Source organism: Taudactylus pleione, unplaced genomic scaffold (assembly GCF_031769625.1).
Source record: "Taudactylus pleione unplaced genomic scaffold, aTauple2 ptg000154l, whole genome shotgun sequence".
Lineage (NCBI taxonomy): Eukaryota > Metazoa > Chordata > Amphibia > Anura > Myobatrachidae > Taudactylus > Taudactylus pleione.
Window position 1 is genome coordinate 3,726,306 of NW_028284556.1, and position 287,707 is coordinate 4,014,012.

Below are 287,707 nucleotides of genomic sequence, written 5' to 3' on the forward strand. Positions count from 1 at the left end.
AGTGCCCACATTATGCCACACTGTAGAGCCCTCACGTGCCACTCTGTAGAGCCCACACATTATGCCACACTGTAGTACCCACACATTATGCCAATTGTAGTGCCCACACATTATGCCACCAGTAGTGCCCACACATTATGCCACACTGTAGTGCCCACACATTGTCACTGTAGTACCCACAGATTATGCCACCAGTAGTTCCCACACTTTGTCTAACTGTAGTGCCCAAGCATTATTATGCCACACTGTAGTCCTCACACATTATACCACTGTAGTGCCCACACATTATGCCACCTGTAGTGCCCACACATTACACTGTAGTCCCCACACATTATGCCACCTGTAATGCACACACATTATGCCACCTCTAGTGCCCACACATTATGCTACACTGTAGTTTTCACACATTAGGCTACACTATAGTGCCCATACATTATGCTACACTGTAGTGCCCACACATTATGCTACACTGTAGTGCCCACACATGCCACCTGTAGTGCCCACACATTACAATGTAGTCCCCACACATTATGCCACCTCTAGTGCTCACACATTATGCTATACTGTAGTTTTCACACATTAGGCTACACTATAGTGCCCATACATTATGCTACACTGTAGTGCCCACACATTATGCTACACTGTAGTGCCCACACATGCCACCTGTAGTGCCCACACATTGAACTCACTAGCTGCATCCTCAGGCAGCTGGCAGAGCAGAAGTCACAGCCTCACAATGAGTCACACCCATGCGGCTGCACTGCTGCTAAACTCCAGGTCAGAGGAGCATGTGATGGGCTCCTCCAATCAGAGCTCAGCATATGCTCCTCTGACCCCACTGCAGAGACTACTGGGATATATTACCCAGTAGTGCACTGCACTGCTGAGCAAGGCTGCACTGTGCCCTGGTCCTCTTTGCGTAGTTGCCGGCCGGCTCAGTCACAGCCTTTATGACTGCCTGGCAAACAGCTGCACTGCAGCCTGTCATACAACTACAAATGGTTCCGGGCAGTGTGGACCCCTATATTGCAGTGGGCCCCGGTGCAGTGCACCAGCTGCACCGCCGGTAGTTCCGTCCTTGATACTGCCCTTGCTTACAACGATTGTTACAATTGGAAAGAAAGTAATCCTATTAAACTGGACAATTAAAATCCACCTTTTCTTAACACGGTTAAGTGTATGCTATTGCAAACTCTCTACTTTGATCACAAAGCCTCTCTCCCAGATATTGAGAAAGGGGTTATACGTTTTTAAAGAAATGGCCACTATATATTTTGCATTTACACAGGACTACTCAGACTCATATTAATAAAATACAGGTATTTGAGACTACTACTTGATTTCTATATCAACAAGTAGATTAAATTATATATTTTAGGACTCCACATTTACTTTTAAAGTATGCGATATGCTTCATATGTTCATTTCAGCCCTCTTATTTAGCGAAATAGAGCACTCATATTTATTTCTATGTCATGTTTTCCTTCCCCTCACTTTCTTCCCTTCTGACTTTCCTTTCCTCCCATATCCCTTTTGTCTAATTTATTTATATATTTTGTTTAAATATACTTTAGGGTGGTTACTATAAATGCTGTTTATTGCACTGTCTTTACATTTTGATAACTTACTTGTATGACTAGTTCGACAGCTTTGACCTCGGTGGGATCAGCCGGTCAGTTTTTGATATTTATGAGGTCATGTCTTACCAATGTTATTTAATTAAGTTCTTAATGTCAGTTCTTATAGCTTTTTACCATCCTTTGTGATATGTCAAACTTGTTACTCCCTTTGTCATTGTCTTTGACTATAAATAAATAAAAAGATGATAAAAAAAATAAATACGTAGCAATTAAACTCTCAAATGGCAAAGGAGCTCATGGCAGTTGTCTCCGTTCACATAGGGGGGGGATTCAATTCAGTGCGATGTTGAATAGCTATTCAATTCAATGCGCTGTTTGGGCTGGCTAAGGATTTCCTCTCGCACCCCCCTGGGGATGCGAGGAGAAATCCGACCAAAGTGCCGGGCGAACAGCTGTTTTTGTGGTTAGCGCGGCGCCTTGGTTGGAGAATTCCGGTTACCGCGCCTTAACACCCTCCGACCACACAGCACACTGAATTGAATAGCTCCAGGAGCTCGCTCCCGGCGCTATTCAATTCGCGTTGAATTGAATTGCCCCCATAGAGACTACAAGTGAATCATTCAAATATTCAAGGGTCAGGGCTTGTTCTGTACTCAGCCTACTGTCAACTACTCTATTCCAATTGAAATTTGACTGGGAAGCTATGTATACTAGCACAGGCTTATATACGTCCGCTATCCCAATGGGAGACATTCAGTTGCACACAAACATATTTGAGTTGTTGAACATTTCAGCTTTGTACTGTAGGTTTTACAAATGTCCTTGCTCTTTTCTCCTCTCTAGAAAATGGTGTTTTGTGATCTTGGACAGGGCGTATTAGATAATGCATGGCAAGGGTACAATGCTACTCTACTTGCCTATGGACAGACAGGTTCAGGAAAAAGCTATTCTATGATTGGCTATGGAGCTAATCGAGGGATCATTCCAGTTGTCTGTGAAGAATTATTCCGAGCTATTGAAAGCAACCGAGAGGATAACAGAAGCTTCCAGGTCAGTAAATAAGTTGTCGGAGAAAAGATGTGTATTCAACATGCGGCCCTCCAGCCGATGTAGGACTACGCATCCCAGCATGCCCTGCTACAGCTTTAGCATTCGCTAACAGCAAAACTGTGTCAGGGTAGGCTGGGATGTGTAGTTCCACATCAGCTGGAGGGCTGCATGTTGAGCACCCCTCTATTAAGGAAAAAGTTACTATAGTATATTTTGATCATACTACAGGTTTCTATATGGATCTAATTTACTAAATGTAAAAGTCAAATTACATGAATGAAAACTGCTAGGTCTCATACTAAATTTGCAGTGTGAAGACCTTGCTGACATGCAAAGCATCATCTTTGTCAAGTTGTTGTTTGCCAAATTGCATATTACATCACTGCTGAATATAAAATAAAAAGTAAGGGATGGTAAAGTCTTCAGCCGCCAAACTGCAGAATGCATGACATACAGGGCCTGATTCAGACCCGGTCGCTATGAGCGTATGCTCGCTCGATGCGTATGCAAATATTTGAAAGTGACGCGGCGGGGAGCGATTGCTCGCCAAGGCATAAGCACGCCCATCTTACCTGTACGAGCGTTCGCTTTATGTATGCAGACTCCCCTTAGCGAATGCAGAGACGCCCACTGTCCCACATCATCTCCTGGAAGTTTGTGAAAACATTGGTACATCGACCACTATCGGATGTGAACGCAATGCTTGTGGTAGCTTTTTTATCCCGCAAGCATTGCGAAGAAAACAGAGTAAAACGGCTGGTGACGTATACTATGACCCTGCCTGTTAATTATGCACGCCTCTAAAACGGCGTTGAAACACTCAGGCACGCCTGCGTTCGCACCTCCACTCCCCCGTTTTTACTGGACTGCCCCTGTCACCGCCCACAAACGGCCTCTCCTGTCACTCACTCTGCTGGGCTGGCATTGCTGTACGAGCGAGGGATCTGCGAACGTACTGTGTAGTTTGTGCACTGCGATGCATACGTATGCAGAGATTAGCAACCATCGGCAATAGTGAGCGCACTGCGGATAGTGTCCGGGTCTGAATCAGGCCCACAGTGTGTGGTGGCTCGCACAGCTCACAGTACACCGTAGAACAGTAAATTTCCCCCTAGTGTTACTATATAAAACATATTGCCTACTTTATTTAATTTCTAGATGTGTTGATATTTAAGTACGGTGGACATGAGGAGTGACTGTGGCTAATGTCTTCTTTGAAAGTTTGAATAATAAATTACAATGGTAAAAAACTTACCATAGAACGTTTTTTTAAGGGTAGCGATGAGCTCATCAGGCAGACATGTCATGTGGCACACTGTACAGTAGGTGAGCAATCAAATGATTAACAGACTAATACCCAACAGGGAAATGACACTATATTGCTCTGCTGCAGACACAGGATTATTTAGACAAAACCAAATTGAGAATTGTTCAAGTTATAAAATCACAGATAAAATTATATGAAACATAGCCTATACACCACCAATGGATCTGTATTGTAAAGTTTACCAAGGGTCTCTTCACCCGTTAATAGTCTATTTATCAGGGTTTTCTTTTCGGGTCCAATCAGACACGAAAAAAATCCATGTTAAGTGCAGCCTCCGGGCTGCCTTCAGGGCTCATTGAATAGCCCTGGGTCATCAATTAGCACGCTTTAAATTACTGCGGCTAATTGAACTACCCCCTTACTCCTGATCTTACAAAGTATCCTGGGAGCCCCATACAAACTAACATCCCAAACATAAACCCCTTTCTTATTTTCTTATTCAACACATTCATCATCTTACTCTTTCATTTCCATACATAAATCTAAACACACCCTTTACATCATGGCTTTCAGTCTACCACTTCATGTTATAGATGCCCACAGACAACCTGTCACGCCTGTGGTTAGATCTGACTGGGAGCAGGTATGGGTAACTGAAGAGGAATGCACAAACCTGGGTGGCTGGACCCAGGTCTTTCTCATTGAGGAACAGGAGGTAGATGTGATGACTGTGATGTCAGGAGGAACCGAAGAAGGGACCACTAGACAATGATAATAGTCCATAAGAGTAGATGACTTGATATTAATAGTAAAAGTCCATAGAAGAATATACTGGATCAGTAGACATCGGTAAGGACCGATGTTGGCACTGGATAGTGACCGATGGTAGAACTTGATATTGATGGTTGATGAGAAGCAAGGTGAATGCTTGATAGGAATTGATAACTTTATTAACGATGATCGGTAAGAACCGATGTTGGAACTTGAAAAAGGAATTGATGATAAGTTTATTATAGATTGTCGGTAGGAACTGATGTTGGTAGAAATCAATGATGACTTTATTAAAGATGCTCAGTAGCAACCGATGTTGATCGATGTTGACTGAGAGATAATTCCCAATGATGGTAACCAAACTCCAATAGTCGAACTCTGAGAGATAATTCCCAATGGCAAATCCAGACTGCAACAATCAATGGTGGAGTCCAGTCATCCACTCAGAGCAGTCAGCAGACCATGCTCTGAGTGGATGACTGGACTCATGTGACAGAGGGCCTGTTTCAGACCCACTCGCGAGCACAGGATGCTCGCAAGCGGGTCGATGGTGCCCTACTGCACATGCGCACGACGGAGGGAGCTCCGTCGTGCGCATGCGCGAGACCCGGCTAGCGATGGGGTAGCCGTCGCTCCGGGCCTCGCACCAAAGGGGGCGTGCTGTCGATGTTGATTGACAGCACGCCCCCTTTGGTGGGCGTGCCGGGGCGTGGCTGCCAGACGGAGGCGTTCCCGCCTATCGTCTGAAGCCGGCCCCACTGACATCAGTAGTGATGTCAGTGGGAGTGATTTTGGCTCTGATAGAGCCAAAATCACTCCAGGGCTTGCGGCAGCGAGACCCTACTGTAGGGTCTCCGTTGCAAGCCCGATGGTCGCGATGGTCTTGACCATCGCGACCATCATCATGGACGCTCGCTATAGCTGTGGGTGGTCACCCACAGCTATGCGAGCGTCCAAGAGGCCGCTCCATTTTCATGTAGGAGGGCCCTGATTCAGAGCGAGCGCTCTGGTCAGAGCGTCCGGCTCTGAATCAGGCCCAGAGTCCAAGATGGCCATGACCATGACCCGGCAACAGGAGACAGAAGCCTGCCTGTAGTACAGGGATGCGGAGTACCATGCTTATGCCCAGCAGCTGTCTGGAAGCAGCGTGCAAGCTGGGATCTCCACTGTGCCAACCAGGATAGACACTGCATAGGTAAATAGTGTGTTTCCACACTCCCAATCGTGACACAACCCACCCAGGAGTTTTATTTCTTGCTTCACCACTGTGGCTCCTTTGTTTTCATCATGATATACTGTACATTCCTCACTGGATTTATTCATTTTTCACTTCACAGCCATAACCATCCCAAACCACCTCCTTCTCATTTCTCTCATTATGTACCTTCATAAAGAAACATATTGTTCAGCTTTTATCCTGCTCCATCCTTTCCACTTTCACACTGTACATAATTTCACATCCTGTTGCATCCAACATCTTACTTTCCTCACTCCTAGATGTCTTTCTCTTTTATTTGTCCTTTTATACAGTGCTGCCTTCCTATCAGCTATCACTCTGAAACCATTCTTCATAAAGAAAGCACTCACTCTCTCTATCACCGAATCCAACCATTCAAGCGGGATCGGTATGAATGACTGCCGGACGTATGCCCGGTGGTTCAAATCCCAACGCCGGAAGGCCGGTAGCTGTGAAGATCCCGACAGGGGATTAAGGTAAGTAACACTAACCCTATGCCCCCCTAAACCTCCCTTAGGGGTGCCTAACCCTAACCTCCCCCCCAATGCCTAACCCTAAACCTCCCCATAAGTGCCTAAACCTAACCCCTCCATTCCCGCAGCCTAAACCTAACCCTCCCGGGTGTTGCCTAACACTAACCTCCCCCCGGGGGTGCCTAACCCTAACCCCCCTTTCCCCTAGCCTGACCCTAACTCTCCCGGGGGGTGCCTATACCTAACCAGGGGCGCCGAGAGGGGGAGGGAGTGGGTACAATTTACCCAGGCTTCCAGAGGGGCCCGGCGCCGCTGCTCCCCCACCCTCCCTCCCGTGTGCTGAGCTGCAGTGGGATATTGCTCGTGGCTGCTAAGCAGCAGCCACAGCAATCTCCTATGCCTGCGGGGGGGAGCAGTCACACTGATCGCGCCCCCCCTTGGCTTTGCGCCGGGCTGAGGGGCTCACAGGGCCTCCTCCCCAGCGCGCAATGGGTTTTTTTTTTCAAAGGGGCGTGGTCATGCCTCCCGCAATTCGGCCATGCCCCCTCTGTACCGGGGTCCGGCGGCTCTCTCTACGCCCCTGAACCTAACCCCCCCCTGCGCGCCCACCACCCGGCTTACCTTCGTTCGGTATGCCGGGCATCGGGCTCCCAGCGTAGGGATAATGATAGGTGTCAGGATTTCGACGCCTATCATTAGTCCCCTGCCGGGATTGCACAGTTGGGAATTGGCGGACGGCATTTTGACCGTCGGCTTCCTGACTGTATCCCCATTCAAGCACATGCACAAATCCACTCTCAGCTGTCATTGTTCCTATAGCACAACAAACCTCCTTTATCTTGTCCATCTAATATATTGAAATTCATCTTCCACAACTCAATGCCATACATACTTCCAATATCACACTCAATTAATTTGCAAACTGCATTTGCCCAAAGTATACACAGACTATTTATTTTGCCACTAACACATAATCAATACGTGATAACGCATTTACAGATAGCTCTATAACAAATAGCCGTTGGCTTACACACATTACATGCTTTCACCACAATCACATGTAAATAGTCAACATTTGTTTCAAACAATTATTAGTGACACTGATCTTATCCTCTCTCTCACCTCCAGGTTGTTACTAGGGTTATTGTCGCCCAGGGAAAATTGAAAAACGGCACCCTCCCTCCCAATTTATGTGACCTGGGCCAATTGCCCAGGGTCACTTACAGGAGCACGGGCCTAATGCCCGCCTACCAGTGTAACAGGGCTAAGGCCTGGTTACTCCCACCGGCCTAGTGCCCTTTAAACTGGTGGTCTAGGGAGGGGTTAATGACTGGACGTCCTTATAGAGGGCAGTCCTGTCCGGTGGGAGAGGCTGCAGTGGGGGGGCTTTGTTAGCTCTTTTACTTTCCCACCACTGCAGCACTCTCCATCCTCAGCCGCATTCCTCTGCTGCTGGCCAGCGGCGCCGCCTCTTCTTTTCCGCCTCCAGCCGGCGCCACCGATCTTCTTTCTTGTTCGCGGCATCTCCCAGCCGCTACCGCAGCAGCTGGAGCTCATTCTTTAATATTAATATCATCGTGGTAAGTAACACTGAGTACCAGGTATTCCCTGTAGTACTTTATCCATAGCTCTTTGCCAAGTTGCTGGAGCTTAATCTTTTCCAAAGTCAAGATGGTTGTACTGAAATAAGCATTTTTGTGTGATCTGTCAATAAACGGATCAATTCATCCACACTTCAAATATCTGTACGTGTGCATATGCATGGTAAGGTGCATGCTCAGTCAGCAATTGTCTATGGCGCATGTCCAGTTTTCACTACCTGTTCGCATTTGGACTGCTTCCAACTCAGAATTAGGCTCTCTGTGTGTTATACATTGAAGACACTTTTGTTGTAATTCTAAGGAATCCTTTGTTTTCTCCATTCAAATTGCATCAGACACTAAACATTCCCATATCAAGTCTGGTTAAGAAAGTAATATATTTGGAATACTTTATTTGTGCATGCCACGCACCAACCTGTCTCTTATCTCAACTGAAAGACCTGCTGCAAATTCACAGTGTGGGCAGCACAGACGGTGTAATGGTTAGCATTACTGCCTCACAGCACTGAGGTCATGGGCTCAATTCCCACTACGGCCCTAACTGTGGGGAGTTTGTATATTCTCCCTGTGTTTGTGTGGGTTTCCTCTGGGTACTCCGGTTTCCTCCCACACTCCAAAAATATACTGGTAGGTTAATTGGCTGCCCACAAAATTGACCATAGTGTGTATGTGCATGTGGTAGGGAATATAGATTGTAAGCTCCACTGGGGCAGGGACTGATGTGAATGGTAAGATATTCTCTGTAAAGCGCTGCGGAATATGTGTGCGCTATATAAATGACTGGTAATAAATAATAACTGTCTCAACTTCACATATGCAGAATGCATACATATGAATAGAAAATGATTAACATCTTCAGACAAATTCTGTCAATACCAAATATATAATTTTGATACCTTTGTAATAAATTATAGAACTTTACTTCCATATCACACTTTCACGTAGAGTGCAAAAGGGAGGCAGGTAGGAATAGGGGCCAAGAGCAAGAGGGTAGAAGAGACCTTTAATGCCCAGGCACCCTCATGGCTGCTAATTGCGTAAGCATCACATAAAGATGTAAAAAAAACATGAAAACAGATGTATTCACATTTGCTTTCCTGTACACTATGAAATAAAAAAAAAAAAACATTTTAGAGTCTGTGTGCCTCAAAAAAATTGCTGTAATATAAACAATTTTGTGTAAATGAATTGTTTTATCAAACAGATTTTTGTATCTAAAGTCTGATGGCAGCATTTTTCACTATCTCAACACAACACACGGAACATTGGTTACAGCTTTCCAGTTCCTTTATAGTGTTTAATTTATTCATATGTTATGTTATTGATTCCATTTGATATTATCCGTTTATTAGAAAGTATGTAAGTATTCACTGTGTAATACTTTAATAGCACCAATTTTGAATGCACCAAATATATTTGGTATAAATTTAAAACTCTATTTTAGGTATTTGCCAAATACCAAATATTAATAATTAATTTTAGATAAATCCGATCGAATATTTATTTATTTATTCATTTATTTATTTTAATATCCTTTGAAAGGGTGCATACACATATGGAACAGTATATCATACCTAATCACTACTGCATTCTTCAGGAGTTATTCCTGCCGCACAGAGGCTCCGCACCCCAACTGCTGGCCCCTTTTACACAGAGAACACACACTCCTAAAGCTGCCAGCATCTTGTTGCACAGAACATACTCACTATATTTGCCAACAGTTTTCTTTCCCCTCCAGGAAAGTTCCCAGAGGGGAAAGCACGAGGTCACTATGGGGAGTGGGGTCAGGTGCTTCTCATTATTAGTCGCAGGATTGTGAAGAATCGTGTCATCGGCCCCCATCCTGCCCATCTCACTATGAAGCGGGCAGGATGTGGCAGAGTGACCTAGATTTGGGAGTTTACCAGACGTTCCCAGGAGACTAAGTGAGTATGATACTGGCACCACCCTTTGGCAGCTAGCTTGTTGTACAGAGATCCTCCCAACTCAATATTCCAGTGCCTCCTATTGCTTTCATTCATGACTGATAGCGCGCTCATTGGTCCAGAATGATGGATAATAAGGTGTTGAGAGCAAGTACAGCTTTTGAGGTCGTTCTAGCCTATGAGCACTAAGCTGATGACCCTATTATGGTAGTGAAAGTGGAGGGTGATGGCCATCGCCACTATCAATAGATCTTTGTTGGATTGGGTTCAGTAATGGGAAAAGAGTTGGGCGATGTTGCATCTTTTGAAAAATACAGTACACCAAATAGAATCCTAGATTCAGTAATTCCCTGCCATGTATAGTATCTATAATTTCACAGTGTAAATATTTATATGAATATAATAACAATTGACGTTGTGTCATTGTCTTTGCAGGTAACATTCAGCATGCTGGAAATATATAATGAACAGGTAAATGCATTTAGTTTCACCCGATTGGAATAATTTCTATTACACACATCTATATGATAAAACCAAGTGGTAATCTAACATACACTGAGCATGTCTCCAAAAAGCTTTATTAAAAAGAATACATAAAAAAAACAATGTATGCAGTCTCTACTCCACTTAGAAACTTCTTCTTTGCTGCCACATGTCTAACAAATGGAGGAATTTAAGCTGAGTGATACACTCAGACACCCTACACTGATTTTAGCTAGTAATATACAAAACTTTAGCAAAATATACCTCTGTCAGTACTTCTCCTTTGCAAAGTGTGTCACTGACCACGGCCCCCCTCCTCTTGAACACTCTGCCTTCATCCTTGACCATGCCCCCTCTGCTCATGAACACACTTCCTTCACCCATGACCACACCCCTTCTACTTATGAATGCTCTCCTTCACCCATGACCACGCACCTCTGCTCATGAACACACTCTCCCTTCACCCGTGACCACACCCCCTTTGCTCATGAACACTCTCCCTTCACCCATGGCCACTCCCCCTCTGATCATGAACACTCTTCCTTCACCCATGGCCACGCCCCCTCTGATCATGAACACTCTTCCTTCACCCATGGCCATGCCACCTCTGATCATGAACACTCTTCCTTCACCCATGACCACACCCCCCTCTGCTTATTAACACTCTCTCTTCACCCATGACCCCTCTGCTCATGAACACGCCGGGCATTACAGCTAGTGTTTTATATGGTGTAATCCTATTTAAGGTGCAGTCATATTGTCCTCCATAGTAGTGGATATTTACAACTATCCACTAGCAGTGGCAAATCCAAAAAATACCACAATACTTTATGGCGGCATAACTTTGAGGGCATGATTGTTTCTGGCCCCAGACAGAACCCAACTTAAAGCATTTGCTCACTCCTGTTTTTTTTTGTCCATAGCAATATATTTATGTCAAGGTCACTCACAAGTAATTTTCAATATCCATCAATAAAATTGTAATGTTATTCATTGTAAGAGCCAATCATGTACTTGTGACTTGCCCAATGCACAAGTGACTAGTTCAGTGGGAATACCAAGCATGCTGCTCAAGTACAGGACAGGTCATTCTGTAACGTGGATCTAAATCCAACCTTGTTTTTATCAGTTCCATTAAACATGTGCTGATTCATAACATTTGGATATTCAACTATGATTCTCTATATATTTAGTGGAAGTCATTGTGATCTGTAAACAGGTAAGTAAGTTGATCAAATTAATGTGTTGTTAAATGCAGCGTTGTTTATTTGACCCAAGAGCCTGTCTGGAGATGGGAATTTATTTATTACCAGTTATTTATAAAGCGCACACATATTCCGCAGCACTTTTTACAGAGAGTATTTGTACATTCACATCAGTCCCTGCCCCAGTGGAGCTTACAATCTATATTCCCTACCACATGCACACACACTAGGGTTAATTTTTGTTGGGAGCCAAGTAGCCTACCAATATATTTTTGGAGTGTGGAAGGAAACAGGAGCACCCGGGGGAAACCCACGCAAGCGCAGGGAGAATATACAAACGCCACACAGTTAGGGCTGTAGTGGGAAATGAACCCATGACCTCAGTGCTGTGAGGCAGTAATGCTAACCATTACACCATCTGTGCTGCTTCACATTCATATGAAAAGAAAAAAAAGACACAAATTCCCCAGCACTCTGCAATGGGCCAGCAAATAGACAGGCATCCTATATAATACACTGCAGAGAACTCAGTCACACACATTTGCAAATATATGATATTCTACCAGCCACATCTTGGCGTCTCTGCTCAGGTGGTCCTACACTACATAATAATAGCCCCACTTTGGGACATACTGTATATATATGTGTTTCTATATTGAGAGCCATCTAACCTGGAGGCACCCCAGGATGCTTCAATATTCCTAGTACAGTGATGCACAGAATGGAAGCTGCTCAATCAATTTATTAGCCCATCACAGGTGCTTGCAAAGGATGGGTTAAGGTGTACAAGAAAAAAACAAGACACAAATTCCTCCAGCACTCTGCAATGGGCCAGCAAAAGAGACATAAATCCTACATAATAATAAAATGCTGAGGACTTAAAATGCAACAGCCTCCATGACCATGGGCCTGATTAAGTAGTGCTTGTAAGTGCATTGCTGATCGCAGATTCCAGATTATCCGGAATCTGCGTGTGCACAGGACCTGTTCTGCTCATGTGCAGAACGAATGCTGCGTCATCGCACACAGGCCCCCGTATGCCATTTACGGGGTGTTGTGGGGGCCAGTAGTGGATTTACCGCTAGGCATCCAAAGCGGCTGCCCGCCCAGGGGGCCCGCCCACCGGGCTGTATAATGGTGGACGCGAGCTCCACCGAAACTTTCCGAGTGCTGAGCTGGCAGAAGACTCCCTGCAGGCTGTAATTAGACAGCTGCCGGGTGCTGTCTCCTGCATTCCCGAGGGTGTGCGGGTTCAAACAGTAACTAGGAGGGGGTGGGGAAGTAGAAGCACCACCCCCACACTATGATCACAGCGGAGTACCCAGCGACAGCCTGTAGGGGAACAGATAGGCGGGCAGCTATGTTCTGTGTGGGAAGCAGCAGGGGCGGGCTGGTACGTCTTTCCTGTAATGAGGGCTGCCAGCATGCACTACACACAGGGACGTATCTATAATGGGTGCAGGGTGTGCAGTGCATGGGGGGCCCACACCGCACACCCTGCACCAATATTATTTAAAACACCTCTCCGAGGTCCCGCGCCGGGTGTCAACGATGTACAAAAAAGCCAGAAAAATGGCTGTGGCAACCTTTTTTCCAGCGTTTTGCGCAGTAGACTCCGGGAACACTCTAGTTTAGTGCCCAGAGTCTACTAATGCTCTGGTGGCCAGCCAGCCGCGTCAGTCGCACACGCTGTACTATGACTGTGTGCTATGCCCAGCCTGTGTCCCCGCCCCCTATAGTGCTCGTAGGGCTCCCTGCCCCATTCCCTCCTGTCTAAAAGGTGCTGATTGGCTCCGCCCCCTTTCCAAGGCCCCACCCCCTTTTCAGAGTCTTCCATGCACACTGCACAGCAAGCAAAGTTGGGAGGTATGCGTACGGCTCTAAAATGAGGCACAGTAAGCTATCATTATCTTTACTGAAGTGTAACCATCCAAAAAAAATTTTTAACTGGCATCTGTGAACTGTAATTGTTTTGTCATTTAAGCTATAGTCTGTGTACTGATATAGGAGCTTTAAGGTAACAAAACTTTTCTAAACAGGAAAAACAATATATTTTTGAGTGTGAGAAATCTTGTTGCCAGGTTGGAAAAATCATCTCACCCATGGTTGAAGTTCCGTCCCTGGATAAGTTCCCAGGAGCCATGGTTGAAGTTCCGTCCCTGGATAATATGAAGTGGGATGATCACTCATCACACTGCAGTGTGGCTGCCTCCATTATGTTTTTTTTTGCGCAGGCTCAGTGCGTTTGGCCCCACAAATTTTGGTAGAAATCTGACTTAGCTTTGCTTTCTGTAATCAAGATGAGGAGCCTGCCTGAGTGAAGAAACAGTCAGGACAGTGACATCCTCTGCATGTATTCCTGTACAGCCATACCATGGTAAGGAGGAGACGCACTGCGCTGCCCATAATGGATTTGTACCGCAGAGGTGAGGCGAGGCTGGGGCTCCATCAGTGGTGGACCCAGAGTAGGTTTCTGGCTGAGTAAGGGGGGCCCCAAATTGGTGTCTTGCTTGGGGCCCAATGATGTCTAAATTCGCCTCTGGGGCGGGCAGCTTGCGTTCCTGGAAATTGCTTGTGTGCAGCTTTGCAATTCCGTCCTCACTCCCATGTACACAACATGTATGGAAACTCGAGTAGAAAAATACCACTACTAGTACCCTTGCAGTCAGGGATGTCTAGATCTCAAATAGGTATGACCTCAGCTGTCACATTGAAAGGAAGAGCATTATTAACACTAGCCTTTTAAAAGGAGGCAGGTGAGCCTCAAAATACAGACACAAAGAAGTTGAAGGGAGTTGGGTCAGGGTAAAGAAGAGCAGTAAAGAGGTTGGGGGGATTAACAGGTAGTGGGAAACATAAACAACTCATAAATATAACAAACCACTCCTGGAGAGCATATCCCAGACATGGGAGATGTGTTGAGGGCTAACTAGGGGATGGTGACTTGGTCAACCCAAACTTTACTTTTAAGGTGTACTGTAAAACAAAAGTATGAGACTCGTAGAAACTTTAAAAACAGTACCTATACAAGAAGGATCAATCAGATCAAAACAAGTGTAGTTAAAACAGGTCTAGCTAGTAACAACTCACAAGGTCTGTGATCCAGGTGCAGGGTATATAATATGTCAGTGTGGCTATCTTGCTAATGCCACAGTGCAGGCTAGCACCAACAGTAACAGTCTCATAGTAAGGAGAGTGGTGAACACAGATGAGTTGCAGATGGTAGTGCTTTCAGAGCACCACTGAGGGCATACCAGTGGGATAATCATTAATAACAACCTGCCTGGCACCGTTATACCTGTCATCATCAACTGCCTAGAATCAGTAACTTTTCACTCTCCCGCTCCGGCAGACAAGATGTTAATATGTTAATCTTATCAGTAGTGCTTCCTGCATCGTCTCGGTAAAGAGGCGAAGCAGGAAGAGTTATAGCTGAACGATGCGTGCCGCTATAATACATCCAGCCCAGAGTTAGGTACTAGCATTGTACCATCTCCAACTGCCTGAAAGCAGGGTGCCATCGTTGATATAGTGTTATAGTGCGCCGGAACCTGTGGTTCACTTACCGGGTCCAGCGCAGGTCCCCGGGCACTGCAGGGTCTCCTCTGTGGGCAGGTGGTCGTCGGCGCCCACAGCAGTGATCTCAGCAGACGGGGTTTGCTGGCTGCCGGCTCTTCTCCTGCTGCAGCCCATTTTTGGGTAAGAACAGGCATCCGCAGTTGCCATAGGGACGCACACATTGCTCTGTTCCAAATTTAAAGGGGAATTTCAAACACTCCTCCCTATGTAAAGGGAGTCTCTGAGCACTGACAAGTGCCAGAGTATTAGGCGCAATACTTTGCTCCAGCGTTTGTGTACTCCCTGTGCTAGTTACTACCTGTTCCAAACCTCGGCTAATCCATGTGACCTTATTCTGCTCCATCTTTGGCAGGGGCGTAACCAGAGCTATGGGGGGCCCATAGCAAAATTTCCTCGGGGCCCGCATAGGTCTACCTATACAGTGCCCCTGTAGTTGTGCCCCTTATGCAATATCCCCTGTAGTTGTGCCCCTTATGCAGTGCCCATTATACAATGCCCCCTGTAGTTGTGCCCATTATGCAATACCGCCTGTATTAGAGCTAGTTATGCAGTTCCTCCAGTAGTCCCCATGCAGTGCCTCTTATGTTGTGCCCCCAGTAGTGCCCCTTATGCTGTGCCCTCAGTAATGCCCCTAGTACTGCCCCTTATGCTGTGGCCCCCCTCCTCTGTGCAGTACTTACCTCTCTTTACGCTTCAGTCCACGTCGGCAGTCAGCTCCCTAGAAGCTGCTGCTAACTGGTCTGACTAGATCCAGCAGCAGGTGCAGGCTCCTCTCATCTCAGATGACGTCATGACGTCTGGTTTCTGAAGTGATCAGAGGTGTCTTTAGTCTCTGATCGCTTCAGAGACCAGCGTTCCCAGTTGCACCAGCAACTTGGCCGGCCGTGCTACAGAGGGTGCAGGAGGATACTTGCTGGGCAAGCTCACCCCCTGCACCCTTTATAGTTACTCCACTGATCCGTGGTACTGCACTTAGTGATTTTCAGTTTGACCTTGGCTATTCCGTGACCTGTTATTGCCTGTTACGTGGTACCGTATTTGCCCACCTGGTTCTGACCCATTCTAACAACTACGTTTTCACACTCCTTGGTGTCTAGTTCTTCTCCAGTGTCTACCAGCCCCATTTTTGGGAACCCAGACACCTGCGTGTTAGGTGCAGCGAAGCCCAAACTTCCTTGCGGGGGTCCATTGTGAAAACCACCGGCACTTTAGAGTCCGCATGTCTGTTCTGGGTGAAAAAATTTATCACCTGTTAACTCACACTTCAAAAATCAGCTAAAACCAAGTGATAAATCCCACTTTAAATGGTGTCAGTGTTTCCACAATATAAAAAGAATATTCAAAATAGAAATTGTTCTTATAGTCAAGTATTGTCTGGAACGATCTTCCTCGCACTGATGGTCAATTAGTATGCTCCAGCAGAATCCAGAAACATCTCACATGTAAATAAATCCAGTCCTGATTCCTTCAAATAAATGTACTTTCTACTTCAGGGTCCACAGTCTCCACAGGAGACCTTGGGGTATAGGCATGGCTTCGTCCATTGGGCACCACACTAAAAGTTTTCCTCCCAGGATGCACCAGGGCCCCCTCTCCAAGGCACCTTCAGTTTTGAGTAGGTGCCCGGCTGGAGTCGGGTCACTGCACAGCCCCAGAAGATCATCCAGAGCAGTCAGCACAGACAGTCCAGTGGACGTCCATGCTGCTGCTCCGAGACCCCCGTCGGTGCCGACCACCGGTACTGATCTGGGGAACTCGGCGGGCGCTTGGGGGTTCTAGCTAGCAGGAACCCCCGGGGTGCCCTGGACTGTGGCCATAACGCAGGGGGAGCGACGCAAGGCAAGCAGCGGGCGTCTGCGGTAGGCGCCCGCTGAGACACAGTCCAATGTCCCCAGGGCTGAGGGCTCCTTGGGGGTGGCAGTATAGTGGAGCCAGGCACTGAGCCTGCGCTCACACTAGATCACCAGGGATCACGCTCCAGCATCCTGGGGACTTAATTACTTGCCAGGGGGGTCCTGTCCCTGTTGAGCGCAGGAGAAAGCCCATCTCCGCTGCTCTAAGTGCCTTTCCGCTGAGGTCTGGCGGGCTGATGCAGCGATCCTCCTCCTGGGCCCACCTCCTCTGTCTTCTCCAGTGGCCACTTTCTTTGTGCTTCAAGCTGGTGGCAGAGTGCGTAGCCTGGGTCCCCCCTGCATACCTCTCCTTTAGTAAGGTCGGTGTATGCAGCTCTTTTTCCTACCAGACTGTAGGTCTGGGTAGTTGAGGTTAGCACGATTTTTGCAGGTAGTTTTCTACATTGATGTGTGCCTTTATGCTAGCGCTGTCGGCCTGTATTTCTACTGCCCTAACAGTGCCAGTACTGTCAGGGTTGGTATTTGCCTCACAGTTCATTGTTATTGTTTTTGTGTGGTGTTTCACATGCCAAGATGTCAAGTGAGGATTCTGTGTCACTGGGTTCGCCTCTCTTATCTTCTTGCTCCAGATGTAGAGCAGAGTGGGGGAGGGGGCTGTACTGCAGGATGGCTTATGTACTACATTACTGCTGCTCCTGCTGTGCCCAGCATGTCACAAGAACCTCCCTGGGCTTGTTTGGCACAGGCATTGACTGCTCTGGTAGACTGGTTGTCAGCCCCCCTGTGTTTCCTCAGCTGGGGTTCACGCAGCTGGCGGTAGTCCCAGCCCCGGTTCTCGGGTTTCCTGGACAGATGGTGGTGGCACAGTGCCCCCCCCCCAGCAGAAGCTTTCCCAAGCGGAACCTGTCTGGGTGAACTCCCTATCCGCCATGGTGCAGAACCTAACGGGTAGGTTACAGGAGTCACCGCTTCGGCCTGCTAAGAGGCCGTCATTGTCACCGCCGATTACTCACTATGATGAGGATGACGTTGTCAGATACTGGCGGACTTCTGGATTTGTCTGACACTGACAACCCACACCCAGAGGTTGAGGTTAAGTCTAAAATATATATTCCAGGCCTCAAACGGGCAGTCCGTATGGCCATGGTAATTACGGACTATCACCTTCCTTTGGCTACACCTACATATGCTTACTTTAAGGATGTTAAGGGTGCTGCTGCAGTTTTTCACCTATCTGGTCAGTTAGTAGATTATTTAGGGGAGGCGTGGAAGTCTCCGGGAAAACGGTTCCAACCTCAAAAGCGTCTGGCCTATGCATACCCTTTTGTGGATAATTTTTTCACCAAATGGGAGTCTCCTCAGGTGGATTCTCATGTGATGCGGTTAGTAAGGAGTGCAACAGTACCTATGCCATCCATGTCTTCCCTGACTGATGCTACAGACCGTAAGCGTCCTGGCTGGAGGGGCCTCCAGACCGGCTATGGCAGTCTGCTGGGTGGCTCGGGCCATGGAAAGCGCCCTGGAAGCATCTTTTTCAGAGGAGGCTACCAGTGAGCAGGTAGTGCTAGTAATTCTGCTGCATATATTAATGAAGCGGCTCGATGTGAGCCTTCTGACTTCTAGGATCTCTGTGGCGGCGGTGTCCACCCGGCGCTCCTTGTGGAGGGCGGATGCTGAATCCAAGAGGGGTTTGGAATGCTTGCCTTATAATGGTCAAGTCCTGTTTGGCCCAGATTTGGACAAAATTGTGGATACGCTGGCGGCAGCAAAGTCTGCATGTCTACCTTCAGCTCCGGCTACATCTGGGGCTGGGACCTCATTCTTTCGGCCCTATCGCCCACAGGGTAAGCCTAAGGTACAGTCTTACCAAGATCCTCAGGAAACAAGAAGGCTACCAAGCCCAAAAAACAGGCTTGGAGCACAAGGCTTCCGGCTGCTAATCGGGACAATAAACCCTCAGTCTGACAGGACTGGCCTCCCCTTGGGGGATCCCAAGGTGGGAGGCCAACTTCTGCATTACGCCTGGTGCTGGTGTTAAACCACCACAGACACTTGGGTAAGTGAAGTGGTCTCCCAGGGGTATGCCCTCTCCTTCCGCAGAAGGCCTCCTCATCAGTTCTTTACAGCTGACCTTCCTTCAGACCCGGAAAATGCTCTGGCATTCAGGAGGTTGGTATAATCTATGCGACAGGCAGGAGTCATAGTTCCTGTCCCATTACCTCTCAGGGGGACAGTTACTATTCCAACCTATTTCTGTTGCCGAAACCAAATGGTTCATTACGGCCTATACTCAACCTAAAATCCCTAAGCAAGTTTCTGGAGGTCCCTTGATTTCGAATGGAGACTCTGCATTCCATTGTTTTAGCTATGGAACCTGGGGATTTTATGGTGTCCCTGGATAGTCAGGATGCCTACCTGCATATTCCTATTGCCAGGATCTCATCAGCGTTAACTCAGATTTACGGTACGGGACCACCATTACCAGTTTCAGGCTCTGCTGTTTGGTCTTTCCACGACACCTTGGGTCTGTACAAACATGATGGCGGTCATGGCGGCTCACCTGCGGTTGCAGGGGGTTCGCCTATTAACCTATTTGGACGACCTTCTGCTGTTGGCAGGGTCTCCGGAAGTGCTTCACAGCCATCTGCAACTAGCAATATCAGTGTTGCAGACTCACGGCTGGCTGGTGAACTGGAAGAAATCCTCCCTAACGCCTTCTCAGAGGATGGTTCATCTGGGGGCATTGTTGGACTCTCAGCAACAGAGGATCTTTTTGACTGGCGACAAAATATCCACGTTACAGTCCAAAATTGGCAATTCCCTTCAGAGTCGCCGAGTGTCCCTTCACTCAGCAATACAATTGCTGGGTTCCATGGTGTCGACATTCAAGTATGGAGTATGCCCAGTTCCATTCCAGACCACTGCAGATGCTGATTCTCTCCAGATGGGATGGGTTTCCCCATCAGTTCAAGTCACAAATGATTGTGCTCTCTCCAGAGGCGCGCCTGTCACTGACTTGGTGGTTACACAGGTCTTATCTAAACATAGGACGCCCGTTTTGGATCTCAGACTGAGTCCTTCTAACGACGGATGCCTGTCTGGGGCACTGTGGCGGGTCCACACGTCTTTCAGGAACGGTGGATGTCAGCAGAATCAGCCCTACCAATCAACATATTGGAACTTCCGGCAGTGTTTCCGAGCGCTACAATAAGCCAGACTCATTCTGCACGGATAGCTGGTGCAAATTCATTCAGACAACACAACCACGGTGGCTTACATAAACCGTCAAGGAGTAACCCGAAGTCAGGTGGCCCTGAGAGAGGTATCCCGCATGATGACTTGGGTGGAAGGAAATCTCCCAGCCACATCGGCAGTGTTCATTCCGGGAGTGCTCAACTGGGAAGCGGACTTTCTCAGCCACCACGAAGTGCATCCGGGAGAATGGTCTCTTCACCAGGACGTGTTTCAACTCCTAGTGGACAGGTGGGGACTTCCAGAAATAGATCTCATGGCCTTCAGACACAATCTCATGCTCTGTCAGTACAGTGGTCCTTCCGATTTGCATACCTGTTCCCTCCGTTCTCCCTTCTTCCACGTGTATTTCGGAAGTTCAAGCAAGAAGGGGGCAAGATACTCCTGGTAGCTCCAGCGTGGGCCAGACGTCACTGGTACTCGGATCTTTAGAGTCTCTCCATCGACACTCTGTTGCTGTTGCCTCAACGTCCGGACCTGTTGTCGCAGGGTCCTTGCCTTTACCTGGACCTGGGTTGTCTGTCTTTGACGGTGTGGCTCTTGAGACATCCCTCTTAAGGTCTAGGAGTTTCTCTAGCTGCGTGGTGAATACCATGCTCAGAGCTAGGGAACCAGCTTCTGCCAGGATTTATCATAAGGCGTGGCACACCTATTTTGAGTGCTGTTGCCCTCGGGGATACGATCCCCAAGTGTTTCGGATATCCAAAATTCTGGTTTTTCTGCAGGCTGGCTTAGATCAGGGCCTTCGTCTTGTCTGCGCTGTCGGTATGGTTCCAGCATAGAATTGCTCCTCTTCCTGATGTTCGCACCTTTCTTCAGGGTGTCCTTCGGATTCAGCCTCCCTTTGTGCCTCCTGTGGCTCCATGGGATTTGGCTGTGGTCCTTAGGGGTCTCCAAGGACCTCCATTTGAACCACTAAGCTCAGTGGATTTTAAATGGCTTACAGCGAAGACTGTATTTCTTCTGGCGATTACTTCTGCCAGAAGGGTTTTAGATTTGAGGGCTCTCTCCTGTCATCCTCCCTTTCTGATTTTTCACCAGGACAGGGCAGTGCTTCGACTCGCCCTGGCTTGCTTCCTAACGGGGTGTCTAGTTTCCACATTAATGAGGAAATTATAGTGCCGGCCTTTAAGTCACCAGATCTTTCAGCAGGTGAGGCCTCATTGGATGTGGCCCGTGCTCTCTGGATTTATGTGGACCATACAAGTTTCCTTCGGAAGTCCTCTACGGCTTCCATAAGAGGGGTTGGCTGCCAACAAGCAGATGTTGGCCTGGTGGATTCGCATGGTGATCTCTGAGGCTTACACTCATGAGGGCATTCCAGTGCCGTCCTCTGTTACTGCTCAGTCTACGAGGTATGTGGGTCCTTTGTGGGCAGCTTGCCATGGTGCCTAAGCCGTTCAGCTTTGCAAGGCAGCGACTTGGTCTTCTGTCCATACCTTTGTAAGGTATTATGCTTTTGATACCTTTGCCTCTCAGGATGCTTCCTTCGGGTGGCGGATTCTCCTTTCAGCACAGGAGCATCCCCACCCTTGAAGGGACTGCTTTGGGACATCCCCAAGGTCTCCTGTGGAGACTATGGACCCTGAAGTGGAAAATAAAAGATATGGTAAGAACTTACCTTTGTTATCTCTATTTCTACGAGGTAAATAGGATCCACAGGACTCCCACCCTGTTGCACCCGTGCTTCAGATGGGTTTTGTTCTGGTTATCATTTGTTTCCATTTCCTGCTTTGTGAGAGTGTGACTCTTGTGTGTTCCAGACTTTCTTCTCTCTGTTTCTTCTCCGGTGTATGGCTTGCTACTAAAACTGAAGGTGCCTTGGCCTGGGGGCGGGGTATAGGAGAGGGGGGCCCTGGTGCATCCTGGGAGGAAAACTTTTAACTGTGTGGTGCCCGATGGACAAAGCCATGCCTATACCCCCAGGTCTCCTGTGGATCCTATGGACCTCGTAGAAATAGAGATAACAAAGGTAAGTTCTTACCATATTTTTTTCAACACTACAAGTCCTCCAGTGTCAAAAGACTCCCCAATTATAGGTCATATAAAACATAAGGGGAACACATCCATAGTGTAAAACAGTACAATGTTTATTCATATAAAAACACAAATAACAAATAGGCATGAGCGGTTCGGATTCTGTGGAACCGCTCCGAACAGTGGGGATCCGAGTCCACCAGAGTGCTACTCGGTTGTTCATGCCTGACTCAGATCCCACTTCGAGGCCGAACATCATCCTCCTGACATCGGATTCTCGCTAGAGTTGGTTTCTACATAAGGCGCAGTGACCGGGACTCTGCGCCATTTCACTCGTACGCTCGCATAACTCCCAACTGTCCTGCATTCAGTGGGACAGTCCCATTTTTCTGGGACTGTCCCGCTGTCCTTCCCATGGGCCACAGTGTCCCGCGGTGGGGGGGCAGTTGGGGAGAGCACATACCGCTGCTACGCAAAGCAGAGCAGCGGGTGTGCAGGAGGAGAACAGATGCCGTGCGCATGCGCACGGCATCTGTTCTCGTGTGATCGGACTGCCTGGGGGCTGCCCAGCATCTCGGAGAGTGCTGGGTACGCCCCCAAAGTGACAAAAACGGGGGAAGCCACGAGACTATGCCCCGTTTTCAATAGGCTACACCCCTTTTTACTTAGGACCCCCCCTTTTGACCTGTCCCTCCTTCCAACATTGAAATGTTGTGAGGTATGCGCTCGCATGCTGCACACTGCTCTGCTGATACTCACTGGCTGTGCTGGTAAAGTGACTGTATAAGGGGGCACACTGCACGCTGATCTATGCTGCGCTATACTCTGCTGATTAAAGTGGCTGTGTCCAGACTCGCAAGTGGCTGTGTGTAAAAAGAAAAAAAAAAAGTTTAAAAAAGTAAAAAAAAACCTTCAAGAAAGTTAAAATGTAAAAAGTAAAATAAAAAACTTTTTTTTTGGTGCTGTACCCCACTGTGTATACAAGTACTGTGACTCCTTGGGCCGTACCCCACTGTGTATACAAGCACTGTGAGACCTTGGGACCTACCCCACTGTAACTTAGAGTAGAAAATGGATATAACCTGCGTGCTATTGATCCTGCTGCCGGCATCCAACTCAGGATCACCACACCTCCTACAACTTAAATACACAAAATATGAGATGGCCAGCCGGCACTGGATAGAATATTCCTTATACACTCGTTAAAAAAAAAAGAGAAAACACAGCAACAGGAAAGTTATTCTTTAAGACATGAGTGTATCCTATTCGGGACCACTAGGCATAATTCCTCACCTTAACTAGGTGAGATTGGTGCACATAAAGGTATCTTTATTAGAAATTTTTCCAAGAAGTTCCCTTTATTCTTAACTTCTCTGTCAGCCTTGATACACTCCGTCCACATATAACCAGAAAAAAATCAATCATAGTGTATAAAAGCATAACATTTATTAACAGCAAAAATTACAACAAATCACTTTGTACCGTTAATGGCCTTTCCAGAAAGGCACGATAAAGATGTAAGTGCAAAAGTAGAGGATGACCCCCGGGTATAATCACCTCCCTCCCTTCACTGGAAAAGGTCACTACGGACTAAAGCAGCATTCCTCCTCCACCAACGCGTTTCGGACTCCAAAGGTCCTTTTTCAAGGTGTACTGAATGCTTCCAAATTCTCCCTTTATATACCCCCACATTAATCAAAAGGTCACATGACCAATCAATCCTAAATTGCACTGCTCCCATAAATATATATATATATATATATATAAAAAAGAAATACCGCAACACACATTATACATTCTGTAGATCAAATAATACAGATCAACATAAAACTAATCTCATAAATCAATAAATAATTAAAACCAACATGAAATAAATCAATGTCCAAAATTCCGGTTCTCTCCTCACAAGGACCAGACTGGATCATATCCAGGATTCATCTCAATTAAGTCCAAATGTAAAGGCAGAGGATTAGGGAATCCAGATGCGTCAGTTCGGGTATTATGCGTCACCTCCTTCTCCATCTCCACGTGTCCACAATGCTATCGCAGAGCTGGATGTGATGTCAAATAGGTAACTTCCATCACGGCTCACTTCCAGCATTAGGAACGCAAACCGGAAGTGTTCGTGGTCCGCAAAACCGGAACTGACGCCACGGTGTATATGGATCCTATTCCTCCTGGAACATTTGCCTCATCGTAAGTTCCATATAGTATTCATCTCAATTCCTCAGAGTCCCAACAAGTAAAAAAGAAAAAAGGTGTAAAGAAAACCGACATTAATAAAATCAACATATATGCATACTCCACATATACCACTAAATACTACCCCATAAACAAAACATACAGACAAAATATAGAATATAAATGAAGGGCTCCCTAACCGAACTGCATTAACTTTTTATCAAATTTTACAGAAATCACTTGGTCTCAAATTCTATATTCAGGCCACCCGGACTGAGTGTGCGCATTTCATAAATGGTCTGCATTTCCAACCTTGCTAGGGTGCCCTCCATATCACTATTCCTCCAATTGGACACTGCCACGTTAATACCAAAAAAAAATATCAAATCAGAAAAATTACACTGATGTTCTTTTTATAAAATGAAGAGATACACTGTGTGCTTCAACACCTACCTGGATGTTCCTGCAGTGTTCAGCAAGTCTAGTTTTAAGCATACGACTAGACCTTCCTATGTATTGCTTACCGCAGGAACATTCCAAGAGATATACACATTTTTTTGTCTGACATGTAATAAATTGAGTAATGGGGTATTCCTTCCCTGTGTTATTGGACTTATATGATGTAATTTTGCTGGTAGTATGTTTACAAAATTTACATAATATACATAGTCCACACCGAAAGAAGCCCTTGGAATGGTTGACTAACATTTTTTGGGGTTCTCCGTCACACTCCTTACCAACTGATTCTTTAAATTTTTTGCCTTCCTATATACAAAACAATGCTTTAAGTCTAGGTATTCCTTTAACTTAGGATCTTGATATAAAACCCTCCAATGTTTCTGAATGATACCCTCTATTTGGCGATATTGCCCATTATATTTAGTAATGAAAGGGACTTTAGAATGAAAGTCCATTTTATCTCGGTCCCTCTCTTCCAACATGCCTCTCCTTTCAGTACCACCCACTTCTTGCCTAGTTTTCTCTACTACTCCATCCTCATATCCTTTTGAGACAAACTGTTGCTTTAAAATCTCAGATTGTTCAAAATAATCATCATCAAATGTACAATTTCTCCTTATACATTGAAGTTGGTATACTGGTTAGCCAATTATGATGATTATTACTATTTTCGATCTATAAAAGAATCACAATCGGTGTGTTTCATAAAATTCTTAGTTAAAATCACATTATCCTTGATAAAAATCGTTAAATCTAAAAAAATTAACCTCCACCTGACTCTTATTTAAAGTTAAATGAATATTGTCAGTGTTATTGTTCAAATGTGTGCAAAAAATATCCAGAGACTCCTGACTTCCCTTCCATATAAAAAACACATAGTCAATATATCTCACCCAGGACACCAGACTGGCCCCAAAAGTATATCTGCTCCAAACAAAGTCTGCCTCCCATTGGGCCATAAACAAATTAGCATAACTTGGGGCCAGTCTGGTGCCCATAGCTGTGCCGGTAAGTTGTAAATAAAATTATTCTAAAACCCAAAAGAAGTTATTATGTAGAATAAACACAATGTCTTTTATTATAAAATCTTTCAAGTCTTTGTCTAACTCCTCTTTATCTAAAAAATATTGCACACTCCTTAAGCCCTTTTTGGTGTTGAATGATTGTGTATAACGACGTGACATCAGCTGTAACAAGCCAACATTCCGAGTCCCACTTAATTTGAGCTACATGATTGATGGTCGATATCGTATCTTTAAGGAAAGCTGAAGTTTTCATTACTATCGGCTGTAATAGAGAATCTAAAAAATGGGATAGATTAGATGTTATCAAATCAGTCCCAGCAACAATGGGACGACCTGGGGGTTTTTGTATACTTTTGTGGACTTTGGGCAGCATATACAGTACAGGAATAGATGGTTTTTCAATGATCATATAGAGTTTTTCCTTTTCTGATATGACCCTCTTCATAGTATATACTGTTAGTAGTTTTTCTAACTCTTTTTTATTCTTTCTGATGGATTTGTTCTCAACGTCTTATATGTACTACTATCACTTAATTGCCTCAAAATTTCAGCATTGTAGTCTTCTATATTCAAGATGACCACTGCTCCCCCCTTGTCCACAGGTTTAATAACAATCTCCCTATTCTTCCTCAAAGAGGAGATTGCCAGCCTCTCCCCCTTAGTTAAATTCATCTTTTTATCCCCTTTTAATTGCAGTCTATCAAGATCCTCCCTCACCAATTTTTCAAAGAACTCAATAAAACATTCCTTTTTATGTGCTGGAAAAAAGGTTGACTTTTTTTTAAATACTGATACAGAGACCGGAACATTATCCGTGGCCTTCTCTAGTTCAGAATTTTTGTCGGCAAAAAATGTTTTCAAGGTCAGTTTTCTGATAAACTTTTGTAGGTCAATGAAGACCTCAAAATGGTTCATACAGGAGCTGGGGGCCAACTTAAGTCCCTGTTCTAAGACTTTAATTTCATTCTCATTCAAAACATAATTGCTTAAGTTATAAATCTTAGTGTTTCATTCTCGACTTTGCCCTTTTTTACCCAAAAGGTTTGCCTCCTTATCCTTATTTATATTTTTCAAAGCAAACCTCCTCCTTTTATTTAGATGTCTGCCCACTCCCCCTCTTTTTCCTCTCTTATATTTCTTCTTTTGTATGGGGGTTTTCCTCTCCCTAATCTTTTCCCTAAAAAACTAGTCTCTGGGGTGAGTGGATAACGTCTCCCAACCTCCCTATCAATATCTACAGGGTCCTGTAGTTCATATTCAAAAGGGGAAGGAGATGGACTTCTCCTCCAACTGTCCCTCCTATCCATATTCCTATTTTTTCCTCTTACTGTTCTTCTCATATTCCTCCATACAGGTTTATTAGGGAGATCATGCCATTTTATTTCTCTCTCACGTTTATCGAGGAAACGACCTCTATAATCTCGGCCTCCTCCAGTATTCATATCAGGAGTATTCAAATTCCTGGAATTGGCCAAATACGGGGTGTGTTTATATCCTTTAGGGATTTGCTAGGAATCTTCCTCTATATGATCATGGATTTTATTTCTACATTTATGTTGTATCCCCTGTTTATAATCATTTCTATCCCTGGAGAGCATCTTTTGTTTTTTTATTCTGATCTCCTTCTCATTCTTTTCAATTATAACACTGATGATGGCCTCTATTTCTGTTATTTCAGGTGACTCTGAAAAGGGTTGCACTAATGTCTGATATATTTCTATCTCTTCTATTAACTAAATGTTTCCGTTTCTCCCCTACAATTAATTCCATCAAAGAGCGAGAGCATGAATCCAGAATTTGAAACCAAGTACTTTTGAATTCAATAGTTTCTGTGTTAAATGAGGGTACTTTATCTACTCTAAGTCCTCTGGGTATAATGCCTTCCTTCATATACTGTTCCAGAGTAGCAATCTCCCACCATATTTTTCATTCTTTTATAAACAGTTTTTCCAAGACGAGCATGGCACTCTCTAAATCATCGTCTCTAATGGAGGTCTGCCCTTCTTCCCTATTATTTTTAAAGGTATCCTCCATATACCATGTATGTTTTATCCTATGATCAAACATATTACTTATATATAACAGCAGGTCGCACACTGTGTATACAAGTACTGTGACTCTGCTGGCCGTACCCACTTTCCAAGGAGAATTCCATCTTGCACAACCTCTCATTTCTGCCACTGCTCTGTGGCAATGTTTCATAGATGTGCTTTAAACTGCGGTGTCTGTGTCGCTGCTCTGTCGCTTAGTAACCAGCCAGCTCACTGCAGCCTTTGGCCAATAATGGTGAAAACATTATTGTGAGCTGTTAAGTGGTCTAAATTGACTGTAAATGAGTGGAAATTAATTTATTGAGGTTAATAATATTATAGGAACAAAAAAAACAAACAAAAAAAATTATGTGATTATAGCTTTTTTTTTTGTCAATTTGTGTAAACAATCCAAAACCAGTCACGGCAGTTTGGCAAATCCAAAGCCGGACGACGAATCAGAGCCAAATAAAATTCCAGCAAAAATGGTCCGGTGGACATCCCAAATAACAAGTGGCTGCGTACCATGTGTTTCTTTTTTAGAAAGGTACAGCATGTAACATATAGGGGTCGTCAGGAAGCGGCCTGGGATCGGCAGCTACTCACGTCCGCGCCAGCGTCCTTGGGCTTAGATGTTCAGTCGCTGGGAGCGGAGGTGAGTGGTGACTGAGAATTCTCCCTGGGGTTTGCTAGGGCTTCCGTGCATGCGTCCTGGTTCCCATGGTAGCGGGCATGGGCGGAGCCATGTTGGTCTATGTCACCTTATCAGTTTCCTGCAATGGCAGTCCTGCGGTCTCTCAGCTGATCTAAGTCTGACTCCAGGAACAGGAAACTGCTGTTCAACTTCGCTGTATGATAGAACGCTGCTGTTTCCTTGTGACAACATTCTCATATTCCAGAGGCTGTATTATTTTCCTCAGTGTTCCTGGCTTTCTGTTGTCTTCCGCGACCTCTGTGTACTCAGGGCCTGATTCAGACCCGCTCGCAAGCGCTTGAGCGCTCACGAGCGGGTCGATGGTTTGCTCTGCGCACGCGCAGCGGCCACACTGCATGTGCGCAAGCCCAGGAGCGAGAGAGAAAATCTCTCGCTCCATGGCTCCCTACAAAAGGGGCGGCTGTCGATGTTGATCGAAAGCTCGCCCTGTTTTGTAGGCGTGGCGGGGGGTGGCTTCACAAACGGAGGCGTTCCCATGCGAACGCCTGCCGTTTGTGGGCAGCCCCACTGACATCACCAGTGATGTCAGTGGGAGAGCTTCCGTCTCTATTAGAGCCGAAAGCTCTCTGGGGCTTGCGGTCACGAGACCATACCACAAGGGTCTCGTCGCAAGCCCGATGGTTGCGATGGACTTGACCATCGCGACCATCATCCTGGCAGCTCGCAATAGCTGTGGGTGGTCACCCACAGCAATGCGAGCAGCCAGGAGGCCGCACAGAAAAAAAACCGCCCAGATACAGAGCGAACGCTCTTTCAGAGTGTCCGGCTCTGAATCAGGGCCTCAGTTCCTGTGTTTCAGTAGAAGTCCATATTTGCACTCCCCGTGTGTCTCAACTCTCAAGTAGCATCTGTGTACTCATTACCCGGACTTCAGTACAAGTTTATATCTGCATCTCCGATGCATCTCCGGTGCATCTTTGTATACTTATTACCCGGACTTCAGCACAAGTTTATATCTGCACCTCTGGTGCGTCTCCAGTGCATCTTTGTGCACTCATTACCCGGACCTCAGTACAAGTTTATATCTGCATCTCCGTTGCATCTCCAGTGCATCTTTGTATACTAATTACCCGGACCTCAGTACAAGTTTATATCTGCACCTCTGGTGCATCTCCAGTGCATCTTTGTGTACTTATTACCTGGACCTCAGTACAAGTTTATATCTGCACCTCTGGTGCGTCTCTAGTGCATCTTTGTGCACTCTTTACCCGGACCTCAGTACAAGTTTATATCTGCACCTCCGGTGCCTCTCAAGCACATCTCTGTGTACTGATTACTCGGATCTCACTACAAGTTCATCTCTGCATCTCCAGTACATCCTCAGTGAATCTTTGTGTACTCATTACCAGGACCTCAGTACAAGTTCATATCTGCACCTCTGGTGCATCTCAAGTATATTCCCGAGTACTCACTCCTGTGTATTTGTACAAGTCTGTGTCAAGAGCTGCAGGACGTCTCAAACACACCTTTGTGTACTTACTACCCGGATCACAGTACAAGTTCATATCTGCACCTCCCGTGCATCTCAAGTGTATTCCCATGTACTCACTCCTGTGTATCTTTACCAGTTTGTGTCCAGAGCTCCAGTGTGTCCCACGTGCAACTCTGAGGTTACTCCCTATGTTTTCCTGTGCAACTTTTCTCTGGATCGTTCTCTCCGAGTGTTTCTAGTGCTTCTATAATTCAGTTATTCCATTCCTAGTCTCTCTGTGTTATTTCTAGTGTTCCCAGTGTTAGTGATTTTTCATTATATTTGTAACGGTCTTCTGTCACTCCCAGGAACCTGTCCAGAGGGCCGCGACCTGCTCACTTGGTGCAGCGAAAACAAAATCCCAATTGGAGGGGGTCACTGGAGAAAACCACCAACTGAGTTAGACTCCACAACTCTGGGCAGGTCTATCCAAACCTGGGTTTGGCCGCAATTAGAAGACTCAGTCATTGTCACCTCCGTCATTTACTTCATGGCTATCCTAACCCCCCCGGTTCTTGACCTAAACAGAGGTATTCCTAGTGCCCGGTCGTGACAGGGGTATTTTGCAGTGGCTCCCCCTATAGAGCTGTTCCTCAAGGTTCCAGGTGATGCTGCCCACAAGTATACCAACGCGTTTCAACCTAATATAGGTCTTTTTCAAGGTGTGTTAGTATGTTTTGGGAATCAGGTATTTATAGATACTCCTTATCTCTACCCACTTCCTGTCCTGCGGTGTGGGAAGGAGCGGGGGTTAAATGCAAGAAAAGTGTAGATACATTTAATTATCTGCCCCATTGAATGGATCAACTTAATTTTAAAGTAATTACATAAAATAACTTACTCAGAAGGTGATCCGAGTCCTTAGACACAACCTAAGGTCGTAATTACCCTTATGCGTTCCACACTGTGGAACGCATGGAGTCACTTCCTATTTCAAAGGAAGTGACTTGCCGCCGAGTATGATGTATCGCTGTTCACTCCACTGTGGAATGCATGGCGTATTTCCTGGGCCCGCTGGATTTACATGCCCCCGGACTTAGTTTAGGAGCCGGCACCATCACAAAAATATTATGAATTCCAGCGTTCAGGCTTTCCGCCGGAAGTAGCGGTGTTATATTAGAGAATAGACTTTCAGAAAGTTCTGATTATACAATAAGGGAAGGAGTAATTATAATTTGTAAAACCTCAAACCTACACAATAAAGTGCATATTCTTTAAATAAATAAAGTACATATCACATAGTAAATACAATTATTCTCATAAATAAGAGAGTAATTCAAATCCATCTCACAGATAATTCCACCAGAAGGACAATAAAGAGTATAAAAATATAAAATGTGAGAAATATAAAACATGTAAAATACACATTTCATATCTCATAAATTGATTTCATTTCAGCCTTTGCTAAAAAGGTATCTGTACCTTTTGTGTGCCAATTACCATCAATTTTTTTAATACCTATAATATATTTTATGTTTTTAATAGAACATTGGTGTGTCTCAGCAAAGTGGTGAGAAAGAGAATGGTTCATGACATCCTTTATATTTCGTAGGTGTTCTCCCCACCTACAGTATCTCTAATACCCCTTTTACACCAGAGCAAAAACCTGGGTTATTGCTGGGTCTACCCGGGTCGCAGCTCAGTGTAAAAGGGTCCCTGAAAAATAACCCGGGTCAAGTGATCCAGCAATCCAACCCAGGTAGCTACCAGGGTCGGACCCAGGATGGACCTGGATAATGGTGCAGTGTAAACGGCGCAACCCGAGTTATCCGATCTGGGTCATGCCTAAAATGAGCTGATTGGTGATTGTGGAACAGTCACCTCCCACTTTTTATGACCTCACAAGTTTAGCAGGGCAGACCCAGGTTCAGTGTGAACAGGGATAACCTGAGAATAACCCAGATCGATGGTTATGTGTAAACGGTGTCTGACCTGGGTTGGAACCATGTCTGAAAACCCAGGTCGGACCCGAGTTTTTGGTGGAAAATACGTATGTCTCATAGTAGTCTTTCCAATATATTGGAGACCACATGAGCATTCTATATGGTAGATGCAATTAGTGCTATTACATGTCATAAAGTCATGACATGTAGACATAAAGTCATGACATAAAGTCATTGCATGAGAAATACAATTTTCAGTTTTAGTTACTTGATTAGTATGTTGTATACATACATTACATGAACCACAGCGATGAAATCCTTTCATTTTAAAAATCCACCCTGTGTTTTTTTCTGGTATCACACTTTTTACTAGTTTGTTTTTCATGTTAGGTGCCTTTCTATATGTAAATTTAGGAATAGTTGGTAATATCTCTCTGGGTATCAGCCAAACCTATAGTTCAGCATCCACTCTATCCATCCGTGATCTGTGACGTATAGTATATGCAAACACAGAGATTTGCAGCGTTGCGTAGTGTTTTTCATACTAGCATCAGAGCATAACATTTGCAAATGCTTTTTCAAACTAAAAACGAATCAACATTTGCAAATCAATGTGTGGTTATGGGAGTTGGCAAAGCTCTGCCTCTATGACCAACATAAAAAAAAGTGTACTTTGCCTCCTGCCAATATGGATGCAGATGAACTAATCTGTATTTTTTTGATTTAGGTCACAGATTTGCTGTCTAAAACAAAGAAGTCTGGTGGCCTGAAGGTACGGGAGGACCAGCATCAGGGATTCTATGTGGATGGTCTGAAACTGGTGCCTTGTGAAAGCTATGCACAAATTGAAAGGTTGATGGATCAGGGGAAAAAAACAAGAACCACAGCCTCAACCAGTATGAATTCCAGTAGCAGCCGATCCCATATGGTCATCACAATTCATTTCAAACAGGTAGAATCTATAAACACATAATAGGAAAATAGGGGCTTATCTATGGGTGAGACAAAAAAAGAACATTACAAAAGTGCTGTTAGTGATATAATTGCCACTATTAGCTTTTTCTTTAAACAAAAAAAAAATTGTAAATGTACACATTACTAATGACACAGCTTTTTGTGGTAGACACTTTCATAAAAACAAAAGTGGTTGTACAGTAGCTATGTTGGCAACAATCCAAACCACAGTAGCCGTGCCAGGTCCACCACAAAAGTCCTTGTCATCTCATACGCTCCTCATGGCCAGAAAGGGTTCACCTGCCAGTTTTAATAATTTTCAAACTGAAATTTTGGCAAATATAATAACCATATAACAGAGTTATGAGGCTCTAGAGCTTCTGTCACACATCTGAGACCAGAAGTTACAATTAAGATGTCTAAGTAGAGTGTACATACCAGTGCATATACAGTACATGCCTTTAACTCTTGTCTTCCCAGGTCATGCTCTCAATGTCACAAGGTATGGAACCTTCTTTTCATGAGTCAAGGTGTAACACTGGGTAACATTGCTGGCTTTATCCTGGTCAGCTCTTGGATGGATTCAAATTGATTCTAGACCTCATGGTATTGTTTTTGAATTTGTTAGAAGACCATAGTAGTATGTGGTGTGCAACCAGGATTGTTCAGATGATCCACGATATATCTTGAGCTGTTTCACTGACCCCTTGGTTCTTGCAGTGAGTTTGTTTGCTACAGTATTTAGTGATATTGATGCTGTGCTCTTTTGCTGTTGAATATGATGATGGCTGATTGTTATGCAACAAAGACTTCCTTTTCTCTGTTTAGTTATGTTACAGATTGCCTCATGCACCACACATCTTTGCCCTTGCTCCTTTCTGGTCATGCCTGGCTTGTTGCTTTGGAGGGCCAGGCATACTCCTTTTTTGATTGAGGAGCTGTGCTGTTGCATATCTGCTATTTCATTGTCTTTTGTATGTTATCATATGTGAAGTATGTACAGAGTGGGTGCGGAGACTGAGGTGACGGTTAAACTAAAATATATATATATACTAGTACAGTATGCCCGTGGCGAACATTTCGACAATTTGAACCCAGAACATATGTGATATAAAAGATATAAAAGATATGTGTGAAACATAACCAACTAACTCATTGTGTCCCAAAACATAATCAGGCCTCCTCCATGTTTTACAATAGGTAAGGTGTTTTTGTTCCTTGAAAACTTTTCTTTGAAAATGTTTTCATCTGTGAACATAGAGCTTATGTGACTTGCTAAAAAGCTCTAGTTTTGACCCATCTGTCCAAAGGACATTCTTCAAGAAGCATTGTGGTTTGTCAAATTAGCAAATTCCATTCCATCGGATCGTACGTATGATGTGCGATCAGACACTGACGTATCTTGACCTTGAAGTTCAGCTTGTATTTCTTTGGAGGTTTTCCGTGGCTCTTTTTCTGCCATTCTCACTATCCTTCTATATAATTTGCAGTCGCATCCAGAGAGGTTGGCTACAGTCCCATGGACTTTAAATGTAATAATATTTGCAACTGTAATCACAGGAACATCAAGCTGCTTGGATATGGTCTTAACATGCTAGTCTATATTTTTATTTTCTGTTCTCCTCAGACAACTGTCTCCTTTGGTTCCTCTGGTCCACGTTGAGTGTGGTGCACACAATGATGCCAAACAGCAGAGTGACAACGTTTCTCCCTTTAAATAGGCTGAATGACTGATGACAAGATTGAGGCCCATGTGTTGCAAACTCAAGAAAGCAACCAGTTAGAAAAGATAATAAATAATTGGATTATACTGATATTTCATAGAAGTACCAAGAAATCTGTCCAGGCCCTTTTACAATATCTTTGTAGAATAAGCAATAATGGCCCTGATTCAGAGCCGTTCGCTATTTGCGGTCGTTCGTTCAAAAACAAGGGGTGGCTATTCAAATGATCCGTTCGCAAATTGCAGTCTGTTCACACCTCTAAGTCTGAACGAGCGAGCAAAACATACGCTCGTTTATTTGTTAAAAACGCCCCCTGGCCGCTCGCACCATACGTCATGTCCGCTATTTATTAGATTAATCGAGTACATCGACCAGCGTATGAACTGCTCGCTATTCTTGTGGTTGGTGTTTGCTACCACAAATTTGCGAGCAGTTCTGGCTATAAAATAACCCAGTGACGTGGTCAATGACGCTGCTGTATTAATTATGCACACCCATAATACGCCCGTTTTGACCTTTAAGCACGCCTGCGTTCGGATCTCCACTCCCCATTTTCAAGCACCTTCCCCTGTTACCACCCACATACGCCTCATTCTGTCACTCAAAATAGCAGGCACTCGCTATATAGCGTACAAACGATTTTTGTCCGCACTGACTGGTTCGCGCATGCGTACTAAAAACCGTACACATGCGCAGATGTGCAAACATCGCTCGGAACCAGCATACTGCCGCTAACGAGCGGCTCTGAATGAGGGCCAATGTTTCTATTTTCACAGTTTATTTGCTTTATTCAAAGACATAGAAAAGACATGCAGGTATACATTAGCCAATAGCTTTTCATTTCATCACTTTTCAGAAAGAAAGAAGCATTGTTTCAATGAGCTTTAAGGGGACCAACAAATTTGTCCATGTCTGTAAATATCAGCATCATAATTAATAACTGAATAATTAAAATTGATTCATTTCTCTGGAGAATGCTTATGAGGCCTATGTTTGACTTTGTAAAGTGTGTTGTAAGAGATAAGTGGTGAGAGAAGTCGTTATACTCTTGTTTTATCAGCTAAAGAGCTCTCTAAACTATTACAGATTAAATAAAAAAACAAAAAATTCTTCATAAATATCTGCTTGTGAAAGAAAAATTAATATAAAATAAACCAATAAAACATAGAGAGTCTGCATAGCTAAATGTTTGCTCAGCATTTTAACGTAAGTGCCTGTTCAGATTGTTCAGAGTTGTGCGCTCTGGTCACCGCAGCTGCTGTGCTAAAATATGCAGATGACGCAGCTGCTGGGATATGTATTGAGACACAGTCCGACATCTTTGCTAATCCAAGCATCTATGGGTTAGTAAGTAAACCCGATGGTTTGCGTATTAACTAGGGGTGTGCACCGGCCACTTTTCGTGTTTTGGTTTTGGATCTGGATCTTTCTTCGTGTTTTGGATCTGGATTGGTTTTGCCAAAACCACCCTTCCGTGTTTTGGGTTCTGGGTTTTGTGTTTTGGATCTGTATTTTTTTGAAAAAAAGCATAAAAACAGCTAAAATCACAGAATTTGTGGGTTTTTCTGCTCCTATGCTATTATTAACCTCAATAACCTTCATTTCCACTCATTTCCAGTCTATTCTGAACACCTCACACCTCACAATATTGTTTTTATGGCCAAAAGGTTGCACCAAGGTAGCTGGATGACTATGCTAAGCGACACGAGTGGGCGGCACAAACACGTGGCCCATCTAGGAGTGACACTGCAGTGGCAGACAGGATGGCAGTTTGAAAAACTAGGCCCCAAACACTACATACTGCAAAGAAAAAAAAGAGGTGCAAGATGGAATTGTCCCTGGGCCCTCCCACCCACCCTTATGTTGTATAAATAGGACATGCACACTTTAACAAACCAATCATTTCAGTGCCAGGGTCTGCCACATCACTGTGGCTGAAATGATTGGTTCGTTTGGGCCCCCACAAAACAAGCTGGCAATTAATGTGTCCCTGCACAAACTTGCTCTACGGAGGCAAGATGTCGTCCTCATCCTCCTCATCCACCGATTCCTTGGATAAAACTGGAAAAAGGGATTTAGGTGTCCCTGGACTGCTTACGGTCTTAGCCAAAGTTTCTGAACTTGACAGTAACTTTTTATGAACGCGCTGCAGGTGCCGTATAAGGGAGGATGTTCCTAGGTGGTTAACGTCCCTACCCCTACTTATTTCACCTTTACATATTGTACATATGGCAAGACAGTTGTTGTCCGGATTTGGATAGAAATATTGCCAGACCAAAGAGGTGGAATGTTTGGTCTCTGCCCAGGCATGACCGTGATGGGCTTTTTCATCCCACGGACAACAACTGTCTCCCCCGGAGCCTGATTTAAACAAACCACATCACCATCAGAATCCTCTTCGCCAACTTCCTCCTCAGTGCCAGCTACACCAGTATCCTCATCCTGTTGTACTTCAACAGTGACATCTTCAATTTGCATATCAGCAAGTGGACTGTGGGTGCAACTTTCAGCACTTGCAGGGGGCGTGCAAATGGTGCAAAGAGCCACCTCTTCCCGTCCAGTGCTGGGAAGGTCAGGCATCGCAACCGCCACCACACTTGGACTCTCCTTGGGGATTTGTGATATCTTCTTAGAACGCACAGTTCTTCGCTGTGCTTTTGCCAGCTTAACTCGTTTGATTTTTTTAGCGGGAGGAGGGCTTCCATCGTCATGTGAAGCTGAACCACTAGTCATGAACATAGGGAAAGACCTTAGCCGTTCCTTGCCACTCTGTGTCGTAAATGGCATATTGGCAAGTTTACGTTTCTCTTCAGATGATTTAAATGTTTTTTTCAAGGTCATTTTCCTGAACTTTGTCATTTGGGATTGTATGTGCCCTCTACTATGACATTGGGCATCGGCCTTGGCAGACGACGTTGATGGCATGTTATCGTCTATGTCATGACTAGTGGCATCAGCTTCAGCACTAGGAGGAAGTGGTTCTTGATCTTTCCCTATTTTATTTTTATCAGAGAAAGTTGGGTTATATTTATGTTATATTTATTTTTGTTGGAGACTAGTGCACTTTGTGGGTTACACCACCCTTTAAGAAATGAGCCAGCCGGCCCTTTACTTATGGGACACAGGCGCAAGCTTGGCGCTGCTCCTTTGTTGATGCACGTGCAGCTACAGCCCACACAATTCACAAACACAGAAAAAAAAAAATTATTTTGTTTGGAGTGCCCTTTGGGGGTTACAGCACCCTTTAACGGTCAAGCCAGCCGTCCCTTTACTTATGACACAGGCGCACGCTTGGCACTACTTTGTTGATGCACGTGCGGCTACTGCGCACACAATTCACAAACACAAAAAAATATATATTTTTATTTTGTTTGGAGTGCCCTTTGGGGGTTACAGCACTCTTTAACGGTCAAGCCAGCCGGCCCTTTACTTATGACACAGGCGCACGCTTGGCGCTGCTCCTTTGTTGATGCACGTGCGGCTACTGCGCACACAATTCACAAACACAGAAAATATTTTTTTATTTGGTTTGGAGTGTACTTTGGGGGTTACAGCACCCTTTAACGGTCAAGCCAGCCGTCCCTTTACTTATGACACAGGCGCACGCTTGGCACTACTTTGTTGATGCACGTGCGGCTACTGCGCACACAATTCACAAACACAAAAAAATATATTTTTTTATTTTGTTTGGAGTGCCCTTTGGGGGTTACAGCACCCTTTAATGGTCAAGTCAGCCGGCCCTTTACTTATGACACAGGCGCACGCTTGGCGCTGCTCCTTTGTTGATGCACGTGCGGCTACTGCACACACAATTCACAAACACAGAAAATATTCTGTTATTTGGTTTGGAGTGTACTTTGGGGGTTACAGCACCCTTTAACGGTCAAGCCAGCCGGCCCTTTACTTATGACACAGGCGCACGCTTGGCACTACTTTGTTGATGCACGTGCGGCTACTGCGCACACAATTCACAAACACAAAAAAATATATATTTTTATTTTGTTTGGAGTGCCCTTTGGGGGTTACAGCACCCTTTAATGGTCAAGTCAGCCGGCCCTTTACTTATGACACAGGCGCACGCTTGGCGCTGCTCCTTTGTTGATGCACGTGCGGCTACTGCACACACAATTCACAAACACAGAAAATATTCTGTTATTTGGTTTGGAGTGTACTTTGGGGGTTACAGCACCCTTTAACGGTCAAGCCAGCCGGCCCTTTACTTATGACACAGGCGCACGCTTGGCACTACTTTGTTGATGCACGTGCGGCTACTGCGCACACAATTCACAAACACAAAAAAATATATATTTTTATTTTGTTTGGAGTGCCCTTTGGGGGTTACAGCACTCTTTAACGGTCAAGCCAGCCGGCCCTTTACTTATGACACAGGCGCACGCTTGGCGCTGCTCCTTTGTTGATGCACGTGCGGCTACTGCGCACACAATTCACAAACACAGAAAATATTTTTTTATTTGGTTTGGAGTGTACTTTGGGGGTTACAGCACCCTTTAACGGTCAAGCCAGCCGGCCCTTTACTTATGACACAGGTGCACGCTTGGCACTACTTTGTTGATGCACGTGCGGCTACTGCGCTCACAATTCACAAACACAAAAAAATATATTTTTTTATTTTGTTTGGAGTGCCCTTTGGGGGTTACAGCACTCTTTAACGGTCAAGCCAGCCGGCCCTTTACTTATGACACAGGCGCACGCTTGGCGCTGCTCCTTTGTTGATGCACGTGCGGCTACTGCGCACACAATTCACAAACACAGAAAATATTTTGTTATTTGGTTTGGAGTGTACTTTGGGGGTTACAGCACCCTTTAACGGTCAAGCCAGCCGTCCCTTTACTTATGACACAGGCGCACGCTTGGCACTACTTTGTTGATGCACGTGCGGCTACTGCGCACACAATTCACAAACACAAAAAAATATATTTTTTTATTTTGTTTGGAGTGCCCTTTGGGGGTTACAGCACCCTTTAATGGTCAAGTCAGCCGGCCCTTTACTTATGACACAGGCGCACGCTTGGCACTACTTTGTTGATGCACATGCGGCTACTGCGCACACAATTCACAAACACAGAAAATATTTTGTTATTTGGTTTGGAGTGTACTTTGGGGGTTACAGCACCCTTTAATGGTCAAGCCAGCCGGCCCTTTACTTATGACACAGGCGCACGCTTGGCACTACTTTGTTGATGCACGTGCGGCTACTGCGCACACAATTCACAAACACAGAAAATATTTTGTTATTTGGTTTGGAGTGTACTTTGGGGGTTACAGCACCCTTTAACGGTCAAGCCAGCCGGCCCTTTACTTATGACACAGGCGCACGCTTGGCACTACTTTGTTGATGCACGTGCGGCTACTGCGCACACAATTCACAAACACAGAAAAAATATTATTTTTTTTAGCACTTGGGGGGAGCACCCCTGATGGACAAGGCACCCCCTGGACAACACTACAGCACCCCTTTAGGACTGGGACACTGCACAGGACTTTGGAGTGGACACAGCCCCTAGGACAACTGACTGCACAACACAGTCCAGCCAGCCCCTATGGACTTTGAAGTAGTGGACACTGCCCCTATGGACAACAGCAGCACAGCACAACACAGCCAGCCCCTATGGACTTTGAAGTAGTGGACACAGCCCCTATGGATAACAGCAGCACAGCGCAGCACAGCACAACACTACTCTGCACTACACTACACTACACAGCCCAGCCAGCCCTAACTCCCACCCTCCCTCTTCACTGTCCACAGCCGAGTGAGAAAATGGCGCCGACGCGGGTACCTTATATAGGATCCAAAACCCGCGAGACCCGGAAGGCGGGATGATGACGTTTTGCCTCGATTTCAGATCCGAGTCAGGCGGGAAAAGTCGAGCCTGACTCGGATCGGCCTCGGATCGGGGGGGCTCGGGGGGGTTCGGATTTCAGAAATCCGAACCCGCTCACCCCTAGTATTAACCAGATTGTGGGTGAACTGCGCAGGCACAGGACTCATTCTGTGCATGTGCAGAACGAGTCCTGCGATCACGGTCGCAGTGCCCCCTGAGCTGCAGCCTAATTGACAGGCTGTGGCCATTTGGGGGAGGGGTTGACGCCGAGCCACATTCCTGAAAATGGGAGCGCGTCGCCCTCGTTTCCTGGGAGTGCTGAGGCCAGGGTCAGCATCGTAGAACGCAGATTTTCTGGCCTCGCATTTGCATTTAGTTGGACGGCATTGCACAGCTACTTCCTTGCGGCTGCGCTGAAGCCATGTTTACTGTGTACGAGATCGCAGATGCAGGATGTGGCACGACCCTGAAATGATCCCGACATGCCTGCGTTTTTAGCCAACACTTGTTACCACCCCCAAATGGTCCCTGACTGTCAATCACACTGCAAATAAATACTCTCTGTGGGCAGTTACGGTAATGTACCTTGGCGCATGCCTAGTGTGACTCAGACACATGCACAGACTACCACCAATCGCTCATCTGAGAAACAATCGGCATAGCGTACAACTCCTATTTCTGGCCCTATGACATCTTTGTACTAATTTTGTTTCAGCTGTGTTTAGTAAGGGAACATTTCTGCACTTCTCTTAGATATTCCTAGAAGATGATATTACCAAGCAGTCCAGTATCAATCTGGTGGATCTTGCTGGCAGTGAGAGACAGAAATCATCTTGTTCTGAAGGGGATCGTCTTAGAGAAGGAGTTTGTGTTAATCTAAGTTTAACCACCTTGGGCAATGTCATCAGGTATGTACTGAAACAGCAGTATTGTCTGTATTGTAATGCATCCGGCAACAAAGTGAATGATTATTTTTTAATTTTTAACAATGCTATTTTTATGGAAAAGTGGAAGGGGCCTATTCATCATCACTTAAATGGCCTGTTACACATGCAAATATTAGGGCCACCAAATATTTAGCAATCTGAGGATGGTGTTTGTACTTGCAAGCAAACTCCGAAAATGAAGGAGAACAAACGCCATCCCCAGACGGTGCTGGTTCTCAAAGCCCCGCTCCTTCCTATGGGAATGATGTCCCGGGTTGTGAAGAGGGATCTGAGCGGATCCCTCCCACACAACCTCACTTTGTACCCAGCGTTATGCACATGCATTTCAAGATGGGTTTAGCACGAGTCCTGGTGTATTGGGGGTTAATAGTTCAGTGTCTCTCACACGCTGATACTGTATTCCAGTAGGTATCACCAGTGGATGAAGTAAAATCCACCAGTATAAGTCTATGAGTCTCTATATGTGGGGTGTGTTAGTATGTGTCTGGTGGGGAGGCGTCCCGTATCCCCCAGGTGCACATACTTACTAATGTAAATACTAATGTAAATATATGGCCAAACAGAAGCTCAAACCTGTCCCCCACCACATAACTGACCCTAAGGATGACAGGTAAGCAGTTTACTTCAATATATTACTTTACTGCATTTTTTTCTGAATTTCTCAATAACAAAATTAAACTTAGGGGTGCCGTGAAACCAATGCTGATAATCTAGGGTGCCGTGATTCAAAAAAGTTTGGGAACCACTGGGCTACATGATGAATAGGCCCCTAAATAAGGAGTATGGATCTTGTTGGTATATCTAGTAATGCTAAAATGTTATATATTTATATTTTGGAATGGGGTATGATTGCACGTGCTACTTCAGGCAGAAAAAATCTATTAATTTATAACATAATGTAAATAAAAAATGTCAATGTCATAATCTAAGCCTAGAATGTAAAGAGTGTCTATTTTTATCTTGCTTTTGGAGGTTTTGCAATATCATGCTTATGTAATAAATGAAATGATGTGCCAACGTGCTATAACTTACAGTAACCAGATTTTTTTGCAAGGTGGTAATGCCTTTTATCATTGAGATACAGTCACTCATGCCAAGCAAGTCATGCTGCTTGGCGTATTGACGCTAGATGTATGAAGACACATCTGTATAGTGTCTAATATGAAACTAATTATTAGGAAAGCAGCAATTTCGGCTACACAACTATCTTAAGATACATACTGGTAGGCAACAGTAGCATATGTTCCCGGTTTATGCCAGGCATACTGTAGGTCACATAAACTTACATCCCACTCACACCCATGTTTTGACCATATATTTTATTTGCAGCAAAAACATTTGCTATTAGGCCTCAACAAAGCTCTGTAATGCAGCAGGGACTACCCCTCCATGTCATGCATGAAAAAAAGACATAAAAGCATAATACCAACTGTCCCGCTTTCAGTGGTCCCTGAACTGTTCACTGTTCAGGGATTGTGCCACCCATTGGCAGCAGTGTGGCATGGGGGGAGTTGGGGGAGAGCAGCGAGTGAATAGATGCCGTGCGCATATGCAGGGCATCTGTTCACTGTGGGGGAGAGCCTGGGGGCTGCCCAGAGTCTCTGGGAGTGCTGGACAAACCTCCAGAGTGATGAAAATTTGGGGCATGCCATGACCCCTTACTACAAAGCCCTTTTTACGGAACGCACGCCTTTAGCGTGCATGGTCCCTATTTTGCAATCAAAAATGTTGAGAGGTATGTAATATAGTATTGTAGGGCGAGAAAGAATGAACAATCAATGTCAGAGGAGCATTTGAAAACAGGCAATCTCAAGTGGTTTACTAGTTTTGAGGACTTCTCCTGATCACCCGCAAATGACACTGCTTTCCCAGGCATCTTTATCTCGATATGCATGTTTGCCCTTGCTGTACCCAGGCACAAAGTGAAATCACACACACATCCATTACTGAATCTGTAGATACAGTACGTCACATGTCTGATTATCTTGTAGTGCACTTGCTGATGCTGCCATGAGGAAGAAAGTTATACATATTCCATATAGAGACTCTGTCCTGACAAAACTTCTGCAGTCTGCTCTGGGAGGAAACAGCAGAACGGTTATGGTACAGTATAATGCAGATATCCTTTCTCCTGTACCTTTCAGAATGTGGCAGCACATGGATTTTCCATTTATGTAAAATGTGCATTTTTTCAAAGTGCGGCTAAAAGAAATTGTTATATAGAAAAGTAGTAAAGTGAAGTCACCAGCCAGAGTTCCAAAAAAATGCACCATTTCTTATGTTACTAGTATACACACCATACACCACAGTATAGGATTCACTAACAAATTCATCTACTAATACTGTAGTGTAAAACCGCAATACATACTGTAGGACACATTTCTACAACTGTGAGTTGTAGTAATTAAGAAGTTAATTCTTACAAATCCATCAGTCATGTCTGCAAGATGGATAATTTGAAACAAAATTCATACAGGGGACTGTGTGTCCTAAAGAGAGATTTTACATCAAACACATTAATCTGTTGATTTATATTACATCTATTATTACACCTCTTTCTCTCCTTAGATTGCGGCAGTGAGTCCAGCAGATATATGCTATGAGGAGACTTTGTCGACACTCAGATATGCTGAAAGGTAAGGTTAAGTTTTCCCACATAATTATCGTCCGATATATCGTTCTGACGAGGATCAGAATCCGTTGTTCTCTGCCGTCACTCAATGCATCGTTCCATCTGCTGCCGTATAGTGTGTACCCAGCTTTAGATCAGTTACCTACTGAAGTTAAGAAAAGAAATATAAAATGCAAATGCATTTAACAAGCTTGAACCCGTGGCCAGGGGGCAGCATCATGGGGCTCACATTACATTCAAATGTAATAAACGTAAATGATTAAAGCAACCATCATCAAAAAGATGACAAAGCCATTCTAGGGCACAGGTACATGCAGAAATGGTTGTTGGGCCATTGGAAACCATTGATGTTAATAAATGCTAGTAAAAACATGCCTTCAGTACCAGTGGCCTTATGTAAGTAACAAACACAGCATGATATTACTATACAAATAATATAAACAAATGTGTTTTATGTTTATCCTCTAGAGCAAAGAAAATTAAGAACAAAGCTGTAATCAATGCAAGTCCCACAGAGCATCTTATTAAAGAGCTGAAAGCAGAAAATAGCAAGTTGCTGTCTCGACTGGCAGGACTGGGGACCTCAGGGAAAAGGGTGGAGCAAGAAACAAGCAAGTTATCAGTGATCTCAATTTATTTTATTGCTTGTTGTTATGATTAAAAAGCCATTGTATATTATTGTTTTAGACTCGCATTTTAATATGTGATGTTAGTTCCGTTTTTTCTAAATTTCAGAAGAACTGCGTCGATTGCTTACAGAAAATGAATTGAGAATTCAGGCCATGGAAATTACTTGGGAGCATCAGTTACAGGAGGCCAGGAAAGAATGGGAACAACAGTATGCTGCAATCACACAGGTGAGACACATGGCATTGATGTGTATATATATTATAGGTATACACCCAGCAGCCATAACACTAAAATCAATAATTTGTGATGTGAACATCTTTGATTATCTTGTTGCAATGACACCTGTCCAGGGTTGCGATACATAAGGCAGCAAGTGAACACTTAGTTTTTGAAGTTGATGTGTTGGAAGCAGGAAAAATGGGCAAACGTAAGGATCTGGGCGACTTTGCCAAGGGATAAACTGTGATGGCTAGATGACTGGGTCAGAGCATCTCCAGAACAGCAGGTCTTGTGGGGTGTTCCAGGTATGCAGTGGTTAGAACTTACCAAAAGTGGTCCAAGGAAGGACGACCGGTGATCGCAACAGTCATGGCATCCAAGCTTATTGATGCGTGTAGGGAGCGAAGCCTAGCCCGGCTGTTGCTATCCCACAGAAGAGTTACTGTAGCACAAACTAGAAAAAGTTAATGTACATGCCCAGAATGACACACGCGCCACGCCCCTCAGGTGTATGGTGTTACCCATCGTATCCAAGCCCCGGTATACATAGCATTGTCGGGATTGGTGCATATGAAAAATGCGGTCAAACCCCCAAAAACTGTAAATTTTACAATAGGTGTTCCAAGGCATGACCTCTGAGGTACTTACCCATTACATTGTGTATCTGTGCAGATTATTAAGTACAGTGTTGCAGACAGTGAGTCAGCCCTGCAGTTTAGGGAACCAAAGGTAGCCCTCCTTCCAAGCTCTGAGTAACCATAAAGAAGCATTGAGTGTGTGCCATGTAATGTTCCTGAGAAGGTAGGGATACAGTTGTGCAGAAAGTTGTTATTCGTCTTGTATTATTTGGACAGTTAGCTGCAGAGCCAGCCCAAACCAATCAGGCAAGATTGTGGCTGATGCCCCGTAGCAGATAATCCCACCACACTACACTCTACAGACATTCTCCCCCACCTATTCAAACATGATACTCAGTTTTCATGATTCTCACCTCCTAGGTGTTTCTTTCTTTTCTTTTCTATTTTCCTTTAGGAGTCTGGCAGAGGACATAAAATTGTGATTCATATGACCCCAATTTTAACATATCTATTACATCTTCCTCTCTCTCTCTATCTCTAGATAGATATATAGCTACATGTATACACACTGATCCAGTTGCTGCCCACCTCATAGCACCACAAGCTGCCCCCTTCACTACCCGCCTCACAGAACAGCACCCCTCTCCTCTCTCAGCACAGCATCCCTGGCCTCATCCAGCAACCCACATCCAGAACAGCACCCCTGGCCTCTTAAATGATTCTTCCCTTTCCCAGCACAGCACCCCTCAGTCATCCAGCACAGTCAGCACCCCTGGCCAGGCTGGCCTCTATGCAGCCCTTCCCCAGCATAGTTATCAGTCATCTAGCAGCACCCCTCTACTAGCTGAGAGCTCGGCTGACTTACTTAGGCCCCCAAGATCAACGATGCATATCCCCTATAGCGCTCGCTAAAGAGGTTATGTCATCCTTTCTGTATTCAACAAACAGCGGTAATCTAAGATTACTGCTATTTGTCACAGCATCGTTGTCTCCATCTTTAGGTGTTGAGACCAATGTGGTCCCCATTGCCGGCAAAAGGGACCCAGGGCATTGCTGGGTCCCCTCCGTGCCATGCACATGCGGACTGTCTCGGCCACCCCCGCTTGTTTTTCCAGCTCCTGAACCATCTCTGGTGGACTTGGTGGGCGCTGAGCAGCTGATGAAGACAGAGCCGTGAGGTTTGGCTGCGATTGGGCATGGGCAGGCACCATATAATGCAGAGAGCGTCGCAGTGAGTGCCATATAATATAGAGCGTCGCAGTGAGTGCCATATAATATAGAGTGTCGCAGTGAGCGCTATATAATATAGAGTGTCGCAGTGAGCGCCATATAATGCAGAGTGTATCAATGAGCTCCATATAATGCAGAGTGCGCTGCAGTGAATGCCATATAATGCAGAGTACATCAGTAACCCACCTATGACCCCTCACGCACACATACACATAAAATGAATTCACCATACCCCCCACACACACACAAACACACACACTACATTAATACACCACCCCACCACAGACAGTATTAAATACACACTCCAACCCCCCCTCCCAGAAAAAAACAAATACACCCCTCCCCATTGCATACAGATACCACCCCCTAGATGACACTGGCACTTACCTGTTCTGGAAGAGGATGTGTGATCCTTGCTGGTTTCCATGTCACAGGAAAGGAGAGGAAAGACTATGTCAGAGGGCTAGACTGGAGAGATAGGGGCGGGACCCGGGGCTAGGAGGCGGGGTCTCAGTCATGGAATGGAGGGTTCATGTAGAATAGACAGAGTGGAGGGGGTGGGGACTCCGAGGTAGGGTCTGGGTCTCTATTGACACCCCGGTCAGGTAGAGTGAGGATAAGAAGGGAAGGGTCCTCTCCTCCTCCAGCCTTATAGTCTTCTCCTTCGGTAAGGCTCGCGGCCAGCTGCAGCGCAGAGTACTATAATACTAAGTCCGTTTGACTCATTATTAGTACTGCCTGGCTGTGGGCCTCTTTATTGTCACGGGCCCTGGTGCAATGCACCAGCTGCACCGCCGCGAGTCTCGGGATGCCCCTAAGGCATTCCAAATGCACTAGGCATTTGCCTGGAATGTCTATGCCTAGGGTCGGCTCTGGTTACCTGACTCCCATGATGACTGCCCTCATCCCACACACAGGTGGTCTGGGGTTTATAAATAAAATTGCTCTGGTAGACTGCAGCATTTGAGAAAGTTCTAACTAGGTGAAATGGTGAGCGGATAAGGTTCAGTGTCATGTAAAGAAAATATGAATAGGACTAGCCCTCAGAGACGTGGGTAGAATAGCTTGCAGTTTTGGCAGAATGTTTTAATCAGGATGTAGTCAGGAAGCAGACGGTCAAAATGCCGACTGCCGGCTTCCCGACTGTCTAATCCCAGCAGGGGTCTAATGATAGGCGTTGAAATTTCCAACACATCATTATCCCTACGCCGGGAGCCCGAGCCCGACCGAACAAAGGTAAGCCGGGCGGCGGGCACGGGCAGCTGTGGGGGGGGGGAGGGTTAGGTTAGGGGCTGCCGGGGGGAATTAGGGTTAGGCATCCCCCCCTGGGAGGGTTAGGGTTAGGTTAGTGGAAGTGTGGGTTAGAGTTAGGCACTCCCCCCAGGAAACTTAGGTTTAGGCTGTGGGGACGGGGGTTAGGGTTAGGCACTAGGGGGTAGAGGTTAGGCACCCCTAAGGGCGGGTTAGGGTTAGGGGGGGAGGCAGGGTTTGTTTTACTTACCTAAATCCCCTGTCGGGATCTTCACTGCTGACGGTCTTCCGGCACCATGCGGCGGAATCATACATACTGATTCCTTCATATGTTCCACTTTTGTATTATAAACTGCAGGCATAGTTTTTTTAATTTAAACACATGTGCAACATAATGTAATCTGCGAGTTATTGTATGTGTCCTCATCATATGAAACACAAACACCATGGCTGCTGCTGTTCTCTATAGCAGAGGCATCCATGGTACTATTCATTTTCCTTTATCATCCATCTGGGGGATGCCATTACCTCTGGGTTATGTATAGTGAGCTGTGGAGTCGAGCACTAGCTAATTAGGACTGGCTCCCACCCTCTATATAACCCCTCCCCTTCCACTAGAACCTCCATCTTGTTTTTAGTGCTTTGGAGTGAGGCACTAGCTAGGTCCTAGCTTTTTTTTTAAAGTCCAATAATATTTTGATTTTATTTTTGAAATTACATAAACATTTGCATTGATAAAACATTGTAAATTTACATTAATGCATAAACATTAATAAACAACAAAAGCTGTACATGTGTGGTCTCTCTTCTTACTATTTAATTACAACTGTAGATTACATTCCTTCTTCCGCATACAGGTCAAATGTTAAATCTACTTATTCTGACATATAAAAACATGCTAAAGACATCATTCACAGCACCGCATATACATATATGTGCTCTTAATTCTTGTGTCTGCTCGGTAGAAAGACATAAGTCTGCCGCCCCCGTTCGATTATAGGGGGAATCTAGCCATCTATCCCATACTCTATAGTACTTCTGTGCTATGTCCCTAGCAGTATAAATATATTTTTCATGTGCAGCAACTGCACCAACCAGAGATATCCAGGTTTCCAGATTTGGCCCTGTGTTAGCCATCCATTCCCTTGCTATACAGACTTTAGCAAGCATGCAAAGGTTATTAGTATAGCGTATAGCAGACCTGTCCATAGCATCTACATTTATTACAGCCAATATACATGCTGCAGGGGTAAGAATATCCTGAGGTATGCCCGTAGAAACCATCACCCTAAACACGCTGTGCCAGAAGGAGTTTATTATAGGACATAACCACAGTAGATGCCAAAAATTACCGTCTGATGAATTGCATTTGGGACACTTTGAATTCGTCCTTCCCCCTATTCTCATTAACCGAACGGGAGTCATGTATACTCTATGTAATATGTAGTAATGTATCTGCTGATATCTAACAGACATAGTAGCCTGACGAGAACTGGCAAGTGCTACACTCCATTCCTCCTCTGACCAGGGCCGCCAAGAGCCAAGGCGGGCCCCGGTAATAGGGGATGTGGCCTAATCTCGGGAGGCGTGGCCACGCCCCCTTGCTGAAAAATAAATAAAAAAGATTTGCAGCGCGCCGGGGAGGGGTGCGCTCTGAGCCCCCTCAGCTCGGCGCAAAGCCAGGGGGGGCGCGATCAGTGTGATCGCTCCCCCGCACAGGCATAGGAGACTGATGTGGCTGCTGCTCAGCAGCCACGAGCAGTCTCCAACTGCAGCTCAGCACACGCTGTGTGCTGGGCTGCTGTGAGGGAGGGGGGGCGGCATCGGACCCGGGCCCCCGCCGGGCCCCTCAGGAAGCCCGGGCCCGGGTAATCTGTACCCGCTCCCCCCCCTCTCGGCGCCCCTGCCTCTGACAATACCCCAACATCAATTTCCCATTGCTGTTTTATGGAAACTAAGTCAGACCTATGATGTTTGTTCAATAAATTGGTATAAATCACAGATATCAAGCGTCCAGCACTAGCAGATTGTAACAAAGATTTAATAGGAGATTCCTGTATAATTAAAGGAGCTTCAGAGAATTGGGCATTGATAGCATGTCTTAGCTGCAGATAATGAAAGAAAAAGTGATTGGGAACATCAAATTCTAGCTACAATTGATGGAAGGACTTTAGAACTCCCGCCTGAAATATCTGTCCCAAAGACACTACCTCCCATTGACCCCAGGCCTCTCCAACCTGTAGAGCTGAGAGCTCCTTAAGGCTATTGGCATGTGCTAACGGCGTATCTGGATCTATGCCCTCAATCTGCAGTATACGTGAGACAAGTCTCCAAATAGTAATGGCCTGTTTAAATAAGGGTATAGTAACTATGTGTATATTATCACTCAATAGTAAATGTAACTGTGATAAACCAGTCTTGGATTGAGCCAGTATAAGGGCAGGTAGGGATTCAGCATTTTTATCATTTACCCATTCCCATATATGCGATAATTGCGCGGCATAGTAGTATAGTTTGAATAGGGGTAGCGCCAAGCCACCTAACTCACGGGGTCTGGTTAAAGTGTCCAATTTGATCCTAACTCTTTTGTTAACCCATAATAATGAGGATAGTAGCCCTTCTATCTTTTTGAAGAATTTCTGAGGAATATGAACCGGAGAATGATTCAAAATATAAAGGATTTTAGGTTGAAGTACCATTTTGACTAGATTTATTCTGCCCGTTAAAGTTAGTGGCAATTTACCCCATATTGGGACACGGGACTTGAGATACTCAATCTGTGGGCTGTACGTTCAATGATATATACTTTTGAGGTGTATTAGAGATCCAGATTCCCAAGTATTTAAACGAATCTACCCATTTTAGGGGAAGATTTATAATAGGAGCATTGGGGCGAGACCCCCCTGAATGGGAGGATACACGACTTGTCCCAGTTAATTATTAATCCTGAGTATTTGCCAAATAAATCAATAATTTTGAGGGCCTTAGGCATAGATATCTCATATCACGAGATAAATAGTAGTATGTCGTCCGCATAGAGTGCGATTTTGTCTACCCTTGAACCCAGCTGAAACCCATGAATATTTGATTGGGCCCTGATCAAACATGCCAAAGGCTCAATAGCCATAGCAAATAAAATGGGTGACAAGGGGCATCCCTGCCTTGTTCCCCTATATATAGGAAATGATGTAGACACGAAAACATTTACTGACACTCTCGCTACAGGATCCATATATAAGAGTTTTACCCACTTAATATATCCCGGGCCAATACCAAAGCGTTCCATGGTTTCCCAAAGAATCAACCACTCAACTGAATTGAACGCCTTAGCTGCATCCAATGAGGCAATGATAGAGGTTTGTGCATAGTCCCGTTTTAACTGTAAGTGTATAAATACTCTGCGTAAATTGATAGCCGATGACTTACCAGGCATAAAGCCTGTCTGATCAGAGTGAATCAGTTGGGATATGACCTGATTAATCCTGGAGGCCAACACCTTTGCTAGGATTTTTACATCTGTGGGGAGGAGTGATGTAGGTCTATATGAATCAGGCCGAGTAGTATCTTTGTCTGATTTAGGTAAGACAATTATTAATGCCTCAGACATAGATTTAGATAGTGTATTGTTTTCGTATATGCGAGTAAATAGCTCTAGCAGTTGGGGTACCAGTATTTTATTGTGTTTTTTGTATAACTCGGATGGGATCCCATCTAATCCTGGGGCTTTACCATTGGGAGACAATTTTAAGGCCACCTCTATTTCCTCTAATGTTAAGGGAGAATCTAGAAAATCTCTCGCCTCTGGGTAGAGTGTTGGAAGTGAAATAGCAGACAAGAATTCTCGCACCTCCGGTTGAGAATGGACTAACCTAGATTTGTATAATTGACGGTAGTACCTTACAAATTCCTCTGCAATTTCTGGGGTACGCACATATTCAATATTATCTAAACCAACCAATTTAACCACATTATTGGATGACTTCTGTTCTATTCGAGCCAGGTTGGCCAAATATGATCCAGGTCTATCACCTGTTGTGTAATGTAAATGCGAATTAAAAAGAATCTTATATTGGGCCTTGTCCATCAAGCAATCCTTCCATAATTTTTGGGCATCACACCATGCTCTTTTGCTTGTTTCTGAACACTTAGAAATATAGGCTAATTCTAAAGATTTGCAGGAAGCTTCCAATTCCAATTCAGATTTTTTGTAGGAAGCCTTTAATTTAACAACTTTCTGGATCAAAGAACCTCTTAGAAATTACTTAAATGTATCCCATAGAACATCAACAGCTACCGTACCACTATTTAATTAAAAAAACTCTTTTCATTCGGCCTCCAACTCTGCTTCAGAGCCCATGCGTGACAGCCAGAAGTGATTAAATTTCCAATATTTTTGCCCCCTCTGTCCCTCCATGTCCAAACTAACTGTCAGTGGAGAATGGTCGGATATACCCCATGTCTCATATATTATCCTATTTACTCTTGGCAGTAGACCTGTGGTAACTAATGCCATATCAATCCTGGAGAATGAAGAGTGTGTATATGAGAAACAAGAATATTGTCTCACATTAGGATATCTCATCCTCCAGGCATCGACCAATCCCATTCCCTGGACCATACTCGAAAAACCCGTTCCTCTCCCCTGTGTACCAGGAGCAGACACTCTGTGTCTATCCAGCATTGGGTCTAGGGTATTATTAAAATCCCCCAGACACAGGGTGGGTGTGTCCGGGAACAAGGCCAGAAATTCAGCCACCTTTTTGAGAACCTCATGAGAGTACGGTGGTGGAATGTATACCGCCAATAATAATAATGATATAGAGTTAATCTTGCATTTTACAAAAACGTATCTACCCCAGACATCCAGGTCCTAGCTTTTTTTAGTTAGTTTTAATTTCTTTATTTTCCTATTTTGGTTTGGGTGCTTAGTCCCTGGCAACAGGCGACAAGCACTAGTAGAGTGGGAGTTAGGTAGAATAGAGTAATGGTTCCCAAACTCTGTCCTCAGGACCTTACACAGTTCACATTTTCCATGTCACCAAGCAGGAGCACAGGTGTATTCATTACTCAATTACATATTTTAAAAGATCCACAGGCTAATTATTTCACTTGTGATTCTGTGAGGAGGCCTGGAAAACATGCACTGTTTGGGGTCCTGAGGATCGAGTTTGAGAACCTGTGGAATAGAGGTTTGTGTGAACCCTGTATCTCACTCTAAAGACGGCTTCTGGGAGAGTTACCAAACTACATTGTCCCTGGGACTCTCTCTATACCAGACACACATCTGAGGGGGCCGCTGGCAAAAAAGTAAGCTTGATACATTTTTTACATGTAAAACCTTGTTTGCTGCATTACTGCTTCCTGGCACGCTGCTTTAGCAGAACGGCCGGGCATGTTACTACTCACGTGGTAGCAGCTGTAGGTGTTACAGAACAGAGCATGCTGCCGGATTTTTGGAGAGGGTTGCTCGAGCACCTAATGGTGCGCCGCCTATGTTGTCATCACTAAGAGCCGCTGTACATCAGGCAAAGCCTGGGATATCCGGAGGGAGGCGCCGGTGGCTAGGGTACGTCTATGATGGTGTCAGGCATCCTGAATGAAGCAGGACGCCGACAGACGCCAATGGAGTACCCAGTCATGCCCCCATGCATTTGTCTGACAGCAGGCTCACGGGGCTTCATAGGCCACACCCCAAACACTATTTTGGCAGGTGTTTGAGCGCTGCTGGATTTCTTCTTTGCTGAGACTCACTGCAAATTCAGGGGGATGGCTTTCTCTTATCAGATAAGCAGATAAACTAGGATTATTACTTTTGGTAGTTAACCTGGTGGTGTATGGTGGTCTTATAGCATTGTTATGTATATATAAATATTTACTGCTCTACTTCTTTAGGAATTTAGGCAGTAACATACATTGTTTTGTAGTGAAGATTCTTTGTTTACCTTTGGTTTTTGTGCAAGTGAATGTGGACTTCAGGAGTCCGGTTTTATTTTTTTGCATTTAAACAGGTGATTTAGGGGTAAATTTACTAATAATCGAGTTTGGTCGAGATGCCAATCTCAGGAGAGTTTAGGCATGATTTTCAACTCGCAAATTTACTAAAGGCAAAGTTGGGTGAGTTAGAGAGAGATTTATCTCTTCTCACTCATAAAACTCGGGTGAGATAGCAAACTCGAATCTTATCACCATCGGGCAAACTCGGAAGTACCTTTCACCTAAAAGATACAGCTCGCAATTTACCAAGAATCGAGTTGACAATCTCGGGTGAGATGCCTGCAAACTCTGGCAAATTTAAGTTTTAAACACTCACCTCCAGAGCTGTGAGTTTGGCTGAAACATACACAAATCATTGTGATTTCTGTATGTTTCTACCTGTAAATAGTTTAAATAGGGTATTTTTAGAAAAAAAATAAAAAATGGGGTCCCCCACAAAAGCCTAACCAGCCCTGGACTTGCCAGCCAGTCTTGGTACCTAAAATTGCGGGGAACAAAACGAGTAGGGTTCCACCGTAATTTAGGTACCAGCACCAGGCTGCAGGGCCAGTCCTGGTTTTAATTATAGGGGGGAAAAAATGCGTAGGGGTCCCCCTATAATTAAAACCAGCTCTGGACCCTTTCTAGCAGGGGGCATTATGTGGAGCTCATTGCTGTCTCACCTTCCCTCTTCGTGGAATCCTCTGCCACGACCCTGTCCTTTGGTGCTGTGTGACTTGCCTCTGGTGCCCGGCTGCCTGGTGTTGGTGTTTGTGGGTGTGGCGGCCATTACTGAAGTGGATATATACTTGTGCTCTCTTCTTCCTGTAGGCCCCCTGCTGGTGGTAACAACAATTATTTTGGGGTGAGCGTTTGGGCGTGGGGCCCCCGGAGTTGCTCTGACTGGGCCTTTTTCAGGGCATCACCACTTAATTCATAGATATTTTTTCATCACCTTTCTATTTGTTTGTTTATTATTTATGTAATTTTAACTCTTTCTCATTATATTAACATTAAGCTGATGTGAGCGACCACCATACTTTTAATTTTTTTAATTAGCTTAATTTAACCAATATTGACATATAATTTTTGGGATCAAAATGTAAAAAATGTTGGAAAATAGGTTTAAAGTAGTGGGATAGGTATTTTTGGGGCTGTATGGGTGGGACAGGTGTTTTTAGGATTACAGGAGCAAGTGATAGATGTATTTTTAGAATTTTTTAAAAATGCACTTTTATGACACAAAAACATACTTACACCATTTTAATGTGTCCCCAATTTAACTACAGCATGTATTTTTTTCCCAAAAAGTATCGCTTCTTATAATTTTTTCACTGTTAGAGAAAAATGCATATAACAGTCAATTGACACAATTTAAGAACCCCAAACCCTTTAGGCCATCATACACGGGGTGATTTTTTACACAATATGGCCATTTTCGACTGATTGTAATGACCAATCAGGTAAAAGTAGTGTTTTCATACACGATTACGATGCCGATGCGCGTCCCCGGCGTTGTGTATCGGCTTCATATATCAAATGGTTTTGCAGAAAGATTGCGACCTATCGTGTATGATTTGACACACATCGTACGCACTTTTGCTGCAATACGATGATATGTACGATGTCCCTGGACACTCCCATCCTCCATTTTGTTATAGACTATTGACATTCCAGCAGATGCATCGTGTATGTATTTGCTGCATTCGATTTATCGTAAACGATTTGCAATCGTTTAAGATACATCGGATCGTATGGTCGTTTGTAAAATCATACCTTTTCGAAATACAAATCGGACAGAATGTCAAGGAAAGATTTTTCAAGGTAATCGTATGCGAGATCAGATGTGATACAAATTCCCCATGTATGGGGGCCTTTTAATTATGACCCATAACAGACTTCTATAATATTACCCTATCTTAGCTTACCTTTTTTTGGGATACAGACAGATTTCCACATTTTCACCTGTAGTTTTCGGTGCTAACGACAAGGACTTTTTTCTGGCGAATGCCACATCGCGTCTTTTGCAATAGGATTGTGTGAATAACTGAAGACGCGAAAAGTGACACATTCGGGCCAACAGTGCGCAAAGTTTACACATGCGAAAACTTAACATTATCATGGCTAGTTGGATATGGCCCATAATGTAAATTACATTAGACAAGAATCAAGCATTTTCCTTCCATTTCACACCACCACTTGTCTGTTTTTGAAGCTTTAGTATATCTACCCCTTAGCCTCTCAGCCAACTTAAACTTGTATCTATTCCAGGAGAGACGCATGATGCAGGCTTTTCCTTATCTCATGAACATTAATGAAGATCCACAGCTGTCTGGAGTACTTAAGCACTTCATACAAGAAGGTACAGCTAACCTTTTCCGCATTTCTTTAGCACATATGTAAACCTTTCTAGAGGCATATGCTGTGGTCTTGTTTAGTGTATAATAAGGGCTGAAAAACGTTTGAGAAGGGAACATTATGGACAGTATAGTATATATTATACTCCTTGAAGTGGCTTAACTATAAATTTTACTCCCCCCTGCCAAAAATGTTTCTATAGCCCCTCCCCCTCCCCCCCACTGCATTTTGGTAAAATAATTACAGGGCCATTTATATGCAGTTTGTCTCCCAGTGCAAAAGTTAAAAATGTGCTCCCAACCCCCCTAGACAGTTTACAGTAGTTTTCCTCCTTGTAGTAATGCCCCTTACACATTATGCCACACACCGTAATGCCCCTTACACATTATTCCACACACCATAATGCCCATTACACATTATGCCACACACCATAATACCCATTACACATTATGCCACACAATGTAATGCCTATTACCAAAGTGCCACTTACATATTTGCCCCCTGACACCATTTTATGCCCCACAGTAAGGCTTCTAATTACTTTTAAATTACCTGCTCGGCAGGGGTCTCATGCTCATTACCAGGGGTTTCATGCTAGATGCACGGGGTCTCTGGGTTTCATGCTTGTTGCCAGGGATTTCATTTTTGTTGTCAGGTGTTCCATATCTGTTGCCAGAAGCTCCATGCTCATTGCCAGGGGCTCCATGCTCATTGCCAGGAGTTTAACGCTCGTTGCCAGGGGTATAATATATATATATATATATATATACATATAATATATATATATATATACAGTATATATATATATATATATATATATATATATATATATTAGCAGAAGTCCAGAATTCCAGACGACCAGCACACCCTTTTCAAATGCAGAAATAGTTTTAATCCATAAAAACCATCAAAGAAGGCATAAGTAACCCAACAGCTAACAACGTCCGTTCATATGACTCAAAGTACAAAATGCAGTCAAATAATGCAGATTCAGCAAGATACTCATCATGTAGTAGAACCCTCGTTGTAGCAGCAAAGTGTGGCCCGGCCCTTTGTTGCTACAACGAGTGTTCTACTACATGATGTGTATCTTACTGAATATGCATTATTTAACTGCATTTTGTACTTTGAGTCGTATGAACGGACGTTGTTAGCTGTTGGGCTACTTATCCCTTCTTTGATGGTTTTTATGGATTAAAACTATTATTGCATTTGAAAAGGGTGTGCTGGTCGTCTGGAATTCTGGACTTATGCTATTATCAATATTTATGATCTGGCACCCTGAAGATTTCAACCAGTTAGAGTCACAGGGCATCCCTTCTAATTCACAGCACATCCCTGCTAGTCACAGGGCATCCCTCCCAGTCGTATAAAGCATCCTATACCACCAGGATTCCTCACACTGCATTTATATGTATAGTACACCATGTATCACAGAGCACCAATCATCATCACCATAACGAGCATCCTGCACAGATCATCCCTCCCGTACATAGACAGAGCACAAAAACAGAGCATTGCTCCAGTACACAGAGACAGAGCATTGCAGCCTGCACACAGCAGCATCTGCTGCACATCCAGCATCCTGAGTGTCCTGGGTGTGGGGGGCGTCAGGTTGTGGCCACTGCAGACCCATCGGCTCCTCCCACAGGTGTCTGACAGCCCCGAGGAAGAGGAGAGAGATAGAGCCAGTATGAGTACCTGTCAGACAGCAGGAAGCGGCCAGGGATTTGGCCGCATTTATCATATGCACCAAGCCCTGGAATGCATCGGGATGCGGTGCATAACGCCATATTCAGATGGCATTACACTATAGAAGCCTATGAGCTTCACTTTGCAGAGTGCTGTGAGAGGGATCTAATCGGATCCCAGCACACCCCGCGGCGCGTGTGTTGATACCAGAGGGACTTCTGGGTCATAGACTGGAAGTCCCTCGCTCGCAAAGAACCGCTCTTACCGAGAGAGCTGTCATATTTGTTTTTGTTCATGCATACCGGCGTAATTATTGTCGGCATGCATGCGAAGGGTGGCGGGATGCAAAGCGTCATGCATTCCGCCCAAACTATATTTGTGCCCAGGCTCCAGCTCACCACCTACACACATCATCATCCCTGTGTCCCCATGGACTCCGGGAAAAGGATTTTACAGGTAAGGACAAAAATCCCCTTATCTATTAAGTAGTTAAAGTTAATAAGTTATGGGGGTCTATTTACTAAGCCTTGGATGGAGATAAAATCGACAGAGATTAGGTACCAGCCAACCAGCATCTAACTGTCATTTTTTAAACACAGCCTGTGACATGGCAGTTAGGAGCTGATTGGCTGGTACCTTATCTCCATTCACTTTATCTCCATCCAAGGCTTAGTAAATAGACCCCATGGCCACATGTGTCCGGAGACAAAAAGTAGGATTTGTAATTATACACCAACATGTGACTTCTGTTTCAGGATCATCTGATGTTGGTCAAGCTGCTTCTAATGAAATAACCATGAGGGCACTAGGGTATGTATAATGGAAATGGAATAAACTATTCCAACACATGAATAATGCATACATACATACATACATACATACAGTATTTGAAAATCCAAATTATTTAGTTCTTTTTCTGTCTAATTATAGAGATATGTAGCATTTAGAATGGAGAAAAGATCAGGCATGTCATAAAGTACAATCTCTTGTACCTTTACTAAATAGATTTGCTATTTGATTGTAATATATGAGGAACAACATTCTGTCTAAGGTGCATGACCAGCCTACAATTGGATGCAATATACAATAGTTGATCACTGTCTGGTTACTGGGAGCAATGTAACATGTGACTAGCTGTTGGTTGGGTACCTGTGCAATATATAGTTGTATCCATGCAAGTTACAGCTGGCAATGTGGTTATTTCATGCAGTATGTGGAGTTGTAAAGGAATATTTCTCTGCAGAACATGGCTGGTAATGATTTGCTATTTATGTGCTATATACGTGTCATCTAGCAATGAGTGAATATACAATTTATGTCTGGCAATGGGCTCATTTTCTGCAATATTAGCTGGTAATGTGGTAGTTCTATAAGTTGGAGGAAATGGTGATGCCTATGTACAGATTATACAACTAGCAATTTTGAAATGTGGCTGTTAATTATGGGGGTTATATATACTTTATACCTGTCAGGAGGGGTTCTATGAAGTTTGCACACATTACAGGATAAATCCTCACATTCCTAGTCTAGGAATATAATTATCCTTTAAGGCAGAGGATAAGACATAAAGAAGAATAAGGTCACTTTTAGGTATGATCTTTTATGTTTATGCTGTCTCATATATGTATGTGTCCCCTGAACAGGAAGCAGTCAGGATCCGGCAGGTGCTATCCCGCCCCAAGAGAGATATCCCGACACAGACATCCCTACAGGGATTATATATACAGTATATAATATATATATTAATTCCATTGCAAAATATGCCTGACACAACCATCAATATAGAACACAGACGCAAAGCAGATTGAGCACACTGTTAGTAAGGTACATTACACACAGTATATATCAGTGCAATAAGAAAATATCACATTAAAATAGCTATTCAGCTCACCTACAAATATGAGATAACAAACGATTAGAACATACATATAGAGCATATAGAGTAAATGTACTCCAGAAAACAGATTCAAATTATAATCTCACAGAGTAATATTCGACAATATCTTAAATAGCATAATTCCCAATGGAAAAACCTAAAATATATATCCAACATCAAATAACAATGGGAGACATAATAAAGCAAATAATACACAAATAGAAAATACAGTCAGGCGATAAATATAAGTGAAAGATAAATAGTCATTATTTTCAGGATATAGAAAGCCCCTCACACTATATTGATAAGCAGTAAGAGCCCACAGGCACCATATGAGCTCGTACACCGATTATTAAATAGAAATGATTAGTACTAGAGGCACAGACAGGTAAAGGAGTTAAGTATCCCGCATCTTAAGCCTGATATAAAGGAATCACAACATAATATACAATAAAATTAACAATTCTAATAATATGCCCCCCCAAAAAAGCAAAACCCTCCAAAACAAACCACCAAATAACCCCCCACCCTGTATTGCCGAACCTCAACCCAGGCATAATTGGATCCCAGTTTTCCCTTACTAACCTACAATCCCCTAACCCATAAATCCCCCCCACCCACACAAACAAGATAGTAAAACACGTAACTGACTAGGACAATAAATTGTTGACCTTAGCTAGGCTAGACTAAACCCAGCCCTCCCGCACTATAAGGATGAAACATTTTTCCCAGATATAATGCTTGACAACATGCTGATATATATATATATTTTAGGGGTGAGCGGGTTCGGATTTCTGAAATCCGAACCCCCCCGAGCCCCCCCCGATCCGAGGCCGATCCGAGTCAGGCTCGACTTTTCCCGCCTGACTCGGATCTGAAATCGAGGCAAAACATCATCATCCCGCCTTCCGGGTCTCACAGGTTTTGGATTCTATATAAGGTACCCACGTCAGCGCCATTTTCTCACTCGGCTGTGGACAGTGAAGAGGGAGGGTGGGAGTTAGGGCTGGCTGGGCTGTGTAGTGTAGTGTAGTGCAGTGCAGTGTAGTGTTGTGCTGTGCTGTGCTGCGCTGTGCTGCTATTGTCCATAGGGGCTGTGTCCACTACTCCAAAGTCCATAGGGGCTGGCTGTGTTGTGCTGTGCTGCTGTTGTCCATAGGGGCTGTGTCCACTCCTCCAAAGTCCATAGGGGCTGGCTGGACTGTGTTGTGCAGTCAGTTGTCCATAGGGACTGTGTCCACTCCAAAGTCCTGTGCAGTGTCCCAGTCCTAAAGGGGTGCTGTAGTGTTGTCCAGGGGGTGCTCTGTCCATCAGGGGTGCTCTGTCCATCAAGGGTGCTCCCCCCAAGTACAAAAAAAAAATATATTTTTTCTGTGTTTGTGAATTGTGTGCGCAGTAGCCACACGTGCATCAACAAAGTAGTGCCAAGCGTGCGCCTGTGTCATAAGTAAAGGGCCGGCTGGCTTGACCGTTAAAGGGTGCTGTAACCCCCAAAGTGCATTCCAAACAAAATAAAAAAATATTTTCTATGTTTGTGAATTGTGTGCACTGTGGCTGCACGTGCATCAACAAAGGAGCAGCGCCAAGCGTGCGCCTGAGTCCCATAGGTAAAGGGCCGGCTTGCTTGACCGTTAAAAGGTGCTGTAACCCCCAAAGTGCACTCCAAAAAAAATAAAAAAATAATTTTTTTTGTGTTTGTGAATTGTGTACGCAGTAGCCGCACGTGCATCAACAAAGTAGCGCCAAGCGTGCGCCTGTGTCATAGGTAAAGGGCCAGCTGGCTTGACCGTTAAAGGGTGCTGTAACCCCCAAAGTGCACTCCAAAAAAAAAATATATATATATTTTTTCTGTGTTTGTGAATTGTGTGCGCAGTAGCCACACGTGCATCAACAAAGTAGTGCCAAGCGTGCGCCTGTGTCATAAGTAAAGGGCCGGCTGGCTTGACCGTTAAAGGGTGCTGTAACCCCCAAAGTGCATTCCAAACCAAATAAAAAAATATTTTCTGTGTTTGTGAATTGTGTGCACTGTGGCTGCACGTGCATCAACAAAGGAGCAGCGCCAAGCGTGCGCCTGTGTCCCATAAGTAAAGGGCCGGCTGGCTCATTTCTTAAAGGGTGGTGTAACCCACAAAGTGCACTAGTCTCCAACAAAAATAAAAAATTATTTTCTGTGTTTGTGTGTGCCTTAGCGCACGTATATATCAATATAACATAAATGGAGGACCAAACTTTCTCTGATAAAAATAAAATAGGAAAAGATCAAGAACCACTTCCTCCTAGTGCTGTTGCTGCTGCTGGGAGTTGTTCATCATCCCAGAGAGGAAGTAGGAACACCACTACTTTTACTAAACAATTGACCCTCCAACAGTCCTTAGCGAGGAGGATGAAGTACGACAGCAGTCATCCTGAAGCAAAATGTATAACTGAGGCCTTGACTGTTATGTTGGTGTTAGATGTGCGTCCGGTATCCGCCATTAGTGCAGTGGGATTTAGACAATTGATGGAGGTAGTGTGTCCCCGGTTCCAAATCCCGTCTAGATTCCACCTGCATCCTCAAAGCAGCAGCGACAAGCGTGCATCTGTCTGTTAAAGGGTGGTGTAACCCACAAAGTGCGCTCCACAAACAATAAAAAAATTCTTCTTTTTTTCTGTCTTTGTGAATTGTGTGGGCTGTAGCCGCACCTGCATCCTGAAAGCAGCAGCGACAAGCATGCGTCTGTCTGTTAAAGGGTGGTGTAACCCTCAAAGTGCGCTCCACAAACAATAAAAACATTCTTCTTTTTTTTTCTGTCTTTGTGAATTGTGTGGGCTGTAGCCGCACCTGCATCCTTAAAGCAGCAGCGACAAGCGTGCGTCTGTCTGTTAAAGGGTGGTGTAACCCCCAAAGTGCGCTCCACAAAAAAGAAAAAATAAATTTTCTGTCTTTGTGAAATGTGTGGGCTGTAGCCGCACCTGCATCCTTAAAGCAGCAGCGACAAGCGTGCGTCTGTCTGTTAAAGGGTGGTGTAACCCTCAAAGTGCGCTCCACAAAAAATAAAAAATTCTTTTTTTTTCTGTCTTTGTAAATTGTGTGGGCTGTAGCCGCACCTGCAGCCTCAAAGCAGCAGCGACAAGCGTGCATCTGTCTGTTAAAGGATTACATCGGTGACAGCATCCAAGTAGGCATGTCAGACAGTCCATACATGTACATGAGGCAATTTGGAGGCCCCTGTCCAAACTGGCTCTATTTTACCTGAGTTGCCCCCCTCCAGTGTGTACTCCGAAAGAGTGTTTAGTGCAGCCGGGAACCTTGTCAGCGAAAGGCGTAGGCAGTTGCTTCCACAAAATGTGGAGAAGATGATGTTCATAAAAATGAATTATCAACTCTTCCAGAGAGACCAGCCTCCATAACGTACAGAGGGACCTGTGGTGGTGGATTCCAGCGGGGACGAATTAATACTCTGTGAGGATGAGGATGTACACTACACTGAAGATGGTGAGGAATCGGTGAATGAGGAGGATGAGGACGACATCTTGCCTCCGTAGAGCCAGTTTGTGCAGGGACAGATTAATTGCCAGCTTGTTTTGTGGGGGCCCAAACAAACCAATCATTTCAGCCACAGTCGTGTGGCAGACCTTGGCGTGTGCATGTCCTGTTTATACAACATAAGGGTGTGTGGGAGGGCCCAAGGACAATTCCATCTTGCACCTCTTTTTTTTCTTTGCATTATGTACTGTTTGTGGCCTAGTTTTTCAAACTGCCATCCTGTCTGCCACTGCAGTGTCACTCCTAGATGGGCCACGTGTTTGTGCCACCCACTCGTGTCGCTTAGCATAGTCATCCATCTACCTCGGTGCAACCTTTTGGACATAAAAACACTATTGTGAGGTGTGAGGTGTTCAGAATAGACTGGAAATGAGTGGAAATTAAGGTTTTTCAGGTTAATAATAGCATAGAAGCAGAAAAATCAACACATTCTGTGATTTTAGCTGTTTTTATGCTTTTTAAAAAAAAAATACAGATCCAAAACACAAAACCCAGAATCCAAAACACCGAAGGGTGGTTTTGGCAAAACCAATCCAGATCGAAAACACGAAGAAAGATCCAGATCCAAAACCAAAACACAAAACAGGAAAAGTGGCCGGTGCACACCCCTAATATATATATATATATATATATATATATATATACATATATATATATATATATAGATATATGGATATTAAAATTATTAACCTGGCCAGTCCTCAGGGTCCAGTGAAGGTATCTTAGTTCCATCCCCATTCACCCGAGGACACACAGAAAGATACAGAAAATACTTCAAAGATGTATCCTGAAAGTATCCGTCCTCCTGAGAATACACAGAAAAAAACTTGAAAAACTTAAATGGTAAAGCCCAGAGCCTCGATCCCTCCATTACAAAATTAGAACGAGTCTTTGGAAAATATGCAGTGAACTCCAAACGCTCAGGGTTTGATAGAGTATCCATCACAGGAGTAGACACATTCCTAGGTGAAGATAAGCCCATAAATTGTGCTGTCTTATAAGCCATATGGAAGGTCTCCAAATTTTGCGAAAACCCTGTGTGGAGGCAGCAATAGCTCGAATTATCAGCTGCAAGGAAATGGACATCTGGGAGATAAATAACCACAAATATCCACAGTGACTGTAAGTAGATACAGATAAGACGGTGGTGGCTAGTACACCACCTATGCTCACCAGCAACAACTATGTAATGCAGTCAATATCAGTCTATTATTATAAGAAGCTGACTCCCTCCACCATAAATACTGAAAGTATCATCGACCCGCAGCGCGCTTGCAACCGGGTCCATGCTTTGGTCCTGCGCACGCGCAGCAGCCGCACTGCACATGCGCAAGCCCAGGAGCGAGAGAGAAACTCTCTCGCTCCGGAGCTCACTACAAAAGGGCCGGCTGTCAATGTTGATCGAAAGCTCGGCCCGTTTTGTAGGCGGGGCGGGGGGGGGGGTGGCTACACAAACTGAGGCTTGCCGTTTTGTGGGCGGCCACACTGACATCAGCAGTGAGCTCAGTTGGGAGCTTCCTGCTCGATCAGAGCAGGAAGCTCCCTGGGGCTTGCGGTTGCCGAGACCCAACCTTAGGGTCTTGTCGCAAGCCCCAATGGTCGCGATGGTCTTGACCATTGCGACCATCACCTTGGTCGGTCGCTAAGCTGTGGGTGGTAACCCACAGCTTAGCTAGCGACCGGGAGGCCGCACTAAAAAAAAGAAGCGGCCACCCTCATTCAGAGAGAGCGATCGCTTCTTGCGACCACCTCTGAATGAGGGCCTAAGTCTCTGTAGTTGACTTAAGGAAGTGCCATTAAATGCAGGTATTATTGTTTTCTGCATTTGTTTGCGACTGTATGCTAGCACTGTCTGTCTGTTTTCTTTGCTAAAAACTATCATTCTTTTGTTGCTATCTCTGTACCTATTCTGCTATTCTGGGCCGCAAGCAAGTGTGATGCGGGTGTGGCACAAGTCGTAGCTGAGACTCTGGACCTCATTCAGAGTCAGTCGTAAGCGGCAACTCGGTCGTACGCATCCGATGTTTCCAAACCACGCATGCGCGGTTAGTTGTGCGCATGTGCGTACGAGACCTTGCGATCCAAAATGCTGTCGATCATATGGCTTACGAGCAGGAAGTGGCTTCCAAGAGTTTATTGACATGAAAGACCGTTTGTGGGTGTTGACGGGGGTGGTGGTCTAAAAACGCAGGCATTCCTCACCGTTTTCAGGGCGTTTCAGAGGCGTACATAAATTTACTGCTACGACCGACAGACGGCCGGAAGTAGTAAAACGTCACTCTGCGAGCAGGTTAGAGGCCTGGCTGATCATACAGCTTGAGGTTGGGCATGTGCTCGCTCAAGCCCCAGAGTACAATCGATACTATCGAATGTGACTGATGTTATGTTTGATGTTTCTATTTTGTGCCACACAATGCAAGCAGCTAATAATCGATTGTTGAAGCTAATAACACTGCTAATTGGCTTGTAATTGATTCAGTTGCGTTAGCATTAGCGAATAATAAGAATAAATAAATTTCATGGGGATGGCTTATTCTATGCGTTTTCTTGCTAATTTTTGGTGTAATTTGCACACAACACAAGCGGCCGCAACCATCAGAAAAAATTTAACATACAACGACTGACAATGATTGACTCGATCGCTAACTGCTATCACTCGCTAGCTAGAGGAGGTGCTTTGTTCATGTATGGGCGTCACTTTGGTTGCGATCGCCCGGCCGTGCGATTGTTTTTTTTTCAAATTCTCGATCGTTAGGCGTACGACCGAGCGGCCGCTAACGACCGACTCTGAATGAGGTCCTCTGTCTCTGATTAAGTGATCCTCTTTACTATGTCTGGCAGTGAGAGTGATATGACTAAGTTAACCCCTATTTAACTGCTCTGTAAATAATGTACAGTGGTGTTAGGGGTAGGGGATATAGCCTCTAAGGAGTTATGTTTCCGGTGTTATACTGCCCCCGGTCCTTCTGAGGCTTCTGCAGTTCAGCAGGAGCCACCATGGGAGTGCTTTGCAAAAGCACTAACAACCATTGCAGGGCGTTTAGCAGGCCCCCCTATGTGTCCATAGTTCAGTTTTCAACAACAGCACTTTTTGCCAGCGCAAAACCTGCTGCAACCTCCTACACCTTCACAGGTGTTGCACCCTCAGTGGGTTAATACAGTTCCTGCTATATTGCAGGGTGCGACTGAGATACATCAGCAGGACACACCTATCAGCAGACCAGCTAAAATGGTGAGTCTGACTCTGAGCTACCTCCTCTGGAGGCGGGGGTCAAGTCTAATATATTCCAGGGCTAATACAAGCTGTAAAAGCAGCCCTGATCATTGAGGAGGATGAGCCTCCTGCGCCTAAATCTAGGCATGCATATTTCATGGAAAAAAAGGTGACTGAGGCTACATTCCCATTGTCTGACCAATTGGTGAATTACTTGGAGGTAGCTTAGAAAACGCCTAGAAAGCGGTATCAACCTCAGAAGCATCTAGTCTCTGCTTACCCTTTTGCTGAGAATTATTTTTCCAAATGGGAGACTCCGCCGGTGGTGGATTCCCATGTCACACACTTGGTAAGAAGCGCAACGCTTCCTATGCCTTCCATGTCGTCCCTGAAGAATGTTACAGATAAGAAGGTAGAAGTATGCCTTAAATCTGTTTATTCCCTTTCGGGGGCTGCGTGCAGACCAGCTATGGCCATTTGCTGGGTGGCTCGGGCCATGGAATGTTGGGCTAATAGCCTTGAAACATCCTTAGCCTCTAATGCTACCAGGGAACAGTTGAATCTGGTGGGAAATCTCAGAGATTCGGCTACCTATATAAATGAGGCAGCTTTGGATATTGGCTTACTAAATGCGAGGGTTTCTTCGGCGGCCATTGTGGCTCACCGCTGTCTGTGGCTCTGTTCTTGGAGAGCTGATGCGGTATCCAAGAAGGGGTTGAAATGTTTGACTTATGACGGTAAAGTCTTGTTTGGCCCTGATTTGGACAAGATTGTGAATACCTTAGCAGCTAAGTCAGCTTGTCTGCCTTCTGCTCCAGCTTCTTCGGGGGCTCGGACTCCATTCTCTCGGACCTATTGGGCCCCAGGTAAGGCTAGAACTCAGTCCTTTCCCAGGCCATCCACCACCAAGAAATCTGCCAGGCCTAAGAAGCAGCCCTAGAGTACTATATGTCTGACTGCCAAGCCTGATGACAAGCCCTCCACTTGATGGGACAGGCCTCCTCCTGGGGGACCCCAGGGTGGGAGACTGACTTCTTCAGTTTGCCCAGTTCTGGTGTCAAACTACCACGGATTCCTGGGTGAAGGAAGTGGTCTCTCTGGGGTACGCCCTCTCCTTCCGCAGAAGGCCTCCCCATCAATTATTTTGCACAGGGCTTCTGAAAATTGCAGACAAGACTTTGGCTATTCAACAGGTGGTACAATCCATGCTGCAGGCAGGAGTCATTGTACCAGTCCTGATGTCCCAAAGAGGAACAGGGTATTTATTATTCCAGCCTTTTTCAAGTCCAGAAGCCAAATGGTTCTTACCATCCTATTCTCAATCTCAGGTCCCTGAACAAATTTCTCAGGGTACCCAGGTTCATAATGGAGACCCTACGCTCCATTATACTGGCTATGGAATCTGGGGATTTTATGGTATCCCTGGATATTTAGGATGCATACCTGCATATTCCGATTGTTTAAGCTCACCAATGTTTTCTCAGGTTCGCTGTGTCACAACAACATTTCCAGTTTCAGGATCTGCCGTTTTGGCCTTGTAACTGCAACTCGGGTGTTTACAAAGGTCATGGCAGTAATGGCAACCCATCTGCGGCTGCAGGGGATCCGCCTGTTAGCATACCTGGACAACCTCTTGCTATTAGCAGGGCCCTCGGAGGTACTTCACCACCACCTGCAGCTAACGATATTTGTGCTCCAGGTACACGGGTGGTTGATAAATTGGAAAAAGTCCTCACTGATTCTGTCTCAAAGGATGCTCCATCTGGGAGCCCTGTTGGATTTACAACAGCAAAGGATTTTTCTGACAGCAGAAAAGATCTCCACTTTGCAGACACGTGTACGCAGATGCCTTCACAATCACCGAGTGTCAGTCCACTCAGCAATGCAGTTACTGGGATCCATGGTGTCGACATTCGAAATGGTGGAGTATGCCCAGTTTCATTCCTGGCCTCTGCAGCTATTGATCCTCTCCAAGTGGGACGGATTTCCCCATCATATATGGACTCAAATGATGGTGCTCTCTCCGGAGGTACGCCTGTCGCTAACCTGGTGGCTACAGATGGCTACAGATCCATCAAGGGGCATCCCTTTTGGATCTCAGACTGGGTCCTTCTGACTACAGATGCCAGTCTTTGGGGCTGGGGCGCAGTGCCGAGTCCCCACTTCTTTCAGGGAAGGTGGACCGCAGAGGAATCTGCGCTTCCAATCAATATATTGGTACTGCAGGCAGTTTTCAGGGATCTGCATGCAAACCAGGCTGTTTCTTCATGGAAAACCCGGCAATGATAGAGGTGTCACGCATTCTGACATGGGCAGAAGGCCATCTACCAGCCATATTGGTGGTGTTCATTTCAGGAGTGCTGAATTGGGAAGAGGACTTCCTCAGCCATCACGACGTGCATCCAGGGGAATGGTCTCTTCACTAAGAAGTGTTTCAACTCCTAGTGGACAGGTGGGGCCTCCCAGATGTGGACCTCATGGCCTCTTGACCAAATCACAAGCTGCTTCAGTACAGGTCCTGGACAAGAGACTCCAGTGCTCTCTTCGTGGATGCTCTGTCAGTCAAGTGGACTTTCCAGTTTGTGTACTTGTTTCCTCCAATATCCCTCCTTCTTCGAGTAATTTGGAAGTTCAAACAAGAGGGAGGCATGGTCCTGCTGGTGGCTCCAGCGTGGCCCCGACGTCCATGGTACTCAGAGCTTCGGAGTCTCTCCATCGACTCTCAATGGCTGCTGCCTCAACGTCTGGACCTTTTGTCTCAGGGTCCTTGCCTCTACCTAGATCTGAGTCATCTGTCTTTGACGGCGTGGCTCTTGGGACATCCCTGTTAAGGTCCAAGGGTTTTTCCGGCTCTGTGGTTAACACCATGCTCAGAGTACATAAACCTGCTTCTGCTAGAATTTACCACAGGGTATGGCATACCTATTTTGAATGGTATCGTCCAAAAAGTTATGACCCCCAGGTGTTTAGGATACCCAGAGTGTTGGCTTTCCTGCAAGTAGGTTTAGACCTTGGTCTCCGCCTTGCTACACTGAAGGTCCATATCTCGGCCCTTTCAGTGTGGTTCCAGAGAAGGATTGCTCCTCTTCTTGACATTCGCACTTTTCTGCAGGGGGTTCTTCGTATCCAGCCTCCCTTTGTCCCTCCTGTAGCGCCTTGGGATTTGGCTGTTGTCCTTAAGGCTCTCCAGAGCCCTTCATTTGAACCACTGGGCTCAGGGGATCTCAAATGACTTACTGCCGAGACTGTTTTTCTTCTGGCCATTGCTTCCGCCAGAAGAGTTTCTGATTTAGGGGCTCTCATTGTTCCCCATTTCTAGTTTTTTATAGGGACAGGGCAGTGCTTCAAACTCATCCTGGGTTTCTTCCTAAGGTGGTCTCTAGTTTGCACATTAATGAAGAAATTATTGTGCCACCCTTTAATTCCTCAGACCTCTTGGCAGGGGAGGCCTCAATGGATGTGGTACATGCCCTCAGGATTTATGTGGATTGTACCAGTTCTTTTCGGAAATCGCACTCCTTGTTTATTCTTTATGGTTTCCACAAGAGAGGATGGCCAGCCAATAAACAAACTTAGGCTAATTGGCTTCGCATGACTATCTCTGAGGCTTCCATTCATGAGGGCCTTCCAGTCCCGCCCTCTGTTACTTCTCATTCTACTTGGTCTGTAGGCTCTTCATGGGCAGCTAGTCGTGGCGCCTCAGCTGTACAGCTTTGTAAGGTGGCCACGTAGTCTTCTAACCAGACCTTTTTGAGGTATTATGCCTTTGATACCTTTGCCACTCAGGATGCTTCCTTCGGGCGACGGATTCACCTTTCTGCACAGGAGCATCCCCGCCCTTGAGGGTACTGCTTTGGGAATCCCCAAAGTTTCCTGTGGACCTTATATGGACCCTGAAGTAGAAAAGTAGAACTTACCCTTGTTATCTCTTTTTCTACGAGGTCAATACCGTCCACAGGGCACCCTCCCTGACACACCTGTGCTTCAGATGGGCTTCGCTCTGGTCACCGATTTTCTGTCTCCTTCTGTGTGAAAATGTGATTCTAGTGTGTTACAGACTTTCTTCTTATACTCAATTTGGCTTGCTACGTAACTGAGGAGCCTCCGGCCCGGGAGTGGGATGCAGAGGGAGGTCCCTTGCATTCTGGGAGAAAAAATGTAACTGCATGGTGCCCGGATGTCTTCGTCACCACCTATACCCCAAGGTTTCCTGTGAACCCTATGGACCTCGTAGAAAGAGAGATAACAAGGGTAAGTTCTTACCATATTTCTACTTGTCCCGCAAAAATCAAAAATAAGGATGGTTGGGAGGTATGTATTAATATGGGTGTGTGCGACTGGCGCTGAGTTCCTTGTAAGAGTTGATAATAGATCTAGATGTGCAGCCAGGAACAGCAGGAGCTTTTTAACAGAGCCCCTCAGAAAAGATATTTGAAAACAAAGGTTGGTGTCGGCGCTTTCTTTGATCTATTCGTGATCAAAAAACTTTCCAATATTTCCAAGTTATGTGAAAGAAAGAAATAATAATATAGTGTAAAACATAAATATCTTATTTCTTATAAGAATTAGTTGTACACTCACCCTTTGGAAGTGAGTTAAAGGTGTTGGACACAATTTTCACCGTGGTCCTACGGTGGTTGCAGAGTGCAATGATGAGCTTGTCAATGTGGTCAGTGAATCACTCCAGATCGTCACATATTTAAATGGAGAAAAGAAGTGCAACAAGCTTCCATGGTGCAAATCAGTACCGCCCAATAAAAGGTCCTACAAGGTTATGTAATATACTCACCTTGCATGGGATATGATGTAGGCCTTGGACATCTATTTTTAGAAAACCCAGATGTCAGTCATGTAGGTGATGAGTTAATTGGTAGATCCCAAAATAAGTTGTACATCCAACATTCAATATATTATATAAAAAAAATATTTTTCAAAACATAATTATAATAATTATCTTTTGAAAAATATATAATTTTTTATAATATATTGAATGATATGCCTGAAAGAAGGGAGCTTGGAGAATTCCCAGAATTATCTGAGAAGCATGAATTTTATTTATTTAATTTTTTTTGCTACAGGGCAAATCCACATTTTTACAAACATTGACTTGGTGTTGTTCAAAATGAATGTACTAGAAACGCTGATAGGTGGCTTTGTCAAACCAACAGCTAGTAACCCCTAAGTATCTATTCCAGCACAAACCCTCTATAACCCAAGGTAGCAGTGTACCCTAGATGAAATCAGAGAAATAGTTTTAACGTATGTACAAATATCTTCATTTTCCAGGACATGATTGTTTTATGAGATTCAGTGGTAGAAAAAGGGACATTTAATTAGCTTACATGCCTAGAGAGGAGCTGCCGGACATTTTTCTTTCTACAAAAGGGCTTTATCTTTATATGTCTCTGGCGGGTGTGAAAACCATTTCTCAGTCTATTTTTAATTAAACACCTTTTGTACCTTCCAGTCACACATTTTTTAAGGAAAAGCTAATTTAGTAATTTTAGACATGTTTTGACCCATGAAAAAAACATTTAAATAAACAAAAATGACAAATGTAATAAATAGTGTTCCAGTATAACCTCGCCGCACATGCCCAGAAGTGGCCTCCTAATTGCTCTTTGGATAGATGAGCAGAGGCCTCAGAGGTGTTGCTGGTCCCCACTCACCTCCGGACCCTGTAATAGTGACAATCCCTATAGCGGGGATCTTTTCATTTTTTTGGAATGTTATTAGTAGCTCTGTTATATACAGTAACTTGTGTTTTAGGTTTAATCATCCTTTAACTTTTGCTTGAACTCTATTATTGTCATGACTACTTGGCATTTAACATTTTGAAAAAGTCCTGTAAATTATTTACATGCAACTTCATTTTCATATAGAATTCTACCAAAACATGCCACGTTTGTCAACTTTGAAAACAAGGTGTTGGTAAAACCTTACGGCAAGGCCAAAGTCATTGTTAATGGAGTGGCCATTTTTATGAAAACCAAGCTGCAGCACCTGGTAAGTTATACTTAGTATGTGGCTATTTAGCTGACGAAGGTTATAATTATTATTCAGTGCTACCAGAGCTGTTGTATAAATATATATATATATATATATATATATATCCAGGGTAAGGTCTAATATTGTATTTAACTAGGATCGTATCATTCTTGGGTCAAATAGTGGATATCTGTACATTGGATTCCCGGCAGAACGTGGATGTGAAGACATCAGCAAATTTGACTATGATTTCTTTCAGTCTGAACTGGCAGCAGCTGAAGGCTTCAGTGTAGATAAACTGGGTAAGTTTTGCTTAGCCTGCAACTGTGTTCAAGTGAGGAAAAGGTCAGTGTGCCTGAAAGCACACATTTAATTTTGTTTGAGAATGTTTTTCTAGATGTTGATAATATTGCTGCACCTAAATACTGTTGCATGAAACAATTGCCTCAACCTCTCTCTTAATTGGTCCATCCTCATGTAATGTTGGCTATACAGCCAAAAACCAAATTACTGGATCACTGTCCAATTTGGCTACTTGCCAATATAAATAAATTCTGGCCAGCTCGCACTTGGAACAAACAACCAGATCATGTCCGATGCCACTGGAGCGATTTAGTGCATTGTGAAATAATTATCTGCACAGGCACATACTGTAGCCGTCTTCTGACCACATTTGCCAAGATGCACAAAAATAATGATGCACATCAAATCTCCTTCACAGTTATAGTGTTAACTGGACTTGGAAGCTGGATCCTGCTGCTAGATTCTGTGTAGACGGATGGGTGGGTACACTTTCCATCTCCTACAGCCCTATTGGATATGCCCTGAATGTGAGCACTTCCTGCTGTGCAGAGGAGGAAGCCATGTGATGCGGGTATAGTGATGGCCATCGGTGGGGTGTCTATAGATGGTTACCATCGATGGGTCCATCAGTGATTTACCATCAATGGCACAAAAACCATAAATGGTGAATCACCAATGGCTTGCACCCCTCGATAGCCACCACTGCAGGGAGCACGGCAGGCCGCGGACCAATCAAAATGGGGACGGAGCTTAGTGGGCGCCAGGAGGTTGGGCTAAGCTTCTTCCCGTTGAGAGGAAAAAAAAAACATTGGCTCCCACTAGTCCATCAATGACAGAGAACCATTGGCTTTTTGCCATCAATGGTAAAACTATCGACAGTTAACAAGCCATGTTTGCTAACTATCGACGGACAATGGCCATCCCTAAGCAGTTATGGTGTTACCCCTTCTATAATGTGGCTGCGCAACGCGTATCTCTGCCATCTGGGAGCCAAATTTAATAATTTTTTCATGCAACCCCATCATAAGATGGTCATGACCCACACTTTGAGAACCGCTCAGATAGTCCAATTGTTAAAGCAGGAGCATAAAAAAATTGATGGTTGGGAAGCATAGTGTATGGTCTCCAACTCATAGTGATGCACAGTATCTGCATTTATAGTACAGGAAATCCTATTTCATTTATACAAAGGATTTTTCCCTTTCCTTTCTACAGCGTAGTTGTCCCTAAATTATAGAGTTGGCAGGTAACTTGACTACTACCTTATATTAAAACATCCTAAGGTGTATTCCTTAGTTGCTAAAATATTTTAAGAGATCCACAGGTGGTGCTTATAATTTCACTTGTGATACTGAGGAGATCTGTAAAACATGCACTGCTAGGGGTCTCTGAGGACTTGAGTGTGTATGTGTGATGAATTGCCAATATATATATATATATATATATATATATCTGTAAGTCCGCACTCAAAGCTTTAACTGCAAGTCACATGTAAAAGCGGTGCTCCTTAAGAATCCAACATAATCCAAAATACAAAAATGGAAAAAAGGCACTGACCAGGTAGAAGCTAAAGATAAAATCACATCTTTATTTGGAACATCATTAAAATATCACCATATTGTTGATGTTTCGATCCTCTCAGGGACCGTCATCAGGACGACTGTATCCAGTGTAAACAGGACAACACCACCAGTATGCTTTGTGGTGTTGTCCTATTTACAATGGATATAGTTGTCCTGATGATGGTCCCTGAGAGGATCGAAACGTCGACAAATGGTGATATTTTAATGATGTTCCAAATAAAGATGTGATTTCATCTTTATCCTCTACCTGGTGAGTGCCCTTTAAATATAAATATATATATATATATATATATATATATATATATAGTTCAGGGTGCAGTCACCAGATTTTAAGAAGCACAATTTCTTTATTGGATCAGTATGATGACAAACAGGAGTTTCGGTTCACTGTGGTTCCATTTTAAAGACACAGTGAATGGAAACATTGGACTTGTGTTTGTCATTATACTAATGGGAAAAAATAAATTTTGGTGCTTAAAACCTGCAGACTTGCACCCTTAACTTAATTTTATTGAAAGGATATGTGGATGTGTCTACAGTCCATTTTAAACTGCACCTCAGTATTTGGATTTCCTATGTGATTGCGGAGCCTTGCTCTTTCTCTCGCTCTCTATGGGGGTGATTAAATTGTTGCGTGGGCGGCGATAATAATGAGCACCCAGTTTTGCAATTCAATTCCTCTGGGCACTCATTAATTATCGCCCCCTCTTCACACCTTATTAGACTGAGTTTAGCCAGGGTGTGAGCAGAAAAGCCGGGCCTGGCGGCTATCAAGCTCAGATGGATTGAATTGCTCCGTTGGATGCCTTAAATGTATATAAAATCTATATCCCCTCCCCCCAGTAAATCCCGTGTTTGCCCCTGCTATACTATGCACAGACTACAAGGAAATCCTAAACTCTCAGAAGCAGCAACTTTAGCATATTGCATGCAGCGTGCCAGTTTAATGTTATAGGAAAATTGAACACTGTCATCCCTGTCACATTGTTAGGTGTAGCTGATTGACAGGGTCCTGCCAATGAAATAGGGTAAGTCCCTACACCAGCACTGCTATACTATCATGTCTGAGTAGAGCATTCAATTCCTAATATTTGCTAGTCCATTGTTATGTTTACTAGCTAATCTTATAAATGATATTGAAATGTTTAAAATAAATAATACTATCTAGAATAGTCTATAATGCATTTATTTCCTCATTGTCCACCTAGGTGCTATACACAATAAAGATGGCAACCCTGACCCAAGTGTTCTAGCGGTCTTCCATGACTATATTAAATTGATTCCCTTGGTTGCTGAAGCAAATCAGATGAGTGAGGAGCTTATGAAGGTAAAACGTGTAATGACAAATGCCTAAACTGTCCAAATTCTGTTTCATGATGTTACTACTGATGGAACTGTATCTTTCTTGTTCGGGGTCCATAGGGATCCACAGGGATACCATGGGGATATTATCATACCTCGCAACTTTTTCCCCCGGAGAGTCGGGACTTGCGCGCGCCCGAAAAGGGGGCGTGTCCTTGTGACACCCCCCCGTTTACATCACTAAGGGGTTGCCCACGGGCTTCCCCCCTTTGCTCTGAATAGATGCTATGCGCATGCGCACAGCATCTATTCTCGCTCTGCATACACACTGCTCTGCATAGCATATGCTTCCCCCAACTTCCCCCCCAACCGCGGGACACTGTGGCCCGCGGGTGGGAGAGCGGGACAGTCCCAGAAAACCGGGACTGTCCCGCTGAAAGCGGGACAGTTGGGAGGTATGTATTATGGTTGGAAGACCAGGCACCAAACAGTTAAAGCTTTGGCTCCCAGAATGCCCTGGGTCCTCCTCCAAATATAACCCCCCCCCCTTCCCCATAAGCATAGGACTTCAGTTTGTTGTTTGGTGCGGCAGGATGCAGACGCACTGATGTAACGGGACTGTTCAGGCAGTTCTAAGCTTTTTATTGTTTTATATATGTTTACATTTTGAGTTGGCAGTACCAAGCATCTGTATTAAGACGCATGAACTGTGACTCCATCTACTTCCACCGGGCCGCAACACCAGTGATTGATTTCGGCGGGTCGTGGCTGAGCTTAGCTAGCAGCGAGGCTGCGATCTGGACTGCACCGGATGCTCGGAGATGTCAGTTAAGGTGACTCCTCCCTTACAGGGAATTGCGTGCGACAATCCTTACTTCTTGTGTCAGAGACACACCAGAAACCGCTGCTGTAATGACCAGGGATTGTCGGCATCCTTACTACACCAGCCGGGACCCTATCGTTTGATGCCGGGGATCGTGGCAGCAGACGCAATCTGCTGCCACGAGGCCAGCATACCTGGCTGGTTAATGCAGCTTAAGGGAGGTAGGCGCTCCCCCGGCAACTTCTCCCCCGACCCATACGCAGTCCCTACAAGAGTTTTGCATGTCTGGGTTGCTCCGACTACCCTCCACGTGTATGAGACTCTCACGGTCCACACAGTGCACCCGGCAGCTGTTGGTCTCAGGAAGGTCTGGGTCAGTCTCCCTGTATACCTCTCCCTTGGTTACGGTGCTCTGTGTCCTACCATTCCTTTGCGTTGCTGTAGTGGATTTAGAGCCAATTGTAATTATATTACATGTGCATTGTATGTGACTGTTTGCAAGCTGCTGTCTGATACTGTTTTTATTTCTATCTGTCAATTATAACTATCACTGTATTTCATTCTGAAGTACTTCACATTCATTGAGATTTTGTGAAGGCTATCACATAACTTTGAGTATGTCAAAAGATAAAGGGAAGCAGGAGATGGGAGCCACCTGTGCTGGTTTCACGTAAATCGTGTATGGGTAAGTTTTGGCAAGTGAGCAAAACAAAAAGAAAAAAACCTTTTGGGGGCACTCTTATTCAGTTTACATTTAAAATAGTTATATTTAATAAATATGCATTAAAAATTGTCTTTTGAACCTGCAATTTTTATATATCTGTGGAACTGCATATGAAAATGTGACTGCATTTTCAGACTAAGGTCATCTGTGTTTTTCTTAGGTGTCTGGGTATGCATCTTTTTTCTTTTGGTTACCTGTGAATACTATGTTATATATTATACACAATAATTTAACTATTCGTGCCTATTAATATTACATCAACACCTGCATCTGAGCAGCGTGGTTAATAAATATTTTCGCCCAACCATTGAGGATCGCTTCTCTGGGATATCTTCCCATTATCACTTGATAAGAAGCAATTGTACCCTATTGTCCCTTTATAAGGACAATTTTTTCTGTGTGTTTTTTCTGTTTTTTCTATGTGTGTCTTTTATATGTTTAAGTACAATTTTTAATGCATATCTATTAAATATAACTATTTTATATTTAAACTGAATAAGAGTGCCCCCAAAAAGAGTTTTTTTCTTTTTTGTTTTGCTCGCTTGCCAAAACCTACCCATACACTCTATAAACATAAGCCCTGGGGAGCACCACCAACAATTAAGATTTATACAACCTGGTATTGCTCTACCTTAATTTCAGTTATGTTGGTATACTATATCAAAAATAATAAATATTGATCATATTACTAAGTTTGGTGCAGGTATTCTTTTTTGCTTCACGTAAATCATGTAAGACTTGTGTATTGTGCATTGTTAACGCTACACTGGTTGTAGGTTACTTGCAAGTATTTCCCATGTCTCAGGACAAGGGTAAACATGAGACTGTTGTCCCTGTGCTGGTTTCATGTAAATCCTGTGCAGTAGGCCTCAAGGATTTCATACAGGATGGACTGTGCTTGATTGTTATACACCACAACAGTCCACCTCGCCAGCACTTGTTCATGGGTCACCTTGAATGTCCTTCTGGTCTCAGGTTAGGACGCAGTTAGTGGACCAGGTATCAGCTCGCACACTGCCTCTCGCTTTGGATTACCCACAGTGATTACAGCCTGCTATGTTTCCTCTTTCCATACATCCTTTCTGGATGGAGGGTTATGTCCACTCAGTTCAGAATCTGGTTTTTAGCATCTACCTATCCGCAGATCATTAGTGCTGGGAAAACATGGATCGTTAATAAAATGCTGTTTACATCTGTTTCTGCTGTAAGTGCCTTGGTCATAACATAACAGTGTTTTTTTTTTTTTTCTATTGTTTTTTTTTTTTGTTAAATCTGAGAGTAGGATCTGAAGTTTGAGCTGAAGGTGAAAAATTTGGCATTAACTGATTCCAGGGGCTATGATCTTCAAAAAGAAATAATGGTGAAAGTGATAAATAAAATTACTCAACAGGTACAGTTAGTACATCCGCAGTATGTTACACGTTTCGTTTGACAATGCCAAAACTTGTATTACATGGCTATTATTATATCTAAGGGGGGAATTCAATTAGCCATGATAAAACATAAACTTTTTGTGCATTAACTTATCGAACCTATCGCCCGTTAATTTCACATTTCGTCTGTATGTGTGCTCCCGTTTTTCGCACAATTCATTTAGAAAAGTTTTCATTCGGCATTCGCACGATAATTCCTGCACGTTTTACTCGTGATAAGTATAGGTGAAAAGGGGAAATCTGTACCCCAAAAAAGGCAAACATATATAGGATAACAGCATAGAAGTCTTTTAGTGGCCATAATACAAGTATGTGGGGTTTTTATTGTCAAATGGCTGGTTGAACATTTTTCTAAAAGTGAAAAAATTATAGAAAGCAGGTGTTTTTTCATCAAAATAAATGTTCTACTTAAATTGGGGGTGCATAAAAATGCCTATAAGTATATATTTGTTTCAATTAAGGCACTTAAAAAAAAAAAACTACAAAATACACTTCTAACAACCACCTGCAATCTTAAAGACACCTGTCCCATTCATATAGCACCTCCATATACCTGTCCCATTCATATAGCACCCCCATATACCTGTCCCATTCATATAGCACCCCCATATACCTGTCCCATTCATATAGCACCCCCATATACCTGTCCCATTCATATAGCATCCCCATATACCTGTCCCATTCATATAGCACCCCCATATACCTGTCCCATTCATATAGCACCCCCATATACTTGTCCCATTCATATAGCACCCCCATATACCTGTCCCATTCATATAGCACCCCCATATACCTGTCCACATCAATTACCCATTTTCCTGCACTTTGCACATTTTCACACAAAATGACATGTTGTTATTGGCCAAATTAAGATAATTAAAAATTTTTTTTTACCTAATTAGTCATTAAGGACTGTGTCCCAGTGGTTCTGAACCAAATCCCAAAATTTTTACCTTAAAATAAGGATTTTCCTTAACTTTTCACCTTCTCAGGAGGTGGTGAAAAGAAATTTGCAATAAATCCTATGAAGAATTATCATACAAGAAGAGGGCAAAATATTTTCACACCAAATTCGCTTTTATGCAGTTTAACACATGAAAACGGGTAATCATGGCTACTTGAATTCCCCCCATAATTTGTTATATTCATACAGACTTTGTAGTGTTTTCAGACTTTGACTAGTGTGAATCTTGTGTTCAAATTAAATCGTGATTGTAAAGTTTTATAATAAGTAATCGCCGAATTCGGACAATGTCTTTTGTTATGGCTTCTCTGTAATATTTGATTTACGATACATGTGATGTTTAAAAAAAAAAAACGTATTTAAAAAAAAAAGTAATCGCCACTTTACATCTTACGGCTAAATCAGCACAACATTGGCACTTTCAGCAACCCAGAGGCTATTACATTTGACCATATGTCTGTATTCAAAAAATTGGCCAATTTTTTCTATATACACAATCTCCCCCCCTGATATTTAATACATTTTATTTGTTACATCACATTTGTGGTGCTCCCTCTTACTTAAATATTTTCTATACATTGTTTGTCTTGACTTTATAGCAATGGTGTATATGTATAATTGGTGCAGGGTATGTGAGGCACACGGGTCCATATGTCAAGGGGGGAACACCCTGCACCCACAGAATCATCCATTGTGCCAAGCTGCCAGTGGCTCCATCTTTATGACGATGTGTGGCGCAGGCACAGGACATAGCAAAGATTCTGGCTCTGTGGAGAATATTTAATATGTAATTAATAACTGAACAGAGAAAAATGTAATAACAATATGGAACTACAATTAAAATGCTAAAAATATAAGAATAAAATGTGTTAATAATAAAATTATTGAAATATAAATGAAACAATCTCTGATACCACTTTCAGACAGGAATAGCCGAAATCCTGGCTTTTACCCGGCATTTGCATCCCGTGTTGTTTTCTCAGTCCCTGCCTGATACCCCCCCTCAGACAGAAGAGCAAATTACCGGGTCAAACATTTCATCCCGGGTGATTAATACGGATATTTCTTCTGTTTGAAAGGGTAAATTCCTGGGTTGAAGACCCAGGATTTTTGACCCTGGTTTACCCTTTCAAATGAAACGTGTTGATCAGCAAATTAACTGGTTGAAATGTTTGACCCAGTAATTTGTTTTTCTGTCTGAAAGTGGTATTAGTAATACAGTCTGGTAGTTTTATTATCCCAAAGCAAAAACATATCGCAAATATATTTTAATTGTTTAATTATGTACCAGATTTGTTACCTTTATATATAAGAATATAACAATATAATATATAACAATACTTATTATATAACAATACATTCTTTTGAAACCAATATTGCTGACTGTAATTTGTGTTGTATATTACATGGCTGAAGGTGTGGATATGGTCAAAATCCAAGTTCATTAACAGGAAGTTCCTGATGGAGGAGCTGTACCAGAGATTTCTGGATGGAGACACTACACTGGACCGGGAAAATGATCCCTTCTGGGACCCGGTTGAGGCTATTCATTTAGGGTCAGCTCACATCTGGCTGCAGTCTCTAGCTTATTGCATGAAACTGGAGGAACAAACAGAACTTCTGGATTCTGAAGGTGTGGAGGAAGCCATTCTCATGATAACCATTACCCCCTGCACCAGTACTGGAAGGTATATAGATATATATATATATATATATATATATACACACTGACGCTCAGGACATATAAATCTGGTACATTTGTTAGAAAGTTTGTTTCACTGTTCAACTTGTTTTAATATAATAATTAAGCATTAAAGTTAGAGTTGTTGTGGGCCCAACCAAAAATTTCTTATTTAATAACATATACATGAACAGTAGTAACAGTTAGTAGAAATTCTCATCATTGATTTATTTATTTTTACCTATTAAGGGGCCTATCCATTAGCAGATCTTTCTCTATGCTGAAAGACAAAAGATTTATCCCTTGAAAACTCCTGGGGCTGCAGTGACAGATATCTATCATGTACATGACAGATTTTTGCGAACGACGAATGATATTGCATGACATCATTCAGGGAGTGGATTTTTTTTATGTTTCTATTAATTTTCATTAAAAATATCGTTCGTCGTTCAACGCTTCTAAACAGACAGATATTTCTAATATCTGTCAGCGATAAGCGATAATTGACCAACATGTTGGAGAGACGAAAGACACAATTTGTCGGCCGCGGGAGTGCGCATCTGTCATCGTTCAGGGCCTATCCATGACAGATAAATTGAACGACTGAACGATATATCGTTCATCGTTCAAATTTATCTGCTAATGGATAGGCCCCTTTAAAGTACAGTGTAAGTCAAAAGCTATTCATGAGGGAAAAAAGTCCTATTATAGGAGCTATCCATATTTAGACAACCACTGTCAGCCCCTATGTGACCAATACAGGGAGCCACAATATTACCTGATGCTTGTAGTTGTATGGAAGTAAAGGCTGCTCACAGAACAGGAGGATTCAGTTTATCGTGTCTGATTCAACGTGTCTAATGAGCCTCATCTGCTGTAGGATGCAACATCTGCCTTTGTAAAAGCAGCATCAGGTAATGTCAGTGACTCTGTGGGTGGATCACCCCTTTTGCTACACAGAAGGCAGGAGAGGGAGAGGAAATAAGTGTTGACTGTTCAAAATCAGATATCCAGATGAAAGGGTTGAATGTTGGGGTAAAGATTCAAAATTGCAAATCAGGAAGGCTGCTCTTGATCTTAATGCTTGAGATTATTTTGAAAGAAATCTTGGGGAAAAAGATATATCGCATGATCCCTGTTATAGCACAAAAGATAGAGTTTGGAGTGACAAGAGAATTATAGTTTTAAGCAGCATTACAGTATTTGATCTTTGTATGTACACGAGGAGACTTTACATTGGCTCTATGCTATGCTTGTCACATAGGTGGAAATTTGTGGGCAGTTTGTTCATTTCTGACAAACCTGAATTACCATGTGACACCCCTGTCCTAAATGATCAGAATCCATTTCTGTACAATTTGATCCAGAAGGAGAATAACGCAGATTAGCTGCTGATCTCCATTGGTGTGTGTGGCAGGGCAGCATGTCTGGATAACACTTTCTGCTTTTTTTTCATAGGCCCTTAAGCGAAGAAGATATTGTCATAGACCCTTTGGAATTATTAGGAAGGAAAATAGTTTTCCAGATTCATATCTTACAGTGTCTTGGGGTACGCTGGCTGAGAGAGGCCACAGACAGAGGGATTCAGATTGGGTAAAGAAAGGAGAATATGTTTAATTTTTCCAAATTTGTTGACTGTGCATACATAACCCTTATCTGTCTTTGAACTGATATTATCTCATATTTATTAAAGAATCCTTATCATTAAAGTTGTTTGGAACTTATATTTAAGAATTGTAGACTTTTTGCACTACTGTTTACATTGATAGGGTTGGAATTAATATTCCTGGAAGTTCTATGTTATTTTTCTTGGTCTATATAGCAAGAGATACTGCAAAGCAAGTGAAAGGATTCTGTACCCCACTGGGTGCGCAGCATTTTGTTCATGTATAAAATGTGCCATTATATTTTGTTATAACCATGCGCTTCGATTATAGACCAAGCCATAGCTGAGTGATAATGTGGCCTGGGCTGGCCTCACTATGTGTGTGCACATGTAACATCACAATGTCACAAGAGGGTTTGGGCCGCCGCTGGGTCCAGGAAACGGTTACTCCCAGCGCATCCTAGAGATGTGTAGGTCAGCTCTCTGGCGGATCTGCAGGTTGTAAGGTGACATTCCAAACACACTGCAATCAAAATTCAGGTGCCATGGGGCAGCTACAGTGCCTTCTCCCCTGCCTTGCACCCTGGGTACAGCTCTCACACACCTAGTTATGGCCCTGAGTCTGAAACATACCAATCTACTGAGCTTTTCCCTTCAAAAGAAGCACAACTAAACTAAATGGTTTAATCATTATGGCAAATTTTAATTGGATTGATTTTGATAACTTTATTTATGCCTCTGGTGCAACAACAGGGACCACAATTGGTCAGCTTTCTGCACTCCAGGAATATTATATTTACTTAAAGATTATTTTAAATTACAAGTGAATTTTTTATTTAAAAAATTTAATATTTTTTGGGGGCGTGGCTTGACTACTAGACGGAGCAGACGTGTCTCCCTGCAGCTCCCCAGACTACCCCTCTAACCACCCGATTCCTGTTGGACCACGCTGCCTGTGTGGGTCCTCTCTGCCCTACCTGACCGTCTGCAGCCCCACTGGCCTTCTGACTGGACTCTGGAGGTGTCTTGCGACTCCGGAGGTGCCGAGGCCTACACCCTCTCTAGCAGCCCCGACCTCAATTTTGAAGCTCCGTGGACCAGAGCGGTCGTGGTCACCGCCGGACGTTGCCACTACCTTCCCTCACCCCCCGGACCCTCGCTGGCTGCCGAAGTCACCAGGTGTGGCCTCACATACCCCCGGAGGGCCCCCAGAGACACCCGCGATTGGACCCGCGAATCGCGGGAGGCCGCCATCTTACCAACCCTGTGACCCCCACTACAGCTGCCCTCCTTCCCAGCGCTAACAGAGGACACAGAGACCAGCCAGGGGCACCTTCTACACCACATAGGACGTTATCCTACTGCTTCCAGTCTTCTTGTGGTGAGTCTGTCAGGATAGTGAGTGGCCCTATATCAGCTGTAGGTCCTCTCCACAAAGGGTCCTCCCTCCCCTCCTGTGGTCGATATGGTCAAGATTGGTCGTTCATCCCCTGCCCCTTCTACCAAAGAGGACATCTTGGCTCTCTGCTCCCTTATTATGGAGTTTAAGGACTCTCTTGAAAACAAGGTTGACAAAGCAGTGGCCTCCATTAAATCTGATATCTCATCTCTAGCCACGAGAACCTCCAAATTAGAATCTCACCAGGACAGTTTTCACAAAGCTCTTAACGAAACTGGCAGGAATTTGGACCACATTATTACTGAACTCTCAGACCTTAGCACTGAGAATGAAGACTTGGAAAATCGGGAGCGTAGAAATAACATCCGTATATGCATCATACCAGAATCAGTATCTTTAGAAGCTCTGGAACCTTATCGTCACAATCTCTTCTCCTTTCCGATTCTGGATCTTGGAGACCGGAGACTACCCTTGGAAAGGGCTCATCCAGCCCCCCGGCCTAAACCAAGAGATAACGATTCTCCCCGAGATGTGATAATGCATTTCCTTAGCTACAGTACACTGAAAAGGGACTCATTTTGGCTCCTACCCAGGGTAATCCTCATATCCTCTTCAATTCTGTTAAGCTTCAGTTCTACCAAGATCTTTCTCACCTGACGATTGCCAAATGGAGAGTTTTTCAGGACTTAACCAGAGCTCTTCGTGACAGGGCTATCCGGTATCGTTGGGGTTTTCCCTTCAAGCTCATTGTTACCCTGAATGGTAAATCAGTCCTCATCCGAGATCTCAGAGAGTGCAAGGACTTATTAAACCACCTAGAGGAATCTGGTCCCCCTCTTGGGAATGATTCCCCCGAATCGTGAGTGATCTTCCTCCCAGAGGCAATACTCTGATTATGTCTCCACCGTTTTTGTTCACCGTTTCATGTTTCTGTAGCTATTCCAAGGATGTCCCGTTTCCTTTTTTTTTTTACTTTCTTTTTCTCCCTTTATTTTATTATATATAATTGATATATTGGGATTATTCCCTGTGGCAAAGTTTTGACTGTTTCACTTCATGCCTCTGTATCTTCTCCAATAAACTGGTAGTTTATTATTTTTTACGGTTCAAGATATTATTAGATGTTACTGACTTAGGCTGTACCAATTAACATGCCATTATTTACCTCCATGTTTACCATTCTTCTACCCTTTCCCCACCCCCCCTTTTTTTTCTAGCCCTCTCTATTTTCTTTTACACAATTCGAGTTTCCTGTTTTTTTTTTCATTTTTGTTTCTCCCTTTCTTTTATGTTTTTCTTTTCCCTCTCCCACCTCAGCACCCAAGGGACACTGCAGTCCCCAAACATCTCTTTTCCTCTCTCTATAAACTATTAGGATTTTAGTTATTTTTTTAAAGCTAATTATTTTTGTTTATTTTCCCTAGAGGTGTCCCAGGCTATTTTGCCTGCGCCTCTTTGGACAACTGTGTCCTAGCCTCTGTGTACTTCCCCCCACATTTTTGGTCAGGTTTACGTACTTAGCTCCAGTTCATCCTTTATTTAAAATGTTAATTGTTTTTTCTCTTCAGTCCCCTTTCTTTTTTACTCCTTTCCCTCTTCTCTCCCCAGATGAGCCGTGGATCCTGTCTAATTTTTCCCGCTTTCTGAATCTTTATCTGGTTTTCTCTTATCATGCCTTTCACTATTGCTTCCATGAATGTCTGAGGTCTTAATACCCCCCAGAAACGTTTGCATCTGTTCCGCATAATTCACAGTCTAAAGGCCGACATTGTTCTTTTACAAGAGACCAATTTCGATCCACTGACCACCCGTCCCTGCTTTCTAAACATTTCTCCAATGTATTTTACTCCTCCAGCACAACCAAGCACAATGGAGTTTAAATCCTAATTAACAATAAACTACCCTTCATTCAAAGCTCTGTCCATACTGATTCAGACGGTCGTTATATTATCTTAACTGGCAGATTGGAACATATAGACGTCACTATTGCTAATATCTATGCTCCTAACGTAGGTCACCAGCGCTTTTTTAAGTCTTTTTTTTACTCACTGCATAAGCAACGTGTTGGCTATCTGTTTCTTGGTGGAGATTTTAATTGTGTTCTGGATCCTGCTCTGGATAACTCCTTCCCCCAGGCCCGTCCCTAGATGTGTCCTCTTTATAGATCCTCACTAAACATGTTATAGTAGCAGGTATTTTGGATACATGGCGCTCTCTCAATCCCTCTTTTAGAGATTACACCTTTTTTTTCTGCACCTTACCGCTCATACTCGAGAATCGATCTTATCTTCTGCAGTCTCTAAGGGGTAAATTTACTAAAGTGAGAGTTTTTAGAAGAGATGTTGCCCATAGCAACCAATCAGATTCTACTTAACATTTAACTAGCACCTTCTAGAAAATAATAGCTAAAATCTGATTGGTTGCGATGGGTAACATCACTTTTAAAACTCACTTCTAAAAACTCTCACTCTAGTAAATTTACCCCTTAGTCTCCAAGCACCTCATTGACTCTGTGATTCTTTCTAATTCTTGGTCCGATCATTTGACCTTTTGGATACTTCAGTCGCCCGGCCCTCTTGGAGACTCAATGAGACGCTCTTGAAAATCCCTCAATTTCAAGCAAAGATCACAAAAGTTTTGAAGGACTATTTCTCCCTTAATGTTTCTGACTATGGATGTTCTCCAATTATCTGGGAAGCCCATAAATGTGTCCACCACAGCCATGTTATCAGTTATGCCTCACACAGGAATAAGGAACATAAACCACTCCTCAGGTCCCTTACGGAACAGTCCATCAGTTGGAATCTTTTCATAAACGTACCCCTACTGATGCCATATACAGGCAATTGATTGTAGCAAAATCTGCACTTAATGCAATTATCTCGGAGGAGATTGAGAAATCTCTTAGATGGCTAAACCAGTGCTTCTACGAAAAAAGTAATAAGGCAGACACTCTACTAGCCAACCGCCTGAAGACCCATAAGTCTCTTTTTGCAATTCTGGCACTTAAGGATCTCTCTGGCTCTCTCCAGTACAACCCCCTTAAAATTAACTCTATTTTTAGGGACTATTATACTCACCCCTATAACCTTAAGAGTCATGACTCTCCTCAACCCTTATCCCCACTTCTGAATATCTTTCTTCCTGTGCTTTACCTCAGATTGATTCTGTTACTGCTGTAGATCTTAGTCTTCCCATAACTGAAGAAGTAATTAATGCCCTTAAAACCCAGAAACCCCCAAAAGCGCCAGGCCCAGATGGACTTCCCTTTTCCTACTATAAGACCTTTCAAGGTTCTCGCATTTCCCACCTTACAACCTCCTTTAATCATATCCTTGAGGGCAGCTTTTTTCCTCCAGATACCACTAGAGCCAAGATTACGGTCATCCCAAAGCCAGGTAAGGACCCCCAACTTGTAACTAACTATCATCCAATATCCCTTTTAAATACTGACCTTAAACTTTCTGCTAAAATTCTAGCAAATAGATTAAATCCTATTCTCCCATCTCTCATTCACCCAGATCAGGTGGGCTTTGTACCTACCCGCCAAGCACTTGATAATACTAGACGAACGGTGGATTTAATCCACCACGCCAATTCCACAATAAATCTGAAGCCCTACCCCTCCATATCCCACGTTCATCCCTGGACCACCTTTCTCTTAATTTTACCTTTTCCTGGAGGACAGACTCTATTAAATATATTTTGGAATTCATCTCACAAAATCTTATCATAGTCTGTACAAGGCAAACTATCCTCCCTTATTTCATGCCATCGAGCAATATATTTCTCGTTGGCATACTATTTTCATCTCCTGGATAGGTTGCGTAAATGCAGTAAAAATGAATGTTCTTCCCAAACTATTACATCTGTTTCAGACCCTCCCTCTTGCTGTACCTCCCTGTGCTCTCAATTCTCTTCAATCATTCTACCGTAATTTTATTGGAACAACAGGAGATCTCGTCTTCGCAGGGAGGTCCTTTTCAAAAGTTCAGGAGGTCTCGGCCTTCGATCACTATCTAAATACTACCAAGCCTCCAGACTCAGCCAGTTGGCTGCTTGGCACTCCTCTAAAGGCACCAAACAATGGGTTGACTTAGAATCTGAACTCTGTAAAGTCACCTCCATCTCCGATCTCCGTTGGCTTCTCCGTAAACATAGACCAGCCTCAGCCCTCTCAGTCCCTTGAGTCACTCTCACTTTGTCTATTTGGGATTCTCTCTCGTCTAAATTTGCTTTGTCTACCTACCCTTCACCCCAAACTTCCCTGTGGTATCATCCTTCTTTCCCACTTGGTAATTCACCCCATATGGCTTCTACCTGGTCAGAGGCTGGCATTACCCGCTTTTCTCACATCCTTGGTAATTTTGCTCCGCAAACGTTCACTGACCTACGTGAGAAATATTCACTCCCGCAAACCTGTTTTTACCAATATCTCCAACTCCAGAACTTCCATCTCTTATTCTCTATGCAACCCCACGGCGATGGAACGTCTTTGTATTTATAGTCCTGCTGATAAAGGCATCATCTCTCGCATTTATCACACTATCCTCATCAAGGAACATCCACCTCTGGCGGCCCATAAACTTTCCTGGGAATTGGACCTAGGTATCTCTCTGGAGGAAGAAATTTGGGAGGTAATTCGCCTCAATATATCTAAATGCTCTATTAGTGTTTCCATTAAGGAGAATACATATAAAGTGTATACCCGATGGTATTTTCTGCTGGAACGTCTTAACCAAATATATCCCGCTACTTCCAATATATGTTGCCGAAATTGCAGTCAAGTAGGATTTTTTTCCAAATATGGTGGACGTGCCCTAATGTAGCTCCTTTTTGGTCGCTTGTTATATCACTTCTGTCCTCTATAGTTCTGTGCCTCCCCTCTCCCCGGCCTCGTTACTCCTGTGTGCCCCGGTTTGCCAGCTATCCAAGTTTGACAATAAATCGATTATGCATATCTCTTGTGCGGCTAAATATCAGATCGCCAGGGCTTGGAAAAACCCATCCCCTCCAACCCAGCAGGAGCTCCTCAATCGTGTTTGGTTTGTGTCCAAAATGGAGTACATCACTAGCCTTCAAAATAACACTGTGGACAAGTTTCACAATATTTGGTCCCCATGGTATAGGATCAACAATGTGACCCTTCCTGGTCTCTCTTAATTCTCTACTCTACTTACTTTGTAGCTCTCTTATTGATTTTTTAAATATACTTATATGATTCAAAGTAACAGTTTGATTACATTTTTACGATACCTGGATTTTTTGGCTCCCACAACCAATATCTTGATACTTTATAGTATTAGTGACTGCTTCTACTGTAGGCTTTGAGTTCACCTATTTTCATATATGTATATTGCTGTTTTGTCTTAGTAATTACTGTTTGTTTGTTTCTTTAGTGATTTATTCTTTCGTTATTTCCGTTCCCTGTTCCCAAGCTCTCTTTATGCCGCGTTATTTTGATCTGCTTTAAAAAATGTGACTAAAACTAAAAATAAAATAAGGAGTTAAAATATAACTAAACAAATGGAAAGAACAACAAAAAAGTAGTTTGAAGAATTTTATATGTACTTTTTTGTTGCAAGCCGTAACATTTGTTTGCTACCTTTTCCGCCCTTTGTTGACTCAGGCTGTGTACGCTTGTTTTTGTTTTATATTTCTGTATCCCACTTTTATAAATGAAAAGATCTTGAAAAAAAAAAATCTAATCTTTTTTTTTTTTTTGTTTCTCCATTTAAGATATCACTTTTATGATTATCATCAATCTGTTTATACTAAGCCAGCCTGGAAAAACGTGAATCCTGTCATTGATCATAAAATGCAGTTTATTGCATCAAATGTATCTAATGGACTTCTGAATTACCTACAAAAAAATGCATTGGTGGTAGATTTATGGGGCCTCCAAGGTATAACTTTTTTTATTATTTATCTTCATATTTATTATTAAATAAACCTGTTAATGGTGTTTCTAATAACGCTAGGTACACACTATACGATTATCTGTCCTATCTGGCTGGTTGGAACGAAAATCCTGTATGGGAGCACATGACATGCTACCATTTGCTCCCAAACACTGGAATACTGCCAAAAATGGTTGTTCGGACAAATTGATTAAATCAAACGGATTTAACCAATCTGTCTAAGCCACAGCATGATTGACATGCTCGACTGTTTGCGGGGGCCATCCAAAGTAACCTGAGGGTTACTCAAATGGCTGACGTTCCTGAAAGTGATCCCGTGGCTGAGTCCTCAGAGGCAAGATGTTTTAAGGATATCCATGCTTAACCACAGGTGACTTAATTAGTGCCTCAGTTAATGTATTTTAACCACCTGTGCTCAACCATGGATATCTCTAAAACCTGAACTGTTGGGGAGCCTTGAGGACGAAGTTTGGGAACCTCTGCTGTACTTACAAAAGACGCCTCCTGCGGCATTACCATATTTTAGCCTCGCTGCTGCATCTAAATAGGTAGCAGCGATGCTAAAAGCGTACGCTTCTGATTCAGGTGTGTGCGCTCTCCCGAAAGCTCAGATATGCGTTGTCGCATGCAGGTAAGAAGGGAGCAGTGGGCTTATTTATGCTCAGGTGTTCTTTGCAGACATTAGCAAATTTTAATTAGATTGCATTAACGTCCATCTCTGAACCAGGCCCATAGTACAGAACCATATGATGATTACTCATTCCATTTGTGCCACCCAGGGGCATCTCTAGAGAGGAGGAGGCCATGATCATCCCCCGACACGGGCCCCTTCCTCTAACTCCGGTGTTTGGCGTTTGAACAGCGCTGGGAGACCTGACGCGGGACTTCGGAGTGGTAAGTAATAGAAAGTATGGGTGCAGGGTATGCGGTGCGGGCCCCCCTGGGGCCGGGGGACCGTGTGTACCGCACACCCTGCACCCATTATAAATACGCCCCTGGTGCCACCACATGTGTTGTGTTCCTATTGTGTTCCAGGTACATTAGAAAAGAAACACAGAAACATTCTCCAGCACACTGCTGTCCATCAGTAAAAAGCTGCCATTCTATTTATCTATAAAATGCAGACCTCACAATTTCACTTGTTTGGAGATAGTTCTAGAATAACTATTTATATAGATTTTTATGGCGTCGGCACCACACATTTTGCAGCTGTAGTCTAAATTATTAGTATATTAATCATGTTTTGTGCCTTGGGCAGAAGTAGAATGGTCGGAAAGGACATGGGGGAGATGGACCAATGGACACAGAACACACTGCTCAGTTCAATTTTTTTTTTGTTCCAGAAAAATGGGGAGCTTTGTCTTGTTTTTGCCCCAAAATGTGTCTATACTTATTCTAAATGAAGTAAAAGTGCAGAACAGCTCCACAACACAACAAAAGTAAGGTATGACGGCCACTCAGCTAAATAAATCTCTTAACCCTGTCTACCCTATATTGGGGTCCAGGGTGATCCGTTTTAAGTTCCTGATTTTGGGGGCTACAATATGGATCCTAATGTCTGCCAGGAAGAGGTGACATTTTGTTAAGCATTACACCTCCCCCTTCAACACTACTATGGTGCAGGGTCTGGCAATACATACCTAATGGTGTCAGTGCTGCCGGGTATGCCAGACATGCAACATTAGGGCGGGGGCAGTGAAGTCCCAACGTCGGAAGCAGGGTGCCGGTGAGAACCTTCCTCCCTACTCTCTGTTCAGACGACATCCATAGTGGTGAACAGGAAGAAATAAAGAAAAATAAGATACAGGCTGCCAAGGCAGACATCTGTAATAAACTTTTATCCTGCTAAAATGCTCATAAAAAAACCTGAGGTGTTACTGCAAAGAGTTGTAATATAGGGGAAAGGCTACATTACAAAGGAGCTGTAGCAGTGTCAGTGCCAAATTCTGCATTACGCCCGCTATGATCCAAGGTTACCAGTGCCCCCCTTCATTTTTGATCCCTACGCTAAGAGGGATCTGTAGAGGTTAAAGCCAGCTTGGGATCTATCAAAATATTTAAAATGTCTGCCATGAAATGAAAGTTGCAGAGAAAATATGAAACAGATTTTTATATATATTTTGCTTGTGTGGCTTTCCAGAAGGTTGCCCTGAAATTGGATGGTCTCTGCCAGCCTCAGCATGCACAAATGAAGGCTTTATTTTAATTGATAGTATGAAAACTTTAAACTCCAGTTCATCTTTAGTGGTAAGTACAATGTCAATATATTTTAATGGATGTTTTACATAAGAGCCACATCATTCTATTTTAATATGCTAATTTTACTGAATGGAAACTGTGTATTCTTTATTTCTTTGCTTTTAATATTGTACATGTCTGCTCTCACTGAAATATAATGCCACTCTCCATCCACAGCTATTGTAGAACCATATAAGAGGAATATTACTACCGGTAATAACTAATGTTGCTCCATTTTCAGCTTTCTGCTTAAACATATGTTAGCTATATTTACACAGTATTTATACATCAATGACCCAACTGAGATAGTTAATAAAGAATCTGTTATTCTTATTTAATATTTATTAACGTCTAGCCTCATACTATATATCAGGATGGAGCTTGTATTCTGCTGGGCAGAGGCTCTAGTGTCCATGTTAGCATGGTTCAGGGGCAGCTTAGTCAACAGAGGTACAGGGGAAAACCCTGGTGGGCCCAACTACCTCCTCAAATGGGAAGTAGTCGGGATACCGACAGTCACGATGCTGACGTTCAGAATACTGGCTCTGGAATCCCAATGGTGGGAATTACAATAAAAAGTAACAAGGTTAGGGGTTAGGTATAAGGTTAGGCACTAGGGGTATAAGGTTAGGCACTAGTAATTTTTAATTATTTGAAAAGTGTACTGCAAACTAGGTAACTCATCATTGCTGCAGATCATCTAATTTTTAATTACTTGAAAAGTGTATAGATTAGTAGACCTAGTTCTTCTTAGCTTTGTGGCATTCACTGTTTGTTTATGTTAGGACATTTATTGCTAGCCATATTAGTGGGAGGGTATTGGGGGATGATTGGATTCATTGCATACACATGCAAGCACTGACTATTTAAGTTTCATATGAGAGGCTGAAGGCCCCTGGGCTGAGTAGGGCATAATTATTAGAAGTGCATAATTTGTAAAAGTGCATTTCTTACCAAATTCGGCATTATACCGGCATTAAACCGAAGTTAAACAGAAGGAGACCACTCTAACCTGAATCTATTCTTTAACAAGAACATATGGACAAAGTATAATCAAGAAATGTAAGTTCACAATATCTACACTACAAGCAACTGCCGTCTGCATCACCTGGGCAATCTTCACTGGCCTCTGTTTGCTCACTAAGAACTTACACCTGCTAATATTTGTACTGACTCGCTCATTTCACAAACAACTCATAGCTTACTGTATTCAGTGCCAATTTTAGTATATGTCTTAGAAATAATATCTTCCCACCTCTCTTCTTTTCCTAGCCTGTCATCTGTCTTCTAATTCAGTTTACTTTAATATTCCATTTCTCCTCTTTTCCTCTGCTCAATAATAGTTTGGAAATTTTGCAGGCACATTTTCCTTGTTACTTGCTTCTCTGCACTCATACTTTATTCCCACATCTAGTTTTCCTCCCCCTACCCAACTCTTCCACACCATTATCATGTGTACCTCCCCCTCCACTCACTGTCTACCTAATACTCTGCTCTACCCCCTTTTTCCACCTATATCATTTCCCCCTTGTCTCCTCCACCTCCTCCTTCCTTTATCTCCCCTCCTCTGTCTGCCGTCCTCCCTCTCCTCTACCACTAATACACTTTCATTCTCTTCTACCCCTCCTTTGTCCTACTACCCCACTGATAATCCTTCCTCCAAACCTCCTCTCCATGTCACCCCATACCACCCCCATCATATTAAACTCCCTCCCTGCCAACCACCTACAGATTCCCTTCCCAGCTCTGGTCCCCGCATAATCTCTCCACTACATTCATCTCGGCCACCCATATTAAACTCACCTTCTCGCTACAGCAACCCAAATAATCGAATTCACATCTCTCCCACAAACACTGTCCCTCTATCCTGTGCCCTCTGGAATGCCAGATCAGTATGTAACAAACTCGTACCCACCCATGACCTTTTCATCTCTAAAAACTGGCATCTCCTAGCCATTACTGAAACCTGGATTTCACCCTCTGACACCACTTCCCCTGCTGCTCTCTCCTTTGGGGGCCTCATCTTCTCTCATACCCCTCGGCCTGGGGGTCGCCATGGTGGTGGGGTAGGGGTCCTTCTATCCCCCGGTTACTTCTACCATCTCCTACCCTCTGAACCATCTCTTACTTTCTCTACATTTGAGGTTCATGCTATACGCCTCTTCCAACCAGTTCACCTTAGAGTAGCTGTCATTTACCGTCCCCCTGGCCCTCCTTCCAAATTCATTGACAACTTCGCTTCCTGGCTTCCTCACTTTCTCTCCTCTGACCTTCCCTCTATTATCCTAGGTGACTTCAATATTCCTATTGATATCCCCACAGAAGCCTCTGCCTCCAAACTCCTCACCCTGATGTCTTCATTTGGTCTGTCCCAATGGACCTCCTCACCCTCCCATGTGAGTGGGCATTCGCTTGACCTGGTCTTCACTCACCGTTGTGATATTTCTGATTACTCCAATTCCCCATTCCCCCTCTCAGACCATCACCTTCTCTCTTTTAACCTATTCTTCTCTCCTTCCCTTCATCTACCTCCTAAGGCCACTATCACTAAGCGTAACATTGACGCTATTGACACTTTTTTTCTTCCCAGCTTGACTCACTTCTCTCCCCTATCCTCTCTCTCTCCTGCCCTGAACAAGCCATTTCTCGATACAATACCTCCCTTACTTCTGCTCTGGAGTCTGATGCTCCGGCGATCACTATTCACCCTCGTAGATTCACACAACAACCCTGGCATTCCAAATGCACCAGATACCTGCAAATGTGTTCGCGCACTGCCAAACGACAGTGGAGAAGATCACGCTCTAAGGCTGATTTTCTCCATTTCAATTTTATGCTCTCATCATACAGTGCTGACCTTTTCCTCTCTAAACAGTCATATTTCAAGAACCTCATCTCCTCTCAGTCCTCAAATCCCCAACGTCTCTTCACCACCTCCAACAACCCTTGATTCTAACACTCTCTCCAACTACCGTCCCATCTCTCTCCTCCCTTTTGCTTCCAAGCTCCTTGAGCGTGTTGTTTTCAAGCGCCTTACCACCTTTCTTTCCTCTCATTCCCTCCTTGACCCTTTTCAGTCTGGCTTCCGCTCTCTCCACTCCACTGAAACTGCCCTCACAAAAGTCAGCAATGACCTCCTTGCTGCTAAATCCAAGGGCCACTACTCTCTGCTCATTCTCCTTGACCTTTCTGCTGCTTTTGACACTGTGGACCACCCTCTCCTTCTGCAAATCCTTCACTCCCTTGGTCTGCGTGACACTGCCCTCTCCTGGCTAGCCTCCTACCTCTCTGAGTGATCCTTCTCTGTCTCCTCTCATGACTCCTCTTCTCCCCCACAGCCTCTTGCAGTGGGTGTTCCCCAAGGTTCTGTTCTTGGACCTCTCCTTTTCTCACTCTATACATCCTCACTAGGTGAACTAATCAGCTCTTTTGACCTCCAATATCATCTCTATGCTAATGATACTCAGATCTACCTTTCCTCCCTTGACCTCTCTCCCTCTCTCCTCACTCGTGTCTCCAACTGTCTCTCTGCCATTTCTTTCTGGATGTCCCAGCGATTTCTTAAACTTAATATGTCTAAGACTGAGCTTATCATCTTCCCTCCCCCCTACATAACCACACTTCCCACCATTTCTTTATCAATGGCACAACTATCTCCTCTAGCCCCAAAGTGCGCTGTCTTGGAGTTATCCTGGACTCCTCCCTCTCCTTCAAACCACATATCCGGTATCTCTCACAGTCCTGTCGCTTTCATCTTAAAAATATTTCCAAGATTAGACCCTTTCTCACCCAGGATGCCACTAAAACCCTCATACACTCATTGGTCATCTCCAGATTGGACTACTGTAACCTTCTCCTATCTGGCCTCCCCAAATCCCTTCTCTCCCCTCTCCAGTCTATCCTTAATGCTGCTGCTCGGCTCATCTTCCTCTCAAAACGCTGTGCATCTGCCTCCCCTCTCCTACAAGCCCTCCACTGGCTCCCCTTCCCCTTTAGAATGCAATTTAAGGTTCTCACACTCACTTACAAAGCCCTCAGCCATTCCTCTCTGATCTCATCTCCCTTCACTCTCCTGTCCGCCCTCTTCGTTCAACAAATGCACGCCGCCTCTCATGCCAATTGATTACTTCCTCCCACTCCCGCCTACAAGATTTTGCCCGCGCTGCTCCCCACCTTTGGAACTCTCTCCCGCTTCCCATCAGACTCTCCACCTCTCTACAATCCTTCAAACGGGCTCTCAAGACCCACTATTTCATCAAAGCCTTCCAGCTCTCATCTTAACTTGCTGCTACATACTCCTCTCTCCCTGCCTACCCCATCTGTGTCACCCCTGTCTGTCTGTCCCTCCCCCTTAGAATGTAAGCTCCTATGAGCAGGGCCCTCTACCCTCTTGTCCTTCTCCTTACTCTACCTTCATCTTCTTCTTACTCTCTACCAGGGCACCTAACACTTGATTGCTTTGCATTGTTGCTTATCTGGGTGTTATGGTCGTGAATGTAGCAATGTATATTATCCATGTCCTGTAATGTATTGTACTGTACTGTAAGTCACTGTAAATCAATCTATTTGTTTATGTACTTTGTAAGGCGCTGCGGAACACTTGTGGCGCCATATAAATAAACAATAATAATAATAATAATAATAGGGGGAAGGTTCGGCTGCTGGTGGGGAGGTTTAGGGTTAGGCTGCGGGATGGGAGGCTTAAGGTTAGGCTGCAGTAGGGGTGGGTTAGGGGGAGGTTTAGGGTAAGGGTTATAATACAAAAATCTGTCGGAATTCTGACGGTCGGGATCCCATACCCAACCCCCTCCAGACAGTATACTTGAATTATATTGTTACTGTATTAGGGGTAGTTACCCGGCAGGACAGGAACATGGATGAACATTGCTATACCTCCCAACAACTGGGAATATGAAGGAGGGATATCCGTTGGCACGCACCCGAAAAAGAAGCCCCACAAAAAGAAACGTGGCCTCACATTACACATGCACCCGTTTACAGCACTCTGGGAGGAGCACTCATCTCACTCTGTTTAGATACCGTTCTTCTCTGTAGCAGCCTGGGTGCTTTCCTCTTGTTGTGTCTTTCAATACTTAGAATGTATTTCAATTATGATTATACAATGGGCAGGATCAGAATCTGCATTTTATTTAAGGTCAAGAGGAACTTGGGCAAAGGAGAACAAAGTGACAAGAAAAGCCGTACTGCAAGGCATCGATATCCCAGAATTTACAAATAAATGCATGGCGCTCTATAAAGGTTTCTAGGCCCTCCACCCCATAGTGTTTTTATTATAGTCTTGACTTTTGAATCCCTAAAGCTTCATAAGGATTTCTCTCCACTTATTCAGTCACTGTTCTCTGCTATTTGTTCTGCATCTTTTAATTTCCAATTACATTTTAATAGGATCTTGATCATACATGCTGGACTACATGATCAACCTCAGCTAAAAACAGTGAGGTGTCGGCAGCAAAGGCATAGCTAGCTTTTGACATAACAAGGAGTAAACATGAAAAAATAGGCTCCACTGGTCCAGGTGTTTCCCATCTGCCCCTTAAATGACCCATCCGACACCCCCAACATGCCCCACATCCATATGTACTGTTTTATGCTCCCGACCCCCAGTCTGTACATCCTCTATTGTGTTGTCCCCAGCTCATCTGTTTGATCTGCAATATGCTCAATATCCCCCCTCAAAAAAACACAAAAATCTGTGGCCTTCCGTCCCTTCATCTGTGTGTCCTGTAGTGACCCCCCATTTTTATGTTATGTATTGTGCCCCCACACCCCTGTTTAAGTGTACCAATCTCCCCCATCTGCATGTTTTGTATTGTCCACTCTCCCCTACCCCTGTGCTCTGAACACCAACCCCCCCTCCCCCCCACACACACACATTAACTTCCTTTGTGCATACCATCCTCCAGTCCTGTTTGCCTTCACTCCATAGCCCCCTCCAGTCCTCTGCAGAGCTGACACTCATGGCTATCCCAGTATTTGACTGGCAGTGTAGCAATGCCATTACATGATGTTCTGCTGCTACAAACTCAGGATCGGAGCACTGTTGGGACCGCCATGGGCACCATTAGACGCTGGTCTTTCGCTGATGTCGCTCCCCCTGCAACCCCCTGGTTATGCCACTAGTCAGCAGATAACTGGGATTTGTTAGATAACCTAATTTTAGTGCATGTTTCTACACTTTTATACAAGTGTAAGTTAAGATCTCAGGAGCTGTATTCAGTTGTTTGCTGTTAACATCTAGCATTCTGTGTGTACTTTCTCATATGAACAATGTCAACTTTACTATACATTGACTAGTGTGTGTGCTTAGCCTCACAATGTGTCTGACATCTTATGTTTGTATTAGAAAGCATGTTAAGTTCTGTTAATACCCATATATTATGATTGTGGATATCTGCACATGCCAGCACACATTAATACAGCTGGGTACAAATCTTTTCAATCTGCAGCCAATTGATTAAACGTGCCTGATCAGACGAAGAGTGTGCACCTATCTTGACCCCCTGCGAGCCCTGTACACACTGTGCTAGAAATAACTCTGTGTGTATGGCCTTCTATGGGATTGGGTGGTCAGGCCGAGAAATACTAAACAGCACATAAGATGCTATCGCCCGATCCTGACCATTGCAGACGGGTTATAAGTCAATTATCTCCTGAAAATGGCACTGCGTACACATCAATACAACTGTCGGTCCGATATTGGGGTGACGATTGTATAGGTGTGTACCCAGCTGAACACATAGTATTTTGTGCCTGGACATAGGTATGATGGGTCATAAACTCCATGGCCTTGGCCTATTCCACTCATTTGTCTCAGGAAGGATAATTCAGACATATAACACATATCACATGACATTCTCAAGCAGCCCTCTTGTCTCACATCCTTCAGATGCACCACATGTAAATACAGATAAAGTACATGGAGTTAAGTGCCAAACCTCAGTCACCACTTGCTGCAGATATTGGGCATTGTGTGTGTAGGACTGGAGAAGGAGGACTGTGGACCTCATTCAGAACCGCTCGGAAAAAGTGAGCGCTCGCTCTGAATGAGGGTGGCCATTTTTCTTTTGAAAGGCGGCCTCCTGGCCACTCACTAAGCTGTGGGTTACCACCCACAACTTTAGCGAGTGACTAGGTGATGGTTGCGATGGTCGAGACCATCGCTACCATCGGGGCTTGCGACGAGACCCTTGCGGTAGGGTCTCGTCTACCGCAAGCCCCAGGTAGCTTCCTGCTCTAACAGAGCAGGAAGCTCCCTACTGACATCACTGGTGATGTCAGTAGGGCCGCCTAGAAACGGCAGGCGTTCCTTCAGGTATGCCTCCGTTTGTCCGGTTACCCCCCCCCACCCCGCCTACAAAACGGGAAGAGCTGTCGATCAACATCGACAGCCGCCCCTTTTGTAGCGAGCCCCGGAGCGTGTGCATTTGTCACTCACTCCGGGGCTTGCACACGCGCAGTGCGAGCGCAGGCCCTCACCATCGACCCGCTTGCGAGCGGGTCTGAATGAGGTCCTGTGTGGGAAGAATTCTGGATAAATCATATACAGTATGCATTGTCATAATCTCTTTAAATTTTAAAAGATCACATAATGTTTCTTTCTTTGTTTCAGGATTCAAACAGTCATGTCTCTGAGCTCTACCTGAAGTTATTAAAGTTGGAGCAAGAAACTGAGCTTTTAAGGGATATTAATAGAGCTTTGAGAGAGGAGAATATTTACCTGAAAGAGTCACTACAGCAATCTGGGACTTGGAAATGCCAAGGTCAGTAAAATATGATTGGACTCATAAAAATTAATAAATAAAGGAAATGGTGATACAAAGGATTTTATAAAAATACTGTATTTTACAACATGCAGTATAAAGATGATTGCCTAAACATATTGAGATCATCTTTGTTATATAATTCTGAAGCAAGAAAAAAATCATGGTCAGTAATACTTTGATTGACATGTACAGTGCTTACCAGTGTTTGTACACATTTGGACAATTCTTGCTAAAATAACCAGGGCTGTTGAGACATCTCCTGGGACCCGGGTACTGAGAGTGGGTGTGGAAAAATCTGGGATTCATGGCCAGGCCACCTCCAAAATGTTTTAAAAAAAGTAAAATAGTCCCCCACAGCAGATGAACCGGGCCCCTCCAACAGGCCCGGGCCCCTTTCCCTCTCGGCTCTTCTGAATATGCCACTCAATATAGAAAATAAGCTGCCAAATCCATAACAAGCACATACATGCCTATTTTTCACTGCAGTCTAATTCACCAAGGCTGAAAAAATTGAGTACTCCATTACTGAGAGTTACTGAGCAAACCAGCTACCAATTTCAGGAAAGGACCAAGTCTGATGGGAGAGGACTAGGGATGAGAACCAAATGATGGTTAGGATTCAATGTTTCATCACCATTGCAAGTTGTTTTCCAGTGTTCTACAAATGTATTGGGGGAAGTGGCAAGCAAGCAGACTTGTTTGATTGGCTCCCACGTCTGGTGGCTAAGCCTGTCAGTACAGAATATATGTGCACCTTCAGTTAAGACAGTTAACCCTGCATTTAAGACAGATCATTTTCAGCTTACCATACACAGAACTCGCATCCCAGATAAAGTATTGCAGCTAAGTAGATCTACAGTATGTAATGCGTTGCTGCAGCAGGAGGTAGAAAGATGAGAACAATGAATGTTGGGAAACAGATGATAGATGTAATTTCTTCTACCAGTAGCAGTTTCTTTTGGCCATTTTAGACCACTCCCTGATCCACCAAAAGGCACACCCTTAGGGGTATGTTCAATTGGCCGCGAGAAAAGCCAAAAACCCGCACCTGCGAGGTATTTCCTGCTGGTGCAGGGTTTTTGCTATTCTATTAGGTGCGTGTTTTTTTATAAAAACACGCGCCGGGAGGTTTTTTTTTGCGCACCTCCTGAGCAAGCGTGATTTTTCCAGAAATCAATGTTCTTAGGAAAAATCATGTGTACTTGCTCTGACAACCCCCCCCCCTCCCCAAAGGACTAATTAAGCAATTGGAAGTATCCAATTAGCTTAATTAGTCCTTAATTACTCACCTTCCGAAGCACTGTCTTCTCATCTTCTTCTGCATCCAGCGTCGGGAGACGGCTCTTCTGCAGCAGCGGTGAGTATGTCAGTGTGTGTGCTGTATGTAAGTGTGTATGAGTGACTGTGTGGTGTGTGTGTGTGTATGAGTGCATGAGTGTGTGTGTGACACCCGGTGCGGTGTGTGTGCCCCCCCCCGGAATGGGCGCTGGGAGAACTACATCCAGTAAGAAGAAAGAGGGGAGGCCGCCGGGAGCCGCAGAGACCCGGACAGGTAAGTGACTTTTTTTTTTTTTTAATTACGCGGCGTGTGGTTTTCAGTGATGAAAACCCTGCGCCCACTGTTTTTTTAATTGAATCCCGTGGGTATTTCCTCGCAAAACCTTGCGGCCAATTGAATATACCCCATAGTTTTGTTATGGGGACTGGGGAGGAAAGATGGCGGTATTCTATACCCCACTTTGAAGCACTGCTTGTAGCTCTCAATGTAAGTTTTTTCATATACAACATGGCCATAATTAAACATTCCCTATTTAGAGCTGTCTGTAGCTCTAACTAATAGGCAAAATGCCACCAACTTTAGTAATGATACTATTCAAGGCATTGGGAGAAGGGTTTCGTAGTTCTAATATCTGTAGATAGGGGAAAATAATAGGGTCTTATACTGTATGTCTTGAATAGTATATGGTAAGGGCAGTTTTGGTGGAGTGATGAGACCGAAAGCTGGACTGGAATGGGTCAAGAAAGTAGTTAGAATTTAAACATTGTTGATTGAATGCCTTTTTTCTGGTAGAACCAGATTTATTTCTGAGTGGGAATCAGCTCTAAAGGGAATAATAGGAGAGGATGATTGGCCGGAAGTTTTCAGAAATACTTTCTCCGCATCTGCACATTATAAAGTTCTCTCACGTTGGTACCGCTGCCCTAGCCAGCTTTCTAAAATGTATCCAGGAGTCCCTAACACTTGCTGGAGATGTGAGACAGAGCTGGGAACCCCTTTACATATCTGGTGGGACTGCTCTTTCCTTAGACCTTTTTGGGACAAAGTAATTGAAACGGCAAGCCTTATTCTTCATGAAGATTTGCCTTCTTGCCCTAGCTTTTGGCTACTGAACGTCATTCGGTAACCCCAGGTTCACTTCAAAAAGTCGCTACTACATCATATGCTTCCAAAGCTGTGATCCCTGTCTACTGGAAGTCCAGGTTGGCTCCCTCCATGTCTGAGTGGTGTACGCGTCTCAATCATTATATGGTTATGGACGATTTAATTTTACCCCACACAGATAAGGTTAACAATTTCACTATGATTTGGCATCCCTGGTTGCAGTATAAGGAGTCGGACCACTATAAGACACTCAGTCGTGATTAAGGTAGACATCAAACAGACCCCGGTAAATATCCAGTAGTTCATCAAAAGTAGATGGTCGGATGGATCAGTTTTATAATCTGGCATGAGGCTTTTTTGTTTTCTTCGCTTTCCTTTCTTTTTTATGATTTTCTTTTAATTCTGATGTAATTGTTTATGATAAAGATTTTGTTGTAAATTGCGACCATAGTTTGTATTATCTTTAGCAAAATTGATATACCACATGACCACCCATACACACAGCATGATGTGCCGTTATATCTGCAGGTATATTGGCCATCGGCTGTGTTGCACAGCCGAAGCGATATGTCTGTGATTGATGTCGTTCACAGATATATTGCTGATAGACACCCGCCAACGTGCCCACGATATATATCGGACGCTCAATTGAACGGCTGATATGTCGGCCTGTGTTACCCAGCATAAGAGTGCATCTGCAGACCCTATCTCTGCAGCCACATTGAGACCCATTGCAATATGGGACAGGACAGATACAGGTAATGCAGCATTTCTGTCCAGGTGTATGAGTGCCCCTCTATCTGCTCTGTCGCAGTGTTACTTTATCATACAGGTGGCAAAATTCCAGAGTGCAATACTGTCTTAGTGAAATTAGGAGAACTGCAATACCAATATTCAGTGTACTGAATTTGATTATACTCATTTTTTTGCATTTTAAATAGTAAGTAAATCAAAGTACAGTTAATTGGAATTTTTGTGTAGATGGTCCGCATAAAAATAATAGGTACAAAACCTGGGACTTTTGGAAATAGGGATAATTAGCAACTATATATAAATATTATCAACATAAGATGTGAAATGTTCTGTCAAATTAAGACTCCAATAACATTATCTGCCCGCAACCATGAAACTATTGACCTTTTAAATTGTATATGAAAACTAGAAATTGCATCTCCCTCCTTAATTTACTAATTAGGTTTCGCTAATTGTGTATAATAAGAAATGGTGGCTTGCTTATGTGATGGACAAGAATGAAGACGAATTAAAAGTGACCTTCACCATCATTCTTCTATCCAAGGAAGCCTGATGTACTATGGATACTTCTAATACAGTGGTTCTCAAACTCGGTCGTCAGGACCCCACACAGTTCACATTTTGTAGGTCTCCTAGCAGGTGCACAGGTGTATTCATTACTCACTGACACATTTTAAAAGATCCCCAGGTGGAGCTAATTATTTCCCTTGTGATTCTGAGGAGACCTGGAAAATATGCACTGTTTGGGGTCCTGAGGACCGAGTTTGAGAACCTGTGCTCTAATAGATGTCTTATGCAAAGTCGACCCTATAACTCCAACTGGAAGAATTTGTCATGTCTCCTGATGACACTTCAAAAACCACTGAGGCATTGTCAAGCTATCTTCAGCTAGCATTGTTGACTGACTAATATAATGTGAAGTATTTCTATTCAACTTGATTTATATAATTAAACTAATGAAGCCATCAAATCTATTATTACCTATTACTACTTGTACTACACCCGGCTTTTTTGAATAAACTACCTTGTTTTAAAATATTTTTTAACTATGAACCCATTATCCTCCCACTTTTAAATTTTGACAAACATTTAACATTAGTATAGACTAGTTCCAGAATTTTTTTGAACTTTTTTATCGACGCAGCTTTTGAGATAATCATGATCCAAAATTTCAGTTTGAATCTGGAAAATGTTTTTCCTCACAAAGCTTATTGTGTTGTATCGTAGGAAAGGCCATAAAAAACACAGTAACATGACACTACTCCCACCTCTCTAGCTTAATTATGACAGCTGCTATGGCGAATTGAAAATATGCTGATTTTGCGTTTTTGACAACTTTACATATTTTGGAAACGGCATGTTATATTTAAATACTATCTTGTATTTTTCTTAGACTACATATATACTCTCCATATACCAAAATATGAGCTGGTGAGGTAAAACAGTGTGTAGATTTGATTTGACACGGAATGACCCACCCATGTCCCACTGAAAATGTAAAAACAAACAACCTCCCAACTTTTCAACTGGGGTAAGAAGGACACTTGCGTGGGTCCAAAAATAGGGGGCATGGCCTATCGACAAGGGGCATCATGCTGGGAGCTTGCCCATTACCCCGTAAGCTGCTGGCTAGGTCCCCAGCCTCTTCCAGAGCCGGCATGCATGCGTCATCCGTTCACCGCTGCTCAGCTATGAGTAGGTATGAAATGCTAATCTTAGCCATCCTTTTGTGCTCCACAGTACGATGGAGTGTTATGAGTGTTATGAGCGGTGAGACATCCACTTCCAGGGTAAATGGTCTGTGCATTTGCGATGGAGATTGTATACACACTAACCTTGACGCAACATCGGTCACACACACCATCAATATTTGCAGTAGCCTAAGCTTTACTCTAGCTATTCTTCACAAATACAACTGAACATGGCCTCTGAAGCATTGGATACGCAATTGGGAACACAGCGTTCCCAGACGCATCGAAGACACTCCCAAAACACGCCCATGAAACGACCCCTTTTTGCAGTCACTACAGGTCACCTCCCTGTCTCCACCCTGCAACGCCCAGTGACCACAAGCCCCTTCTTGCACTTTTGTTTCCTGCCATTCACACAGCATACTGGGGAGCGATTCCAGCAGAGATGTCGGTGGTCACAGACCGCCGCATCACTGCAGGGGGCATGGACAAGCAGAAGGAAATCCGCTCTGCACATGTATAGAACGGATTTGCTTCTTAAATATCAGGGGACACCCTTGGATGCGATTGTGTCAGCTGGAGCACAGCTGGCTGCGGTTGCATCCCATGCTACGCCACCGGTTAAGTGGTTAAGCCACCGTGTAAGGATGGGCCACTGCTCGTGAGCCAACCCTCCGTGCTTGCCCCCAGGCTAAATTTTCCAGCCAGCCCCTGCACCATACTAATCATATGCTCCCATTGATAATATAACGTGCAGACATGATTATTATTATTTCTGCAGACTTGTGTAAGTATCCTACCCCCAAACTGTGTGCACAGAAAAAAACACTACATTAGTTCTTATACAAAGATGTGCCATCTCAAAATGTATTCACGTTTTTGCTGCTAGTCATCATGATCCTCAGGGCACACATACCCCTCACTATATTAGATAGATACGCCTGGAAACAGACTAACTTGTACTTACATTCATAACTCACAGTTGCATTGACACCCCCTCACTGAACTTTGCCTAAGTGAAAATGCCCCAATACAACTCGGTGTTGCTTCTTTGGTCATAAATGTAGATGTCATCAGGGATGCCGAGAGGGGGGGAGCGGGTCCTAATCACCCGGGCCCAGGCTTGCTGGAGGGGCCAGACACCGCTCCCCCCTCCTCCCTGTCAGCTGAGCAGCCCAGCACATGCTGCTGTGTGCTCCTCTGCCTGTGGGGGGGAGCAATCATCCTGATCGCGCCCTCCCCTGGATTTGCATTGGGCTAAGGGGCTGAGATTTGTTGCTAGTGGACGCCCGGCTGCTCCTTCCCTGCAGCTGGAGCTCACTCCTGAGTCATGACTTCTCTCCCACAGTGCCGAGCATGAGGAGCTGTCGGATGGTGGCAGATGCAGGAGCGGAAATGCAGGTAAGTACACTGTTGTGTGTGTGTGTCTGTATGTGTAAGGGTCACTACTGCCATGGGCATTGTATAGGGGTCACTACTACTGTGGGCATTAGATAAGGGGCACTACTACTGTGGGCATTTTATAAAGGGCACTACTACTGTGGGCATTGCATAGGGAGCACTGTTATTGTGGGCATTGCATAGGGAGCACTACTATGGTGGGCATGGTATAGGGGGCACTACTGTGGGAATAATGTGTAAGGGGCACTACTACTGTTGGCATTTCATAAGAGGCACTACTACTGTGGGCATTGAGTGTACTTGGCACTACTACTGTAGGTATTGTATGTAAGGGGCACTACTACTGTGGGCATTGTGTATAAGGGTCACTACGTGTATCGTAAAGTGGATAAGGGACACTACTATGTGATTTAATGTAAATCAGGGGCACTACAGTATGTGCAGTCTACTGTGTGGCGTAATTTGAATTGGGCTGCACAGATGGTGTAATGCTTAGCGTTACTGCCTCACAGCACTGAGGTCGTTGGTGCAACTCCTATCACGGCCCTAACTGTGTGGAGTTTGTATATTCTACCTGTGCTTGCGTGGGTTTCCTCCGGGTACTCAGGTTTCCTCCCACACAAATATACAGGTAGGTTAATTGGCTCCCCACAAAAATTAACCCTTAATCACATACTTTTGCCACTCACAGATATGTGATATTGTTTTGTCTCATTTGTTTGATTTGGTTCTCTTTTTCTACTTTTAGGACTTGTGTGAAAATCTGAGGTAGTTTTAGGCCAAATTTCAACAGAAATATTGAAAAGTCTGAAGGGTTCACAAACTTTCAAGCACCACTGTAGTTAATATTTTAGCATTTGTTTTCAGATGTGGTTCATTATTTCACAGAACTATTTCTGAAAGATTTCTGTATTTCGCTAGTTCCTAAAAAAAAAAAAAAGTATTTACCACAAATTTGGTTCAAAGTTGTGACTTTAGGAATTTTCTTAGGAAAATATAAAAGGACTAACAGCATATCTCCCGAATCGGACAAGTGCTAGCGATGGCATGCACATAAACAGGGGACTTGCCCAGTGCTTCTGGCATGCTGGACCCTCTCTGCCCCGTTCCCTTTCACTGAAAACACTATTTGCATGCCGCCCCCATTCACTGCTCCTCTACTAGTAAACAGTACATAACACAATTGCTGGCTGATAGGTTGGGCAAAGCACTCAACATGGGACTGTCCCAAGCAGTAATGTCAGGATATATACTAACAGGTTCTTTTCAACACCTATGGGCAGTAAAAAGAACCACGTTTTTTTAGAAAAAAGAAAAATACATAGTATGTTAGTAGGGAAAACGGAAATAATACAAGTTCTAAATATGAATTATACATAGGTGCAAAACCCTAAAGTAATATCACGTAGCAACTGTCTCTCACCAATTAATAGAACAGATACATTTCTCAGTGTATAGATCGGCAGACATGGTACTGAAAATGCTACAATGTGACTACGTGGCCATGTAAAAGTTATACATTTAATAAAATGCATAAATGGATTGCATATAAAACAAGACATTGAATAAAACATTGATTATTAGAAAATATTAGGTGACAACCATGACTGAGGGTGTAACTGGTTTGTTGAGAGTCCTGGTATAATGATTGGCACCATTTCGATGTTAGGTGTAGAAAAGCATGGACATTACTAGTTTATTGGTATCTCAAAAATGTAAAATAATCCGCCTAAAACCTGGAATAGAATAAAAAAAAAAAAAAAAAAGAGTTGATTCATAAGTGTCGCAAATATAATGAATAACTGCTGAAGTCCAGAAAAGACTGAAGGATATAGCAGTATAAGGCAGGGTACACACCTGAACGATTTGTAATCGTTCCGATTTCCTATCCAATTTCCATTGAAGACAGAACTTCCTAAATTGAGCGTACACACTGTCCAATTTCGCATAAGATTTGACGATTTGTTGAATCGTCAAATCGAATGCGCTGTACAGTGTACAGTGGGCTGATCGTCCGGTTGTCCGTACACACTGTGCGATTGGCACCTTATCGTATGCGTTATCTTATGATTGCCTGTGCTGCACAGACGATCATAAGACGTCGCATTCGACCAGTGGTAGCGCGCAATTGTGCACACACTATGCGATTTACACGATTCATCGTTCCAATTACCTTAATCGTGCCGATATCGTCCTGGTGTGTATGCACCCTAACAGATTCTTAAGGTGGCCACACATCTAAAGATTATCTGTCCAACCAGCCAACTAGTTGATTGTATACCTTACCAGATTTTCGTTCCAACCAATCAGCAATTTGCTCCCAAACGCTGGAAAATGGGCCACAACTGTTGTTTGAGCAAATAGTTTAGATCAAACATTTAACAAACTTGTCTGAACGACCATTTTCATCTGTTTTCTGGCATTTAGGAGCAAATTGCTGATCATCATTTACTTCCATACGTTACCAGATTTTCATTCCAACCAATCAACAAGTTGGCTGGTTGGATGTAAGTTGGTCTAGTGCGTGGCCAGCTTTAGACAGCAGGTTGTATGAGACTGGCAGTAACTCAATATAAAGAATAGCGGACAAGGTGATAGCGCAGCGCTCACGGATTAGCAGTACTGGTATACGTGGATGACTGTAATCAGTAGAATCACAGAGTGGGAGGAGTGCCGTTAGAAGCAAACATTTTTCAGGCCTGTGGTTGGATGGACTCACTATGTGGTCACTGGTGCTGTCACTGATCATGAAGGCTGTGTTTGAAGGTTTGACCAGCTAAAGTTTGCACTACGTCTCAAGACATCAGAAGATGCTGAACTGTTCTTGTACCCTAATTATTTAAACAGGTAGTTCCTAAATACAGTAGTGAATGACCAGAACTACTCAGCAGATCCAAGTGTTAGGTAGTAGTGTAACGTGTTACATTGCTGTTAGGCAATTTCCTTCTCTGTGTCTACAAATGCTTAGCATACTGATTTACTTTTATCTTCATTTTAGGTTGTGACAAGCCTGTAAGGGGACCATGCAAAGATTACTCTGTCAACAGTACACAGTCAGCAAGTTCAACGAAAGAAGTCATGAAGCGGTCAGGCTACAGAGCAAGTTATGATGCAGACTTTGCTAAAGCACTTAAAGTTTTCTACCAAAGCATGAACACAATCAGAGGACATTTCTTGCGGTTGAAGCACTACAAGCCACCGGTGAGAAATCCTTACATTTGCAAAAATTGCTTACTCTAAAATGTATGAAAGCACAAGAACTGAAGACATCTGTTACCCACTTAATTGACTATTTTTTTTTCCTGACAATACTGGGCATAAATTGGCATATTTTTTTTTTTTTATGTAATTTAGTTTAAAAAGCATTTTTTATAATATATTTATTAATAAAATATGCCTAGAGGGTCTATCGCATCACCCTCCCACCCCAAGTGGTCATAGATCCTAATAACCATCCCCCCCTCACATCCCCTTAGTAAAAGAATCAATTTTATAACCCCCTGTAAAAAGATCCTGTTTTTGCACCCCTTCCCCGGTGACTAATGTAATTTTTTATCATTATTATTTTGTCCCTTCCCCACCAGCATTATATTACTTTATTTTGCCCCTCTCCCACTCCCACTGAGAGCAGATCACCCCTCGGGCATACCACCCGCCCCCATTGGCAATTACCCCTCCCCACAATCAGAGCACAGTGGAGCGTGTGTCAGAGGGAAATGATGATCAGAGATTGCTGTTCTCATCACTGAGGGGACTCAGAGGAGATTCGGTCCGCACTTAGGGGTCTATTTACTAAGTAGTGTTAGGAGACAGAGTGAAAAGTGATAAGGTGCCAGCCAATCAGCTCCCAAGTGTCATTTTTCAAACACCTTATCACTTTTCATTCTGTCTCCTAACATTGCTTAGTAAATAGACCCCTTAGGCAGAACGGATCTCCTCTTCAAAAGATTAGTACGGGTTGCACAGCAGGGCATGCGATGCAACCTTGTCAGCAGAAACACCAGTTAAGAGGTTAAATGGAGGAAACTTTGTTTATGGATGACCTTTGATTAAAACGTTACAAAAAAAAAATCATAAAAAGGTACATAATTTGTACATACTTTTCAAAAGAAGTCTTTCCTTTTCTAAATTCATACCTGGTTATCCTTAACACCTGGACCGTTAGGGTGCCTTGAGGACCGAGTTTGGGAACCTCTAAGTTATAACACTAAAACCACTAACAGGCGAAGTGAATAACATTGATTATCCAATTACAATGGTACCTGTCAAGTGTTGGAATATATTAGGGAGCTCTTGAAGCTGATGTGTTGGAAGCAGGAAAAATGGGCAGGTGTAAGGATCTGAGTGACAAGAGCATCTCCAAAATGTCAGGTCTACTGGGTTGTTCCTGGCATGCAGTGGTTAGTACCTACTGAAAGTGGTCCAAGGAAGGAAAACCAGTAAACCAGTGACAGGGTCATGGGCTCATTGATGCACGCGGGGAAAGGCTAGGCCGCCTGGTCCGATTTCATAAAAGTGCTACTGTAGCTCAAACTGCTGAAAAAAAGTTAATGCCGACTATGAAAGGTGCCAGAACACACAGCGCATCTCAACTTGCTGCATAGCTGCAGACCGGTCAGAGTGCCCATGCTGACCCCTGCCACCCAACAAAATCGCCTACAGTAGGTACATGAGTGTCAGAACTGGACAATGGCGCAATGTTAACAAAGACGGCATGCAATTCAATGGATTGATTGTTTAATTATCAGTTATACTCCGTGTGAAAGTTCTTATACTGTATATGTGTTTCCATATTTTCAAATCATCTGTGGGGGACCCTTCATCACTCACGATGCTCAGAAAATCTATAGTCCCCAACACAGACTTACTGAGCACAGATACATGTTGCATTGTTGCTATGGTTGTAGAAAGACCCAGTTTAACTGCCCTCTGCCTCTGTTTACTTTCTGATGGATGAAAAATAAGAGATATGGTTAAGAACTTACCTTTGTTATCTCTATTTCTACAAAGTCCATAGGGTTCCACATGATACCTTGGGGTATAGGTGATGACGTCAGGCATCTGGCACCACAGAGTTAAAGTTTTTCATCCTCCCAGGATGCACTGGGGTCCCTCTCCTATACCCTGCCCCCGAGCCACAGGCACTCAGTTACGTCACAAGCCATAGGCCGGAGGAGGAGAAAAGAAAAAAAAAAGAGAGAAGAAAGTCTGGAACACACAAGAAATCACATTCTCACCAGAAGGAGACGGAAAAACCGGTGACCAGATCAAAGCCCATCTGCAGTACAGGCTGTATGCGAAGTACACCTTGCATGAAGGAAGTGTAGCAATCCTACGCTGAAACCACACTGAGAGGGTGGAAACCTGCACCTTCAGTGAAGCAAGGCGAAGACAGTGATCTAAGCCCGCCTGTAGGAAAGCCAAAATCCTGGATATCCTAAAAACCTGAGGATCATATCCTCTAAGTCGACACCATTCAAAGAAAGTATGCCAGACTCAGTGGTAAATTCTTGCAGAAGATGGCTTCTGAGAATGGTGGACATGGCCGTATTAAGGTCTGTGGGGGCCCCCATCAATAAGTTTTATATATATATATATATATATATATATATATATACACACACACACACACCGGTCTATCTGCCTGATGTCCAATGCCCCCTGTAGTTGTGCCCCTTCTGCAATGCCCCCAGCAGTTGTGCCCCTTCTGCAATGCCCCCTGTAGTTGTGCCTCTTCTTAAATGCCCCCAGTAGTTGTGCCCCTTGCAATGCCCCAAGTAATTGTGCATCTTCTTAAATGCCCCCAGTAGTTGTGCCCCTTGCAATGCCCCCAGTAGTTGTGCCTCTTCTCAAATACCCCCAGTAGTTGTGCCCCTTGCAATGCCCCTAGTAGTTGTGCCTCTTCTTAAATGTCCCCAGTAGTTGTGCCCCTTGCAATGCCCCTAGTAGTTGTGCCTCTTCTTAAATGCCCCCAGTAGTTGTGCCTCTTCTTAAATGTCCCCTGTAGATGTGCCCCGTAAAGTAGTGCTCCCAGTAGCTCTCCCTCCCCTCCCACACCCGTTAAAAAAACGTACCTGTCTTCGCTCCACGCTGTCACGGCTCCCGAGTCCCGGCATCACTGCTACTGCTGCTGCCGCTGTCTGCTGGATCCAGTAGAGGCGCGCAGGCTCCTCTCCTCTGCAGTGCGCGGGTGACGTCATGACATCACCCGCGCAATGCATCACTGGGAACGATGGCCTCTGGAGCGATCAGTATTCAGAGGCCAACGTTCCCACTTACCTTAGTTGATCGCGATCTACGGGCGGGAGTTCCACGAGCTTCCAGTAGATCGCGATCAACCTTTTCGCTGGGCATGTGGCCAGGGGTCGGGGACAGTGTGTGGGGGCCCCCTATGTGTGGGGGCCCCTGGATGACCGCCCCTGTCGCCCTGCCCTTAATCCGGCCCTGATGGTGGAAACAACAGAGCTGGAAAAACCCCTGGACCTCAAGAGGGCAGTCTCAACAGCCACGCCATCAAAGACAGACGACCCAGGTCCGGGTTATGGCAAGGACCATGAGACAACAGGTACGGACGTAGAGGCAACAGCATCGGAGCACCTATGGATAGGCTCCTGAGATCTGAGTACCAGTGCCGTCTGGGCCATGCTGGAGCTATCAGCAGGAGCGTGCCACCTTCTTGCTTGAATTTGCGAATCACTCGAGGAAGAAGGGAGAACGGAGGGAAGAGGTACGCAAACTGGAAGGTCCATCTGACCGACAGGGCATCTACTAGAAGCGCCCTTTCGTCTCTTGTTCTTGACCCATACACAGGCAGCTTGTTGTTGTGTCGGGAGGCCATGAGATCTATCTCTGGAAGGCCCCACTTGTTCACCAGTATGAACACTCCCAAGATGACAGGGAGATTGCTTTCCGCCCACGCTAGAATGTGGGACACCTCTGTCAGAGCTGCCTGACTGCGGGTTACTCCTTGGCGGTTTATGTAAGCCACCGTGGTGGCGTTGTCTGACTGTACCTGTACGGGGTTTCCGTGGGGGACATGTCTTGCCTGTTGGAGAGCTCGGAATACTGCCCTCAGTTCCAAGATATTTATTGGAAGTGTAGACTCTGCTGGCGTCCACCTTCCCGGAAAGAAGTGTGGGCCCGAGACTACTCCCCAACCTCGGAGACTGGGATCCGCCGTCAGAAGGACCCAGTCCGCAATCCAAAAGGGGCGCCCCCTGTTCAGGTGCGTAGTCTGCAGCCACCAGGCTAACGACAGATGTACCTCCGGGGAAAGCACCATAGTCTGTGTCTTTAACCGCTGGGACAACCCATTCCATATGGAGAGAATCTATTTCTGCAGAGGTCTGGAGTGGAACTGGGCGAACTCCACCATGCCGAACATCGACAACATGGAACCCAGTAACCTCATTGCTGAGTGAATAGACACCCGGCAACTCTGCAGGCAAATGCGAACCTTTGCCTGTAACGCAGAGATCTTTTCCTATGTCACAAAGATCTTATGTTGGGAGTCCAACAGAGCTCAGAAATGGATCATCCTCTGTGATGGAACCAGGGAGGACTTCTTCCAATTTATGATCCAGTCGTGATTCTGTAACACAGAGACCATCAGTTGCAGATGGCGCTGAAGTTTCTCTGGAGACTCCGTCAACAACAGGAGGTCGTCCAGATATGGTAACAAGCGAACCCCTTGCATCCGCAGGTGAGCTGCCATAACTGCCATAACTTTGATAAACACTTGAGGCACTGTGGCCAGACCAAAGGGCAGTGCCGGAAATTGGAAGTGGTCATTGACCACTGCAAACCTGAGGAAACGCTGGTGCGCTGATACAATAGGGATATGCAGGTAAACATCCTGAATATCTAGCGACACCATGAAATCCCCAGGTTCCATCGCCAAAATGCTGGCACGCAGGGCCTCCATCCAGAACCGAGGAACTCTCATTTGAGGTTGAGGATTGGCCGGTAGGACCCATTGGGTTTCTGTACCAGAAAAAGATTGGAGTAATACCCCAATCCCCTCTGAGACAAAGGAACCGGCGCTATGACCCCCGCTTGGATCGTAGAGTTTAATACCTTCCGAAACTCCAGGGCCTTGTCCTGATTGGTCTAAAGACCTGTGGTGAAAAACTGGCTTGGAGACCTCCACAGAAAGGAAAGGGCGTACTACTTCACATACCAAAGTGTCTGAGGTGGTCAGATGCCAATACTGGGCGAATTGAAGAAGTCGGCCTCCAACTTTGGGGTCCCCCAAAGAGAGGCCCATCCCGTCAGGCTGAAGGCTTGTCATCCGACTTGGGAGCAGGACGTCTAGTACTCCAAGCCTGTTTCTTTGGCTTCGCAGATTTCTTGGCTCCTGCCGCCTCGGAGAGGACTGTACCTTGGACTTACCCTGGGTTCTGTAAGGCTGAAAGGACGAAGAACCCGACCCTGATGGGATCGTAGCCGATGGCTGACACGCAGACTTAGCTGCCGCCAGAGTAGCCACAATTTTGTCCAGATCTGGAAAAATAGGACTTGTCAATTAAAAGGCAAGCATTCCAAACCCCTTTTGGAATCTGCATGTGCTTTCCAAGAACGCAACCACAAGGTGCGGCGAGCTGCCACTGCTGCCGAGGAGATTCTGAAAACAAGGAGACCTATATCCAAGGCTGCCTCATTAATGTACGTGGCTGAGTCTCTGAGGTTACCCACTAATTCCACCTGGTCAGGTGAGGAGTCAGTGTCCAGAGACGCCTCCAAGCTATCAGCCCAGCGCTCCATGGCACTGGCCACCCAGCACACAGCCATAGCCGGTCTGGACGACTCCCAGCAAGGGAATAAATGGATTTTAGGCATATTTCAACCTTGCGATCCGTAGTGTTACTTTGCCCATGTCCTCCATGTCCTTCATAAAGGAGCGCCTACACAGATGCCAGACCGCTGTGGAAAGGCCGTGTGCAGCGGGGGAGGCGCCGGCTGTTGTACAGGGAAGGCGCGCTCCCCTGGCCTGTATTTAACCCCCAGGACTTCGGACGTGATCCAAACTGCCGCGGCCCACTGTCCCAGGAGCGTAGTGGATGCGCAGGATAGTACTTGGCTCCACGCTGCGGCCAGTCCCCAGGGAGCCCCCTGCCTGGGGACTTAGGACTGTATCATCCGGCAGGGACCCCGCCGCTTACCTTGTCCCCCGTTAATCCGGTCACACTCCTTGTAACTGGGGTCACCGCTAGCTGCGAACCCAGTTACCTACCAGCATCCCCGTATCAGTAACGGCATTCTGGCACCGGCGGGGTGGAGGAGTGACAACATGGACGTCAGTACTGACTGTCCATGCTGTACACTGAATGTGCAGCCACAGCTGCCAGAAGAAACTTCAGGGGCCATCACAGCCCCCCCTCTGATACAGGTGCTCCGACTCCGAGCCGGGCACCGACGAAAACTGAGTGCCTGTAGCTCGGGGGCAGGGTATAGGAGAGGGACCCCAGTGCATCCTGGGAGGATGAAAAACTTTAACTCTGTGGTGCCCGATGCCATCACCTATACCCCAAGGTATCCTGTGGATACCCTATGGACCCTGAAGTAGAAATGTCACATTTTACTGTCCTTAGTTTGTTGATGGGTTGGCAGCTTGCTGTATTATAGAGGCTGATATAATTTCTAAGTGAGGCATCCACACCATAACTACTTACCTGGCATGGCAGATAGCTGAGTTTTCACTGACATGTTCACATACCATGCAACCGTGCTGTCCGAAATTCTTCCCATAACTGTAAAAGAGGATTTCCTCCCTCCGTGATGACAAGGTCTGTGACCGCCTTCATCACTCTTGAAATGGTGCTCCAGCATGCTAGGCAAACAGCACTCTGGGTGCATGCACTGGGACGAAAGTGTGAGGAAGGGAACTATCACTATCTGGCTGATTTCTGTATGGGCAGAGATCATATGCAGCAGGGGGACTGATGTATGCACTTTCCGCAGTGGACAGGGGTCAGCATGACTGGTCTGCAGCAAGCTGCTATACACTGTATGTTCTGACATCTTTCTATCATAATACAAAATAGTGGTTGCTCAGATCAAACTTAATAGTATTTCACAAATGCTCGAAAAAGGCGGTAATCCCCTCCCGTTTTCAAATTGGAATTTTTTTTTGGAACACTGGATACCTCTAACCATCACTCTCTTCTAACCTGGGGCAAACAATTTACAGATTGATTTCAGCCATTGAAGACCCATTGCCAACACTCTGCAAGGATACCTTGCCAAACAAGATTGCATAACAGACTTTGGACTGGTAATATGCTTGGATGATACTTTTGCATTATGTTTCCCAGTGGGATATTTATTTAGACAATAGCTTGAATTTTTAAAGCACTAACAGTAAGGAGATTTGGGGTAATATATCCGGAGTGTGTAATTGATCATGCATGTGTTTTATGCTTATTTTTATTGCTGCTGATTATTTTTGTGTATCCATATTTTTTAAAAGACAATATAACATTTTTATCATCACAAGCAGCCCCTTACATTTTGAACCTGTAGCGTTGACATACCGTTATTGTTTATTTCTAACGCCAGTAGTTCCCCTATTCTTTCTGGTCTTCCTTTTATACCGACTCCGGAATCCCGACAGGGTCCGGTAAGTACCCTAACTCCCCCCTTCCTTGCTGCACCCTACACCTAACCAGGGGCTGGCTGGCAACTTTTAGCCTGGGGGGCAAGTCCAAGGCACTGGCCCATAAGTAACGGCGCATCCTTAAATGGAGGTGTATGTGTACAATAGCGCTGCTAACATACATATGTGTACGTGTAAAATAGGCTATTTTACACGAACACTTATGTATGTCAGCAGCGCTATTTTACACGTACACTTATGTCAGCAGCGCTATTTTACACGTACACTTATGTATGTCAGCAGCTTGTTTAGTATGTACCTACAGGGCTTCCGTAGCCCTGTAGTACAAACCAGAAGAGCACGTGACCGCGGCTGCCTCTGACAGTTAAAGTCGGAACGCAGCCGCGGCGGAAACCCCTGAGCTGCGAGTTGGACTCCAACTCCTCCACAGCCGATTGCAAGGAGGAGGTGGGCGGCCCACGATGCTTGCTAATAGAGCGGCCCGGGGGGCACACGGCACCCTGCCCCCCGGCCCAGTCCACCACTGCTGCCGCCTCCCTCTCCGCAGCCTAACCCTTCGTGGGGAGGTACCCAACCATCCCCAGGCTGTCATACTTACGCGCATCCTTATGTTCAGGATGCCGGCAGTCGGTATGCCAGACGCTGGTATCTTTGTGTGTTCTGCATGGCGGAGTTGGCATTATGCCGGGTGTCGGTATATTGACTTCCAGGATCCTGTCACTTAAACGTACCAACTCTCCAGCAGATTACCAAACAGTACTTTGTGAGTGGCTGTTCTTTTTAGCCATGCGACTTTCTAAATGTTAAGGTGCCCACACACATACCGACTTGCACCCAATGTACACTATTTCCCCTGAACTCTCCCCAGGCAGTCGTGGTCACGATTTGGAGTTAAAAATGTCCAATCTGACTTAAGATCTATCTTGCAGCCAGTGCATTGTATCCCAGATTGGCTAATCTGCCCTACAGCACGGCAGATCTGAAGATGCGATGTACGACGAGCGGGGACGGGCATCGGCATCGTGATCAAGTGTAGAAACTCACGATTTGGCCATTTTTTTACATGATCTGTCGTCACGATTCATCGAAATCGGCCAAATTGGATGAAAAGTCAGTATGTGTGTGGGCACCATTAGATACAAGTAATCCAATTTTTTTTCTTTTTTAGGAGGAAGAAAATATTCATCTTCTGCGGCTATTTACAGAGAAGCAGTCACAAATGTTCAAAGACTTTTGGCAGCAACTTGAATCTTGCATCTGCAAATTGAAGAATGATGTGGCAGCCATTGTTAAGAAAAAAAGACAAGACATTACTTGCACTAAAAACTAGATTTGCAATAATGGAACAAATTTCATAATAAAACTATTTTTTTTTTCCTCGACGATCTACAGGACCATTTCAAGTCTATTCCACCTTAGTATATTTATCCTAAAGGGCAGAATTCAATTAACCACAATAAGAGGCGGTTTTGCATTCGCTCATGCGAACGTTTTGCACAAAATGCGTATCGTGCAATTCTCTGCTGAAGTTTTTGCACTTGCAAATGCTTTATACACAAAAACCAGCAAAAAGTTTTCACCATCTCAGAGCAGGTGAAAAGTTGTGCAGAATCCCTATTTTTGGCTAAAAATTTCGGGACTTGATTAATGACAAATTAGGGAAAATTATTTTTTCATTAGTTTAGTTTGGCCAATAATGACATATAATTTTTGGGGGAGTTTAAAGTAGTGGGTCTGCTATTTTGGGGGACTAAATGGATGGATCATGAGTTTTAAACTTTGCAGGTGGCTGCACCAGGTGCGTTTTTAAAATTTTTTTGTGCCTTAAAATGATAAATATATATTTGCACCCATTTTAATGTATCCCTAATTTTACTGCAGCATTTATTTTGGTCCACAAAACAGCTTTCTATAATTTGCCACTGTTACATGGCTGTTATATGTATTTTTCTGTAACACAATTTAAGAACCCCAAATACTTTTATTTGGGCCACTAATACACGTCTATATTGATTTCCTATGACAGCCTTTTATGGGGTACAGACAGATTTTCCCAAATTCTACTGTACTTTTCGCAGGTTACACCACGAACAGTTTTCGTGTGAATGCCGCTTCACGTCTTTTGTAATAGGGTAGTGAGAAAAACGGGAGTGTGCAAAGGCAAAAGATGCAAAAAAATTGCATCAAAACCCCCGAAGTGTGCGAACGTAACGGACATTAAATTTTTGCATTATCGTGTCTAATTGAATTCTCCCTAATTGTCTTTCAGCACTGAATTAAGTGGCACTTTTCAAAGCCTCAGTGTCTTCCGCTGCTGAATTTAAAAGGGGCAATAATAGTAAATGTATAAAAAATAAATAAATAATAAAAAAAGTGTTTTGGATTTAATATTAAATACAGGGGACAAAGACATGGAGGCTTTGAAAAGCACCACTTAGTAAATGTATCCCATTGGTACCAATCACGTCTGCGCACTGCTAAGAATGCTGTGATCATATGAATTGTATGCACAGACTGCAATAGTGAGCTATTACTAGGTATAACAATAGTGCATGTCCAGATACTTCCAATGGATCAAATTCTTCTACCAAAGGCGAAAATACTCAGTGGGTAATATATGCAACAATAAACCATAAAAAGGGGAAAAAAATAAATAAATAAAAAAAAAATATATATATATATATTTTATTTTTTTTTTTCTTTTTAGGAAATTTGCAGAACAAAGCATAAAACACGTTCCTGGACTATATCAGAACACTGTATAAGCCAGAAGGTCCTATTCCCATAAGATAACAGCAGCCATTTTAGTAAAGGAAATAGCCCAGTGGCTCACATCAGTGCTTACTTGAAACGTGTGTGGAAATCACAAAAGGTTTCTGTCACCCCTGTGTGCCCATACACCTTGAAAATGGAATAAAACGCAATCCTCACACTGCAGCTTACATATGTAATATTCATGCAGGCATACCGTATATAAAGGTTTCTTTCACCAGAGTGCCCATGCACCTTTTATTGAATTACAGACGATGCTCACACTGTAGCTTACATCAGAACCATCAATGCAGATATATAAAGGTTTCTGTAGCCTCCCACAGATGGAATAGCTTCCTCCAATATTCGCATACAAAAAAGGAAAAAAACTTTTCATGGTGCAGAATATCCAATAAAGAGTATTTATTAAAATATACACACAAAACAAAACAAAAAAGGGAAGCAGACAGATGGCTTCCCGACTATCTAAATTGGGATTTCCACTACTGCCGGGATGCTGCAGTCGGGATTTGAACCGCCGGCCTCAATCATACTGAACCCCCAAGAAATAGGGATATAACATCCGTACCAGATATCATAGAGCAGGATCACATGGATACAATTCAGCAGATAGATGGACCCAGGTATTCAAGAAAGATAGTGCACTCTCTGGACCCAAACGGTGACCGCTGGTAGTGGAGAGAAAATCCCCCTTTCACTCCTCCAACATGTTTCGACACCTACGGGTGTCTTTTTCAGAGCCTCAAAACCGGAAGGGTCGCACCGGATCTCGTGATTAGCTGGCTTATACAGTGTTCTGATAAAGTCCAGGAACGTGTTTTATGCTTTGGTCTGAAAATTTCCTAAACTCACACACCCCCCCCCCCCCCCCCCCCCCCCCCATACCCCACCCTCCCCTTTTATGGTTTATTGTTGCATATACAGTATTACCCACTAAGGATTTTCACCTGTGGTAAAATAATTTGATCCATTGGAAATATCTGGACATTAACACAGGCGTGAACATTTGGAACAAGACTAGCGCAAATATTCCTCAATGTTTTTATGAAAGTGTTTGAGTAAATTTGGGCGACTAGCTGTTGAGAAGATTTCTTGCTGCCATTTGTCTTTGTTATACAGAACTATAGTAGAGCCTGTATCGTGTATACAACCGCTGGAGCATTAGAGATGCTTTTGCCGAGACCATTATCTAGGAACAGATGCTAGAAGTTCTGGTGGTGGCTTATTGGAATATACAAACATGTGTTTGGGAAATTACCTTTATGATGCCTTATTTAAAGTAAAATAAAAATGCAAAACAGTGACTTTCCAGTCCATTAACATAAACGGAACAGACAGTTTATGTCATAAGGTATTTGCACAAAGAACTAGGACACAAAATTACAATAACTGAAATATGTAAGCAGGGAGGTTAGACCACCTGGACAGTAGACTTCTGCTTTGATCACAAATCAATATTAATTTTAATCTGTAGGACAGTTGTTTATAGGAAAAACAGAAACAATAATATTAGAATGTACTTTATTACTGAAGAAGATTACATATGAAAATTAAAGAATGTAATGGATTAACTGCAGTTATTTGTGTGCTAAGTAACATATTGTTTTAGCTAGTCATGCAGGGTAATTATAGTGCAATATATTACTCAGGCTTCTGTCTTGCTGATGACTGAAAAATGGATGCCAGCTTTGTCAAGACGTTCAATCAGTTTGGTTTTGGAAAAGGCTGCTCCTGGTGTGTAAACTCCCCCTCTGGAAGACAAGATTGTGTAAAGGAATGTAGTATAAAAATATTTTGCACTATTACCAAACATTTCCTGGAATTATTAAAGTGTGTCCTCCAGGCAAAACAAACACCAACACCTGCTTAGGTAAGTCCCATGTTACACTGCAGCATTTTCAATTATCTGGTTTGAAACAATTTTGGTTGCAGAACGGAATTTACATACGGTCTATTTAACTACCAAAATTTTGCCAATAAAGGTATGTCAGCTTTCAGGTAAATTTCTTTAAAATGTTCAATAATGGGATAAATGATGTGGGACAGATATGTGGAGGTGTAAATGATGTGGGACAGATATGTGGAGCTGTAAATGGAGGGACAGATATGTGGAGCTGTAAATGGAGGGACAGATATGTGGAGGTGTAAATGGAGGGACAGATATGTGGAGGTGTAAATGAGGGACAGGTACAGTATGTGGAGGTGTAAATGAAGGGACAGATATGTGGAGGTGTAAATGAGGGACAGGTACAGTATGTGGAGGTGTAAATGAAGGGACAGGTACAGTATGTGGAGGTGTAAATGAGGGACAGGTACCAGTATGTGGAGGTGTAAATGAAGGGACAGATATGTGGAGGTGTAAATGAAGGGACAGATATGTGGAGGTGTAAATGAAGGGACAGATACAGTATGTGGAGGTGTAAATGAAGGGACAGATATGTGGAGGTGTAAATGAAGGGACAGATACAGTATGTGGAGGTGTAAATGAAGGGACAGATATGTGGAGGTGTAAATGAAGGGACAGATACAGTATGTGGAGGTGTAAATGAAGGGACAGATACAGTATGTGGAGGTGTAAATGAAGGGACAGATACAGTATGTGGAGGTGTAAATGAAGGGACAGATACAGTATGTGGAGGTGTAAATGAAGGGACAGGTACAGTATGTGGAGGTGTAAATGAGGGACAGGTACAGTATGTGGAGGTGTAAATGAAGGGACAGATATGTGGAGGTGTAAATGAAGGGACAGATACAGTATGTGGAGGTGTAAATGAAGGGACAGATACAGTATGTGGAGGTGTAAATGAAGGGACAGATACAGTATGTGGAGGTGTAAATGAAGGGACAGATACAGTATGTGGAGGTGTAAATGAAGGGACAGATACAGTATGTGGAGGTGTAAATGAGGGACAGGTACCAGTATGTGGAGGTGTAAATGAGGGACAGGTACCAGTATGTGGAGGTGTAAATGGAGGGACAGGTATGTGGAGGTATAGGATTGACGGCAGAGGAGTTTCTAAACTTGCAGATGAGAAGTAAAAGTGTTGATTCCAACTTTTTACAAGCTTGGATAAAAACACTATACAGACATTTTTCTGTACCTAAAAACGCTGTAAAAAAACTTTTCTGAAAAACACCTGCTCGCCATCATTTTTTACAATTAATTTAATAAAAACAAGTGCACAAATCAGCTATTTCACACCTTGTAAAAACCTCCAGTACTTTCTTTATGACCACTAACCACCTCCTATATTATCCTGCTATCTCAGTTGTCACGTTTTTGGGGTCCAGGATTGTTTCCCCACTTTTTCATGCACGTCTACAAAGTCGCAAGTTATAGAAAAGTCGCACAACCTCACAGCAACTGCCGCATATAGGCATTTGTAATAGGATCTCACATTTCTTCGGCACGCGCATTCGGAAAGCCAGTAACATGTTTAGTCTGCATCTATTAGATTAGTAATTGCTAGCATATGTTGCAATAGTGGTGGAACTCTTGAAACCTTTTTGGCTTGAAATGGTGAACATCTGCCATCCAATAATAATAATGTTGCATACCCCTGGCCTATTGAATACATGGAATGACAGTTTATCACTGATGCAAACTGAAGATGGTAAATTAAAGATAAGGACTCCATAACCTCAAAGTCTGAGTTTAAACAAAGAAAAAAGTACGAAGAGAGAGCGCAAGACCATAATAAAACTTAAAATATTTTTGATATTGCTCCTACTTTTTTGGGAGAGAGCCTGGTTCTTTTATAAGGGCCACGCCAGCCTGCACCATTGCTATTGGAGTAGCAACATATCCAGCTTCTGTAAAACACAATACATAAAAATAAAATTAAACAACTTTAATATTTAGATTTAAAATATGCTAATGATTTCTAGTACATTTATCCACTTTGGATAATGATGATGGAAAAGCCCTCAGAAACGTGTGTATACTCCCATATGCTAACTCACGCTGCAAAAGCAGCACAATGGCTGAGTAATCCATTACTTATAGTAATTCTAAATAGCACAAAAGCAAAGAGACTTTACTCGAATACTAGATTTTATGTATTTCGATTCAAAATGTATTCTAAAATCATACAGAAGCTGTTTTGCAATAAACAGTCCTGTAATGCCAGCTAAATCCTACAGCCTGCTATCCAAGTGGGACATATGACAAAGCTAATACGGTTTCTAATATCTGATTTGGTATAGATATTTCAGAGCCGTAACTAGACTTTTTGGTGCCCTGTGCCAGAAAGAGCATTGGCACCCCCCCTCATTTTTCAAAGGGACATAATGCACCCAAAAAAGGGCCATGGCTTCATGGGGAAGGGCCAGGGAAGAGATAGGAGAGGCCAGGAGATGCTGGGGATGAAATAAGAGGAAGCTACAAGCAAGAATGATAATAAACAGAAATTTGACAGGTCCAAACAGCGCCCCCTGACCTGTGGTGCCCTGTGCGATTACACCGGCCGCACTACCCTAGCTACGGCCCTGAGATATTTTATTTATTGCTTAATTAGTTTAATTATAAAATAAACCCTTTACCTGGTCCTGACACCTGTGTGCAGATTTTTAGATTTGGTTTCCCTTTCTGGGGATCTTGGTCCTGGCTGTAACCCTCACCAAAGAAAGTCATTGTGAAAGAGGATTCCTCCATCTGTCAACACAAAGCATTTCCGTTATACATAGTTTCACTTGGTTTTTCTTCTCTATTCACATTATATTATAAATAATACAAAATGGGTGACTACAGATTGTCTAAATTCTCCCATAAAGTGTCAAAAGCAGGCCAGGTTTCCAGGCTTTCCTCAATAACTCACAAATCAATCAATAAGAATTAGACATTATTATAACAAGAATTATCCCACAAGTTCTGGAAACATGACTAATTGGGTATACGAGGACAGGGTTGAAACAGTCTAGACTAGTCCTACAAAGCCCAGGCTCTGTCTGATTTAAATGTGCTTTGACACAGAGGGCTTTATTTATGAAGTGCTTCTCGGCAGGTTGGAGCTGAAGATATAAAGTTGTACTACAAAATCAGCATAAAGCAGGCTGGCCTTTACACAAAAACCGCTGCTTCGTAAATAAAGCACAGAGGATCCAAAGGTGCACTGATTTATCATCACAAAAACTGACTGTCATGAAAAGTCAGAAGCATAACACGCTGCTCTTTCCGAAACCATATCCTTCCCAGTCAGCCATGGATTAAACTGCAGTCTATTACTCATTATTTATTACTTTTGAAGGATAGCATAGATTTCTGAGCATTAACTGATGACGCATTTTTGTGCGTCATCAGTACATTTATATAAAAGCATGGTTCGCATCAGACTAATTGGATTTAAATTTAAGTCTGCTCAATATGGTGGCCAGAGTGTATAGTCTATACACAGAGATCAGCTATCAATGACAGAATTAGAAGCCAGGGAAATGGCCAAGAAGGATTACTTATGGTCCCTGGATATTAGACTAGATGCTCAATGAGGAATTATTCCGTTCCCTGAAATCACAACATTTCATAGGCTGTGACACCACAATAGGGATTTTATGTTGGATTCTCCTATAGTCCGTGAAGTTAATGGCACTTAAAACAGAGATAAGTCTCATATCTTATCTGTCAGTCAACACATAAAGAGCCATTGCACGCTGGCTAATATTGTAGGGAATGGGGGATGTCCGAGCAGTGCCCAATAGGATTCCCTTACTCCTGCAGCCTAAGGAAATAAGAGGGATTCCCATCCAGCCCCATAGAATATCAGGAAAAAAAAGGAATCTCTCTGGTGCTGGAGGAATGTATTGCAACAATCTTGGTTATAATCTGATAAAATGTATCTGTGACAGCACTGTAACTAGACTGTCCCTTACTCTCCTAAAAGGAGAGCTATACAGTGTTTTGGGACTGTCCAGATAATGGTCTCAGCTTCACCCAATACAATGATCAACCTTTTACTCATACAGGGGCCCATTTATCAATGATCACTTTTGCAACGCGATCAGGGCATTCCAGTAATGCCCATGATCGCATTGCAAAATGCGATCCTATTGGCTGGCTGTATCATCCGGGACATGCAGGGACAGGGTCTCCGAAAGGAGCGCGTCCCTGCGATATCTCCGGAGGGCTGCCGGCCAGTGCAAGGGGTGCTGCGCATGCGCAGTCCCACGGACTGCACATGCACATCCGCCATAGCCGGGGAGGTTTCTGGCAGATCCCTCCGCCGGCTAATTATGTGGAGTGTAGCCCATAGGCTACAGCAGCTAAAGTCATCTTCAGATGGAGTTAGCTGCGGGGGCCAATATACGGAATGCATCGCATTCCGGATATTGGTAAATTTGGCAGCATCGCATTTCCCATAGAAACCTATGGGGGAGGCAGCTGCCAGTGGTAATGGAGGGATCGGAGATACCTGCTGCGGTCTCTCCTTAATACATCCGGGGGATACTTCATATTTGAGGTAAACCCCCGAAAATGGTGTTTGAGGACTATACCTCAAATACACTTTGGTAAATGTGCCCCACAGTGTGCTATATTGTAAAGTACTAATGACCAAGAGAGTGACTAATTAGAACTGTAAATGACATTAAGAAGAAAACAAAACATACAACTGTCCTGGAGAAACAAATGACATAATAAAATGTTTGTTAACATAATGCAGGACAGTAAGTAATGAAAAATGTACAAAAAAAAAAAAAAAAAGTAAAAATAAATGAACAAACATAAAACCCCATAATGGATAGATCGAAATAAAACATTAAATTAAAAAGGTAAAAAAAAATGACTTAAATTGACAAGTTTCTCTGCATCCAGCCGCTTCCCTGTTCAACTGCCTGAGGAAGTGGCTGGATGACACAAAACACATCCCATTGTCTTAAGAACACTACAGAATAAAGTTACTTTATACAAAACAATTAATGAAAGGACAAGTTACCTGTTTCTGTGTTGGTCCTTCACTAGAGAAATAACCAAAAGAAAAGAATTTCGGAAACTGTTAAAAGAAGAAAAAATAAAATATGAAAAGATGCTGCATAGCCAAAACTGTGTTACAATTCAACATCAGAAAATCCCCTAAAGTGGGTAAAGCTGCGTTCCTCAACAGCAACACATTGAGTTCACTACGTACAAACTTTCAAAGTTCAACTTATTGCAGTGGTTTCTCCTTACCTGTCAGTCCACAGCTTCAAATATTCACCAACTATAGTTCCTACCTTTAACCATCAAAAATGACTCCAGGACCAGCTGTTTATATTGTATATCTGACCTGATCCACAGATTCAGAAACAAGCAAGGTTACACTACACACCAATAGATTCTCAAATCAAAACATACTCAGAGCCATTTTATTAAAGCAGAACAGACTTACAGGGCGACCTCTTAAAAGAAGCAGTCACTTATAGGTAAAACAAATCCCCTTCAAGGACAGAAAGATATACAAATGGTATGGGGAGATGCAAGACATAAAAGGTATTCCTCACATGGATACATTTACTGCAGTCAAATGAGGAAATAAGGGGCATTGCATATTATATCTGCATTCATAACTTATAAGCCTTTAAGTAATCCCGTGTGCTACAAAGAGAATTTCTGATTATACAAAAAAAACAACTTTTCAGACATTGTATAACATGGTATCACCTAGAGGCGTGTACGTTATGGATGCAGATATGGTATGCCATGCACAAGGTTAAACATTATTACTGCACTGACCCAAAACCTTTGCGAATTTGCTGAACTGGTCCTACGAGGTTGCTCTCAGACTCCCTCCCTCCCCTGGGATCCGGACCCATATCACCTTCACACCTTATTTATACCTCAGCTGTTCACAGTGCGGTTTATATCCCTCTGAGAATGTTTTATATGTTTTTACGATTTGTCATTATAAATAAATTTATTTTTATGGAAAAACTTTTCAGTCCTCCATAATCAGCAATGGGTACTGCAAAGATACCTTTATAAGTGGAGGACAACTTACAGTTTTGTGAGTACTGGTACACTTCTCTGCTTTCAAATATTCTGTTTGATACTAAAGATACCTTTATAAGTTTTGCACCGTTTGATAGGACTGTAAGTTCTAGGTGTGTGCATATACCTTGTGATTGATCAAAGATATCTTGATAGGAGTGTTCCCATCTCTATAATCAGTGAGTTGGGGTACGCCTCATCTTTTTCTTTCTTCAAAATTTAGTTTTGAAGAAACAATGTTTATTATAACTTTTAAGAACATCTCACACTGATGTTTATATATATATATATATATATATAACATCTCGTTCAAATGGCGCCACTCCGTAGAAAACAGCACACAAGTCAGTGCAAGGTATACGCAACGTTATGTTATGTTGGCTTGACAAAAGCGCGAAATAAAGCGCTGAAACGTTGCTTATACCTTGCACTGACTTGTGTGCTGTTTTCTACGGAGTGCCGCCATTTGAACGATATATACAGCTTCCCCCATTCATTTGTGGTAAGACTGAGGAGGGCACCCGGCAAGTATACAGCTTTAAGACTCGAGTGCCGGATATTTGAATTGATATATATATATATATATCTCTCCTTTTTCCCTATATCTGCGGGATCTCTGGTAAAGACAAAGAGAGGACCTTAGGACTGATGTCTATAACTGCATTTATACGGATAAGTATAATTATTCTTTTCACTGTTCACAAAAGTACTATACACAAGCAGCGCTATTTTTCAATATTTTTGAACACTAGAAGTTTCCAATTAGCTTAGTCAGTAAAAACTCACCTTCCAAAGCGATGTCTTCTCCCTCCAGCGCCGGGACCCGGTCTCCTGCAGCAGTGGTGCGTGTAAGCGTGCGTTTGTATGGAAATGGGATTGAAATGCTGGCTCTCCCCCCTAACCCTCCCTTATGGGTGCCTAAACCCCTCTTACCTATCAAATCCTTTGCTGGCATTCAGCAGTTGGGATTGTGTGTGACCAACATAGGCGAGTCCGCGGGGGATGCAGCAGCAGGGAGAACTACATTTCCTAGCAGCCCCCTCGACTCCCAACAACCCCCTCCCCAGTGCAAAGATGGAGGGGATATAGACCACAGGAGAAGTAGTTCCCCCTCCCCCCGTCGCACTGACCTGAACTCCAGTCTGCCAGGAGGGGTTTTGCAGGCATGAGTATGCGGCTTTTGGTGTCACCCCCTTAGAAAGGTGACATCCGGTGCGGCCCACACCCCGCTAGTGACGCCACTGCCCTGGGGTATCCTTGGGAGGGGGGGGAAGGGGGTTGGGGGAACACCTTTTTTTTTTGGGGGGGGGGGGGGCCCTCACACTGTGCGTGTCCCCTGCTGTGCCCTTTCCCCCCAGCTGGTTGAGCCTGGTGCTGGTTACTCGATATACCCAAAGCAGTGTTTCCAGGACCAGAAAGGGCTCAAATATCCGATGCTGGTTATGCATTGGTGGGGGACCATACTCCGTTTTACGTATGCACACAGGCACTTCTATTCATTTCTGTCCAAATATGACTGAACTAACACACTTGCAAACACGATTCCATACACTAACGGAAAAAACAATGGTGTATGGAAACAAACACGAGTCTTAGTAAATTTGTGAGTTTGTTTGTCCGAGTTTTAAACACACTGTGCATCACATGGACACAAGTGTGTTTTTCTCAGACACTATTCTTAGTAAATAATATGAGATATGGTAAGAACTTACCCTTGTTATCTCTATTTCTACGAAGTCCATAGGGTTCCACAGGATACCTTGGGGTATAGGTGTGACGTCAGTCGCAGGGCACCAAAGAGTTAAGCTTTCAGCCTCCCAGGATGCACTAGGTCCCCCTCCTATACCCCGCCCCCGGGCCAAGGCACCTCAGTTAGTTACCAAGCCATAGGCCGGAGGAGGAGAAGGAAGAGAGAGAACAAAGATCTGGACACATACAAGAATCACATTCTCACCAGAGGGAGACGGAAAACCGGTGACCAGAGCAAAGCCCATCTGCAGCACAGGTGCGACAGGGCGGGAGTCCTGTGGAACCCTATGGACTTCGTAGAAATAGAGATAACAAGGGTAAGTTCTTACCATATCTCATATTTTCTACTTCAGGGTCCATAGGGTATCCACAGGATACCTTGGGGATGTCCCAAAGCAGTATCCTTTAAGGGTGGGGACGCTCCTGTGCAGAAAGGAGAATCCGCCGCCCGAAGGAAGCATCCTGAGAGGCGAAGGTGTCAAACCTGTAATACCTCACGAAGGTATGGACAGAAGACCACGTAGCAGCCTTGCAGATCTGAACTGCCGAGGCACCACGTCGAGCTGCCCACGAAGGACCCACAGACCTAGTGGAATGAGCCTTCAGAGAAGGAGGGACCGGTAGGCCTTCATGAAGATAAGCTTCAGAAATAGCCATACGGATCCAGGCTGCCAAAGTTTGCTTTGAAGCAGGCCAACCCTTTTTACGGAAGCCAAAGAGGACAAACAAAGCGTCCGACTTCCTAAACGAAGAAGTGCGGTCAACATAAGTCCTTAAGGCCCGCACAACATCCAAAGAGGCCTCACCCACGGAAAGACCCGGTGAGTTAAAGGCCGGAACAACTATTTCCTCGTTAATATGAAACTGGGAAACAACTTTGGGAAGAAACTCGGGCCGAGTGCGGAGCACTGCCCTGTTCCCATAAAAAACCAAGAAAGGGGGTCTACAAGAAAGAGCCCCTAACTCAGAAACACGTCTGGCCGAAGCAATAGCCAGAAGGAAAACAGTCTTAGCTGTTAGCCATTTAAGATCCACTGAGCCCAGTGGTTCAAACGGCGGTCCTTGGAGAGCCCTCAGGACCACAGCCAAATCCCAAGGCGCCACAGGTGGAACAAAGGGCGGCTGAATGCGGAGAACACCCTGCATAAAGGTGCGCACATCCGGGATTGTAGCAATCCTACGGTGAAACCAGACAGATAGGGCCGAAACCTGTACCTTCAAAGAAGCAAGGCGAAGCCCATGATCTAGTCCCGCTTGCAGGAAGGCGAGAATCCGAGACAGACGAAACTCCCGCGGTGCATAACCTCTCGGTCGACACCACTGGAAGAACGTATGCCACACGCGATGGTATATCCTCGCGGAAGACGGTTTCCGAGCTCGTAACATGGTACGCACCACAGAGCTGGAAAACCCCCGGGACCTCAGCATGGCCGTCTCAACAGCCACGCCGTCAAAGACAGCCGAGTCAGGTCCGGGTGAAGGCAAGGACCCTGAGACAGAAGGTCCGGTCGTAGCGGCAACCGCAGAGGAATGTCCACGGACAGACCCTGAAGGTCTGAGAACCAGTGCCGTCTGGGCCACGCGGGAGCTATCAACAGGAGCGTCCCTCCTTCCTGTTTGAATTTCCGGATTACCCGTGGAAGAAGGGAGACCGGAGGGAACAGGTATGCGAACCGGAACGTCCACCGGACGGACAGAGCATCCACCAGAGATGCCCCTTCGTCTCTTGTGCGAGACCCGTACACCGGCAACTTGTTGTTGTGCCGGGACGCCATGAGGTCGATTTCTGGAAGACCCCACCTGTCCACCAGTAGTTGAAAAACGTCCGGGTGCAGGGACCATTCCCCCGGATGAACGTCCTGGCGACTTAGAAAGTCCGCCTCCCAATTGAGCACTCCCGGGATGAAGACCGCTGATATGGCCGGAAGATTGCGCTCCGCCCAAACCAGGATCCGAGAGACCTCTACGAGAGCCGCCCGACTGCGAGTTCCTCCTTGCCTGTTTATGTAGGCCACGGTGGTAGCGTTGTCCGACTGGACCTGCACCGGGCGACCCTGGAGAAACCGCTGTGCCTGCTGGAGAGCATTGAAGACCGCACGGAGTTCCAAGATATTTATTGGAAGCTCCGCTTCTGTCGGCGTCCACCTGCCCTGGAACAAGTGTGGACCCGAAACTGCTCCCCAGCCCCGAAGACTGGCGTCCGTTGTCAACAGGACCCAATTTGGAACCCAGAACGGACGTCCCTTGTTGAGGTGGGTCGTCTGTAACCACCACGTAAGGGACAGGCGAACCTCCTGGGTGAGCACAATCGTCTGGGACTTCAGAGACTGAGTCAGCCCGTTCCACTTGGACAGGATCAGGTGCTGCAGAGGTCTGGAGTGAAACTGGGCGTATTCCACCATGTCGAACACCGACACCATGGAGCCCAGTAACCTCATCGCCGAGTGTAAGGACACCCGGCGGCTGTGCAGACAACTGCGCACCCTTGACTGTAAAGCAGAGATCTTGTCCTCCGTCACGAAGATCCTTTGCTGTCCCGAGTCCAATAAGGCTCCAAGATGCAGAATCCTCCGAGACGGGATTAGAGTGGACTTCTGCCAGTTGATTAGCCAGCCGTGCCGTTGCAGCAGTGCAATGGTCAGGTCCAAGTGGCGTAACAGGAGCTCTGGAGATCCTGCCACCAATAACAGGTCGTCCAAATACGGCAACATGCGGACTCCCTGCAGCCGCAGAGAAGCCGCCATGACCGCCATCACCTTGGTGAAAACACGTGGTGCTGTTGCCAGGCCAAAAGGTAACGCCCGAAACTGGAAGTGGTCGCTGCTGATTGCAAACCTGAGGAACTGTTGATGGCGCCAAAGAATAGGGACATGCAGGTAAGCGTCCTGTATGTCCAATGACACCAAGTAGTCCCCAGGTTCCAGCGCCAGAATGATGGACCGTAGGGTCTCCATCCGAAACTTCGGGACCCGCAAAGACTTGTTGAGTGCTTTGAGGTTGAGAATCGGACGATATGACCCATTGGGTTTCTGTACCAAAAATAGATTTGAATAGAAACCCTGGCCCCTCTGGGAGAATGGAACCGCCACTATAACTCCAGCCTGGAGCATAGTGTGCAATACCTTCCGCAGCTCCGTAGCCTTGTTCCGGTCTGATGGGAGACCCGTGGTGAAGAAGCGAGCCGGGGGTCTGTGCCGGAAGGAGAGGGCGTATCCGTGGGAAACCACCTCCAGAACCCAAGTGTCTGTCGTAGTGGTCGACCAACACTGGGCGAACTGTAGCAGGCGGCCTCCCACCCTGGGATCCCCCAAAGGGAGGCCCGGACCGTCAGGCCGCAGGCTTGTCATCTGGCTTGGGGGCCGGACGTCTGGTACTCCATGCCTGCTTCCGGGGCTTGACCGATTTCTTAGGGCCAGCCTGTCGAGGAAACGACTGTGGTTTGGGCCTGCCCTGGGCCCTAGATGACCGAAAGGACGATGGTCCCGAACCAGAAGGAGCAGCGGCCGACGGGAGACAGGCAGATTTGGCTGCCGCCAGCGTGGCCACAATCTTATCCAGATCCGGACCGAAGAGAACTTCTCCGGTAAACGGCAACGCTTCCAGACCTTTCTTGGAATCTGCGGCCGCCTTCCAGGATCGCAGCCACAAGGTGCGACGAGCAGCTACCGCTGCTGAAGAAATTCTAGACACCAGAGTACTAATGTCTAGAGCCGCCTCGTTGATGTAGGTGGCCGAATCACGGAGATTGCCAATCAACTCCGCCTGATCGGCCGGACAATCGGATTCAAAAGAAGCCTCTAATGAATCCGCCCAGCGCTCCATCGCTCTGGCAACCCAGCAAATGGCCATAGCCGGCCGTGCTGCCCCCCCTGCAAGGGAATAAGCGGACTTCAGGCAGATTTCTACCTTGCGGTCCGTAGCATCCTTAAGGGAGGACATGGATGGCATCGGCAATGTGGCACTACGGACAAGACGGGTCACGTGAGAATCCACCTGTGGAGGGGATTCCCACTTCGCAAAATAATTATCCGCGAACGGATAAGCCACCGCCAGGCGTCTCTGCGGCTGGTATCTTTTGCCAGGTTGTTTCCACGCCTCCTCTAAATGGTCCACCAACTGACCCGAAAGAGGAAAGACTGTGGCATCGCCCTTCACATCTTTGAAAAAGGCATACTTAGATTTAGCCGCTGGGGGAACTTCGTCCTCAATCACCAAGGCTGTGCGGACCGCCCGAATAAGTCCAGGAATATATACTTTGGACTTAGCATCAGCGTCCTTAGTATGGAGAGGTTCCTGATCGTAAGGATCTAGAATCTCCCCATCATCAGACGTCCCTTCGTCATCCTCATAAGGAGCGGACAGAGACGCCACCGGCCTTTTATGAGACCGCATCACAGACTCCCCTTGCAACACATCCGACAAGTGCTGTAAAGAACTCGTCAGGGAGTTAACCCACGCTGGCTCCTGAGAACCCGGGAGCGGGGAAATAGGGAGACTGTGGGGTACCACCAATTGTCGTGGGAACCCCTGCATGGGTGACGACACCACAGACTGCTGGGACAAACCCATCGGAGTAAACGCGGGCTGCGGAGCTAACTGGCCCACTAAAGCTGTTAACGCCTGAGCGAAACAAGCCCAGGGCGGCTCCTGTACCGGTGCTGTAACCGTAATAGGCCGCGCCATGGACAAACACTGCCGGCAAAGGCCCTCCGCGCTACCCTCCCCCTCCGCTAACGGTACTTTGCACGTGGTACACTGTAGCCGGAGGGGAAAATCACTTTCAGACATGATGGCACCACGTATGTGACCTCTCTCACCAATTAAGTATTAAATAGGCGAGAGACCACCCTGCAGCACCGCACCGCAAGGGCTTTAGCAGAAAGAACAGGGACAGTAATAAAGCTGACAGTTTAGAGAAGAAAAGATTACAGGCAGCAGCGCTAGCACAGTCACATACAATGCAGAAAAATAACAATTCCTGCACTAACAGCGCTGATCACTCAACTACACAGACACAGGGCCTGGTAGGACACAGCGCTGCATACACAGACCTGACCACAGCGGAGGAGAGGTATGCGGGGGGACCCAGACCACGATGCTTCCGTCCAGCGCTTCCAGCAGCGTTCACCATGCGTTCTGGAGAAGATGGCCGCCGAGGAGCAGAGAGGAGGCTGGCCTGGGGGAGGAGCGCTGCCACAGGACCAGTCGGCAGCATGCAGAGAGGGCTGTGTGCAGCGGGGGAGGCGCCGGCTGTGAGACAGGGAAGGCGCGCTCCCCTGGCATGCATTTAACCTCTGGGACGCCGCAGCGCTACCGCTCTGCTGCGGTCCGCTGTCCCAGGGGGTAGTGGAAGCGCAGGTTGGTCGCCTGGCTCCACGCTGCAGCCAGTCCCCAGGGAGCCCCCTGCCTGGGGACTTAGGACCATGTGATCAGCGGGGACCCACCGCGGGACCCCGCTGCTTACCTCTGTCCCCCTTGAATCCGGCCATGGTCCGGAGCATCTGGGGTCACCGCTAGCTGTGACCCCAGACGCCCACCAGCATCCCCGGATCAGTACCGGCGTTCTGGTACCGGCGGGGTGTAGGGAAGACAGCATGGACGTCAGGACTGACTGTCCATGCTGTTCATCCAGTTGTGCAGCCACAGCTGCATGAAGAATAAGCTTCAGGGGCTCTTCTAGCCCCCACTCCAACAGGTGCACCCGACTCCGGCCGGGCACCAAACTAAACTGAGGTGCCTTGGCCTGGGGGCGGGGTATAGGAGGGGGACCTAGTGCATCCTGGGAGGCTGAAAGCTTAACTCTTTGGTGCCCTGCGACTGACGTCACACCTATACCCCAAGGTATCCTGTGGATACCCTATGGACCCTGAAGTAGAAATACCCCCTAGTGTCTAACATTACCACTAGTAGGCAGGGACGGAGGGTTAGACTTCTAAAATGGTTAAAACTAGGCAAGTAGTAGGTACTTGTCATAGGAGTGGAATTGGAGGGGGAAGACTTGTGAAAGTATTTATCCATGCTCCATACACCAGCAGCAATGTGAAACGGTGTAGATCAAATACAGAGATTCAATATACAGCTACAATATCTATAAAAGATTAATTCAGTGCAATTTTAACAGTAGATGCAGTAAAGGAGTCGGTACCTCCGAGACAACAAAATGACATTCCTATACAAGCAAAGAAACACTTTAAATAAAGGAGTGATAAAAATGACACCACTAGATGGGGCAGTGTACCATGGATAGCAATAAACAGGAACATTTCAGCCATTCAATTCAGCACAAATAAAGAGCAGTGCTGGACAGATAAGGAGAGCAATGTCCCCAAATCCGCCCAGAAATAAAGAAGCTAAAAAGGTCTCACAAGAAAAAAAAAAACTGCAAACTGCTCAGCTGGTCAGAATACATTTCAGATGCAGATGGAAATGTTCTCCAGATATTTGTGGCCAAGTAGTGCCAGAGGCAATAGCTATGATGGAGTCTATGGAACCAGGTGGTAGACTTATCCCGCAGCAGCAGAAAATTGTAGGGGAGGGGAAAAATAGAAGGTAGGCAAGTGAACCATTGGAAGGATAAAGGAAGGAGAGAAGTTGGGAGGAGAGCCAAACGAAGAGGGTAAGAAGCAACGCAGGGACCTGAAAAGAGGGAGCAGTATTGTTAATAGGAAAGAGGTTACCACAGACAGTAAGGAGGGAGAGCTCAACTGGAAACGGTCTTGGAAGGAAGGTCACGTTGCATCCACAGAGGATCCAACTGAAAATGGTAATGGAAGTGTACAGGCTTAGAGAAGATGCGGCTGCAGGGATCGGCACCTGTAAGGCAGTTCCCGCACACCAGCGCCTCCACTGCAGCAGCAGGTCCTAAGCATTCACAAGAGAAAATCCGAGACCGCAGGGAGATTGGCCACTGTCCCTGACAGTTGAAGAGAGATGGCCGCAGATGCCGTCCACAAGATCTGCAATTCCGCCACTCCAGCACACCAACAACAAGCCTCAGTAGACACGCAGCAGGTTGTGCAGTAAAGGACCGTCTGGTAGGAGTCAGATAGGCAGGGTTGGAGTGGCCCACAGGGGTAAGCCCCGGTGGGCCCCACTGCCTGAGGGCCCACCCCCTCTTCTAGGAATCAGGTTTCAGACTTTGCACTTGAATTATACATTATGTGATACCGCTACATTATATATGTTACATTACACTGCACATGACTATGGTGTTTTTTTCTACAATGCATTGCAGTTATCAGGTACATTATCATACATGCACTACCAATAAATATTATATTATTTTTAAAGGGGCCCCAACCGTGCACATTCGAATGGTTATGGCTGGCAACACCGCTAAATATGAGCCTCTATCACTGCATTCCAAGGGTGGGCTCTTTATGCCCAGTCCGGACCCTGCCGATAGGGATATACTAGATGCGCGTGAGCTGCAGCCCCATTCATACAGGCAAACTCAGCAGATGGCTAGATTCCATTGGAAACAACTTCCCAAGCTAATAAAGGCGCCAAAGCAATCTTCACCCAAAAAAAAAAAAAAACGAGTCAGGGAAGATGCCTGGTGCTAACAAATAACTGCATGTATAGGAATGGAGAAGATTGTAGGGAGACACTTAACAGCTCAATTAAAATGCAGTCATGCTGGATGCTCCGTCCACCGGAAGTCTCACACCAAGTTATTCTATGGCGAGAGAATAATGACACCTCAATAAAATGGACAGGAGAGGTCTGGGAGGAGATTGTTAGAAGAGTAAAAAATATTTAATTCTAAATACTTAACAGTGTAATACCCGGCTGTGTGAGGTATTACGTGCATCCCGCTACAGTACACGTGGATTCCATTACACAGGAAGACAATGTCCAGCAGCCTCTGCAACTGCTAAAGAGGTCAGAAGCAGGTCACATGACCGGTGTCAGGTGGTCAGACATGTGACATTTGAAAGCAATTGGTAGTTGGTCAGGGGAGAGCCGAGGTGACTGTCCTGGAGAGCAGAGCTGAGAAGAGGCAGATTGAGAACAGCTCTGTCCTGGCACGTGAGGAGGACCGGTGTCCTGATGACACTCTGGTCACGGTGTCTGGCAGTGCTGTCCCAGGGAAAAATGATCAGCAGGACCGAAGGTGGAAGCAGCGGTGGTGACAGAATGTGGGCAGAGAGACTGGGCTGAGGCAGGAACCATTGGGAAAGACTGTGCATCAGTGCAGCACAGCATAGTACAGCTGTGAGAGGGGCTTCCCAGTACTGAGAACTGCCCCTTGGAGCCAGAGCAAGAGTGGAGAGTCTAGCAGTGGTTCAGCATGAGCCCTCAGGTAACCAAATACACACTGTAGCTAGCTCCACTACACTGCTAAGAGTCTGCTTGCTCACTTACGACAGCCGTGACACGTAAACTGTAGCCCTGGAGCCAGCCCCATTGTGCACAATAGACTATGCAGTTTACAAAGACTGACTCCTATGGTTTCATCAATAGTACAATAAAGGAAGGAAATAAAGCTGGTTACTCCCTAATATAAATTCTAGGACAACAGCCTCATATACTACAGCCATCCCAAGTTTTAACCTCGCTGTACTATTAAAGAAAGTGACTGTAAGGGGTATATTTACTAAAAAGTGAGAGTTTTTAGAAGTGGAGATGTTGCCCATAGCCACCAATCAGATTCTACCTAACATTTAGACACCACCTTCTAGAAGAGAATCGCTAGAATTGGATTGGTTGCTATGGGTAACATCTCCATTTCTAAAAACCCTCACTTTAGTAAATTTACCCTAATCCTTCATAGAAACCAAACCTCAGCTTCTTTACCATGACTGCAGTCAGTCAGTTACCCAGTCAGGATTCACTGCAAACAATCATAAGAGAACCTGTGCACCAACGTCGGTAACCCAGACTTTCGCCCTTGAAAGTTTGCTAATACAAATTGGGTTTTATACTGCAGTATAAAGGAGGAATTGGGATATTTTAGCTGTAGTTTATAATAAATACTATAATAGTGTAAATTGTGTTGTTAATTTATGTTGAAATGACATGTTATTGCCTTTTGTGATAAATGCATTCTGCTAGAGAGTTTAAAAGGTAATTTTTACTAAAGTTTGATAGTTGCATAGAATTGCAAGCCAGTTACAGTAAACTGTGAATTACATATACTAGTGAAATGTTAAGTAAGTTATCGGTCATATTTATGAGCTCCGGAGAGGAAGCCTACATTGCGAATCCTGCGAAGCTGCGTTACTGTAAAATAAAACCAATTGCTGTTATGTTATGTGCGATTAATGTGTTGGTAAAGGAGATGTCTATAAGTTAGTATACCATCTCACCTTAGTAAGGGTCAGCACTAAGTTGAATATATAACCAACAACAGAGTTCTACTGTACTTAGAAAGGTTACATGCACATTGGAAGTTAACAGGGGCCTGTTCTGCAATAAATAAGGGGAAGTAGCAGGGGGAAACTTGCCTCTCTGAAGTGAGTACAGATCTGAAGAATACAAAATAGGACTACTCACTTATCACGTTCCAATAGCACAGACCTGTGAAAATCCCAAATTCTACAAAATTTAGCAGGTTTGTGCAACCTTTACCCACTGTAAAACATTTGTCTGCTGGTAGACTATATCTCATGATCCTTCTCAATACTGGGCAATCTAGTGGTCACTGGCAAGTCACCAAAGACACTTACTTTTATCATAAGATTCCGCCAAAAGCTGAATTTTGTGAGAAGTAGGAAGAAGAATCCAGCAAACATCAGTTGGATAACGGACATAATACCACCCACTGATACGTATGCAGCGTACTGAACCTAGTAGAAAGAGATAGCTGATACTTTAATGAATAAAACATAGCATGGATTAAAAAAAATAGAATACATTCCTAACACTAGATATATTTTGACAATTAAGCAGCCCAGTAATTGGAGCGATCGTATACAAGTGGTAATAGCAGTGTAGACACAGTATGGGAAGTAATCTACCAGGGATTATATTCAGATAAAGCAGTAATGTGTGAATGTAAATTTGTAACAAGTGATGGCAGCACCACTTTATTTTTTAGAGAGCATGTGTAAGTATAAAGTAGGATGTAAGTGTAGTGCTACAAAGGAAGGTGCCCATATTGTGAACAGTAGCACTAGCAAGTAGGTGGCAGCATAGTGTTGGTGAAGGCGGTGGCAGTGTAATGTAGGTGGTAAGCACAGCATTGGTGTATGCGGTAGAAGAGTAATGTAGGTAGTAGCACAGCATTGGTGATGTTATGGTGGTAATGTATGTGGTATGGTAGCGGGGATTGGGGTGGCAGTATAACGTATGTAGCAGCATAGGGGTGATGTGGTGGTAGTGTAATGTACACAGTAGAGTAACAATGGTGTGTGGTATTGTGGAATGTAGATGGTAGGGTAGCGGTGGTGTGTGGTGGCAGTAAATTGTACGTTGCAGTGTAGGGATGTGATGATGGTAGTGTAATGTACAAGACAGGGTAGGGAGGGGTGTGGCGGCAATGTAATGTACGTGGTAGAATAGTGCTGATGTGGCTAGAGGGTAGCTCGGTTTGGCGGTCGTGTGCGGTGGTTACTACGGCCAATTATAGCAGAGAGGATTTTTGGTACTTACCGTTGAATCCTTTTCTCCAAGTCAGGCTGGGGGACACAAGACCATGGGATTGTAGGTGGGAAGGTGTGGATTTGGCACTAAACACTGAAATCTATAACTCCTCCGGTCTGCAACCCCTGACTTCAGTACAACTTCAAAGTGCCTGGTAAGAAGAAGCAATACTCAGTGACACTGTCACACCGAAAAATAAAAATGAAATGGACGGTCAAATACGACCCAAAATCATAACTCATACTCAATACAGCTGAGCGTGAGGGAGGGAACGCAGTGTCCCCCAGCCCGACTCAGAGAAAAGGATTCAACGGTAAGTACCAAAAATCTTGTTTTCTCTTTCCTCAAGTCTGGGGGACACTGGACCATGGGATGTTCATGGCCGCCAGAGGCAAGAAACCTAAGCGCTAAAAAATTAGCTATCATGCGGACAGGAGACCAGAGAACTGTACCACGGACTGTGCTGCTGGTCTTCGGTCGCACTGCCCCTCAGAAAACAGACGCCCTGGCAAAAGGCTCTGACACCCGGTCTGGTGGCGGTCGCCCCGCTCCAGAAGAGGCATGAGTGATGCCAGAGTGGATCCAATACGCAGGTGTCTGCTGAGTAGCCGGTCAACCCCCTAATGCACTACAAAAGCAGCCGCAGAGAACAGTGTGGCGTACAGCCCAGCTAGCAAAGCCATCTCGTCCTAGTCCCAGGAAGTCGCCGAGGGATAAAAGATCAGAAAGACAACCTCCTGTTAGAAGAAAGGCCGAAACAAGAGATGGCTTATGCAAAAAAAAAAAACAAACCTGTACAGAGCACCGCACCATCCTCCTGGAAGAGGAGAAAAAAGGTGGCTTGGAACGCCAACATGAAACCATGCCAACTGAAGGTGATAGCCATAAGGAAGACCAGCTCAGAAGCAACTAACCGAAGATGAGCTGAACACTCCAACACCCATGCCGCCTGTGTGAGAGCCGACAGGACCAAAGCCAAAGTCCACGGCCCCACCTGTGGATGAAACAGTGTCTGAATACGCAGCATACCTAGTAGAAAGGAATTGGACCTTCGGAAGAAAGGTCAAACGTCGCCCGAAATAAAGTGACCGGGCCAAAGCCAGTATAGTCACAAAATGAAGTAGTCAGCCAGCCTCCAAAACTCAGAGGAAACGAGAGACATAAGCTTTCCAACCCCTGGTCACCAAGGCCAGATCGGGAAAACCAACGGAGGAAGGTCCCTGTGTAGAAACAATGAACCATGTTGCAGCAGGACTGCGTGAAGTGGAAGACACATTCCAGGACATACCAACTGCCTGAGAATGGCTCCACATCATGACAGTGGAGCCAGCCTGGAGCCTCCAGGATTATCCGTATACAGGAAGGTTTTACGCACCTGGAGAACCGTAGGTAACAGTGGGGACGGCAGAACAGACTCGCTAGCCGAACCTTGCATGGAACAATCAAGGCATTCTCTGCAGAACCAGCAGATACCCCATGCACAAACAACCCTGTGAAGTCTTGAAGACGTGCCGAGAGGCCCTAAGATCCTCTCGTTGAAGACCTAACCAAACGAATGCCAGAGAGACCACTGCATAGAGAGAACACTGACCTGGGAGGAAGTCCGCTATCCCCTATCATATTACAGGCATTATTACCGCCGAGAGTGTCAGCAGTCTAGTGCCCCCCCCCGGATGACTTACATTTGCCACTGAGCAGTTTGACCAACTGCAAACCTGCCGGTCCCCAAGAGAGGCAGAAAAATGGCTCAGTGCTCGAGCCGTTGTGGACGGCTAGCCAACGGCCCTAGAGTCATAAAGGCAACGTCACGGCCCCATATTCCAGGAGACTTATGTCCGTGGGTACCACAAACCCATCCAGGAGGGACCCAGGAACGGACCTAGAGGAGAATACCAGAAAACAGTCACCGAATGAGAGTGAGGAGTGCGGTCGGACCGCACCAGCAACCTAGACTAGAGGGATACCGATCACCCCTTACAAGGCTGGAGACATACCCAATGGAACTCCCACGAGTGACCCTAGTCCAATGAATCGTCGCTAAGTGGAGAGTCTCATGCCCAAAAAGCAAATGGTCTGCAAGAGCGACGGACAAGGCACCCACAGAACGGATGAGACCAAGGTCAGTAAGGGTCGCGCACTGGCCACCCCAAGCGACAAAACCCTGCTGGAGAGAAATGTCGAAGACTACTTTCAGAGCTGAAGGCGCCAACAAGAAAACAGGTGAGGCCCTGCAACCACGTGAAACCAGCGACATAGGAAGGTTCGTAACTGTGACGCCCGAGTAGCCGTCACAAACAAACCCAAAAAGAGCCTAATTGTGATTCCTTCAATGTGCAATATGCATGGCCCAGCCCAGACTGGGCAGACTCGATCAATGACTGAGGAAGAAAGACTACCTGCCCAAAACGGTGAGGGTATGCGTTCCATACAGAGAGCGGGTATGAGTTGGCCTCCGTGCTGTGGGCTCTGAATGGAATCACCCACTCAGTGGAGCTCGAGGCACAAAGATCCAACCGTCCAGCAATCGACCAGAAAAGGATCCAGAAAACTAGTTTGTGCCTGCAGCAGGACTGGAACAAAAATGCCGGTCGACGGGATAGGAACGATGGCTCGGTCAATGCCCCAATGCCGCACCTTGGGAAGAGAGACGTTGAGAAATCAAAAGCACTGCCCTGACAGAGGACCCCGAGGTTCATGGTGGCACCCTAGCCATGATGCCTAGCACCCAGATGCCTCAAGACTTCACTCAATGGTTGCTGACTCACCATTTGCACCTGTACTGGGTATAAAAGACACCTCATGAGGCACAAGGCTACCCTGGAACCCCGACTCCAAAATGGTGATGGTACCAGAAAATCCTGTGGCAGACAGAAAAAGAGGGGCACTCTCTTTGGAAGAAAAATATTTTTCTGAACCTGTGGGGAACATGGCAACCAGTAGTGACACAGAAAGAACGTTCCCGCCCAACAGAAAATATTGTAAGGAACATTCTGGTATAAGTGTCAAAAAGGCCCTTCGAGCCCAGACAGCCATAGGTGAAGCCCCTCAGCTATCTGTCTTGCATGGCCTCCCACACAGAGGGGGTCATTCAGAGTCGGTCACAAGCACTGAACGCTCGCAACAGACTCAATGTTGCCCCACTGAACATACCAAGACGGAGCCGGCTCAGTCGTGCGCATGCGCGAGACCCGGCTAGCGACGGACGCTCCAACGCTAGGTGCCTCGCAGCAGACGGGGTGAGCTGTCGATGGCGAGTGACAGCTCGCCCCATTTGGGAGGCGGGCAGGGGGCGTGCCTGCCCAAACGGAGGCGTTCCCGCCGGAACACTTGCAGTTTGGGGGCGGCCCCACTGACATCATTGCTGATGTCAGTGGGCAGCTTCCTGCTCGATCAGAGCAGGAAGCTCCCTGGGGCTTACGAGTGCCCACACCCAGCCTTAGGGTCTGGTCGTAAGCCCCGATGGTCGTGATGGTCTTGACCATCACCCATGTCGGTCGCTTGAGCTGTGAGTGTTAACCCACAGCTTAGCGATCGACAAGGAGGCGGTCGTTCAGGATGCAAGCGGCCACCCTGATTCAAGGCGACCGCTTGCAACTAACGACCGCCTCTGAATGAGGTCCAGAGTCTCTAGACAAGTGATAATTGTAGTGTGTGAGAAAACCAGAATACCACTGGGAGAACATACAAACTCCACATAGCTAAGACCAAAGCTGGAATCGAACCCACAGCCCTGGCGCTGTGAGGAGGAATGCTAACCACTACACCATCTGTGCTGCCCCGCTGAAATTGCCCCCCCAACGAGCAGGGAATCCCAGGGGCGAACTATTGTAAATTCTTTGGACAAGTTCGTCAGCAGAAGTGACCATAGTAGACACCAATTATGTCAAGGCTCGCCAAGACAGTCATATCCCCCGAACGTATGAGAATAGACAGGAGACAACCCTCCAAGGGTCCCTAAAAGATGTTGCATGCGTTGAGCGAAAAGTCTTTCGCAGCGAGAACAGTGGGATGTGCTTCCACCAGTATCAAGTCGTTGGAAGCAAATGTGCAAGGAATGATGACCTCGTAATCTGGCGTCTCCTATGGCTCCCTGATGAGACTGGAGAGAGAATTGTCAAAGGTGAAGTAGTGACCTCCCGTCCCCCACGCTTGGGAAGCCATATTCACTAAAAAGTGGCACGCAGCAGCAATTAGTCAAAGAGGACAGAGGACAGCTCTTCGAGACTGGCCAAGGCTTCGGAAATTCCTGCCTATGAAGCCCTGGAGGAAGGAAGACGCCTCCAAGAACAATCTCCACCAAAGTCTGTGCCTGGAGCAGAATCTACTTTGCCAGGATAACCACGGACCTGCTGAGAGCTGGAGCCTATGCTTGCCCCACCATGGCGGACTCAGCACCCCAGATGCTTGCGCGTCACCGGGTACTATGCAACATGAGGCTTACTAACAATGGGCCTGATTCAGACCCACTCGCGAGCGGCTGTCCGCTCGCAAGTGGGTCGATGTTATGCACTGAGCATGCGCACGACGGAGGGAGCTCCGTCGTGCGCATGCGCCAGACGCGACGAGCGAAGGAAAGTCCTTCGCTCGTTGTGTCCGATCAAAGGGGGCGTGCTGTCAATGTTGATTGACAGCACGACCCCTTTGGTGGGCGCGCCTCCCTGACGGGGGCGTTCCCACGGGAACGCCTCCCGTCAGAAGCCGGCCCACTGACATCACTAGTGATGTCAGTGGGAGTGATTTTGGCTCTGATAGAGCCAAAATCACTCCGGAGCTTGCGGTTGAAAACCTCAACCGCAGGCTCCGGCTCGCAATTTCGATGGTCGCGATGGTCTCGACCATCGCGGCCATCACAAAGCACGCTCGTATAGCCTGTGGGTGGTGACCCACAGCTATGCGAGCGTCCAGGAGGACGCTCCATGAAAATGGAGCCCGGCCCTCATTCAGAGCGTGCGCTCTGCTCAGAGCGTACGGCTCTGAATGAGGGCCAATATCCCTGCCAACCAACTCCTGATAATTAGGTTTGTGGCGGGACGATAACCCACACTGTGGTGAGGCAACAATGCTAACCATTACACCATCCGTGCCGCACCTTGTAACACAGGACAGTCTGATTTCCGTAGTGCATATTAGCATGTGACCTAATACATAGGCAGCTAATACAGTGTGACATGGGCAGTCAATATGACATAGTAACACAAGACACGTAAATTTAGTGACAGTGTACATCATAGGCCCTACAAGTATAATGTACATACATAGGCCCCACAAGTATAATGTACATACATAGGCCCCACAAGTATAGTGTATATTTAAATATAGCAATGTAAATATAGCCATAGTGGGGTTCTGGCCCTTTGCAGACTTTAATTTGTCCGTTATTTGAGGTCTCTTCCTGCGCTACCCTGCCGCGGCAGGCAGCCCAGAAATAACAATAAAGACTTTATAAATAAATATGTCACATGCGGCAATGAATACTGCAAAAACTCCCAAACAGACACAGAACAGAATTAACAATAACTGTAAAATACTCCCTCCATGCTGGCCAGGCTTGTCCCACTGTAAAGACAGGAACAGCCTATGCATCTTCATTGTGCGGCTGGAGAGCGGGGGAACCAGCAGTCCATGGCTCCTGCCCCCGCTATTCTGAGCAAGCCCTAAGGCTTCTCCCTCAAGTGCTACTCCCCTCAGTGTGGAAAGCATTTGGACTGACCCGCATTTACCTACAGCACCTGGTATTCCCAGGTGGTTTTCCATCCTATTACTAACCAGGCCCAACACTGCATAGCTTCCAAGATCAGCATGTCCAGTGTGGTGTCGCTGTAGGTCTCACCTGCAGGTCTGTAGTCGGCGCACTCCCCACAGGAGCCGCTGACAAGAAACCTGGCAAAATGGCACCCGCCATCCAGAACCACACTGACTGCCTGCACTTCTACCAGATAACAGCAGCATGCTATCCCTGGGCCCAGACGGTCTCTTCAGAGACTGGAGTGTGTGGAATGGGCGAAGCGCTCAGCGCCATCCCCCCCTTAGATGCGGCTCTCACCGCCGCTTTACACCCCAGCTGTGTGTTGCTATAAGCAGCGCACAGTAATTATAGTAAAAATTAAACATAACATTACAAATAAAGGAAAAAATACCTAAGCTAAACCAAGGCTGCAGAGCAGCCCTGAAAAAATGTGCCTCTCTCCACAGGCACTAAAACTACACTGAAGTCAGGGGTTGCAGAGGGGAGGAGTTACAGATTTCAGTGTTTAGTGCCAAATCCACACCTTCCCACCTACAACCCCATGGTCCAGTGTCCCACAGCCTTGAGGAAAGAGAAATGGGGTTATTCACTCTTTTGCATACTTGTCTTCTGGCTCATCTCTTTTATAGGCATCTTCAACTTAGGTATGTTCAGTGGAGGGGAGATGTCCCTGTCTTTTCTAAAACTCCAGTTCGATTGTTGGTTCTTACTCTACCTGCTAGGAGATCTATCCCCCTGGCTTATTCCTCTCTTTTGTCAGCCAGTAGAGCGGAGGGTTTGAAAGCTTAGATCTCACTGGGATCTCAATTTGGGAGTGTAATCGGATGACTGGAAAGTTCTTTTGAGATCTCCTCATGCCAGGTTTCAGCAGATCCAATTATATATTTTGCACAGAGTATACTGGACACCAGTTAAACTTTGAGTTTAGTGGGTCTTCTACAGACTCTTGTCCCAAATGTACTGCCAGTTCTGCTGATTACCGGCATCTCCTTTGGTCCAGTCCTCAGGTTGCCTTATTTTGGTCTAGAATGGTTAATTGTGTGCGGAGTATGGGTATACACATTCCTTTACCGACACCACGTATCTGTCAATTTGGTTTGGACCTGGAGGAGACCCTTTCTATGCCCTTTACGGTCATACGTGAACAATCTTTTAAAGCTGGCCAGGGTGTGCATTGCCATACATGGATGGCCTCAGATTCCCCTACCTTTCTTTCCTGGGTGGCTCTGGTCAATGTAACAGTTTCATGTACCAGAAGCGAAAATGCCAAAAAATGTGAAGTCTGGTCCCTATGGCAGGATTCCAGATATGCCATTGTGACTTCTTCTAAGTACTCTGTTTAAAAGCTCTGGGATTTATTTTATTTATGTACCTCCTCCAGTCAGTACACATTCTATTCTGGATTTACTGTGATTCTTGTTGAATGTCTAATCTATGTCTCAGACTATGTTTCTGTATCTGTTTTTGGATTTGTCAGATTGATATTAGTTTTTTTATTATGCCCTTTTTTGATATGTTGATGAGATACACTGTTATTGTATGCTTTGTATTTTTTTTTATTTTCACAAAAGTAAACTTGATTAAAAAAAAAAAAAAAAAAAAAAAAAAAAAGAATAGTGTTGATGTGTGTTGTGACAGGATAGGTATCAGTGATGAGTTGGCAGGTAGAGTACAGTATATTCGATTACAGCATGGTGCGGACGTCACTATTGTGTGATTTAAAAGTTTAGTTTAGATTGTTGCTAAACTAAACTTTTCAATATAGAGTCGAACAACCATTATTAGCTTTTATTTATATGGTGCCACAAGGGTTATGCAGTGATGTAAACAGGGTGTAGATTATTCAGCAACATTACAAAACTACAAAGATGACCAAATAGGATAGTTCTAGAAAAGTCCACAAATAAAACCACTACACTGAGGGCCTGATTCAGCAAGGATCACTATTGCATATGCAGCTGCGAAGCCTTATGGAACGCAGTTGCGAATGTATGCTAATTATTGCCACATCGCAGCGGGTATAGAGACGCCCATTGCTGCTTTCTCACATCCGCACTACGTTGCACTCCGGCGTATACATCGCACAATTTACACCAGGTCTGACCAGCCGCAGAAACTGCAAGTTTCATCACACGCAGTGAGTACTCAAGGGGCGTATGCAATCGCAGTGGCTAATTTATGCAGGCCCATAAAACGGCGTTCATACTGGCACGCCTTAGTTTTTATGACCACTCCCATCACCACTCTGCGATGGATTCTTCTGTGCATCCATAATTGCAGCGTACGCACAGTGCGGTTTTCACGCACGCACACTAGTGAACAATCGATCTGCATACGCAGTTGCATCTGCGAACGCTGCTGAATCAGGCCCTGAGACCGCAAACAGGGAGAGAGCTTACATTCTAGACAAGTAGATACAGAGCCAGGGAGTGCAGTGGGAAGATGTGATCGAGGAGAAGGCGAGGCAGCAGTCATTGGCACAGAAAAGTAGGCAGGAGGAGAGTGGGATAGGCTGAAGATTTAGGCAAGACAAGAATAGTTAAATGTTTTCCAGGCCAATAAGAGGAGTTTAAACTTAATTCTATATAGGACAGACAGCCAGTCGAGTGACTGGTAAAGTCGGGTAGCATAGGTAGCGTAGAGAAAGGACAATTAGGCAAGCGCCGATTTTGGAGATGGACTGAAGAGGATTCAGAAGAGTTTGGTAGGCCAGTGAGAAGAACAGATGTCTCCTTGCTCATCTAGGCTTAATATGCCAGGAGTGAGGGAGCAGTCAGGTCATGTGCAACTCTGCTAGCGTCAGGCGTCATTTTGTGCCGAAAATGCGTCTAGTCGCAATGTGATGCAACGAGGAAGCACCAGGAGACTGTGCTGATTAATTTGATATGTGACACTTGTACAGCTTTGTGCAACCGAGAATGTAAATGGCACTTGGTGGAAAAAAAGCTGTGGCTACTGCATCATAGCACTTTGCATGCTGATTGAGAGACTAAGTCACACACAGATATACAAGTGTCACATAGGGATCCTTACAGGTACAGGGTAAGAGCAGGACGTAGAGTCAAAGGAGTATTTGGACAAGTAGGTTTTGAACAATGATAATGCTTGCTCATAGAGGTGAATGGCGTGAAGGGTTTGCAGTAGGAGAGGGTGTTTGATGGAGGCAAGAGTCGCCGTGATGTCAAGGAGGATATGTATAGAGAAAAGACTCTTCGATTTGTCGGTGATGACCTCATGTAGCAAATATTTCTCGTTAATAAAATTAACGAGATATGTGAAATCAAAAGGTGAATCTTTAGTATGCAAAAAAGCAGGATCATTCATACTATATAAACCTATTAGAATGGAGGCCCTCTCATTTGTGCAGGACCATCTTTAGCTTCTGTATTGTGCCAAAGAATGTCATTTCTTTGTATTACGAGCCCCTCAGCACTGGGAAATGTGTCAGCACATTTATAAATTAAAAAGGACAATATAAATATTTCAGTGAGCTTTTCTATTTAATGTCGGTTAGTTTAAGGAGCAATACAGAAGATTCTAAATGTTTATTAACACCTTAGAAATAATAAAGATTGAAATTTATAGATATATTTTGAATCAATAAAGACATAAGTTAAAAAAAAAAAAAAAAAAAAAAAGTGCCGATATATGGTATAACTTGTTAGCATTCTGATAGCCATGTAATAGTAAGGTAAATGTGCTTCAAGCTAAAAACTTACAGGAGTTTCCTGCAGGCTGTCATGTAGGTATCGTTGGGTCCTCTTAACAACAGAAGAGTCTGATCCCAGAAAAGGAATGGCGTACTGTTTTACTTCATCACTGTAGAAAACCATACCCCTGCAAGTGCCAAAAGATATCTTTTCAAAAGGAAGTATTTTTTTTTTTCATTTACAGAAACAAAAAACATACATTTAAAAGGGAACATTTGATTAGCAGACTCTATCTTACATCCAAACTACGCAAAACATTTTATCCACACAATTACTTCTTTATTTTTATACTTTATAAAGTACTATAAATGGAAACTAACAGTGTTGGATACAGTATAGACAGATATACTGTTATGGTGCCCATACACGGGGCGATAAAGCAGCTGATCCAACGGATTGGTACGATTTGGCTGCTCTATCGTACCGTGCATGGGCACGATATCGGATAGAGCACACTCCCGTGGGGTTGTACATCACACCCCCAGATCTCACTGAGGTTCAGTCGATCTGGAGATGCGATGTGCGATCCCATACAGCGCTATGTGGGTGATGGAGGGAGGAGCCGGCATATCGGGCAGTCGCCCACTCGATCGCTCAGTGTGTGGGGCCCGCCCAATATGTCAAAACCTGCGTCGCATGGTACATATGATGGGGCTGAACTGCTCAGCAGAATAAGATTTTTTTCATCACTTTAGTCCTACTGTTGACTGCACAAAACAAAGCAGAAAGTATTGTTCAGATGAAGAACCACTATGGACGGAGACAAGTTCGCTCACACCTCCCCATTATAATGTTACATCCTCTAGAAGCCAATAACTCCTTGACTTCCCAATACGGCAGCTGTGACATCACCCTGCCCACATTAGAGGTAGACAGATGACCGAGCGTAGTTTACCATAGCTTCTAGTTTGGGTTAATAGTGTTACTATCGCAAAAAATATGAGATATGGTAAGAACTTACCCTTGTTATCTCTATTTCTACGAAGTCCATAGGGTTCCACAGGATACCTTGGGGTATAGGTGTGACGTCAGTCGCAGGGCACCAAAGAGTTAAGCTTTCAGCCTCCCAGGATGCACTAGGTCCCCCTCCTATACCCCGCCGCCGGGCCAAGGCACCTCAGTTAGTTACCAAGCCATAGGCCGGAGGAGGAGAAGGAAGAGAGAGAACAAAGATCTGGACACATACAAGAATCACATTCTCACCAGAGGGAGACGGAAAACCGGTGACCAGAGCAAAGCCCATCTGCAGCACAGGTGCGACAGGGCGGGAGTCCTGTGGAACCCTATGGACTTCGTAGAAATAGAGATAACAAGGGTAAGTTCTTACCATATCTCATATTTTCTACTTCAGGGTCCATAGGGTATCCACAGGATACCTTGGGGATGTCCCAAAGCAGTATCCTTTAAGGGTGGGGACGCTCCTGTGCAGAAAGGAGAATCCGCCGCCCGAAGGAAGCATCCTGAGAGGCGAAGGTGTCAAACCTGTAATACCTCACGAAGGTATGGACAGAAGACCACGTAGCAGCCTTGCAGATCTGAACTGCCGAGGCACCACGTCGAGCTGCCCACGAAGGACCCACAGACCTAGTGGAATGAGCCTTCAGAGAAGGAGGGACCGGTAGGCCTTCATGAAGATAAGCTTCAGAAATAGCCATACGGATCCAGGCTGCCAAAGTTTGCTTTGAAGCAGGCCAACCCTTTTTACAGTAGCCATAGAGGACAACAAAGCGTCCGACTTCCTAAACGAAGAAGTGCGGTCAACATAAGTCCTTAAGGCCCGCACAACATCCAAAGAGGCCTCACCCACGGAAAGACCCGGTGAGTTAAAGGCCGGAACAACTATTTCCTCGTTAACATGAAACTGGGAAACAACTTTGGGAAGAAACTCGGGCCGAGTGCGGAGCACTGCCCTGTTCCCATGAAAAACCAAGAAAGGGGGTCTACAAGAAAGAGCCCCTAACTCAGAAACACGTCTGGCCGAAGCAATGGCCAGAAGGAAAACAGTCTTAGCTGTTAGCCATTTAAGATCCACTGAGCCCAGTGGTTCAAACGGCGGTCCTTGGAGAGCCCTCAGGACCACAGCCAAATCCCAAGGCGCCACAGGTGGAACAAAGGGCGGCTGAATACGGAGAACACCTTGCATAAAGGTGCGCACATCCGTGATTGTAGCAATCCTACGGTGAAATCAGACAGATAGGGCCGAAACCTGTACCTTCAAAGAAGCAAGGCGAAGCCCATGATCTAGTCCCGCTTGCAGGAAGGCGAGAATCCGAGACAGACGAAACTCCCGCGGTGCATAACCTCTCGGTCGACACCACTGGAAGAACGTATGCCACACGCGATGGTATATCCTCGTGGAAGACGGTTTCCGAGCTCGTAACATGGTACGCACCACAGAGCTGGAAAACCCCCGAGACCTCAGCATGGCCGTCTCAACAGCCACGCCGCCAAAGACAGCCGAGTCAGGTCCGGGTGAAGACAAGGACCCTGAGACAGAAGGTCCGGTCGTAGCGGCAACCGCAGAGGACTGTCCACGGACAGACCCTGAAGGTCTGAGAACCAGTGCCGTCAGGGCCACGCGGGAGCTATCAACAGGAGCGTCCCTCCTTCCTGTTTGAATTTCCGGATTACCCGTGGAAGAAGGGAGACCGGAGGGAACAGGTATGCGAACCTGAACGTCCACCGGACGGACAGAGCATCCACCAGAGACGCCCCTTCGTCTCTTGTGCGAGACCCGTACACCGGCAACTTGTTGTTGTGCCGGGACGCCATGAGGTCGATTTCTGGAAGACCCCACCTGTCCACCAGTAGTTGAAAAACGTCCGGGTGCAGGGACCATTCCCCTGGATGAACGTCCTGGCGACTTAGAAAGTCCGCCTCCCAATTTAGCACTCCCGGGATGAAGACCGCTGATATGGCCGGAAGATTGCGCTCCGCCCAAACCAGGATCCGAGAGACCTCTACGAGAGCCGCCCGACTGCGAGTTCCTCCTTGCCTGTTTATGTAGGCCACGGTGGTAGCATTGTCCGACTGGACCTGCACCGGGTGACCCTGGAGAAACCGCTGTGCCTGCAGGAGAGCATTGAAGACCACACGGAGTTCCAAGATATTTATTGGAAGCTCTGCTTCTGTCGGCGTCCACCTGCCCTGGAACAAGTGTGGACCCGAAACTGCTCCCCAGCCCCGAAGACTGGCGTCCGTTGTCAACAGGACCCAATTTGGAACCCAGAACGGACGTCCCTTGTTGAGGTGGGTCGTCTTTAACCACCACGCAAGGGACAGGCGAACCTCCGGGGTGAGCACAATCGTCTGGAACTTCAGAGACTGAGGCAGCCCGTTCCACTTGGACAGGATCAGGTGCTGCAGAGGTCTGGAGTGAAACTGGGCGTATTCCACCATGTCGAACACCGACACCATGGAGCCCAGTAACCTCATCGCCGAGTGTAAGGACACCCGGCGGCTGTGCAGACAACTGAGCACCCTTGACTGTAAAGCAGAGATCTTGTCCTCCGTCACGAAGATCCTTTGCTGTCCCGAGTCCAATAAGGCTCCAAGATGCAGAATCCTCCGAGACGGGATTAGAGTGGACTTCTGCCAGTTGATTAGCCAGCCGTGCCGTTGCAGCAGTGCAATGGTCAGGTCCAAGTGGTGTAACAGGAGCTCTGGAGATCCTGCCACCAATAACAGGTCGTCCAAGTACGGCAACATGCGGACTCCTTGCAGCCGCAGAGAAGCCGCCATGACCGCCATCACCTTGGTGAAAACACGTGGTGCTGTCGCCAGGCCAAAAGGTAACGCCCGAAACTGGAAGTGGTCGCTGCGGATTGCAAACCGAAGGAACTCTTGATGGCGCAAAAGAATAGGGACATGCAGGTAAGCGTCCTGTATGTCCAATGACACCATGTAGTCCCCAGGTTCCAGCGCCAGAATGATGGACCGTAGGGTCTCCATCCGAAACTTCGGGACCCGCAAAGACTTGTTGAGTGCTTTGAGGTTGAGAATCGGACGATATGACCCATTGGGTTTCTGTACCAAAAATAGATTTGAATAGAAACCCTGGCCCCTCTGGGAGAATGGAACAGGCACTATAACTCCAGCCTGGAGCATAGTGTGCAATACCTTCCGCAGCTCCGTAGCCTTGTTCCGGTCTGATGGTAGACCCGTGGTGAAGAATCGAGCCGGGGGCCTGTGCCGGAAGGAGAGGGCGTACCCGTGGGAGACCACCTCCAGAACCCAAGTGTCTGTCGTAGTGAACGACCAACACCGGGAGAACTGCAGCAGGCGGCCTCCCACCCTGGGATCCCCCAAGGGGAGACCCGGACAGTCAGGCCGCAGGCTTGTCATCTGGCTTGGGGGCCGGACGTCTGGTACTCCATGCCTGTTTCCGGGGCTTGACCGATTTCTTAGGGCCAGCCTGTCGAGGAAACGACTGTGGTTTGGGCCTGCCCTGGGCCCTAGATGACCGAAAGGACGATGGTCCAGAACCAGAAGGAGCAGCGGCCGATGGGAGACAAGCAGATTTGGCTGCCGCCAGCGTGGCCACAATCTTATCCAGATCCGGACCGAAGAGAACTTCTCCGGTAAACGGCAACGCTTCCAGCCCTTTCTTGGAATCTGCGTCCGCCTTCCAGGATCGCAGCCACAAGGTGCGACGAGCAGCTACCGCTGCTGAAGAAATTCTAGACACCAGAGTACTAATGTCTAGAGCCGCCTCGTTGATGTAGGTGGCCGAATCACGGAGATTGCCAATCAACTCCGCCTGTTCGGCCGGACAGTCGGATTCAAAAGAAGCCTCTAATGAATCCGCCCAGCGCTCCATCGCTCTGGCAACCCAGCAAATGGCCATAGCCGGCCGTGCTGCCCCCCCTGCAAGGGAATAAGCGGACTTCAGGCAGATTTCTACCTTGCGGTCCGTAGCATCCTTAAGCGAGGACATGGATGGCATCGGCAATGTGGCACTACGGACAAGACGGGTCACGTGAGAATCCACCTGTGGAGGGGATTCCCACTTAGCAAAATAATTATCCGCGAACGGATAAGCCACCGCCAGGCGTCTCTGCGGCTGGTATCTTTTGCCAGGTTGTTTCCACGCCTCCTCTAAATGGTCCACCAACTGACCCGAAAGAGGAAAGACTGTGGCATCGCCCTTCACATCTTTGAAAAAGGCATACTTAGATTTAGCCGCTGGGGGAACTTCGTCCTCAATCACCAAGGCTGTGCGGACCGCCCGAATAAGTCCAGGAATATATACTTTGGACTTAGCGTCAGCGTCCTTAGTATGGAGAGGTTCCTGATCGTAAGGATCCAGAATCTCCCCATCATCAGACGTCCCTTCGTCATCCTCATAAGGAGCGGACAGAGACGCCACCGGCCTTTTATGAGACCGCATCACAGACTCCCCTTGCAACACATCCGACAAGTGCTGTACAGAACTCGTCAGGGAGTTAACCCACGCTGGCTCCTGAGAATCCGGGAGCGGGGAAATAGGGAGACTGTGGGGTACCACCAATTGTCGTGGGAACCCCTGCATGGGTGACGACACCACAGACTGCTGGGACAAACCCATCGGAGTAAACGCGGGCTGCGGAGCTAACTGGCCCACTAAAGCTGTTAACGCCTGAGCGAAACAAGCCCAGGGCGGCTCCTGTACCGGTGCTGTAACCGTAATAGGCCGCGCCATTGACAAACACTGCCGGCAAAGGCCCTCCGCGCTACCCTCCCCCTCCGCTAACGGTACTTTGCACGTGGTACACTGTAGCCGGAGGGGAAAATCACTTTCAGACATGGCACCACGTATGTGACCTCTCTCACCAATTAAGTATTAAATAGGCGAGAGACCACCCTGCAGCACCGCAAGGGCTTTAGCAGAAAGAACAGGGACAGTAATAAAGCTGACAGTTTAGAGAAGAAAAGTTACAGGCAGCGCTAGCACAGTCACATACAATGCAGAGAAATAACAATTCCTGCATTAACAGCGCTGATCACTCAACTACACAGACACAGGGCCTGGTAGGACACAGCGCTGCATACACAGACCTGAGCCACAGCGGAGGAGAGGTATGCGGGGGGACCCAGACCACGATGCTTCCTTCCAGACTTCCAGCAGCGTTCACCATGCGTTGCAGAGAAGATGGCCGCCGAGGAGCAGAGAGAAGCTGGCCTGGGGGAGGAGCGCTGACACAGGACCAGTCAGCACAGTGCAGAGAGGGCTGTGTGCAGCGGGGGAGGCGCCGGCTGTGAGACAGGGAAGGCGCGCTCCCCTGGCATGCATTTAACCCCTGGGACGCCGCAGCGCTACCGCTCTGCTGCGGTCCGCTGTCCCAGGGGGTAGTGGAAGCGCAGGTTGGTCGCCTGGCTCCACGCTGCAGCCAGTCCCCAGGGAGCCCCCTGCCTGGGGACTTAGGACCATGTGATCAGCGGGGACCCACCGCGGGACCCCGCTGCTTACCTCTGTCCCCCTTGAATCCGGCCATGGTCCGGAGCATCTGGGGTCACCGCTAGCTGTGACCCCAGACGCCCACCAGCATCCCCGGATCAGTACCGGCGTTCTGGTACCGGCGGGGTGTAGGGAAGACAGCATGGACGTCAGGACTGACTGTCCATGCTGTTCATCCAGATGTGCAGCCACAGCTGCATGAAGAAAAAGCTTCAGGGGCTCTTCTAGCCCCCCCTCCAACAGGTGCACCCGACTCCGGCCGGGCACCAAACTAAACTGAGGTGCCTTGGCCCGGGGGCGGGGTATAGGAGGGGGACCTAGTGCATCCTGGGAGGCTGAAAGCTTAACTCTTTGGTGCCCTGCGACTGACGTCACACCTATACCCCAAGGTATCCTGTGGATACCCTATGGACCCTGAAGTAGAAAACTGGAAATTCTGAACAAAACATAATTCTCTTACTCCCTTTTGTGGACAATAAATGCATCGTTCAGAGAGTGTATAAGAAACTGCAGTTCTCCTGAAAGGCTGCTGAGAGGACACTTTCACATTCTGGTTTTGTTTAGGCATTCAACAGCTGAATATTCTATCAATCACTGAGAAAGTAATAGTGTGGTGGGCAGCTAACACTGGAATGTGAAAAGGATCTCTGAGGAAATTTATATGGTCTTATATGGGACTAGATTACTGTGTTTGCTTAACTCTGTTACATATACCAAAACTCTAACTGAGTTCCAGATCTCATCACACCATTTATCTTACAATTACCTTTGTAATACACTTATCATGTCTGCTCCACAGGCAGGCCACTGAAAATGATATACTACCGAGTGTATTGGCCTGCAGTTTTTAGCTACAAGTTTATGGGATGAAAAGTGTGGCTTGCGGTTAACGACATTACAGACTTATGACAGACAGATATACCACAGTGCAAGTTAAAAGATTACAAGTCTAGGGCAACAGTGCCTCAACCAGTTCCACATACTACTTTACTTAACAATCAGACTTTGCCACAAAGTGTAGTCTGATAGTTGCCACTCTGCAGGCCAACCATGCTACATAACAATTCCCCCCTCTAATAAAGTATCTGCACTGCCTCATTCTACCTGTACACACACTGCTACCCATAAGACTACACTGTTACAGAACATGTAATGACGAGTCATCGCTATGCTGCTGACACGAAGGGCTAACCGTGACAGAAAAGACTTTTTGGACCTTTTATAATTAATCTCATTAATTCCTGGGATGTGACAAAATATTTTCGGTTTGTTCTATTTTCATTACGTCTGATATTGCCACATCTCTGACTCCTCAGATATTCTTAAAAGTATTTCCATGTAGTCTAATTAAATCTTCCTCTTGTATCACAACCAACCACCCTAGACAAACGGTCCTGCTTTTGGACACAATGTGTCCCAACTAGTGTTCTGTGTAAACTACACATGCCAACTGCATTTTGACTGGGGATACAGCACAGAGGTATCACACATCTAGACACCTTCATCGACTTTACTATAATGTGTTATATAGTAGGTACAAATTGGCCATTAAATTATTCTCTCAAATAAAAGTAATCCAAAACCATATACAGGATATAAAGTATTTCATATTATATAATCAAGTGTAATACAGTATACTTTACCAAGCAAAATACACAAAACAGTATAGTGACTCTCCTAAAGGAGTTCCCAAATCTAATCCCAGAAATGTGTTACCCCATTCTGTTGCTAAATTACTCTTGTTGCCAATTAAAATAATCCTTTCTTGCAAATATACACATTCAGGGTATTCTTTGGTGTATGTGCATTTGTGAATCAGTGTAAGATTGATACACTGATTCACACCCCAACATTAAAGAGTGGGTAGCTGAATTTCTGTGCACATGCACGATAAACGTGTATGGCACTGCAACACAGGGGAGTGTCCATGCTATACACCCACAAGTTTTCCTCAGTCTGGGTGCGTAATCAACGATCCCCCTCCCTTAACCCCTCCGGGACACTGCGGTCCACAGGTGGGGCAGTGACTGAAAAATCAGGATGGTTAGGGGGTATGTGTATATCAGTTTTCCTGTGTACGTATGCTGGAGGAGAGGAAAATGAATGGATAAAATGGAGAACAAAGAACAATGGTAGATAGAAAGCATGGAGACACAAACATGACAGTGTTTTGCAGAGCAGGGATTGTATGGATCCAGGGACAACACCCACTCTAGGATGCCAGTGCTCGGGAACCTGGCATCCTAGTTACTTAGATTTAGCCGCTGGGGGAACTTCGTCCTCAATCACCAAGGCTGTGCGGACCGCCCGAATAAGTCCAGGAATATATACTTTGGACTTAGCGTCAGCGTCCTTAGTATGGAGAGGTTCCTGATCGTAAGGATCCAGAATCTCCCCATCATCAGACGTCCCTTCGTCATCCTCATAAGGAGCGGACAGAGACGCCACCGGCCTTTTATGAGACCGCATCACAGACTCCCCTTGCAACACATCCGACAAGTGCTGTACAGAACTCGTCAGGGAGTTAACCCACGCTGGCTCCTGAGAATCCGGGAGCGGGGAAATAGGGAGACTGTGGGGTACCACCAATTGTCGTGGGAACCCCTGCATGGGTGACGACACCACAGACTGCTGGGACAAACCCATCGGAGTAAACGCGGGCTGCGGAGCTAACTGGCCCACTAAAGCTGTTAACGCCTGAGCGAAACAAGCCCAGGGCGGCTCCTGTACCGGTGCTGTAACCGTAATAGGCCGCGCCATTGACAAACACTGCCGGCAAAGGCCCTCCGCGCTACCCTCCCCCTCCGCTAACGGTACTTTGCACGTGGTACACTGTAGCCGGAGGGGAAAATCACTTTCAGACATGGCACCACGTATGTGACCTCTCTCACCAATTAAGTATTAAATAGGCGAGAGACCACCCTGCAGCACCGCAAGGGCTTTAGCAGAAAGAACAGGGACAGTAATAAAGCTGACAGTTTAGAGAAGAAAAGTTACAGGCAGCGCTAGCACAGTCACATACAATGCAGAGAAATAACAATTCCTGCATTAACAGCGCTGATCACTCAACTACACAGACACAGGGCCTGGTAGGACACAGCGCTGCATACACAGACCTGAGCCACAGCGGAGGAGAGGTATGCGGGGGGACCCAGACCACGATGCTTCCTTCCAGACTTCCAGCAGCGTTCACCATGCGTTGCAGAGAAGATGGCCGCCGAGGAGCAGAGAGAAGCTGGCCTGGGGGAGGAGCGCTGACACAGGACCAGTCAGCACAGTGCAGAGAGGGCTGTGTGCAGCGGGGGAGGCGCCGGCTGTGAGACAGGGAAGGCGCGCTCCCCTGGCATGCATTTAACCCCTGGGACGCCGCAGCGCTACCGCTCTGCTGCGGTCCGCTGTCCCAGGGGGTAGTGGAAGCGCAGGTTGGTCGCCTGGCTCCACGCTGCAGCCAGTCCCCAGGGAGCCCCCTGCCTGGGGACTTAGGACCATGTGATCAGCGGGGACCCACCGCGGGACCCCGCTGCTTACCTCTGTCCCCCTTGAATCCGGCCATGGTCCGGAGCATCTGGGGTCACCGCTAGCTGTGACCCCAGACGCCCACCAGCATCCCCGGATCAGTACCGGCGTTCTGGTACCGGCGGGGTGTAGGGAAGACAGCATGGACGTCAGGACTGACTGTCCATGCTGTTCATCCAGATGTGCAGCCACAGCTGCATGAAGAAAAAGCTTCAGGGGCTCTTCTAGCCCCCCCTCCAACAGGTGCACCCGACTCCGGCCGGGCACCAAACTAAACTGAGGTGCCTTGGCCCGGGGGCGGGGTATAGGAGGGGGACCTAGTGCATCCTGGGAGGCTGAAAGCTTAACTCTTTGGTGCCCTGCGACTGACGTCACACCTATACCCCAAGGTATCCTGTGGATACCCTATGGACCCTGAAGTAGAAAACTGGAAATTCTGAACAAAACATAATTCTCTTACTCCCTTTTGTGGACAATAAATGCATCGTTCAGAGAGTGTATAAGAAACTGCAGTTCTCCTGAAAGGCTGCTGAGAGGACACTTTCACATTCTGGTTTTGTTTAGGCATTCAACAGCTGAATATTCTATCAATCACTGAGAAAGTAATAGTGTGGTGGGCAGCTAACACTGGAATGTGAAAAGGATCTCTGAGGAAATTTATATGGTCTTATATGGGACTAGATTACTGTGTTTGCTTAACTCTGTTACATATACCAAAACTCTAACTGAGTTCCAGATCTCATCACACCATTTATCTTACAATTACCTTTGTAATACACTTATCATGTCTGCTCCACAGGCAGGCCACTGAAAATGATATACTACCGAGTGTATTGGCCTGCAGTTTTTAGCTACAAGTTTATGGGATGAAAAGTGTGGCTTGCGGTTAACGACATTACAGACTTATGACAGACAGATATACCACAGTGCAAGTTAAAAGATTACAAGTCTAGGGCAACAGTGCCTCAACCAGTTCCACATACTACTTTACTTAACAATCAGACTTTGCCACAAAGTGTAGTCTGATAGTTGCCACTCTGCAGGCCAACCATGCTACATAACAATTCCCCCCTCTAATAAAGTATCTGCACTGCCTCATTCTACCTGTACACACACTGCTACCCATAAGACTACACTGTTACAGAACATGTAATGACGAGTCATCGCTATGCTGCTGACACGAAGGGCTAACCGTGACAGAAAAGACTTTTTGGACCTTTTATAATTAATCTCATTAATTCCTGGGATGTGACAAAATATTTTCGGTTTGTTCTATTTTCATTACGTCTGATATTGCCACATCTCTGACTCCTCAGATATTCTTAAAAGTATTTCCATGTAGTCTAATTAAATCTTCCTCTTGTATCACAACCAACCACCCTAGACAAACGGTCCTGCTTTTGGACACAATGTGTCCCAACTAGTGTTCTGTGTAAACTACACATGCCAACTGCATTTTGACTGGGGATACAGCACAGAGGTATCACACATCTAGACACCTTCATCGACTTTACTATAATGTGTTATATAGTAGGTACAAATTGGCCATTAAATTATTCTCTCAAATAAAAGTAATCCAAAACCATATACAGGATATAAAGTATTTCATATTATATAATCAAGTGTAATACAGTATACTTTACCAAGCAAAATACACAAAACAGTATAGTGACTCTCCTAAAGGAGTTCCCAAATCTAATCCCAGAAATGTGTTACCCCATTCTGTTGCTAAATTACTCTTGTTGCCAATTAAAATAATCCTTTCTTGCAAATATACACATTCAGGGTATTCTTTGGTGTATGTGCATTTGTGAATCAGTGTAAGATTGATACACTGATTCACACCCCAACATTAAAGAGTGGGTAGCTGAATTTCTGTGCACATGCACGATAAACGTGTATGGCACTGCAACACAGGGGAGTGTCCATGCTATACACCCACAAGTTTTCCTCAGTCTGGGTGCGTAATCAACGATCCCCCTCCCTTAACCCCTCCGGGACACTGCGGTCCACAGGTGGGGCAGTGACTGAAAAATCAAGATGGTTAGGGGGTATGTGTATATCAGTTTTCCTGTGTACGTATGCTGGAGGAGAGGAAAATGAATGGATAAAATGGAGAACAAAGAACAATGGTAGATAGAAAGCATGGAGACACAAACATGACAGTGTTTTGCAGAGCAGGGATTGTATGGATCCAGGGACAACACCCACTCTAGGATGCCAGTGCTCGGGAACCTGGCGGTCAGAATCCCAACGCCGGCATCCCGACAGGGTTAGGATACAGACACCTGTCAGTAGGTATTCTAACCCTCACCCCGTGCCAGAACCTAACCTCCCCCCCTAGTGTCTAATTCTAAGCTCCCCCTCCTCACACCCTAAACCTCCCCCCTTAGTACCTAACCCTCCCAATAGTGCCTAACTAACCCCCAACGCTAACCCTCACCTAATCACCTTATGCTGCCATCTTCTTCTGCACAGACAGGAATTCTTGTTCCATTTTAAATATAAAATAGGCGTGACATTATTTCATCTGATTGCCATTATTGGGAACATGAAGGAATTTTAGCCCCATGTGAGGCTAAAGTGGGAGCTGTGTGTTTTGTTTTGCATTCCACTGGAAAAACTAGATTAGAATGTATAAAAGGTTTAACTTAATAGACCCATGTCTTTATCAACCTGGCTAATATGTAGCAAAAAGCACTATACACTTCTCCAAGATTCATCACAATAAACAAACCTAACTTTATAACAAAAGGGGATTATAGCAAAATGTTAAACAAAAAAGTCTTAAGCAATATTTGGTTACATAAATAGAACAAACCTTCTTTTTAACTTTTTACCAACAACTGGAACAGGTTTGAGAGCCATCTGCTTTCTAAGCTTCTTCAGATTATCCTGGCTGGCAATTCCATGAATGACAGACTGCCATGTTCCATCATGAATGCATGTGCCCTATACCACACAAAGTAACAAAATGCTATCATGAGTACTTGTGGTGAATACCACCCTATTATTTTGGAAAAATTTCAGCAAAATTCATGAAAATAGGAATTTGATACTTACCGATAATTCCCTTTCTCAGATTCTATAGGGGACACTGGAAGATATACAATGGGGTATAGAAGGGCGATGAGGAGCCTAGCACTTTCTTCAGAAGTGTACTTGGCTCCTCCCCCTCTGTACCCAACTCAACCTCAGTTAAGATTAACCAGGCCCGAGCAGTGACGGATAGCAGAACAACAGAGGAGGAGAGACAAGGAGAAATTAGTTATTGTAGACTTACCTAGATAACTCCTTTTCTTTGAGGTCCATAGCGTTCATGGGGATACCATGGGGATAGTATGGTTGGGAAGATCCAGGCCCCAAACTGTTAAAGCTTCAGCTCCCAGGATACCTCGGGTCCTCTTCCATATATACCCCAGCCCTAGGCCTTCAGCTTAGTTAACAAGCCTCAAGGCAGGAGTAGGAAAGAGAAGGAAGAGCAATCATATGCCAGAAACCCTCCCTACACAAAATGAGGGAATCTGTGACCGAAAAAAACAAAAAAACAAAAAAAACCACTACCCATGCAGCCAGGTGAGTTAGGGTGGGTGCCCTGTGGACCTCGAAGAAAAGAAGTTATCTAGGTAAGTCTACCATAACCAATTTCTTCAGGGATCATAGGGATCCACAGGGATACCATGGAGTTGTCCTAAAGCAGTTCCCCTAGGTGGGGGATGCTCCTGAGCAGAAAGGAGAACTCGTCGCCCAAAAGGAAGTATCCTGAGAGGCAAAAGTATCAAAGACATAGAACCTAAGAAAAGTGTGGACAGAAGACCACGTGGCTGCCTTGCACAATTGTTCAGCAAAGGCACCACGACTAAATGCCCACGATGGCACTACAGACAAAGTAGAATGTGCTGTCACCGTGCTTGGGACAGGGAGATAAGCCTGTGTGTACACCTGAGAGATAGTCATGCGTAGCCATCTCTCCAGAATCGGCTTATTAGCTGGCCTTCCTAGTTTGTGAAAACCATATAATACAAAAAGAGCATCTGATTTTCTAACAGTTTGCACGCTCCACATCGATACGGAGAGCACGAACTACATCCAGGGAGGCTTCACCTACAGAAAGATCTGGAGCCTGAAAAGCTGGAACTACAATTTCTTCATTTACATTAAAATGGGACACTACCTTAGGAAGGTAACACTCCTTTGTACAAAGAACAGCTTTATCCTGGTGAAAAAGCAAAAATGGAGAGCGACAAGAAAGAGTTGCCAAAATCAGAGAGACTGCGAGCAGAAGAGATAGCAAGAAGAAAAAAAAAAGTGTCTTCGCTGTCAACCACTTCAAATCTACAGAGTCTAGAGAACCAAAGACAAATCCCACGGTGTTACTGGTGGGACAAAAAGGAGGCTGAACTCGCAGAACTCCCTAGAAAAAATTCTAACATCTGGTAATGAGGCAATCTTCCTCTGGAACCAGACTGTGGCCAGGCGGAGACTGCTGTCTAACTTTGCCTGAAGAAAAGCCAAATTCTGTATGTCTGTGAACCAATGATATCTGGGCCAAGCCAGGGCCACCAGTATTACTGTTCCACCTTCCTGCTTGAATTTCCTGAGAACTCTTGAAAGGAGAGAAATCTGAGAAAAAAGATACACCAGTTTGAAGTCCCATCTTACTGCCAGTGCGTGCACGAAGGCTGCTGATGAGTCTCTGGACCTGGATCCGTACCGGAGGTCCTGGTGGTTGTGACGTGAGACCATGAGATCTATCTCTGGTAGATCCCATTTGTTTACCAGGAGCTGAAACACTCCCGGATGGAGAGACCACTCTCCGGCGTGTATGTCCGAGTGACTTAGTACTCAATTGGGAAGCAGACTTCCTCTCAGCATGGATATTGCCAAGATGGCCGGAAGATGACGTTCTGCCCAAATCAGAACCTTTGTCACTTCTTTCATGGCTGCGTAACTTCATGTGCCTCCCTGATGATTGAGGTAGGCCACTGTAGTCGCATTGTCAGACTGAATCTGGACCGGCCTGCCCTGGAGCAGGTCCTCTGCCATGATAAATGCCTTGTACACTGCTCGCAGTTCCAGAATGTTTATTGGCAGATGACTTTCCCGATTTGTCCATCTTCCCTGAAAGGTGTGATGACCTGTCACTGTACCCATCCGCGAAGACTGGCATCTGTGGTGAGAAGCACCCAATTTGGAATCCAGAATGAGCACCCTTTGTTCAGATGATCCTTTCTTAGCCACCACAGGAGAGAGTGACGAACTTCTGGAGTGAGAATGATCCTCTGAGGCCTTATTAGATGATACTGTCAGTTACATTTGGAGAGAATTAACTTTTGCAGAGGCCTGGAATGGAACAGAGCATACCCCACCTTGTCGAAGGTGGATACCATTGATCCCAGGACCTGCATTGCTAACAGAATAGATACCCTGTTAGCAGCTTGCATATTCGTAATGACAGCGCCACAATCTTGTCCTCTGGCAGAACCACCGTTTGTGCCCAAGAATCCAGCAACCCTCCCAGATGTACCATCTGCTGTGTTGGAGAAAGTGATGATTTCTTCCAATTGATTATCCAGCCATGCTTTTTGTAGGCAGGCTATGGTCAGTTGAAGATGGCTTTGTAAAACAACCGGAATCTGTGCCAATATAAGAAGGAGTCAGAATTCTGCCATATCTGGACAACCTTGACGCCTGAGATAGGCCGTCATGACTGCCATTATTTTGGTAAATACCCGGGATCCATAGATAGGCCAAAGGGTAGAGCCTGAAATTGGTAATGCTACTGAAGGACAGCAAACCGTAAAAATTGTTGGTGGGATGGTATAATAGGAACATGCAGATATGCATCCTGAATGTCCAGGAAAACCATGTAATCCCCTGGCTCCATTGCCAAAATAATTGACTGGAGAGTTTCCATAAAAAAATTGGGTACATGGATAAACTTGTAGAGTGTTTTTAGATTTAGTATAGGGCGATAAGCCCTATTCGGTTTCTGAACCAGAAATAGATTGGAAAAACCATCTCGTCCCTGTTGCAACACAAGAACCGGGACCATTACCCCCACCTGCAGCAGGGAGTGAAAGGCTTCCTGAAAGGCCAAGGCCTTGACCACATCTGATGGAGGATCTGTGCAAAAGAACTTCTGGGGAGGATGCCTCCTGAAAGTGAGGGCATACCCCGAGAGACCATTTCTCGGACGCAGGCATCTGTTTGATGCCAATAATCCGCAAACTGAAGAAGTCAACCTCCCACCCTGGGGTCCCCCAGGAGGAGGCCTGTCCCATCAGGCCGAAGGTTTGTCGTCCGGTTTAGAAGCTGGACGTCTTGCTGGGCCAGACCTCATAGTTTGTCGCTTTCTTGTCTTGCGAAAATTAGTCGACCTAGAGGAAGATTGTTCCCTTGCTCATCCATGAGGATGGAAGGACTAAAAAGAAACATGCCTAGACTTTTTAGTCGCCGTAAATGGCAGACCTGCTGATTTTGAAGCCGCCAGAGTAGCTATAATTTTATCCAACTCTGCTCCAAAAAGTAAATTTCCATAGAAAGGAAAGACTTTTAGCAGCCTCTTTGATCCTATATCATCTTTCCAGGATCTTAACCAAAGGGCCCTGCGTGCCACTATTGAAGCTGCTGATGCTTTAGAAGCTACCCATGCTCCAGCCATAGCTGGACGAGTAACAGCTCCAGATTATGAAAATATTGCCTTAAGACATGCTTCAATTTTCTTATCTGTGGAATCCTTCAGAGAAGATGCTAATGGAATAGGTAACATAGCATTTCTGATTAAATGCGTTAAGTGAGCATCCACAGTAGGACAGGGCTCGACAAAGCCCGGGCGCCAGGTCCCCATGGTGACTAAGATTTTAGAAGAGCCAGGTACTATTGAAAAGTTGAAAATAAAGCCAAATCATAAAAAAAAAAAAAAAAATCAGTCAGAGAGATCCTATTGGTAGCTACAGGAGTGGGCGGTATATGCTGCATGTATTTCACGGCACATGGGGAGAAATGCTCGCCCGCCATTTTCAAGGACTGTGGCCTCTCCAGATCATAGATCAGGTCCTTCTCCCTGCAGCATTGTTTCAGCAATGGGGAGGAGAGGGACCATGCCGCGGGGAGCAACAGCACTGTCTGCAGTGGGGAAAATAATAACTGCGCCACAGGAAGCTGCAGCATGGCCGGCAGCAGGAAGCAGAGTGTCTGTGCCGCGGGGAGCTCCATTACTCCTGGTGCGGAAGAGAAGTGACCACCAAGGAGCTGCAGATCTACCAGCAGAGAACAGTGGCTGCGCAGCTGAGGGGAGCTGCATCATTGCTGGCACAGTGAAGGCGAGTGACAGCGTGGGATCTGCAGCACTGCGAGCAGGTAGAGCGACCGCTGGGGAGCTGCATCATTACTGGCACAATGGAGGCGAGTGACCGCGTGGGATCTGCAGCACTGCTGACTGGGGAGATAGAGTGTCCACCAGGGAGCTGTGAGTGACTACTTATATTATTCTATTAGTAACAATATTATAGTGGAAGGACATTCTAAAAGAAGGCACTCCTGTGTGTTACACTCTCTATGCACTGCTGTGTGTGATGTACTATAAATATGGTAAGGAGTATGGTAGGTTATATCTCCCTTTCGTGGTAAGGACCTGGAAGTGACATGAAGTGAGGATGGAAGAGCGGTTCCATACCCATAAAAGCCATCGAAAGAAGAAAATTTGTCCCCTTGCTTGCTCGCCACAAGATTAAATTCCCCCTCTATGTCCACGGGGATAGTAGGGAATGACGTTGGACAGTAACTGATGACGTCAGGGTCCACTCCGAGAAGGGGATCTAGATGCTGCCTAAGGAGTATGTGTAGTAGTCTATACAAGTTTTAGACTATTTTGGCTGGGCGCAGTGGTCTGGTCCCTAAACCTTTCAACTGGCTCCTAGATTTTCCAAAAATTTGTCGACCCCTGCAGTACGAGGTACCTCCCGCTTAATACATACAGAAGCTGGGAAAGGATTCAACAATGTTATACTTTTTTTTCACATAAAATAGTTTATCCAGGTTACCCCATGCCTCATCCAAAACTCCGTCTTGACCACCTTCTGGTGGTGATTAAACATTGGAGCCTTCTTACTATGAGCTGGTTAATCATCCTGAATATCTAGGACTGATTTAACCGCCCTCACCAAAGAAGGAACATTCACTGTGGACGATGGTCCTCCTCCCCCGAGCTAGACCCTGGAGAAGAACCCTGCTGTCTCCGATGATGCGTCTGAATCCATATATTGAGCAGACTGATAAAAAGATAACTTGCGCTTAGGTGCCTTAGAGTATGGTACCATCTTATGTTGAAAGCAGACCGGTAGTTACTGACTAGAATGGCCATAAACATCTTTCCAGGAAGGATGCATAGGAGGTGCAAACATAGCATGCTGTGGACACCCCATCCAAGGAGGCATTGTGGGCATTTTTCAGCCATACAATCCACAAACTGCTTCATTACCTGGGACAAAGAGGATACCCAAGATGGCTCTTGTCCAAAGACAGGTAAACTGGACTGGTGAGGTGGCTCTTTATAAACAGACAATACACAAACCATCCTTTACATCCTGAAAAGGACACAGACAATACATGATACCAACACAGGGGGCTCTCCCTCCTGTTTCCTTTTAGACATGTTCATAAAGGAAATAAATGCAATGCTATGTGACAGCCTTCACAAAATCTCAAATGAATGCGAAGTACTGACAGACAGAAATAAAAGACAGTGTCAATAGCAGCTAGCAAACAGTCACATACAATGCATATGTAATGTAATTACAATGGACTCTAAATCAACTACACAAACACCAGGAATGGAAGGATATAGAGCCCTGTATACCTTAACCATGGGAGAGGTATACACAGAGACTGACCCAAACCCTCCTGAGACCCATAACTACAGCAGCGCACTGATAATAGACAGTGAGCATCTCCTATACACGTGGAGGGTAAGCGGAGCAACCCAGATGTGCAAAACCCTTCATAGGGACTGCGTCTGGGTTGGAGCTGCTGGCGGAGCGCCTACCTCCCCTAAGCTGCGTTAACCAGCCGGGTACACTGGCCTCTTGGCAGCAGAAGCGTCTGCCGTCGATCCCTGGAGTCAGATGATAAGGCACCGGTGGTGTAGTGAGGACGGGGACAATCCCGGGCCCTGACTGCAGCGGCTTTTGGTGCATCTCTGACACTTCCGCAAGCAATTCCCCGTAAGCGAGGGACCGCTTTATCTGACATTTCCGTGCATCCGGTTGCAGTCCAGGTCGCAGCACTGCTGCTACCAAGCTCAGCCGCAACCCACCAGAATCGCCAGCCCAGTTACTGGTGTTGCGGCCTGGCGGAGGTAGACAGGGTCGCAGTACATGCGTCTTAATTCAGATGCTTAGTATTGCCAACCCACAAACCTAAAATAAAACAGAAAATAAAAGCTTAGGACTGCCTGAGCAGTCCTCGGTTACAAAGGTGCGTCTTGATCCTGCCGCTCCAAACAAACAACTGAAGGCCTAGGGGTGGGGTATATATGGAGGACCCAAGGCATCCTGGGAGCTGAAGCTTTAACGGTTTGGTGCCTCGACCTCTCCAACCATAATATCCCCATGGTATCCCTGTGGATCCCTATGGACCCTGAAGAAGAAACCAACAAATAAAAGGTCCAATCGCAATAACTGCGAACAAGGCAACATATAGCAACACGCTGCAGCTAAACAAGAAGCAGCTGAAAAACACTAAGAAAAAAGCCAACAAGAAAACAGTACTGGGAGGGCGTCCAGGAATCGGAGAAAGGGATTTATAGTAAGTACCAAAATCCTATTTTTCTCCTTCATCCACTAGGGAACACTGGAGGATACACAATGGGGATGTCCCAAAGCTGACCTCCCGGGTGGGAAGGCGCTGACAAATTTGCCGAACCCAGCAACCAACCATAATTAGGAGTCGCCAGAGAACACCAGTAGAATAGAACAAAACTATGAACCATGGACCAGACAGGGTATGTGTGGACCATGTGTAAATAGTGATGAATAAAAAGCTAGTCAGTAAACCTAATGCAGCAGCATATGTACGAAGATATAAATATGCACATAATAGACAATACAGATAAAAAAAAAAAACTATGCCAGCATGAGCAGACACTACCACATGTCAAAACAAAATCACATTTAAATTTTGTAGTGACTCGAACCTAAAACCACACAGTCGCCTATGGGCTGAATATAGATCTCCTAAGAATGTGTAAAAAAAATATGAAAAAAAATCTCACAAAAATATATTCCAAGAATTTTTCTCTAAGTTCCCTCGGTGCAATATTATCCAGCGAGCTTCACATTGACTATGGGCGTGATTCAGCAAGGAACGCAGTTGCACATACGCACACAGTTGGCCAATTAAATAACAGTGCGCACGCATCGCAGTGCACAAGCCAGATGCTGCGATCGGGACAGCGATCGCAGAGGATGTGCAGTCCCATGGCAGAGTGATTGACAGGAAGTGCAGTTTGTGGGTGGCGACAAGGGGGTGGTCGGGCAAACGCAGGCATGCCAGTGCATTTCAACGTCTTTCCAGGGACGTGCGTAAATTAGCCACTGCGATACCAGATGCCGCTGGCCTCATAACGTGTGCTAAAGTAAGCAATTCCCGAGTAAGGTCTGGGCTTCATTAACTATCCGATGTTACTCAATGTTACCGATTGTTTCTCTAGGTTAGCCAAGAATACAGATGCAAGTAAGGAGAAGAGTGCATCCTTATGTCAGGCTACGATCGCAATGCCAACATTTACATGTCACCGCTGATATTAGCAACTGCGTTGCATGCGTATAAGCAGAATAGCGATCCATAGTGAATCAGGCCCTAAGTCTCTTAGCCTGATCACGTCCACAGATATCCACAGGAATATGGTCCACGATTTTATATTTCAAAACCAATGTCGCCTCTATCCCTACAGGACCAGTACAGTTTATATAGAAGAAAAAAACGGGACGTTATAAGTGTGTGTCATGTACCACCTGTAATTATATGGAACCTGGTCATAAATTTTTGATACGGCATATCTTGACCTGCACTTCGCAATATGTGGTACACATTTTCATAAGCCCGTGTGGCTATTATTATGTCAGACAAACTATTCGCACATTCAGAGAACACATTTCATCGGTCGGCGATTCTCGTTGCTCTGAATGGCAAAGACATGGAACTGGCCGTTGCGCGATATTTTAAACTGGCTCAACATCCTCTATCAAGTTTGAAATATAAAATCGTGGACCATATTCCTAAGGCTATCCATGGAGGTGATTGGGCTAAGAGACTAAGGGGCATATGTATCAAAGCTTGATGCAAGATAAAATTGTGAGATATTTATCACCAACCAATCAGCTTCTAACTTTCATTTCTTAAACACAGCCTGCAAAATGTTAGTTTGGAGCCGATTGGTTGGCGATATATATTTCACAATTTTATCTCACATCAAGCTTTGATACATATGCCCCTTAGTCAATGTGAAGCCCGTTAGATCCATATCTTGGATACTATTGCACCGTGGGGACTAAATGAGAAAAATTCTTGGAATATTTTTCTATAAGATGTTTTCCAGAATTTTTTTTTTTTCTTCCACATTCTTCTTAGGAGATCTATATTCAGCCTATAGGTGACTGTGATTTTAGGTTTGAATCACTACCAAATTAAATGGTGATTTTGTTTTGACATGTGGTAGTGTCTGCTCATGCTGGAATAGTTTTTTTTTACCTGTAATGTACTGTCTATTATATGTATATTTATACCTGAGTAAAATATGTTACTGCGTTAGTGATGAATAAAAAGCTAATCAGTAAACCTATTTACACATGGTCCACACATACCCACATACGCTTCCATACATGTGCCAATTGTTATACTGGATCACATCACCGGGAAAGTTGCTAGGGCCATAGTGGGAACCGAACCCCCCCCCCCCCCCCCCGACTTCGGTGCTGTGAGGCAGTAATGCCTCTCTTAACGGAATAGTTAGAGCCAGGTGAAAGATGGACTACAGTCCATTAATTGTAGTGACTGGCATTGTTTTCCTGTAAACTTGAGATCTCACACACAGGGAAAACATACAAAAAGGGTCATAGATAATACAATTGATCAGGGACTGAACTCATTACCTCAGGACTAGGAGATATTTCTATTAAGAAATATACAGCAACTTTCTCCTTGCATATAAGTGTTGTAAAATAAAAATAAGAGATATGGTAAGAACTTACCTTTGTTATCTCTATTTCTACGAAGTCCATAGGGTATCCACAGGCTACCTTGGGGTATAGGTGGATGGCGGCAGTCATCCGGGCACCTCAGTTTTAAGTTTTGCAGCTCCCAGGATGCACTGGGGTCCCTCTCCTATACCCCACCCCCGATCCAAGGCACCTTCAGTTTTCTAAAAAGCCATAGGCCGGAGGAGGAGAGCAAAGAGAGAAGAAAGTCTGGAACACTCAGGAATCACATTCTCACACAGGAGACGGAAAAACGGTGACCAGAACAAAGCCCATCTGTAGCACAGGTGCGACAGTGTGGGAGTCCTGTGGAACCCTATGGACTTCGTAGAAATAGAGATAACAAAGGTAAGTTCTTACCATATCTCTTATTTTCTACTGCAGGGTCCATAGGGTATCCACAGGATACCTTGGGGATGTCCCAAAGCAGTACCTAAAGGGTGGGGACGCTCCTGTGCAGAAAGGATAATCCGCCGCCCGAAGGAAGCATCCTGAGGCAAAAAGGTATCAAATGCATAATACCTCACAAAAGGTATGGACAAAAGACCACGTGGCTGCCTTGCAAAGCTGAACAGCCGAGGCGCCACGGCGAACTGCCCACGAGGGACCCACAGACCAAGTAGAATGAGCAGTAACAGAGGGCAGCACTTGAAGGCCCTCATGAGTGTAAGCCTCAGAGATTGCTCCACCTAGCCAAGTTTGTTTATTAGCTGGCCATCCCTTCTTGTGGAATCCAGAGGACAAACAAGGAGTCTGACTTCAGAAGGGAACTGGTACGGTCCACATAATTTTGAGAGCACGTACAACATCCAAGGAGGCCTTACCTGCCGAAAGGTCTAGAGAGTTAAAGGCCGGCACTATAATTTCCACTTAATGTGGAAACTAGACACCACCCTAGAAAGGAACCCAGGGCAAGACCCAGCACCAATGCCCTGTCCTGGTGAATAATCAAAAACTGAGGGCGACAGGAGAAAGCCCCCAAATCTGACACCCTTCTGGCGAAAGCAATAGCCAGAAGAAATACAGCCTTCGCTGTATGCCATTTGAAATCCACTGAGCCCAGGGGTTCAAATGGAGGGCCCTGGAGATCCCTCAGGACCACAGCCAAATCCCAAGGAGCCACTGGAGGGACTGTGAGGATACGGGGTTCTCTCAATCACCCAGACACCGAGCAGATGAAACCAAAGTGATGGTTTATTTTTCCACAGCACACAGCAACAGATAATATGTCAGGACAAGCAGTAAATACAGTGAACAGGCAATAAACAGGTAGCAGTCCGGACAGATGCAGTCCCAGTAGAGTATAACGTCCCAGAACAATTCCACGAAATATCTAGAGACCCTCAGTCCCCACAGTAGAAACTATCACTGATCACACTTGCAGTGAATAGCGCATAAGTCCACACAATCGTTTCCAGGACCCCACACATAGAAACTATCAGATCACACAGCAGTGATAGCCCCTAGGTCCAACCAAGCATTTCCAGGATCTCATACAGTATAAGCTCATCACAGAACACACAGCAGTGAACAGCGTATAGATCCTTGCAGAATTTCCGAAGTATAAATCCACATAGAACTGGTGATGCGTTCCACTAGCAACTTGGCAGAGCAAGGCCTCTTAGCCAAAGTCAGCAACTAACATGAGCAGCTGCTTTCGGTGACCCGTTTTGAAATCTTCCAATTTCCCACAATATTGTGACCACCCAGGGGGGTTGCACCATTCCTGATTGGTGCACGTCCCTTATCCCTAACCTCCCTGATGAACACCTGCTGGGTTGGCTCCCTGGGAGTTTGCTAGGCTCCCATGAAGCACAAAAGCAGGCCAATGCAAGGAGGAGTAAATCCTGAGCGTCCCCTGTGGAGGTGGGAATTAATTTAGAGGGTCTTTTGTTCTGGGAGGTGTTAGATTGCTCTACTAGTTATGAATAAACAGACATATGGACTACAAAAGCTAAACATTACATTTCCTGCCATTCTTGCAGTAAATAATATACATGCCAATGGAAATGTGGGTCCTGAGAATGATCTCACACACTAGGAGACGGTATGGGAACACAAAAGGGCTAAATAGTGAATAAATCTCTGCAAGGACTGAGATGCTGCAAATACATTTCTACCACACATCTCATTTTGTTACATTCCTCTCCCACTTTTCAGGCCTTGTTCCCAGGGGTGATCAGGAAACATTACTGACTGGACGAGGTGGGGTGCAGGGTAAAGCATCTTGTGGGTGAGTGTGCAAACCAGTGTCCCACAGAGTAATGTAACATAAGACCCAGGCTGTAAGAAGCAATCTAGTTAGACAATCTGCATGTACAAAATTACAATATTACATGTCCCCTTTTACCACCAGAGGATTTAGCAATTCCCCCAAGTCAGACGGTAGGTGTTCCCCCTTCACATTATCACACCCCTTTCCCCAAAGCATACCAATCAGGCATCCTAATACCCTCACTTCTGGAACACAGTGGCAGTGGGTACCTTCCCCCTCCCCACCTTGTACAAGTACCAACTGCCATGGGGCAGGCAACTATTGGGGCTCTGTACATGGCACTTCCGTGGCAGTGTCCATTCCTTCCTCCCCCAAACACCAACTGGGGGGCTGACAACTTTCAGTGCAACATGTGGGCTCCTCAATGCCCTGGCCCCCGGATGAACCTTCTATCTGGAACAATGCAGTTAGTGGCTGCAGGGGAGCCACCAGGACAGGCTGGTCCTGTCCCGGCCCTCCCCCCTCAAAAGCCAGCGTTTCATCTGGAACTTCTTCTGGGCCATCCTCCTCCTTGACAACTCCCTCTACTAGCCCGGTCGCCTGGATAAGTGGTGGAGTAGCAGCCAGGGTTTTAACCGCTGAACACTCCAAAATTATCTCCACAAATGCCTCGTGTTCTGTGAGATGCAGGGGGCCGGTTTGTGCAGTGCCTTCTCCCTGGGTTGGGAGAAGGGGTTGCAAGCGCTGTCTCCTGACATCCACCTGGTCTGTACTTGCTGGAATCTTACCAAGGGCAAGCAAATCCCCTGGCAAATAGTTACAGTCCACACCACTGTCAGGGTTATTACAGGGTGATAACATCATAGCATAAACCAGAAGAGGATTTGTTATGTTAACTGTCTTTGCTACCCAAGTTCTGTTTAAATCACATGGTACGTACCAGCAATTTGCCTGCAACTCCTCAGTTTCCAAATAAATAAACGGGAACAATTCTTCATCATCATCATCATCATCTTCAGGTGGGGTTAGGATAGCAGGATATACACAGGGCATTATCTCCTCTGCCTCCCCAAATTAAATAAATGAATCTGCCATTACCAGTCCATCACAATGGGACGCCCCCAGCTGAATATGCTGGGCAGCCTGTACCACGGTGCCATCTGCCACTGGTATGCTTGGGGTCGGGAAGGGAGACAGTACCCCCCAACCTCTGATCTCCTCTCGAACGCCGTCCTCATAGATCCCCTGGCAGCTGGTTAATAGGTCTCCATCTTCCACCTCAGCAAAAGGTAAGGTGTAATGCGACTCCTCCTGGGGTTCCTGTATTGTGGGCACTGCTTCCTTTACTTGGGCGCTAGCCTCTTTCGGTATAGTACACTGGGCAGCTGTGTCCTTTGGGTGTGGGAGAAACTGTTGCAGACTGTGCCTTTCCGCATCTACCCTGCAAAACTGGTCCAGGCAGCCTGGGGTATCCAGGAGCCCCCGATCTGAGGCCTCTTCTTCTGCCACAACAAAGCACGACTCCAGACACTCCAGCTGTTTCCACACACTCATCCGTAGGCCGTGACGGAGGATAAATGTCCGATAATCAGTGAACGCTTTGGTGGGGTCCCCCTGGTCATTGAGTATACACTGAAGGATTTCCCTGCGCATGACGAATTGGCCAGGGATGCCCCGTAGCTGGCATTCTGCTATCAACTCCTCCATGCAAAGTTCTTCCAGAGGGGGTTAGGGGCCCCACTGACAATGATTCTTCTCCACTGGTAACACATATGTCGAAGCTTGATTATTGGCTGAGACTAGATCAGTTTAAAATTGGATCGCAGCGACGCCATCTTGCGACTGGCCGCAAGACGCCATCTTGGAAATGAGATCGCAAGACGCCATTTTGCGAATGACCGCCCAAGCACCATTTTAGATAAACTCACACTTTAGTACATGTGGCAATATTACTATTGGCATGCGATTGCATCTTACACCATTTCTCATACACACATTAATACGCACAATTGCGCTGTTAACTAGTCGCATATTAGCGAATGCATAAGATCCTGCATGAAAACGCCGATTATTAGCTTCATGCACACGCATCTGCCCCAAGTTAACTAGCGTCTTTACATCAAACCCCACATACTCACACATTACATATTCACATACAAGGTTCCATAAGCTTTAAGGTATAAAATTCAAGTATGCACAGTTACTATATTTGCTATGAAATAAAGATTACTTTGTAACTAAGGTTTTATATGTGATAAGTAAGCAGTGTTTGGCATTGTACTGATGCGTACTCTCTCAACAGTATTCCGGTAACATCGATGTAGAGATCGCAACAGGCATTCTCAACTTATGGACCGCAGAGACTTCAAGCAACAAAATGTACATTATATGAACAACTGTTAGGATTTGCATGAGGCGGGAAACCAGGAGACCTCCAGTTGTTAGAGGCTGGACTGTGTCTATTTGAACCAACCTGTTAGATGCCTTGTAACATATGCCCTCTCCTTTAGGACCAATGGTATTAGCAACAAACTTCTCTATTGTGTTGTCTATTTCTGGGGGGTATAAATATGTGTGCTCTGACCCTGGGTTGCTAGTCTTCGTGCTGAATGCTGATTGACTAGGGGTTTCTTGCTGATGCCTACATCTGGTCCAGAGAGCGCTGCGTATGTATAACTGTACTTGGGTCTGTATAATTCCTTTGCGCTAAAATTGTACTTATAACTAGCGTGTAACCGGCTGTACTTTTACTTGAATAATACTTTGTGCTTTGGAATCACAGGTTCTAGGTCTGGAGTCTTTATTTACTGTATGACTGCGTACGCAAAATAGCATCATCCTTAGAGGTTTATAGGCAGGATATCAGAAGGTATAGGCAGGGGTGTATAGAGGTTCAAAGGCAGTATCGTTACATAATTGCAGGGCAGACCCCTCGGTTGTCTGCCCGGGTGCAGTAGTCCTATTTCAGATTCTTTCTCTGGACTTGTCCAGGAGGACAACTTATCCTGGACCTGCCCTTCTGTCTTTGGATATTGGCTTCTTTGTAACATTTGGGCCATTGTAGCCTTCACTTTCTCCGTGAATTCTTCAAATTCTGGTTGATCCAGCATATTCCATGCGACTGCTTCACTTTTGCAGTGCATGAAAGCATCTCCCAGATAACACAATTTGTCTGTTAAGCTGGATACTCTTCAGCTGCTGATCATCCTCCGAGCTTCATTCCAGTACGCCCATATGTACTGCATCTTTATAATAAATAACATATCCGGCTTCCTAGCCTTCCGACATACCGACGTACCTCCATCCACGAGCTTCACTGCCCTGGGAGACTTGAGGCACTTACTTTCTTTGACGACCACTCAGTTGCTGAGACCACTTTACTGCAAATTCCTTACATATGGCCTGATCCTCTCATTCTCTTTTGTGAGTGACTTTACGCTTTCACTGCTCCTTGATTGATGTCTGAATGATCCCACTGTTGCTGCCGCCAAATGTGAGGATACGGGTTTCTCTCAAATCACCCAGACACCGAGCAGATGGAACCAAAGTGATGGTTTATTTTTCCACAGCAACAGATAATATGTCAGGACAAGCAGTAAATACAGTGAACAGGCAATAAACAGGTAGCAGTCCGGACAGAGGCAGTCCCAGTAGAGTATAACGTCCCAGAACAATTCCACGAAATAGCTAGAGACCCTCAGTCCCCACAGTAGAAACTATCACCGATCACACTTGCAGTGAATAGCGCATAAGTCCACTCAATCGTTTCCAGGACCCCACACGTACAAACTATCAGAGATCACACAGCAGTGATAGCCCCTAGGTCCAACCAAGTGTTTCCAGGACCCCATACAGTATAAGCTAATCACAGAACACACAGCAGTGAACAGCGTATAGATCCTTACAGAATTTCCGAAGTATAAATCCACATAGAACTGGTGATGCGTTCCACTAGCACCTTGGCAGAGCAAGGCCTCTTAGCCAAAGTCAGTGACTAACATGAGCAGCTGCCTTCGGTGACCTGTTCTGAAATCTTCCAATTTCCCACGATATTGTGACCACCCAGGGGGGTTGCACAGTTTCCTGATTGGTGCGCATCCCTTATCCCCTACCTCCCCCAGATATTACTTCCCTGATGAACACCTGCTGGGTTTGCTCCCAGGAGTCTGCCAGGCTCCCGTGAAGCACAAAAGCAGGCCAATGCAAGGAGGAGTAAATTCTGAGCGTCCCCTGTGGAGGTGGGCATTAATTTAGAGGGTCTTTTGTTCTGGGAGGTGTTATATTGCTCTACTGGTTATGAATAAACAGACATATGGACTAGGGCTAGACAAAGGCTAAACATTACATTTCCTGCCATTCTTGCAGTAAATAATATACCTGCTAATGCAAATATGTGTCCTGAGAATGATCACACACACTAGGAGACGGTCTGGGAACACAAAAGGGCTAAAAAGTTAATTAATCTCTGCAAGGACTGAGATGCTGCAAATATATTTCTACCACACATCTCATTGCGTTACAGGGACAAAGGGAGGCTGAATTTGAAATACACCTTGCATAAAGGTGCGGATATTAGGAAGAAGAGCAATCCTACACTGAAATCACACCGAAAGGGCAGAGAGACATGCACCTTCAGTGAGGCAAGGCGGAGACCATTATCTGAACCTGCCTACAGGAAAGCCAGAGCTCTGGCTATCCAGAACACCTGGGAATCGTACCCTTTAGGGCGACCCCATTAAAAGAAGGAATGTCACACCCAGTGGTAAATCCTGGCAGAAGCCGGTTTCCGAACCCTCTAAGCATGGTGTTAACCACAGAGCTGGAAAAACCTTTGGCCCTTAGGAGGGATGTCTCAAGTGCCACGCTGTCAAAGACAGACGACCCAGGTCCGGGTAAAGGCAAGGACCCCGAGAAAACAGGTCTGGACTTTGAGGCAACAGCAACGGAGTGTCGACAGAGAGAGATTCTGAAGATCCGGAGTACCAGTGACGTCTGGGCCACACTGGAGCCACCAACAGGATCGTGCCTCTTTCTTGCTTGAACTTTTGAAGTACTCAAGGAAGAAGGGAGAGTGGAGGAATGGAGGGGGTGCAGGATGTACCCAGGACTTGAACAGAAAACGTGGGTCATGCAGTAGTAATCATGGGCAAAGCGATACATTGAACCAAGTCAAGCCACATGACTCAGCTCAATTAACATTCCCGCTAGGCTGTTTTAGCGCCCTGCCCTCACTGCGCAGCGCATCGCAGTGTCCCGCGGGTGGTGAAATGTGCTGTGACCCGGTCACAGCCGGTGAATAGACGCTGAGCGCATGCACCCGGCATCTATTCTACAAGTCAGCAGCGCTTGGGGGCTGCCCGGCGTGTCTTGTAAGTGCCGGGCACTCCCCCAAGAGTGACGAGAAGGTGAAGAGTCATAGACGGGCCCCTTTTTTAGGGGGGGTGGGGAGATTGGATGCTCCGCTGCAGGGGCTGTACGATGTCGTTATCGTGCAATCGCTTGCAAATCGCGCAAGCATCGGGGATGTTTTCAACGTGCTGTCGTTTGTATAGCTAGTGATGTGCCTAGACTGAACGTTCACTCGTTCAGTCCCGGCACATCCCTCATCCCCGCACATGCAGAACCTGACTAGATCGTCAGGTTGAGCTGCATGTATGGGCGATGTTTGAAGCGACCCACGCGCATCGCTATACAATCGACAGTACGACTGCAATGTCGTGGATGCCCCCCTTTACACTACCTTCCTCTCTGTGTCTGTCCCTGGCTATGACCCCACCCCCTCACCCAGAGTTTCCACCCCTTCAATAGTCCATCATGTATGTGTCAGCTCTTCCTATACCCTGGAGCTCCACAAGGACCAGAGATAGAACAGCCTTCCAGACAGGTAAGTGCCAGGGAAGGTGTGAAAATTATATTTGAGTGGGAGTAGGGGGGGTGGAATACTTATGCAATGGGGGATGGGTGTAGTTTTTATTTGGGGGGGTTGTTTTAATACTGTAGATGGTATAATAATGTATTTATGTGGGAGGGTATTATTATAATATTTCTGTGTTATATGTAGGTCACTGATGGTCTCTGCATTATTGGCGATTACTGAGTTATCTGGCAGCCATTGTGACGCTCCCTGATCAGGAAGTCACTGCAAACCTCTCTGCATTATAGGGCAGTCACTATAGTGCTCCCTGATCTGACTGTCACTGCGAACCTCTCCGTATTGTATGGCACATCTCTGCGACGCTCTCTGATCTGAGGGTCACTGCGAGCGCCTCTATTATATGGCAGTCTCTGCAATGCTCTCTGATCTGGCTGTCACTGTGAACCTCTCTGCATTATCTGGTAGTCTCTGGTTTGGGCTGGTCGTAGTAATGGTTTCTAGCTCTTTTGACTATTTAAAGCACACCCACATTAAGCAAACCTTACCTACAGAGGATATCATGTGTCTCTTCCCCATTGCAATGCACTGGTGTAGAAACTGGGCCACTTACTTGTGTTTGCCAGGCTAAATGTTGCCAGCCAGCCCCTGCTGCTTCTGCCCCTGCACAGACGAGGGAGCATGGCTTCTGCTGATCTTGGAAAGAGGGGGGAGCAGGAAGATGGCTGGGGGAAGGGGGAGCAGGGAGATAGCTGCTGGTGCCAAAACTGTATTCACACAGTGAATACATAAACATATACATTGTAATAATCAATGTGGCCACACACACACAAAAAAAAAAACAACCTGTAAAGGGGAGGTGTTGGGACCAGAAAGGGGAGGTGCCAGTACAGGTGCGTGCGCCCCCCCCCCCCCCCCTAAAAGAAGAATCCAGATCCACCCTTGGCATAGGACACAGTATAGGAAGTGCTGGAGCAGAGGATTTCCTAAGCCCGCGCTGTCTAACAAGCAGGACCTGTCGTTCTCCCGCTGAGGGGCGGCCGGACCCAGAAGCTAATGTCCTGCTCTCACTCAAGCTGCTCTGGGAGCAACACTTACTTTATATTAGGAAGCGTTACTTTTCCCACTGAGGCGCAGTTAGCTCCAGGAGTATAACAGGCTCTATGCCTCTGAAAGTGCTGCAGTTACAGTACTGAGGTCCAGGGACTGCAGCCATAAGTAACATCAGCAGCTGCGCTGTGTATTCTATTTGGCAAGCGCCATTTTTCCTGAGGCCAAGCGCTCCTAACCAGGGTGGGGGGGAATCACACCTAACTGCCCACCACCCCTTGCTAATCAAGGGCAGTGGGAATACTTACCGCTGCCTAATGCGGCATATCCACTAAACGATTCGCTCCATGAGTGATATCGTTTAGTGTGTCCCCGGCAGTGGTGTGCTTAATGTTGTTAACGACATTGAGCACATATACTGAACGATATCATTAACGATATTGTTCAGTGCCGGCACCCTCCCTCATCCCAGAACCTGCACAACCTGACAATATAGTCAGGATGGACAGCAGGTTCGGGCAATGAGTGACGCCGTCAACGACCAGTGGGAGACAATGGAGGCGCCGGCACTGAAGGGGTACCTCCTCCACCACCCACAATATATTCACCCCATTCAGGGCTGTAAATATGGGGGGTAGGGGGGGCACTAAATGATAACTTGCCTCCGGGGAGTCTGGGATGAACTTACGCCACTGCGTCTAGTGGATACATAGCTTAAGACGTGCGGTGTGCGGTGGGGCCTGTTGGGACCCGGACACATGCCGCAGGCCGCTGTGGTGGTTTCCCAAAGTCCGGTGACCCTGTGGTCAGAGACGCAGACACAAGCCTCATGAGGCAGTGGCGTCTCTCTTCCGGAGGCTTTCCCACACTGCACGTAGACTGCGGCAGCATGCAGCCTGATTGTGACGATCATTGTAGAGAGAAATAAATAAAAAGTTAAAATAAAAAAAGGCTGGAGAGAGCCCTAACTTGCATCCGGCTCTCTCAGGCACTAATCTAAAACTGGGTCAGGTAGGGTATAGAGGGGAGGAGCCAACTACACTTCTAAAGAAATGTAAAGTGCCAGGCTCCTCTCATCACCAGTCTATAACCCCATTGTGTATCCTCCAGTGCCCCCTAGTGGATGAAGGAGAAATACATGTTTTATTCAACAATCAAGTTATCAGAGACATCCGTTTTACCAATACACAGTATATTTTGAAAATGTGCTTCATAGCACAATTAAGAAACTCAAGCACCATTTCATTTCACCAGTGGCTGACCTTTACTTTCACTAACCAAGGAAGCAGTACTCAGTTTATAATCCGGTTAATAAAAGTAAACATATAACGAGACACTCAGGGTACAATGATGAATATCCATATGTTTTAATGACAGAAAAAGAGAGTGAACTTAAAAATATATTTATAGGGTCAATACTTCCTTAAATCACTGATAAAGTTTCCTAATAAAGATGACCATTTTATTATCCTGCCATGAAACCTGGGATTTATGTACACTTCCATTTAAAGAATTTATATTTGGAAATGTAAATATAAATGCTAAATAGTAAAAAAATATGTAAAATTAGTAACTGACCTCTGGTCCAGACTTAAAAGACAAAAAACTTTCTACAGCGGTCAATGTACCTAAGGAAAAGTAAATGAGAAAATATTTAGTATTCTTTGTAATCACCATTAATGCATTACTCCATCCCGTAGGCAGACAAAGGTTTCTATAAGGGAGCACTACAAATAGCTACTAATGTAAGTTTTTGCAGAGAAAATCAGGAGAAGCAAACGCTAGAGGAGTGCAAGACCCAGGGCCAGATTAACTAAGTTGTGAGGGACCCATTAAAAAAATGCACACTGCCGGGGGAAAAACACAGGATTTAGAGTGGGGGTATATAGATATAGAGATATACAGAGATATACAGAGATATACACACACACACACACACACACACACACATACACAGAGGGGAGAGGGAGAGAGACACAGACAAAGGGACAGAAAGCGAACGCACAAACCTCCTGCAGCAGCCATCAGCCTCCTCATGGGGGCGTGCACTTCACGGCATTAGGCCCCAGCCCCTTCCCATGTACCCAAAAATCACAGCATTATGCCAACAAGGGGCGGAGCTTCCATAGGCAGTGAGAGTGTGCTGTGCCTGTGTGAAGCTGCCGGGAGCTGGCCAGGTTGAGTGGCCAGGTTCTGGTCAATATTTGCGGCAATGTGGGGCCCCTGGGCGACCTCTCTGTACGCCCCTTCTATAATCTGGCCCTGGCAAGGCTGGGTACACATCAGAACGACGGACAATTAGCATGATGGTTGACCCAATTTCCCTTGAGCCCAGAACCAAACTATATTGAGTGTACACACTGTGCAATCCTTCAAGCGACAGCACGATTTAATGTGTCGTTTGATCGCTGCTCCTGTACACACTAAACCATCTTTAAAAGGTGACGTCTTCAGAGGCCAAATCAGTACCACATATCGCCTAGTCATCCGGTTAGCAACACACTACATGACGAGCACCAAATCATTTACAATATCTTCTGATCGATCCTGAATACGACTCACGGGAGTGCTCAATTGTGCATACATACTACACAATGATTTGTCATTCCAATTTGAAAATGTGAGGGTACAACTACCCACACCATTAACTTATTGAACAAACTGCTCAAAACACCCTCCCCCTGTACCAGCTGACCCAGCATCTCCTACAATAGTGAATTATTTGAAAGCCTGCACACACACGCTTGGCTTGCCATCTTTAGCATGTCATCTGAAGCATGGAATTAGTACCGGATTTGGACTTTGGCCTTGTTTCTAACCTAAACTTCTCAAGTACTGTAGCATAGGAATGCCAATACTCCAGCCTCCATTCAACTCTCCTGAGACTGGGTTTGGGGCAGTCTCATGCTGCAGCCCAATCACACTCAAACTGCTAGATGCAACAAGACTGCACACTCGAGCAAGGGAGACGCTAGGTGCAGGCCGAGTCGCGTCATTTACGCCATTATTTTTCATTTCTGATTAACACTACAATAGTTTTTATAATGCTATTACGATTGTTTTATTACTGCAATTTTAGGTCTTTGTATTCAGATTCTCTTTTGTATTCTTTTTTTCCGCCTAAATGTTAGACTTCCTTTAATTGCATACCCTACCTGATGTAACCTACACTGTGCACCCCAGATGGTTGCCTCAGATGGTTCTTTCTTGGGCAGGATGAACACGTGGATCTATTCATCCAGTGCATATCATGTAACACACATTTCAGTTCACCAGTATAGGTCCTAGTTTCTTGTTTGGCTTAGACATTCAGGTGAACTGAAAAGTGTGTAATATGACATGCACTGAGAGCCAGATCCATTATGGATCGCAACAGTGTACGCATATCAGCCAATGGTGCGTATTGCGCATGCATCACAGTGCGCATGCGTGAGTTGGAACTGCGATCACCTACGCAGATACAAAGCCATCGCAGATCAAGGGATGGGAGGTCGGCGTTTGGTGGGTGGTGACAGGAGTGGTTGGAGAAACGCAAGCGTGTCTGTCCGTTTGAACGCTGGTGCATAAATTAGCCACAGCAACGGCATAAGCAGCTTGTGTACTCACTGCGTGCGACGAGGTTAGCAATTTCTGAGTAAGGTCTGGCCTGTCGATGTTACTCGATGTTCCTGATGTATACGCATGGTATTACGGATGTGAGATAGCAGTAGTGGGCATCTCCATGCTGGCTGTGCGACGGCTTTACGATTGCATTCATTAGCATATTTTCACAGCAGACCTGCGTGCGTGATCGCAGCCACGATCCGTACTGAATCAGGCCCTGAATTATTAGATCCTCGTGTTGTTGCCCATTATTCTTGTATGACTTATTTAATTTATTGTCTTCCTTGCCCGGTACCTTTCATGGGTGGGTTATGTAACCTGTGTAATTTACAACTCACAATGGCTGCACAAACCTTGCATTAAGTTCATTGCATTCTCTATGGTCATTGTTTTTCAGTTTGTTTTCTTCTTGCTGCAATACTAAAATTCTGTGCTGTGCTTTTGATGCTTATAAAGCGACTGAGTCCTGCTTAAGAAAAGCGCTATATAAATAAAATTCTTTCTTAATATATAGTACAGTATTATGCAATGTCTACATGCTGGTGTTATGCCACTTATAATATATCTATATTATGGAGTTTCTTTAATATATGATTTTTTTTTTTAAGTTCAGGTTTTAGTTTAGCAAAAAAAAAAAAAAAAAAAAACTTATAAAAGGTGAATCATGCTTAATGCATGAAAACAAACTTTTACATTTCTCAGCCAATCATAACAAGGGCCGTATTCATTTAGGTGCGAAAAGTCACTCTTGAGAAAAAGTGTTCGCATTGCAAAGTTAATGCCAGTTTTAATGCAATCTTTTCTCGTACTCTCAATGTGCGCTCCCACTTTTCACCCTATCCAATTGCAAAACACACGAAAAAGCATATGTGTGATAATTGCGTATGGCGAAACTAGAGAAAAGTACAGCACATTTTTGATGACCCTGCTCCACACGTATGTCTTAAACGAGCACAGAAGTCTAGCTACATGCCCACGAGACTGATCTTTTCAATACACCTACATGTTAAGCTGGCCAGAAATGCCCATTTTACAGTGATCCAGTCACACATGGACCGAACCACCTACTCTCGTATCCTCCATGCAGGTGACTATGCATGGTGCAGCACATGCGCAATCCGAATGCTTTTTTGTGTACATGTGCAGTCTGCTTTTGGGCTTGCATCAGACTCACCCCCTGTGTGTTGAATCACTGGTAAATCTGCAACTCTCCTGTTTTTTTGTAAAATTTTAACTATTACTATTTGTTTTATTTTTAAAGTAGACATGTTAAAGATGTTGGTATGGGTCTCAAAATTGGATTATGTTGTATACTCTACATAAAGGAATTCTCTTGTTTAAGAGGATGGTTTAACAGTTTGATCATTGGACAATTCACTTTTGTTTGTTTTTTATTTTTAAAAAGCAACAATTGCTAATTGAAAGTCATTAAGCAAATTCACAGAACCAATATGGGACCTATCCCATTGGTAAAATGTTAAACACCAGGCAATCTTCCCAAAGATTCTACACAAAACCTCATTGATAGCTAAAACGGAAATTGATCACATATAATAAATATACCTTGTATGCTGTTTTTAGTAAATATAACCCCTAGATCAGCTGGGATGGAGTCAAAGCCACTGCTGCCAACAATATACACCCCTTTATCGGCTGCCTGGCTGTCATACTTCAGGACCATTGATTCAAGGAACTGTGGAGAAGAGGAACAGTACATAAAGCTCTGGTGTTATAAAGGAAAGTATTGTGAAAGCAAATGATGCACAAACATTTCATTACTATTTCACATGGGTGATCACAATGTAGGTTATGAACAGTGCAATAACCACCAAGTACAGTGTATGTTATTCTCTCAACAACAGTCCTTTCAATAATTAAAACATTTGTCTTTTAGTACATAAGTTCTCAAACTCAGTCCTCAGGACCGCAAACAGTTCATGTTTTCCATATCTCCTCAAAGAATCACAAGTGAGATAATTAGCTCCACCTGTTGAACTTATGTGTTGAATGTATCAGTGAGTAATGAATACACCTGTGCACTTGCTAGGGGATCTGGAAAAAGTGACCTGTTTGGGAAGGACTAGTCATTTAGCACACAAGCAGTTACGCCTATACAAAAGTGCTGGTTAAACTTACTTGGGGTTCTCCACTGATGTCAACGAAATTTGCTCCATTTTCAACACAAGCCTTCACCACTGGTTCACCATAAAACCTGTACTAATGAGCACAAAAGTCAGGATTTGTTTTAATTAATGACATTTGTGTAGCAAAACATATAAAGTCACATAAAATATACTCATCATAAAAACATTTTTTTATTTAATAACTCTAGAATAACCTATAGATCTGTATATTGTACTAGACTTTGAGGAGGGTTCATTTTCATCTCTCCCTACTATTTTGTGGACTTCACAAGCATCGTATAGAAGGAAGGAAAGATTGCAGGAAAAAGGTTGTTTTTTTTCCCCCACAATGAAAAGGGAAAGTTACATACAACCTTGTGCAAAACAGGTGAAGTTCACAGCACTATTCTAATAACAAATCATAAAACAGGTTTTGTGCCAATTGTAACCATGTACACAACTGCATCAAATGCACCCCCTCACAAACAGGGGGTCAGCTCAATCCAAAGCGTTAGAGCAGTGATGATCTGCCTTACAAAGCAAAAGCGGGATCCAATCAGCCGAGATAAATCAATAAATTATCGCCAGCTAATTTATTGCCAGTTTTGGTGCAATATTTGCGTCTAATCCGTCAAGGTGTGCTCCCGTTTTTCGCCATAGCCTATTACAAAAAAGCGAAAACGCATACGTGCGATAATTTTTCATGGCAAAACCTGCGAAAATGTTTCCACATTTTGGGAAATCAGTCTGTACCACATAAAAAAGCCTAACGGACATAGAAAATCAATATAGAAGTGCATTAATGGCCGTAATAAAAGTATTTGGGGTTTTTAATTGCGTCAATTGGTTGTTATATGCGTATTTGCATAAGTGTTGAAAAATGCTAAAAAGCAATATTTTTGGGAGAAAACTACTGGTAAATTAAGGGTGCAATAACATGGGTGCAAGTATATTTTTGTGTCTATAGAGTGCACTTTTAAAAAATGATAAAAAAAAAAAATTAGACCTGCAGCAGCCACCTGCAATGTTTAAAACACCTGTCCCATCCATACAGCCCCCCAAAATACCAGATCCGCTACTTTAAACCCATTTTCCACTACTTTTTTTTTTTTTTCCCCAACCAAAGATGACATCTTTTTTTTTTTCCCCAACCAAAGATGACATCTTTTTTTTTTTCCCAAATTACACTAACTTGAAAAAAAAAAAAAAAAAAAAAAAACTTTTTGGCTAATTTATCATTTTGGGGGGGGATGTCCATAGGGTTCCAAAACAAATCCCCAAATTTTAGTCAAAAACATGGATTTTGCATTTTTTTTTTTTCCACCTACTCGGAGATTGGTGAAAACTTATCGCCGGTTCCTGTCTATGCAATTAACGCGCATGCGATAACTGAATTGCGCGATTTCTACATTATTGCGAAAGTGATAATTTATCGCGAAAACGGGGTTTATCGCATCTAATTGGATACCCCCCTAATTGTGTAGCAGTGGGCTTGGATAAGGGAGCCTAAAAGATGCTTAATGTGCAATGATATATAAAAACAAATAGAGTAAAACAAAAACATCACACAGAGCAACAATCAAATAGACTTATGTGGTTTGTAGTGATATGAACTTTATTTAAAGACAATAAAAAATCAAGGTATTATTCCAGTGGTGAAAAATGTTGAAACTATAAATGATCCTATATTTTACTTTAAATATCATGATACTGTTCACATATATGTGGCCTTTAAAGACCAGTTAACAAAATTTGACATAAACCATTACCGTATTCTGCTATGTATAATTGTATGAATTGAAATCTCCAGCAGAGTGCTAACTAGAACAGCAGATCGCAGTCCCCATTATTCTCAATGGGGACTATAATCTCAGCTCTATGTACCAAACCTAGATAGTTTACACCTATGGAGGCTTACATGGGAGCAAACAACTTCCACAGGAGAAGTCGTTCACAAACTTGGAAGACTTCTACAATATTCAGGGGATATGACTTGTAGGGACAGTGGTTAGAGCGGGATGTAGTTGGCATACCTACAGCCGGGATGCCAACTCTCAAAATCCCGGCGTCGGAATCCCCACTTCCGGGAAGAAGACCGGTGCCGGAATCCAGACAACCAGCATCCTGATTGTAAGTATAGCAGGGTGGTTAGGTGTTAGACACGGGGGGGAGGGGGGGGGGGGGTGTTAAGGTACCTCGTTTAGGTTACGGGAGATGGGGAGGCTAGGGTTAGGCTAAGGAGGTGGTTAGGTTTAGGCACCACTGGGGGGGTTGGGGTTAAAAGGGAGAGGGTTAGGATACTTCCCGAGCATCGGGATGCCGCTGTCTATATTTTGACAGCTGGCTTCCTGACAGCCGGTATTTCGTACCCAACCCATTACAGCACCCGCTGTCCCTACGAGTTCCCCTTTGTACTTAGTGGGGATATTTGTATTAAAAATTAAAATATCTGCCACAATATGGAACCTTATTAATCGCGTCATTTCCGCAAATATGAATACATTTTATGCCTTTAAAATTGTCAAGTACACAAATGTTTAAGTGGGGTAAAAAAATTTGCCAATTTATAGCTGAATGACATCTACTGTAACATATATAGACACAAGATTCATAAAATACAAAGCAGACCACTTTTGGGTATGTTTAGTACTCTGAAGTAATAACTAATCCTGTTGAAAAGTAAGACTTGTTCATTATGTTACAAAAGTTCTAACATCAAATAGGACTGTATTATCAATAATTGCAGCATATAGACAAGATAAATACCAGACCTTTGCCCTGGGAGAAATGGGCAATCTCTGAACAACTGATTACAGCTGGTTACAAAACACCATGACTCAATGAAATAACTATAAATATCTATTTTCTGTAGTGGGTCAAAAGTGATCTGTAGTCTAGCCACAGAAAAGTGTTACTTTGCACAGTTCCAAAGACAAGGGGCCCATTTATCTAGCATATTTTCATATAATTATGTAGAAAAATTGCAGTCTCTGCATAATTTTATGTATTGTAGCTATGTACTAATGGCACAATGCAGGAGATTTCACAGAGATCTCTGGCAAAATTCTAATTAGCGCTGCAGATCACAGTCCCCATTATTATAAATGGGGAATACAATCTGACCAAAAAACGATGTCCCTGCAAGGTCCCCTTTGTACATAGCAGGGAAATTTTCATCAAAAATGAAAATATCCCGAGATTCGGACCCTTGATAATCGGGCTGCGATTAGCAATACATAGGCCCCTAAAATATTAGGTTGTAGCCTGCAGCAGGAGGGTATAATATCAGCTACTCCAGAAAAAAATAAAATTGTATAGTTCTATGGAACTAAATTCTGCTATGTTTTTAAGGAAGAAAACAAAATACATTATAGGCAAGAGTATAGTAGATCAAAACACATTCATGTTATTTTGTACAAACTAATACATGTGCATATATTTAATTTATTTGTGCAGCTGTATAATACTTACTGGCCCCACACAGTCGAGAACAACAGAGGCTTTCTTACACATCTCAGCGAGGGAGGGGGGATCACTAACGTCACATATTATAATGTCAATGGACTTCAGCTGTGGCCTAGCTAAGAATAAACAACAACAAATAATAATATTTCAGTGGTGACTGGTTCTGAATTTAATATTTGGCTTTATTAAAAAAAAAAAAAATGTTTTAGGGAAGAAAAAATAAATAGTATATTAGTTACAGGAATGCTTACTTTTCTGAAGCGATTACAGAGATGGGAATCAGTGAACCATATACAGTGAATGGATTTCAAATAGCATTAACCTTTGGTGAACTAGGTGGAGTCTGACATACCCCAGCAAGATTTAAACTCGTTGCCATTTCATGTAGCTGCGACGTTGCCAGTTTGCATAGTGACGGCGGTTTAGTGCAGCGAGCACTAGCGCAGCGATTACACGTGCATATAATATGTGGCCATCTCATACCTCACCTGGTTCGGTACCTGCCTTGATGTCAGCCAAGAGTGATCTCATTAAGACTGTATTGAAAAAAATTATTTTTAAATTGTTTATAAGTTTTTGATTCAAAAAGACTTATAAGTTTAGTTCGTAAAAAATATTTTTTTGTTTTCTTGCTTAAACAGTTTATTCCCTTTTTATTTTGTTATTATACCTTTAAAGACAAGAATCGATGTTATGACAGTCGTAATTCTTATTCTTCTAGTTTATGGAAAGGTATAGAATGGGGTAGGAGATAATCAACATGGTGAACCAGGTATTTCCACCTGGTTCACGGAAGGTTAAACTAGTAAAGCTTTGATTATAACTTCCGCAGAGTTTTACAAGGTGCACAGCGCTGAGCGGTCATCACAATATACAAGTAATCCATGCAATAGGCTGCTTACAAATGGTATCCATGCACAAACGTATACTCATCATTGTCAGTCCTAAATTACAAGGTAAGTGCACATAGACAATACACAGGTATGTGACTGTGCAGGACCTTTTACAACATTATTGTGACTTTCAGATAAAATGTAGAAATCTTATATTCACTTTAGGCTAATTCCATCCATCCCATTCTTCTAATTGCTTTGTGGTGGTTATTCTAGAGCCAGTCACGGTCACCCCCACGATGTTCTCAGGCCCTATAATAGTAGTAATGACTAGAAGCCCACACAACGTTATCGCTCTCCTCCAGTCATTATAGCAGCCCTCACCCAGGTTCTCCGCGGCCCTCTGCAGCACTTCTTCCAGCTTCCTCTGGCTCCTGCCAGCTACAGCCCAGCGCAGCCCCTGGCTCCTGAAATCTACGCCATCGGCTACCCGGGCCACTTCCTCCACCACGAACTGCCCCGTGAATCCCGAAGCTCCGAATATGACGATCTGGTAGGGACGGCCTGCAGCGCCGGTCGCCATGGTGACTAAGTAGCCGGGACGGTGAGAGACAGAAGCGGGGATAGTGTGACACTGACAGCGCCGAGCTCTCTGAGAACTGAAGGGGCAGGGTCGGGATCACTGCCATATAACTAGCGCGGCACCTGGCCAATAGCGGGGCGGGGCTTGTCAAGCTGTAAGTACATTTTTTTTTATCTTCAAATAAACTTTATTGAAAGCTCTAAGCAGAACATTTATAGAGCGAACAATGTCTGCGCGTATTCAAGGTAATAAATATGTCACCAAATTATTGTAACGCTAACAAGGGATAAAATAGGCACCACCTCAAGTCCTCGCCAACACGGTCTCTGAAACGCGCACAAATTAAGCTCCGCTCAATTTTATGCAAGCTCCTCCCATTTCGAGTTCCACAATAAAATGGTATGGTACAGGGATGGAAATTCTACAGCAGGGACGGCCAGACTTTTGGACTTGGAGATTTATTTTCAAAGCTAAAAACTTTTCGTGATCTACCGAGTCCGAAAAAGGGGGCTTATGTAGTGCCCCAGTAGTAGTGCCCCTTATGCAATATCCCTAGTAGTAGTGCCCCCTGTAGTTGTGCTCATTATGCAGTGCCCCCTGTAGTTGTGCCCCTTATGCATTGATTCCTGCCAAAATCACAAATAGTATCCCCAATTCAAATTATTCCACACAGTAGCACAATCTAAATCATTTTACACTGCACATAGTACCCGATTCACATTACACCATATAGTAGTGTCCCTTATTCGCGTTACGACACATAGTAGTGCCCCTTATGCACAATGACCATAGAAGTGTCCCTTATACACATAATGCCCACAGTAGTAGTGCCCCTTATGAAGTGTGCCCCTGTAGTTGTGCCCTTTATGTAGTGCCCCCTGTAGTTGTGCCCTTTATGTAGTGCCCCCTGTAGTTGTGCCCTTTATACAGTGCCCCCTGTAGTTGTGCCCTTTATGCAGTGCCCCTTATGCAATGACCCTAGTAGTAGGGCTCCCTGTAGTTGTGCTCATTATGCAGTGACCCTGTAATAGTGCCCCCTATAGTTGTGTCCCTTATGCAGTGCCCCCCTATAGTTGTGCCCCTTATGCAGTGCTTTCTGTAGTAGTGCCCATTATGCAGTGCCCCGTATAGTAGTACCCTCTGTAGTTGTGCCCCTTATGCAGTGCTTCCTGTAGTAGTGCCCATTATGCAGTGCCCCTGTAGTAGGGCCCCTTATGCAGAGCTTACTGTAGTAGTGCCCCCTAAAGTAGTGCCCCCAGTACTAGTTCCCCCTCCCAGTGCAGAACAGCCTCCACACCCCTGTGCAGTACTTACCTGACTTCACGCTGGGCACCGCTCCACATCATCAGGACTCACGCTGTCATTTCCGCTGCCACTGACTGGATCTAACTGGATCCAGCAGGCGCGCTGGCTCTGCACATCGCTGGTGACGTCATGACGCCAAATTGTCCTGGTTTCGCGAGGAGCCGGACTCCGGAGGGCAGCTTGTCGGGTAACAGCAGCAGGCAAGCCGGTGGCGTCATTTTGAATTTGGCACTGATCGCGAGTCGGCAGTCAGTGAGAAGCAGATGCGACAAGCCAATCACGGCTCGCCACATCATAGCACCGCCCGCTCTCTGCGTCTGACGTCAGACACCGCTGAGCAGAGCCTTCAGTTCTACGCTGGTCGAGCAAAAAAGACGGCCCTAGGCCATGCGTAGAAGCTCATTCTGGCTACAAGTTAGATGGCCACTGAGGGTCATGCTACGCATGCCCAGCCACGGCCACTCCTCCATGTGTCTTTGCGGAGCACAACTCATGGCTCCGCCTCCATCAGCCTCCGCTGCTGCCCAGCGCCCATCAAGTCAGCACTGCAGTAGCCAGCAGGGATGGTCCCACTACCAGGAGCTGGATAATTGGCAACTGATGATCAGTGAAGTTAATGTTATGGGAGGACTGGTGGAGGGGGGGACATTATTGGCGTGGGGAGATTAGTTTTGTATGATGGTTGGTGGGAGGTATTAGTATTGTGAGGTAACTATTAATTTAATGCGGATCTGTGGTGGATATATATATACTACTAATACAATGAGTGTTCTAAGTATTAATTGTGAATGATACTAAACTAATTTTGAGGCTGGTTGGGAGAAAATAGGCCTATTTATTAAATGTCAATGCTACTGATTTGGAGTCAGGGCTAGTTTATGAGTAATAGGAATGTTTAGTAAACATTTATTCTGTTAATTTGAAGTCTCTTCTGTTTTGAGGAAATTGGCCTGTTTATTCAAGGCTGGAGTAAGCACTCTCCATCAAGGAGGGCATTCATTCAGTGCGATGTTGAATAGCCTTGGGAAGGAGTTCCTGGATCTGTTCAATTGACCGTCCTGTTAAGTCCAACTAGAGGATTTCTGCCTGAGGTGTGAGCAGAAATCCAAATGAAGTGCCAGCCACGATGCTGTTTTCCAGCTTAGCACGGCGCTATCAGCCTCGCGGCCGCCACCTTAGTTGGAGAATGACAGTCATCGCGAATAAACACCCAGCTTAAGCCGTGGTAACCGACATTCTCCAACTTCCTTTATATTTATACTGTAGTTGTATATTTTGTGCGTTTAGCGCGTGTTTCTTTAAAAATCAAAAATAAGTCATAAACCAATGTGTTATTTTTGGCATCCGTGTATAAACACTAACATTGGTGCCAGAGCCGGATTTACACTTTATGGTGCCCTAGGCAAGTAACTGGTCTAGGAACCCCTCACCCGTCCCTACAAGGATAAAAAATTTTTTTACATAAACTAAAAATATTCTGCATGAGATAAAGTATTTTTTAAGGGATTTTAACCAGCTGAAAGAACAAGTACTGTGACAATATAAGGTATACGTTTATGATGCAGGCGGTGTCTATGCTGACCGCCGGCATCTCCACTACAGAATCCCTGCGAGGGTTAATTAATCTACGCTTGGAGACCGGCGCCCGGCATCCCGATCGAATGCTGCGCGGTGGGGGAGGGTTAGATTTAGGGTTCCGGGGGGGACTTAGGGTTAGGCACCCCCCCAGAGGTTAGGTTTAGGCTAGGGGGAGGGAGGGTCAGGGTTAGGCACCCCCGGGGGGACTTAGGGTTAGGCACCTCCCCCCGGGGGACTTAGGTTTAGATGGCGGGGAAAGGGGGGGTTAGGTTTAGGCACTTAGAGGGGGGATTAGGGTTAGGCACAGGGGGGGAGGTTAGGGTTAGGCACCCTAAAGGAGGGTTAGGGGGTAGATTAGGTTAGGAAATACTTACCTTAAGGACGATCAGGATTTCCTACCACGTCGGGCTGGCGCTGCTGGGATTACATGGCCGGCGGTGTAACATACCGATTCCCAATATAAGTACCGTCATAATACCTGTGCTGTTTATATGGGAAAGCTTCACTGGCAAAAACTGTCTAACTGTACTGCCAACAGGTTTTTTTTCCAAAGAGACAGCTAGGAAGGAAGCCTCCCTAGAGAGAGGTAGCAAGGAAGGGAACCCATAGAGATAAACAGCTACAGAGAGAGTTCCCCCAGAGAAAGCAGGTAGGGAGTAAGCCCCCCCAGAGAGAGGCAGCTAGCTACATTGACCATTTTTGATTAGTACACACTGATGGTTTGATGCTGATTGTCAATGTTTGCCATCAATGGCAGAGTTCCAATGTTTCTCCGCCATTAATGGCTGAGTTCCAATGGTAATATGGGGAAAGAAAACTTGCCACCTCTTAGCCCCACTCTCTGTCTCTGATTAGCCTTCCAAGGTTAAATGTCCACACTTTTGCCGCTCACGGTTGATAAACTACTCGATGTCCATCCCTACCTTCAAGGGAGAGTTAAGCAGAGAGTTTTGTAGATTTAGGGCCTGATTCAGCAAGGATCACAATTGCAAAGCTGCACGCAGGCAGCTTTGCAATTACGTCCTTGCAATAATGCAAATGCAGCAGGAGATGTACGACACACTTCCTGCTGCATTTGTTATCCCAGCACTGCTTTGGAGGTCGCAGGCTGGGATCACCATCACGACCATCGGTGGTCGTTGGTCGCAAATGGTGGACGGCGCCAGGCCTCCAGCCAGCTGAGCAAGCCTCAACTTACTCAGGCTGGCCAGCTTGCGAGCAGATCCTGGGCTTGACACTCCTGGAAAATGGGGTGGATACGCCCCCATTTTCGGAAACGGTGGCCGACGCCGCTCCCGCACCACCCCTTAAATGCCTCTGCCTGTCAATCAGGCAGAGGCATTGAAGGGTCTGTGTGCGACTACGCAGGACCCATTCTGTACACTTTCAGAATGGGTCCTGCGCACGCACAGATTCCCGATAATCGTGAATCTGCGATCAGCAGTGCACTGCTGAATCAGGCCCTTAGACAGCAAGGAAGTAAGAAGGAAGGAGAGAAAGCTCAGAAGAAGGCATCCCCTAGAGAGAGAGAGAGAAAGAAAGGGAGCCTTCCAGAGACAGACAGCTTGGAAGAGAGGCCCTGATTCAGAGCCGGATGCTTTGAAAGAGCGCTCGCTCTGAATCAGGGCGTTTTTTTTTTGTGCGTCCTCTTGGCCGCTCGCATAGCTGTGGGTGACCACCCACAGCTATAGCGAGTGGCCAGGTTGATGGTCGCGATGGTCAAGACCATCGCGACCATCGGGCTTGCGACGAGACCCTTGTGGTAGGGTCTCGTGGCCGCAAGCCCCAGAGAGATTTCGGAACGCCTCCATTTGGGGGCGGCCCCACTGACATCACGAGTGATGTCAGTGGGAGAGATTTCGGCTCTGTTAGAGCCGAAATCTCTCTGGGGCTTGCGGCAACTAGACCCTACCACAAGGGTCTCGTCGCAAGCCCGATGGTCGCGATGGTCTTGACTATCATGACCATCTTCCTGGCCGCTCGCTATAGCTGTGGGTGGTCACCCACAGCTATGCGAGCGGCCAGGAGGCCGTTCTAAAAAAAAAAAATGCCCGGCCCTGATTCAGAGCGATCGGCTCTGAATCAGGCCCAGAGACAGTCAGGAAGGGATAGCTCTGGAGGAAGACATGAGAAAACGAATATGTGGTGTGTTGGGCCACTAGTGGAGTGTGTTTGCGGATACGCCGATAGTGGTGTGGAGGGAGGCAAATAAGTAATGAGCAGAGATAGTTGGAGAGGGGACGGATACAGTGAGAAGAGCACATGGGATAATAAGGACTGGCAGAGACTCCTGCACCCATCTGGCAGCAGTGCTATCCCAGCAGCTTCACCCACTGTGCCAGGGAGGATAATGAACATGAACAACAGGGGAGGGTACTGGTGCTGGCGGGAAATGGGGAGCGTCGGGGGCAGCAGAGGAGCAGGTCACGTACCTTGAGCTGTACTCTGACTCCAGAATAATGGCAGAGCAGCACAGCACCTGCCGCCGAGTGTCAGTGACCAGCAGTATTAAGCAGTCACAGCGCCGGGGTCGGGGCCCGGGTAAGGGCAGAAATGAGGATGAGATTAGGCATCCGTGCTGGGGGCAGACATCACTGTGACTGCACCCCCCCCAACTCCCCACCATCGCAGGTAGCTCCGCTCACACCACGCCTCCCGCTGAAGGCAGCAATGTGGATTCCCTTCCACATGAGAGAGCCGGCACCCGGCAGCTGTCTAGTGCGCTGACAGCCTGCCGGGGCCAGAATTATTTAACAAGCCCAGAATAAGAGGAAATGATGTCCATTAATCAGCCCCGTCAGCGGGCCCTAGGCGACCGCTTGTGTTGCCTAGCGGTAAATCCTCCACTGATTGGTGGTAGGATTATCTGCTAGGGGGCACCAGCCAAAATCTTCCCTAGGGCACCAAATTGGTTAGGGCCGGCTATGACCGTAAGTGAACGGGAGGAGCAAGGAGGGAGAACTAATATGAGATAGGTAGTTCGGCTATGTCAGGACATTCCTTATTTACTCATTTGTATTATGCACTGTACCAAGGGCCTGAATCAGCACAGATCGCAACCTGCGATCACAGCTGCGTAATCACACGCAATATGCTAATGTTTGGAACCGCTCAGCTGGCATAGAGACGCTCACTAGCATTTGCTCACATCTGCAATACCTCGCAGTCCTGCGTATACATCTGTAACATCCTGTCCCGTCACTCACTCTGCTATGGCTTTCTATCTGCATGCATGATCGCAGTGCGATTGCAATGCTATCCTGCACACATGCACTGCAGTGCATACGCATGGGCAGTATGCACCATCGGCCAATCTGCATACACGGTTGCAATTGCGATCCATGCCGAATTAGGCCCCAAGTTCATGCTTGGAGATTCAATGTTTTATATACTATTTACATATGTAAGTTATTTCTTTAACACCCAATTAAAAAATGAGCAATGTGCTCTTTATTACAGGTGCTCTACACACAAGTTACCCTGGCATATTATAGCTAAGTATCTACCATGCTTTTGTAGCATTTAAATCTACACTGTAAAACCTCAATCGCTAGAGCTAGTAAAACACATTTGCAATAAGGCCCTGATTCAGAGCCGCTCGCTCTGACCAGAGCCCTCGCTCTGAATCAGGGCCCTCCTCCATTAAAATGGAGCGTCCTCCTGGATGCTCGTATAGCTGTGGGTGACCACCCACAGCATATACGAGCGTCCAAAAAGATGGTCGCGATGGTCTTGACCATCACGACCATCGGACTTGCGACGGAAACCCTGCGGTAGGGTTTCCCAGCCACAAGCCCTGGAGTGATTTTGGCTCTATCAGAGGGGCCGTCAGTGGGGCCGGCCTCAGATGGTAGGCGTTCCCATGGGAACGCCTCCGTCTGGCCGCCACGCCCCCGGCACACCCACCAAAGGGGGCGTGCTGTCAGTCACCATCGACAGCACGCCCCCTTTGGTGCGAGACCCGGAGCGACAGCTTGGCTGTCGCAGTCTGGGTCTCGCGCATGCGCACGACGGAGCTCCCTCCGTTGTGCGCATGCGCAGTGGGGACCATCGACCCACTTGCGAGCGTACTGCCGCTTGCGAGTGGGTCTGAATGACCCCCTAAGTTTGTTACCAGGGTTTGGTGCTCACTGTATTCCTGCAAGAAAACAGAAAGATGTCTGAAAAACTGAAGGCTAGTAAAAATCAGTAACATGGCACTAGGGGCCCGATTCCCAGATGTACCCAATGCTGATAATTACTGTATGCAGCTGATGGATTATTATCTGACTGCACATGTGTCACACTGCACACGCGCCAAGGTAACTTAGCAATGCTGCTTACAGTGAAGATTTCTGTACAAAGTGATTGACAGTAAGGGACGTTATGGGGAGTGACAGCAAAAACGGAGGCGTGACACAACCGTTGTGTCAGCCTCAAACTGTGATCCCATACACAGAAAACACTGCGCCAGTGTCTCAGTTCCCGTGGTCATTCTGCGCGACCATAGGGTTACTCTGATGGTCATTATCGGAGGATCTGCAACCACCACTGCGTGCTTGTACTTGCTTGGTACTGCAAAGCCGCCAGTGGACGTCTAAATACATTTGCAGGTGGCTACAACATTAGCATGAGCAGTTGCGTACAGGATCGCAGCTGCAAAAGTATTAGCGTACATTTCTGAAGCAGTTTGCTGTTGGGATCATCAGCGAGCTGCAGGCACGTCTGCACTCAGGTTGGTGGATCACGTGATTGGGTGCATTGCACAATTGGCGCTCGGCTGCTATCTCCTTCCGACTCATGTGTGCCTCTAATGCAGGGGTTCCCAACCACGGTCCTCAAGGCACACTAACAGTCCAGGTTTTAGGGATAGCCATACTTGAGCACAAGCAACTTAATTAGTACCTCAGTTATTTTGATTAAACCATCTGTGCTTTAGCATGGATATCACCAAAACCAGGACTGTTAGTGTGCCTTGAGGACCGAGGTTGGGAATCACTGCTCTAATGTGTTCCTGTGACCACCTCTCCCCTCTTTCTCTGATTCTTTCCCTGTCTCAGACCTTTCTGCCGCCGCCATCCCTAACAGTCACTTTGACTCCACTCCCCATGGCAGGTGGCTGACTATCAAAACTAGCATGGACGAACAGAGGCAAGACTGTGTTCAATGCCGCATAAGTGAACCTAAGGATGACAGGTAAGTACAATTTTTGTCATGTGGATAGAAGGACTGCTTTCTAGTAGTGAGGTATGTGGGAGCATGAAGCACATGTTAATACGTCACAGCCAGTCTTCATCAGGTCGAAGAGGTCTGTCTGTGTCATCTGTACTGGGCCCTGACATTTCTGATGGCAGCCCTGCCAATGGCTGCCACCTCACCTCCTAATTTGTAACCTCTTCCCACTCCTGCCTTTGTACTACGCTGCTCCCAACTTCTTGCGTGCCCTCCCCCACTCATTCTTACATCCAGCCTCTCAGCTTTTAAACCTGCCCTTAAAACTCATCTCCTTCATTCAAGCCTACCAGCGCATATTCCATTTAAAAAATAAATCTTTCACTAGCATGGCCTTCTCTCTGTTTTGTTTCTCTCTGCGTAGTTATGTCCATTGGGCCTGATTCAGCAAGGAACGGAGCGGCGAATTCACACGCACCTGATTGATGCTTGCATTCTGCACATCGCAGTGAGCGCATAGACTCTCCCCACACTGATTGGCAGGAAGTGACCGTTTGGGGGTGGTGAAGGGCAGTGGTCAGCGAAACACAGGTGTGCCAGTGCGTTTGAAAGCCGTTACAGGGGCATGGATAATTAAGCCCATGCAATTGCATACGTAGCAAGAGCTTACGGCACCGAAAGGAGGTGTAGATATCTCTTAAGACATGGACAGCTCAACCACAACAGTGCGTGTGGGTCCGATGTTACTCGATTTTACTGATGTTTTTTCAAAGGTGTTGCGGATGTAAGTAATGGGAACTTGGGCCTGCACACAGTGATGTGTTTGCATTACATAAAACCTATGCAGCTGATGCTATGCACACGGATAAATGGAATGCTGTATAGCATCCTTTCTGCAAACATACAAATACATATATGCAACTGTTCCAGAAGCTAACTGATCACAATTTAACAAGGATGAGGCAGACTTCAAAGGGCAAGTAAAGTTTTGTTTATTTACCACAACGAAATGAACATGATGGTAGGATTCTGGTCAGGGCTGGGGGATGTCACAGCAGAGGTGGTGGGCCTCAATCGTTGATCGAGGTTAGCTTCCGCATGGCGTCCCTGTGTATTATGTTGCCCTGCTCCTGGGCCTGGGCTTCGGCCAGTCGGTGAATTCCAGCTAAGATGTCTGAGAAAATTCTGGAATTCCTGTGTGTCTCCTCCAGTGATTATTGGAGGATAATTTCTGGCCACAGGAGGGGTTTCTCAGGTGGGTTGTCTACTGGGTCAGCAGGTGACACAGGTGCCTCATCCCCAGCAGTACCACCTAATACACCCTCCCTGGAATTTGCCTCAGGAGCAGGCTCTTCAACATCTGCAAATTAAAACAAAAAACAACAATATTACTATTGTGTTTCCAGCAGAGCCGGATTTAGACCACATTGGGCCCTAAGCAAAATACAGTTTTTGCTGCCCCGTCCCTCAAACAATCCATAGCACTATATTTTAATTTCTGATTCATGCCCCTGTACAGCACCCTGAAGAAAAGGTCCGCCGCGGCCTTGAAACGTCTATGTATGTAGGGGTTGGGTACGGGATGCCGACACTCAGAATCCAGACATCGGCATCCTGACAAGGTTACAATACCGATACCTATGGTAAGTATCCTAACCCTACCCCTAACCCTTCCTCCCCGCAGCCTAACCCTCCCCCTCGCAGCCTAACCCCACTCAGCACAGGACACCCCTCACAGCACAGACCACCTCTTTCCTCATATCACTGACCCCTCTCAACACAGACCACCCATCCTCCCCTCACAGCACAGACCCGCTCTTTCACTGACCCCTCAGCACAGACCCCCCCTCAAACCACAGGCCCGCTCTTTCCTCGCATCACTGACCCATCTCCCATCTCAGCACAGAGGGCCTGATACAGAGCCGCTCGTAAGCGGCGGCTCGTTCGCTCCGAGCAATGTTTGCACAACTGCGCATGCGTATGGGTCGTAATGCGCATGCGCCAACCAGTCATTGCGGTCGGAACTCGTGTGGTCGCAAAATAGCGAGTGCCTGCTAATTTGAGTGACAGGATGAGGCGTTTGTGGGTGGTAACAGGGGAAGGTGCTTGAAAACAGGGAGTGGTAATCCGAACGCAGGCATGCCAAACGGTCAAAACGGGCGTTTTAAGGGTGTGCATAATTAACAAAGCAGCGTCATCGACCACGTCACTTGGTTGTTTCTTAGCCTGAACTGTTCGCATGATTGCGGTAGGAAAATCCTACCACAAGCACTGCGAGCAGTTCAGATGCCTTTCGATGTACTCGATTAATCAAATAAATAGCGGAGATGACGTAGGATGCGAGCGGCCAGGGTGCGTCTTTACAAAATAGCGAGCATAGAGGCGTCAACAGACCGCAAAGAGCGAGTGCTCAATTTAAATAGCCGGCCCCTTTTTCTGAACGAGCGAGCGCAAATACCGTCCGGCTCTGAATCAGGCCCAGAGCCCCCCTCCCCTCGTATCACTGTCTCCTCTTTCTTCACATCACTGATCCCTCTCAGGACAGACCCCCCCCTCCCCTCATAACACAGACCCCCTATTTCCTCACATCACTGACCCCTCTCAACACAGACCCCCTTCTCATACCACAGGCCCACTCTTTCCTCACATCATTGACCCCTCTCCTGTCTCAGCACAGACCCCCCCTCCCCTCGCATCACTGTCTCCTTTCTTCACATCATTGACCCCTCTCAGCATAGACCCCCTATTTCCTCACATCACTGACCCCTCTCAGCACAGTAGCCCCTCACAACAAAAACCCCATTTTTCAACACATTACGGACCCTTATCCCCTCTCAACACAGACCCCCCCTCCCCTCGCATCACTGACTCCTCTTTCTTCACATCACTGACCACTTTCAGCACAGACTCCCTCTCACATCACTGACCCCCTCAGCATACAGTAATGCCCTTATAACAAATTATGCCACGCCATAATGCCCCTATAACACATTATGTCACACCGTAATGCCCCTTACAGCACATAATGCCACACAGTAATGCCCTTTATAACACATTATGCCACACTAAGTAATACCCCTAATAGCACATTGTGCCACACAGTAATGCCCATTACACATTATCCCACACAGTAATGCCTATTACATCCCACCCTGACAGATCTACTTCACCAACCCTCCTCTCCGCTCCTGCCAGTCTGTCACCTCAGCACAAGACAGGTAGCACAGTTTCTATGTCCGTGTAAAACCAGATTATTGGGAACATTGCTTATAACCAGTAAAAGTTAGTGCCCCTTATACCGTGCCCCCTGTAGTTGTGCCCCTTATGCAATGCCCCCTGTACTAGTGCCCCTTATGCAATGCCCCCTGCAGCAGTGCCTCTTATGCAATGCCCCCTATACAATGCCTCCTGTAGTGGTGCCTATTATGCAATGACTCCTGTAGCAGCGCCCCTTATGCAATGCCCCTTATGTAGTGCCCATTATGCAATGCCCCCTGTAGCAGTGCCCATTATGTAATGCCCCCTGTAGCAGCACCCCTTATGCAGGACCCCCTTATGCAGTGCTGCTTATTCAATGCCCCATGTAGTAGTGCCCATTATGCAATGCCCCCTGTAGTAATGACCCTTATGCAGGGCCATCTGTAGTTGTGCCCATATGCATTGCCCCCTGTAGTTGTGCCCATATGCAGTGGCCCCTTTAGTTGTGCCCATATGCAGTGCCCCCTGTGGAGCCCATATGTAGTGGTGCCCATATGCAATGACCCCTGTAGTTGTGCCCCTTAAAGTAGTGCCCCTGTAGATGTGCCCCTTAAAAGTAGTGCCCCCCCCAATACTTACCTGACTCCACGCGACTGTTGTGCAGGCTGTCACTCCTTCTGCTGTGCTGACTGGATCTAACTTGATCCAGCAGGCTCCTCATGTCGCGGGTGACGTCACAACGTCATAAACACCTAAAAAATCTGGCGCTGCACCTCGTAAGTACTGATATATGTAAAATATTCTGACTGTTGCCCAGAGTGTAGAGGTGGGAAATATATCCACTCACCAAATATACAAACACAATAAATAAAAAAAAAACAGGTAGTTCAAGGCGCTGTCAAAAAGGTTTATAAAATATGAATACATGATATTTTCATCAACCATATTACATCTAATTCAATAGAAAACCGTATCCCCACTTAAAAACATCTCAGTTCAGATGCATATGTCTATTGTGATTACTGAAAAAAACATTTCAGGTGGTTGTGTCTAACCAAGCAGTAATGGTGCATACACACGGTCAGATAAACTTGATGATTTAAACGATAACAATAACGATTATATTGTTATCGTTCAAATCGTCAAGTTTATAGCCCCCTCAAACGACTAAATGATGGTCGATGCGTGGACAACAATGGACGATAACGATATCGACCATCGCCCGTGCATGCAATCGACCAGGTTAGCCTGTTAACTATAGGGGTCGTTATAGTAGTTGGGGGGTTGCTGCATGTGCTGGATGTTTGATCCAGCACATGCAGGACGATCGTTATCTGATGGTCTGACCGTGTGTACCCTCCATAACACTGTTAATAATCTGTATCAACTTGTATAAACAAATTGTATCCAAAGAGTTTCTTTGTTTAAAATTTACAAATATTCAATCTCCTATGACACTACATAAAGAAGGATGCATAAAGTGCTAGGAGACGTGCTGAAATTCTCCAGTTAGTAGTGCAGACTATCCTTCAATTAGAAGCAAAAAGCCGTCTTCCGCGAAAAAGTATTGCCGATCGCGGCATTTCGCTTGGTCGGAACTTATCTCCAAATTCAATTCCAGACGGTTTTCACCTACACGGAAAGTCAATGCTTTCGCCTACGTGGAAAGTCAATGCAATGTAATAGGTAAAAAAGATTTGCCTAAGAATAGCAGGAGAAAAGTGCAATATTTTTATTTTGGGGTACAAACGTGGGGAAACCACTCAGAACCCTTGGATCAGTCCCCCAATGGACAACTGTGTAAAAAAACAGGAAAAAAAAACATAAGAACACCCCAAAAAAGTACTTTAATTTTGGGGGCGAAAAAGTACAAAGTGGGGGGACAAGCATAAAAACTAGCGAAATAGCCTTCTTAGGGGTCTGCAAGGATGGGTCAGGAGTTTTTGGGATTGCAGGTTCATGCCACATGTGCGTTTTACACGTTTTTTTTAAACTTCACTTTAGAGACTTTAAAAGATGCTAGCACCCATTTTCATGTACCCCAAATTTGACAAGACTACTTTTTTTCACCAAAAGATACTGCTTTATGCCATTCTTCACCACTTTTACAGTACGCTAATAACAAGGGTTTTAAACAACTTCAGTACCCCAATAGGCTTTATTAGGGCTATTGGAACACTTCTATATTGAGCCCCAATGTTAGTGCATCTTTTTGTGGGGTTCACACTGATTTCCCCTATTCTGACAGTACTTACTGCCTGTTCTGCATTCGCTGCTTGCCGTTTTTGCCTGGTTAGTAATTGAATAGAGCGAAAAAGCGGGAACGCGCACGATAAGTTTTCGCTTCTAAAACACGCAATGTAGGCGAAAAGAAGGTTAGGTGGAACTTTTTTGCCGAGGCGAAACTAATTGAATACGGTCCTATGTCTGATATACTGACGTGGGAAAAAGCAAGTACTTGATTTATGACTGATACATTGGGCAAACTTTACTAAGCAGCGGATTCTAAACCCCGGTGGTTTGGTGGTGGTTTGGCTGTGATTTTGCTATCTGCAGATTTAGGCCAAAAAAGCTACAAAACTGCTGTCAGGGTCTGATTCAGAGCCGGACGCTATTTGCGCTCGCTCGTTCATAAAAAGGGGCAGGCTATTTAAATTGACCGTTCGCTCTTTGCGGTCTGTTGACGCCTCCATGTCTGAACGAGCGAACAAAACATGCGGTCGTAATTTTGAAAAAACGCCCTCTGGCCGCTCGCATCATACGTCATCTCCGCTATTTATTAGATTAATCGAGTGCATCGAACGGCGAATGACCTGCTCGCTATTCTTGTGGTTGCATTTTCCTATCGCAATCATGCGAGCAGTTCTGGCTATAAGACACCCAACTGACGTGGTCGATGACGCTGCTTTGTTAATTATGCACACCCTTAAAACACCCGTTTTGACCTTTAGGCACGCCTGCGTTCTGATCTCCACTCCCCGTTTTCAAGCACCTTCCCCTGTTACCACCAACATACGCATCATTCTGTCACTCAAATTAGCAGGCATTCGCTATTTTGCGAGCACACGATTTTCGGCCGCACTGACTGGTTCGCGCATGCGTACTAAAACCCGTACGCATGCGCAGTTGTGCGAACATCGTTCGGAGCGAACGAGCGGCCGCTTACGAGCGGCTCTGAATCAGGCCCTCAAAACACAATTTAGAATAGAATAGAACACTTAGAAACCACCGCAAAACCGCCACCAAACCCCCGGGGTTTAGAACCCGCCATCAAATTGCCACCAAACCATCGGGGTTTAAACCCGCTGCTTAGTAAATTTTGCCCAGAGTCTCTCGTCTCAAACAGCGAAATAGTTGTTTTCGCAGACATTATATCGGAGATATAAGGAATAGTCCGGCACTGACACAATCTGCCAGTTTTTATTGTACCATCTCTCACACAGTGCTACGCTTAATGTGTAAAGCTGATAGGCAGTGGAAAGGTTGAATAGATGTTTAAATTTCACTGCCGCCGCTCCCAGTTTGCGGCACACTTTGTTTGCAGCCTGAGGGCTGCTAAGCAGTGGCAATGTTGAATAAATGGAAATATCTCACCGCCACCGCTCTCAGGCCCTGATTCAGAGCCGGACGCTCTAACAGAGCGCTCGCTCTGAATCAGGGCCGTCCTTCCTGATTTTACAGCGGCCTCCTGGCCGCTCGCATAGCTGTGGGTGACCATCCACAGCTATAGCGAGCTGCCAAAAAGATGGTCGCGATGATCAAGACCATCGCGACCATCGGGCTTGCGATGAGACCCTTGTGGTAGGGTCTTGTCTGCCGCAAGCCCTGGAGTGCTTTTGGCTCTATCAGAGCCAAAAGCACTCCCACTGACATCATTTGTGGAACGCCTCCGTCTGGCTAGCCAAGCCCCCAACACGCCCAGCCAAGCCCCCTGTCACTCACCATCGACAGCACGTCCCCTTTGTAGCGAGACCCATAGTATGCGCACTGGGCCAATATCGACCTGCTTGCGATTTTTTTTTTTTATTTGGACCACCCACAGCTTTTACGAGTGGCCAGGTGATGGTCGCGACGGTCTCGACCATCGGGCTTGCGACGAGACCCTTGTGGTCCCAAACGGCAGGCCTTCCTTCGGGAACGCCTCCATTTGCACAGCCACCTCCCCTCCCCGCCTACAAAACGGGGCGAGCTGTTAATCAATATCGACAGCCGCCCCGTCTTGTAGTGAGCCTAGGAGTGATGGAGCTGCCGTCGCTCACTGGGGCTCGCGCACGCCGGCTCCGGCATGCGCAGTGGGGGACCATCGACCCGCTTGCGAGTGCTGTGCGCTTGCGAGCGGGTCTGAATCAGGCCCCCAGTCCGTGGCACAAATTGTACACAGCCCGGAGGGATTGTGTCATATTGACCGGTCAGCACTTCCAACAGAAATAGAGGCTCTACGGGTTTCTCTGCCTCTAGTCGTCTCGGCGGCTTCCTCAGGAGATGTCACCCGTGCACTGCATCACTGGGAACGCTGGCCTCTGAAACGATCAGAGTCTTCCTTATCCTCCGATCACTTCACCGGCCCTGTCCTGAAACTCCACCTCCTCCTCCCCCCACTTGGTAGGGGCAGGGCTCTGGATGTGTTGCTGCTGCAGTGTCTCCTCTCGCTGGCCGGTGCCAGCAGCAGCTTCATCTTAAAATGCAGGTTCTGTTCAGGGCTTGATTCTGGGGGGACCGGCCTTAGGTTTGCCTAGCGGTAAATACGACTTGGTTTACAGTCATTTAGAATAAATTAATATTATTTTAAATATAGTACCCTGGGCAACATGCGGGGCTGCAATGTTTGGCATGGCGGTGTCGATATTGGACACGCCTAACACCTCCTCTTCAATACACTCCAGAGCCATCTCTAATCGGTTGTATTCCAATGACTCTGGGGTTCGCCCACCACCTGTGCCCCTCGCATGTCTATGGCAGGCAGGCATCTTTCCCTTCAGCCTGTACTCGAAGTCTGCCCATCTGTAAAAATATTTTTATTTTATTTTTGCTTGTAAAGCTTTGAAACAAAAACATTTTGAATGTGCCATTGTTTAAATTTTAATTTTAAAAATAAATTATAAATTAACACTATATAGATATACTGTTGCAACACAAATATTTAAAATAAAAATAATTGGTGATATTCACAACATAATACACATTTCAAACATGTTAACATTACACATTTTGAAATGTGTAACTATTTTTTTAAAAAACATCTAAAATATTAAATGTTCATTAAAAAAAAAAACATATAAAACTATTTCTTACCGTCTCTTCACTTCAGTTTTAACATCATCAGCAATCTCCTGTCAGATCTTCTCTGAGCAGCCCCCATATTCCTTGGGTCATGATGGATTCTCTCCATTACCTGGTTTATTAATATGCTGAGCTTCTTCCTACAGAATGGTGATTTTCTCCTAAGGCCCTGTGGAGCATCCTCCTGCGCTTGAGTTGCTTGACTAGGACCTGCTTGTGTTCCTTCATCCTCTGAAGCAAATGATGAATAACATTTGCACATTTATATAACAGATGTACACATTTATATAACAGATCACACTGAAAATTACATCTTCCTTTATATGTGATTTGTAATTTACATGTAAAAACATAACACACACCTTCCTCAGGATGATATCTCTATCTAAGGTCCTCAGTCACCCTCTCAAGATGCGCATCAGGGTCCATAACTGCAAGATATATTGAGTTTGGGATACTTTGTTTTTTTATATCAGTGTGTATGCATTGCAGATGCGCATCACCTGCCTGCGCGAGCTAACGCTTTTAAAGTACGAAGCCAATGAGTACGCAATTGCTGACCTGTTGACCACCTCTACTGTCTATATAAGGCGTGTATAATCCTACTTTCTTATGAACTAAGCTTCCACAGGCGTTAAGGTTCTTTCAGTTCTTTCTGTGCTTGTAGTTGGTTGTGGTTATTGCAGTTGGCTTTGTAGTGATTTATCTTGATTTGCCCCTCTGCTGTTTGCTTAACAGGGGCCTTTCTTTGGTTTAACTTTGTTCAGTGGGAACGTGTCATTTATTTTTCTTGGCCTGGTAATGGAATGTGAGGGTGTGTCCTTAAGGAAAATATGTGAAAGTCTTTTATGCATTTTATTTTTTTTGCCCCTCTACTGTTTGCTTAACAGGTGCCTTTCCTTGGTTTAACGTTTGTTCAGTGGGAATGTGTCATTTATTTTTCTTGGCCTGGTAAGGGAATATGAAGGTGTGACCTTAATTTCTTTTTTCACACAACCTCTCCAACCCTAAGTCCTTCCTTCCAGTCCTTCTCCGCTGGCCCAGCTCCTTCATCGGAGTCCTCGGCAGGGTCAAATTGGGCAGCATACTCACTGTGAGGACCTGTGGCTGAAGGTACATGTAAAAGGGGAAGCAATCGGGAAGCCGACTGCCTAAATACCGGCAGCCGGCTTCCCGACTGTTATTTCCCGGCAAGGGTGAAATGCCAGGCGTCTAGATGTAGACGCCCGCATTTCCCCGACGCCGGGAGTCCGGCGCCCGGCATCACGATCGTACTGATGCCGGGCGCCGCGGGGGGGAGGGTTAGGTTTAGGGCTCCCCGGGTGGACTTAGGGTTAGGCACCCCCCTCGGGAGGGTTAGGGTTAGGCTAGGGGGAGGGAGGGTTAGGGTTAGGCACCCCCGGGGGGGACTTAGGGTTAGGCACCCCCCCGGGGGATTTAGGCTTAGGCAGCGGGGAAGGGGGTGGTTAGGGTTAGGCACTTAGAGGGGGGATTAGGGTTAGGCACTTGGGGGGGAAGTTAGGGTTAGGCACCCCTAAGGAGGGTTAGGGTTGTTAGGTTAGGTTAGTGTATACTTACCTATCCACGATCGGGATTTCCAGCGCTGTCGGGCTTCCGCTGCTTCGAACTCTGCTCCTGTCGGGCTGCCGCCTTGTGGCCGGCGGTATTTCATACCCATTCCTGTAAAAGCTACCATAATTTAACACACATGTACAAGTAAAGTTTGTATTTGCAGAACTTTAAATGAAAAATGAATGCATACTTGCCGACATCTCGGCAGGGGAATCCGGGAGGGAGCTGGCAGGTCCGTCCAGCAGGGAGGATGGGGGCGTGTCAAAGAGGCGGAGCGGGGGCGTGCTGACGCGATCGCGTCATAGTGGCCCCGCCCCCCGCTTTGTAATGCCAATATTGCTGGCATTATAAGGCAGGGGGCGGGGCTACGATGACGCGATTCGCGCTCAATCGCGTCATCACCCCCCCGCACCGCCCACTTTTGCGGCTGGCGCGGGGGTTAGCGGGGAGCCGGCATCTATTCCAGGGGACTTACCTAGTCTTGCGGGGTGTCGGGAGCGGCACCCGATTTTCGGGAGGCTCCCGACAGTCCCGGAGAGTAGGCAAGTATGAATTAATGGTGAAGACACTTACACTTACCAGGTCTATCTTAGGGCCTAAATCAGAGAAGGACGGATTTGTACAGCCACACACAAGTAGCTGTGCAAATCCATCCATCTCTGATGCAAATGCAGAGGGAAGTGTCACACACCTCCTTGCTGCTTCTGTGTCATCCTATCACTGCAAACAAGGTTGCAGCCTGGGATCACCATTGGAACAATCACAAACATCTGTGTTATTTTAATTTATTTCTGCGGGAGATGGGGCACAGGCAGGCCCCTACGAGGCAGCCTGTCAATCATGCTGCAGGTTGGGTGGTCTGCAAGGGAGACTGCAAGACCCATTCTGCACATGTGCTTTACGTTTATTATACGTATCCTGGGATGAATATTCACCTCTGAATCATCTTTACTCAAGGCATAATTTTATTGTAATGTTTATCACCAAGGGTTAAACATTCTCAAGAAGTGTGGATACTTGTGGTGTTTTTTAATGTTGTTATTACAGCTTATCAGATACTAAAGGGTATATTTACTATAGTGCGGGTTGTTAGAAGTTGAGATGTTGGCCATAGCAACCAATCTGATTGTAGCTACTATCTTCTAGACTGTGTTTGATAAAAGATAGGTACATTCAGATTGTTTCCAATGGGTAACATCTCCACTTCTAAAAACCTGCACTTTAGTAAATGCACCCCCAAGTGTCATCTGTGTGCTTCTGCACCATTTATCATACGCAACAAGTTTCATGCATGCAGGGGCAATGTCGATGACAACATGCGGGGGCGTGTATCATCAGCAGTGTCGGACTGGGACATGAAGGGCCCACCAGGAGAATGCAATGTCAGGGGCCCGCTGAAAAATTTACAACCCACCGCTGAACGCATTTTATTGTTCCCTCAAAGGACCTGTAAGTATCATGACCCAGGGGACTCGGGTCTCGGGTCATGTAGTTAGTACAGACACGGTATGGAAGACAGACAGGAGAGGCAGACATAGGATATGGAACACAGACAAGACAGACAAACACAAAGGATATAGAACAGACAGGACAGGCAGACGCAGGATATACAACACAACCGCTCTGAATCAGGGCGTTTTTTTTTTTTTTTTAATAGTGCGGCCTCTTGGACGCTCGCATAGCTGTGGGTTACCACCCACAGCTTATGCGAGCGTCCATGATGATGGTCGCGATGGTCAAGACCATCGCAACCATCGGGCTTGCGACGAGACCCTGCGGTAGGGTCTCGCTGCCGCAAGCCTAGGAGTGCTTTTGGCTCTATCAATCAACATCGACAGCACGGCACCTTTGGTCGAGACCCCGAGGCGCCTCCGTCGTGCACACGCGCATTTGGGCAACATCGACCCGCTTGCGAGCGCTCAGCGCTCGCGAGCGGGTCTGAATCAGGCCCTATGTCCCTTCTTCCTCTTCAGGATGAAATAGGGGTTGGCCCTCTCTATCTTCAGGGCATTTTCCATCAGCACTTCCTATGGGCTTAGCCACATGGCCAGGGGCAGACAGAACAGGATGCTAGAGCTGTGTCAGGGAGGCCACAGTCACAGTGCTATGCCAGACAGTGCAGGTTGCTCAGGGGGCCAGGCCAGCATGGTGAGGAGCAGAGGATGGGGGCCAGGTGGTAGCACTGCAATAGCATTCTCTCTATGAGCCCAATCAATATCAAGGTCTCATTGCAGTGGGCTCATTTCCAGCAGGGAGGTGAATACAGAGAAGAGTCACCTTGTACAGTGTGTCAGCAGGTAGCAGATCCTGGGACTGCTCACAGTCGAGGCTGCACAAGACCATGTGGGGATGCGGAGGACAACAGCCTTGGTATCGGCACTACCTACTTGGCAGAATCTTAGAGCCATACTTTTTTTTTAAGCAACTCAGTGGCTGGCCCTGCACCTTCCCTATAGCCAGCAGACAGTGCACATCTGAGCTGGTCCAGCTGGAACTGTCCAGTGATCCCAACAGCGGCGACCCCCTCTCCCCCCACCCCCTTGTGGTCCGCTAAGCTCCGCCCCCGGCAGCATCCGGGGGCGTGGTTTAAAATCAGTGGGGCCCACCGGGAATTACCCGGCTCCCCGGCAGCCCAGTCCAAGTTTGATCATGTACACACTTGCCAGTGCTGACAATATGAATATGTTGTCCAATCAGCTCAGGTGTGTTTCCAGCATTAGACTGTGTTGTGTTTTTTGTTTTAAGTTTGTTCATAATTTTTTCATTTATGTAATTGTTTGCCTTTGTACATAAAGTGTCAGAAATATGAGTAGTTGTTGTTTTTGTTTTCCAGATGCAGAACATGAGAGTGCTGATGATGTGCCCAGGAGGGAGCTGGACCTCCTAAGCATGTATGTATGTATGCCTCATGGGCTACTCCATCCAGCGAATGAGGAGGGCTCTCCAGTGATTTTGTTATTTTAAACTTATTAATAAGAAAAGATTATTTGGTGAAATCATGTGTTGTATAATTCTTATATGTTAGCATAGTATAACTTTTAAAATGGATTCAGTATGATTGACCGCCGGCCGTATGGCCGGCCGTTCAAATCCCGACAGCAGAGAAAATCCTGATCGTCCCAAGGTAAGTATTTTCTACCCTATTCTACCCCCTAACCCTCCCTTAGGGGTGCCTAATCCTAACCTCCCTAAAGTGCCTAACCCTAATCCCCCATTAAACCTAACCACCCCTTCCCCGCCGCCTAAACCTAAGTCCCCTGGGGGGGTGCCTAACTCTAACCTCCCCCCAGGGCTGCCTAACCCTAACCTTCCCTTCCCCTAGCCTAACCCTAAACTCCCGGGCGGATGCCTAACCCTAAGTCCCCCCTGGGAACTCTAAACCTAACCCTCCCCCCTCCCCGCGGCTGTCCACGCCCTGTGCCCGGCTTACCTTCGACTGGTAAGCCGGGTGTCAGGCTCCTGGCGTAGGTAAAATGACAGGTGTAGGGATTGCGACGCCTGTCATTTAACCCCTTGCCGGGATTAGACCGTCGGGAAGCCGATGGTCGGGATTCCGTCCATTGGCTTCCCGACTGCTTCCCTTTAAAATATGCTAATGCTGCAGGAGTTGTCTGACACCCCCTGCTGCATGTGCAATCCCAGTTAACTTGCATGATCAAAGGCACAATAAGCTGTAATTATGTGTGCACAGCAAACAATCATTGCAATCAATACATCTAATGCTGTGAAAAGACTGGTTCAGATCCTTTCCAATACAGGCACTTGGGGTCGATTGCGTTCGTCCGTGGTTGCGATTGCAATCGCTATTAGATTACGATAAGAGTAAAGGGAAGTGGGCAGCTTTATTTCCTGCGATCGCCGAGGTTCATTTGCATATTTTCGCAAGCAGCCATGCATGTGTTGGCAACCTTGCGACCCATACTCAATCAGACCCATTGTGTAATGTTACTTATTATGTATATATGTAAACTGTGAACCTATCTTCAATAGTAAATATATAATAATGTTATGTTTGTGCTTACCCCTATGTACATGCTATGGAACACTTGTGGCACAATATCAATAAATAAATGATAATAATAATTACAATAATATGAGATGGTGGACCCAGGGGCGTATCTATAATGGGTGCTGGGTGTGCGGTGCACACGGGCCCCTGGGTCTAGGGAGGCCCACAGCACACACTCTACATCCATGTATAGTTATACATACTTACCTTTCCGTAGTCTCCAGAGTGCTGCTCTGCAGAGCAGCAAAAATCACAGGGAAAATGGCGGTGGCCATTTTCCTGGTGACTCGCGCATGTGCAGAAAAGATGTCCCCAGGAATAAGACGCAGGCGCCATTTTCCAAGAGACCTGCGCATGTGCAGTAGATTCTGGCATTAAGCCACAATCTACTGCACTGCCAGAGTGGAGGGGGCCCATACGAAGGTTGCACATGGGCCCCCTACTCTCTTAAAACGCCCCTGGGAGGACCACTCTGCGGGAAGACCTTAGAGGTTGGAAAACCACTGCAGCAGAGCCGAATTACCAAATAGGCAGAGTAGGTGCCAGCCTGTGGGCCCCGAGCCTTTTAGGGACAACTAATCAAAATAATATTGATTTATCTTGAAAGAAAATTACAATCAAGCTTTCTTAAATTGTTTCCAAAAGATAGAAAAAGTGAATCAACTCAAAGAAACAAAAACTTTAAATTAAAGACTCTATAGAGAAAATACTGTATTAAAGTAATGTACCCATTAACAACTTAAAGTACATAAACCATAGACATCAGATTCACATTACAGTTTGTCTCTTAAAAGCTCCTCTTCTGTCAGCTGTCAGTTTGTAAAATAATTTCGGTGCAACCTACGTACTGTTTATTAAAATTGTTGGTTGGTAAAATTAAAAACATATTAGGCGATTTGCAAAGGGAGCCCCGAGATTTTGACTGCCTAGGGGCCTCCACAGGGTTGAATCTGGCACTGACTGCGGGTGCTGGAAACTGGGTGAGTATTAAGCGAGATGAACGGGACAGAGCAGGGGTTGGAATGGGGCACATTGTGAACAGGGCAGAGCCAGACCAAGGTGACCCGGCATATGCTGGGTCTTTTTAACTAGTACATACATACTGTTGCCTGGAGAGGACATTATGCCATACATACTGGGGGACATTTGGAGGCATATTTACTGGGGTCTGTGATAGGGGACATGGTAACATATGCACCGAGGCCTCTGATGGGAATGGATACATACACACTGGGGTCTGGGGGGCTACATACACACTGGAGCCTGGGGAATGAAATACAGACATCTACAGCGATTAACTAAATAAATCAGGGGCAGAGCAGAGGTTCCTTAGATAGGAACTAAGGGCCTGATTCAGACCCACTCGCGAGCGGCTGTCTGCTCGCAAGTGGGTCGATGGTCTGCACTGAGCATGCGCACGACGGAGGGAGCTCCGTCGTGCGCATGCGCCAGACGCAACGAGCAAAGGACTTTCCTTCGCTCGTTGTGTCTGATCAAAGGGGGCGTGCTGTCGATGTTGATTGACAGCACGCCCCCTTTGGTGGGCGTGCCGGGGGCGTGCCTCCCTGACGGGGGCGTTCCCAAGGGAACGCCTACCGTCAGAAGCCGGCCCACTGACATCACTAGTGATGTCAGTGGGAGTGATTTTGGCTCTGATAGAGCCAAAATCACTCCGGGCCTTGCGGTTGAAAACCTCAACCGCAGGCTCCGGCTCGCAATGGCGATGGTCGCGAAGGTCACGACCATCGCGGCCATCAAACTGCACGCTCGTATAGGCTGTGGGTGGTGACCCACAGCTATACGAGCGTCCAGGAGGACGCTCCATAATTATGGAGGGCGGCCCTCATTCAGAGCGTACGGCTCTGAATGAGGGCCTAAGCACAGAGTGGAAAAGGAGCTCAACACAAAGTGCACAGCATGTCCCGAGGACACTGAGATGTGGGTCCTGAATGGGCGATGCTAACATTGGCAAACCCTACAATTTCAAGGCAGCTTTGGGAGAGCAATACATCACTGCCAGTGTCTGCACCCACTACCCTTCGGTGCTTGTGGCCAGGGACAAGAGACTACAACACATCCAGAATAGGGGTATTTAAACCCCACGAGTTGGAGGCTATTGATTCCTATAAGTCGCTATTTAGTACTGCAAGTCGCTTAAGAAAGAATTGCTTTCCAGTCCAATCGTGTGGTTCCAAAGCACAAAAAGTTATTTATGTAAAAGGGGTAACTTGATGTAAGATTTAACAATTAGAGTAAAAAGCAATGAAAATAGTACAGCCGATACATACGCGTGCGCACTGGTCCCAGTATACAGTCATCAGTCCTGAAGTCTGTGGTTGCAAAGAAGATGTCTGTACACTGAGGTCAGGACACAGCCTATATACCTTTACAGGTTTCTGAGTTAACAAAGGGACAAATTGACAGGTTCTCATTGGTTCTTGCTTCTGGTCAATATGGTAATTGGTCAGTTCATACGGTGTCATCAGGGGTATGGCTCAGTCTTCCAACGGTCACATTGTGTAGCTTCCCGCCGAAGAACTGGTTAAAACTGGCTAAAACACTGCATACTAGTAATAACATTCTATTCAATAACTCCCTATCATCCATAACTAGCGGACGCATGATGCGACTTCTTTGCCGATAGAAACGGATGTCTGCAAATAAACAGGGATTTAGTATGATACCAAACATGACATGTCCACTGTATTCTGAACCTTAGATCTCTTTTAAATACATATTACATTATAATTGTTAGATAACAATACCTTTAATAACTCTGGTTATTAACTATAATGTGTGGGAGCCATTTTATATGTATGCGTTCGCATACATATAAAATACATACGAACGTCTATGTGTGTGTGTGTGTGTGTGTGTGTGTATATATATATATATGTGTGTGTGCGTTATGTGCGTCAGTGTATGTGAGTTGTGAATTCGCATTTGTGTGCATTGGATTTCACAGACGCAAAGTAGCGTCCTAGTAACACGTCATCAGACTATAGACGACTATATCGTCAGATAATAATTGTAAAGCGACCATATCCAATTATTTGACTTTGACAAGGCATAACATCCGCTCCTGATAAAGGACTTTCCAAAAATGCGTTGTGTGGAGTTTATGCCTGGAACTGGTACACTGAATTGGACATTTAATTCCTATAAGCTGAATCCTGAACTGGGCTTTAGCTACATTTCATTGCGGTGGTGCCATATTCGCTTCTTAAGATAGCCCACCGCAATCCCCAAATCCCCTTTAAAAAAGAACCCTGTGGAAATATGCTTATATGTGATCCCATGTCTGGCTGTGGCTGCATCCGCTGTGGAGCGTCCTGTGGCCTGTGACGGAGTCCGCTCTCCTGGCTGCATGCGCTCCTGTTAACTGCGGGCGGCTGTAGAGAGGCTCTGCATTGACCTTCCCCTGTGGCTGTGGTGTCCCGTCTGAAATGCTCCGGTCCGCTGTCGCTGGTGTCGGGGAAATCCGCTGCATGCTGCCGCTCTGCCGCTGGGTCTCTGGTGTGGTGAGTCACTTACGGCCGCCATCTTGGGTCCTACAAAATCCCAGGCAGGACTGATCCTCCATTATCCTGCTGTGAGGTGCTGCTCTGCTGCAGCTGTTAATAAACAGAGTTCCTTACTACTGGTGAATATCTGGAACATACCCATCCTGTTTGATTAAGAGCATCTCCTGAATCCTGATAAGTGGAATTTATTACACACATAATACAGTGACTATACTGCAGGCTGTTGACATATAGTTAACACCTGTTCAATTGCTGGTCTTTGTAGTGCTTCTCATATATTACTGTGTGTGGTGTTTCCATATTATTAGTGTCAATATGGGTAAAACTGGCAATGCCACAGGGGCTGCTGCCAGATTGTAGAAATATGCCAGAACCTCTCAGACATCAGACACCTCAATCATCGACCCCCCCCCCCCCCTCCCCTCTGTCTATTGAGGGTGATGCCGTTCCTAGTAATGCGTCACTGTCCACTCAGCAAATTTTGCAAGTTATTTCTCCTGAGCAACGAGTCACTGAAAAAATTGGCCAGGTTCAGATTGATGTGTCTTTACTTCGTCAGGATCTGCAAAAAATACAGGAGAGAGTGGGTGAGGCGGAGCACCGCATTTCAGATTTAGAGGATGTCACTTCCCTGCTAAAACATAAAGTTGAGGACTTATCTTCTCAGGTGGCATCTATTAAAACTAAACTTTCTGATGTTGAGGGTCTGCTTAAACGCAACCATATACGACTTGTTTGGCTTCCTGAGTGGTCGGAGGGTTCTAATCCTGAGAAATTTCTCGAGGACTGGCTAAATCAGTCATTTACCTGTGAGGTCTTCAGTCCCCAATTTGCTGTGGAGCGTGCTCATTGGCTCCCCCCTAGACCCCCTCCCCCCCACCACCTACACCTGGAGCTCCTGCTAGGATCTTCATTGCTCCACTGCTACATTTTAAAGATCGGGACACTGTTCTTCGTTTGGCCCGTACTAAGGGCCCGCTGCAGCTGGAGAACCATTCTATTTCAGTTTTCCCGGATTTCGCATTGGAGGTGCAGAAAAGTCGCTCGCAGTTACTGCAGGTCAAGCGTAAACTCTGGGACAGCAATATCCAGTACTCAGTGTTTTTTCCTGCGAGACTGCGGGTGATACACAATAATACTACCCATTTCTTTAATACTCCTAGAGATGCGGAGGCATGGTTGGAGAGGCAGCCCCGTGCTCCAAGTTGAAACCTCTTTGTCTCAAATTGTTTGAATTTCTCACTTTCAATGTTTAGTATATACAGTACTACAGGTTTTGTGGTAATTTGTGTACTACTGTAATGTATAGCTTTCTGACTCAGCTGTTATTGTAAGTTTTTCTATATGTAAAATTTATATAGGATTGTTCCACCAGGGGACCGGTTATAATTGTATTTTAAGGGAGTTTCCTGCTGGATATAGTTATAGGAAATTATTTTCTATAACCCCAGTACTCTGTGCTCTATATAGGATTTAGTTTGGATTAATAATTGTTTAGCTATTTTATAGGGGGGTGGTTAGGGCACGTGGATTAGGTATACAGGTTTTGTAGGTCATACAGGGTGGGTTAGGGTTGGGACTGTTTGTTTTGTCTTTTTTTTATTTTATGTCATTAGTATGTATGTATGTCACTCTATAATGCTCCTTGTGATCTACTATGCTATTTATGTCTGATATGGCTACTAGGGCCCGTACTGGACCATCCTGTTACATATGGTATATTATCATGCATTTTCATGCTGCTTTTTGAGATTTGATGTTTGCTGATGGTGGTACATTCCGACTCCTTAGGTGGAACGTTCGGGGCTTGATTGATAAAAATTTGTCACAACTCTCGGATGTATTATGGATGCGGCCCGTATTTAGGGAGTTGGCTAGACCTATGCCTGAGGCGCGGAGTCTAATGTTCCGGCGGTATTCACCAGGGACCCTCGCAAGAAGGTATGGACTTGGCTGCGTCCGACACACAGGTCGCGGCCTTCAGAATAGGTTCCCTTATACAGGTGCTGGTAAACTCTGGATGCAGTGGAGGAGACGTATAGCTTAGTCGACAGGCTAGGTCAGAACCAAACGGGCTAGACGGTATCAGGGAGCAGGCGTAAACAGGTCACAGGGAAAAGCCGAAGTCAAAACTAGATATCAGATGCAGAAATCAGGGTCACAAACGAAGCCAATGTCAGAAATAGGCAATGGAATATCACAGGAACGCTGGAGTATGGTAAATGAGCCTATACTCTGGCACAGGAGTATTCCCAGAAACTTCCTTTTAAAAGCAGGGCTAGAATAGGCACCTCCGGTGACCTCATCAAAAGAAGAGCACTGGCCCTTTAAATCTTCCTGCAGAACGGTGTGCGCACCCCTAGGGGAGCCGCGGCCGCCTGCACACAGCTGCAACAGCGGGAGTCGGAAGCAGCCGGTGGTGGGATCTCCCCGCTGTCGTCCGCCGAGGGAAGGGACCAAGAGCCGGAGGAGGCTTTGACGGCAGCGTGCGCCAGGTTCTCCTCGCCTGCTGCTCGCCAGAAAACCAGTGCTGCCGGACCTGGTCATAGATGACCGGGGTCTGGCACACTGTGACATTACCCCCCCTCTAGGGGTGGGCACCGAGCACCCCACAAATGGCTTGCTAGGAAATTTCTGATGGAATTTTTTTAGTAGTTGAGGTGCATGAATGTCTGAGACCTTGACCCAACACCGTTCTTCTGGGCCATAACCCTTCCAATCTACCAAGAACTGTACCTATCCCCTTGAAAACCTGGAGTCCAGGATTTGCTTCACCTCATACTCCTCCTGATGATCTACTGAAATCGCAGTAGGAGGACTGCAAGGTGTAGAGAATCGGTTAAGCACCAGAGGCTTCAGGAGAGATATATGAAACTCATTAGGTATCCTAAGTGTACCTGATAATTTCAAATGGAATGCCACTGGATTGATCACTTGAAGAATCTGCGAGCAAACTTCATAGTAGGAACTTTTAATTTCAGATGCTTGGTTGCAAGCCAGACTTTATCACCAGGACTTAGCAACGGGCCCTGCCTCCTCTTCCTGTCTGCTAAAAATTTATACCATGAAGAGGCTTTGTACAAATTTTTCTTTACCTCCTTCCAAATAATGCAAAACCGATTCACTGTACCATGCACAGCTGGAAGTGGTACTGACTGGAGACCTGGTAACGGTGGGTGCAGACTGTACTGAATAAAGAGTGGAGAATGTCTTGACGCTTCATGGTACAAATTATTGTGGACAAACTGAGCACAAGGCAACAGAGAAACCAGTTATCTTGATTGGCAGAAACATACATCCGAATAAACTTTTCTACTTCTTGTTTTATTCGCTCCGTCTGACCATTGCTCTGTGGATGGTAGGGCGAAGAGAAACTCAAATTGATGCCAAAACACTTGCATAATGCTCTCCAGAATCTAGAGGTAAACTGTACCCCTCGATAAGAAACCATATCTTTTGGAAACCCGTGCAACCTAAAGATTTCTCCAATAAACACTTCTGCCAACTTAGGTGCTGAGGGTAGTCCTTTTAATGGAACAAAGTGAGCTGCCTTAGAGAATCTATCCACCACCACAAGAATAGTATTGAACCCATGGCATGAAGGTAGATCTGTCACAAAGTCCATGGAAATGTGAGTCCAAGGACAATCAGGCACTGGAAGTGACAACAAAGGGCCTGATGGAGAGTGCGGAGGGATCTTGTGCTGAGCACATATAGGACAGGTTGCCACAAAATCCTTAACATCTTGACGGACCGTCGGCCACCAATATCCCCTGAGGATTAATTCCAGAGTTCTGTTGACTCCTGCATGCCCACTAAAACATGAAGAATGTGCCCACTGAAGCAACTTGGACCGGAATTCAGGAGCTACAAATGTTTTCCCCGGCGGAATCTTGCTCTTGTTGGTAAAAGCTACAAAGCAAGCAGGGTTTAGAATGGCCTTGTCTTCCTTTTAATTCCTCCATTTCAGCAGAACTGGATGCATCGGCCTTGACATTCTTATTACCCGGCCGGAAGGTAATCACAAGATTGAACCGATCAAACAATAACGACCACCTAGACTGATAGTAATTTAGACAATGGGCTGTCTTGAGATACGTCAAGTTCTTATGATCGGTATATACTGTCACCGGAAATTTGGCTCCTTCCAACAAGTATCGCCATTCCTGGAGAGCCAACTTGATGGCCAGCAGTTCCTTATGTCGAAGCTGGATAATTGGCTGAGACAAGATCAGCTTAAAATTAGATCGTAAAGACGCCATCTTGCGACTGGCCGCAAGACGCCATTTTAGAAAATGAGATCGCAAGACGCCATTTTGCAAATGGCCGCCCAAGCGCCATTTTAGGTAAACTCACACTTAAGTACATATGGCGATATTACTATTAGCATCATGCGATTGCATCTTTCACCATTTCTCATACACACATTAATACGCACAATTGCGCTGTTAACTAGTCGCATATTAGCGAATGCATAAGATCCTGTATGAAAACGCTGTTTATTAGCTTCATGCGCACGCATCTGCCCCAAGTTAACTAGCGTCTTTATATCAAACCCCAAATACTTACACAGTACATATTCACATAAAAGGTCTCATAAGCTTTAAAGTATAAGATTCAAGTTTGTTCATTTATTATAATTGCTGAGAAATAAAGGTTATTTGGTAGCTAAGGTTTAATACATGATAAGTAAGTCATGTTTGATATTATACTGATCTGCACTCTTTCAACAGCATTTTGATATTGTCAGTGTGAAGATCGCAACATGCATTCTCAACTTATGGACCGCAGAGACTTGAAGCACCGAAATGTACATTATATGACCAACTGTTAGGATGTGCATGAACAGGAAACCAGAGACAACCAGTTGTTAGAGGCTGGACTGTGTCTATTTGAATCAACCTGTTAAATGCTCTGCAACAGATGCATCCTTCTGGGAACCAATGACATCAGCGACAAGCCTCTCTATTGTGTTGTCTGTTTCTGTGAGAGTATAAACGTGTGTGTTGTGACCCCAGTCTGAGTCTTCTTGCTGAATGCTGATAGACGGGGGTTTCTTGCTGAAGCCTACATCTGGTCCATAAGCGCTGCTTCTGTATAACTGTACTTGGGTCTGTATAATTCTTTGCGCTAAATTGTACTTAGATCATAGCGTGTAACTGACTGTACTTTTACTTGAAATATCACTTTGTGCTTTGGAACCACAGGTAAAAGGTCTGGAGTCTTTATTTACTATATGACTGCGTACGCAAAATAGCGTCATCCTTAGAGGTTTATAGGCAGGATTTTAGAAGGTATAGGCAGGATATTAGAAGGTATAGGCAGGAGTGTATAGAGGTTCTAATTCAATATCCTTACTTATCTCCGACAGCATAGTTTCTTTCTGGTGCAGAGAACTTCCGGGAGAAGAACCCACAGGAGTACCACTTGTTTTCTTTATCCCTCTGCGACAGCACTGCTCCCACACCAACCGTGGAAGCGTCCACCTCCAAAAAAGAAGGTAAAGCACAATTTGGTTGCCTCAGAATAGGAAACAGTGCTTCAATTGGCCAAATGCTTCCTCTGCTTCAGATAGCCATACACAATTGTCTTCACCCTGTTTGGTAAGAGCAGTGATGGGGGCTGCGATGGACGAATAATTCCTGATGAACTGGTGGTAGAAATTGAAAAACCCCAGGAAACGTTGAATAGTTTTCAACCCGACTGGACGGGGCCAGTTTACAATGGCGGCAAGCTTCTCTGGATACATTCTAAGACATGAGCCCGAAATGATGTACCCCAAAAATGTTAGTTCTTTTTGCTTGAAGGACCATTTCTCAAGCTTGCAAAAGAGCTGGTTAGCCCGGAGTCATGACAGTACCTCACACACATGTTGGCGATGACTTGCCATATACTCTGAAAATATCAGGATATCATCCAAATATACCACCACATACTTGTATAACAGGTCCCAGAAGATATGGTTCATGTATTTCTGGAATATGGCTGGTTCGTTACTTAATCCAAAGGGCATGACTAAGTACTCGTAGTGGCCATCATGAGTGTTAAAGGCCGTCTTCCACTCGTCTCCTGACCGGATTCTGATTAAGTTGTAAGCCCCACACAGATCCAGTTTGAAAATCTTTGCCCCTTTTATTCGGTGAAAAAGTTCAGAAATCAGCGGTAGAGGATACCGGTCCTTAATGGTAATTGCACTCAAGCCCCGGTGATCGATATATATTCTCAAACCTCCATCTTTCTTCTTAACAAAGAACAGGCCAACTCCAGCAGGTGATTTAGACTCTCTGATAAACCCTCGCTCTAGATTTTCCTTAACGTATTAGGTTACAGCCTGGGATTCTGGAAGCTAAAGGGGAAAAATTCTTCCACGGGGTGGCACCTTCCCAGGTAATAGGTCTATAGCACAATCCCACTCCCGGTGAGCAGGAAGCATCTCTGTGGCCTTTTTACTGAACACGTCTCTACAGGATTGATATGGAACTCTAAGTTGGTCTTCTGGAGAGATGACTGAGCTTAGAATGACACGGTGTGGAGGTTTAACAACTGCTAAACAGGACCCACGGCATTGAGAACCCCACGAGAGGATTTGAGGTTTCTTCCAATCTAGAACAGGAGCATGCTTGCGGAGCCAAGGAAGACCTAGAATGATCGGACTCTCAGCTGACGGAAGAATATAGAATGTTATCAATTCTCGATGAAGAGCCCCTACTTGCATGATGACTTCAGTTGTCCGCGAGTGAATGGTAGCCATAGGAAGTCTATTCCCATCCACTCCAATGATGCAAAGGGGGTTTTGCAGCGGCATACTCGCAATCCTTAACTCTTGGACCTTCTTAGCCGTAATGAAATTGCCATCGGCACCTGAATCTAAGAAGGCCTTGATGACTTCTGAAGAATTTCCCACGACCAGAGTTGCATCGATGGAAAACTTGGAAGTGACTCTGTTTTTTGGGGTGTATTGAAACGCACTTAACCTGACCAGCCCTTGATCAGTTAGGCCTTCTTGTTTCCCGGACGCTTTGGACAGCCAGAGAGAAGATGACCTGGTTCAACACAGTACAAACAAAGTTTATTTTTAAACCTCCTATCCCTTTCTGCGGCAGGAAGGCGAGACTTTCCAATCTGAATGGGTTCTTCTGGGAGCTCAGTAGGTGCCGTGAAACGTGGAGCAAGCTTAAAGGTAAAGCGGTGAGACTGTTCCTTTTCACGTGCTTTCTCTCTGTGGTGCAGATCTACTCGGATACACAAGGAGATTAAGTCATCCAAGGAAGTCAGCAATTCCCTTGATGCAAGGACATCTTTAATTTGATCTGACAGCCCCTGCATAAATGCGGCAACCAGGGCTTCATTATTCCACCCCAACTCAGAAGCAAGGGTTCAGAACTGCACGGCATACTGTCCTGCAGATTGGTTTCCCTATTTCAGCTGCAAAATAGCCGACCCTGCAGAGGATACTCGCCCAGGCTTTTCAAAGACCTTGCGAAAGGCTCTCAGAAACTCGGCACTGTTGTTGACAAGCGGATCATTCCCTTCCCACAATGGAGAGGCCCAAGCCAATGCTTGACCTGACAATAGCGAGATTATATAAGCCACTTTTATCCTGTCTGAAGGTAAACTTGCTGCCTGGACTTCAAACTGGATCGAGCACTGGTTCAGGAATCCACAACAGCCTGTCAGATCCCCATCATACTTTGTTGGATTCGGAATCCGTTTTGGTGTGGAAGCCCCTTTGGCTGGTGCCGTAGTAGATGGATCTGGTTGTACCGGAGGTGCTTGAGCGACACCGACTTGCTGCATCAGTGTCTGCAAACATTGCATTATCTGAGCCTGGTTTTTTTTCTTGCTTCTCGACTCTAGCAAGTAAGTTCCCGAGCATGTTTTGTGGTGACAGATTACCAGTAGCATCCATGTTTTGGGCCAGAGTATTCTGTCACAACTCTCTGATGGATTATGGATGCGGCCCATATTTAGGGAGTTGGCTAGACCTATGCCTGAGGCGCGGAGTCTAATGTGCCGGCGGTATTCACCAGGGACCCTCGCAAGAAGGTATGGACTTGGCTGCGTCTGACACACAGGTCGCAGCCCTCAGGATAGGTTCCCTTATGCAGGTGCTGGTAAACTCTTCATGCAGTGGAGGAGACGTATAGCTTAGTCGACAGGCCAGGTCAGAACCAAACGGGCTAGACAGTACCAGGGAGCGGTGCAAACAGGTCACAGGGAATAGCCAAAGTCAAAACCAGATATCAGATGCAGTACCACGGGTCAGGCTAAATCAGGGTCACAAATGAAGCAAAGGTCAGAAATAGATAATGGAATATCACAGGAACGCTGGAGTATGGTAGATGAGCCTATACTCTGGCACAGGAGTGTTCTCAGAAACTTCCTTTTAAAGGCAGGACTAGAATAGGTGTCTCCAGTGAAGACATCAAAAGAAGGGCACTGGCCCTTTAAATCTTCCTGCAGAATGGCGCGCGGCCGCCTGCACACAGCCGCAACAGTGGGAGCCGGAAGCAGCCAGCTCCGGGATCTCCCCTCTGCTGTCCGCAGAGGGAAGGGACCGGGAGCAGGAGGAGGCTTTGTTGGCAGCGGGCGCCGGGTTCTTCCCGCCCGCTGCTCGCCGGAAAACCAGTGCTGCCGGACCCGGTAACAGATGACACTGTGACAAAATTAAACGCTCTTTGGTTATGTCTCACATTAAGAAGTATCATGCTGAAGTTGTATGTTTGTTAGAAACATACTTATGTGGCAGTAAAGTTTTGGCACTCAAGAAACCTTGGGTAGGACATATGTACCATTCTACATTTTCTCACACTGCAAGGGGGTTTTTGGTTTTAATAAAAAAATCCTTACAATCTAATTTGGAATCTAGTCTAGTTGATGCTCATGGTAGGTTTGTTTTCCTCCGGGCCACTATTATTCATATCCTTCTCCACATATTGGCTATATACATTCATCCTCCATATAATAATGAAGTTCTTCAACAGGCTGCTCTATTTATTGGTCAATCCCCTGGTACTCCTGTGGTATGTATAAGTCCACTTCTGTGGACTTTAATAACGTTATGAATCAGCGTCTGGACAGATGGAGGTAAAGTGCTGATAATGTTATGCCTTCCCCTTCACTCACTCCATTTGCCAATCTTATTGCAGAACTAGATTTGATTGATGTCTGGTGTTGCAGGAACCCAAATACTATCCAATACTCATGTCAATCTGCTTCTTTTCATACGTTGTCTCGCATAGACTTGGTTTTGATATCCCCTAATATATTGCCCATGGTGTCTGGGGTGGATTATATATCCAGGGGTATCTCCGTCCACTCTCCTATGTTACTCACCTTCGCTTTGTCCCAGGATTGTAGCTAAAATACTTGCTACACGTTGGAATTCAGTAATCACGTCCCTTATACACCCTGACCAGACTGGTTTTATGCCGGGGAAGTCTATGGTCCAGAATCTTTGTAGATTATTTTATCATTTACAAAGAAGTGATTTACTCGGGGAGGAGGCAGTGGTGGTGTCTTTGGATGCCACTAAGGCCTTCAACTCGGTGGAGTGGGGTTATTTGTGGGCCTTACTTCACAGGTTTGCATTTGGCCCCCGCGTCATTCATTGGATTTGTCTCCTGTATTCTTTTCCGGCAGCCCGAGTATCTGTAAATGGGTATATGTCTGCTTCTTTTCCTTTAGCGAGGGGGACTCGTCAGGGTTGCCCGTTATCTCCTGCCCTTTTCGCCATAGCTATTGAACCTCTGGCTTGTTTGCTGCGTGCGGATCCAGATGTTCAAGGTATTAAAATTGGTGCAGTTGAGGATATTGTGGCATTATATGCAGACGACATTCTCTTGTTTTTAAAAGATTCGGAGGATTCTTTGAAATCAATGCTGCGTATTATTTGGTGTTTTTTCAGGGCTACATATCAATTGGAATAAATCTTGCATATTCCCTATCTCTGGCCACATTCCTGAACGAGAGCGGTGGTCTTGTCCCTTGCAGTGGACCTTCAGATTCAAGTACCTGGGTGTAACTAATCTTCGGTTATACTACATAGCCACACAATTGGCTCATCTGGGTGATTGGGTGTCTGGATCCGCGGGTGCAACGCTGTTGAGCTTCCTGGCTGAGCGTGTGGGAGCTTTCCTTGCCCCATTATTGTTTTTACTCTCTGGTATGTCTGCCTCTAGACTACCTACTCTACTTCATCAGGCTTTGTTAATTTGGCAATATGCTCATACCCTCTTTGACTGGTCTGATGTAGATGCTGACTCCCCTCTTTGGTTTAATACATTTTATTCTGAACTACATAAGTTATCGACAGATAATATTTGGATTTTGAAGGGTGTTAAGACTTTAGGTAAAATATATGAGGACGGAAATTTTAAGTCATTTCAGCAGTTACAATATGATTTTGAAATTGCAAATACAGCTTTATTTCGTTATCTACGATGCGACATGCTGTTCATGCACAATTTGCAGGTGCTTCTCTTGTACTCTCTCTGTCTCCTGTTAAATCCTTAGCTTTAGCTCTGGGTATGGGGTAGAGTGTCCTCTATTTATTCAGTTCTGATAAACTCTGTCCAGAATTACTTTTGCCTCTTAAGTTAAAATGGGAAGCAGATTTGGGCCCACTCTCGGATGAACACTGACCTCAATTACTAGGCTCAATTAAATATACTACACCATGTATTAGATATCAACAGGTCCATTTTTAATTTTTTATGTCCTGCATACAGTTTATCGTACACCTGTTTTTTTGCAATGTGCTGGTCTCAGGGAAGATTTTATGTGCCCCCGATGTCAGGATGAGAATGCTGGATTTTGGCACTTATTATGGGAATGCCCGCTAGTTTTTAAATTTTGGGAACTTGTATGGAGAGATATCCTGGTAACGGAATCCTCTTTGCCAAAATTCAGTCCTGAGTTATGTTTATTTGGACTTGATCTGGAGGAAACACACGCTTTGGTATTATATCGCTTTGTCATGTGTCTTTCTACGCTGGCCAAGGTCATTGTGGCTAGAAAGTGGTTTGCGTCTGACCCTCCTGACATACTTAAGTGGAGAATCCTAGTAGGAGATGTAATCAGACATGAAAGACATATGTTTAGATCCTGTAATACTTTGCCTAAATTTCATGAAAAGTGGGATAGATGGTGCTATTCAAGATTAGGTAGACTTAATGATGGAGCTGCAAATATATAACTATTTTATTTTCTTTCCTTTTTATTGGTATGGGTGGGATGTGTATGTGTGGGTTTGAGCGTAAGCAATTGTCATGTTCACCTAACTAGCAATACATTGAATATCGTAGTGGATCTTTATCCTTAAATACTGATATTTGTCGTGTTCTTTTTAACTAGGCGATTTTTTTCTGCAATAGCTAATGCGGATTTCTGTATATCGCCTGATACATGAATATATTGTTTATGTTCCATATGTGCTTTACCCAGTGAATATGATTTTTCTTTTTTTTTCACTTATCTTTATGCATATGTATTGTTGTATATGCTGTTCATGACTCTGTTTATTTTGTTTGAATTGTTTGTACTTTTGTAATTTTGGAAACTTGTTCTTAATAAAAAAAAGTACTTGATTTAAAAAAAGAAAGGTTCTTATCACTTGAAATATGATTTAGGTCTTTTTGAAGGGTACCATCTTCAGGATTAAGCGCCGAATTTTCAATACAATATATTTTTTCCATATAAGGGAACCGGCCACTGGAGGGCGCCGCACGCCAAAGCTGAATCTGTTTTACTAATAAATTGCATTGTTCTAGGCTAGCCGAGCGGCAGCTGCAGCGCGGCACTGGCTAGCTGCAGCTTTCAGACACCAAACTACCGGCAATGCACTGGTCAAGCCAGTGCTTGGTCTCCTCTCCCCACCATGTCCGCAGGCTGTTAGCACTGACGTGTACTTATTTACAAAAGAGTCACCCCTGTGCACCCGCTCCCTGGTCTGCTCTCTCGTTCCCGTAGGTCCTCCTCTTCCTTTTAGAAACGAAGAGCAGGTCTGTCGAGCTGGGAAGTCAGACTTCACTAGTAAGAAGTCCAGTAGTATGGGGCACTGAGTGGGGAGGATTGGGTGCTGATTACCCAGGCCCTGGCATGCCAGCGGGATCGGGCCAGAGCACACCAGTAGTTTTTTTTTCTAAACATTTTTTTCACTGTCACCATTATTATACCTCTGTGGGCAGGTAGGCTGGCGGCGGGCTGGAGGTGAGGGGGAGAGGAGGTTACCGGACTCTGTTAATTACTATTCAAACTTCCTATTTGTAGTACAGTGGCTGCAGCCGTCAAGCCACTGCGGAGCGACTGCTCTTGCGAGATGATGACGACGTCACCAGGCTCCATACAGTGGGTTGGGTCTGGGAGGGATGACAGGCTGGGTGGGTTTTAGCCTTATGGTGCAGAGAGTCTAGAGAGAGATATTAAATATCATAATATATATATATATATATATATATATATAGTGTATATACAGCAGGTAAAATAAGTATTGAATACATATATGCATACAGGTATATGCTGTAATAACAAGAGAATATCCAATCGATATATATGAGAAGGTATCAATGACCATCATATCTCAGATAAATGGTACACAAGGCGTAGCAGCCTATAGATGACCGTGATCAGGCTATGCCTAGTAGACAATGGTATATGCTGTAATAACAAGAGAATATCCAATCGATATACAGGAGATGGTGTCAATGACCCTCATATCTCAGGTAAATAATACATGAAGGCATAGTAACATATAGATGACAATGATCAGACTATGCCTAGTCACCGATAATATGCTATAATAGCAGGAGTATATAATTAATACAGTAGATGAACTGTCCATAATGTTTATGTTGTGTTTATACATATGAGACCTGGCTACGTGCCTTCTCTTTCATCCATAGTGAGAGATACCAGACTGTTTAATTTTGATTGTATTCTTTAACCTAGATACCAGTTATAACCTTCTATGTTGATATATGTTGATACTAACATATGGTGACCTATATATGCTCACTTATACCTAGTGAATCTTTACGGATATTTACATAGTGCCTTGAAGATTATTGTACTCACCTGGCATCTTTCATTTTGGTCATCATGTATTGATACGGCGGATCTATGTTCCAGTTTTCACTTCAGAGCTTATCTGTTCAATTGTTATACATTGTTTTATATATGTTCACCTATTGTATTAATTATATACTCCTGCTATTATAGCATATTATCGGTGACTAGGAATAGTCTGATCATTGTCATCTATATGTTACTATGCTTTCATGTATTATTTACCTGAGATATGAGGGTCATTGACACCATCTCCTGTATATCAATTGGATATTCTCTTGCTATTACAGAATATACCATTGGCTACTAGGCATAGCCTGATCACTGTCATCTATAGGCTGCTACGCCTTGTGTACCATTTATCTGAGATATGATGGTCATTGATACCTTCTCATATATATCGATTGGATATTTAGCTTAATTTCTGTTATTTGTTGTCTAGTCTTGTCAGTCCTTTTTTACATTTATACACTTATTAAAAGCTGAGTTTATACTACAGAGGCAGATGTGCCCCTGAAAAAGAGAGTACTTCTCTTTCTTTCTCCGACCTATAAAAAGGTGTCTCATTACCAAGGTGTCACACAAGAAACATCTCATGATGGGTAAAAGCAAAGAGCTCTCTCCTTATTGTTGCAAAATATACTGATGGCATTGGTTACTGAAGGATTTCTAAGCTTCTGAATGTTCCAGTGAGCACTGTTGGGGCCATAATCCAGAAGTGGAAAGAACATCATTTAACCATAAACCGACCACGACCAGGTGCTCTTCGCAAGATTTCTGACAGAGGAGTGAAAAGAATTATCAGAAGAGTTGTACAAGAGCCAAGGACCACTTGTGGAGAACTTCAGAAAGACCTGGAATTAGCAGGTACAATTTTTAAAAGAAAACAATAAGCAATGCACTCAACTGTCATGGCCTGTATGCACGCTCTCCATTGCTGAAGAAAAAGCATGTTGAAGGGCGTTTAAAATTTGCTGCACAACATTTGGACAAGCCTGTGAAATACTGTGAGAATATAGGCCCTGATTCAGAGCCGGACGCTCTGACCAGAGCGCTCGCTCTGAATCAGGGCCCACCTCCATTAAAATGGAGCGTCCTCCTGGACGCTCGTATAGCTGTGGGTCACCAGCCACATCATATACGAGCGTCCAACAAGATGGTCGCGATGGTCTTGACCATCGCGACCATCGGACTTGCGAGTGAAACCCTGTGGTCGGATTTCTCAACCGCAAGGCCAGGAGTGATTTTGGCTCTATCAGAGCCAAAATCACTCCCACTGACATCACTAGTGATGTCAGTGGGGCCAGCTTCAGACGGTAGGCGTTCCCATAGGAACGCCTCCGTCTGGCAGGCACGCCCACCAAAGGGGGCGTGCTGTCAATCAACATCGACAGCACGCCCCCTTTGGTGCGAGACCCGGAGCGATGGAAAGTCCTTCGCTCGCCGGATCTCGCGCATGCGCACGACGGAGCTCCCTCCGTCGTGCGCATGCGCAGTGGGGACCATCGACCTACTTGCGAGCGTACTGCCGCTCGCGAGTGGGTCTGAATGACCCCCATAGTCTGGTCAGATGAGACCAAAATGTAACTCTATGGATGCCATAATACACACCCTGTTTGGAGGAGAAATAGTACTGCACATCACCCCAAAAACACCATACCAACAGTGAACTTTGGAGGTGGGAACATCTTGGTGTGGGGCTGTTTTTCAGCATACGGTACTGGCATACTTCATGCAATTGAAGGAAGGATGAATGGAAAAAAATGTACCGAGACATTCTTGATAAAAATCTGCTGCCATCTACCAGGATGCTGAAAATGAGATGAGGGTGGACATTTCAGCAAGACAATGATGACACATCTAGAGAAGATCTGCTAGAGTGGGCCAAAATACCTGCTGCAGTGTGTGCAAACCTGGTCAAGAGCTACAGGAAACATTTGACCTCTGTAATTGCCAACAGAGGTTACTTTACAAAGTATTAAGTTAAACTTTTTGATTGTCCAAATATTTATTTTCCATAAGAATATACAAATAAATTGTTTAAAAATCATACAATGTGATTTCCGGAATTTTTTGTTTTGATTCTGTCTCTCACAGCTAAAGTGTACCTATGATGGAAATTACAGACCTCTCTCATCTTTTAAAGTGCAACAACTTGCACAATCGGTGGCTTTCCGAATATTTTGCCCCACTGTGTGTGTATATGTATGTGTATGTATATATATATATATATATATATATATATAATATACGTATATATTTATACAGACAGGAGCTTGAGGTGCACGTAAGGGGGCCGATTCTTGTCACCGAGGGGACCAGAGCTAGGAATGCAAGAGGTGAGAAGAGGTATGGAAGAAAGCACAAGCCCCCCATGCATTGTATAGAGGGCCTGATTCAACTTGGATCGCACGCACCTGGTCGATGTTTGCGTTCTGCGCATGCACCGCATAGCAAACACACGAACCTGGCGCTGCGAGCGCAAAAGTGAATGCAGTTGATACGCAGAACCATCGAGAAATGATTGACAGGAAGTGCCGTTTGGGGGTGAAGAGGTGGGGTGGTTGAAGGAACGCAGGCGTGCCTCTGCGTTTCAACGCCATTACAGGGGCGTGCATAATTAAGCCCCTGCTACTGCATATGCAGCCAGAGGTCTAGATGGCAACAGGAAGTTTCTCAGTTTGTGAGTCAGGTCAAGGTCAACCACAATTGTGCGTATGGATCCGATGTTACTCGAAGTTGCCGATGTTTTTGCTGACTTGCGGATGTATGTAATGGGAGGTGGACGGCTTTGTAAGGTGGTGGGCGCCTTGGTATAGTGCTGCCATCGCGGTGCGATCGCATTAATTTGCATAATTTTGCAGCGGCCAGGTGCTTGCGTCCGTAGACTTGCGATCCAAGCTGAATCATGCCCAGAGTACCACCGTACCTCCTCTGTGCTGTGTGCGGTCACACCTTACCACATCCAAAGGGACAGTGATAGCACACACAGGCAGAGCAGCAGGGCCTGGATTAGGGTTCATGAGGGCACCAGTCAATTGTGTGGGGACCCACTAAGATCCCACCCTCCTTTCTCGTGCTCACCATCCCATCCCCTTTGCTGTCCATCCAGTTTCCACTGTGCTGTGTGGTTCTTTGTAACATCGCAGGCATGCTGTTCTCCAAGGGCCTGCTTCAGACCTGCTCGCGAGCGCACAGCGCTCGCAATCGGGTCGATGGTCCTCCACTGCGCATGTGCATGCGTGCGCATGCGCAAAACCCGGTCAGCGACGGGTGATCCGTCGCTACCGGTCTTGCACCAAAATTGGACGGCTGTCGATTGTGATTGACAGCTCGCCCCATTTTGGAGGCGGCAGAGGGGGTGGCTGGCCAAACGGAGGCGTTGGGGGAGGCCTCAGTAGTGAGCTTCAGGCTCTATTAGAGCCGGAAGCTCACTGGGGCTTGCAATGGATGAGACCCCACCCACAGCTGAGCGAGCGGCCAGGAGGCCAGCTCTGAAAAAAAAAATGCAGCCCTGATTCAGAGCGAGCGCTCTGAAAGAGTGTCCGGCTCTGAATCAGGCCCCAAGTTCCAGCTGCACTACACAGTCGCGCTGTGTGCAGGATCTAAATGTGTATATATATATGTATATATATATGTGTGTGTGTGTGTGTGTGTGTGTGTGTGTGTGTGTGTGTGTGTGTGTGTGTGTGTGTGTGTGTGTGTGTGTGTGTGTGTGTGTGTAGAAAATCATTCTAGTAAGCTGCACTCTCATATTAGAGTGTATAATCCGGGGTGCACCATTATAGACAATCAAGTCCAAATTATAGGTAAAGAAGAATGGACACTCACCGCTCAGTAGAAGATTTTTTTAATTACTCACAAATCACATGGTAATGGTCGACGGTTCGGTTGCGGATGGACCTTTGTCAAGACAGGATAACCACCACAAAGCTACCACCAAGGAGTCTCCTTGGTGGTAGCTTTGTGAGTAATTAAAAAGTGTCTTCTACTGAGTGGTGAGTGCCCATTCTTCTTTGCGTGAATATGTGTATATATATATATATATATATATATATACTGTGTGTGTGTGTGTGTGTGTGTATATATATATATATATATATATATACTGTACAGTATGTATCATAACAAATAGTTCAAATCCCCGGCACTCACTTCCATATATTTGTTCAGTGCACTGGAGCATATAGCTCCAACATCAAGCTGCAGTAAATGGCAGCACTCAGCGTCTCCGATGAACAATATTTTTTTCTAAAACATATTTTATTGTAAGACTGCAATGAACATTACAACATAACGGTCAATAAATAGCAAGACATCAGTAGGTGAACACCAGTAAACCATATCTAAGTCCATGAGGAATATGGTGTTACAAAACTTAAAAGGGGGTAGAGCCTGTAGACAGGGTTTCTTCATTATACCAAGCAATAAGTTGGACTGCAGCACGGCGTGTATCTTTGACCTGAGGCGGTAATGTCTGGACATACGGGAGCCATGTGTCAAAAAATTTCTCTGCTCCTTTATCTTTATTAAGAAATAATTCTAACCATTCCATATTAAATAGGTATGATATTTTAGGTTGTAGAAGATTGAGTGTTAGAGTGTCAGCAGAGATCCATTGGGATAAAATGGTTTTCTTTGCAGCTGCTGCAATCTTTACTAGTAGCAGACAGGCACCTCTTGAGGGGCTGGATGGCCCAGATGATGGCATAATGGCCCACTCAGGTGTTAATTCAAAACTAATTCCCAGCGTGGTGGTTATATGTGTGTGTATTCGGGACCAGAACCTTTGCACCTCTGCACAGGACCACATACAATGCATGAGGTCTGCATCAGGTTGTTTGCACTTGAAACAATTAGAGTCTGTAGAGGCGCCTGTAAGGAATCTTAGTTTGGGGGTGAAATAGGCGCGATGCAATAACTTATATTGCATTTCAGCGTAGGATGCCGAGATTAATTGTTTATTTAGTCTAACAAAAGATTTAAAAATAGTGGGTAGAGATATGGAATGAAATGTAGAACGCCATTTAGCTACTCCAGTTTTCTCTACCTCCAAATTTATTTCCCGGCGTATATAAGTGTATAATGTGGAAGTGGAGAACAACATCATCCAAACCACTTTTCCCAGATGAAAAGGATTCGAGGGACTAAAGCGGTGACATAGCTACGTACTTGGAAGTAGATGAATATTGGGATTGGAAGACGAGGGAATCTTTCCTGTAATTGGTTGTGGGAATAAATATTCATGGTGGATGGATCTAATAATTGATATATATATATCGAAGTCCCTGTGAGCTCCAGGTATTAAAAACCTGCGTTAACAACCCAGCAGTGAACCCCGGGTTATGACCAATGGAAAGAAATAAGGAGACACTAGGAGACACTTTCACTTGAGCTCTGGCTTGTCGCCAAGCCATGCAAGTAGCATAGGCAAACGCAGGGGGGGGTTTCCGTCTGCCTGGAAACCCCCCTCCCCAGCACACACATGACCACAGTAGAAATAGTAATGTCATAGAATTTTACTAGTGCTGCATGTTCTTCTCAGTATCACAAATGAAATAATTAGCACCACCTATGGATTTTTTAACATGTATCAGACAGTAATAAATAACCTGTGCGCCAACTATTAGATTTGGAAAACATGCACTGTTAGAGATGCACTGCTATAGACCCCAATATGTACCTATATGTCCAGGGCAGTGCTAGGTTCTTCTGCTGCTCCTCCAGGCTCCTGGACTTGCTCCAATAGTCTGGAATGGTGCCCACATCTAAAATAAAACCATTCAGCTCAGGCAGGATGGCCCTACTGCCGCATCTAATGGCTTATTGTGATCACCGGTCCTGTATACGCTGGAATTATGCTGTATACGCTGGAATTATGCTACACAATACACTTTGTATGACGCATATTTAAAACTGGTTGAGTACTAATTCTGCCCTCTTCATGGACTGGCCACACTCACTCTAAAATCAAGCATTTGGAAACCCCCCTCTAAAAATCCTGCATTTGCCACTGAGTAGTATGAAGTAGTAAGTTTTGTGTTACAGGAGTTGGGAAAGATGAGGGCTGTGTATGTAATAGGCTAACTAATGGAACATCAGTGCTAAAAGATTGCTCCACCAGAGTGTCAGCAAATCCATTTGTTCCCTTGATCCAGTCAATTGCATAGCAATAATTTGACGCTATGGCATAGGATCTTAAGCAAGGGAGATTGGTTCCTCCTAGAGTGGGTGGTTGAGTAAGTTTGAATAGTGAGATCCTGGGTTTGTTATCCGCCCGAATGAACTTGCTGATTGCTCTGTTAATCAATTTTAAATCAGATTCCAAGGGAAGCAGAGGAAGCATCTGGAAGAAATATAAATCCTAGGAAAGGAAATAATTTTGATTAACTGACATCTACCAAGATATGAGAGTGGTAGGTGTTTCCATTTTTTTAAATCTAGAAGTGTGCGTTGTATCAGGGCAGGGAAATTGGCTGAATACAGGGTTGAGGGATGTGTCAGATTGTTAAGACCCAGGTATTTCAAAGTTGTCCTAGCCCATTTAAAGGGAAAAGAATCCTTCCATTCTTTAGTTGCATTGTATGTAATTTACGGCCAAGGCTTCCGTTTTGTTGTAATTTATGAGAAAGCCGGAGATTACATACAAATCTTTCAAGATGTGAAGAAGTTTAGGTATGGCAGAATGTGGGTTCTTAAAGTACCAGTGAACAATTTTTTAAAGGAGACGCTGAATGCCGCCATTTACTGCGGAGATATATATATCTGCCAGGGGGCACCAGCCAAAATCTTGGCTAGGGCACCAAATTGGCTAGGGCCGGCTCTGGCTAGAATGGCCCAGCCAATCACCTGACTTGGGGCCTGATTCAGACCCACTCGCGAGCGGCTGTACGCTCGCAAGTGGGTCGATGGTCTGCACTGAGCATGCGCACGACGGAGGGAGCTCCGTCGTGCGCATGCGCCAGACACGACGAGCGAAGGACTTTCCTTCGCTCGTTGTGTCCGATCAAAGGGGGCGTGCTGTCAATGTTGATTGACAGCACGCCCCCTTTGGTGGGCGTGCCGGGGGCGTGCCTCCCTGACGGGGGCGTTCCCACGGGAACGCCTCCCGTCAGGAGCCGGCCCACTGACATCACTAGTGATGTCAGTGGGAGTGATTTTGGCTCTGATAGAGCCAAAATCACTCCGGAGCTTGCGGTTGAAAACCTCAACCGCAGGCTCCGGCTCGCAATTTCGATGGTCGCGATGGTCACGACCATCGCGGCCATCAAAATGCACGCTCGTATAGCCTGTGGGTGGTGACCCACAGCTATACGAGCGTCCAGGAGGACGCTCCATGAAAAAGGAGCCCGGCCCTCATGCAGAGCGTGCGCTCTGCTCAGAGCGTACGGCTCTGAATGAGGGCCTTGATTCCAATTGAAAATCTATGGAAAGAACTAAAGATCAGAGGACCTGTTTCAGACCTGCTCGCTAGGATACGTTCGCACGCAGCCAGCCGTTTATTTTCATTCTGCGCATGCGTACGCATCGCAATGAGCGTGCGCAAACCAGTGCGATTGATCGGGAAGCGTTCGCTAGCTGCGCATAGACAGCCCGGCAGAATGAGTGACAGGAGAAGCTGTTTGTGGGTGGTGATAGGGCCTGGCCACTAGAAACGGGGTAGTGGAGGTGCGAACGTAGGCGTGCCTGAGCGTCTTAACGCCATTTCAGAGGTGTGCATAATTAAAAGGCATCGTCATGGTACACGTCACTTGGTAATGTTCACTCGCAGTGCTTGCGGCAGGGTATGGTCAACCACAAGTGCTGCGATCGCATCCGATGTTACTGATGGTTGTATACACTTCCTGGATATGACGTGTGCACAAGTCGGCATCTTAAGAAGATAGGCTGGTGGGCGTCTGCATACACAATGCGATCACATGCTAAGACATAGTGGACGTGCTAATGCCTTGCTGTGCGATAGCCTGCCTTGCCGATTTTGCATACGCATCTAGCGTGCGAACGCATATAGCGAGCGGGTCTGAATCAGGTCCAGAGTTCATAGAAGAAGCCCACGGAACCTTCAAGATTTGAAGACTGTTTATGTGAAAGAATGGGCCAAAATCACACCTGAGCAATGCATGCAACTAGTTTCTCCATACAGGAGGCGTCTTGAAGCTTTCATTTACCAACAAAGGCTTTTGTACGAAGTATTACATAAGTTTCAGTAAGCGTGTTCAATACTTTTTCCCTGTGGAATTTCACATTACACATAACTTAATTTATGGATATGTACGGTTTGATTTCTTTGCATGTGTGGATTGCATGGGTTGTTGCTGACATTTGGTGAAAATTTCATTACAATAGCCCCATTACACATATATTTACTGAGAAAAATGCTGTGTTCAATACTTACTTTACCCGCTGTATATCTAGATATATATGTATAGATATGTAATGTGTACTATATATAATGTAATATACTGTACATGTATATATATACAGTATATATTTGTGTGTATAAATATATATATGTGTAATATACATTCACACACACACACACACACACACATATATATATATATATATATATAATCCAGTGTAGCTGGCACTCCAATGATTAGGATATATAGCTGCGTCCTGGTGCCTTCCTGGTTACCCCTTCTGGCCTGAAGTGGGACCATCAATAGCATGCAATAAAGATGGAACTCTGGGCGTCTTGGCAATAATGGAAACAAAAGTTCAGGCTACCGAAGAAAATGCTCACAATAACGGTGTTGAAATGTTGATTCATATTGGGACTTTTGTTTCCATTATTTGGCAAGATACCCAGAGTGCCACCTTTATTGCATGATATATATATATGTATATATATATATATATATATATATATATACATACATACATTCTATTTATATATATATATATATATATAATATATACACATTTTGCCACAGATCAACCATGCTCCCAACATGCTGTGGCCACACCCCCCCTGGTGTGGCCCAAGATTGCTCTTGGCAGCCCTGAGTAGTAATAACAACAAACATATATTGTGTGTGATCAGTTAGTCATAAAAACTTTGGGATTTATACAATTGCACAACAAGAGTACTAAACCAGCATACGGGTCTGCTGGTGTATGCTGCAGTACAGACCATAAAATAATAATAGTAATAATAATAATAATAATAAACTAATAAATCTATGTGGCTGGCAGCTTTGCTGAGGAAAACTTATAAGACTTTGCACTTTCACCTAGCTGGTAATGGGGGGGGGAGCGGCAACCAAAGTTTTGCCTAAGGTGCCATGAAACCTTGCACCGGCCATGCTTGTGGCTCCCACTCCACACATACCACATCCACATCTGAAGGGACTAATGTCCATGATGACAGTCAATGTACTTCATCCGATGAAGGCACACACTAACCCCCAACGCAGCCCACCTTGCAACCATACGGCCACCCTGATGGACAGTAACAATAGTTGTTCATTAAGAAAAAACAAACAAACAAACCTTGTTTTTAACACATTCAGCCGGTGGTTGAGAGGCGGACCCCCTAGTCAGGGCTGCCATCAGGGGGAGACAGCCAGTACTCTTGTACCGGGCCCGGACAGTTGAGGGGGCCAGGCCAGCGGCCAAGTAAATTTTATAATTTATCACCCTCACACAGGCCAGCTCAAGCTGTTAGTGCTGCCCAGAGAGTTATATAAATTAGTCATCATACACAGCTAAGCTGTTTGTGATGAGTCATTCATTTCTTAACTCTCCGGCCACTGCTGCATCAGTATACAAATACCCGGCACCAATGTCCTGCTTCTGACACTGTGAATCAGAAGCTGTAGCAGGAGGACCAGTGTTGTCACCAGGGGGGTGCGGACCAGACCCAGCTGGGTGCTGCACTGTAGCATTATGTGCATCACTCGGCTCCTGACACAGTGAGGGAGCCGACACTGCACACAGAGTGGTCCCCAGGGGCAGTCTGCACCTCTGGGACCCCCGGGCTGACTAACACGGGGGTTCGAACCACAAGGCCACAGCCCCTACCCATGAGGCCATGCCCCTTTTTTGCTGGCAAACGGCTTCACCGCGCCAGTGGTGTAACTAGGGGGGGTGGGGCACCGGCGGTGTGGGGGGAGGGCGCCACCGCCTGCGGTAAAGGACAGTGGTTTCAGTCAGACAGAGTGAGGTCCACACTGCACAGTAACAAACACGCCGGCGCCGGGTAGTACACTTGTACTACCCATTGGCACTGTGTTTGTTTTTGCAGCCAATGAGAGTCAGACAGACTCTCATTGGCTGCTGCACCCACAGCCAGAGCCAGGCTGGAGTTCACTCATAAGCTCCGCCTCCCAGCTCCCACAGTGTGTGATGGGAGAGATGTCAGGACATCTCTCCCATAGTGCCTAGTGGGAGGACGGAGGAGCGGACGGTGGTGGGCACAGAAACGAAGATTCAGCTAAGTGTTGTGTATTTTTTTGTGTGTGTTTCTTTGTCCTACATACAGTCAGGTGCATAAATATTGGGACATTGACAGAATTTCCATATTTTGGCCTCTATTCACCACCACAATGACTTTGAAATGAAACAAACAAGATGTGCTTTAACTGCAGACTTTCAGATTTAATTTGAGGGTAATTACATCCAAATCAGGTGAATGGTGTAGGAATTACAACGGTTTCTATATGTGCCTCCCACTTTTTAAGGGGCCAAAAGTAATGGGACTATCAACTCAAAAGCTATTTCATGGACAGGTGTGGGCTATTCCCTCGTTATTTCATTATCAATTAAGCAGGTAAAAGGTCTGGAGTTGATTCTAGGTGTGACATTTGCATTTGAAATCAGTTGCTGTCGACTCTCAATATGAGATCCAAAGAGCTGTCACTATCAGTGAAGCAAGCCATCATTAGGCTGAAAAATCAAAACAAACCCATCAGAGAGATAGCAAAAACATTAGGTGTGGCCAAATCAACTGTTCGGAACATTCTTAAAAAGAAAGAACGCATTGGAGAGCTCAGCAACACCAAAAGACCCGGAAGACCATGGACAACAACTGTGGTGGATGACAGAAGAATTATTTCCCTGGTGAAGAAAAACCCCTTCACAACAGTTGGCCAAATCAAGAACACTCTCCAGGAGGTAGGTGTATATGTGTCAAAGTCAACAATCAAGAGAAGACTTCACAAGAGTGAATATAGAGGGTTCACCACAAGATGTAAAACATTGGTGAGCCACAAAAACAGGAAGACCAGATCAGAGTTTGCCAAACAACATCTAAAAAAGCCATTACAGTTCTGGAACAACATCCTATGGACAGATGAGACAAAGATCAACTTGTACCAGAGTGATGGGAAGAGAAGAGAATGGAGAAGGAAAGGAACTGCTCATGATCCAAAACATACCACCTCATCAGTGAAGCATGGTGGTGGTAGTGTCATGGCGTGGGCATGTATGGCTGCCAATGGAACTGGTTCCCTTGTATTTATTGATGATGTGACTGCTGACAAAAGCAGCAGAATGAATTCTGAAGTGTTTCAGGCAATATTATATCCTCATATTCAGTCAAATACTTCAGAACTCATTGGACGGCGCTTTACAGTGCAGATGGACAATGACCCGAAGCATACTGCAAAAGCAACCAAAGAGTTTTTTAAGGCTAAAAAGTGGAATGTTATGCAATGGCCAAGTCAATCCCCTGACTTGAATCCGATTGAGCATGCATTTCACTTGATGAAGGGAAAATGCCCCAAGAACAAGCAGGAACTGAAGACATTTGCAGTAGAGTCCTGGCAGAGCATCACCAGGGATGAAACCCAGCGTCTGGTGATGTCTATGCGTTCCAGACTTCAGGCTGTAATTGCCTGCAAAGGATTTGCAACAAAGTATTAAAAAGTGAAAGTTAGATTTAGGATTGTTTAGTTTGTCCCATTACTTTTGGCCCCTTAAAAAGTGGGAGGCACATATAGAAACCGTTGTAATTCCTACACCGTTCACCTGATTTGGATGTAATTACCCTCAAATTAAATCTGAAAGTCTGCAGATGAAGCACATCTTGTTTGTTTAATTTCAAAGCCATTGTGGTGGTGAATAGAGGCCAAAATATGAACATTCTGTCAATGTCCCAATATTTATGCACCTGACTGTATGTAATAGGGGGGACCACCACTTGGATCACTGTATAAGGGATACTGCATAGGGGAGAGAACTACTGGGGGCATGTATAAGGGGCACTACTGGGGGCACTGCATAGGGGGAACCACTGTATAAGGAGCACAGCATAGGGGGGACCAACACTTTGGGGCATTGTATAAGGGGCACTGCATAGGGGGTACCAGTACTGGGGGCACTGTATAAGGGGCACTACTGGGGACACTGTATAAGGGCCATTGCATATGGGGGACCACTGTTGGGGGCACTTTATAAGTGTGCACTACTGGGGGCACTGTATAAGGGACACTACTACAGGGGGCATTGCATAAGTGGCTCTACTACAGCGGACATTGCAAGAGGGGCACTACTACTGGGGTCATTAAGGTCCATTTAGAATGGAAAGTAATGCTCCCAGAGTGACAAGAAACTGTGGTGTGTCATGTTGACACGCTCCATTTTCAGTGGCTACGCCCCTTGTGGCATGTGGCCAAGACCACTTTTTCGGCGCGTGCCCTTGGGGGCTCTATTTTGTAACTTGACCATGGCTCCAAATACCCTAATTACACCACTGCGCCGTGCGCACTACAACCCCCAGGGCGTCACCGTGGGGAGGGACGCCACTGAGAAGGACCAGATTATAATAAAGTTAGGAGCACTGGGCCCCCTCTCACAGACAGGTCCTCCTCTCAGGACCCCACCAAATAAGCTTCACATCTGCCTCCATAGTTGCTCCACCCTCTGCTCTCATTGGCCAGATATTGTGTGCACTGCACTGAGGAAGGAAATGTAAGAGAGCGACTGTGGTGCACACACAGAGGTGCCTCTGCCCCCTCCTATACAATCTGCCCCACTGTCCCCTTTACTATCCCTGAATCCTGCCCCCTTCCCCCTCCGATATAATCTGCCCCACTGTCCTGGATAATCTGCCTCTGCCTTTATCCTGGATACTTGGATACCTTATTACCAGACCTTGGAACAAACATGACCTGCCTTTGTCCCACATTCTTGGATATTCTGTTACCAGACCCTAGACAGAACAGGACCCACTATTTGTTGGACACCACTGTGTAGGTCTGCTGTTCAGAATAACTCCTATTATCCTAACTGCTATTCCTCAGTGTAGACCGAGGCTCTCTACCTGCTTCTGTGCATCAGTTCATCCTAAGAAAACTACAGTACGTGAGCAGGTGAGACACTTTATTACTTCTAAATGCTGTGTATTTAGACTTAACTACATTAAGGAATCCTGTGTCTGTATAAATAATTATTTCTGGTATCACTTTTATGCTGCCACATGATTGTCTGATGAGATATTTTCATGAACTATTGTAGATGGTGTACCATAGTAAAGTGCCCACTGTGATTCTATATGATGCAGTTTATAGACCGGCGGACTAAATGCCACCGGTCTATATCCCGACATGAGAGGCCGAACGGGGGACTTCAGGTAGGCATCAAAATACCGATGCCTGCCTGAACGCCGAAGGACGATAGCCCGAATGAGGTAAGCCCGGAGCATCCTTAGCGTTAGCCATGGGGGGGGGAGGGAAGGGTTAGGTTTAGGGAGTGTAGCAGGTTTCAGGTTAGGTTTTGGGGGGGAAGGTTAGGGTTAGGCACCCCTAAGGGGGAGGGTTAGGCACCCTCGGGAGGGTTAGGTTTAGGGTACGGGAAGGGGGGTTAGGTTTAGGCACCCCTGGGGGGGACTTAGGGTTAGGCACCACCCCGGGAGTTTAAGGGTTAGGCACCCCAAAGGGAGGGTTAGGGGGGAGAGGGGAGGGTAAGGGTACTTACCAGTCAGCGTTGGGATCTCCTGCTGTTGGGCTTCTCGTGTCGGGATTTGAACCACCGTTATTACATACTGATTCCGATTATATGTTTAAAAAAAGGATATAGATGTAAAGTGGACATTTTCACATTAGAATGTAATTCCTCACAGAATGGCTTAGGCCTGATTCAGAGATGGACGCAATTCCAATTTTAATGCAGATTGAGCAATTGTTTCTCGTTGCGCATGTGTAAGCCGCACTGCGCACACGCAGCGATTTAATTGTGATTACGCTTGCACAGAGAATTCACTTGCAAAGCAGACAGTCAGTGTTTGGGGGAGGTAAGGGGGGTGGTTAGAAAAACGCAGACGTGGTGGACCATATAAACACTATTTTCAGGACGTGCATAAATTAGCTACTGTGTCCTTACTCACAGCAGGAGAGCCCTCTGAGTGTCTGGAGACCCGCTATGTCTGCGACATGTTAGACTTAAGGTGCCTACACTATGCGATGTGTTCACGATACAATATCATGTCCGATTTCCCCCCGGCAATCGTGGACACGATTTGGTGTAAAGAGTGTCCAATTGGACTCACTATCTATCATGCATCGTGTCCGATGGCCAAATCATGAAATCATGCACAATAAATAGTTAGCTTACCAAACACCTCAAATTTAAATAATGGGCGGGCTTAAGTAGGGGGTATATAAAGCGGCAGCCATTTTAGGTCTGTGCACTTCTGCTCTGTGACTAGTGAGGCTTGGTGTATACCTGCTGAACGCTGTACATTGCTATTGTGCTCTACTTTGTTTTGCCTGGCTCAACAAATGTTGATATCTTGCATTCTGTGCTGATGGATCCCTATCGGTATAGAGTTCTGCTCGCCTATGCTGGGGTTAAGGTGATGAAGGAGAGGGCCCAGCAAAGGAGGAGAGCATGCTGGACCAAGGAGTGGCTGCTACAGAGGGATTCTCGCTTTCACGTGTCCCTGCTGATGGAGATTCGAGAGAACAATCTGGACGACTATCGCAATTGCTGCATCTGGGGACCCCCTATATCCAGAAGCAGGATACTAAGCTGCGGAGGGCTATCCCTGCTGAGGAGAGTCTGATGCTACCCTGAGGTACCTGGCTACAGGAAGGTCACTGGAAAACCTGAAGTTTGGGACCCTCATATCCCCTCAGACTTTGGGCATCATCGTTCTGGAGACCTGCAAGGCTATTGTGAAAGTGCTGCAGTACCAGTTTTGTAGGGTAAGGAAAAAAAAAAAAAACACTACACTTTTTTGGGGAAATGTAGAAAAGTACTGTATAAACATGTTATAACAGTGTTAAATTTTCAGGAAATAAAATAGTTGCGAGTGATAAAATTGTCTTTAGGACAACAGTATAAAGATTTGCATTCCGAACATGAAATAAATAAGTTTGCAAATTTGTATTTTAAATAAGGCTCCTATATGCCTTTATAATGTAAAACTGCATTATTACCAAATTTTATCAGTCCCAATACCTTGAGATAGATAAGGGGGGTGGTCCGCGCTTCAAACTGTGGTGAAGTGGTGGGGTTAGGGTGGAGGGACTAGGAGGGAGGTGGGATGGGGAGTTGGTAGGTGCAGCAACGTGAAAACAAGAGTACCAATGCCTGTTGGTTCAATCGGAGGAATATGCGGTGCACGTGCGCTCCTTCTGGGTGTGTGTGGGAGAAAGGGCATGGGGAAGGGGGGAGGACGTGGGGGAAAAGGGGGGTGGGGATTAACGGGAGGGGAAATGGAGGTGTGGGTATGTGGCTATATAGAGATTGTGTTTGTGGGTGTGTAGGTCCCACAGATGAGGCAGACAGTGGGTGTGGGATCCAACCTTTTTATTGGGTAAGACACAATGCTTCCCTAGGTAATTCCGTTGCTGGGTAAGGGGATGAGCAGATGTCTCTGTGCGATCCTCGGTTGGGGAGTGGGCTCCTTTTCTTGCGGTCCTTACTCCTGCACGTTCCCCTGCTGGACCTATGGTCTACAGTCTTACGGAACCGGGATGCTTGGGTGTAGCTAAGGTCCAGTATTGTGTGCAGTATGCGGCGTCCCGCTCTGTCTCTGGGATCTTTATACCTACCGGTAGGTGGAGAATGTCCATGGTTCTGTGCAGCGTTGGCTGTGATCCCAGGTCAACTCCTTGAAAAAGGCCCCAAGGCCGAAACGCGTTGGGGAAACAGCACCCCTCACTCACTATAAGAACTCTGACCAATTAACACCTATTTCTACACCAAGATCCAGGCTGCAGAGGATCCAGCACCGCGCCACACAGCAGACCCTGGGCCCCTCCTGCCCGCCCTGATACCGTATACCATAGAGTAGGTATTGGGAGTGATAACATTTGGGGATACTGCAGGCAACAACAACAATAATAAAATGTTAGATTTTGGAAAACCCTGCAATATCCTCCTCTGCATCTAAAAGGGCACTATATATAGCCTGGCTTGCAGTGGGAGGGTTAGTGGGTGGGTGGGTAGGCTGCAACAGGGATGGAGGCATCACAGAGAGGTTGGGGCAGGTGGGCAGAGCACAGGGTCACCAATATAGGTCGCTGGATACAAATTGTTATGCAGCGCCCTGATGAGTAACTCATAGACCAGACGCTGGAATTCGGTTTATGTTTCAGCACTCATTTGCCGCATGGTACTGTTTATATGAGTGGTGAAGTTATCTAGGTGGTCTGGGGGCCTTTTTAAAAGCTCTTCTGCCTGCTGTAAAAAAATTGTCTGCAGGCTCCCTTCTTTGCTGTTTTTTCCCAGGGCGCTTTCTCTTTTGCTGGCAAGGTGCGGTAGATGCTGGGGGTGGTGCAGTTGGTGGTGGGCATGGGGATATCGACACATCCCCCTCACTGTCAGCAGTGATGCTTAAATCAGGCGTAGATGCCAATTCCAGTTCTTGTGTTGGAGTCTGTATTGAAAGTAAAGAAAAACACCTGCCAACAGCGGATCGTACTATTATAACTACAAAGGGTACTTCAGCATTGTTGTCATGGCGGTGGTGAATGCAAATTACGAGTTTAAACCTGCGTGGGAACAAGATAGACTGGGTCGTTTTGGCGTGCTGTGTTCTACATAACTTTTTACGGCGCAAAACAACCCAACAAAGGGCATCAAGCACAGCTATGCCAGAAGACCCAGGCTTGCCCAGTTTACATCAGTTTCAGTGGCATCAATGCAAGCCACAGGGACTGCACAAGCCAAACAGGTGAGGGAGGAGTATATGGCCTATTTTAATGGGCCAGGTAAAGTGCCATGGCAGGAGGACTGTCTTATTAGATAATTGCCAATTAAGTGGACATTTGTGGAACATTAAACAATTGTTTTCAACAAAAAAAACATGGTGTGTATGCACTGTGTCTCTACTTACCAAACCTGCTTCGGACGGTCCACTGTGACCTTCAGCCGCCTCCTCTTCTCCCTCTCGCTCGGCCACAAGGACAAGAGACTGACGCTGTGGTTCTTGTTCCATGATAAATTACATAAGAGGATCGTACCAAAGGGTGGACTGATACATGCCATCAGCAGACGCTCTAGAACGTTTTGACTGATCCACCTTCTTTTGTTCTTTGACAAACACTGTACGGAGATTTTGGATTTTGGTGCGCACCCATTTCACAGATGCATCAGTACAGTATTGACGGCTGTATTCCACCAATTCCAATAGTATTTTTTTAAAACATATTTTTATTGTAAAACCGCAATAAACAATATAACATGTTGATCAGAAAATGACAAGACATCAACAGGATCACAACAGTAATGTGCAATACAATGGATCCATGAGGAACGTAACAATACAGGAATTAAAATGGTGGTTCACCTGAAGACAAGGTTTCTTCATTATACCAGGCTGTAAGTTGAACTGCAGCTCGAAGCGTGTCTTTAACCTGAGGTGTTAATGTGTGAACATATGGGAGCCAAATATTAAAGAACTTCTCTGCTTCCTTGTCTTTATTAAGGGATAGTTCTAGCCAATCCATATTAAATAGGTATGTAATTCTAGGTTGTAAAAGACTGAGCGTTAAAGTGTCAGTGGATATCCATTGAGATAATATTGTTTTTTTCACAGCTGCTGCAATCTTTGCTAGTAATAGACGGGCACCTCCAGGGGCACAGGATGATCCAGATGATGGTACAATATCCCACATAGCCCACTCGGGTGTTAGTTCAAAGGCAATTCCCAACTTGGTGGATATATAGGTGTGTACCAAGGACCAGAACCTCTGTACCTCCGCACAGTGCCACATACAATGCATTAGATCCGCATCAGGTTGACCACATTTAAAACAATTTGAGTCTGTGGAAGTACCTGTGATGAGTCTTAATTTGGGGGTGAAATAGGCACGATGCAATAATTTATACTGCATTTCCGCGTATGAAGCCGAAATTAATTGCTTATTGAGTCTAACAAAAGATTTCAAAATGGTGGATAGGGGTATGTTAGGGAATGTGGAATGCCACTTGGCAAATCCCACCGTCTCCACTTCCAAATTTATTTCCCGGCGTATATAGGTGTATAGCATAGAAGTGGAAAATGACATAGAGAGGCAGCGAGACAGCACATCATCCAAACCATTTTTCCCAGGTATAATGGGAATTTTAGGGAGTAAAGTATTGACATAACTACGTATTTGGAAATATATAAATAAAGGGATTTGGATACAGGGAAATTTTTCCTGTATTTGGTTATGAGAGTAAATAGTCATTGTGGAGAGATCCAATAATTGATATATGTAACGCAATCCCTGTGTGTTCCAGGTTTTGAAAGTCTGTGTTAGAAAACCAGCATCAAACCCTGGGTTATGGCCGATAGGAAGGAACAAGGAGACATTGGGAGGGACTCTCATTTGAGTTCTGGCTCGGCGCCAAGCCAAGCATGTAGTATGTAGTAGTAGATTTTGTGCTACGTGAGGTGGAAAGGACAAGGGTCGTGTGTGTAGCAAACTAGCTAATGGCATTTCAACACTAAAAGATTGCTCTATTAGCGTGTCAGCAAATCCATTTGTTCCTCTAATCCAGTCAATTGCGTATCGGTAATTTGACGCAATAGCATAAGATTTCAAGCAAGGGAGATTAATTCCGCCTAAAGCAGGTGGTTGGCTGAGTTTGAATAATGAAATCCTGGGTTTTTTGTTCGCCCAAATGAACTTGCTGATCGCTTTGTTAATCAATTTTAAATCAGATTCTAAAGGAAGCAAGGGGAGCATCTGAAAAAAATATAAAATCCTAGGAAAAGATATCATTTTAATTAATTGACATCTACCGAGATATGAGAGTGGGAGATGTTTCCATTTTTTAAAATCTAAAAGTGTACGTTGTATTAAAGCAGGGAAATTGACTGAGTATAGGGCGGAGGGATGTGCCGGGATATTAAGGCCTAGGTATTTTAGAGTTGTTTTGGCCCATTTAAATGGGAAAGAATTTTTCCAGTTTTTTGTGACGTCCGAGTGTAGGGCCAAGGCCTCTGTTTTGTTATAATTTATCAAAAAACCAGAGATAATATGGAAGTCTTTCAGGATATGAAGGAGTTTAGGTATGGCAGAATGTGGGTTCTCAAAATACAGTAATAAGTCATCCGCATACGCGGAGACTTTCAAAGTATTATTTCCGATATTTATTCCCTGCCATTGTTGACATAGCAAAAAGGTGCGGATAAGAGGATCTATAGCCAGGTTAAATAATAAAGGAGATAGGGGACAACCCTGTCGGGTTCCCCTATGTAGTCTAAGGGATGGAGTATTCAGGCCGTTAACTGTTAGGAATGCTATAGGGGTGTGGTATATTGTTTTGAATAATGTAATAAATTCGGGACCAAAATTTTGTAGCTGGAAGATGCGCAGTAGGTGGTTCCACGACACCCTATCAAAGGCCTTGTCAGCGTCGCAGCTGACAAGGAGCGTTTGGTTATTTCTCATTTGGTGAGATTTAGTTAATCCTGCAATCAAATGTCGGACGTTGATCACTGAGTGTCGTCCTTTCATAAACCCAGTTTGTGCGGTGTGTATGAGATGTGGCAATACTAATTGTAAACGTTGAGCGATAATACCAGTGAGGATTTTAAAATCCTGGTTGAGCAGAGATATTGGCCTATATGATTGGGTCAGCGTAGGGTCTTTCTCAGGTTTCAAGAGAAGGATAATTCGGGCCTGGTTAAAGTCTGGTGGTGTTGAGGCTCCCTTCAATATTGAATTAAATAAGGAAACTAAATGAGGGGTTACAAGTGGATTTAATATTTTGTAGTACTCGGCACTAAGGCCATCTGGGCCGGGTGTCTTTCCGTTGGCCAGGGATTTGATAGTTAGAGCAACCTCCAACTCCGAAACAGGAGTTGTTAGGGAGTCGCGGGCCTCTTCAGAGAGGGAAGGTAGATTAGCCTCTTTCAAAAAGTTCATCCCCAGAACAGGGTTATCATCCTGTGCGGAGTATAAGTCTGTGTAATATTGTAAGAAAGAGGCCGCAATGTCCTCGTTGGTATGTAATGATCCTAGGGGACCTTTAAGAGAAAGAATGGGAGAGGATGTTTTCTGACTTCTCACTATATTAGCTAGCAGTTTGCCCGCTTTATTTCCCCAACGGAAATAGCGATGTTTCTGGAAATCTAGATAATATTGGGCTCTTTCAGTGCACAATGTGTCATATAAATTTTTGTTATTCAAATAATTCCGCCGTGTCTCTGTGTTGTTATTTTGCAGCATAATGGCATACGATTGTGATAGGGCGTTACTCAATTCCGTGAAACGTGTGTTAAGTTTACGGCGTTTATGGGAAACATATCCCATAATATGCCCTCTCACTACTGGTTTAGATGCGGCCCAGAACAATGATATGTCGCCAATATGAGAAGCATTATTATAATTAAGAAATTGTTGTTCTAAGTATTTTTTGAAGTCTGGAGAAGTGAATAAGTATGAGGGGAATCTCCAATTGAAGGAAGATGTTTTGGGGGTAGATAGTTGTAACGTGAACCATGTAGGCGCATGATCGGAGATGACTATGTTTTCTATATGAGATGTTTGAATCCTATTAATTAATGAGCTTGAGACCAGCCAGAAGTCCAATCTAGCTGAGGAGTGATGGGGGTGGGAGTAAAACGTGTAATCACGTGCTAAGGGGTGGAGGTGTCTCCATGGGTCTACTAGGGCGAGGGATTCAATTAGTAGTTGTAGCGTTGGAGATGTGCTGCCCCGCCACTCACCGGATGCTCCCGTTCTGTCCAGACTAGGAGAAAGAGTAGTGTTGAAGTCTCCTCCTATGACGAGGGCGCCTTCTGCCCAATTCTGGAGTCGGGCGTAGAGATCGGAGAAGAATGCATTGTTGTGACCTGTGGGAGCGTACAAAGTGACAAGCGTGATTAATTCACCTTCTAAATTCAGTTTAAGAAAGAGAAATCTGCCCTCGGTGTCCAGGATCGAGTCTACAACTGTGTATTTTAAAGATTTATGGAAAATCACCAGCACCCCTCTTTTTTTAGATGTGAAAGATGCAGCTGTATAATCTTTTATCCATGAGTCTCTAAGAGTATTAGGGTCACCCTGTCTCCAATGGGTCTCCTGTAGCACTGCTATGTCAGGTTTAAATTTTTTAAGTTGTTGTAGTATTTTACGCCGTTTAATCGGGGTGTTTAAACCCTCTACGTTCCAAGTTAAAAATCTTATGTTTTTTTGTGTTTTAGTGAGATCAGCAATAGAGTGAGACATTGTGTTATCCTATACCTGTCCTGTAGATCAAAAAAATGAACCATCGTAAAGAGACCATCACGCTCTCAGTCCCAGCATGCAGAGAGCGCCTGCAGTAAAACCTTGAAAGTGCCATTACAGAAATACACATAACACAAAAACAAAAACATGACCTGCCATAATATGTGGAATATAACAAACATAATGCAGTCTTACAATTTTTGAAAATTTTAAGAACCAAAAAATAAGGCTCTACGGGCCTATTTAAACCCAGTGAGGTATAAAAGTATCGATAATTGAAAAAAAGAAATAAAAGAAAATAAAAAAGGGGATATGAAAGAGGAGGAATGGTAAATGTGTAAAAGGAAGGGGAGAAAACAACAAACCAGAGATTATCTTGACAATTCTGCCGTTGACGTTTAGCAGTTGTTAAAATAACCAGAAATCTTGAAAACAAGCATAAGATATATATTTCCAATAACAAACTCTCCATGTTTGCGATAGGAGACGGATTTGTACAATTAAATGTATCTTCTTAAGTCACGATATCATTTTGAGGAGTGATTTGGTCAGTTAGAGAGTCCAGAAAAGTCTTTGCAGACGATGGAGAATCGAAAAAGTGTTGTTTGCCGTTATGTAGGACTTTCAGCTTCGCAGGGTACATTAATGCAAATCTCAGTCCCAGATCAAATGATGCTTTACAAATAGTAGAGTATTCCCTTCTTTTCATTGCTACTTGATACGAGAAGTCCTGAAACAACAACAATTTGTGCCCCTGGTAGGTGAGGCCTTCTGATTTGCGGTAGGCGTCCAGTATGCGAGTTTTGTCTAGGTAGTTCAACATTTTCATTATGACAGGCCTAGGTCTTCTCTGGTCAGAAGCACGGTCAGGGCCTATGCGGTGAACTCGTTCTATGATGAGGGTATTGGAAGAAGCCGAGCAATTGAGCTCAGAGGGTAACCATTTAGAGACGAAATCCATGAGATCTCTTTGCTTAACAGATTCCGGTAGGCCTATTAACCTTAAATTGTTGCGGCGATTCCTATTCTCTAAGTCTTCCAATTTTTCCTGCATAGCAGAGATCGCTGATTCCTGTGTACGTATTACGCTTTGTGCCTCTGTTAGCTCATCTTCAACATTGGAGATACGTTGTTCTGCTTCCGTAAAGCGTCGACCATGTTCCTTAAGTTGCGAAACTGCTGATTCTATAGCTTCTTTGAGGCCGGACAGTTTTTTGTCAAGCAAGGGAGAAAGAAGCTCGGATATTTCTTGGGCTTTAGCTATTGAGGCGGTACTAAATTGAGTCGAGTTAGAGGCTCCGTCCAGGATATTGTCAGCTGGAGGTGAAGTAGGAGAGTCAGGAGATGATGATGGAGCTACATTTTTGTCTTTCCCTTTAGTAGTTTGACCTTTAGGTGCACGCTGTGGTCTGGCCACAAACTTCTCCATGGTATAGGGATGTGATGTGCGATTTAATCAGGAGCCACTAGGGGGAGCCCCAGGTGTTCAGGATATATATGACACTGGGTCTGTAAATTAAAACCTATAGTATGGCTTGTGAGCACTATCTTTGGACCAGACAAGACAAGATCACAGTATGAGGACCCAGCAACACCACCCTGCTCCCTGGTATGAGCAGCAAATAGAGAGGATTGTGAAAGGAGGTAAGCGCTTGCTGCAGCAACTTAATCAGGTCTCAAAAAATGGCGGCCGCGGGTGATGTGTGGCCAGCGGGGAGCTTGTAACTGAGGGACGTCCCTGAAACGGTGTCCAGGCGTCCCGCTTGTTCCTATGGATCTAATGGTAGCCCCGGTGGCTGTTGCTGAAGGTGGGGAGGGGAGAAATTATGCCCGGCCGCGATCCAAGATGGCGGCCGCGGGCAGTGCCGCTTTTCCAATGCGGCTGTACTCCGGTGTTGTGGGGCAGTGCGGGGGGCCAGGGCATGCGCCGCTCTTACCCGCGTTATCCTAGAGACCTCAGGGTGGCTTTAGGTGAGGCAGTGAGTCTCTCCGGCGACGCTATGTCTCGGCTATATGGAGCCGGCTTGGGAGCCCATTAAAAGTGCGGCCAGGTCGTTTGGTCCGCCCACCGGAAGTCCGTCTCCAATAGTATTTTGACATATTGGAATAGTCGCGACAGCTAACCCTCTATAGACACTCCTTTGCCGCCAAACCCTCCAGGAAGCCGGTGATAAACTCAAGGTGCTTATCCAAAGCACCCATACAATGTTCTAATTTATTTTTAATAGTTTGGTTAAGTTTAAAGTATTTTTAATGTTGATATCTTTGGTTGTTTAGTAATGTTGTGTATAGTTTTAATTTTTTTAAAGTTGATTTAGGTTTGGTTTCTGTTCTTATTTTGTTTTAATTAATTTTAATCCAGATTGCATTTTACAATCCATTTTAAAAATGTCTCTCATTTATTTTATTCTGTTCCAAATATGATTTCAATATATAATATACAGACATATTACACATAGGTGGGCAGTGGGTGATGCATTATACACATAGGTGGACAGTTGACATAGGTGGTCAGTGGGTGGGTGATGCATTATACACATAGGTGGGCAGTGGGTGGGTGATACATTATACACATAGGTGGTCAGTGGGTGGGTGATGCATTATACAAATAGGTGGTCAGTGGGTAATGCATTATACACATAGGTGGTCAGTGGGTGATGCATTATACACATAGGTGATCAGTGGGTGATGCATTATACACATAGGTAGGCAGTGGGTGATGCATTATACACATAGGTGGGCGGTGGGTGATGCATTATACACATAGGTGGTCGGTGGGTGGGTGATGCATTATACATATAGATGGTCAGTGGGTGATGTATTATACAAATAGGTGGTCAGTGGGTGATGCATTATACACATAGGTAGGCAGTGGGTGATGCATTATACACATAGGTGGGCAGTGGGTGGGTGATGCATTATACACATAGGTGGTCAGTGGGTGATGCATTATACACATAGGTAGGCAGTGGGTGATGCATTATACACATAGGTAGGCAGTGGGTGGGTGATGCATTATACACATAGGTGGTCAGTGGGTGATGCATTATAAACATAGGTAGGCAGTGGGTGATGCATTATACACATAGGTGGGCAGTGGGTGGGTGATGTATTATACACATAGGTAGGCAGTGGGTGATGCATTATAGACATAGGTGGGCAGTGGGTGGGTGATGCATTATACACATAGGTGGTCGGTGGGTGGGTGATGCATTATACATATAGGTGGTCAGTGGGTGATGTATTATACACATAGGTGGTCAGTGGGTGAGTGATGCATTAAACACATACAGTAGGTGGTCAGTGGGTGGGTGGGTAATGCATTATACATATAGATGGTCAGTAGGTGATGCATTATACACATAGGTGGTCGGTGGGTGGGTGATGCATTATACATATATAGGCTTTTAGTGGGTGGATGGGTCATGGATTATACACATAGAGGAGGTCAGTGGGTGGGTCACATTGGTGGACAGTGGGTCAGGCATATTCATTGGTGGACAGGGTCTGGATATACATTACTGCTCAGCAGCACTAGTACAATACTCACCAAATAATAGCAGGTCGTGCGATCAGGTGTGCTGAACAGGGTAATCACGTCCATCTTCCTTGAAGTCATGATTCTGCACAAAATGGAGACTGGGTGTGTACAGGGGTATGTCAGTCAAGTGACAGAATGGACGATAGATCGGGAGTACAAGCACACGTACGATTGGCACCACATCGTGCCTGAGATTGGCAAATCATGCCTGCAGCTGGCAAGATCTGAAGATGCGATGTACAACCAGCGGGTACGTGCATCGGCATCGTGATTGTGAGTGGACACTCACCAGGGGCGTTTCTAGAGAAGAGGGGGCCTGTGTGCAGTCTCTGACACGGGCCCCCTCCTCTCCGCCGGCAGCGCACTGAGCTGTGTGCGGCCAGCGCCGGAGTTATAGACTCTGGGCACTAGAGTGTGCCCAGAGTCTATAATGAATGCACAGGTCACCGGGAAAATGGCCGCGGTGGCCATCGTCCCTGTACTGTGCATGCGCAAACGACAGGAAAATGGCTGCCGCGGCCATTTTCCAGTCGTTTTACAGCGTCGGACCCCCGCGCCGACGTGGGACTCCGGAGAGGACAGTAATATTATGGGTGCAGGGTGTGCGGTGCAGGGCCCCCCTGGACCCAGGGGCCCGTACTCCCCGCACACCCTGCACCCATTATAGATACGCCCCTGATACTCATAATTTGGACATATTTTACACGATTTGTCACTATGAGGCATCGAAAATGGGCGAATCATGTATATTGCATAGTGTGTAGGCACCATTACTTAGAAGGCTGATGGCCGCCTGCGTTCGATGTTTCAGGTATTGTGCGTGAGCAGCGGATGAGAGATGCTTTAACTGGGCGTCTCTAAGCACTAGATGGCAAGTGAGTCATTGACATCTTTTCGCAATTGTGATTGTATTAGCGTTCATCTCTGAATGGGGCCCTTAGAACAAGTTGTCATTCATACATCTGTGCCTGGAGAACACTTTATACATGTCTGCACAAAGCAGTGGTTGTTGCTGATTCATATTGGATTCACCGCTTTTAAGACATTTTAATAAAATTAGATTGTAACAGTATGAAGTTTCCCTCTTATCCTTTCATCTAGAATCACCTGATGCCCCAGGAAGACCAGGAGTATCATAGTAAAACCAGCACTCCAGGCGACCTGGTGTTAGAGGTTGTTATTGGAGTCCCAGCATTGTGCATCCTACACTTTATCTTTATTAGATGCCATCCCCTGCTTTATGTTTATCACCCAATGATTCATTGCTTCCAGTCCAGCAATCACTGGCTATCAATGGTTAGACACAGCTGCTGATTGGGGAATTAACCCAGTTTTCCTTGATTTTGGAAAATTTAGGCAGTAAATAATTAGATATGTTTACTGTTTGAAATAACACTTATGACAGCATGTTTGTGGATCTGCTCTTGTTGCCTAGGTTATCCAAAGTCATCAAAAAAATTTATTAATTCCCAAATCAACGGCTTTTACTAAGCAACACATTTCCTTAGTCCATTTCTATCTGGCTTCTGATCATCCAAGAGAGCCTACTGGAATAAAAGTTCTGTCAACTCGTTTGGTTGTTCACCTCATTTGTAATGAAAGTTTTTTCTCATTGTACATTGAGAGAGAAGAGGGATTGAGAGATGGTACTGCAACCTTACTTCACTATACAGTAGTCCTCAATGTAAGGTTTGTAGCAGAAATCATGACGTGTGTTTACACAGTAAAGATGAAAGTATTTATTGGTATTGTGATTATGCTACGAATCACGAGAAATTAGATATGTGAAAGGCGTCACTGGGGTAGGTGACACACAGTGCTGCAAGTAAATCACCTGCGTGTGCTCGAAAAGGGGGCATGAACTCGCTAAGGGCATGCCCAGCACTCCCAGAGACTCTACCTGTCGGCTCCTCAGTGATCAGGAACCAGGTTGTGCACAATAGCAGTAGCGTCACAAGGGGGATGCGGGCCGCACCCGGGTGTCACCCATCGAGGGGTGACACCAATGTGCAGACTCCCCCTCTGGTGACAGGAGCCGGGTGCTGCACTGTAGAATTACGTGCAGCATTCGGCTCCTGTCACAGTGAGGGAGCCGCACTACAAGAATACTGGTCCCCAGGGAGAGCCCGCACTTCCAGGACCTCCCGGATAGACCAAAACCGGGGTTCGGGTGTGTGGCCCCACCCCACCATGAGACCACAACCCCTTATCACTAGGCCACACACCCTTTTCCCCGGCACGTGGCAATGCCCCACGCACTGCTAATCTGTCCACCCCTACCCGCACCGGGTGCATCAACAGGTAGGGACGCCACTGCACAATAGAGTCACAGTGCTGCACCCAGCTCCCGGTCACTGAGAAGCTGAGTGCTCCCAGAATGACGAGAAACAGTGGTATTTCATGTTGACACACCCCCATTGTTGCAGTGGCCACACTTTTTGTGGGGTTGAGCCATTTTTAATTTTGCCCTGGGCGCCAAATACCCTAGTTACACCACTGTCAATGAGTCACACATGTGACTACATACATACCAGGGACAATCGAAAAAAGGGATATTTTAATTGAATAAACACATAGGGCAAAATTTACTAAGCGGCGGGTTCTAAACCCCCGGCGGTTTGGTGGCGGTTTCTAAACCCCAGGGGTTTGGCGGCGGTTTCTAAATGACAGCCCTGTTCTATTCTATTCTAAAATTAGTTTTGATGGCAGTTTTGCAGTGGTTTTGGCCTTAGCATATCTGCGGATGCCAAAACCGTCGCCAAACCACCGGGGTTTAGAAGCCGCTGCTTAGTAAATTTTGCCCGCACTGTTATTTCCGATCTACAGTCTATTGTGCATTATTTATAACACATTGTCTATTCAACTAAGTTGAGCGCACTTCATCTACAACTACATATTAATTAAAAACAAGCCAAAATTTAGACATTTTCGGCGCATCCCTGTACAAAATGGGGGGAGGTGAAAGAGATGGGGATAAATGAAAATGCGGTAATCGGAAGTTAATCATACAGGGTATAACAAAATGTATTCAGTCACAATAAAATCACATTTAAAACATATACTGTACAGATCCACTTCAGGTGGATTCTAGTGATATGTCAAAACTACGCAGTGTATCAATCTGTAAAAGGTTTAATCATAATGCAGACATATAAAAAATCCTTACATAGCAAAACAATATATACATATTAATAGTAATACCTGCAATAAAACTAATATAATAAAATTCATATCATAGATGTGTGCTGAGATAAATAGTCCTACCTAATTGACTTACATAGTCCTGAGACCGCTATTCTTGCTTGACCGGCTTATAAAGTTTTATTGTATAAAGTGGTAGTCACAACATATGATAACACTGGGGTACAAAAAATTTTTTTATTTCTTGCCAAGGATTTAAGATCGGTTTGAGAGTACTCGCAGGTCCTATTTTCGCATTAGATCTTCGCTATAGCTGAATTGGCTCCAGGTTTCAAATTAATGATAAAGTATAAAATTCAATTATTTTCTCCATTTGAAGTACCTTACTAGTCTAGGCCTGCTTTACTTAGCAGAATCGACTAAGTTTTGCTTTTTTAACAACTACCCTCTTTCAACAATAACAAGAATTTGTTTTAGTTGTGATAATGTAGCTGGTAGTCACGGATGAGACACAACAAATTCAAATCTCCTCACTAACGCTGGGAGGAGGCATGACAGTGCACTGCTGAGCCTGCTGGGACATCCTCAGACCACAGCCACGCCTCCTCCCAGCATACGGAGAGGAGCAACTCAGAGGACCCTCTTTCTGTCCCACCACAAACATTTTCCCGCCGTTTGAGCTTGTTTTGTTCAGTACGTCCTCGGCTTTTGTTGGGAGTTAGCACTGAATGTGTGAAACAAAACGTTTTCGCTGTAAAAATGGAGACGGTGTACTAATAACCCTGATGTTTTTGTTATATTTGTGGAACATATAGTGTTGCAAAAGAGAGAAAAAAATATAACTGTATTCGTAAAACAGGCGTGTCAGGCTTATTTGGACGTCACATAAGCCAGCAAGACGAGATTTGGGTGCCTCACAAAAGTTTGTAAAACTTGCGTGGAATCACTCCGCAATTGGACTAAAGGTTATCGAAAAGGACTTAATTTCGGCATACCTATGATGTGGTTTGAGCCAAAAGATCACTTGAGTGACTGCTATTTTTGTGCTGTAAATGTGAAGGGTATGAATCAATTTAAGAAACACAAATGGGAATACCAAGTATGAATTCTGCAAAACAACCAATACCACAGAGCGAAGATTTACCTGTACATCATTCAGTTCTTTGTGCAAAGTTGAATGTGATGATGTGGAAATGTTAATTTCATCCAGTGCAAGTGACAACACAGATGAAAATTAGTTTGAAGAAAGTTCCTCTACTCCAAACAAATTTTCTCAAAAGGAACTAAACGATTTAATTTTAGACTTGAAGTTTTCGAAAAAAGGAGCTGAGCTTTTAGCATCCAGACTTTAAGAAAAGCACTGTCTTGAGCTAGATGTTACTATAACGTGGTATCGAAATAGAGAGCAAGCCATACTGCCGTTCTTTAGCCAAGATAACAATCTTGTGTATTGCAACAATATTCCAGAACTTCTCCAGATGATGGGCTTACCAGAATATCGAGCAGAAGACTGGCGGCTCTTTTAGGATAGTTCTAAAAGGAGCTTAAAATGCGTATTGCTGCACAATGGGAATAAATTTGCATCGATTCCTATCGGTCATTCAACAAAACTTAAAGAACAGTATGAAAATATCAAGTTAGTCTTAGAAAAAATTGCTTATTCTCAGCATCAGTGGTCTGTTTGTGTCGATTTAAAAATGGTAAACTTTCTTCTTGGGCATACTTATGGGATAGTCGTGCAAAACAAAAGCACTGGCAGCAAACCGTATGACCCCAAGAGAAGTTATAACTAGGAGAAGCCAACATCATTCATGAGCCCTTAATTGACAGGAAAAAAATTATACTGCCGCCTCTCCATATCAAACTGAGTTTAATGAAACAATTTGTAAAAGCATTGGACAAGTCAGGCGATTGTTTCACGTATATTTGTCAAATATTTCCAACTCTTAGTATTGAAAAATGAAAGACAGAAATTTTTGACGGCCCACAGATAGGGAAACTGGTGAAGGATCCAAATTTTACCACATCTATGACTGAAACCAAATCTGAAGCATGGCTGAGTTATGGGTCTGTCAATCAAAAATTTTAGGCAATCAGACAACTATCATGAATAGTCCACAACATGCTAAGAGTGCCCCATAAAAAAAAGTCTGTTTTCTCTCCTCTTTATACGAATTTTGTGTATTCTCAGAGGGAGCACCACCAACACTTGTGATTTAATACAGGTTTTCTGTATATGGAAACTTTGAGTTGGTTTTTAGTGTAACAAATATTTATGTTCCAATTATAGGCTCATCTGTATAGAACAATATATTTTTTCTAGTGCGGATTCAATTCCTTGTTGTTGCATGGAAGAAAGATATCAAGGAAGGTGAGATCGTCACATGATGGCCGATTACTGTTGGAGCCTGCAGAGGGACTGCCCGCAACAAGAATACAAAAGAAAATCCTACAAAAAATGGTTCTCATAGCTTCCTAACACTTATGTATGTAATTATCCTGTGTCTTTTTATAACATTTTACAAATCAAATGTAATTAGAATAAAAAAAATATCTTTTTAACTATTTTTTTTTGTGTGTAATCTGTTTTTATTGAAACCAAAATAGTATAGCAAATATATGGCCCACAACGGCCTACATAGACACAAAATGAGTATGAATGACAATACAAATTCAATGAATAAACATATTCACAAAAAACATGAAAAGTCCCAAATAGACTAATATTTAGTCATACTTTCAAATATTGCTAAATAAAAACAAACATAACTAATAAAATAAAATATATATGAAAATAATAAAATAAAAAATGATGAAGAAAAAGAAATTATGTATAGGGAAAGAAAAGCAGTAGGGAAAGTCACTATGTCACGGGGGAGGGGGGTAGAGGTAATATGTAATCTATACTCAGAAAACTCTTTAAAATTCAACCAACCATACCAAGTTGCTATAAAATCAGAGGAAGGTGATCTGAAGGAGGAGAGATCTTCCATAGACATATATTGGTCTATTCTTTGGAACCAGCGAGAGACAGGAGGGCAAATCGGAGATCTCTACAAACACAGTATAGTAGCCCTCGCAGCATTCACCAGATGATGTAGCAAGGATTACTTGTATATGGAGATAGAGAAGTCCGATAGATTTAGCAACCAAAACTCAGGCTTATCAGATAATGGAAGACCAGTGATCAACTCCGTTATCTGTCTAATTTTTCTCCAGAAGTGAGCTATTACTGGGCATTGCCAAAATAGCAGAGAAATATATAATTAATACAATAGGTGAACATATAAGTAACAATATATAGCTAATAAGCAGAGAAGCTCTGAAGTGAAAACTGAAACTTAAATCCGCCGTGTCAATTCATAATAGTCACAAATGAAAGGTGCCAGGTAAATATAATGATATTCAAAGCACTGTATGAATAGCCGCAATGAATCACTAGGTATAGATATGCATATGTAAGTCACCATATATATATAATGTCAACACATATCAGTATAGGGAATTGTAACAGGTATCAAGGTAATGGAATACAATCCAAGTTTTCAGTCTGGTTTTCCTTACTAGGAATGAAAAAGGAGGTCCATAGCCAGGTATCATGTGTTTAAATACTACATAAGCATTATAAACAGGTATCACATATGAACAGTGCCTATGCTTTAGTGATATTTGTTAAAGATAATGATCCTTAGCTATATGAGTGGTTCAACCAGTGTTAGTGACAGAATGATATATGAGTTGTAATCATACAGTCAAGATACCTCTCACTTAAGGTAAGGGGATAGGTGGCTTCTGTATCCCATGTACATAAGTATTGAATGGGATATGAGCGGACCCACCGCATATACCATGAGGGTATGAAAGTAGAAAGGTGGTATATATATATACTGTCACCCGTGTGTGTCCACCTAGAGCCAGATATATAAATGTTGCTTTTACTGGTGGACCACTGGAGAAGTGAGAGAATATCCAGAAATAAGCAGTAAGTTAAAATGGTATGATATAACCATCCCTGTAAAATGGAGAATGTAAATAGTTGATAGAAATAGCCAATGGTACAAAAGCACCATGGAAGTAAAGTAAAAGAACGGAACAGCGCCGGTCTCTGCAATGAGCGCACCTCACCCCACTGATATCAATAGACAGTGCAGTGGGAACAGTAAATGAGGTGGTGCAGTCCGGATGTCCGTTGAATGTGTATGCGGCGGCGGAGAGTTCAGATAGCGGGAGTCCCCACGTGCAATCCGGGGGCTCCCAGCAAACAGGCAGCAGACGCGCGTTTCACCTATGGCTTCGTCAGTGAGCTCCGTGATGTCACGGAGGGCTGGCCTCTTTTCTGTACACACATAGCCAATCAGATACAGGGCTGAGAAATAGGTCGATTCCTATTGGCTATTGTCCTAATAGTCGCGTCTCCATGGAAACTAGTCTCTGTGAATGGGACTTAGAGAAAACTAAATAAATATATCCAGAGTACTGGATTAGAGATTATCCAAAGAAGTACCCTATATAAGGAGTCAAAACAAGCAGATTAGTAGATGATAGACCAATAAATTTGGTCATATAAAACGTAGTAGTTCAGGGTATAGGTAGAATTATAAGAAATCCATGTGTAAATGAAAAATGAAAAGGAGAGCAAGATATATACAGTCAGGTCCATAAATATTGGGACATTGACAGAATTTTCATATTTTGGCCTCTATTCACCACCACAATGGCTTTGAAATGAAACAAACAAGATGTGATTTAACTGCAGACTTTCAGATTTAATTTGAGAGTAATTACATCCAAATCAGGTGAACAGTGTAGGAATTACAACGGTTTCTATATGTGCCTCCCACTTTTTAAGGGGCCAAAAGTAATGGGACAAACTAAACAATCCTAAATCTAACTTTTACTTTTTAATACTTTGTTGCCAATCCTTTACGGGCAATTACAGCCTGAAGTCTGGAACGCATAGACATCACCAGACGCTGGGTTTCATCCCTGGTGATGCTCTGCCAGGCCTCTACTGCAAATGTCTTCACTTCCTGTTTGTTCTTGGGGCATTTTCCCTTCAGTTTTGTCTTCATCAAGTGAAATGCATGCTCAATCGGATTCAAGTCAGGGGATTGATGGCCATAACATTCCACTTTTTCGCCTTAAAAAACTCTTTGGTTGCTTTTGCAGTATGCTTCGGGTCATTGTCCATCTGCACTGTGAAGCGACGTCCAATGAGTTCTGAAGCATTTGACTGAATATCAGCATATAATATTGCCCGAAACACTTCAGAATTCATTCTGCTGCTTTTGTCAGCAGTCACATCATCAATAAATACAAGGGAACCAGTTCCATTGGCAGCCATACATGCCCACGCCATGACACTACCACCACCATGCTTCACTGATGAGGTGGTATGTTTTGGATCATGAGCAGTTCCTTTCCTTCTCCATACTCTTCTCTTCCCATCACTCTGGTACAAGTTGATCTTTGTCTCATCTGTCCATAGGATGTTGTTCCAGAACTGTAATGGCTTTTAAGATGTTGTTTGGCAAAATCTAATCTGGTCTTCCTGTTTTTGTGGCTCACCAATGGTTTACATCTTGTGGTGAACCCTCTATATTGACTCTTGTGAAGTCTTCTATTGATTGTTGACTTTGACACATATACATCTACCTCCTGGAGAGTGTTTTTGATTTGGCCAACTGGTGTGAAGGGGTTTTTCTTCACCAGGGAAATAATTCTTTTGTCATCCACCACAGTTGTTTTCCATGGTCTTCCGGGTCTTTTGGTGTTGCTGAGCTCTCCGGTGCGTTCTTTCTTTTTAAGAATGTTCGAAACAGTTGATTTGGCCACACCTAATGTTTTTGCTATCTCTCTGATGGGTTTGTTTTGATTTTTTAGCCTAATGATGGCTTGCTTCACTGATAGTGACAGCTCTTTGGATCTCACATTGAGAGTTGACAGCAACTGATTCCAAATGCAAATGTCACACCTAGAATCAACTCCAGACCATTTACCTGCTTAATTGATAATTAAATAACGAGGGAATAGCCCACACCTGTCCATGAAATTGCTTTTGAGTTGATAGTCCCATTACTTTTGGCCCCTTAAAAAGTGGGAGGCACATATTGAAACTGTAGTAATTCCTACACCGTTCACCCGATTTGGATGTAATTACCCTCAAATTAAATCTGAAAGTCTGCAGTTAAAGCACATCTTGTTTGTTTCATTTCAAAGCTATTGTGGTGGTGAATAGAGGCCAAAATCTGAAAATTATGTCAATGTCCCAATATTTATGGACCTGACTGTATGTCTTGTGAGGTGAAATATAAGTGATGTTTGATGTATAATCAAAAAACCGTACATATAGTGATAGATAAATGAATGCTAAGGGTAAAATAGTGTACATGAAAATAGATGGGAGAATGAAATAGAAAATAGAATGACATGTAGGATGTGAATATAAACGTGAATAAAATAAATGAGTTAGTGAAATACTGGTAAGGGATAGTGCAAGAGGAAAAAACGGATATTTAAATAGGCTTGTTGTTGCATGATCAGCATGTAAACAGTATGAATCATATAACAAATATAATATTGTAAAATTTCAGGAATTAAACATAGAGGAGTAGAATACAGTGGGATTAGAGATATTCCTGGTTAAAGAAAAGCCGTATAGTTGATATATTCATTTAGACCAGAGGGTTGCATGGTCTGTAGTTTGAATGTCCATTCACTCCCCTTCTGTAATAGAACCTTGGTCAGATCACCTCCCCTAATGCCAAGTCTCAAATATAAGACCTTAGGCAAGATAGAAATCTTAACCGTATTAATCTTACCAGGATAGCTTCAATAGAGACCATTTTTGAAAGTCTATCTTAAACTGTTTAATACGAGGGGGGAAATTGAGTTGAAACAAATTATTATTAGAGGGAGATAAAAGAACACCTAAATATTTGAGGCTAGAAGAGGTCCAGAGAAAAGGAAATGAGCTTTTGAGACCTGCCACCATACTGTCAGGAGATGTTATATTCATGGCAACAGACTTGGAATAATTGATCTTAAAATTAGAGACCTCACTAAACCTATTAAACTCATGAATGAGGGCAGGGATCACCGATGCAGAGATGGTAGCAAGGAGATCGTCGGCAAATAGTGCCAATTTATAATCATGATCACCAATCCGCACACCTTTAATGTCACTGTTACACCGAATAGCCCTCGCCAGCGCCTCCATGCATAACACGAATATAAGGGGAGACAGTGGGCAACCCTGATGTGTGCCATTGTGAATCGGGAAGGGGTCCGAGAGGGCCCCATTAACCCTCACCCTAGCAGTAGGAGAATGATAAAGGGCCAAAATACAATGAAGACAGTGAGAGCCTAATCCCATATACCGAAGAAGACCCTCCATGAACTGCCAATCAATCCTATCAAAGGCCTTCTCTCTGCATCTGTTGATAATAGGATAACAGGAGACCCAGTACCTTTAACATCATGAATTAATCTTAGAGGTATTATCCTTGGCTTCCCTACCCCGAACAAATCCTACTTGATCTCCATGGACCAAACCAGGGAGGAGGAAACTCAACCTATTTGCCAACATTTTAGCGTATAATTTTAAATAATTATTCAATAAAGAGATGGGCCTATAACTTGCACATTGGGCAGGGTCTTTTCCCCCTTTGGGGATTATGGAAATGTGGGCCTCAAGAGTCAAAAAAAGCCTTAAAAAAAGTGGCATAAGTATAGAACGAAATGTCCTATAATAGCTCACAGGGAAGCCATCCGGACCGGGACTTTTTCCAAGTGGTGTAGTTGACAGAGCCAGATCCAACTCTTCATCAGTAAAAGGACGATCAAGAGAGGTCAGATCATTTTCCTCAATTCGTGGAAAATTGACCAAAGAGAGATAATCTCTGACCGCCTCCTGATGTGATAAGGGATTACTAAGGGGTTGTTCCATCCGTACATTATAAAGTTGCATATAATAATTTTGAAAGGCGGCTGCAATTTGGGGAAACGTGTGGACAGTATTCCCCCCAGAGTCCCGGACAGAAGAAATGTAAGATTGTAGCCTCTGAGTTTTTATCGTTCTGGCAAGCATTTTGCCAGGTCTATTGCCCCATTGATAAAATTTGTGCCTGCATTTCTGTAGATCTAATTTAGTTCTGTCTTGGAGAAGCTTGTTAAGAGCCAATCTCGTTTCAGTAAGGTCACGCAGTGTAGACTCATCTAAAGAAGACTTATGGGATGTTTCCAGAGATTTAATACGGGCCAAAAGTTGTTGTCTTTGGGCCATCTTTTCCTTTTTCAGTCAGGAGCCTATCTGAATACAGTGTCCTCTAATCACGCATTTATGCGCCTCCCACATCATCACTGTGGATATATCTGGAGCATCATTAATAGCAACATATTCAGTAATGGCTTCAAGAAGGTAATTTTTAGTACGAGGATCACTAAGTAAAAGCTCATTAAAACGCCTTGTCCATGGCCTAGGAGTCGCATTAGGAAGACACACATTTGCAAAAACCGGAGCATGATCAGACCACGTAATTTGACCTATATGACTATGGGGAAAATATTGAAGGCTCCTATGATCTATAAGAAAATAGTCAATACATGAGTACACAGAGTGTGGGGTAGAATAAAATGTGTAATCTTTAACCATTGGGTTTTGAGTGCTCCATAGATCTATCAATTGATAATGGGGTTCGGGATGATCTCGAGGAGCAGTCTAAAACAGGGTCTAAAGACCAATTGAAATCCCCACCTAATACTAAGCATCTTTCTCTCAGCGGCTCCAGAAGTCTTAAAACCTTGCTAAAAAGTTGCCTCTGTTTTTGATTAGGGGAATAAATATTCACAATGGTATACAATTGGTTGTATATTTTGCATTTTAATACCTGACATCTACCTTCCACTCAAGTATGAGGAGAGACATCAGAAACAGCAAGCCTATGAGAGAGGAGTACAGCCACTCCCAGGGACTTACTCTGAGAGTTATTGCTACAGAACACATGGGGGTAGTAATAGTTTCCAAGCTTAGGAGCAGCTAGTTGCTTAAAGTGCATTTCTTGCACAAAAGCCACATCTACTCTTTCTTAGCGAAGTTCTCTCAACAGGGTCGAACGCTTCTCAGGGATATTAAGACCCTTCACATTAAAGGAGCATAATTTTATTTGTTCTGGTTTAAAGGGAGGCCATGGGTGTATTTGTGGAAAGGGTGAAATATGTATAAAGGGCCCTATAGAAAGGTTCAAGAGAAATAAGGACATAGCGACTGGGGAGAAAAGAAAATAGGAAAGGAAAAAAAAAAAAACAATCTTGATAAAACATACAGAAAAACATGTCCATAGGAGAAAATTACCGCTGTTAGAGCAGGTGGGCAACAACAATTGACCCATGCTCCAAGGTTGGAATGCGGAACGACCCAACTGGGGTGAGGCAGCCGCAACCACCCCTGGGATTAAAAAGATAATATATACCAGGTAAACAGTAGTATCAAAGAATCATCTAATTAATAAAAAACAATAATACCATTTACATCGTTATCATAAATGTGTGAGGCATACTTATGAGATAATTTTGAAAAAATTTGTAAAAGTTTTTACAGAATCTGTTGTGTGCATAGAGAGAGAAAAATGAGAATAACAATAAATGTAAAACAAAGAACCATTGGACAAGAACAGCTAGGAGAATCTATGATTAGCAAATAATCAGTGAATAAACGAACCACTAAAGGTATGAAAAGGATACGCATCTGGACAAGATCCTCGTCCAAGCCCAAGATGAATACAGATAGTCACATCAAAACATCTTAGTTGATCAAGTGCCAGAAGCCATCCGTTCAGTACGTGGAGAGGACGGAACACGTTTCTGCCCCTTTACTGATGCCCAAGGTGCTCCTGTGTTAGGTGGATCAGGTGGATCTAGATGAGAAAATAGTTGGATCCAATCTTGAAGAGGTGGTATAGGAATAGAAAGTGCGTTACAGAACCTATCTAGGTCTTCAGGCGTCTGTAGGATGATTTGACGGCCATCATGAGAGACTTGTATATTCAAAGGAAAACCCCAACAAAAACGAATATTTTTCTGTTTGAGAATGTCAGAAAGAGGCTTAAGGAGGCGTCGCTGTTGGAGGGTGTTCAAGGAGAGGTCAGGGAAAATTTGAACCTTGCTGCCATTGAACTCAATACCATAAAATTTGCGTGCTTTGCTGAGAATCTCTTCTTTAATATGATGATAATTGAGACGACAGATAATGTCTCTGGGAGCCTCAGATTGGAGACCCTTTGGGCGAAGGGCCCAGTGAGCACGGTCAAAGAGAATTGTATTATCTGGCTCTGCATCTGTGAGTTCAGTAAATACTTTGGTGAGTGCATCAATGATACCCGGACCTTGAACATCATCAGGGATTCCCCGGATTTGTAAGTTGTTGCGACGACCTCTATTGTCGAGGTCATCCAACCTCCGCTGCATTACTCTCATCTCCTGTGCATGTATAGAAACAGCATCTCTGAGTTGTCGTTGGAAAGAATCTACTTCCTCCATGTGTGTCTCCATGTCAGACACCCGATGGGTGACATGAGATATGTCCGCTTGAAGGGCAGCGATTTCTGCTTTGACTGTGGTGCCAATTTTCTTATCAAGGTCCAAAAAGTCCTATTTTGTGGGAAGAGAGCGTAAGTGAGCCAGGACGTCAGCCTTAGTGGTGTCTACCATATCTCCTGAACTAGTATGAGGTGGTGACGCCAGTATTATCAGATGATGGAGAAGAATTAGAAACAGAACGTACATTGTCTCCGAAAGTACCACCGTCAGGAGTGAGGAAGACTGGGTTGTTTGTGACATATCTGTGATTTTCCTAGCACTGGGTGTCCGCACTGCTTTCTTGGTTTTTCCCATTAGAGAGATAAAGATAAAAAAAACAAGAACACACACATAGAGAAAGAAAAGAGAGTAAACACAGCAGAAATATTGGCTGAAAATATTAATACATGTATAGCCTCAGGAGAGACATTCCTGGGGTGCAATCACCACGTGCCCTTCCCCATAGTGTATGGGTGAGTCACGGGATCAGTCCATATAAACCAGCATATGTCCCCACATAAAAATGTGGAGGATTGAGTAGTAATATTAGGCAGTATAAAATATCAGAAGTAGCTGTTATGTAATAAGAGAAAGTGGCTTTTCAAATAGAAAAGTATGGAGTTACAAACGTGACCACATGGGGGAGCTCCAAGCCCAAAAATTTTATAGTATTAATAGGCACAGTGATGGCTTCAAATATGGGGAGCCTAGTGGATATATATATATATATAAGTTGTTGCAAGCTAAGGCACTAAATCACTCAGGTAAAAGGAGATATACTGTAAGAAAAGGAGAAAATATATACGCCCATCCATATACCTTCAAATACATACAGGGGGGCATAGGAGTACAGTATAGGATGCCAGGAGTAGCAGTAGGCTGGAGGGTAGGAGAAATGCAACCACCAGGAGGGATACTGACACAACACTCTCCAGCCCCACAAGGCTCACTTTTATCCAGGGAAGGTCACCACAGAAAGGCCCCTGGGAGAGGTAATGGAGCAGGGCCTATCAGGCAGCACATCTGCATTGCAGCTCAGAGTGACGGAAAGCACACCTGCATTGCAGCTCAGAGTGACTGAAAGCACATCTGCATTGCAGCTCAGAGTTACGGAAAGCACACCTGCATTGCAGCTCAGAGTGACAGAAAGCACACCTGCATTGCAGCTCAGAGTGACAGAAAGCACACCTGCATTGCAGCTCAGAGTGACTGATAGCACACTTGCATTGCAGCTCAGAGTGACTGATAGCACACCTGCATTGAAGCTAAGAGTGACGGAAAACACATCTGCATTGCAGCTAAGAGTGACTGAAAGCACACCTGCATACAGCTCAGAGTGACTGAAAGCACACCTGCATTGCAGCTCAGAGTGACTGAAAGCACACCTGCATTGCAGCTCAGAGTGACTGAAAGCACACCTGCATTGCGGCTCAGAGTGACGGAAAGCACACCTGCATTGCAGCTCAGAGTGACGGAAAGCACACCTGCATTGCAGCTCAGAGTGACTGAAAGCACATCTGCATTGCAGCTCAGAGTTACGGAAAGCACACCTGCATTGCAGCTCAGAGTGACAAAAAGCACACCTGCATTGCAGCTCAGAGTGACTGATAGCACACCTGCATTGCAGCTCAGAGTGACTGATAGCACACCTGCATTGAAGCTAAGAGTGACGGAAAACACATCTGCATTGCAGCTAAGAGTGACTGAAAGCACACCTGCATACAGCTCAGAGTGACTGAAAGCACACTTGCATTGCAGCTCAGAGTGACAGAAAGCACATCTGCATTGCAGCTCAGAGTTACGGAAAGCACACCTGCATTGCAGCTCAGAGTGACTGAAAGCACACCTGCATTGCAGCTCAGAGTTACGGAAAGCACACCTGCATTGCAGCTCAGAGTGACTGAAAGCACATCTGCATTGCAGCTCAGAGTGACTGAAAGCACACAAGAAAAGTCAGTGACTGACACTGGACCTGATTCAGTAATGATCGCAATATAGCGTCCGCACGCAGTTTCACTACAAATGTATGCCAATCCATAGCAATCGCAATGCCACCAAAGCACTTTATAAGTACGCCCACTTCACCTACACGCACATCCGTATTTAGTAAGACTGAGAAAACATCGGTACAATCAAGTACCATCGGACCTATACGCACAGTTAAGGCTGGTCAGACCTCATTCAGGAATTGCTAACCTCAGCGCACGCTATGAGGCCTCAGGCTGCGTATAGTATTGCAGTATCTAATTTATGCACGCCCCTGCAACACTGTTGAAACGCACTGGCACGCTTGCGTTCGCCCGACCACCCCGTCACCACCCACAAACAGCACTTCCTGTCAATCACTCTGTGATGGGTCTGAGTCACCACTGTGATCCCAGTCCCGATCGCAATGACTGGATAGCGCACGCGCACTGTGATGTATGCGCAGTAGGCAATAATCGTCCGATTGCGTGCGTATAAGCAACTGCGTTCCTTGCTGAATCAGGCCCACTATCAACAAAGCAAAATTCTAAAACCCAGGATAAACATCTAAACCAGGACCATAGGCATGCACACAAAGTGTGCAGGTGTGCCCAGACATACCCTAATGTTAGCAGTCCCTAGGTCAGGGGCATATCTATAATGGGTGCAGGGTGTGCGGGGCACATGGGCCGCACACCCTGCACCCATAGCATACTTACCTCTCCGGAGTCCCACCGCGGCCATTTTCCTGTCGTTTGTGCATGCGCAGTACAGGAAAATGGCCGCCGTGGCCATTTTCCCAGTGACCTGGGCATACTCTATAGACTCTGGGTGCACTCTAGTGCCCAGAGTCTATAACTCCGGCACTGGCTGCGCACAGCTCAGTGCACTGCCGGCCGCCGGACTGAGAGGAGGGGGCCCGTGTCGGAGACTGCACACGGGCCTCCTCCTCTCTAGAAATGCCCCTGCCCTAGGTGATTTCCCGGGGGCCTTTAGCTCAGAGGGCTGCTAATTTGTTTTATACATTTTTTTCTTTTCCCCTTACCGTAGTCTGGGTGGCCCTGGCTCGTTTATCAGGATCAGCTCTGTCTTATTAATGAACAGCCTTATTTCCTGGGGGAATTGGCAGGGTAGGTGACAGGGCGGGGTCTGCAGCTCTGGGACCAGCTACGCAAGGCAACAGTAATTAGTGGTGAGAAAAGTCAACCTACTGCTTCTTCAGTAACTTCTCCTTAGTAGATATGGAGCCGTGACACTGGAGGGATTACTGAGTTGGGGTAAGCAACTCAGATAAGTAGCAGGTATAGCTGTATTAGGAAACCTGATTATTGTATAATTGGTGGGAACTGGAACAATGCCAGCAAACAAGCCTAATATGTGAGTTACCTCATCCTCCTTCAAGCTGTGGCTGAGGGGCAGAGCTAAGTAATCAAAGCACTTCTTCTCGTTCTCATTTACTCAAACCTGTATTACCCTTTTCACACCGTATTGCCAGGTCCATCCCGGGTGCGACCCGGCTTATACAGATGCGTGACTAGCCAGACCGTGCATGTGCAGTGGTACTGAAAAAAACAGATTTGGATCTGTTAAAATAAATAATTATATGGAAGAAAAATATAATATTAATCAAAAAGTGAAATAATAAAATACGCTTGTTGTAGTACTCAGGGATATGCAGTATCAGCACGTTTATTTTGCCTCATTTTTAATACTTATAACTAGCTCCAGAAACAGGAAGGAATCAGTGAAATAATTTCATAAGTTAAGCATCTACACTCTTATACAGAGTGTGAAAGGTACTATTAATCTTGGATTAGCTTTTACCTGTAGTACTGGGGGATGGGTACGGGATCCTGGCGTCCAGAATCCTGTTGCCAGCATCCCGATAGGGTTAGGATACTGACACCTGTCGGTAGGTATCCTAACCCTCCCTCCCCGATGCCTGAACCTAACCTCCCCCCATTAGTGCCTAAACTTAACCTCCCCCTTCCCGAACTCAGGGCCGTAACTAGGGTAGTGCGACTAGTGTCATGGCACAGGGCACCGCAGGGCAGGGGGCGCTGTTTGGGCCTGTCAATTTTCCTGTCTATTATCATTCTCACTTGTAGCTTCCTCTTATTTTATCCCCAGCATCTCCTGGCCTTCCCTATCTCTTCCCTGGCCCTTCCCCATGAGGCCATGGCCCTTTTTCAGGTGCACTTTCTTAAGTCCCTATTTAAAAAATGGGAGGGGGGGCGCCAATGCTCTCTCTGGCACAGGGCACCAAAAAGTCTAGTTACGGCTCTGCCCACACCCCTAATCCTAACCCTCCCCCTTTTATGCCTAACACTCCCAATAGTGTCTAATCTTAACGCTAACCATCCCTATACCCCGCTACTTACCTTACATTTTCCAGCGGTCGGGATGTCGGTGACGAGATTCTGACAGATGTCACGATTCCGGCGCCGGCAGTTTGAGCACCAGAATCCACACATCAGGATATTGACCGCATCCCGAGTACTGGCACTTTTTTCTTAGAAAAAAGCACTGGCAGATCTAGAAAAAATGCTGATAGGGGCACCAAATTGGAAGGGGAGAGACTTTTGAGAGGGTGTGGTCAAGTGTGTAACGGGGCTGTGGCCATTTATGTAGCTCCTGTACCACTGCCGAGCGCTGGAGTAAACATGGTGGGGGTACGGATTTGGCGGCCTGTTGCATTACTTGGTGAAAACTTGTGGTAATCCAATACAGAAAACCTGACTATGCTGCCCAGCTGCAAATATCTAATGCTGCCTTCTTTAGAATAGCGCTCCTAGCCTAAAAGAATGTTATAGTAAGATACTAATAGTATAGATGGGAAGCAGTTGAAATGGCAGCTGTCGGGATATCGGTGCTCAGAATGCCAGCGCCGGAATCCTGACACCAGTTAGAATCCTGGCGCCGGTATCCCGATGGAAAGCAGTGGGGCTAGGGGGAGAGTTAAGGTTAGGTACTATGAGGGAGGGTTAGTGTTAGGCACTAGGGGGGAAGATTAGTTTAAGGGTAGGGTACTTACCGGCCATTGTCTGCATTTTCACCCTGTCACTTTAAGTACAGGCTGCCAAATACTTATGTATGGGAGTAAGGAAAGAAAATAAGTCAAGAATAATACACGTAATAGCATTGTGAGTGCCAGAGGGTGCAGCTATGTTATTTAACACATTATAAGTTTTGTTTTACAGTAAAACATATATTTTGCTTACACCCAGAGTGTTGTCTCTCTGCCCATGGAGCATGTTGCTACACTTGATTTAAAAGGCAGAAGAAAAATCACTCCATGGAGCTCACTTGGGGGTGGAATGAGTTGGGGGTGTGGAAATCTTCCGCGGTGGCAACGTCACATCACGGGAACCTAAATATAGGACACATCAGGGAGGCTGTACTTGGTGGAGGGGAGGAGCAGGAAGTGAAGGAGCTCTGCTTGGTGACTAGTCCCTTCCAGGAAGTAGCTACATTTTGGTGTGGACACCAAGTATTGGGGTCAGCCCCGGTTAGCACTGGGCACCTTAAAAAAAAAAAAAACTTTTTTGTTTTTTTAACTCAGAGCAAGAGCAACATTAAGCAAAAATACAAAACAATAAAATTTCACACAATCTGCAATGTATAATACAACAATAGAAAAACAAGAAAGAAATACAAGAAACAAAAAAGTGAAAAAGGGGGAAAGTAAACACAAAGGGAATGGGGAGGGGCAAGTATGCAATATGAGACAAACTAAGGCAAAAATAGGGTAACACAAGTGCCCATGAAAATAAGAAAAAATAATTAATCAATAAGTAAAAAAAGTAATTGGAGGTCATTAAGAAGAGGGTACATTAACCTGGATCTTAGTTGAAATAACATGAGTATCATAAAAATCTGACCAAGGATGCCACTAAATTAGGGGAGATGAGGAGGATGTGGACTAGAAAAAGAAAAAAATACTTTTCAAGTGAAAAAATTGCTTTTAGTGGCCCCATATCAGCCAGCCCACGGGGATAACTTGCCTTATGGTCAACCCACCCCTGCACAGCCCTAATATTGCTAATAATAAAACATTGTCGCAAAACGAATCTGAATCAGCCACCTGGTCGGTGGATGTAGTATAGTAGGGACACATAGCAGGTAGGTGGTAATAGTAATAGACACACATGATAAGTGGCTTGGGGTAGCAGTATTAGAATGGCAGGTGTAAGAAGGTAGTAGTAGCAGTAGTAGAGACAAAGGATGACAGCTGCTTGGGGCTAGTATTATTAGTAGGGACACATGATATTAAAGGTAGTAGTAGTAGCAGCAGGGATACCGATGGCAGCGTGGGGTAGTTGTAGTAGCAGGGACAGATGGCAGCTGGGATAGTTGTAGAAGCAGGGGCACAGATGGCAGCTGGGGAAGTTGTAGTAGTAGGGACACAGATGGCAGCTGGGGTAGTTGTGGCAGGGACACAGATGGCAGCTGGGGTAGTTGTAGTGGCAGGGGACACAGATGGCAGCTGGGATAGTTGTAGTGGCAGGGACACAGATGGCAGCTGGGGTAGTTGTAGAAGCAGCAGTGCTTAAAGTAGTCCTAGAGAAGTGGTGGAACATCATCCCCCGCCTGGTGATTCTTTAACAAAGAGTAAGTGTGTGTCGTAGGTGTACACCTAAAAAGGGGGCGTGTTCACACAATAGTATTCCCAATTCAAATTACACCACACAGGGCCCACAGTCTCAAAGTTCTGTTGGCGTCTCTGCCACTCTGAAGGCTCTATCTTTCATGTCTTCTGGGATTGTCCTTTAGTACGCCCCTTCTGGGAAGAAGTATTTACTCTCATCAACGATGTTCTAGGTCTCACTCTAACTTTAGACCCCTCCCTTGCTCTTCTCCATTGGTATCCAGCCTCCTTCCCTAAATCTGACCGCTATGTTCTCGGTCATATTCTGATAGCTGCCAAAGCCACTATAGCTCCTCACTGGAAATCCCCTTCCCCTCCCCCATTTTCCAAAGTTATAACGAAAACACAATTCCATTTTGAAATGGAGACGAGAGGGGTCAATTATTCTATGGCCGCTTCATCCCCCACTGTGAAATGGCACCCCTTGCACCTATATGTTACAGATAGAAGGGTGCACCCCTATCCCTGCCTTATCCAAACCCTCAGTCATTCTCCTTTCGGTTTGAACGAGCTTCCACAGGCAGACCAAAATACTTAGCCTATTATCTATCTCTGTATTTATGGGGTGACAGTACATTCATAGACATTAAACAAAGAATAAGGGAGGGGGAGGGCAGTGCTGGGCCCCTCTGGAAGCACAGGCCCAGATAAATTGTACCCGCTCCCCCCCTCTCTCGACGCCCCTGATTGCATGCTTTACATATTACAACGATTTTATTGTGGCTTTCCATTACATGTCATATGCATATGTCTTATTGCTTAAGCTTAGCATCACATTATGCTTTATACCACTGTTTCCCCAAGTGTTGCTGGGGTTTTGGAATTGAATGGAGGGGGAGGAGAGTGTGTGACTGGGTGTTGCTGGCGTGTTGGTAGTGAAGGTGGTTTAGGGGAAGTGTGTGTGAGTGCTGCTGGGACTGGGATGTTGGTAGTGATTGCAAGCAGAGGGGGGCACCAACAATAATCTCGCCTTCGGGCTCCCAGTATGAACCTTTGCCGGTGAGTTCAGCTGTCGGCACAGGGTACATAAACTGAGCTCCCCACTGCTGATATTTGCTGCATGTGAACTACAAGCAGCACTTTTCTTTACCTGTAGTTGGTGATCTACACTGCCGGCTCCAGGCTTGTGCACAGCTATTCTGACAGATAAATCTGCTACAGGTGCAGCCTACACCAGCGCTCTCCTACATCTAGAGCTGGTGAGTTATACTGCATAATTATTGTGTATCATCACTGCAACCATCAGATTCACATTGTATTGAGCAGTGACACCTGGATAACAGTGGTACAAAGGTATCACTACCCCTTCATCGTCGTACAGGACAAATCAGATTTGTCATGCAAGGTGAGGTCATTCTTCTTCTGACGTTCACCTTATTTTGAAATATCAAGGGGGTGGGGTGGCGACAACAATGTTCTTTATAGCACCAAAAAGACTAGTTGTGGTTCTGACTATTACTCTCGTACATACAGTGCATCCAGAAAGTATTCACAGTGCTTCACTTTTTCCACATTTTGTTGCTACAGCCTTATTCCAAAATGGAATTCATTTTTGTCCTCAAAATTCTACACACAATACCCCATAATGACAATGTGTAAAAAGTTTTTTTTTAGATTTTTGCAAATTTAATTAAAAAAAAAACTAAACTAAGAAATCACATGTACATAAGTATTCACAACCTTTGCCATGAAGCTCAAAATTGAGCTCAGGTGCATCCTGTTTCCACTGATCATCCTTGAGATGTTCCTATAGCTTAATTGGATTCCACCTGTGGTAAATTCAGTTGTTTGGACATGATTTTGAAAGGCATACACCAGTCTATATAAGGTCCCACACTTGACAGTGCATGTCAGATCACAAACCAAGCATGAAGTCCAAGGATTGTCTGTAGACCTCCGAGACAGGATTGTCTTGAGGCACAAATCTGGGGAAGGGTACAGAAAAATATCTGCTGCTTTGATGGTCCCAGTGAGCACAGTGGTCTCCATCATTCATAAATGGAAGTTCAGAACCACCAGGACTCTTCCTAGAGTTGGCTGGCCATCTAAACTGAGCGATTGGGGGAGAATGGCCCTAGTCAGGGAGGTGACTAAGAACCCGATGGTCACTCTGTCAGAGCTACAGCATTCCTCTGTGGAGAGAAGGCCAACCATTTCTGCAGCAATCCACCAATCAGGCCTGTATGGCAGAGTGGCCAGACGGAATCCACTCCTTAGTAAAAAGCACATGGCAGCCCGCCTGGAGTTTGCCAAATGCACCTGAAGGACTCTTAGACCATGAGAAACAAAATTCTCTGGTCTGATGACGAGACAAAGATTGAACTTTTTGGCATCAATGCCAGGCATTATGTGTGGAGGAAACCAGGCAACGCTCATCACCAGGCCAATACCATCCCTACAGTGAAGCATGCTGGTGGCAGCATCATGCTGTGGGGATGTTTATCAGCGGCAGGAACTGGGAGACTAGTCAGGATAGAGGAAAGATTAATGCAGCAATGTACAGAGACATCCTGGATGAAAACCTGCTCCAGAGCGCTCTTGACCTCAGACTGGGGCGACGGTTCATCTTTCAGCAGGACAACGACCCTAAGCACACAGCCAAGATATCAAAGGAGTGGCTTCAGGACAACTCTGTGAATGTCCTTGAGTGGCCCAGCCAGAGCCCAGGCTTGAATCCAATTGAACATCTCTGGAGAGATCTGAAAATGGCTGTGCACCAATGCTTCCCATCCAACCTGATGGAGCTTGAGAGGTGCTGCAAAGAGGAATGGGCAAAACTGCCCAAAGATAGGTGTGCCAAGCTTGTGGCATCATATTCAAAAAGACTTGAGGCTGTAATTGCTGCCAAAGGTGCATCAACAAAGTATTGAGCAAAGGCTGTGAATACTTCTGTACATGTGATTTCTTAGTTTTTTTTTTTTTTTTTTTATAAAATTGAAAAAAATCTCAAAAAAAACTTTTTACACGTTGTCATTATGGGGTATTGTGTGTAGAATATTGAGGACAAAAATGAATTTATTCCATTTTAGAATAAGGCTGTAACCTAACAAAATGTGGAAAAGTTAAGCGCTGTGAATACTTTCCGGATGCACTGCATGAACCACTCGCAAAATGAGTGACAGGTAGACAGCATTTCAGGGTGGTAACAGGGGGGAGGGGGTTAGAAAAAACAAGCGGGTTGGACCGTTTAAATGCTGTATTATGGGCATGCATAAATTAGCTTTTGCGATCTCCTTCACAGCATGAGGGCTCTCTGCATGTCAGGAGAGCTGCAGTGGTTGCGGCTGGTCAGACTTGAATTACAAGCTGAATGACTTCCAGATCTGCATTGATGGTACTGATGTTAACTCTGTTGCACGTCATTGAATGGATATGAGAAGGCAGCAGTGGGCGTCCCTATGCTCAGCAATGCTTTAGAAGGCATTAGCATATTATAGCAACTGCGATCTGTGAGAGAATGCAGCTGCAATTGCATTAGCGTAAATTTCGGAATCAGGCCCTATGTTTGGACTTAAAAAACATTGGGCCTGATTCACTAAGGATCCCAACTGCGATTGCAATAGCGATTATGCACACAGTCTCACTGCGACAGTATGCTAATCCACTGCGATCGCTATGCCATCGCAGCACAACATAAGGACGCACACTTTACCTTACACACATCCATAATACTTAGCAAAACTGCGGAACCATCGGTAACAGAGGCCCTGATTCAGAGCCGGACGCTCTGACCAGAGCGCTCGCTCTGAATCAGGGCCGCCTTAGTAAAATTTGGAGCGTCCTCCTGGACGCTCGCATAGCTGTGGGTTATCAGAGCCAAAATCACTCCCACTGACATCACTAGTGATGTCAGTGGGGCCGGCTTCAGACGGTAGGCGTTCCTATGGGAACGCCTCCGTCTGGCAGCCACGCCCCCGGCATGCCCACCAAAGGGGGCGTGCTGTCAGTCACCATCGATAGCACGCCCCCTTTGGTGCGAGACCCAGAGCGACAGCTTGGCTGTCGTTGTCCGGGTCTCGCGCATGCGCACGATGGAACTACCTCCGTCGTGCGCATGCGCAGTGGGGGAACATCGACCCGCTTGCGAGCGTCCTGCGCTCCCGAGCGGGTCTGAATGACCCCCAAAGTACAATCACAGCCTCACGCACACTTGCACAAGCTCTGACCTTACTCAGGAATTGCTAACCTCGTCGCACGCTGCGAGTACAGAAACTGCGTACAGCATCGAAGTGGATAATTTATACATGCCCCTGCAACGGCGTTGAAACGCACTGGCAAGCCTGCGTTTTGCCAACCATTTTCGCCAACTGTTTGGGGGTGGTAACCGTCCCCCGTTATCACCCCCAAACGGTACTTCCGGTCAATCACTCTGCGATGGGTCTGTGTAGTGACTTGTACACAGAATGCAACACTTGGGCGATTGCATGTGATCGGTGGTGAATCAGGCCCATTGACAGCAACGAGAGATGCTACTCCTCAATGATGGAAAAACCCAATATCCCATTAGCAGGATAGTTGCCAAAATAAAATTTTGTTTTGAAGTGGAGACACTGAGTGACCGGAATATGTAAGAGATGAAGAAGGCTCTACATACAGCTTACAAAGTATGGATCCCAAAGCTCATAACATAATTGAACCGATTCTATAACAAACACATAACCTGTGTATGTTGGATTCAATATGAGTTTATACTTCTGTTAGAAACCGTACATTTTTACATGTTATTAGCCACATATGTATACAGATATAGGGGTCTCTGTACTAATAATTGCGGTACTGCCACGATTATTATGTAACTAACTCGCCGGGGATATTTTAATTTTTAATAAAAATATCCCGGCTATGTACTTCGGGGAACTCGCAGGGACAGCGGTTACGGTAACCGATGTCCCTGCGAGTTATATCCTCGGCATTTAGTAGAAGTCTTTCACAGAAGTGAAAGACTTACCCTAGGGAAGCAGACACTGCGCATGGGCACACTGTCAGCTTCCGGAGCTGGCCAGGGGCTGCGGGGGAGAGATCGAAAGATCCCTCTCCTGCACCTGGAACCCCATAGGTTCAAATCAGTTTACACCATCTGAAGATGGTGTAAACAACCGGGGCTGAACGCCGCTTTTTGAAGTCAGATCGTATTCCTCATTGACAATAATGGGGACTGTGATCTGAAGTGCTAATTAGCACTTTGCCGGAGATTACTCTGAAATCTCCTGCATTGTGCTATTAGTACACAGCAACAATACATAAAATTATGCAGAAACTGCAGTTTCTGCATAATTTTCTGTAAAAATCAGCTTGATACATATACTCCATAATTTGTATATTTACAAAAAAAAAAAAACTTTTAAGAACTGAAATGCTGTACATGCTTCTGTAATATAAGTGGTCTTATATTCCCGCAATGTTTGAGAAACAGCTGCTGGTGACTTATACCTCTTTCACATAGCAAATGCCATGTCGCACCAGTGCTTTGTACATGCATCCATCCCTGGTGCGACCTGTCTGAGTCCCCTTTCAGACTGGCGGCCCGACGCAGCAATAATGCCAGGTCGATGATGTCACCACCATCACTGCTGAGCCATCTGCCAGCTCTTCCTATGCAGTGAACAGGACCCGGTTCGCCTCAAACTCGTGTTCATCCCTGCTGGTTACCAGAGTTGAAATGCCGGGTCGCTCGACCCAGGTTATTTCAACTGGGACCTTTCAAACTGCACAGTAACCCGGGTTGCTGCATGTTCATGTGCAATAATCTGGGTTATTTGCTGGCAGTGTGAAATGGATATTACTTTAATTGGGTTGTACACACGGTCTCTGAACTTTTACTTGATTTCTGTTCTTCTCGTCCAAATTCTTGAACCCATGAGCTATTCCCATGATAGAATATATTGTATTTTTATGATAATCTTGTGTGTTAAATGTGACTTTACTGCCATCTAATGGCTAAAGGCATATCATGTTAGAAATATGCATGTCTAACCACTTAACTGACATTTTTTTTTTTAAAAATCACTCAGTCAGTTTTTTAATGATTGAATTAGGACAAGAACATATATTTTATAATCCATCCCACATGATTTTATAAAAAAAAAAGATTATATATATATATATATACACACACACACACACATACATATACACACAAAACATATCTTTTTTTTAACTAAAAATAAATTACAAATTGGTCATCAATATATTGGACCATCGATGTTTGGAACGGCGGCTACTCCTCTCTGCAGACGTTGGGTGGGGGGTCCTGCCGTACTGACCGATCAACAGTGATCGGCAGAACTGCAACCACTGGGAGAGGGTGCAAGGATGCAGAGGGTCCCGGAGGTCCCTCTGCCATTAGCGTCTGCTAGAAGATTTAAGGGAGATTTAATATAGATACGGGTGGTAAGCAGAGAGATACATTGTCAGACAGCAATAATGTAACAGACAAATAAATGTGGTTCTATACTGTACAGTTTTGGGTTTGGTACACAACGTTGGGAAGCAGTAGCAAAGGGTCAGGCAAAAGCTTGGTGAGGGACCTTTCTAGCAGTCTGATGTGGTCTGGAGCAAAAGTCTGATGCATAGTGTGGACAAATACAGATAGAAGGACAGTCAGTCAGAGAGAGAAACCAAGAACCCAATGCCAAATTGGCGCACATCTATGGATATAACAGATAATCACCTAGCACTGAGTGTTAGGTCTGGACATCTTATATACCTCATAGGGCAAGGAAAAGCGTTCGAAGCAGCTACGAATTTCCAGTGTATGCACAATCCAGGAGCAGAGAGACCAGAGGACGGGTAGTTCTTCCTCATCCTTCACGGCCTATGGGCTACATTACTAGCTCCTTAATTCTCTTGATGAACTATAAAATTACAATGAACCTGGTTATGACACTTGAAAACCAAAAATGAGGGACTCCAAATCTCATCATGAAATTAGTACAGGTTGAGCATCCAAAATGCAAAACAGAGTGACACCTTTGCTTTCTCATGGTTCAATATACACAAACTTTGTTCAATGCACAAATGTATTAAAAATATTGTTATAAAATTACCTACAGGCTGTGTGTATATGAATCATAAATTAATTTGGACTTGGGTCCCATCCCCAAGATATATCATTATGTATATGCATATATTCCAAAATCCGAAACACATCTTGTCCCAAGAATTTCAGATAAGGAATACTCAACCTGTATTTACTATTTATCAGAAATTATCTATATGTCCTATGATCTAGTTTATTTAAAAGATTAGTTAAAAAATTAAGAACTTACCTTTGTTAACTCTCTTTTTTCGAAGTCTATAAGGTCCACAGGGAGACCTTGGGGGGGTGTAGGTGATGGAACTGAATCCAGGCACCACGCAGTTAAAGCTTTCAGCTCCCAGGATGCACTGGGTCCACTCTCCCTATACACCGCCCCCGAGTCAGAGGCACCTCAGTTTGTAACAAGCCAAAGGCCGGAGGAGGATAAGAGAGAAGGAAGAATGGTACACTCAAGAATCACATTCTCACACAGGAGGAGACGGAAAACTGGTGACCAGTAAGATAGCCCATATGAAGCCAGGTGCGTCACGGCGGGTGCCCTGTGGACCCTATGGACTTCGAAGAAAGAGTTAACAAAGGTAAGTTCTTACCATAACTCATGTTCTTCTTCAGGGTCCATAGGCTCCACAGGGAGACCTTGGGGATGTCCCGAAGCAGTCCTTTTAAGGATGGGGACGCTCCTGCGCCGAGAGGAGAATCCGGCACCCAAAGGAAGCATCCTGAGAGGCGAAGGTATCAAAGGCATCGAACCGACCACGTAGCCGCCTTACACAGCTGAACAGCCAAGGCGCCATGGCGAGCTGCCCATGAGTGACGCGCAGGCCGAGTAAAATGAACATTAACAGAAGTTGGAACATGCAGGTCCGCCTGTGAGTAAGCTTCTGAAATAGTCATATGAAGCCATCTAGCCAATATTTGTTTGTTGGCTGGCCATCCCTTCATGTGAAATCCATAGACCACAAATAAGGAGTCTGATATCCAAAGGGAACTGGTACGGTTCACACAAATCCTGAGGACGCGGACCACATCCAAGGAGGCCTCACCTGCCGAGAGGTCTAGTGATTGAAAGGCCGGTACTATAATCTCCTGATTAATATGGAAACTAGAAACAACTTTAGGAAAGAACTCAGGGCGAGTGCGAAGCACAGCCCTGTTATGGTGAAATATCAGAAAGGGAGAATGACCGGAGAGTGCTTCCAATTCTGACACCTTCCTGGCAGATGCAATACTACTCTGTGGTAGATCCTGGCAGAAGCAGGCTTACATGCTCTAAGCATCGTGTTGATGACAGAGCTAGAGAATCCTTTGGCCCTTAGGAGGAATGTCTCAAGAGCCACGCCGTCAAAGACAGACGATCCAGGTCCAGGTAAAGGCAAGGACCCTGAGACAACAGGTCCGGACATTGAGGTAGGAGGAACGGAGTGTCGACGGAGAGACTCCGAGGATCTAAGTACCAATGACGTCTGGGCCAAGCTGGAGCCACCAGCAGGACAGTGCCTTTGTCTTGACTGAACTTACGAAGAACTCGAGGAAGAAGGGAGACTGGAGGGAAGAGGTATGCAAACTGGAAGGTCCACTTCACTGACAATGCCTCTACAAGGTTGCCTCGGCATCTCTTGTTCTGGATCCATACACAGGCAGTTTGTGATTGTGTCGGTAGGCCATGAGGTCCACCTCTGGGAGACCCCATCTGTTCACTAGGAGTTGAAAACACCTCTTGGTGAAGCGACCATTCCCCGGGATGCATGTCATGATGGCTGAGGAAGTCTGCTTCCCGATTGGGAACTCCCAAAATGAATACTGCCGAAATTACCAAGATGTGACCCTCGGCCCACGTCAGAATGCGGGACACCTCTGTCATTGCTGCCTGACTTCGTCCTTGATGGTTGATGTAAGCCACTGTTGTGGCATTGTTGGACTTAACCTGTACAGGTTTTCCGTGAAGTTTGTACTGGGCCAGGTTGAGGGCCCTCTAGATAACTTGAAGTTGCAATATGTTGATTGGCAGGGTTGATTCGACCGATAACCAACGGTCCTAAAAGGAGTGCAGACCGGTCACTGCGCCCCAGCACCGGAGTCTGGCATCTGTTAGGATTACCAGGTCCAGGATCCAAAAGGGGCTACCCTTGGTTAAATTAGGATGTCTGTAGCCACCAAGATACAGACAGACTAACCTCTGGAGAAAGCACCATCATCTGAGCCTTGATCTGATGGGCTAACACCTGCAAAAGATCCGGGTTTTTTTTTTACAAAGCCTGGAATGGAACTGAGCATATTCCACCATGTTGAAGGTGGACACCATGGATCCTAGAATCTGCATTGTGGATCGACACTCGGCGACTGTGGAGACATCTGCGCACTCGTAGTTGAAGTGTGGAGATCTTGTCTGATGTCAGAAAGATTCTCTGATCCAGAGAATCCAGCAGGGCTCCCAGATGAATCACTCTCTTTGAGGGAATCATGGAGGACTTTTTCCAGTTGAGTAACCATCTGTGCTTGTGCATGAAAGCAATGGTTAACTGCAGAAGGCGGTGAAGCGCTTCTGGGGATCCTGCTAGGAGCAGGAGGTCGTCCAGATATGGTAACAGACGGACACCCTGACCACATAGCTGGGCCGCCCTGATAGCCATAATTTTGGTAAAAACCCGTGGAGCTGTGGATAGTCCAAATGGCAGAGCCTGAAATTGGAAGTGTTGCTGTATAGCAAACCGAAGATATCGCTGATGCGAGGGCGCTATAGGTACCTATATGTACGCGTCCTGAATATCCAGAGATACCATGAAGTCCCCAGGCTCCCTAGCTAGGATGATGGAGCGTAGGGTTTCCATCCTGAACCGGAGTACCCTGAAGAATTTGTTCAAGGATTTAAGGTTGAGGATAGGCCGATGAGACCCATTTGGCTTCTGACCTAGAAAGGGAGTAGAATAATAACCAGTCCCGAGCTGAGATAGTGGGACTGGCACAATTCCCCCTGCTTGCAGAAAGGACTGTATTGTAAGGCCTAGTTCAGATCTGAAGGAGGGTCTGTGTAGAAAACTGGAGGGGAGGCCATCTGAGACATGAGAGGGTGTACCCGTGACAGACCACTTCTCTAACCCAAGCATCTGTGTTGGTTTGACACCAGCACTGGGTGAACTGAAGAAGTTTGCCTCCCACTCTGGGATATCCCAGGGGTAGGCCCGTCCCGTCAGGCTGAGGGTTTATCCTTGGGTTTTGAAGCAGGGCGTCTGGTGTTCCAGGTCTGCTTGGTCCTGGCTTTGGCGGCCCTAGTGGAAGCAGACTGCCTAGGAAAGGACTAACCCTTAGGCCTTGGACTACATCATTAAAGTCCTTTCATCCTCAGGGAAAGCCTAACAGAAGTAGTTGCTGAAGGCAGAAATGTAGTTTCTGATGCTGCCAACGTGGTTACAAACTTGTCAAGGTCTGAGCCAAACAAGATCTCCCCATTGTAGGGTAACCCTTCTAGGCCTTTCTTGGAACCCGCATCTGCCTTCCATGAGCGTAGCCACAGGGTACGGCAGGCAGACACAGCTGCGGCCGAGCCTCTGGAGTTTAGGAGACTGGCTCCAATGTCGCTTCTCCAATATAGGAAGCTGCATCTTGAATGTGAGCAACAAAAGACATCTGATCCCTAGAAGCATCTGAGGGAAAAAGAGTCTTCAAGTGCGTCAGCCCAGCTCTCTATAGCTTTAGCCACCCATGCCATAGCCATGGTTGGACAGGCAACATCCCATGAGAGTATATCGATTTCAGGCAAGCTTCCACTTTCCTATCCGTAGGATCCTTCAAGGAAGTAACTGTAGGAATAGGCAACCTAGCGCTTTTAATTAAACGCATAACAAATGAATCCACCGCAGAGGGTGTTTCCCATTTTGCACAATGAGCCACTGGAAAAGGGTAACATGTCAGAAGTTTTTGTGGTTGAAACCTCTTACCAGGTGAATGCCAGGCTGCAGCCCTGTCTTCAGCTATTTGATCCAATAGGAGGAAATTCTGAAGCCACTTTCTGTCGTTTAAACAGAGGTTTCTTGGATTTAGGGGCTGGCTCTTCATCTTCTTTTAATAAGATGGATCTGACAGCTCGTACCAAGACAGGATGTTAATTTTTGACCGACTCACATTCTCCTCCAGAGGGTAGTCAGGGTTAGAGAGATCAGCATCTACTGCTTCCTCAGATGATAATTCAGAATCTGAGAGTTGCGTGGACTGTGACAATAACACAGGACGCTTAGTGGGCTTACTGGGTAAGGGCTTCTCACCTTTCAACATGGTTTGAAAGGCATTAGATGTAGCCATTAGACTCTGCACAGAGTTAGAGAGTACGTCTACCCATAGTGGGAGCACAGGTCTGTATCGCCTGAACCTGCTGTGGCCACCCCAAAGGGAGAATTACAGCCTGCTGTGATAACCCCATAGGGGGAATGACACCGGCAGGCGGTCCGCAATAGTGGCCAGAACCTGAGAAAATGAAGCCTAGGTGGGCTCCTTTGTACAGGCGCTGTGTTGTCTGATGGGCCTGTGAAGTATATTACTACATAACCCATCTCAAATCCTCCTCACTTAAGCCTGCAGCACATAATTAGCATGATAGCAGTATGGGTGCAGATACCTGTTTATTACTCTTGCCTTTGCTAGACATAGTTGCAGAGTAATATGGCACACAATATGGCACTGGGTATAAAGCAACCACCGTGTATGTAGGATACTAGTAAGAATGCAATATACTGGTCCTGTCTTATGCTTGGGTAAGCTGCAGGAGCACGGAGCAC

The 287,707-nt window shown here is 45.2% G+C and overlaps 2 protein-coding genes across 2 annotated transcripts; one reads left to right on the plus strand and one right to left on the minus strand.

Moving 5' to 3' along the window:
- Positions 1–2,516: 2,516 nt before the first annotated feature.
- Positions 2,517–118,613, plus strand: LOC148521855 (kinesin-like protein KIF28). The gene is made up of 21 exons (XM_088474465.1): positions 2,517–2,630; positions 10,340–10,375; positions 32,745–32,969; positions 41,292–41,446; positions 43,477–43,588; positions 44,054–44,121; positions 44,586–44,728; positions 44,853–44,974; positions 56,270–56,360; positions 58,804–58,858; positions 72,547–72,670; positions 72,810–72,954; positions 75,747–75,865; positions 78,670–78,777; positions 81,201–81,472; positions 82,924–83,058; positions 90,210–90,376; positions 92,532–92,638; positions 100,260–100,410; positions 109,640–109,842; positions 118,425–118,613. The coding sequence occupies exons 1-21, from the start codon at positions 2,532–2,534 to the stop codon at positions 118,584–118,586; spliced, it is 2,799 nt and encodes a 932-aa protein (XP_088330591.1). The 5' UTR covers positions 2,517–2,531; the 3' UTR covers positions 118,587–118,613.
- Positions 118,614–121,532: 2,919 nt separating this feature from the next.
- Positions 121,533–191,875, minus strand: SCCPDH (saccharopine dehydrogenase (putative)). The gene is made up of 12 exons (XM_088474347.1): positions 191,532–191,875; positions 190,321–190,430; positions 186,863–186,943; positions 186,290–186,419; positions 182,702–182,751; positions 162,551–162,681; positions 149,787–149,904; positions 139,406–139,525; positions 126,955–127,011; positions 124,571–124,682; positions 123,760–123,841; positions 121,533–121,779 (listed from the first exon to the last, which is right to left on the minus strand). Exons 1-12 carry the CDS (start codon positions 191,728–191,730, stop codon positions 121,674–121,676), a joined length of 1,296 nt encoding a protein of 431 aa, XP_088330473.1. The 5' UTR covers positions 191,731–191,875; the 3' UTR covers positions 121,533–121,673.
- Between the last annotated feature and the right edge of the window lie 95,832 nt (positions 191,876–287,707).

Bases quoted from the DNA above. Each gene is read 5' to 3' on its own strand.
- LOC148521855 (XM_088474465.1), top strand. From the start codon at position 2,532: ATGATTGGCTATGGAGCTAATCGAGGGATCATTCCAGTTGTCTGTGAA. The intron at 58,859-72,546 runs GTATGTATAATG...ATTTTCATATAG, and splicing joins ATAACCATGAGGGCACTAGG to AATTCTACCAAAACATGCCA. The intron at 78,778-81,200 runs GTACAGTTAGTA...ACATGGCTGAAG, and splicing joins TAAATAAAATTACTCAACAG to GTGTGGATATGGTCAAAATC.
- SCCPDH (XM_088474347.1), bottom strand. From the start codon at position 191,730: ATGGCGACCGGCGCTGCAGGCCGTCCCTACCAGATCGTCATATTCGGA. The intron at 182,752-186,289 runs GTATATTTATTA...ACTTTTCCTTAG, and splicing joins TACTAAAAACAGCATACAAG to GTACATTGACCGCTGTAGAA. The intron at 121,780-123,759 runs GTAGGAGCAATA...CTTGTCTTCCAG, and splicing joins CCAGGCTCTCTCCCAAAAAA to AGGGGGAGTTTACACACCAG.